This window comes from Camelus dromedarius, chromosome 28 (genome assembly GCF_036321535.1).
Source record: "Camelus dromedarius isolate mCamDro1 chromosome 28, mCamDro1.pat, whole genome shotgun sequence".
In the NCBI taxonomy this organism is placed as follows: Eukaryota; Metazoa; Chordata; class Mammalia; order Artiodactyla; family Camelidae; genus Camelus; species Camelus dromedarius.
Genome location: NC_087463.1, coordinates 17,992,321 through 18,197,256, shown reverse-complemented (window position 1 = coordinate 18,197,256; position 204,936 = coordinate 17,992,321). Strand labels below are relative to the sequence as shown.

General features: G+C 45.3%; 1 protein-coding gene, 1 non-coding gene and 1 pseudogene across 9 annotated transcripts; 2 read left to right on the top strand and 1 right to left on the bottom strand.

Annotated features, from left to right (window-relative positions):
- The first annotated feature begins 4,239 nt into the window (after positions 1 to 4,239).
- Positions 4,240 to 162,974, top strand: BCL2 (BCL2 apoptosis regulator). Of its 8 annotated transcripts, XM_064480394.1 has the most exons (5): positions 4,240 to 4,299; positions 5,167 to 5,306; positions 5,515 to 6,372; positions 123,756 to 123,943; positions 157,573 to 162,974. In XM_064480394.1, exons 3-5 carry the CDS (start codon positions 5,794 to 5,796, stop codon positions 157,637 to 157,639), a joined length of 834 nt encoding a protein of 277 aa, XP_064336464.1. In that variant the 5' UTR covers positions 4,240 to 4,299; positions 5,167 to 5,306; positions 5,515 to 5,793; the 3' UTR covers positions 157,640 to 162,974. The 8 variants fall into 8 exon arrangements, 7 of the variants coding, with proteins under 7 accessions (XP_064336464.1, XP_064336463.1, XP_064336466.1 ...); XM_064480393.1 differs by lacking the exon at positions 4,240 to 4,299 and having other exon boundaries at positions 4,618 to 5,306; XR_010378199.1 differs by lacking the exons at positions 4,240 to 4,299; positions 123,756 to 123,943 and adding an exon at positions 132,778 to 132,876 and having other exon boundaries at positions 4,619 to 5,306; positions 157,573 to 157,666.
- Positions 79,437 to 80,327, top strand: LOC116149768 (proteasome activator complex subunit 1-like; annotated as a pseudogene).
- On the bottom strand, positions 103,747 to 103,821 carry TRNAV-GAC (transfer RNA valine (anticodon GAC)). The gene has a single exon. It is a non-coding gene; the product is annotated as a tRNA-Val (tRNA).
- Positions 162,975 to 204,936: the final 41,962 nt, after the last annotated feature.

The window sequence follows — 204,936 nt, the reverse complement described above, 5'->3', positions numbered from 1 at the left end:
TCCCTTCAGGGAGACAAGCAGATGTGCAAAGGCAGAAGACGGAAGAGATCTCAGCATGTTCCAAGGCACACAGAGGTAATGTGGCTACAAGAAGTGAAAGTGGAAAGGTTGGTTGGGCGTCCAGGGCTAGGCTTGGGCCGCATCATACCATGCACAGGAGTTGAGATTTCAGCCTCTGAAGAACTTGGAGCAGAAATATGAAATGGCTAAATTTTAGAAAGATATGGATCCCCTTGAAGTTCAGGGGTTGCTAAGCCCTTGGGTCTTGGAATAAACAATCCTCATTAGTTTGAGGAAAAAAAAATCATATTGGATACACATTGTTACGCGTTGAGTTGTGTGTCCTTAAAAGACGTTGACGCCAGTACCTGTGGATGTGACCTCATTTGGAAATGGGGTTGTCATAGATATAACTAAGTTAAGATGAGGTTATTCCTAATCCAGTATAACTGGTGACCTCGTAAGAATAGGAGGAGATGGAGATACCCAGGGAGGATGCCATGGGACAACAGTGGCATAGATTGAAGTGGTACATTTGCAAGCTAAGGATTGTCAGCCACCACCAAAGGCTAGGAAGAGGAAAGGAAAGATTTATCCCTAGAGCCTTCCTAGGGGCCTGTTCACACCTGTTGACACCTTGATTTTGGACTTTGAGCCTCCAGAACTGTGGGAGAATAAATTTCTGTTCTAAGCCATCCAGTTTGTGGTACTTCGCTACCGCAGCCCTAGATAACAAACATATTAACCTCGATTTTTCTAAATGTGTTCATCAGCAATTAATGTCTGGGAAACACTGTGCTCTGTGCTAAAGAGTATAAGAAAATAAAAGTTAGCCATTGCACATAAGAATGTAAATTCTCTGCCTGTTTCCCCTCAGCACTTAGGTGTTTCACATCAATCCAACGAGAGCAGTAGGCATTTAAAAAGTATAAGACAAGTTCCTAATCTCAGTTTACTCACTTTAAATGCCAAGTCACTAATTTGAAAGGAATAAATTGCCATAGGTGGGTTTATTGTGCTTTCCTTTGTAAACCAAAAGTAAATATTATTTGCTGGTTATTAAACTTGCACAACAGAATGATTTATCTGCACTTTGTTGCCTAGTTTCAAAAGTTGTTAATCATTCTAAACATTTTTTGCAGTTTAGGACCCGCCTGAAATTAGCAAGTGGGTTTCTCAGTTAAACTGAGGCCTGTTGGTTTAGATTCGGCCAAAGAGTTTCCTGATGAAGACAAGGATGGTTCGAGAGCAAACAGTGGATGACACGGATACAATCACTCTTAAAGAAGAGCAGCTCTGGAACATAAATGAATCAGGAACAGTATTACTGTTAGTAATATTAATACTAATAGGGAATTGGTATTGTAGTAATAACATTATTATATAATGTTTGCTAACTAAGTATGCAAACCATCTTAAAGCATGTGGCCCTATTTAGCCTAAGAGTTTTACAGTGTACAAGATACTTAGGTCAATTATATCTTAATAAAATTGGAAACAATAGTGTAGAAGATACTTGAAATTGGAAATCAGTGTTTTGGATTGCTCATCTAGGCCTGTGAGATGTTATTTTTAAGCAGTTCCTTTTTTTATGCAGGCTGACAACTTGCTTTTACTCTCGCTAGTCAGTTCATCTTGTTTATGGTTTTATTTGCACTTCAGTTTGCCTAAATGGTTTGGGGTCATGTTTTATAATTTTAACTCTTTCATCTTGCCTATTAGTTGTCAGTTCCCTCTCAGTTAACAATGTCTTTGTATCCTCATTTTAAATAAAAATTTTAATAGTTGGGAAGATTCATACATACCTATATTAAATATTAGTATGTTCAGATTAGAACATAATTATATTAGAATAATGTCCTTTTTGAATTTCATAAACTTTGGAACATTTATATTGGTGATGGATGAAAAGAACTTTCTGAATGATACTGTTAAATATCAACCAGTAGGTGGCGAAAACTGGCAATAAAAAGCTTTTTGTTTGCCAGATTGGAGAATAAAGAAGGAAAACATAGGCCTTTCAGACTCTTGATACAATCTCCATTCACTGCATCTTGTTCTTTTCTCTTTCTGGTGTCACCCTACTGCTAGAACCCAGCCAGGCAAAACTGGGAAAAGGACCATCCATTGGCTCTTAAAAGTGGAAGGCATCTTGGGAAGTGAAAAGCCTACATGTAGAAGGTCATTGGAAGGTCTCTAGATTCACACCTGGAACTCCTGACTCAGACTAGTGGTCTCTCCACCATCTCACCAATGCCCAGAGGCAGACAGTTAATCCACACACTTCTGGGGAATACCCACTCTCAGCTTTAGGTGGAATCTAATAAACATGCAATCTGAATGGAGGAATGGTTCCACCCTTTTGATTGAAAGAGTATCCAGGACATTCCCAGGGAATATACAGCCTTAGTCAAGGACTAATGCAGACCTGTCCTGAGAATATTTGGTTAACAGTCAAGTGTAGAAGACTCTGTAAAGTGAGGCTCTATGAAGTAAAGGAGGAATAAAGGAAGCTTTTCTTTCCCTGGGAATGGGGTACCATTTCCTTTTGGTTGCCCCCTTTGCAGAAGTACTCTCCTTTCCAGCTCTGGCCTCTCATTTCCTCACTCACACGCTGGATCTCAGAACACTAAAGCTTTCAATTCCTCTTAAGTGATTTTGGAGGTTTAAGACAAGGTTCTGAGAAGATTCCTAAACCACGATGTGTGGCGTTAGCAGGGGTTTCTGCTAATTTCCTTGAGAACATATATCCCAGGTCAGTCTATACCCAGCATCTCTCTCCGGGCCAGCACACCTCCCCACCGCGACCATGGGTAAAAGGGCACTCTGGCACAGCCATGGGAAGGCTGGAAGGACCACCTTCCTTCATTCTCTCTTGTCTGGGTAAGACAGTTGGACAGGCAGTCATTCCTACCTGCCAGAGGTTGGCACATTGGCTGATTGGCTTTGATAAGTGAAGAAATTAAAATAATTTGCTGTGCTTATTTTGCTAAGGAAGAAATGCTTTGATTTTAGACTAGGAATGAGACAAACTAAAGACAGTGTGAGAACGTTTTTGTGCACCCGGGCAGTACTCACTTCTCACGTTTCTGCGACCACAATAATCCAGTGTCCCTGTCCGTTTGTACTTGAGCCCCGTTAGGTAAACTGCCATGCTATTAGTAAACATTTTTTTTCTTTGCACTTTATTTGTCAAAGACTCTTAGAGATAAAAATAAACACATGCAACTGGTTTGCCCTCATGCTTTCCTCCTGGGGGCTACTCATGCTGATGAATTAAAAAAAAAAAAAACAGCGTGTGCTGGTGTGTACTTACTAAGTGTGTAATACCTGGGTCTGTGTACGTATAGATAACTCGAGAAAGTGTGACCATCTGGGATTCGCTGCTAGGCGACCACGGAGGTCCTCAGAAACCCACCCACCCTGGTTTAGGGGCTGCCGGCCTGAAAGTTGCCCTATAGCCCCCCGCGGCGTCCAGCCCTAACCCAATGCCAAAATTGCTAGGAGCAGAGGAAAAATATTTACTTAACCACTTGAAAGCCCGTGGTATCCCCTACCAGCTTCTCCGCTGGGCCACTGGGAGCTACGTCTAGCCTTGATCAGGGATGGTGTCTCCGGAGTGTATGTTCTGCATGGACACCTAGGGAGCAACTGGAAAGGAAACACGACGCTTGGAGCTTCCCTCGCTGATGAATGGGCAGCGTCGCCTTTCTTCACGGGAAGGTCAGCCTCGGCCGAGCGCTGGTAACACGATGTGCGCGCGCGCGCACACACACACGCGCACACACACACACACACGGTAGAAGGGTCTAAGCGATTCCCGGCGCTTTTCCAGCGCTTGTTTTCTTGGCGGCGCCCCGTCCCCTCACTCCCCAGCAGCCACCCGGCCGGCCGCGTGCGGTTCCCCGCGCGCCCCTAAGGCCCCTCGCGGGCCCCGGAGACCCCGAGCGCGCGCCGGGCCCGCCGCAGGCCGGAGGAGGCCCCTCGCACACCCACCGCGCCGCGGCCGCGCGGGAGGCCTGCGCCGCCCGCGCCACCCACCGGCCGGGCCCGGAGCGCGGGCGGGCGGGCAGAGCGGGCGGGGGCCGTCCCGGGCGCGCCCTCCCCGGCCGCGGCCCTGCGCGCCATGTGTTCCCGGCGGGCGCGCCGCTCCCGGGCCGGCCGCGGCTCCTTTAACCGGGGAAGGGGAGCAGGGCGGAGGGGGTGGTGGGGCGGCTCCGAGGAGGGTTCTTTCTTTCTTCTTTTTTTGAATGAACAGTGTGACGTACTACAGGAAACCAGTCGGTTAGAGAGAATGAAGTAAGAGGCCAGGCCCCCCCCCCGCGCCGCGCCCGCCCCCTTCCTCCCGGCGCCCGCCCCCTCCCCCGCCCCCGCCCGCGCCCGTCGCGCTCCCGCCCGCCGCGCTCGGTTTCCCCGCCGAGACGCCGCCGCCGCCGCCACTGCCAGCGAAGGTGCCGGGCGCCGGGCCCTCCCCGCCGGCGCGGCCGTCATCGCCCGGAGCGGGTGCGCGGCGAGAGCGCGGGGGAGGCGGGCGCCGCCAGCGCCGCCGCGCAGAGGAGCAGGAGGAGGAGAAAGGGTGCGCAGCCCGGAGGCGGGGTGCGCCGGTGGGGTGCAGCGGAAGAGGGGGTCCGGGGGGGGGAGAACTTCGTAGCAGTTATCCTTTTTAGGAAAAGAGGAAAAAATAAAACCCTCCCCCACCACCTCCTTCTCCCCACCCCTGGCCGCACCACACACAGCGCGGGCTTCTCGCGCTCGGCACCGGCGGGCCGGGCGCGTCCAGCCTTCATTTATCAAGCAGCTTTTCGGAAAATGCATTTGCCGTTCGGAGTTTAATCAGAAGAGGATTCCTGCCCCCGTTCCCGGCTCGTCCACCGGCCCCCGATCCCTGTCTCTCTCCCGTGGAGGCGTGAAGCGGTCCCGCGGATAGAGATCCATGTCTGTGCCCGCGCGTGTGTGCGCGCGTGTAAATTGCCGAGAGAGGGAAAATCACAGGACTTCTGCAAATACCGGACTGAAAATTGTAATTCATCTGCCGCCGCCGCTGCCTTTCTTTTCTCGTGCTCTTGAGCTCTCCGTTTGGGATTTCTAAGGATTGACATTTCTGTAAAGGAGAAGTCTGGGAATCAAACTGGAAATTCTCCTAATTTGTATACTCCCCTCCCCCAGCTCCTGATTCATTTGGAAGTTTCAAAGCAGCTATAACTGGAGAGTTCTGAAGACTGATGGAATCTTTGCCTTATGCATTTGTTTTGTTTTCACAAAAAAGGAAACTTGACAGAGGATCATGCTGTCCTTAAAAAATACAAGTAAGTTCTTTGCACAGGAAATTGGTTTAATGTAACTTTCAATGGAAACATTTGAGATTTTAACTTTAAGTGCATTCGAGTAAGTTTATTTCCAAGCAGTTTAATACATTCTTTTTAGCTGTGTAACTTGCAGTGTGTATGACCTGCGTTCCCCAGTGTGTAAGGAAAATGCACCTGATTTTGACTTAGTTTTTTTTTAACCTTTCAGCATCACGGAGGAAATAGACTGATATTAACAAAATTAATAATGTGCCTCATGAAATAAAGATCCGAAAGGGATTTAAATAAAAATTTCCTGCATCTCATGCCAGGAGGGAAACACCAGAATCAAGTGTTCCGCGTGATTGAAGACACCCCCTCATCCAAGAATGCAAAGCACATCCAATAAAATAGCTGGATTATAACTATTCTCTCTTGTGGGGCCGTGGGGCGGGAAGCGGGGGCGAGAGGTGCTGTTGGTACCCGGCTGCTTTTCCTCGGGGGAAGGATGGCGCACCCTGGGAGAACAGGGTACGATAACCGGGAGATAGTGATGAAATACATCCACTATAAGCTGTCGCAGAGGGGCTACGAGTGGGATGCCGGAGACGCGGGTGCCGTGTTCCCGGGGGCCGCCCCCGCGCCGGGCATCTTCTCCTCCCAACCCGGGCGCACCCCCGCGCCCACCAGGACCTCGCCGCCGCCGCCCCCGACCGCCCCTGCCGCCGCCGCCGCCGCCGCCGCCGCAGGGCCTGCGCTCAGCCCTGTGCCACCTGTGGTCCACCTGACCCTGCGCCAGGCCGGCGATGACTTCTCCCGTCGCTACCGCCGCGACTTTGCCGAGATGTCCAGCCAGCTCCACCTGACGCCCTTCACCGCGAGGGGACGCTTTGCCACGGTGGTGGAGGAGCTCTTCAGGGATGGGGTGAACTGGGGGAGGATTGTGGCCTTCTTTGAGTTCGGTGGGGTCATGTGTGTGGAGAGCGTCAACCGGGAGATGTCGCCCCTGGTGGACAACATCGCCCTGTGGATGACTGAGTACCTGAATCGGCACCTGCACACCTGGATCCAGGATAACGGAGGCTGGGTAGGTGCATATCTGGTTGAATGTGAGTCTGGGCTGGATGTCTTGGGTCTGTGATGCGCTGGTTGGAGTGTGGGTGGGCTGCTGGGCCAAGGGCAGGCCCCTGAGCCAATGCAATAAAATCAGGTTTGTGGCTTCCCTCCCTTTTCCCCTATACAGAGCTCTCTCTGCCAATCCTGCTGTGATCTTGCTTACCGCCAAAATTGTTTCCTTTGCTTGTCTGCCGCTGAGGTTCAAAGATCTAGATTCAGTAGGCTCTTGGGATAAATGGCACCCCTTCAGGTTTCTCAAACTGGAGATCCAAGAATCCCCAGCATCACAATACCTGGCCTGAGTAGCTGGTTGAAATCAGAGATTGCAAGGACAACTCGTAAACTAGAAGTCAGGCTGGGTCCTGGCAGTCCACGTGAGAAATGAGCTCTCCTGGGGGTTTCTTTTTTGTACTAAAATTTGAGAACCACCCAATTAGAAGAACAGACTCCCCCAGAAGACCAAGAGCATGCCTTTTCACTTGGTAAAATCTACCCAAAAAGAAAAACCAATGTAGCCCTTTTCCCTGGAGAATTTGAATGTGTTTGTAAAAAGATAAGGTGTTAGTTGACTTTCCAAAAGTCCAGGGACTCTCGCCTACACTGTGTGCCACATTCCCAAGGGGGCATCGCCCAGGGTTTTGAAGAACATTCAGCTGTGGTATCTCATCAGTGACAGAATTTGCATTGGCTTCCATACCCTGTGTTCTGTTTCTATAACTTGTGTATGATTTTGAGGTTTACTGGAATTTGAGTATCTTTTACTTTTCACCACCTAGAATCCCTATCTTTTGGTGGTCTCCTCTGCTGGAAAAGCTTGCATCTGTGGTATTTGCATAAAGCATAGGAGAATTGATTCTTAGCTGTGGATTCTCATGCTCTGACTTTAGCCGAAGTGATTGATGCTTGTATTTTTGAGGAACATCTGTGAGCTGATTTTTTTTCTGGTACTGTTGTGCGAAATCGAGCTTCCAGCACGTTACCATAAAGTTCTTTTATTGTGTGTGATTCTCCGGGGGATGGGTACAGGTCCCAAGATTGATGAAGTGTGAGTGAAATCTATACTTTATATCCCAAGTTATTAATTTATGAAAAAAGTAAAAGAGGAATGATTCTTGTCCAAAGGTTTTTTTTTTTTTTTTGCACACTTTTTGTTTTCACCTGAAGAATCGTCTTTGAAAAAGGATGCAACTCAGTGCTTCCTTTTATAGTCTCTAGGGAGAATTACTTGTGTTATTATTTTATAGGACCTAACAGGATTAAAAAGCCTAGAAGTCATTACAAGTGGATTCAACTTCAAGAAGCACATTACATATTTTACTACAGTTTACAGAGTATGCTAATATTAAGGGGCCAAAAAGAGAAAAGGCCAAGAAAAGTAGATGACTAACATGAACATCTGATCCTACTTGACCAAAGTTGACAAAATATTGATGCCACTGTTGAGTGTTTAAAACATCCTTATTTAATCTCCAGAGTTTAAATGCTTTTTGTGAATTGTTTGTTTTTTTGAGATCCCATATTATCAGATCTTTAGTAATTCTGGAAGAATTCAGTAAAGGGTGAAAAAAATATTTTTGTTAAATGTTTGGTTAAGTAAGTGGTTTTATTTTTAACCACCATAACCAAAGAGATAGGGACTTCCAGACGCCAAAAGGATCATTTAAGACCAAAGTAAAACAAATTTAACAGTTTCACTATTTCATATTTTTGTGAAAAAAATTTAATTTTTTTTTCTTTCTAGTTGAAAGAAATCAAAGGTGGTAACTGTCATGTGTCAAGTAATTTAATAAAAAGAGGAAAAACGGAGACATATGTTTATGATAGAAATTAAGATATAATCTTGATCTTTGTTGTCAAGTTGTGGTATATTAACATCCCATACAATTGATTGAGTTTTCTTTCTAAGTGAAGGCTCCCTTTTTCCTCCTTTCAAAATAAAGTTTTCTCAGTAGAGCCTATCTTTGTGGTCAACAGGTATCTGAGGTTGATAAATGTAGAGGCTACGTTTTATGATGCCAAACCACAATGACGTACCATAGAACATGATAAACTTTTTTATTTGACAAAAGGTCTTATAGTAAAAATAAGTAATAGAGAAGCACAAATAGCTGATGGTAAAATGTGTAGCTTTCAGGACAACATATAGATGGATGACTAAATAGGAAAACAAAGGGCTGTGGCAAAAATAAAAGTTTGTATCGGGAAATGCAATCATAAATGTACACTTTGGAATAAAAGTGGTAGAATTTGAGAGTCTGATTGACTCATTCTTTCAAAGGTGCATTATTAATCTAAATTTTTATGTTAAGCATTTGTCATACAGATTTTCCTTCAAATTTGCACCAATCGGGGTTGCATCTCTAATAATATGTTGCACCTTATGGTGTAAAGGACTCAACAGAGATGGTCAAGTTTCAGAAGAAACTTGGCATTCTTTTCACAGTGGACAATGACTTGCACTGTGTACAGGACTCAGTTCATCTACTGAATCTATACTGATGGGGCTTTAGGCTTAAAGGTCCATTTTAAAATTTTTTTCTTTGCTGCTGCTACTTCTGAGGCCGATAAAAAAACAGTTTGCATTTCATATTCCATAACTTGTAGAAAGCAGGGCCTTGGAATGATAAGCGTTTGAGAGATGGTCCCAGAAGCCTACAAATTAAGTAAAGACTAAAGAAGAAATTGGACGTAGAGTGGGGTGGGGCTTTTTCCTAGGTCTGAATAAGGCATCCAGACAGAGACAGGACAGTGGAGCAGTGAGGCGGCAGCAGTCCTAGGAAATGTCTGAGATCCTGCTGTGCCAAGTGTGGTTCACAGACCAGCAGCCTGAGCATCACCTGGGAGCTTAGGGATGCAATCTCAGGTCTCACCCCAGAGCTTCTGAGTCAGAATCTGTGGTTCACACATCTACAGGTGTTTGTGTGCACGTGAAAGTTAGAGATGCTGGCCACCAGCATCGACCATTGATTCCTGCAGACGTCTTGTGGGAAGAATGACAATCTGAGATAGGTCTTACAGTGTCTCTTTTCCAGTGGCTTCACAGGTTCATACCTGGAACACTGACTGTTTCCCATGTGTCCTCTTGAGTGATCTGACCTTTGGAAGAAATAGACTAGAATGAGAGAAGGGATATGTTATTATAAGCTCCATCATCTCAGAAATGTTTTTCACAGCCGCTATACAACTTGTATTGGCATTACTGACCACATTAAAATAAGGTAGCTTTTCTACTCCAGTTAGCTCTTTTCATAGCTCCATTAGGTATTATTTTATCCCCTTGTAACAATTTAAATTCTGTAGATGAGTTTAGTGGCCCTGAGACTGCTTCATGACGAAGGGGCTCTTGGCAAGCAGAAGGCTGAGATTTGGGCAGGTTGATGGGGAGTGAACATTGAGAGCGCCCTCCAAACTGAGGAATGCTACAGCATTTTGCTTGGTGGCTTTAAGGCTGCCAAAATGAGCTGCCTTAAACAGGCAATTGACTTCATTCTGTTGATGAGATGGCAGTGTGACATTTTTGTGTGTGTTTGTCTTTTGGTCTTTGTGGTTTAGGAAGGCAGGAACTTATTTCTCCTCATCCAGCAGAGGTTAGCTTCCTTTTTATTAGTTGGTCAGCAAGCAGTTTCTCTTTTCTGCATGTAGTCCACATCCACCCAAACATTTGATTAACTGGAAAGCAATGGCATTCTCAGGCCAGTGTTGCAAAAGATATGAAAATGCATCATTTAAGTTACCTCCCCCCCCCCATAAAAAAAAAAAAGAAAAAGCATCATTTTTCTAGTGGCTGAATATCAGCTGCTTATGGCCAATTTTGGCAGCAAAATGAGAGGATTAAAAATAGCCCGAAGATGATCCAGTCTTAAATAATTTATTTATTTAATGATGAACTTTCCTTGGGAAAGTGCATCTTTTTGCCTGCTGAGAATCATATGACCCTTCCCAATAATCTATTTTGTAGAAAAAGGTACATGAGTGCTCCTAGAGTTTGCGGTCGTGTGCTGTTGAGTGATTACACGTGGGGACTTTTCTAAAATTTTATAGTTCACTCAGTTCTCTTTTCTGTTTTAGAGCCTTTGTTGCTGTTTAATGTCGGTCGAAAACATGGCTTTCTTTGGTGCATCCTGTTACTTTTCAGCTGTGCTTTCTAGTGAGAACTGATTGATCTTTTTAGCAATCCTTGATTGAACTGGTACATTTCAGATTGCTTAAATGTCATCAGGTCACACAGCACACCAGGTAACAGAAAGCCACAGATTTTTTTTTTTAAGCCAAATTCTTACAGTTTTTCTTTATGTCTACTCCCAGTCCTAGTCAGCTTTTTGGAGGAATGATAAACCCACTCATAAAGCAGATGAGTGGGTGCTGTGTGTACTAACAGTGGCCTCTCCCCGCCAGCGCAACCCTGCACCCATTTCTGAGGTCACCCATCATGTCTTCGCCATCGTTCAGCAAAGCAGCATTTGAGCAGAAGTGCATTTGTGCGAGGAGACAACACCGTCTTTGTAGTGTATGAGTGAAAAGGTTTTTTTTCTCCCCCCGGAGATATATTGTATTTGAGGTTCAAAGGTTCTGTTAAACCTTTTTAAGGTAATCTAATAGCACCTTATTCAGAGCGGTAACCTCGCGAGCTGGTCACCCTTTCCCCCGGCTCTGCACCGGAGACCACTCGGCGAGTGACTCCACTGCGAAGGTTCTCTTTCATTCCTCTTGGTTTGATTCAGACAAAATCGGGGATTGATGTCGAAATAGGATTAAAGACGAGAGTCAGTCAAGGACTGAGATCCACAAAAGGGATCGCAGGCCTGCCAGGTGCCCGGCGCTGGGTTAGCAGGGGGTGCAGGACGGAAGGCTTTCCGCTGCCCGGGGCGCCCTCACAGGCTGGTGCTGGAGGTGTCCTCGTGAACTCAGAGCTGCCACTCAGCCTGATAAGCATGATTCTAAACTCTCAAAGTTAGAGGGAAAAAGAGAGGAAAAAAAAAAAAAACCCACCTAAGTACGTGTTATTTTGCATACATACTTTTTCTGAAAAAGTTATTTCTAAACATATGTCAGTTCATGTGTGCATTAGGCCTGATTTAACTAGGAAGAGAAATATAGATCATTTTAAAAATACCGTGTTACACAGACATACGCTTAAGAGAACCGAAAGGCAGGGGAGTTCCCTTGTTAAATATTTACCCACTAGGTGCTTTATACATGTTATTAAGGCTTAATAAACATTAGTCTTCATTTTTAAAAGTATTTTGTTAATTATTTTTCAGTAAAAGACAATCAGGGCTCTGATTAAGATGATTAGACTAGCTTAATTGGAAGAACTGTCTTTGTTAAATCATTCTGGTATACAGAAAAATATGAGTCAATTTGAACCAGAACAGGGGAAAGATGTTTTTAAAAGCTTCTGTTTTGGTTTGGTTTTAGGTTCTAAGACTGTTCTGTTTATTAAGAGGCTTCTCTTCCAAAATGCTACTTACGTAAATTCCTGTCCACCGTCATGCTGGTGTCCCTGGAGAGCAGGTGTTTACCATCTAACCTCTTTTATTCGTGGTCCCCTTTCTTCAGACGGAGGTTGTAAAACTTTTGAAATTACGACAAAGCCATTTTCATTTCTAAAAGTATTTTTGTGGATGGCTGCCTGTTCGGATCTGCGCTCGGTTCTGTAGTGCCAACACTTTTTATCTGCTCTTTATTTGCCAGACAGAAGACAAACCCAGCTGTCCTTCGGTGAGAATGATGATGGAGTGATTGTTTCTATCTCTCCAAAGCCATTTGGGCTTTCTCACTGTGACCCTACCCCAACTTCCATCACTGTCCCCTATCTGCCCGTCATCCCACCACAGCAAAAGCGCCAGCGGGGTAGCTCCTTGTGACCTTTGAACATGTGAAGGGTGGGATTCGCCTGAAGGAAAGAGCCGTTATGTCTAGATACCAGCAAGAGGGAGCAGAGCAAGGGGTCTGTCAAAGCTGGAATATTACGACTCTTACCCCAGTCTTGCTACAGGCAGCTGGACAAGGAAAAATTCTGCCATCAGATATGATGCTTTCCCTCCAGAGATCATAGATTCCAACTCTGGTGCAGGGAAAATATGGACTCTGCTGAAAGAATTTGTACCGGCCCTGATCTCTGCAGTGTGAGAGGAGAGTGGGGGTTGCACCCCAGCCTTGAATAAAGTTTGATTAGCTAAACTTAACTAAAACAGCTTATACTAAAGACTAAGTCCCCAAACACCCTCTTAAACATGTTAGAAAGGGAATCTCCCTGACATGCTGGCGTGGCCGTTTGCAAGCACTAAGAGGTACTCGGGTGATTTTCCCAGCCGATTGACCAGCTCACTAGTATTTCCACTCTGCTCCATGGTTTGCCTTCAGAATTTCAGGGATGGATCCATATTCCATTTTTAGTTAATAATCAGCTCATCAGCTCCCTCGGACTTCAGTGTAATAAGTCAGAAGCTTATGATCGACTCTACTCTCCTCTTTACTAGGTCTCCTGAACACAACCCCAGGACCCACTGTGTCAAGTGAAGCTTATATTTTCCAAGGGAAATTTTACCATTGAGACCAGTACATCTTTCTTGTGACAGTTCCAATGACTATATTTTTCGATTTTCAACTGTCTTTTCTTAAGTGGCAGAAGAATATGGAGAGTTGATGAGTTTTAGTGCTTGGAGCACCAGGCAAGGCATCAGTGTTGCAAGTTGTCTTTTCTTGACTTTTTCCCGGTCTTCTTCACCAGTGCTAAGATTTCTTCTTCTTTCAACATGATGAATGGCTTATCTACATTATTACCTTTGAACTCGAATTGCAGCCAAATAGTCCACTCAGCTGCATTAGAATTTTCTAACAGACTATGGGACAGATACTTAGTTCTCTTAATTCGATAGCTTCTTCCATTTAGCATAGAAATAAAATTAATTACAAATTATATCATTATCTTTAGATACTGATTTTTTATCTCTTGGGGGAAAAAAGCAAGTCCATAAAGGATGCCAGTTGGCACCTCTAAGTCTAAATTTTCAGGACTATCTCCTAGCCATTTTCTCTGAATTCTTGCTGGGATATCAATCTATGTATCTACCTTTCTCCTGCTCTCTCTCTCTCTCTTTTTAACACTGAAAAGTTTTAGAGGTAGTTTTGAGCTATTTTATAACAAAGTTGTAAGTATAGTGAGGCAGAGCCACTTACTAAATATTAAAGAAGTAAACGATGTGAGGAAGTGTTAGTCAAGGAAAATGAGCAGTTGTTCTCAAATCTTAACCCCGAGATCCTAACAACCAGGACAGTGATGGAAATGGAAATGGTTACAGAGATCTTGTTATTTTGTAGAGCATGCCCATTATCTTTTTCCATTGGAAAAAAACATTTATTGAGAGCCTACTATGTGCAAAGTTCTATGCCGGGTGTTTCACTTGGGTGAAAAATGAAGATAACCTTTGCCTTTAAGAAACTTACCAACCAGTAGTGAGACTAAGATAAGTACTGTGTAAATTGCTGTAATCCTTGACGTACTTTAGTGGATGGAGCGATCTGGTCCAGCTAGAAGGGGATCTGCAAGAGTTTCATGGGGGAGATAATAGGGAGGAGATACAGGGAGAGGGCATTTCAGGTCGCTGGACTGGAGGAGTCAGAGCAGGCAGAAATGTATGAGACATCATCGGGGAATTGTAAAGAGTCTGACTTGACTGGGGCATAGAGATCTCTTGTGCGATAAGACTGGGTTCTGAAGTTGAGAGGTTCGTGTTTAACTTGGTAGACCTTAAAAGGATATTGAAAGAGTTCTGAAAAAAGCCGGGATGTGTGGGCTTGTGGAAGATTTACTATGACTGAGGCTGGACAGTGGAGACCAGGTTGGATGTCTGAACCACAGGGAGTGGGGGATGGAGAAGACAGGACAGGTGTGTGGGGGGTCCTGGAGTTGTGGACCCAAAGGACTGACAACAGATTGAACATGAGGAACGAGGGAGGGAAAGAAGCAGAGGATGCAAGTTCAAAATCCAGCTGGTTCGGAAATGATACTGTCCTTAAGGCAGAAAGGAAAGATAAGAACAGTGACTGTTTCGTGGGGTAAGTGTGATGAAATTGATTTTGGACATTTTCAACTTGAGCTTCCAGTAAGATATTCAAGTGGAAATGCCCAGTTTCAGTTGGCCTGAAGGATCCAGAACTCGAGAGAGAAGTTGGGGCTGAAATACACTGTGCCTTTTCCCCAAACCATGTACATTGTCTTCTTTCATTTCCACAAGTGGTCCTCGCTGCCCCTGCTGATTCTACCTTCTATTATTGCTGTTTCTATACCGCCTTTCCCCGACAGTCCTCTGAAGACTTCTGTGGATTCAATTAAGGTGATCACTTGAAGCTGTACTGTTCAAAGCTTGGCTCTCCATGACCAGTTTGCATCCTTAAAAGAAATTCAACTTGAGTCAGATTAGTGTTGTTGTAACATCCAAATAGTATCCTCCATTTGTAGGGGTCTGACCCAACGAAGGTGTTCACCTTCACTGGTACTTCCTCACTTAATGAAATAGTTCTCCTATTCAATTTAACCTGCACCTAGCATAGTAGACGGTAGGTGAACACTATGATTGTTGATCAAATAAATGGATTAATAAAGTGAGTGTGAGGGGCTTTGGATGTCAAACTCATCCTAACAGACTAATGTTGTCCCACTCCTCTTCTTCATAGAGTATGTGTGCCTCACTCTGTAATGTCCCATTATAGGGACATATGTGTTCCAAATGTCCCATCCCACAAATCTGTTCATATTTAATAGGAATGAACAAAGGAAAATTCCTATTTTGATTTCATCCTTCATCATTGAATTGAAAAAGTATGTCATTCATACCCGGAGAGAAATCTAGATTTTGCTTTATAGCAGAACGTTCAACTTGAATCAACATCCTTCATGCTAATGTTAGCCAGCAGCCCATCAGTCGACACACTGTATCTGTGTATGCAGAGAACACATGCACACAGTCTGCATAGATGTGCACGGTTGCTCTCAGTTCTTGTGTTTTATGTGTCAAACCCAGTCCAGATGAAGTCTTGACATCACAGATGATTCATGACCTTATCATTACAGAAATCAGAACTTGTCCATGGTTCTCACAGTGGGAAAAAAGTGATTTTTCCTCTCTGATTAGTGTTGTAGCCCAAATATAGAAGAACTATAGCATAAAAGTCACAAGGATAAAGGGGATGCTAGTTCTTTTCCCCTAAAAACAAGCAGCCAGTGGAGGATGGGAGTGAGTACAGCTCAGTGTTCCAGAGGTGAGAGACCCAGGATTTCAGTTCTTCAGACACTGACCGACAGGAAGAGCACCAAGGGTGGCATGGAGCAAACCACTGGCCAGGCAGCTTTGGGCTGAGTTCTCGGTTCTGGTTAAAGCAAGCATTGCAGCCTTTCTGTGGTTTTGAAGATCTGGTGGAATTTGCATTTTGAGAGCCCTCGTTCCTTGGCATGAAGCAAGCTCAAAAGCATTGAGACTCATCATTTGTCATCTGTTGGTGAAGGACTGTGTGATTTGTTTACTGGTAACGAAGCTGGGCCGTACTTCTCCGGGGGCTTTTTAAAAAGAGGGATGTGTCAGCTTCCAGATTTGTCCCCATGAATGAAACCACAAGCAAATTCTCTTTCTCCCCCGTCTTCCCTTCTTCCCTCTTGTTTCTTCAGTGGCCATCTGTGCGTTATGTTGCCACTGCCAGACCCTCTTCAAGTGGCTTATCTATGAGTGAATTCAGAAACTTCAAATTTAAAGGACACCCAGATAATTGGCCCGTTCTCCAAAGGATCTGTCCCCTGTGCTCCTGCCAGATTCCTTCCTAATGAATACATCCAGTGACAGTGGGATTCTTGAGCTGCTCCGGATCCGTGAGAAAATGAGCTTCCCTGCTTTGTAACAGCTTGCGGCTCTGGGGGAAAAAGAAATGACAGCCATCATGCAAGTTTCCTTTGAATGTAGTTTTCTTTCCCATAAATGATACTTTGAGAATACACTTAAGGGGTTATTAGTTTTCTATTTCATGCTTGGCCTGTGTGTGAGAATAACACAAGCTGTCACTGCAAATCAGTAGCTAAACCTGCTTTCTCTGGTTAATGTGAGCATTTAATATTTGGCTCAATTAAAAATTAACTGATGAAAGTACATGTCAAATGGAATTTGAAAATACCTTTTGTAGGGACTAGTGAAAGGGCATGGCCAATGAGTAAATTAGTGGTTTTCGAATGTGAAGACTTTGGGGAAATTTAATACAAGTTGAGACACTCGACTCTTCCTTCAAACCTCTCTACCTGTTTGTCTCGGCATGCTGTTGAAAAGGATGTCCCGGTCCGTGTTATGAAGGGCCCAATTGCATCTCTGTGTTTTCCGGAAAATAATTGTTGTTTTGTGTGTGTGTGCTGGATCATACAATTAAAGCAGACAGAACAGGAGATTGGTTATTCTTTTATCCCACAGATTTTCTTTTTTTAATTGGCTGCATGCTGTGGGCCAGCATGGGCAAGTGGGAGCTGGAGAGACAGGCTTACCGTCTGGGGAGTGGAGATCATTAAACAGCGAGTGCAGGGGAGCATGGGGGAAGCTGGGGGTGAAGAAATGCAACCCCAGTAGGGGCATAGATTAGACTCAGGGAAGTGTTCGCAGGACAGGGAGCTGAAGCCTGGCAGATGAGCTGGAAGTAACCTAGCGATGCGGGAAGGAGGCGCAGAGGGTGGCCAGCAGACAGGACATGGAGAACAAAGGCCAGAGACAGGGGAGCACGTGGTGAGCTGCAGGAACCCAGGAGTCTGGCCTGGCTGGAGTGAGGAGGGCCGGTGGGGCGGATCAAAAAGATGATACTGGAGCTGTCCCACAATGCAGGGGTGCCTTCTAGACAGGTCACTCTGGCTGCACTCAGTTCACGAGACTGGGGCGATGTTAGTGACAGTGTGGGGCTAGCTCAGAAAGGAAGCAGACATCGTGTGCCTGATGGAGAGGACAGGTGGTGAGGACCGTGAGAAGATAACAGTTTTATGCAATGATTAGGACTAGAGTGGAGAGATTTTTAGGAAGATATAGTGATTGACTGAAGGCTTCAAAACATTGCTCATTTCTTCTTCAATTATAGTGGGGTTTATTTTTTCAATAGTCACTTTGAAAAGAATATGGTCATTGTTCTGGTTATATATGAGTTTTTTTTTTTTTTAAATTTCCCATTCTCTTAAATGAACACTGCCTGGTTGAGAACTTTATTTTGTTAGAATTCACATTGCAATTACATTCATTAATGACCAGTTAATGAAGATGTATTTGAAGAAAGGATTCAGTTATGAAAGGCAGTTTTCATAGAATTTTTTTCCAGGTGAAAAAGGGACCTCAGTGATGTCTTGCCTTAGTGGAGGACTTCAGAGTTTCCAGAGGAATTCTGTATCTGTTGGCCCATTTGATCTTCACAAAACTCTAGGTGAGGCAGGTGCTAGGTTCCCACTTCTCTCTGCCTTCCTCTTCCTACACTCTTTGTATTATTTGCTTATTCCCATGTGAAGAGAAAACTTTGACTTACAAAACTACATGAGAGCCAGTAAGTCAAGAGGAGTTGGTGTTTGTTGCCAGACTCGGAGTCCAGTAGGTGTTTCTTTACACTCTGCTGTTTCTTGAGGTATGTTTTCATAAGGACACCAGATTCCTTCATGGAAACCTGATCAAGTATATCTAATTTTAAAAAATAGTATCCTTTACTACTGTGTATCTCAAACATTTTCAAGAAAATTAAAATATAGGCTTGCATTTCAGGTTATTTTCTCTCCTTGCATTCAGCTTTGGAAATGAATTTCATGTTAAGGGCAGAGGGACATCTCACTGTTTGCCACACGGTACCCATGGATGTGCTTGTGAGCTGGGGGCACTTGACCTTGAAACTCCTTCTAAGGGGTCGGTAGCCTGGTGGATGTGAGAGTTTGTTAAAATTCAGTGTGAGGGTTCTGGAAAACAGCCCCTTTCAGCAGTGGAATTGTATGAACAGAAGCGACTGTTTCTGATTATTGGTATCTAACTAGCAACCCATGTTTTTATTTACGTTGAAAATCAGGCTCCTGTCTTTGGGTGACCAACGTAAATCTGCTGAGTGAAATGTTTTTTGAATTAAAAAAAAATGGTGGCGCTGTCATCAGTAGGGTTTCCCCAGTGTCTGAAGGGCATGGTAGCTACACATGAGTTCAACTTCATTCATTCAACAGATATTTCTAAGAGTGCTGGAGCTGTAACAGAAAACATGGTGATCAGGGACTGCCTCTCATACCTCACGTGAAGCCAGTGTTGTGCGGAGGCCAGGGCAGTAAAAAGGCAAATAATTAAGTACTGTGTAGGGGCTACAACGTAACAGAAACAGGGGAATTTGATACATGAGTGCCGATGGGGCAGTATTAACTTCTAGCGTTCATTTTTGAGGTTCTTCTAGCAGTATTGCAATTTACTTAGAGGAGGCTGAATGGCTTTTTTAAAATTAACAACTGAAAACATAGTATTCTACCTTAAAATTTATATATGTATATAAATAAAATACAGCCCATACATCAGTTTTCCATGCGTTACTGTGTTCAGTGTAGGATTAAAGAAGACCTACTAGTTTGGCTGTAATGTTTGGAGCACTTTCCCCATTATTTGTACTGATCCTGCCACTTCCCCCATTTCCATGTCCCCACTACATAGGTCATTGGCCTCAGTCACTGAAACTCAGGAGGAAGGAAGGAAACTAGCATTAATTGAACCCCAATATGTTCCAGACTCTGGGTTTGACACTTTTATGGATAGAAGGTTGTTTAACCCCAGTAACCTCCCCCCACCGAGGGTAGGAAGTGGAATTATGGATGAGGAAACAGAGGTTCTGCAAAATCAAGGAACTTTGCCTAGTAAGAGGCAAAACCAGATCCTTTTTCTCAGCAAACCAAGTAGTAATTGATATCCCCTGAAACTTCAAGAAATGTTTTAAAACGTAAAAAAAAGAAGCCTACTAAAAATCACAATTTGATTCATGTGACTTTTGGGTTCCTTTTGTGACTCTTTAGGAAGCCGGCTTCATTTTAGCAAACAGGAGGTGAAATCTTTCACAACATGGACTTCTGAAGTTCTTTCAGAGTTAAAAAGAAAAGAGAGACACACATAGAAACAACAGGTTTCTGTCTCTCTCCTCTTTGGCTCCAATAGTCTGTATAAATAGCCTTGGAAAAATAAGTAATCATCAGTCACTGCTTCATTACCAAAACCAGACACCTGATTCAGAAACTCTCCCCGGGGTCAGTGCGTGTGTTGGAATAACAAATCCACCGTCCTTTCCTGGGTTGAGAGAAATGATCTCACTGTCAATTGTAACCTGCCTGCTGCCGTAATCAAAAGGTGGGAAAAGTCTGCGGTTGTACCCCTAGTGTGGTCCTCAGCCCTTTGCTGTTCTTATTTTAGGCATGACCTTCAGGTTTTTTTCCAGAGTCCAGAGGTGGAATGACATGTTACCCAAGTTTATAAGATGATGATGATGTATCTGCTTTTATATTTGGCTGTAAATTTTATTCTACTCATAAACAAACCCACCTTTAGCAACTGCGCTGCATCAGGGGACAGTTATTTCCATCCCCCTTGGTTTAATTTGGATACACTTGGCCTAGAACAGCACAGTGTTTCCATAATAACATTTGAACAGGATGCTCTGTTGATCTGCAGGGCTCAGGGAGTTTCAGTGTCGGCCAGGAAACTCCTTTCTTAAAAGAAACTTAAGCACCAAATTCTGACAAGATAGGAAACTCTTACTGGGCTCCTTATTAAACTATCTCTTTTTTTCCCCCTGTGATCTCATTAATTTTTATATCTCTTGGTGTGATTAAACACATACAGATGGAATATTTAACTCATTTTAGGTTCATGTACAGAATTAAGTAACTCAAATTCAGGAGGCAAGAACCTGTTTTAAGGGGTTTGTTTAATGAAGCATATATAAATTAAAAAATTAAACATTCTCCCAGGCACGTATTATAACTCTGAGAGTAGAACTTCATAAGGAAGCAAAAAAGGAAGGCGAATGATTATTCAGGCAAAGGGACAATAGTAACCTTTGACTAAGCGAGACAGAGTTCAACACTCAGCTCCCCAGACCCTGGGTTCTGTGTTCATCGAATTGAACAGGCCACCAGCTCTTCCCTCCCTCTTTTATGGGCCAGACTGCTTCAAAAATATTGGTCCAATATAACCCAAAGTGTTTAATTTATAAGCTATCACTCAACAGTATACTGTTTAAAAGGCTGCTTTATGCATTTTTTTACAAATCCTTAAAATCCCAATGACTTCAGATAATTAGGATCTTTGTTCTTTTAATGGCTTAGTGTGTGACCCCTGAGTTGTCTGGCTTGGTCTCGGGACAGGAGAAAGGCAGGTTTGGATCCTGTGCCCAGGATGGGCTCCCTGGTGTCCAGGGTGAAGGGAAATCCGGGCCCTTTCTCGGCCTCAGTTCTCCCTGGGATTGGTTACTCGCAGTGTCCACAGGGGAATGAAGGGTGCCCGTTCGTCACCAGTGTTGTCATTTGTTAATAAAAGGCCTTTAGGATGGCAAAGTCTGTTAATGCCTTCAGAGATCTCTGTTTAAACAATTATGATGATCCTCAACACAAGTCGGAATGAGGAAGTAACTTCACCTCCTGCTATGCAGAAGGATGTCACAAAGTTCACATGCTGGGTCACATCCATTACTTATAAGAGCTTGACCATCATTCTTTTCTTTTCTTTTTTTTTTTTTTTAATGGAGGTGCCAGGGATTGAACCCAGGACCTTGAGTGTGCTAAGCAAATGCTCTGCCACTGAGCTATACCCCCCACCCACCTTGGCCATCACTCTTAGCAGGATTGCTTGAAAAAAAAATATACGTGTAAACATATATAGGTGGGTATGTGTATATAGTGATAAAACATATATAACTAAAATTTACTATTTTAACCATTTTTAAGTGTATAGTTTGGTGGCATTAAGCACATTCACAATGTTGTGGAACCGTCACCACCATCCCTGCCCAGAACTTTTTCATCACCCCGAACTGAGACTCTGTACCCATCAAGCAGTAGCTTCCCCTTCCCCCCACCCCCCAGGCCCCGGTAACCTCCGGTTTACTTTCTGCCTCTGAATTTGACTATTCTTGGTACCTCGTATAAGTGGAACCCCAGTACTTGCCCTTTTGTTTCTGGCTTTTTTCACTTAATGTAATGTATTCAAGGTTTATCCGTGTTGTAGCCTGCGTGGGAATTTCATTTCTTTTCAAGGCTGAATAATTTTCCACCCAATTAAAAAAAAAATACACTTTCTCTCAAGATTGATTATCATCTTTTCCCCCTGCCATTAGAAACAGCAAATTGAGTTAAATTAGTACTGAGTGGGCAGAGGAAACCTGCAGATTATTAGAAAAATTATTTTAGGAGTCTGATTCTAAGGGAGACGATAAAAATGCTGTTGAGAGGAGCTCAGGAACTAAAGCACACAGCCGTCGGAGCAGCTCTGTGATGGAGCAGCTCTGTGATGGAGCAGCTCTGTGTGGGGCAGACAGTAAAGAAGATGCCGGCCGCCCTTGAGGTTGTCAGTGGGTTTGTAGCCCGGGAAGGTCTTTCTTGTTCCTCAGGGTGCTGCTGAGTCATCAAGACGGCTTATTTTCCATCGGCAGAGTTGAAGAGTTCAGAGAAAGTGGGTAATAAGTCTCAGAGATATCTCCCTTCCCAGTGGTTAAAGAATATTTAAAAAGTTTAGGCTTCAGTCATCTGAAAAATCCACTTAAGTGAAATGATTCATTCTGGAAGGTGAAAGAGAGGAAGCAAAGCAATGTTAGTGTAAAAAAATTAAATTAAAATTCAAATAGGCCAAGAGACCTGAAATGACATTTACTCACCTGCTACGTTCCTTGTCTTTTCCTACCTCACTTTTTTGAATGCAGAATCAATAGGAACTTGACCCAAGTGGACATGGGTATGTGATTTCTGGAGGAGTTTTCGCTGTATCGCTCTGTGCATACGTTACAGTGTTCGCATATTTAGAATAGTCCCATGACACACAGAGTGAGGAGCTGCCTTAACGCTGAGCGTCTGACTCATGACTTCAGTTTGGAACCATCATGTAATAAAATGTGGTCCTTTGTTCATCCCACATTCTCTGTGCCTGCTGGGCATCTGGACACCATCTCTGGCTTTGTTGTGGGCAGTCTCCTGGGGAGACAGACACACAAGTGAATAGGACAATCCAGCGGGTTTTTCCTAGGAAGTTTAAGGATGGCTTCAGAGAGGAGGGGCCATCTGGCCTGGGTCTTGAAGGGTAAGTAAGAGCTTGCCTCATGGAGAATGGGGAGGGCTGCCCTGTGCAGATGAGCGGAGTACTGGAAGGGTCTGACAAGCGTGGGAGAGTACAGAGGTCAGCATGGCCAGAATACAAGGGTAATGAGGGGGATGAAGGAGCTGAAGCTGAGGGGACAGTCCAGGCTGACTTACCAAGGCCCTGAGTGTCTGTCTCCCTAAGGAATTCAGATTTGACTTTCGTGCAATAGAGAGCCAATGAAGATTTCTAGCAGGATAGTGGGGTGTGTGTGTGTGTGTGTGTGTGTGTGTGTGTTTGTGTGTGTTGAGGGGCGGGTAGCAGGGAGGCGGACGGGATAATGGGGCAGGTGTCCCCCTTGGGATGGTGCTGGATGGCTGCACCTGGACACCTGCCCCATCTTCCCACTGAGATGGGACAGCCATGAAGACATTTCAAAGGAAGGCTCAGCGAGGCTCATAGGAGTTGAGGAGTATGGATGTGATTTGACCACCACTGAAGAGTCAGGCCTTAGTACAAGCCCAGATAAGTATCAGCTGACTGACTGAGAGCACGGACCTGGGTGGACCCACTATGCACTAGTGGCGTTAAAGGGGCGCCCAGCTGTGCTCGTGATAAAGCAGATGGTCACAGGGTGCCTCCTCCGTGCCAGACACTTCCTGAATGTTCTGTCTACATTAACGCATTTATTTCTCCTCCTGACAGTCGGGGGAGCTTGCTCTCGCAGGTGAGGCTTGGAGAGAGGGGAGTCATTACAGTTGCTTTTGGTGGCTGAGCTGGGATTTGAACCCGGGCGTCCACGGAGTGCTTGATGCTCTGTCACCTCTCTCCATTCTCCCGGAGTTTCCAGAAAGCCGCTTCTGTCAAGGCCCCAGAAGGGGTGACTTGGGGCGAACATCACCAGCGACAGGATGCAGAGAAGCCTGATTAGGAAACCATTTATCTCCTGTAGACATACCATCTGAGATGACCTTAGCAGAAATAACAATGCAGAAATAACAGCACCACAGCCTTTTCCCTGGCATACGAAACCACTTTTGTAATGAAAATGGAATTTCTCTGGGAAATCGTCCTAGAAAGAGATAGGCCGCTGAAAGAAAAGAACAGAAATGTTAAATAGTATCCAGTTGTTTTCTGCATCTTTTCCCTTCTACACTTGCCTGCCCGGTGGTGTCATTTAGGGCAGCCTGGGCCCCTCGGTCCCAAAGAAAGAGGAGTGTGGACACTCAGAGCCGCTCCTTACCTGGAGATCGCCCCCAGCACACCTGGCTGACAGGCGAAGGGTCCTTTCAGGGAAACGTTGCTTTCGAGGTGGAAGCCTGTGGTTTTCTGGAATGAAGGGCGGTGAGTTTGGTTTCCCGGGTGGCCCACGGGCCGGAATCCGAGCTCCACGGCGCTCAGGTGTGTGTACCGTCCTGAATCAGGACACCCCCCGCTGAAGCTGTGTTTTCAGGCCATAGGTCAGAGTCAGAGAAAATAAACTCTTGTCACAACAGAGGAGGCAGCAGCCAGATTCTGTCTCAGAGTCCATTCCCTTGGTTCACCCTAGAGGACGCAGATTTTCTTGTCTGTGTTGGGAAGGGCTCCGTTCTGATGCTGATTCTCAGGGGCGGTGTGTCTTGCTCGCCCACCCCCATAGAAAGGTGATCAGCAGTGGTGGCCGTGGAGGCAGAGGGCAGCCTGCAAAACCAGCTGAGCTCTCTTGGCTCCCATTGTATGCAAATTTGCTGAACAGAATGCAAATGATTTCGCAGTCCTGTGGGACCCAGAGAACAGCGCTCATCCGTTTTCAGCCCTCTCCCTGGGCTTTTAGTGGCGCCACTTCAGAGGCAAGGACCAGACTGCCACAAGGCTGGTTAAAGATGGTTTGGGAAGGAATGGCTCACAGCATCAGAGGAGACTGTGCCTGGGAATTCATCCTGAGCAGTCGAGAATTTCATCCTCTGGCAGCATGAGAGCCAAGACTTCTGTGTTGTGAGAACGGGAAAAGGTCATCACAGACTAATGCCTTTCAAAGCCTTTTATGCCTCCTCTCATCCCAAGATGTCCCGACACCACAGCCTACACCCCACCAAGTACGTGCCCCACCCGGTGGCTGGGCATTTACTGACTACAAGGCAGGGTGCTGGGCACTGACCAAAGGTTCGTGTGTGCCATCAAACTGTGGAACCAAAACGCCCTGTCTGAAACCAGCTCCTGCACCGTCCCGTGTGGTAGCACGAGCCTTGCGGGCTCCAGGGCACGCGGACTGCGCCGAGTCCAAAGTGAGATGGGATCCCCACACCAGGTTTCAAAGTATGAAAAGATGAAGGCAAAACTATGCATTAATCATTTTCCTGTTAATTGCATGTTGAAATAATATTTTGGATATATTGGTTGGAATAAAATACATTCAATGTGGCTACCAGAAAATTGGAAATGACATACGGGGCTCACGTTGTATTTTTACTGGACACACTGGTCTAGATTGCTAACTGTTTATCACATGGTGTAGACAGCTTTTTATTCTCGTATTTCGATATTATAGAGGAGGGTAGAAAAACCTTTTTCCATGGATGGGGTGCTGTGTAGACAGTTTCAGGGCAGATTGTATAACTCTTCACAAAGTGTGTTCACATCCAGGTTCTGGCTGATCGCATGGGTCAGTTCACTGAGTTAAGGGGGGCGGTGCCTGGCCACACTTTTATAGGTGAGTGTTTCTCAAGTATAATTTCAATCACAAGTATAATTTCAGACTTCCAGCTTATCGTCCAGTGCCTATAAGAAATAAACTCAAAATCACCTGTGGACATAATGCCTGTCTTTCTATACCAAAGATAATAGAACGAGGTGCTATTTAGGAGTAAATAATGTGTGTGTCTGTGTGTGTAAATGGTCACAAGCATGTCCTGCAGCTGGTTAATATGACGCATTAATCAATGGTTGTAGCCGATATTCCGTGGAAAGGTTTGACTCATGTTGAGTTTTTGGAGCCATCAGGTCAAGGGCAGGGAGGTTAGGGTGTGTCGTCATGGCAAGGGGATCTTTCCTCCTGCGGGAAATCAGCGATCTCATGTCCAGTTCCTGGGCAGCGTGAAGCAAGGTTGGTGGGTCTCACCTGTCAGGAAGGTCTGAGATGGAGTTTGGTCATGTCCGAAGTGGAAGGACAAAGAGGAAAGGGATCAGATCCAGGAAGTCACCTGTGAGTCACTTCACTGCCAACACATCTAACGGCAAACATGGGGGTTTTCCTCACACCAACAAGCGATTCTCCAGATCTCTGGACACCAGCTAGGTGTCCTACACTTTAATTCAATCTGGACACTAGCTACCTGGAGTTAGCGTCAGATCCCACACGGTAGGGGCTCAGTCCCACAAGACTGCCCCTGCTTTAGGCACCAGGCGAAATCCCGGGCCACCCATGGGTCCCCACAATGCCTTCCTCATGCTCGATAATTTGTTAGGACGGCTCACAGGACTCAGGAGTATACTTACTGTGACTGGTTTGTTATAAAGGATACAGCTCAGGGACACCCAAATGGAAGAGATGCTTAGGGCAAAGAATGGAGGGCAGGGCATGCCCTCCAGGGCCTCAGTACCCTCACGAACCCGAAAGCTCTCAGAACCCTACAGATTAGGGGTTTTAATGGAGGTTTCTTTACGGAGACATGATTGATTAAATCACCGGCGGTGGGTGGTTAACTCAATCTCCAGCTCCTCCCCTCTCTCTCAGAGATTGGGAGTTCCAACCCCTAATCGTGCCCTGGCCTTCCTGGTGGCCAGCCTCCATCCTGAAGTGATCCTCTCATTAGAAGACAGTCATCACTGGAGATTCCAAGGGCCTTAGGAGCTCTTGCGTCGGGGGCTGGGGACTGAGGCCAAATACTGTAACAGATGTTCCTCTCACGCCATCACTCGGGAAATGACAAGGATTTTAGGAGCTCTGTGCCAGGAACTGGAGACAGGACCAAAAAGCTATTTCTTATTATGTCACAATGTCACACACCCAATACAGACAAAGGATGGGGAGGTACACTTCTAGGGAAGGTGAGAGAAGCCGTCAAGGCCGAGACCAAGAGGTGGATACGGTCGGTGAGCTCAGCGCAGTACTGAGGGCGCTTAGAACCAAGGGCCTTGGGTTGCATCGGGCCCTCCCAGGGACCTGCTGTTTGGGCAAGTAACGCACTTTTCTGAGCTCTGATTTCTTCATCTGCAAACAGGGAGTTGGGTTAGAGGATCTTGCTAAAATTCTCTGAGGTTTGAAGGCCAGAGCATCAGCAGATACAGTATTAATGAGCCATCAGTGAAAGCAAAGGGGCCTCCTTCTTACTGCTGGGCTTCCTTTTGCTGATCTACTTGGGGGCACAGAGGTCCACGGTAGCTACGATCATCGGTCTGGATGGTTCATTGGCTTTGGGTTGCGTCGGGTCTAGGATTACCTTATTGCTGTAGCCATACACACGTATGTATTGTAACGTCACATTTAAAAACATTTGTACTTCTGTGTCTTTCTTGGCTCTCTCTGTTCTCTTCCTCCCTCACTTTCTGTGGTTTATAATTATTTCTCGTGTCCTATCTGGATAGTCTAGTTATTGCCCAGGTAGCCGTTCCCCCACGTTGATCGTGTGCTTTAGTGAATCACTGCTGTCCTGTGTCTCCAGCTGTTTTTTCTCTGCCCTGCACTTCCTATGAATTAAAAAGCTTCTGGGCCATAGATGAAAAGCGTAAGAATTTAGCGCCTTTTCCCTTTCAGGCTGTGTTTTAATTGCTTTTAGTAGGTGCAGGGAGACAGGAGCCCTTGGATCTTGAGATAGCTTTGGATTTTGCTGAGAATCACTCCAGGAGCACATGCCCCCACCAAGGGTCTCAGCCACCTCTTCTGCCTCATTCTCCGCTGCTTAGCACTGAGAGCCTGGCATCGTTTCTGTTGGAATGAAAAGATTGGCAGAGCTGCCCTAGACAACAGTCCCGCGAAACACTGTGGCAGAAGGTTTGGTCTACATACCAAGGCAGCCCGAGTATTAATTGCATTCTCTGTGATCACAAAAAAGGCGCTGAATTATTCTCTTCATCTTTTAAGAATGACAGGCTTTTTGCTCTGCCAGCCGTAAGTGTAGTGGTATCACATGGAAAGGAGATGCTAGATTTGACTTAAAAAAAAAAAAAAGAAGTGTAGATGTGACGGTCTCTGGCAGGCAGGCAGCTCGTTCTTAGAAAAGATCTAAAGTGGAGCTTGGCCCTGTTTCCTAACTGGTACCTGGAGAAGGTAAGGACCCTGGTGAGGAGGCTTTCCCATAAATGTGCACGACCTGTGAACGTGATTCCCATTTGGAAATCTTACTTCAGATTTTGAAATGGGACTTTTCAAGTTGCCTTGCTCCAGTTTGAATCCCATTTTCCTTTCTGTTTGTGTGTGGACTGGAGAGGAAGTGGTCCAGGTGGTTTCTGTGTGTACTCATCTTCTCCCAGGCCCTGTGCAAACACACTCGTGAATACTCCGAGTATCCGGGTCCCCCAGACACACCGTTCTCTCACCTGCTGCGGCTCCTTTGAGCCGCGTGTTCCCTGTGCGGGGAGCATCCCGCCTTCGCAGCCCACACCCGCACCACCCCACACACGCGCGTTTTCTTCCCGGTCACTCTCATCTCTGAACCTGCTGTGGCTGTTTCATCAAGAACTGTTTGTGATGATTTAACTTGGTTGGGGGGAGAGTTAGAGAAAGCAGGTGTCAGCCTGTCTAGTGGGGATTTTCCTATGCTGAAAATTGTTATTCTGAGCAGCACCCCACCCTCCCTTCGCAACCCCCAAAAAAGAGAAGTTTGAGAGTTTGAGTATGTTTTGGTTGAAGATGTTCAGTGGGTCAGAGAGCATTTCTTTCTGGGCAGTGCAGTCCGGAGAACTGTTTTGATTTACTGTGATTAAACCTCGTCTTCCCTTCCTTCGCATCCCTGCGGCTCATGTACTGTCTCATAGGGCAGAGGGCTGGCGGGAGGCGGGCAGCCACTGAGAGTCTGCTTGGCCCTGATGGGAAGAGGGCTAGCTCTGGCTAGGGGCTGGAGTCGTCTCCTGTGCACGTCACGTGTTCATGGGAGTCTTGGATCGCAGCATGACTCTTCCCAACTTCCCCATCACACTGTACCTCCAGCCAAAAGGAGGCTCCAGCAGCCACCAGGTGGTGGTTTGAGAGCCATCACCGATGTTACGTGTCACCTGCAACAGGAGGGAGATTTCCAGGGCATGGAGGTCTTCTGTCTGTGGGCCTGTTTGCCTACTGCATGTGGAAGAGCTTGCTTTTCTTTCCCAGGGTGAGTTGTGACAGGGCACTTCACTCAGTAGAACCTTCTGCAGCAGAAACCTTTTCTGACAGTCCCTTCCTCCACCTACACACAACTGTTTCACTCACAGAATCACTGAGAATTGTTAAGCCAATCTTGTGGCTGAAGAACCATTCATTCAAGACACTGGTGAAAATGGTTCTGTCTTTGCCTTCGCTCAAAGTCCATTCTATCTGCTGCCCATTTACAGACCACCTGCTGGGTGTGAGACGTCAACCCTTCTCCTGTGTGTGAGCCCCTCTCTTTATTCTCAGACTGCAGCTCCCAGCCTAGAATTGTATATATAGGTACAATATAGAAGGTCTGGATTATTTATTAAGTATGTTGCAGAATTCAGAAGGAAAGCCTTTCTAAAGCTGTGTATTTTGTTTCAGCGTTTACCTTAATCGATCAGATTGCCATTCTTTCATATCTAGGATGGCCATAAAATTTATTGTCCAAACTGAGATACTTGTGAGAGTGAAAAGAGGTGTTAGGAATTATTACTTTAGGACATATACTTGGGGTATATCCAACCTTTTAAGGATTGGACACTATATATATAGAGAGAGAGTTTTTGGTTTTGTGCTGACTCTTAGTAGCATTTTTTTGAAAACCAAATTTTATGGGTTTCTGTATAAATTACCCTCCAAACATATTCACTAGAACTCCCTTCATTATCTGTTACAGGATAACTAGGTCTTGTCCAGACGCTGCATTTCCACCCTCAGGATGCAGCCACGTCGTGTTTTCCCACTGCTTTGCACTCTTGTGAGCTCCGCGCTGCTTCAAAGTGGCTTCTAGCCTTTTTGGACTGTAACTGAACTTCCTTCCTATGGGATTCTTCTCTTCTACAAATTCATTTCTTTGTTTAGAAGTCTAAGAATAGGAGGAAGAGACATAAGCTAGATTCTGTGTCTAAACTGTTATGGTAAGGTTGTCTTCTACCTTTACTACATGAGGAAGGAATGCATCTAAAAAACCCTCTCAGCAGCTTTTTTTTTTTTTTTTCTTTCTGTTTTACTGAGAGAAAGAAAAGAGTACTCATGAGTACCCTGGGGCCTCGATGGTGTGACCAAAAGGGTTCCAAGTATGCTCAGTAGTTCTGAGGCTACTTGCGCATCTTTGTACTGTTGAACATGCTCCTGCTTGCACTTTTGCGGGCTGGGATAGGCACTCCTTGGTTTAAGTTGCAAACTGCAAGAGGGCGGGAGCTCTGTTTGTTTCACTTTCTGTGAACGATGCCCAGCGCGGGACCGTGAATCCACTGACACTTGATGAGTGTTGGTTGCCAGGGCTGCTGCTGCTGATCTGTTGAAGAGCTTCAGGCCGGATGTGACAGTAGCGGTCCAACTAGGTGATGCTCCCACCAACGTGGTCTTGTGAGTCTTTGATTAAAAAAATGATGACTTTTTGAAAAATGTAGATTTAAAAAAATACAACTTCCATCTGCTCAGTCAAAATAATAATACATTTAGGGAACAATTTAGAGCTTCTTTCAGCAAATAAAGAAGAATGGAAACCAAGCAAATGCACCCCGAAGAATTTGATGCTGGAAGAAAATTAGTTTCATCTTACTAAGTAACTCTTGTGAAAACCATATCCATTTTTTGCTTTTTTTGCACTTTTCAATCTGCAGCTCAGTTAGGCCACAGGAAAAGGATGGTGTACCTTCAAAGAGCCAGTCGGGTTGGCTGGGTTCTTTGTATTCGTGGAAAACAGCTGTGGGTGCCGGGGGTAGATGTCAGGCTTTTGTTCCATGCAAAGGTGGGAAGGTTCGGTATTGAGACGTGTCGCTGTTCTGTGGAGGAGTTGGCAGATGTCGAGCTGCTTTATCAACATCTTCGAAGCGTTTGAAATGTGTTGATAATGACCTGGGAAAGAGAGATGGGCGGGATGAGGGTGGGAGGAGGAAAGAAACACTCATCCTACACAGTACTGGCTTCTTCTCTTGTTTTTGTGTCTGTGCGGCTGCAGATGAAATGAAGTAGGTTGTTTGTTTCCATTGCCTTCTATCAAATAGAAGTCCTGCTGCCGAGGGAAGCGTGAGTTAAGTCTGGGGAGGAGAGCAGTCCTTCCCTCATGCCCTCTCTCAAGTGAAATTCCAGCCATGGAGCTCAGCCTGAGCATTGCCTTAAAGGGTGGCAGCCATTGCCCTCATTATAAACGAGGTGTTGAGGTGTTTTTATTTCAAATTAAAAATGAGTTTTAGAAATTCCCTTTTGCTTTGAAAACCATGTTCTGAGGGAAAATGTTGAGTAAATGATTTGGAAGTTCCTTTAATACTGCTTACCTTGACACAGCGTGTGCTCTCTCTTCCTCCCTCCCTCTCTCTCTCTCTCTCTCATCTCTGTCTCCCTCTCTGCCTCTGTCTGTCTGTCTGTGTCTCTATTCTTGACTGTCTTGCCAGTGACTTCCATCCCCACAGCTTGAATATCACCCCCAGGCAGCTGCTTCTCAGTGGTGTGTTTCCACAAACTCCAGTTCTGCTTATATACTATTTCCCCCTGGATTTCCTGTTGGCAGCTCACGTTTTACATATAATCAAAATATTTAATCCAGTACTAAACTCATCCTTCTCCCTCCAAAATCTTTCTTGGGCTCAGCGATTTCTCCTCACGTGACCTCCATCCTCCTGATCACCCAGGCTTAAAACAAACTCGTGTCCTCCTTGCTTATTCTGCTCACTCACTAGGAAGTTCCTGTGTTCCTCCCCCATCCTGCTGCCACCACTCTTAACTCTTGCCAAGGTGATGCTCTTAACCCCTGCACTTTCTCCTCACTCCAGCTTTATAACAGACTTGATTAAAATTCTGCCCTGAAATGTTCCTCCTTTCCTACAAGATAAAGGATTCTGCTGCTTAAGATCCTTCTAATTGTGAATTTTCAGCATTTAGCAGTTCCTGCTCCTCCTGAGCAAGATTTGCTACTCCTTAAGCCCATCCTGTCTTCTCTGCTCTGGGCATTTCTTTTCCTGCTGTTTTTACATCCCAAAGGGCTCTGGTTCCATCCAAGTTTTCCCAAATTCTCCATCCCTAAAGACTCAGACCTCCTGGAGATAGATGTCCCTGTTGAACGTGACCACACCGACTTCTGAATCTCTACCCTCTTCCAGCTTTTTTTTTTAAACTCTCTTCAAAGCTTTGTGACATGCTCTCTGGTATGAGCTTTGATATACAAATATTTCCTGTCATTTCTTTCTTCCTTGCCTAGGTTATAAACCTGTTGACATCTTATGTGTTTCTGTAGCCACAAGCTGTGCCTGAAAATGGTCTCTCCCTTATAAGTGCTCAGTGATGTTTGCTGAATGGATGAATGAAGTATAGTGGCTTTACCATCTCTTATTTGAGACCTGTTTACTTCTCTCCTTGCTTTATTCATTGTTTTGTTGAATCATAAATTTGAGTCAATCATAAATTGAGAGCCTGCTCCAGTGCTAAGTGTGTGGATACATCAGTGAGCAAAACAAATATACCTGTCCAGAAGTCACTTACATTCTAGCTTCTTCCGAAGACAAACCATCCTTGCATTCAGCCTCCTCAGCTCTTGAAGAAACAGGAAGGAGTTGTAAATGTGATTAACTTTATATTTCTCTGATTGTTCTGTGATTAAACTTGACTTCCACAAACATTATGCCTTCTTGATCATTTGCAGCTTTGAGGATGTGGTTCTTAAAATTGGTTCCGTATCTTAGTGGCTGTGAGGACATTGAAAACCCTACTTCTTTTCCCTTTCTGACAGTTAAATCAAGTCATTTTGCAAATTGCTCTGAAACAGGGACACAAGTCCCCTAGATTTCAGTCCTGTCTGCAGCACTGAAACTCTCACTAGGCTGCTGTTGGTTTACTAGTAGCAAGTCAGTGCTCATCTTCCTTTGGTTATTTGTTACATGTTACAAAAGAAAAGTAAAAGTAGAACAGCAGTGAATTATATCCTGGCATCAGTATAATGGAAAGCAACCGTTTTTCAAAGTTTGATATGTATATTATGGATAAGGAAGAAACAACTTTTGTTTTATAAATACATGAAAATATGGTAATGTTAATGGCGAATGAATTAATGGAGAATGTGCCTACTATCTTTATTGGATCAGGACAATTCTCTATTTGTGATTTTGAATGACTGTCGGTCACACACACACAAGCAGAACAATCTAATGTGCCGTTTTCGTGTAGGGCTTTATACTCATGAGTTCTTTTTCTGCAGTGAAATGGTATTTGTGGAGAGATATTGCTTTCGGTGCCAAAACCTAACAGTTTTGTTTTCAAATTCCTGAAAACTAAAAAAAGAAATCTTGGTGACCTCAATGTTCCAGATTCAAAATATCCAAAAGTGGACCCACTTCCTCCTTGAGCTCGCCGTTCCGTGTCTGTTCTGTCTGGTGAATGAGATCACCGTCCACCCAGACAAAGCCCAAAGCCTTAAATCATTTTCAGCTCTGTTTTCTCATCGGTCAGGTAGAACTTTCCTGGATTACTGCTTACGATCCTTTCCAGCTCCAAAAACCTGTGCATGTATAGTTCTGTGACTTCTTGACACATATGCCCCACACATCTGAACCTCACCTCTGAAATCTCTCTCACCTAGGTCACTCCTTCTCCTTTTTTTAAAATCCTGCTGCTGCTATAACTCAGCTTCTCATTACTTCTTGATTATTCTGTGATCTCTTAGCTGGCCTCCCTTTTAAGTTTAGTTTTAAATTGACATACAGTAAAATTCACTTTTATGGATAATTTGATGAGTTTTTGACAGGTGGATAGAGACATCGCCACCACCATGATCAGGATACAGACCAGTTCCCTCATCCCTAAAAAAATCCTCTCCGGTTTGCCCATTGCAGTCAAACCCTCCCCAACCCTTAGCCCCTGGCAACCACTAGTCCCTGTCCCTTTTACAAAATGTCCTGCAAATTGGTCTTCCTCTCTTTGAGCACCTGTTTCCAGCCCATCCCTCCTCTTCATCAATGTCATAGCTTCCTAAAACACATCTGTGTTCTAGACCTTTAGAAATCCTTAATTTCTCTGCACTTCTGTTTCCATGTTAGTATGTGACTGGGTGAGCATATAAAGTGATTAGCTTGAAGAATTCTAATACTTTCTGCGGAGGTTGGCTCCTGAGGAAGACCCTTTGTCTTCCTAATTTGAGTGACTGATGCAGAGACCAGAAAAGTGATAAGCTGCTCTGAGTAAGAAATGGTACCCTGGAGCTCTTGGGGAGAAGAAAGAGAGGGAGAGGTGGGAGCAGCTACCACAAGGAGCAGAAGAAGGCTGAGGGGAGAGGTGTCCGCAGAGGGAGTTCCAGATGAGTGTCGTGGGAGGTGCCAGGCCTGCCCAGTGCCCTGGGGAGCCCTGCCTTAGAGACCTGCGTTACATCAAGTCCCTCCGAGCTGCCAGAGGTGCCTTTTGAATGGGCCTTCACACTGAGAAGGGCGTGAGGAGGCCCAGATCCACAGTGGGAGCATCGTGCTCCATGGGGTTCTCACGAAGCTATCGTGAGGTAGCCAGCTGGGGCCCTGCCTGGTGGAGTTTGGATACTAAGGAGATGTGGACCCTCTTCCCGTGATTCTGTGCCATCTCCCACATCTCCTTTTACGTTCTGCCCCTCACCCCCAAATTGCCCCAAATCCTGACTCTTTAGCTTGGTATACAGGGACCCCCGGGGCTGACCTCCAGGGCTGGTACCAGGTTGCCTACCAGCTCCCCTCCCTCCTGCTTCCTGCCTTCCTCCCAACTCCCCACCCCGATCTCACGCTCCAGCTGCCTTCAGCTCCACGGTGTTGAATCCTGTCTCCCCTCAATCCTCACTAAGCTCTCCTTTATCTACAGTCTCCTTCTGTCTATATAAGGTGTTGTATCATAATTATGTATCTATGTCTCTCTCCCCCCATCTTGAGCTGTGTAAAGACTTCTCAATTCATAGTTGATGAAATGAAATTAATTCCTAAATAATCAAGGCAACTTTGAGAACAGTGAAAGGAAAGTGAGGTATTTTTTTTCCCCATCGTGCTCCCATTTTTATGTACAAGTACCAGGCCCGTGATGGGGCTGGCTGTGCATGAACACATTTCCTGACGTTGTGAATACATCAGGGGTCCGTTTTGAAATAGCTGTCGTATGGTCAGAGCCCCTCAGGTGAGCCTTCTGTGTGCACAAGATTAGGATATAGTCCAGGTAGACCCAGAGAAGTAAGGGCATCTTGCACTGACAGTCAGAAAGTCGGGGGAAAAGGCCCCCTTATGGCCTTGAGAAGCTGATGCCACTGCCCCTCCCCCGCCACCCCCATCAATTCACTTGTGTGCTGTCAAACTGAAGTTGCCAACAGAAGGCAGGCAACACAGAGACATGCTTGCTAAGTAAGTTGAGTGGGTGAACTTCCAGCGTCTTCCAAGCCCACGCTGAGATGCAGAATGCACCCCCCCGCCAACACAGACACTGGCCCTCCGTGTAAACTGGTACCACCTTCACATCACTGTTTCCCTGGACGCGATGCGCCTGTCTGTGAAACCCAAGCTGAGGATTCCGTTCCTGGGTAAGAGCCGTGGCACATGGCTGCCATATGTTCAGTCTGTGGCCCACACAAGCCTCTAGAACACTTCTCCCACCCAGTGCCTCACCAGCAATTACCCATCCTGTATTGCATATGTTCCCCTTTCCCAAGATCGCAAGAGGATGCGGTCTGCAGCTATCTCCCTACCAGCGAAGGCCGTGACATCTCCTAGGGGAGATGTCAGGGGAATCGCCAGGGCCTCTTCCCCAGCCCCGGGCTCGGTTCCAGAGGTCGGCCAGAGAGAGAAGGCAGCAAGGACAGAGCCCCCACTGACATTTCTTTTCCCACCCAGCCCATCTGCAGGGTCTCTGGCAGCAGACAACCTTGCCAGGGGAGCTGAGTACACACAGAATTTCCCCCAGTGATCTTTATTTTTCCATTTAAAAGGAATCCTTGTTCCCGCCTCCTTCCCTCCAGCAGCTGCATGTATGCCCCCCCACCCCAGTCCCTGGGGTGGTGTAGCTGCAGGTGAGCTGCAGTGGCGGGCCCTGAGAGAAGGAGCGAGGTGGGGAGCCGGAGGGAAGAGACCTCTGCTCCTTGGGGATCCTCTGCAGCCAGCAAAACTTTTTTCTTTTTTCCTGGCATCTCCACTCACTGGAGTGGAGCCTCATAGGAGCCAGCCCGGTATCCTTCTAGGATTCTCATAGTCTCAAGCCAGAGCGGCAGAAGCCTAACTTGGGCCAGTGGGGAAGGCAGGGATAGTTTTGAGTGAAAATGCATATTTCTCCCCTCCTCAACCTGGAATACACTGCAAGGAAAAATGTGATCAGGATGCCCCCAGGATGTTTAAAAATAAGATGCTCTGAAATTTTATGCTTTTGAATCATGGGTTTGCAGCTACCTCTTTAGGGTTTAAAATTTCAAAATAATGGACTCATTTAACGTTCCCGGTTCAGCGCCGGGAGCCCTACCATGGAAGTACCGCAGAGACTGAGTCTGGCCCGGCATGTGGGGCCCAGGGCCCATGCCAGCAAAGACCACCTTGTTGTGAATGGGCCTTGTGAAGAGTCCGAATGCCTTTGGTGCAGCTCAGATCCTAGAAATGTCTACACCTGGGGCCCCAAATAGGGGAGGCTGATGGGCGCAACATTTGGGTCTTTGCTCAAGAGCCCTGCAGGACTAGTTGTGACCCTCCCCTCCACCTCTGCCCCGGTTTAGGGGCTTCTTGGCCTTCTCATGGGGAGGACGCTGTGGCTGATGGTAGGGATCCTCCCCTTCCCGGCAGCACCAGCCCACCAGCTCAGCCCTGGCCTCATTCCTGTCTAGGGTTTCAGTGAGCCCCACGCCCAGAGGGTGCCCCTGCGGGCCCAGACTGCATCTTATGATTAAATGGCCTGGGGCATCCTGACCACATGTTTAGTTGCTATAGAGTGAATGTGTCCTTCCCCCAGCCCCTAAATTCATATTTTGAACCCTAACTCGCAGTGTGATAGTATTAGGAGGCGGGGCCTTCGGGACGTGATTAGGTCATGAAGGAGGGGCTCTCATGAATAGGATTAGTACCCTTATAAAAGCTCCCTCACCCCTTCCCCCACCCCTTCCCACGCGCGAGGACACAGAAGACGGCTCTCTGTCCATCAGGAAGTAGGCTCTTCCCAGACATCAGATTTGCTGGCTCCTTGATCTTGGACTTCTCAGCCTCCAGAACTGTAAGAAAAAAAATTTCTGTTGTTTGTAAGCCCCCGGGTCCATGGTATTACAAATAGTGGTCCGAATAGACTGAGACACAGGGGTTCTCAACTTTGGCTGCACCATAAAATCACCCAGGGGACGTTTAAAATTCCAACGCCCAGGTCACTTCTCAGACCACTTGAAATCAGAATGTCGGGGAGGGGGCGGGGAGTGGAGGGTGGGACCAGGAGTCCGAAGGCTTTCAAGCCCCACAGATGCTCCTCCAGGCAAGGCTGAAACAGCGCATTCATCGGACACTCAAATGGATGTCGGGACCCTTTGTATTGACCTGCTGCCGTTAGGGCAACAAGAACTGGGTTCTGGTTTCCCAGGAAAGTAAGGCTTCTTTAATGTCACTGCAGAGTCTGAAATCAGATTTTCCGCTGGAATAGGAGACAAATGCCAGGTTTATTTTAAAAGTACTCTTGATCTACCTAAAACTAGGAAGTATAAAGAATCCCGTGGGAGCAGTTTATTCTCGCATTTGAATGCGTCTCTGCTTCCTCTGAACCAAGCCGTGTGGTCTTATCTGTTACCAAAGGGGCCCTGTGACTTCCTAGCACTATAACTGAACTGAAAATTCTGGGGTCGTGCACTGCGTGACTGGGAACGTGAATGAAACAGTTTTCTCAGCAGACAGTGAACAGTAATTTGGAGAGACCGCTGGGTCCCTATAAATCGCACTCTTTTCTGGCGTCTTTCTGGTTGGGGGCTACGTGTCTCACAAGCAGAGGATTGTTCCTGGCTGATTACGTCCAGTGATTATTTGTTTAAAACTTTAAAAGAAGAAGAGCAGATACAGTACATTGGCACTCAGTTAACCACGCAAACATTTTTAGGCTAAGAAAATAAACAACTAAATTGGTGGTTTGTTTTATTACCAGACCGGTCAAGTTGCAGAGGCTGGAAAGAGACTCCCAGACTGGAAAAGGTTAAGTATCCTTGTTGAGGGAAACTGAAAACTCAAAAAGCTTTACTATTGGTTGCTTTTCCCTGAAATAAGAAAGCGATCCACTTGATAGCTAGCGACCAAAGACCTCTACCGGGGACACAGAATGTTTTTAATTCGGAGAGGTGGGCTTTTCAGAACTCTGCGAGTGACATTTGTTTTGGCATCTGGCGTTTTTGGTGCCATGTTTATTGCCTGTAGGTCCTAGTGGGAATAGTTTTCTGCTCCTAATTATCCAAAAGGCAAGAAAAAAAAATCACTAGAAAAGAAAAAAGGGGAGGGGAAATATGCCTTGAAAGTTTCATTAATTGCAAAATTAAGTTAAATGGAGCACTCAATAAAAGTACTTCTCAGAACCGATGGAGGGTTTCTCAGAAAGAGCCCATTAAAGCTGGATCCTCTAAAGCAGTGGAAATCCCAGGAACAGAAGCCAAATGCCTGGGAATTGAGTTTCAGAAGAATTTCTGAATTGGAGCAGCTCGGTAATTTACAAAATAGAATGGAATCACTGACTTCTAAAATCTGTTCAGCTAAAATGGGGTAATGCATTTAGCTCACATGGACCACATACACTCAACTCTTGCTGTTATTATATATATATATTTTTACTGCCATTTATTAAGCGTTTTCCTGTGAGCCAGGGCCTGTGTTTTGACATTCATGATCTTACTTCGGGTGATTACAAGGATTCAGTGCCTTCCACAGAAGTCATTAGTACATCGCGGAAGGGTTACAATGCCGACTCTCTGGTGTTTGGAGTAAGTAAAATCTGTAATATTATGCTGTAAAGTCTGACATCTGAAATATTATTTAAATGTATATTAAAGCTAAACTTGAAAATAAGATTTCCATTCCATTGAGATACTTTGCAACTTGGATCTCCATTCAGGAGAAGAAAAGAAAAATAAATGAAATCAACTTTCTTTCTACCTTAAACCACGTATTAAACTGGATGTTTGGGTAGATCATTTTAAAGGCCACCGTAGGCTCTTGTATGCATATCTGGGCTTTTGAAGATTGGAAGCAGTTCAATAAATTTTCATGGTAAATTCTGAACTTCTGGCATGTGAGAAAAATAACTGTTCGTTGCATCTCATGGACTGGAATTGCAGTTTAAAGATAATCAGAATTGCAGTTAAACATCATCAAAGGGTGACTTGTAGCTTAACTTTCTTAATTACATATGTCAAGAACTTGGGATAACAGTCCTAATTGGAAAGAGTGGTAAGTCAGGTAATATCAATGCTCTCTTACTCAACTGTGATCTTTAATTTACCTGATCAGCATTAAGCTTACCTTAGCTAATGAAGGCTACAATCAAAGTACAAATCGAATATTTAGTTAGTCTGTTAGTATTGGTTCCTGCTATGGACTAATTTTAGTTCACTCTTTACCATAAGAAATTCCTCTTGGTATTTATGTTGAGTATTGGATGGAATAAAAAACAAAAAACAAACAAAAAAGAAAATCAGCTACCAATAGCCAAACCAATAACCATGAATTCATATGGATGTGCTATCTTCTGTCTCTTCTGAACATATTGAAACTCAGCTCTCTGGTTTGTGGACGTACTTTACAATGGCAGTTGCTGCCATTTCTTTTTTTTCATTTTCCCCGACAGAAACTCTGCACCCATTTGACACTAATTCTCCATCCTCACCTCCCCCAAACTCCTGGCAACCACCATTCTACTTTCTGTCTCTTGTGAATTGACTATTCTAGGTACCTCATTTAAGTGGAGTCCTTTTTGTGATCGGCTTATTTCATGGTTTAGCATGTCTTCAAGGTTCATCTGTGTTGCAGCCTGTGCCAGAATTTCCTTCCTTATCAAGGCTGAATAATATCTCATTGTCTGTGTAGACCACATTTCTGTTGGGTACCAATCAAGTAGTGGAACTGTTTTGGATGTAATGCCAAAGAGTTTTCCAGAATGTTTGTACTGTTGACACTCCCACCCCTTCCGTATGAAAGTTCACGATATTTTGCATTCTTTCCAAACTTAGAGTTGTCAGTCTCTTTGTTTTAGCCAATCTGCTGTGTTCATAGTGGTATCACAATATGGTGTTGTTTTGGGGTTTTTTGTTGTTTGTTGTTGTTGTTGCATTTCTCTGATTACTAATTACTAATTACCAATTGCTTCTCATATGTTTCCTGACCATCCTCTTTTGTGACATGCCCATTCAGGTCTCTTGCTCATTTTTCAACTGTGTTGCCTTGTCTTTTTCTTGTGGATTTGTAAGTGTTCTTCACATCTTCTGGACTAAACCTTCCGCTAGCCGTATGGGTTGCAAATATCTTTCTCTCCTCTGTGACTTGCCTTTTTACTCTCCTAGCATCTTTTGATGGAAAGAAGTTCTTAACTTTAACGTAGCTCTATTTGTTACTCATTTCCTTTATGGTTAGTGCTTATTGTGTTCTGCTATCCCAAGGTCATGAAGATTTTTCTCTAATAGTAACTTCTAAAAGTTGTATCATTTTGCCACTCACATTTACGTTTCTATAATGCACCTGGGATTGAGTTATGTGAGTGTGTTGAGCTGGGAGGGCAAAGTTTTCTTTCTTCCCCATCTGGTTATCCCATTTACTGAGGAAAACATCTTTTCCCTAGTGCTCTGCAGTGATAGATTTTTCAACAATTAGGTGTCTGTGCGTGTGTGGGTCTCGGGACGGGCTCTCTCGCTATTCCTTTGGTCTGTTTGCCTGCACCTGTGGTAATGCCACTCTCTCATACTAGTTAGAGCTTTTTAAGTCATGATGTCCAGTAGACTAAGTCCCTGCCTCGTTTTCTTTTTCTTAAGTGCATCCTGGCTGTCTTTGGCCTTTTGGCTGCCATGTGACTTTCAGAGTCAGCTCATTGAGTTCCACAAAAATACCTACTGCGATTTTGACTTGAATAGCATTACTCCTGATAATTTCTGAACACGATTCATTTCAAGGAACAGGGGCTCAAAAACAAAGAAAAGAATAAAGGAGGACACAGTTGGGCCATCCCAGCCAGGATTTAGCCATCTTCAAAATACCCGTTTTGCTTTTTGAGTAGCATTTATGGAGTACGGAATTGTAGAAGTTGGTTTTTTTTTTTTTTTTGAGGGACTTTTGCCTTTTCAGGAATCAAACATTTGCCTCCACATCTGCCTCCGTACGTGGGCAAAGAGGATGGACAGGACATCCCGAAGATCAGGAGCAGTCCCCAGGGCAGAGTCCATTCCACACGGCTGTCCTGAAAAGACGGTTATTTGAAAGAATTTACCCTTTCCTTTTCTCTGGCTTCTTTCTCTTTTTCTGCTCTTTGACTTGGAATAGGGCACAGCTTGAAAACCTTGGTCAGTGGAAGAAAGAGCACACTTTGCAACAGCAGTCGTGGGGGGACTTGCTGTTGCAGGGTGGCTGAGCCCTTTTGTAGGACCAGACTGCAGTTTGTTGGCTTGTTTGTTCCTTTACTTGTCAGCAGATGTTAATAGATGCCTTTTGTGGGTCAGGCAGTGTTCCTGGTGCCGGGGAACAAGATAGACAAGTCCTTGGCCTCGTAGACTTAATTCTAGCAGCAGAGAAAGTCAATAAACAATGAAGGATGAAATGTAATGTCGGACAGTGATAAATTATATAGTAAGAAAAAGGGGAGTAAAGGGATGGTGGACAGGAGTGGAGGACGATGGCCTTGTGGATGTCTGAGAGACCCAGCTTCCAGAGAGGCCAAGGCGAAGTCCTGGGGCAGGAGCAGGGCCCCTTCAAAGCCTAGCAGAGGGGGCCCAGAGGGAGGGGTAATGGGGTGGGAGGAGCCCTGTCCAGGCCCAAACCCTGCTTTTCATGATACATACTTAGTAACATTCCTTTTACTCTCCTGTGATGAAATTTGTAGAAAATACAAGCTACCCACCACACAAATAACAAACCACCAGTATGATGCATTAACTGTACTACAAAGGAAATACAAAAGAAGAGTCAATTGCAGTAAATATCTGAACATGTCAGCGGAGGCATGACTACCCTGGAAGTCGTCGTGCTGTGGTCACATGTTCCATATGTCCTTGTAGGGTCACTAGGAATGTTGGGGCCGTAAAGGCAGGTGGCTGCAGATACGTTATATCACGACTCAGGGACAGTCAGTGTCACGGTGAGTGACGTGCTATTTCTGATACGGCAAAAGATTCTTAGTACAGTTCGAGACAAAACAAAGTACATCGTTCCCTGTTGCATTCCTCGAAGGTGGCTGTTCATGAGAATCGTGGAGAGAACACTTTGTGTTGATGTGTAAAACGGTCGTAGGAATGTCCAGTGGGCGCTGGAAAGTCATCAGGGACGTGGGGCGTTTCTGGGCTGTGCGGGACTGCCCGCTGCACTTCAGGTTGTTCGCCCGCAGAGCACCACCAGTGACCCCAGTTGCCGTGGGTCTCCCGGAACAGCCCCCGTGGGTTTCCCCAGTGTCCCAAGGGGGTTCTGCTCCCAATCCGGAAGCACTGTAGGGCCTCGTAGACTCTTGCAAGGATTTTGGATTTTGTTTTGTGTCTGATGGGAAGCCAGCAGACAGCTTTGAGCAGGGAAGTGAAGTGATCTGAATTTAGTATTAGAGGAAGCTCCTGACCAGAAGCAGAATGGAGACAGGTTTCAGTCTCTCGGCAAGAACTCACTCCCCTAAGAGAGCTGCAGAGGTTGAACTGACCCGTCTTTCCCGCCCTGAGTCTGTCTGTATGCCCCCGGCCTGATCTAAAACCACCCATCAGAGGGCCTCCGTCAGCATCCCTGCAGGACTCTGCTGTCCCCTGCAGGCTGGCAGCCCCACGGGGTCCTTTGAGCCCCAAACCCTTTATACGCACGGTGTCGGCTGTCACCTCAAGCAGCTTCCAACAGCATCACCATCCCTATCCTGTACACACCCTTAATCCATGTTTACTCCCCTCCCTACAATAAAGACCAGATCCACGCCAAGTGGTTGGAAGTAGCTTTGCAGTTGAACTTCACACTTGGGTTATTTTGCCAGACGGCCTCTCCCTCCCGGCCTGACCCCCTTGGGGCATTCGCACGCTCTCGGCTGTGCAGCCATCTGCTCCAAGGTTTGCTTTGGGCCTGCAGTCGCAGAAGCATTTCCTGTAGCTGGAATCCCCCACGCCCGGCCTGCCAGACCATAGGTAGATAATTGGATAAGTCCTAAACTGGAAACTGCAAACAATAGCAGAGAAGGCTACGTGTGATAGCGTGTGTGGGGCTGTTTGCTTGTGAAATGACTTAAAAACGAGTCCTTTGTTTCTCAGGAGCAGTGAAACTCGGGGTCCTCTCAAAGTGGGTTCTAGAAAGGTCCAAGCTGTACGGTATTTAGTGCCAGGATGGAAGGGCACATTCCAAATCCTCTTCCGTTCTGTGGCCCCTGTGGATTTGGGTTGTCGGGGGGAAGGGCAGTGAGGGTAGTGCCCTTGGAACTGGCCCTGCTGGGGTGCAGGTGGGGCAGGGGGGTGCATGTGTGTTTTAATGAAATCTAACATTACTGAACGTGGCCTCAGTAACGTCACGGTCTTCAGGTCACCCAAACTTTGACCATCAAAAAATTATTTCATGATTTTTTGATATGAAATGATATTGGAGCAAAAGAGTGAATGTGTATACCATGGTAGCTGCATAAATACTTCCTTGAGGACCACACACAGACTTATGAAGGCAGGATCTATTTCTGTTCTTTCATTTATTAATTTATTTATTTTTAGAGGCTGTGCCGGGGATTGAACCCAGGACCCTGCTGAGCATGCGCTCTACCACTAGCGCTATGCCCTCCCCGCTATTTCTGTTCTTAAGTGTGCCGGGGAACGAATATTTGGGTTCTAAAATGCAATAATAGTAGGACTACACTCTTGACAACTTGGGCAAAGCTGGACTTAGAGTTTTATGTTGAAAAACATCAGGCTTTTTTTGAGATGTAGCAGTTAGGTTGACAAATACCTGGATGCAGCCAAGTTCCTGGAAGTTTCTTCCTTTGGGGGAAGGCGGGGCTCCACAGTCAGAGCCTTGGCTCCTTGTGGCAGGTTGAAGAAAACTATCTTGCTTCAAAAATCAGGGTGGGAAAGGTTCAAATATTGGCCTTTGTGGATAGCCGGTGTGGCAAAAGTGTTATTTAAAATACCTGTGCCATGACCCAAGTTGGCTAAATCCAAAGATAGTGAGAAAAAAAAGATCTTTCCGTTTTTCCCGACGTTGTGGAAGATGGGAAGTGAGAAGAATGAAAATCTCCAAAACGGAGACAGGGGAGGAGAGTATGAAGATGACTTCCTACACCTTCTTAAAAAAAAAAAAAAAAAAAGACTCCAGAGTTTCCAGAAGTGGCTTTTTCCTTCTCACAAATGTGTGTTTCTTCCTTTGGGAGGCATGTCATCTTCAGCATCTGAGTTCATCCTTTGATCCTCTCCTCTCCTATCTGTTTGATCCAAGATGTTTGTAAAACCAAGAGACAAAGAGCATCTCGATCCAGAAGGTCGGAAAACGATCTCGTCTTGGTGTGCGGGGTCCAGAAAACAGTGTAGACGGAGCCTCCGAAGAGATGAGTCAGACAAAAGGCTAGGGGTGGGGGGTGAGGGTGAGGGGGGTGCCCCGGCCTTTGATCACACACCATGGACAGTGAGAGCTGGAAGAAGCCTCAGACACCTTGTTCAGCTCCCTCATTTCATAGATAAGAAAAATCAGGCCTCTAGGCATAAAGAGACTGCCGGGGCCGAGCCGGCTCGTCGGTGGCTGAGCCAGCCGTCTAAGGGCAGATTTCCGATGAGGACCTTTTCTGCAGTTCTTCAGGCAGGCTCACAGAACTGATGCTGAGATAGAAAGGACTTCAAGGATTCTTTTTAAGCATACACTGTTTTCATTGTTTCTCACTGTCAATCTATTTTGCTTTGCCTTTGCCCTTCACCACCCCAGCTGGGCGGCATAAATTGTGGTTGTTAATTTGCTCTCCCTGACACGTCTGTGAGGTACTCTCTTTTTAAGGAGTTAGTAGGGTTGAGAAGGGAGAGTGTTTGCTGCACACTGCATCCCTCTGCTCTCTGGTCCAATCCGGACTGGCCTTGGAGGCTCTCCGTAGGCTGGCACAGTGCACATCCCGGGCTCTGGTCTGCAGCCGTTTGCCTGATGCGTCTCCGCGTGCATCGGTTGATTGGTTTTGCAGGAAACTCTAACCAAGACAGAGCATCCTGACAGACTGTGAGCCTCGCTCTTCACCAGTCCAATTTATATGCTCTGCATTTTGTCTATAAAATTTGCCGCTTCGGAAGAACTCTCCTTTCAAAGAAAATGGACTTGATTTTTTTAAATACAGAGCATCATGGAAATGTGGCCGCGTTACCAAACCCTCCTAAAAGGTTGGGAAGCTTATTTTTATTTGATCCCTGTCCTTCCTGTGATTTGAGATTAGGTTGTAAACAAGCTGTAATGCAAAGGGACTACCAGGAGACATACAACAGAAGCCGGCTCAGAAATAGAAATTGAATTTATAGGCAGGGAGATAGGATAATTAGTTTTTATATTTAAAAATATCCTCAAACCAGAAGAGTCTGTTGTCTCAGATGGAGAAAGGAATTGAATTTGAATCCCAATACCTCAAATAATAGGTTAGTGGAAACGGTCTGCTTTGTATAAAATAGATACATAAATCTGTGTATGTAATACATATACGCTCCTCTCAAACACAAGAGGTAAAGTGTCAGTGTAAATCCAGAGATTCGGATTGCACAAATCATTTATACTTCCAGTTCCCAGCCTTAAATGTTGTTCATATAGTGGATGAGCCCACTATCTGCCTTTTTTTCCCCTTGGAGTAGTTGTTTGGAGTTCCAAAAATCAAACAAACAAAAACCTTTTCTGCTTTTTGCCTGGAGAGCAGGAACTGTATCTGGTGTTTACTCAAAGTTTTATGTTTTTTATCCAGCTGTTGTTCACTACAGAGTGTACATTTAAAACCCTCGATGGCCAGAGAGTGTGGAGTGTCTGCTGATGTTAAATATGTGTGAATTCAACATACCTTCTGGAGTGACAGTGTCTTAGCCACTGGTCTCTGTCCTTCTGAATTGGCAGAAACCAGATCCTGGCTTTGGATCTTGGACAGACTTTTTTTTCCAGGGTTGCATCACAACTTTGGGAGGGCATCCTGTCTGAAATGTGCTGTCTCCCCAGCCTGGGTCAGTGGGGACAGAGACAAACAGCATCTGTTGGCTGTGCCGACATCCCCTACATGTGGAGTCAGTCACTGGTTCTCCGCTGAGGGTTCAGCTAATGGAACTGCCACTGCCATGGCATCCTTGTTTCCACAGAGAAAAGTCTAAGAATGGGAGGAACTTGTAAACAAGAGGAAACCGTGCCTTCCTCCTTACTTGCTGTGCCTTTGAGCAAAGAGAACTTGCAAGCACGAACCCTTTGCTACCTGCTCTGTGCATCCTAAGAGGGTTTCATTGACCCTGCGATCTTTGTCTCTTTCCCTGTCTCCTGTCATAAATCTCTGTTTCAAAGGAAAGAAAAGAGATGGTCGGTTAGAGCATAAAGCTCTAGGTCAGCTCTTGTTACGTCAGACTCCAAGACGATGTCCAAAACCTTTTGTTGAACTGAACTGCTAGCTTGGTTTGAAATAAACTGAGCCAACCGTTGCCTGGGGATAGGAAATCTTTCAGTTGTAAAAAGGTGGCTGCATGGTTGGTGTGTGTGTGTGTTTGCCTATGTAGAGAGTAGGATGGGCTTTGGAATCGCATTTGCCTTGTGGGGACTGAACACAGGCAGCAGCAAAACCCGAGGCACCTCAAAACTAGAGAGAGTGGAATAGGGGAGCTCATCCATAGTTTTAGATCGATTTTCACTCAGGTACAGTTTCTTTCAGTTGCTGGAAGTTTTCAGCGTCGGATCAAGTTTTCTGTCCTGCACCCCAACACCTCATACGCTTGTTGGCCATCTGTTCGTTTCCACTGCAAACTGCTCTTTATGCCATGTTCCTCGGTGTTAATTAGAACATGTTTCTCTTTGTCATTCATCTGGGGAAGGGGTTAATGATGATTTATGTCCCTTTAATTGGTTTGCCTCCAAACTGTTATATGTCATTTATTATGTGATAAGCACTCCAAGGGAATACAGAGAGGAAGAGCCCCTCGTTTTTATTCTCCCTAGCCTTATTTAAAAAAACCCAATCTCCACCTAGGGGTTTTAGTGTTTATAAAATGTGGTCCTTCAAATTCTTCTTAAGTAGTAATACCTATGACTGTGTATTTACTACTGACCAGCGAATGATTTATTATTATTTACGTTTGTTGAAGTATTTTTGAATAGGTAACATGTTCACATGGTTCAAAGCTCTACAGGTCCCAAAAGGTGTGCAGGGGAGGGGCTTCTCCCTCCTCCCGCGCCCCGGCACCTGGTTGCCTTTCCCAGAATCTGTGTTTATCAGGGGCTTATGTGTGAGTATATGTATACTTATGTATACACACGTATCTATGTCTGTGGGTATGCATAGATGTACATGTATGTGTACACATGTGTGTATACTTATTTCCCCCTTTTTTTATACAGAAGGTGGCAGACACACATGCTGTTCTGCATATATGGGCTTTTCACTTAAATACATTTTGGAATTCAGTGCATATTAGTGAGTTAAGAGCGAGCTTCCATATTCTTTGTTACGGCTGCATGGCATTGATGTACTATGCCTTATTTGCTGGTCCTTCGCTGATGGACGTGTAGGCTGCTTCCAGTTTTTTCTGGGAAAGATAATGATGCAGTGAGTAGCTTTGTATTAAATTATTTCGTGTGTCTATAGAAAGAAATGCTAGAAACGGAATTGCTGCAACCAAAAGGGAGTGTGTTTGGCATTTTGATTGATTCTGTCAAGTTGCCCTCCATAGCAGCTTACAGCTCCACCAGCTGTCTGAACAGGCGTCAGCCTTTTCCACGTTTGTGAAGATAATAGGTGACACAGCCTTCTCACTTTATGGTTTAATTTGTCCTCGTCTTTTCTCTAATTTTGACTGATGTTGGGAATAGTGAACAATTTAAAGTAAAAGACAAACACTGTGTGTGTGTGTGTGTGTGTGTGTGTATAAATTTCAAAGATGGAAATTATCTGTGCATCCCCTCAAAACACCAATAAATTATATCTGGTTTCTAGTAAACTAGACAGCCAGTTTCTATGCCGTAAATGTGGGTAAATGCCTCATATTCTCCCTTATATGATTACTGAAGCACACCGCTGCTGCAATCAGGTTTCAGCTGAAATCGTTTTTAAGAATCATGCATTTCAAACTAATCTAATCAGGCTCTGATTTGTAAGGGTGCATTACCTGATATCTTTTAAGATCCAATATTTTAAGGCCATTAAACTCTGACATGTTGCTTTTTACTGAAAGTACACAGATTCTAGGGAAATTGCATTTTGACAGACATGATGAAAAAAATGCCCTTTTAGGTAGAAAATGGCCACCTTCCCCTTGATATTTCTCTTTGTGCTGAACTGTACCTGGAAATCTCTGGTGGCTGTTTGTACTGACTGTTGCCTTGTTGTAATAACTGAATTTATCAGGGTGATCCCTTGACCCCTCTAGGGGCGAGAAGCCAGTGAGTCTGTTATCAGGTGAGTCTCCTTGTGTGTATCCCTGGCTTGTTCTCACATAAATCTCTACAAGTGGGAAAATACATTGTCCGTTTCTTGGTAGACCGAAATTTCTATCTTACATTCATTTGAAAAAGGCAAGCCTGTAATTTACATAATTAAAGACTGATTAATAATCCATGCCTTGTATATCATTTTCTCTCCCCTGAGAGTCCCTAGCTGTGGTTTCTTCAGGCAAAGAGGTGGCTTCTTTGGCAAGTATGAAATCTGAAAAGTGAGCCACACTTGCTGCGCTGTAATAGTTGGGGTTTCCCTTTGGGATGAGCATATGTGCCATGGTAACCGAGTCGGTGAATGACACCATTGCAATAGTTCTATTCTGTCCAATCAGGAAATCAACTGGTCTCCAAAGATGAAGCGGCCTTGAATGTTTAATGGCACTTTTGAATTGTTGAAATATTCCACACAGTCATGAAACCAATTTCAATCCTCCCTCAAATCTAGATTCACAGAATTTTAGAGCCAGAAGGAGACATGGAGGTGGTCTAGCAGTTGATCCCAATTTTGTAGGTGAGGAAACAGAAGCTGAGAGAAGTTTGGGATTATTGAGTGAGTGAGTGACAGAGTTGGCAACTCTCAAATCCTGGCCCCAGAATCCTGACTCAGTTGTTCCAGAAATCTTGCTTAAACATGACTCGATTTTTAGTAGAAAACCGTATGCTCTTTCAGAAGTCCGTTCTAAGATCTCTTAGTAAGACTCCTCGGTAGGTGGTCTTTACGTGGGACTGGTTTTGCTGAAGCCCCTCAGCAGGAGAGGAAACCGCGGAATGCCCTTTCTAAGAAACACCTATTCCATGCAGCTGTTGAGACAGACGCGTGGAAAAATGAGGTCTTCAGGGATGCTCCTCGTCACGTGGAGATGCACCCACAGGACAGAGACAGCTTCCTAGTGGCTTCCGCTGTGTGTAGAGAGAAAAGCAGGGCAGGAGTGTTGGCAGCAACAAAGGCAGCAGCACAGATTGGCTGGGACTGGTCACAAATGGGTTGCTTTATGTGAAGCATTTAAGGAAACCTATTGTGAGGGCTTTTATTCTATTTTTAGGAAGGAAGGAGGAAAGGGAAGAGAGAAGAAGCGAGAGGAGGGAGGATAAGAAGGGGGGGGGAAGGAGAGGAAAAGAGAGGAGGAGCATAGGTCTTACCCGCATCACAGGTAATGTCTCTTCTCAAAAGTCTCTTACTTGGACCAGAGGGACCATTGCCACTTGGTGGCTGCTGCCTTAACCATCATCCAGAGCTTTTAAATATTACAGATTTGTCTGCTACCACCCGAAGCTGTGTTTCCAGCCCGAGCCCATCATTTGAGGTTTAGATACCTGTAGCTAACTATGGATTATGTAGGAGACATTTACCTCCATCCCCAACGAGCTCCTTTTCTGAAGTTTTTATCTCAGTGAGTTACATCTTGGTCTTTCACATAAGCCAAGTCAGAACTTTGGGAATGATGCCTGGTTCCATCTTCTCGTGACCAGGTCGCCAAGTCCAGTGATTCTGCCTCCTTGTGTCTCCCGAGCCCTTCCTCCCTTACTTCCCCACTGCCACCGTTTTGGCTCACAGCCTCATCATTTCTTCTTGGATTGCTGTAACAGTCTTTAAGTGGCTTTTCTGCCACCCAGTTTGTGCCTCTCTCCAACTTGTCCTCCAGAACGTTGCCAGAGAACTCTTTCTAGGAAAGCCTGTCCAATCGTGGAATTCCCCTGCCTGAAATGCTCCACTTGCTTTCTGTCCCCCTGCAGAGAAACTGTCCAGACTGGTCCATGCTCACTCCTTCAGCTCTGTCTCTTCTCTTCCCCCTCCTCCCAGGATGCCCTCGGCACAGCAGTGCACTTTCCTACCCCCTGACCTTTGCACGTGCTGTTGCTGCTGAGTGGCACATTTGGCTTGCCCCTGCTTCCCTCTTCTTGGTCTAATTCCTACTGATCTTTCTGATCTCAGCTTAGATGTCACTTATATAACAAACACTTGTGGACATTTGCTGTGTGCCAGGCACGGGTCTGAGGGCTTTATATTATATTCATTATTTACTTCTCAGAACCACAAGAGGAAGGAAGGATTATTATCCCCATTTTATGGATGAGACTTTCTTTGAGTGATGAAGGAGCTTTTCTCATTAGCCCAGTTTTTCTCAGAAGGCAGCTTTCACCACTGTTTGGCACTCGATTTTGATTTGTATGCAGTGTATACCTATACATGTCTATATAACTTGTTTTTTTGAATAGGCATCAGTACATAAATTCAAAAGACACAAAATATACCATGACAAGGAAGTCTCCCTCCTACCCTTGTATTTGCAGTCACTGACCTCCTGTCTCCTTGGAAGCACCTAGTGTTACCAGTCTTTTGTGTGTCTTTGCAGGGGGAGCACACAAATACATATGTCTATGCCATAGAATTTTGTTTTGACATTTGCAACAGTGTATTCTGCTTGCTGTTTTTACTTTGCTTTGTTTGCTTAGCAATATTCCTTGGGGCTTGTTCCATATCAACACATTAAGAGCTTCCTCTCCTCTTTTATGGCCAAATAATAGGCCATTATAGGGAGATGCCATAATTTATTTAATCCATCTCCTTTTGTTGGCTATTTCCATGGTTCTCAGACTGGCTGCTACAAACATTGCTGCAAAGATTGGCTTTCTACGGGCATCATTTTGCACGCAGGTGAATTTATCTGCAGGATATAATCCTGGCATTGGAATTTTGGGTCAGAGGGGAAGGACATTTATAATTTTGATAGGTAGTGCCGGACTGCCTTCCTAGCGGATGTATCCATTTAGTCTCTCATTATTAATTTATGACAGTGCCTCTTTCCTCACGCCCTCACCAATGCGTGTAGAATCAAACGTTTTGATGTTCACCAATCCAAACACATTGTTTCATCTGTATTTCTCCTACTATGATAAAGTTTAGTATCTCTCAATGTTTGTGAACTATTTTGATTTTCTTTTATGTCAGCTGACTGCCCATTTGGTTTTGTTGGATCTTTCCTTATGGATTTACAGGCATTGCTTATATATTAATGAAATTAGCCTTTGTCAATGATTTATGTTCCCAGTCGTTCTCTGGTTTGTCATTTGTCTTTTGTCTTGGTTTATGGTGTATTTTCCCCAGGCAGAAAATTTTTATTTTCATGTGATCAGATTTATCACTTTTTTTCTTTTACAGCCTGTGGCATTTGAGTCACAGGGAGGCTGGCCTGCCCCACGCCTCGATGTTACAGTTACCCTCCATGTGCGTGCATGTAGGCCTAAAGTTGCTTCAGAGAGGGAATCAGTAGAGTGTAAGAGCTTGGAAACAGATTATGGAGTCAGAGTGACCTCACTTTTAGCCCTGGTTTCATCTCTGACTAGTTCTGTATCCTTGAGTGACATCTTTAAATGGGTTATTAAGCTCTGCATCCTAGGGTTACTCTGACAATCAAATGCAGCAACACAGGGAAGTGTTTTGTGTTTGATTACCGATGGCTGCCTTTACGGTGTTATTATTTCTCTCCAGCTTCCATAACAGTTGCAGGAGCACAGAAGCCCTTTCTTCTCTTTCCTCTGCATTCCTCTTGCCATGCCCTGCCCCGCCCGGCCCCTCTCCCACCCTGCGTCCGGGGCTCTGCTGGAAGTGCATGAGTGCTCGTTTTGATTGCTTCACTGTTTGTTTTGATATGAGAGGGAGAGGCCTGGAGTTCTGGCTGGAGCCACCTGGAGTGCCACAGGTGCTTCTGCACGGCATCCCCACTTGCCACGCAGCTGTTCCCCCAGCCCTGGCGCCTTGCCGGCTCTTGAAGCTTTGTTTCTTTCCACGGATCATCAGTGAGAGTCCGAGGTCTTCCTCTGAGCCACCTTGCAGCCCCTGCCCTGTAGGTCCCTGGCCTCTGTGCCTTCCCCTCTGTGGACAGTCTTCCCTGGCCGTGTGCACAGTGGCCTCTCCCTCTGCTGTGTCTCTGCGGGCGATGCCTTGCCCTGTTGTCTGTCACACACAGACAGGACTCACTGTGGTGTACTCCTCATGCTACGTGCCCAGAAGAGACTGTGACCAGGTGGGTGGGGAGAAGTGAGAGGCCTGGGGTGCAGGTCTTGGTTGTAAGAGCCGTAAGTCAGCTGGCTTCTGTATGGTCCGTTCCCGTGGACCATACAGAAGGGCTAATCCCAGATGGTAAGTTTTTAGGGGACGATCACCCTAAAAAGTTCCATCATGTCAGCTTCTGTTAATATTTACTAAAATTGTAGTTAGTTGTCAGAGATGCTAACTCCTAGATGCTAAATCCTTAAAAAAGGTTTTGGATGAGGCAGGCTGTTCAAAGCCGCTGGTACCTTGGAGGCAGAGCTGAGAATGAAGCCTTAATTTCCTGGCTTTCATCTCTCTCTCTCTCTTTAACTCCCTCTTTGCCTCTTTAAGTATCTCCTTTGTATACTTAATTTTAACAGTGTCCCCTTGACGTTCCAGTGGTAGGAGATACAGCAAAACAGGAAGGTCCCCTCACATTTGATTTTGCCACTATCCTTGCCATTAGTAAAATAATGCTTGGAGCACAAGTGTCGAGTTTTATGGTGGGGCGTATCAAATGTTAATCATGACTAATCCGAATCGTGCTAGCACACGGCCAGGGAGAGGGTTCAAGGGCAAAGTGCTGTGGGGGTTGGATACCAAGGTGAATTAAGTCACAGCCCCTGAGCTCAAAGGCAGGACCGTCTACGTGTAGAGCATGTTGCTTGTAATTTTACATTTGAGACTTGCAACGATCCCCAAAGCGGAGCATCTTTATTCTGATTTAATGAGTAAAGAAATTGAATTGAAGAGAAGTTCTCATTGATCCCATAGTGATGGCGGAGCTGGATTAAGATGGTGAACCTGGTTCCAAATCCCCGGGTCTTTGGCCATACTGCATTTCCTTCCAGAAACGTACAGCCTGGTGAAGGCGAGAGGGAGATAAACAACGATGTGACTGTTTTCAGTGAAAACGCACAAATAATGACATAAAAAGAAGAGAAATGGGTTGACAGCCTTGAGTTTCTGGTTGGGGATTTGGGCTCGAAGTTCTGTGCTGCAGCTCAGATGCCAAACATTCAAGAGAGAAAGGTCACACACCCCCCCCCCCCCCGCCCTGTTCTGCTCCCTGGCTCCCACCCTGATAAAAGAAGGCTCCTTACCACCTGACTCCCCTGCAAGTAACAAAACAGGTTTTAAAAATATGTAGGAAAGAAGCTCTGCTTGTTCCTTCCTGGCTACGATCCCAGTGGAAGTATGATTACACTGGCACCACCTGAAACCCTGGGCTCAAAGGGTTAATTTTGAAAAAACACTCGGGGTCCCTTTGGTATGTTACTAGAAGGTTCTGTCGCTTTAAAAACCCTCAGCCCACATTTCCCCCAGCCCATACGCATTCCACATATTTGGGGATCAGTCTGCTCACCATCCGTACTGGCCGCCCCGAAATGCTGACACCCACTGTGCATTTTCTTGGAAGGCTTTAAGCCCCTCCGTGAAAGTTCTCAGTTATCTCCTCTCTTGGTTCCAGAAGTAGCTTCTTTATCCCAACTGGGAAACTTGCTGTAGTCCTCGATGTTTTGGAAACAAAATGTGCGGCGGGAGAATTCCTGCTTTGTGAAGACTGGATCACTTTGTTCCCTGGCGCAACAGTCTCTCCTTTGTATTAAACATCTGAGAACAGAAGCTCTAAATAACATTTTTATACTCCCTGTTGATGTGAGTTTCTTTATTTGGGGACAACAGTTCGGTGCTTGTTCTGCCATCAAGTTCTGATGTCCTTTCCCCTTTGTAAGTGACTGGGGTGCTCCGGACCCCACCGCCTGGAATTGCACTTGCGTGGTGGGGCTTGGGGGGCCTCCCCCGGGACGTCTTGTTGGGTCTCTTCTGTGTCATGAGTGGCCCGTGTCCTAGTGGGATGGACGGCTGCTCAGAGCAATGGCACCTAATCTGCTGGCCTGACCGTGAGCCAGCCAGATACAAAGGGACCAGATGGGCAGACAGACCAAAATAGCCACTTAGCCACCTCCTTCCTGGAAGTGCAGAAGGGCTACCCTGGAGGTCCAAGAAGGCCTAATTTGGTCAAAAACCATCATTTAAACAGGAGGTTGAGTTGTGACCCTGGCGTGAGTTCCCTGTCTCCAGTTTTTTATTGTCACCGACCTCATCTGCACATCCTCGGGTCCATCAGCCAGATCAGCAACAACCTAATTGGCAACAAATACCTGTAACACCAAAGCACTTCTGTTCATTTCCCTTTATTTGGTATTTGGACAGAGTCCTTGTATTTTTACTCCAAAGAAGGTAAGTGTATGCCCTCTCATCTGTAGGCAAACCCAATATTACAACAATTCAATTTTGTAAGACCAAGTAGGACACTTCCATTTATTTTTCAGAAAATGTATCACCCCATTCCAAATGGCATAGATAAAATAATAAAAATGTGATCCACTCCCCAAGAATGTGTACATTTCTGTGTAAGTTTCAAGACAATCGCTTCTTCTGACTTGTTTGGCAAATAAGACTTTGAGGTGAGACTGCACTGCATGGCTGTCCTGTAGCGCATACAAGGAGCTCCCTGGCTCTGGAGTTTTATCACTTTGGGTCAGAGAGGTGTTTCTCGCCCCTCATGCCTTCAGTGAGTTTTGATTTCATGCTTGTTGTGGGCCGAGCGCAGCGCTGGTTCCTGTCCGGAACCGTTGAAACCGTGGCGTTGCTTTCGCCCTTGGAGGAAGAGGCTGTGTCTTAGCCACATGCCAGCCGCTGGTCCTTGGTGCAGCCAGGAGGGCCCCGTGAAAGCCGACACACCATGGAGGCCCCAGGAGCCTTAAGCGCTGGCATACACTGTCATTTTATAAGGGAAGAACTACTCCTATTTAACCTTTCCTTGCAAACTTAAATGGGAACATCACTCTCTGGACAGACTAGCTCAAGTGATAATAAAAAATATCCTTTACTAGGCAGACTGACAGTACCTGCATTAGTGTTTGGATAAGAACGAGCTGCTGGAGGGGGGATGGAACCCTTCTCCAGACCTTAATTGATTTTTGTGTTCATTCTGCTTCTTTTAATTCTTTGTGGAAAAGTGATTTGTAGGGCAAAGTGGCTTTCCACGTTAGAGGCGCTGGGTTATGTAATACTGTTCTTATCAAAAGATCATTTCTGCTTGTTTTGCCTTTTTTTTTTTTTTTGCCCCTAATCCAGCTCATGTTTATTTTTCTTTTTCATTTTCTTTCTTCTTGTTTATACAGTTATATTGTTCCTCTAATTTCTCCCGGTTCATCAGTCCCCATCATCTGTCAGGGGAACGGGAGGAGATAGGCAGTACTTGGTCCATTTTTCTTTTAATTTTAAAAATCAGTTGGCTGGATATCTTTAAGAAATAGTCACCTTTTCCCTGGTGAGTTTGTTACATAATGTGGAGCCTTGTTGGTTATAAGTCTGATCCCTAAGAAGCTGGGTTGTGTTCATTCCTAGGGATTAAGGGACCAGCCCAGTTTGGTTGTGCCTTCAGGGTCAGTGCCATCACCCACTCCTGCTGACCGGGGTGAGCCTGGCTCCTGAACGAGGCAGCTCCTCGCAGGGGTACCCTATTGTGTAAGGAAGTTCTGTAGAACAATAGCCACGAAAATCTCTTTTCGTAACAAGATTGTGAAGCTGTCAATCATGTGCCTCTTAAACAGTTTGCCTAATGAATCCAGAGCTTGGCTCTCTGAAGGGTGTTGGCATTTTCTCAGTTACGTGGCAAGGAGACTGCCCGTGTCCTCACGCGATGCGTTGCTGTGTGCATGTGTGGGGGGGGGGGGTGAGGAAAGGGAGACAGTCCATGGTTAGGTGCTCTAGGGACAGACTTGTTAGGCTTACGCCATAACTGAAAAGACAGAATTGGTTTCTGGCTGTGCTGATGTGACCAAGAACAAAGCAGATGAGAAAGGGCCAGATATGATCAAAACACATCTAATATCTCAGGTTTCTGGAACATCTGAGTCTCAGGGTTTGGTCTTCATTACGATATGCTGAGAAAGTGATGTTTTAAAAGCAAGAAGGGGGAAAAGGCAGATGTGTGGGCTTGAATGGAGTCCCTTCTAAGGGACCCACCCTCTCTTCTGTACGCGGCGCTGGAAGGAGAGCTCCGTAAAAGGTCACATAATATAAATTGAGCCCTTCTGTTCCTTCTGCTCAGTATAGAGTCACACAGGCAGTGGCTTTGCAAACTGTGACTTGATTTCTCATGAGCACAATTCATCTGTGTCTTGGGAAGTCTGTTCGGGGTGACCCTGCCACCTGCAATGTGGAAGGGACCACACCCACTGGATCTGGATGTCTGAGAGCCAGGAAGGCCGGGAAGGTAACCTCCTGGGTGGCTGGCAGGTGTTACCGGAAACGGAACGCTGGGATGAAAAGAAAAGCCGTCCCCACCTCCCCGGGGGAGGTGCATTGACTGCAGTCAGGATCCTAGTCCTGCTGAGATGCCGCCCCTTTGTTCTGCTCCCTGCGAGCTCCCCTGCGTGATGGCGGGGAGACATTTCATTGGGTGTTCATCCACCTGGCACAGCCTCAGGGCCAGCACATGACAGGGTGGATGTGCGCGGGGGCCTCTGGTGCACACACACCGCATCTGTCTTCTGCCTTGTTTCCCTCCCAGGGCGAGCTGGGAACACTGCCCCGCTGTCCTGGCCTCACTCTAGGATCCATGGTCATCAATAGGCCTGTTCATGTGGGAGGTGACTACACATTTTGCCGCAACATCACAGGCTGCTGGGCTCAATGTGACCATTCTTCTTAGAGCGAGCGGAGGGTATGGGACCTCTCCCGTCCGTCCGTCTGGGAAAGTCACCGCCTGCATCACAGATCCAACTTGATCCAGGCCACCAGGGATCACTCAGCATTTCTTTTTGTGGGTTAAATAAAATCGGATGAGCAAACGATTATGATTAAGCTCTATTGTGAGGTTTTCTGATACCATGTAGCCTAATCACTGAAATCTTTGTCAGGCATTGTTTTGAGTGTTAATCCACAAAAAAGGCCAGTGACGAGCTCCCTGAGGTTCTCTGTTTTCACTGTAGTCAATGCTTAATCATCCAAGTCAATGGGCAGAATTACTGTCATCGATGATACAAACCCACAAAAAGTCCAAAAATACTTGAGTGGGGGCTGGCAGGCGTGTGAGTGCACATGCGCACAGACATTCAGCCGCTGTGAGTCCCTGAGGACAGACAGGGACAGTGTCCGGGGAGTGTCCGCTGCAGGGGTGGGGGCGAGGCAGGGGGCCGGGCGGAGGACATGGTCGTCAGTCTACAGAGAAACCTGACCAGGTTTCGCTCTGATGCCATCCCATGGATATTTTATTTATGCCTTTTCAAGATCAAAGTAACACATGCGTGTGGTTAAAAAGCCAAATAGTGCAAAAGGTGTTTAATACACAGTAACAGCCCAGATGCTGCCCCTCTGCTCCCTTAGACCCACTTCCCAGAGGCAATGCCTTTATCCCTCCCACGCTTTTAAAAAGTTCTTTTGGTGATTATCTTCATCTCTTCAAATAACATAAATATACCAGCTGGACAAAGGCCCTAGGGCAGCTGTAGCTAAGTACCACAGACAGGGTGGCTTCACGCCATAGGCGTTTATTCTCTCCTGGTTCTGGAGGCTGGAAGTCCAACATCGAGGAGCCGGCAGGGCCACGCTCCCTCTGAAGGCTCCAGGCGTGGAGACGGGAGGGAACTGTTCTCTGTCTTCCAGCCTCCGGTGGTGGCTGTCCATCCTTGGTGGACCTTGGTGGGCAGCTGCCTCGTTCCAGTCTCGGCCTCTGTGGTCGGGAGCGTTCTCCCTGTGTTTCTGCCTTCGTGTGGTGTTTCCCACTTACAAGGACAACAGTCATTGGATGAGAGGCCCCTCCGATGACCTCCTCTAAACTTGATTACATCTGTGAAGAACTTGTGTCCAAAAAAGGTCACATTCGCAGGTACCAGGGTTAGAACTGGAACGTATCTTTGGGGGCACAGTTCAACCCCTAACGTCACTCTTTCTCAGTTTATAAACATTTGGTTTTGTTGACTTCGTTCCTGGGTACATGGCACTTCTCTCCCTTATTCAGCCCCATTTCTCCCCCGAGCTCCTTCCCTCCGTGGAGAGGTCACCCTTCCTGGTCCTCTTAAAGGACGTTGCTCACATCTCAAACACATTCTTGAAAATTTCATTTCTTATTCCATTAACCATAAAGAACATCACTCAAGTACCCATTAAAAAACAGAATATTAGCCCTTCTGGCTCCCCTCCCCTCTCCCACATCCCCACCTCTGTCAGCTAGTGCCAAGGTTGGTGACACCTGGGTTCTCAGGTTAACTGGATGGTTAAATCCTTTGCCATCTGTCCGCAGACACAGAACGGATGTTTGTCTGTATCTTCTATACAGAGGCCTACAAGTGGAAAGCCAGTAAACAGGGGTCTTATCCTTCACCGTTACGCCTGCGTCTACTGGATTATATTGCCTTTGCCTGCCCTCTGGGTTTTAATTAAAATGCTTTCTACCTTGTGAGAATGGCAATACAAATGTGTGTTTTGTAGCATTTAAGAACCTACATTTCATTTGATTTTAGATGGCATCATGCTTTTCTAGCTGAGTTTGGAAACGCCGTTTATTACTATAGCTTGAAATCCTTTTGCGTTCCATGTGGAAATGAAGCGTTGTGTCTTATTAGAGAACGTTTGATGACATGTTCCCTATAGGTCTCTCCTCTTTATGAGTTTCTAACAGCAGGTAACTCATTCCCAGGCAGAGCTAGCCAAATTTTTGTATTTCAGCTCTTTTATTTTTGTTTGATTTTTTTTTTAAGTTCACGGACCAATACAGAGGTGCTAACTTCTTATTTTGCCAAGTTGGGATATTAAGAAATCAACTACTGTTTACTCTTACTGGTAAAATAAAAAGCATGTAACACCAAAAATAGGAAGGACATAATTTTAGAATAAATTACACTATTTTAAAATGGAGTGAATTTAACTTTAAAAAAAAAATCACTACCTTCCCTGTGTTTTTTCCCATTTTTGTGTAGACTGGTAAAAACAGACTGGATGCAGGGTGTCCTAGATCAAGCTGAAAATGGACTGGATGGAGGGTGTCCTAGATGAGCCTTGTTTTGTGGACACATGTTTGGTTTTAATGGATGTCGAACGTGACTGTTAATTTCTCCACTTACTCTCGGCTAGTTGGGTTGGCTCATCAGCGCCTGCTGTGGAGGACACTCAAGACAAGGGGGCAGACGCCATGTGGGGTAGGAAGGTTATTCACCCTGCTTTGTGACCCCAAGCTATAAATTGACCCCTGTGTCCCTAACCGTGAACCCCTAGTCCAGGCTACCAGTGCTGGCTCATAAATGTGGGTGTCGGGCATGAGAGCACACAGGTGAAAGGGATTGTCCATGTGTACAGGTCTCGCACGTGTATGTAGCCCCTGAGTAAGTCACCCCAACTCTGTATTCATTTCTTTTTCCTTAAAGTGGTCACAAAGCAGTATCAGCCCGTATGTATATATATATTCTCCCAGGGTTAGTTTGTAGCTGAGGTTCTATAAGTGGCAAACCTAAGCACTTAACCCTTGCACAATGACAGCTCTTTTATAGCGCTCTTAAACCAAACTAAATCTAAAACAGACTGAGACTACTGACTATTTGTCTCACTGAATATATGTGATTAGTTAATCATCCAGTTACGTTCTTTCTGTCCGGGAGGCACTTCTAGGTTGGGATACCACCATTGCGAGGTTTTAGTACCTTCCCTTGCCACACGCGACTGAATTTAGTTTTCAGAATGTTAATGTTTTTAATATATGACATTTTGTGAAATCCCCCCAAGTAAGAACAGAATTAATTCCTCACCGTTTTTTTTTTTTTCTATTTTGCTAAGAAATGTTCGTGTGTGTGGCTGTAACTTACCAGAGACAGTTGTAATAATGGTAACATATAACACATGGCACTGCCTAGGATGGTGTGGTTTAAAACATTAAGTGATCTTCACAACATCCCTGAGAAGTCGTTAGACCTTGTCTTCCCACGTTTTTTACGTGGGGGAAATCCAGGGCAGACCAAGGTTAAGAAGCAAGTAGCCCAAGTTTACTCAGCAAGTCAGTTGCAAAGTGAGAAAAGGAAGTCCAGTCTCTTAAAACCACACCACCTAGGCTGGCTAGCAAGTGGCATCTCTCTGAGTCCATATTCTCAACTTTCAGGATTCACACTAGACCATTTTGATTTTTGATGAACTGAACAAATGACAGTTGAATGAATCAAACGTGGCTTTTCAATTCGAAGCACAGAGTTGAGTCCATGGGCTATTGTGCTCCTGAGTACAGCCCAGTGTCCATCGAGGAGGAAGGGGCTCTAAACCCGCAGTATCACTGAGTTTGGTTCGTTTGTTAGAAGTAATGGTCTGGATCAAGCAGTTCACATTGTCATCCCGTTTCCTTTGTGAGCAGTACCACATACTACAGAAAAGATCCAGCCCTCGTTTATGGAGCTGGGAAAGGTGACAGGTGCTGCCCTTACACTGCTCTGGCTCCGTGTCGCCTGGCTCTTGTGGACCTCTGCTGTGCCATCAGTAAAATGGGAAATTGATGTTAAGTGCTTGAAAGCAGAGGATCAGATCAGACTTTCCCACTGTATGTGCTTGGACTTCCAAGAGAATCAGGAATCAGACTTGCAACCAAATGCTCTTTGGGTCCAAGCACTCAGCAGCCAGGGACCCCAGGTACAGGTACAGGCAGACCGAGCATCAGGAGCTTAGAATTCTGCTCCTGTACGTTTCATCTCTGCCCAAGTTCCCCATGACCTTTGGAAGGCCTCATCCCTGCTGTCTTTTTATTCCCATCCCACAGTTTTTGCTGAAGTCCAGGGAATGCTACAGGTGTGCTGTCAGGACGGTGCCTTGTGGTGATCCCCTTGAAAATACGATCTTCACTGGAGTTGGAGTCAGATTCTTTGTGCGAAGAATGAGACTGGTACAACTCAAAGAGACCATCTCATATTATCTCCTTTCCAGAACTCATATTTGGAATATATGTACTAATTTATAATACAAACATTTGGAAGTTTCAGATAACGTTGGACTACTGAAAAAACCTAGCATTGATTATGCTGATCCCATTTATGAGGCTTACTCATCAGAGAAAGACGGAATTCAGTACAAGCACATTTTAGTTTTTGCCCAGTCATGTTGGGAATTGTTATGAAGCAGAGAAACCGCCAGGCATCACTTTATCTCCCAAGCAAACATTCTAAATAGTCGAGAGTTTTCTGTGCTCAAAAGGAAGCCTTCTCTCCTGCTGACGCTGGCCAAACAAATTGGGGCTCCTGAAAATAAAACCTAAAGACAGAGTAACTTAAACAAGCTTTCAGTGGGTGGAAAGTAAACATTAACTTTATATATATTTCAAGAATGTAAAAGACACAGGTGGTAAATGAATCCTCCTTGATAAGAAACAAATGCTTAATAAGGTGGGAAAAAAAAAGAAAACATTCAGTGGTTTTTGGAACTGTGCAAGTCCAGACAGTTTCTTTCTTTCCTTTTTTTTTCTTTCCTGGTTAGCTGCTCATAGCCACAAATATGTATATTATTTCCTTCTTGCCCACAATTATACTAAGAATCATCTTTCTAATATTCTGGGGAATCCCAAATAAAAATCTCATTTTCCTAAAAAACAGATAAGTCTTTAACTCCAGCAATTAAATTATTCAGTTATTCACATCTAGAATGTGGAAGAAATAATCAAATTGTTACAATGATGGAAGTCTCTGGTGTCCACCTCAGAGAGTTTTCTCCCCAGGTTTATACAGTAAACAGCTGATGTTCTTAGGGAGGGATTTGCCCTGGTCACTGATATTTGGAAATAGCACTTTAGAAGCCTCCTTCTCTCCGGTGATTAGGCTGACCCAGTTACGCGATATAGCGGTAGAATCACAGAATATTTTAATCCTTTTTGTAGATATATTTTTATATGGAGACTAGTTATTAACTATTTTGAATATACTTCTTGTGCAAGCATGTCAGAGTAGGAAACCGAGCTAACGCTGTAGTGGGTCAGGGCAGTGTCAGGTCTTAGCACCGTGGATCCAGGACAGCCTGCCTGGATTCCAGCCTCCGCTCTGCCCTTTTCCACCCAGTTCTCAATGTTTCCTTTTTCCTCATCTGTGAAGTGCCAGTTATAATAATAGCAGCTTCCTCATAAGTGCTGTTGGGAGTTAATATGAGTCAAGAGCTGAGAACAGTGCCTGGCGTGCCCTGAACACTGTGGCAGGAGCGTCTCTGGTTATTTTTCACAATGAGGGAAACAAGGAACTGTGTTCCTCCCAAGGATAATCCGATTTGCCATTAAAATATGTTTTTGTTTATCAAGTTGGTAACTATTGTCTGTGCATTCACGTAAAAAAAAACAAAGCCAGCAGCCAGCGATCCCTGAAATAGCAGATGCTGGGAAGCTATTTATTTTGCCTACTCTGCTTCTTTCTTAATTCCTGCCTGCTGCGTCTTCTACTTCTACATCTGATAGATTTCTCTGTGCAGAATTTCTCTGTGCCAGACCTGTGAAGCACCAACCCCATCAGATTTACTTGGATATGGGAGGAAGTAAAACACTACTTTTTAAAGGCACTCTCCCACTAAGACATGAGGACATACGCAGAACATGAATGAGTAAAGGGCATTTGGAATGTGAATAAAGCAAGTGATAAAGTTGGTGGTGTCCATTTGCTTGAAAGTAAATTTTCCGTAGATAAACTATGATCAAGATTCATCAAGTTCTGTTTCCTTGTAAATTTTTACTTCTTGTATCTAATAATCTTAGTGAATGAAGATCTCATTGATGTCTTTTTTGAGATATAAGGAAAATTAGCATCACTCATAATTGAAGGTTAAAAGATTGATAGGCATAAATTCACCCTTGGAACTCATTTTTATCTTTGTTTTTGATTTCCAGAGGGCAGACCTAATGAGTTCACTACTTAACACTGATTAAACAATTTGCCTTGACATTCAAGTATAAAATACCCTCCTTAGTCATTCTTTTTCTTAAGGTCACACAGCCATGGTTGACTTTAAAGTACTCAAATTAAAAATTTCCCCTGCTGCCCGTATGGAAATGCCACGTCCTCCTTCAGCTGAGTTGCACATTATTATAAAGAGCAATATAAATCCTCCCAGGCCAGTATTTAACTTAATTTGATTATTCATGGATTTGTGACTATTATTATTCGTTGCCGGTTTATTTTTGTCGCCAATTTTAATACTCTTCTTTAACTTGTGGACCACATGTGGCTTCAGAAACCCTCTGACAGACAGTAATTCCACTAGTAAGTGGGAAATTCACTTACTGGTGTTCAAAATACCTCAAAATGCAAATAAAGAAGTCTGAATTTTAAAATTTGAATTATTGAGAGATGACTATGAGAAAGAACATGTAGTTTATCAATTGACTGTATCTAAGAGAAAGTCTCCCTTCCCCACTAGAACTGTAGGAGTTTTGAAGAGGGTATTTTTTTTTTTCAGTTTTATTTTATATTGAAGTGTAATTGATGGACAATGTCAGTTTCAGGTGTACAGCAAAGCAGCTCAGTTATACATGTACATAGATACGTTTTCTTTTCTTTTCAGATTCTTTTCCATTATGTATTATTAAAAGGGTATATGTTTTTGACATAAAATAAAAATATGCTACCATCACCATGGTTACCGTATTTACTGAACTTGTACCCACCACAGATTTCATGAAACATAACCAAAGTGATCAATACTTCATGAGAGAAGCCAATAACTTCTAATGATAAGTGATCATGCCAAACTCTGCAAGTGTATTACTTGCGATATTCAATAATAGCAGAATTTCATTCTCGTGGCTTGATTGACTTGGTTCAAATTTCACTAATTAAAAAATTTTCATTTCCTTAATAGCAATTTCAAAAATTCACTTATCTTCTTCGCCTTTGCACAGGGTAGAGGATTTTAATGGAAAACAAAGGCTCACTGTGTGTTCTTCCTTGCCCCAGTGGCCGTAGTCTGCCACTCATTTCAGATATGCAAATTCCTAGTTTAATATGTAATTGCACATGCTTTTCTTGAGGGCCTCTTTGTGGAGGGAGGATGACACACTAGCAGGAGTATGTGTTTTGGAGTCAAACTGTTCTTGGCTCAAATCCTGGCACAGTTTCTTGCTTACTGTGTGGCCTCAAGTAGCCTCGTTTTTCACGTACGTGACCCAGGGGTTGTTTAAACTGAGACAGGAGATGCTTAAGGGTTAAGCGGGAGGATGGAGGTGCTAGTGTACGGCGTTCAGTGGGTGCTCAGGTGCTTCCCTGCTTCTCTTTCCCTCTCTTCCTGAGTGGGGACCTACTCCTGGAAGCCCTGTCTGCAGTGTAGCTGCAGGGCAGCGCATAGATGCCTGAAACCACCCTTGGCTTTAGGAAGCCAAACAGTATCGTATCGTGACATTTTAAGGCCAGTCCCTTCATGGTGGGGGCCTTGGTTAACAACTCTGCTAAATTCAGGGGTTGACCTTTACTCCGTGATGATTTCTAAGAACACTTCCGTCTGACTTTCTATGACTTGATGATCCTACAAAGCAATAGGTTCAGGAATAGGAAACTAGCAATGGGTGTTCAGTGGGCCGAGTTCACCACAATGATGTATCGTGAAGGACGGTTCAGTTGGACTTAATGACAGACTGGATGTGATTAGCCATGAATCAGAAATTGCTCTAAAGTCGAGTTCTCCAGTATGTCCTCTACAAAACACTAGTTCCCCAAGATGGTAACAGGTATGAATTGAGAAAGGGTTTCTGAAAGTCACATGGGACTTTCCTGTAGGACTTCAAATCTTTCATTTGCTCAAATGCTTTCTGATTCCAAAATGGGGGAATGTAGTCATTTTCCGAAGCATTTCCAAAACGTGTTGCATCGTGGAATCAGAATTACTTTGCACCCATGTATCATCTTGCCAGACTAGTTTTTCATGGGAGGTATTTGGCAAAACACTGCTCTATGGTTTTAAACCAGGAATGTGGTAGAACACGGGTGCCATTGACTCAATATGCTGTTGCCCACTTGCAAGGCCCCGTGGAGGCCAAAGAAGAGTAAGACCCAGTCACTGCAGCAAGTCTGGGACAGGGTTCAGGTGTGGCCTTGGTGACTTGGTGGCACGGCTCAGGGCAGTAATGGCCCAGGAAGATGGTATCCCGGCAGGTTGCTGATGCAGAATCAGTTGGGGCAGTGTCCTGAGGGCGGAGAGTCCTGGTTTCTGCCTTGGATGTATTTCTCTCTTTCTCTCTCTAAAGCTCTTGTAATGGTATTTTTATCCAGTTCACCTCAGAGAAATTCTGAAGAGAAAATGAACATGAGTGCCCATCTCAGGCAAATAGAATTAAACCAGTTGGAACTTTCATTCAGGAGATTTTTTAAAAATTGACTCTGAGCTTTAGTTTTGAGAACAGTCATCCTTGGTATCTGAGAAGAATTGGTTCTAGGATCACCCATGGAACCAAACTCTGAGGATGCTCGAGTCTCTTCTATAAAGTGGTGTAGTATTTGCATATAGCCTACCATGTCAAAGTCACCCCTAGATTACTTATAACACCCAATACAGTGTGAATGCTGTGTAAACAGTTGCCAGCCTATGGCAAATTCACTTCTCGCTTTTTGGAACTTTCTGGAATTTTTTTTCCCTGAATATTTTCCACCTGTGGTTGGCGGAATCCGTGAATGTGGCACTCACGAACACAGAGACCGGCGAAGCTTGGCTGTTTCACCATGACATTGCCACTCGGCTCTAATGTCAAATATGTAATCCAAGGTGAGGAGCCTGGAAAAACAAACCACACACGCAGGCAACCGACTCCTTTACGTGAAATGTGGAATTTAACTGTTGGTTGAACTTGATGGCATGGTCTCCATTCTCCCTCCTTGTAGATGACATAGGAACTAGGGCCTCCTGGCAGGCTGTCGTGGGACGGACCTCTCCTCCCGCCCTCAGGTCTGTGGGCTGCTTCACCGCTGGGCTGTTCTGCCTGTTAGGCCTTAGGAAATTGTTTGGCAGAGATTGTGCTGTTATTTTGCTCATGTTGTGAATAGCGTTTCTCTTGACCTTTTGTTATTTACTGAAACCATCCAGCCTGTTTTCTTTTAAGAGAAGCATGAATAGAAGGGGAGTCGGCCCAGGCTGACTTTGGTATCGGAAGACTGACTTCAGGCAGCTTGGCTTCAAGGAGACTTTTTCAAGTTAAGAGGTCATTGGCCTCCTTGTTTCTTATTCCCATGATTTGAAGGGGTCTTTTGGTGGTGGAGTGGGCAGGGAGGGTTTCTCACTAAAGCAAACACATGTAAGGTTAGTCATTTACTTAAAACATTTCACCACATCTGAAAACACAGCCCTCTAAGCATTTTCTTCTGATACCTTGGCTTAGCGGGCTGTCCGAGGCCTCTCCTGGTTTGAACAGTGATGTGACGTGTTGCAGAGGAAGACAGCTCTGGACTGGTGACTGGGGGCCCGGGCAGCCCTCACTCCCGACTCTCGGGTCTCATGTGTTTCTCAGTGTCTCATTTCTCCCTTTTCTCTGCCTACCTGTGCCTGCCCCACCTGTCTGCACCTGGTAGAGGACTCCCCATTCACCGCAGGGAGAGGAAGTACCAAGATCCCATTCCGTGGCTGGAGATGAGAAAATGTGTACGTGTGTGTATTTAGAGAGACGTTTGCTCCCATCTCCCCGTCTATTTACCTACTTCTGGTCTCCTTCTGCCTAGACTGAAAATTCAACAGGAAAGCCTGCCTTTTCGTTGGGATCCCCGTAGCTCTGGAAGTCAGCTGCTAGTGTCAAAAGACATCACTCACATTTGTGTCACGTTTATTCTCTTAGCCAAGAAAAATGACCTTTGCGTACATAAATCAGCCTGAACGATTTCTGTGTCGTTTTGTAATGACCTGTGGGTTTGAGGATTGCCACAGTCTAATACCGGGCCATTGCTTTGGAGATGTTTCATTCATTTCTTCAGCCGTTCAGTCAACAAATACTGCACTGCCCTCTGCGCTGGGATACACCGGTGAACAGAAGCCATGGGCTTCTCATGGAGCCGGTAGATGAAGGCAGAGATGCAGATGACAGCGAAGTAAACCGGAAAGAGAGGGAGCTGGTGGACAGCTGAAGGATAATGCCGGGTAAGCCGGGATGCGCAGACCTGTTTAGATGGAAAGAAGGGCAAAATCGTGGCTTATTACAGTCCTCTCTCCTCCCCGCACCCCGTTCTTTATCTAATGACCTGATTACCCTTTAAACCTCTGTGTCACAGGGAACACCCAGGCAACATCAGAAAGATGCTGTCTTATTAGAACCCTGGTTGTAATGCAGAAGCTGCCAAGTTCAGTGTGAACCTTTCAGAAACGTAGTTTTCCTTCCCCATCCACTCTCCACACCTCTCCAATTCAGAGAGGCTTCGTGGTACACGATCAGAAGATACGTTGACTTCATTTCTTAAGGGAAAGTCATAGGAAATCCTTTAAAATCCTCTGACTAGTAAAAGAAGCAGCATAGAACTTCAAGTGCAGTTAGGCTGTGTTGGGCAAGCTACTGCCAGATGAACACTCACTTTCTCATGGCACTTTAAAAAACTTTCTATTTTTCAGAAACAATAGACGTAAGAAGTTGCAAAAGTAGCACCTGAGAGGCCCTGTGTATCCTCCCCTTTGCTTCCCCCAGTGATAATAACATCTTGCAGGACCATAGCATGTAGAGTAATGTATATAGTATACACATTAGTAACACAGGGAGACTGACATCTGTGTCATCTCCAGACCTTATTCAGATTTCACCAGTTTTCCTGGTATTGGTCTGTGTGTGTGCGTGGATGTGTATAGATTCCTGCAACTGCCACTGCCTTCAGGATACGGAACTATTCCATCACCTCGAAGAAGCTCCCGTGTCTCATGGCACTTTTGTGTATGAGAACTAGCAGCAGACGTTATCCTCGTCTGGATCATATTCTGGATGAATCTGTAGTGAGCGAGGTTAGAAGAACCTCTGAAATCTGTCACTTGGTTTGGCTGCCATGGAATCTGCATAATTCACTTACAAATGGAGACCCTTGGTCTGACTTGTAGGAAGAGCATCTGTAAGCCCAGAACTAAAACCCCACAGGTTTGGGTAAATAACCCTGACCTCATCAAGGGAGCCTGTCAACTGATACCAGTTGACTTTTTTTTTAAATTGAAGTATAGTCAGTTATGATGTGTCAATTTCTGGTGTTCAGCATAGTGTTTCAGTCATATATATATACACACACACATCCATATATTCATTTTCTTATTATTTTTCGTTAAAGGATACCAGTTGATTTAAGAGGTTAATACCGGTCATGTGAGCTCAATAGTTTACTTCTGTCCCCTTTCTGATGCCACATAACTTTGGGGACTTAATTTACAGCGGACTTCTAGTACAATATTTCCTGAAGATGGCCGAGGAACCAAACATAGTAGTAATGGGGAAACAGGTAATTTCGTCAGTGGATGCATTCCGTATAGAAAAGATAAGAAATTATAGAAAGATACCCCTTTTTTTGTGTGGAGGAAAGAAACCTTTGGGACGTGCAGTTAGTGAGAACATGAGGTGCAGGCTGAAAGGGAAACAGCTATAAACAGATTGAGGGAGAGACAACGGGTTTAAGGGAAAACATCTGCCTGCATCTGACATCCAAAAGCTGCATCTGTGGCCCAGGATCAATCTTGTCATGCTTAAAAAAGGAATGTGAGGGGGCCCAAAGCAGGCTCTGAAAGTCTCTTTTTTTTTTCCTCGAGATTTTCTATTTGCCTCGCCCAGAACGCTGCCAGCGCCTGATGAAATAAACTCATGTGGTCCTATTTCTTGGTGCTGGAGTAGCAGTCCTTGGAAGCTAACTTTAGAATGATTGATTTAAAAGACATTTTACCTGCATTGTTCTAGACACACTAATCAGAGGAGCCCATTTAGTTTGCTACACGAAACTTCTGGAACTTCCCCAGACAGACTCTTCAAAGATTTCGTATTTCAGGTCAAAGTTTTCAATATTAAGAAAGCTGGAAGCCAGAAGAAAGGGGCAGATAAGTTCTCGTGAAGCCTCAGAAGAGATTAAGAACATCTCTCTCGATACTGGATACAACCTAAAATGTGTCCAATAAGTCCTTGACTTATGTATTATTTTTCCTCTTGAGTCACTTGTCTGTGTCCTGTTGGCACAACCCAAGAAGCTGGCTGAAAGGAAATAGAGATCAAGGGTTGCCCACAGATGTGCTGGTTCTCCATTTCTCGGAGTGGAAGCAAAAGGATTGTGAGTAAAGAGTTCTTCTCAGCAACAGGGCGGGGGCAGGGGGCTGTTGCAGTGAGAGTGACTGATAACAAGGTCTGGTGGCACTAGAGTGTTGCAGAAAAGCAGCAAGTTGTGATCCCCTGCCTTTGTTCTTAGGAGTCTGTGGCATATTCATTTTTCACTCCCCAAGGCAAGCCTGTAATAGACTCTCAACATTTGTTGAAATTAATTGGGCCATATATACAGTGTATCATCTGCTTCCCAGATTTCTCCTCTGTAATGTGGATGTCCTAGCTCTGTGTTAAAAATTAGGACAAGTTATAGAAACATCAGATAATTTGCTTCAAGTCACATGGGTTGAACGTGGTGGGCTTGAACTCAGGTATTTCGACACCCTCCCCTTCCCCAATGATACCTTCCGTTTGTGAGTCAGGGGTTTGTCCTTTTCCTAAGGCACAGAATCCTTCTAATCTAGAACTGTTTCGTGACCCTGACGATGACCGATGGGGTTTGAAGTTCCCCACCTTAGAGCAACCATTGCAAAAACTGTCAGCTGGGCACTCATTTGTACGTTGTTTGCTGTATATTTCCTTAAGCCTCGAAAAGCACTAGTTGAGTTTTTCCAAACCAAGCAATTGACCTCAAGACTTGGCATCCTTTGGATTTACACCATAATTCAAAGCCAAATCCTTTTTTAAAAAAAAAAAAAACTGTATTACACACAAAAGGTGGCCTGATAGTGAGGCAGAGGGTAATGATGGGAGGGGCACTCTCCAACTGGGCCAGGAGGGCAAGCCTGGGACATCTTGTTTCCATCAAGGTCTCGAAGCTGCCCCTTACCTCTCTGGGGCGCTGCACTTTTGAGATCTGCTGTGCTCTTTGTTAGCTGGATGTTTTCCAGTGGGTCATCAAGAGGAAGGCGTGTCCTCTGCGTTAATAACCTTTGGAAGGATTTTAGCAGTAAAATCAGAGACCCAACGATCTAGGGGAGAATAGGAACGGTCGGTGGGACGGCATTTATTCCCCTTTCCAAAAAAGTGTCAAGTTCACCACGCCCCAGCACCAGACCCTTCACCCAATAATTCTGAGGTCTCATGTCAGGCTTACTCAATAATGATGATGTAAATGGCAAAACTAGTACCTTCATTTTGGGGCTAAGAATGGTTCCTTTTAAAGGCATATGATATACAATATAAGCCACTCCCAGCTCTTACTTAGAATAATAGCTAATTTCTGTATGTGCTTTCCTGTTTCTTTGTTGTTGGTTTTTTTGTTTGTTTGTATTGTTTTTTGGTGGGTTTTTTTTTTTTTGTGGATTCATTAATGTGGAGTTCCAAAACAACTCTTGAATGTTTACATTTGCTGCCCTTGATGGCATAAAAGCACAGGTACCATATGAAAATTTGAAGAATATGTGAGGTGTATGGCAAAGAAAAAAACTGTAGATGAGGAAGTCAGAAAACTATGACCTGTGGGCCGAATCTGGCTCGTCCCTGGGTTTTGTAAATAAAGTTTTATTGGAACACAGCCATACTTACTTGTTTACAGATCGTCCATGACTGTTTTTCTATCAAAACAGCAGAGTTGAGTAGTTAATAGAGACTGGACGCCTTAAAATATTTGCTCTCTGGTCCTTTACTGAAGGCTTTCTAAGCCCTGGCAGAGACATCTCTGTGATATTTCTTTACTTCACCCATTTGTTTATTCATTTGTTCAGTGAACACCAACCCTGTTAAAGACACACACTGTGGGAAATGTAGAAATGAAGAAAGCAGTCCCTGATGTCCAGGAACTTTCCACGTAACAGAGACAAGTCATGGACTCAAACCACCACCTCCTGCAACACACACGATAGACGAGAAAACCAAATTGCTGTGAGGTTCAGAGGTGGCAGAGGCCCTGGGCAAACGGAAGGACTTGGGAATAAGCAAAAGGATCATCTCTTTCCTAACTGTGGCTCCCAGTGGTTCCCCAGTGGGAATTTCATGAGAACTAAGAGTCATTTCCTTCATGGGATTTTACAAATTGTAGTATTCAAAGGGTGGAAATGATTGAGATTTCTTTATCTGGAGGTGCATTTCCCCTGCAACTGTGTGGATAATCATATGTAGAAAATTTTTTTAGGATTTGAAGGAAGGCTTCCTTCTTCGGGGTGGGAGGACAGAAGGAATTCCTTTTTTATTGACTGTTCCCTGAGCATATTAAATGGTATTGATCTTAAAGAAGGGATTTTGGCAGGAAACCCCTGAAATATCAGATGGATTAAAAACAAGTAAAATCATAGAACCCCAGCCATGAATAAGCATGACTCAGTGGCTCTCTGAATGCCACAGTGTGCAGGTGGGAACGGAGCTGTGGGTGAAGGTTCAGGTCAAATGCCATCTCTTCCTGGAAGATTCCACGCGGGAAGCCTTCCCAAATCCTCCAGTTGGGGTTCATGTTTGCGTCTTCATTTGTGAGTTGCTTGAGGGCTGGGCTCACAGCCTTTTTGATTTTTGTATTGCCAGTAACACCTACTCCAGTATTTGTGTTTTCCACGTATCTATTGAAGTAACGTGAATTGAATGCAGACTGACACTATGTATTCAAAATCTAGGTGGCCAGTTTTGGTAAAGGACCTGAGAATTACAGGTTTATCTAAAAAATGACACGAGTAAGAGGCTTTTCATTCTGCTGCCATCAGAGGCTCAAAAATGTCAGCTAAATCCTGGCCAACCATTTTCTTTGTTCATAACAGTAACACTACCAGAATGAGTGCAGCTCATTTGTGTTAGAACACAGCCCTGTGATATTTCACCCACCGATAAAGTGAGGGTATCTGGTGAGAAGGCTACTGAAAGAAAATGATATTAGACCCCAACAGTTAATTTTAATCTTAGGAAGCACCAAACTGAAATATTTCACATTTCCTCCCTCTGGCTGGGAGAGCCCCTGTAGTTAGCCACCCAACAGCATCTCCTGGGGCTCTGGCTTCTCGTTGCCAAGAAACCCAAACCAGCCTCCAGTGTCTCCAACCGTTTCCTCAGGGCTCTGCTCTCACAGTAGCCTGGGTACCAGTCAACAGTGGTATGCCCCAGGTAAACACTGCAAGTTCTGGAAGCGCATGTTGCTCGTTCCCCCTCCCCTCCCTCAGCCCAAAGAAGAAAACCCAGTCCTTGTGTATGAAGAACACACCTCAGGGCATTTCCTGACAAATACATAAAGTCATCGCATACACGTGCAAGGGGCGTAGCCTATCCAAACTGTCCAAACACAGGCTCCGCTGTCTCCTTCAAGCCCCACCGGATATTTATGAATGGGATTGCTTCCTGATTTTCTTTTAACGCCAGTAGCGGAGACGTCAGAAAGCAACACCCCTAAAATGGGAAAGAACACTGGGAATCCATGCACTGGCAGCCTGCTGCGGCAGGAACCAGCAAACAGATTCCTTCACCCGTCATGAGGGGCTCCTGTCCCCACGGGATTTTTCCTGAGTTTCTGATTTAGAACAATCATTTTGGAAGGCCTCGAAATGCTTAGGTGAGATGAAATTGCTGATTATCCTAAGGTTCTGTTTTCACTGGAGTCTTTCTGGATGGCCGCTGATTCCGTCCCATTGAAAGCATTCGGTGGCATGCATCCACTCGGTTTCTGCCCACATCACTGCATTCCTGGGATGCCTTTTACAGGCCTTCGCAAGATCATCTGACAGCCGCCTGTGAGGTCAATGAACTTTATACATAATTAAACCTGCGCTGTTAGGAGAATTAATTTTTTTTCTCCCTGAGAAATGGAGGAAGAGGACATGTTAATATCGCCCTCCATTACCAAGTAAAAGTTACATGGAGTCATCAGGCTGGTTTCACATGATTTAATGCTGAACCGAATAAGAAAGTGGTTGCATCCTCTACTGGGCCTCACAGAACAGTCACCACCCACACTGTTTATTCAGACTCGGATCTTGGCCATTTGGGGTTTAAGCCAGAAGAAAAGGGGAAAAAATCCAACCCTGGAATGAACGCTTTTGAAACTCTGTATTCTTGATGAAATGCGGCCAAGGATTCTTTTAAAAAATCTATTTAAAATCAATTACTGGGATCATATTTTCATTTACGATGGATTGTTAGCAACAGCTAATTTTTCTGTTTCCATCCAGCCTTGGAGTTGAGGCTGGAGTTGGAATCATCTCTGTTTTGCCTGGGTATCTGATGCCGCCACCAAACTATGTGTGGGTAATTGGGCAACTCTGACCTTTGACCAACTTTCCATAAAATAACAAGGAAAGGTGTTAGGAGGCAAGGAATCGAATGAAAACAAGCCTCATGGATTGCAAAGAGTGTGCTTCCCGGCGGCGGGAGTTGGGGGTGGGGGGACGGGACACACAGGCGGGTCTGTCGTATTGAGAGGAGAGAGAAAGCAGAGAGGTATGCCTGGGAAGACAGGGACCAGGTCCATCTGTCAGGATTGCAACAAAAATCATCTCATATATCAGATTGTCTCTGGTTTTTAAAGCTCTCCAGAAGAGACTGTGGAACCTCCCTTGGTTACCCACCCTACTCTTTGGCAATTCCTACGGCCAGGAAATTCTTTCTTATTTCCAGCCTACAATGTGCATGTGGTGCTGCTTCAAGGCTGGGTTACTCAAGGGGTTACCTCCTCCCCCCCCCCCCCAGCATGTGTTGCCCCCAGAGTGGGACGGACCCTATGAGTCGCTGCTTGTTGAAGCTACAACCACTTTGACCTCTGTACCCAAGGGTCCCCAGGGCCCACAAGTGGGATTGGTGCTGGGAGCAGGATGGAGGAGTGTTTACTGAGACTTCCGGATACCGCAGTACTGTTTCCCGGCGTTTTATGTATGTCCCCGGGAGGAAAGGACATCGCTGTGACAGGTCCAGGAATGAGCTCATAGCCATGTGCAAACGTTAAATACGAACCTACTCTTTCAGATTTTAAGAAATCCAACTTTTAAGGAAAAACTCCTGAAAACCAGAAGGGACATAGATTCTAGAACTTCGCTGGCCTCACGATGGTAGTTCACCTCCTCAGTTGTATAAATCAGAAGAGCAGGAAGCCAGAGAGCAAAAGGGACCAATCCTGGACCAGACCTCGGGTCTCATGGCCCCAGCACAGCATCCTGCCCTTCCCAGGATAGTGTGTTCTGAAGGCGAAGTGATGCCGGGACTGAGGTCACTTTTCTCACTTCCCCCGGCCCCTTCCGCCTCCTCGGCAGATGTGCAGGGAATGTTCCCCGCTTCCACGTGTGAGTTACAGATTTCATTGAAAAGCTGTCAGATGACCCGGGCAGCCTGGCTCCTTCCCTTTTTATGACGTTATGTCATTGCCCTACCTCAGGCTACGGTCTGTTCCAGATAGGAAGAGGCTGTCTTCCCATGCACCCACCCACGCCGTTTTGCACCAAGTTCCCTTTGTGTATAAATTACTGAACGAGGGAAATGAGGGCTCTGAGCCCACAGACGGTTAAGCCTTGTGCCCACCGCGCCCATCCCTCCCTCACCTTCCTGTCCGTCAAGCGATAATCGTAACACTTGCCCTACCTGCCTCAGGGGCCTCTAGGAACAAATGATAATATCTATCAAGATCTTTAACTATGCCAAGCACAGGGTTCTTAAATTGTGAAATATTTTAAGCAAACAGGAAATACAGAGACTAAGATAGCAAGTGCATAGGTATCTACCATCGCTGTCACATCTTTATGCCATATTTGTTTCAGATCTTCTCACTTACCTTTAAAAAAGAGAGAGAGACAGAGAGAAAACAGTTTAAACAGTTCCCCAGTGCCATTCCCCCCTCCCTTCTCTGAGCGTCACAGTTACCAGTTTAAATTTGATGCATATGATTACCACGCACGACTGCATCTTTTACACCTGTGTGTATCTGTAGACGATGTGTATATTTTTAAATGTTTTCAAGCTTTATCTAAATGATATCATTGTCTTTGGGTTCTACATTATATTTGTAAGATGTATCTGTTGTAAAACACATACCTTCACTTCCTCTGTCTCCCATGCTGTTTAGTATTCTATCAAAGAAAGGGCGATAAGGTTGTTTCTAACTTTTAAAATGTCCATTTGAGGAATATTATAGCTGTTTCCAACAAAAATTTGACATTACAGATGATGCTACAACATGTACATGTTATTTGCCGATGTGTGGGAGAGTTGACTTTCTCTTGGAGATACAGGTAGGTAGGTAGGTAGGTAGATAGACAGACGTATACTATACACACACCCAGTAGCAAAGTAGTAAAATTAGCACATCTTCAACCTCCCTAGATGTCATCAAATTGCTCTCTAAAGTGATGGTACCAGTTCACCACCAGCATGGGTCTGGAAATTCCTACTGCTTCATATTCTCTCCAATACATGTCACCACCATATTTAAAATTCCCGGTTGCCCATCCAGTGGCTGTGTAGGGTTTAGATGTGATTTCCTGATTGCTATTGAGGTCGAGTGTCTTTTCATTTGCTCACTGAAGTCAGGTTTTCTCTTGTATGGATTTTCCCTTTTTATCCTTTGCCAGTTTTTCTTTTGGTGTGTTTATTTCCTTTTTAATTTATTGGCGTATACACTATATTCTTGATACCAATCCTTTATTATATGCATGGTACATGCCTGCTGTCGGTTTTGTAATATTATTTGTTGGTGGCGGTGTGCTGAGAGGTTTCATTGTTCACTAATTGTCCCAGAACCATCTAATAAATAGTTTAGTCATTTCCCACCGTTTTATAATGCTACCTCTGTTGCATCCCAAGTTCCTGTACATGGACGGGCTCTCTCTCTATTGTGCTGGTCCGGTTCTCCATATTGGCACCAAGCCTATTGTATCTTAATTATAAGGCGTTAATAAATGTCTTTATATCTATTAGGACAAGTCTTTGTCTTACATTTTTTAAATATTGTTTTGGCTTTTTTTTTCTTTGATTCCTCTAAAAATGTTCATGAAAAACTTTCTGGGATTTTAATATGAGTTTTACTTAATTTATGTATTAACTTAGGAGGAATTGATGTCAAATCCTCTCATGTCTGAGCATGATCTATATCTCTGTTTATTTAGGTCTTATGACTTTCAGTGAAGTTTTATAATTTGCTTTCATTTAACTCTTGTACCTCTTTCTTTAGATTTATTCTTAGGTTTGTCATGGTTTATTGCTGTTGCCCATGAGATCTTTTAAAAATTACATTTTCTAATTGGTTGATAAGGATGTCATGGATGTTTGTATATTAGTTTTGTCTCCGGCGTTCTTGTCAAACTCTCTTATGACTTGTAACTGTAGTTTCTCATGGATCCTCTATGTAGACAATCTTATGTGCAAATAATTCTTCTTTTGGTTCTCCATTTCAAATCTTTATTTCTGTTACTCCTTTTTCTTGTTTTATTGTGTCAGCCACATATCTCATACAAGGATGAATGGAATAGTGATAGAAAAAGCATAATTGTCTAGTTCTTGACTTTAAAGGGAATATGTTCCTAAAGTTTATTGCAGCTTCTTAGTAGAAACTGCTTAGTAAAAACTTCCTTCTGTTCTTGCTTGGCTAGATATTTTATTATATTTTAAAATTCTGGATGGGCGTTAAATTTTATAAATTTTTTTCTGCATTTATTATGTTGATTATATATAGTTTTTCCTTCTTAATCTGTCAGTGTGGTGAATTACAGTAACACTTTCTAATTTTGAATCTTTTTGAGCTTCTGGAATAAACCTTACTGGATCATTACAAACACACACTCACAGGCACACCATATATTTATCATGTGATAAATATGATATATATGATGCAGGATATGTATATACTTGATGTATGTCATACCAAAAAACATATATTAAAAATAAATATATATTTCTATACACACTACACTGCTGGTATGTTTGCTGATATTTTATTTCAGATTGTCGCATTGATATTTTTAACTGAGATTGACCTATTGCTTCCTTTCTTGTACTATCTACTTCTAAAATATACCTTTAAACGGAACTTATAAAAATATGTTCAAGAGCTTTTGTTGTTTTTCTATTTTGGTAACATTTTTCTGGGAGATTTTTCCATTTTATCTGATTTTAGATTTATTGCTTTAAAGTAGAGAGTAGAATTCTCATACTAAAAAAAAAATCTTCACTGCATTTGTGGTTATGGCTCCTTTTCATAGCTAATAGTGTTTATCTGTGCTTTCTTTTGTTTCTTTTGCTCATTCTTGTTGAGTATCTATCTATTTCATTAGTCTTTAAAGAATCCACATTTGTTTTGTTCCTATGTGTATTGTTTCTTTGCGTTTTATTGATTTGTTACTGTCTTTATTCGTGCCTTCCTACTACTTTATCTTCATCCATTTGTGGAAGAAGGATTTTCTTCTGTTTTCTTTGGGTTTACTTTATTGCTCTTTTCTATCTTCTTAATTTAAAATATTTCTTGTTTTCTGGTATTACATTTAATGTTGAACATTCCTTCTACTGAAATCTAGGGTTTTAATTATTGTTCAGTTCCAAATATTTTGTTACTTTCATTTTGATTTTATCTTAGTAATTTGGCAGTGTGTTTTTGAAATTTCAGGATGTACTGGGGTTTGGGGGCTGTGGTTTTGTTATTGATTTCAACTTTTATTGTATTATGGTTGATGAGTGTGGTTTGAGTGTTAGCAGTTCTCTGAAAGTTGTTGAGACTTGCTCTGTGGCCTAGAACCTGGTCAATTTACAAACATTTTATGTGTATTCTTTATTTCCTGGATGGAGTTTTCTTCATATTCATTAGATGAAGTTTGTAATACGCATTATTTGAATTTTTCCCTTTTTTAGCTTGGTCTATTGATTTCATAGAGATATGTGCTTAAATCATTCACTATAATTTTGAATTTGTTGCCTTCATATAATTAAACCAATTTTTGCTATATGTATTTGACACTGTTTGGTTAGGTATATAGAAGGATTGCTGGTGAATATATCTTTATCATTAAGCAGTAATCTTTTTATCCCCCCAAATGCTTTTGGCTGCAAAGTCTTTTTTATCAGATTAACTAATTCATTCAATTATATAAATATTTATTGAACATTTATTATCTGTAGAAACACTCATTATTCGAATATATTTTTTCATGCTTATCCTTCTTACTAGATTATGTTTTCTGCTTCTCTTATAAACAGCTGGAATTTTACAGAATTCAGTCTGAGGATTTCTGCCTTCTAATGGATTAGCTTAAGCCATTTACATTTATTATGATAAGTCATATATTTGGAATTCACTAGGAATCCAAACGTTTTCTATCTGCCTTGCTTCTTATTTTTTTTCCTATCCTGTCTTCTGCTAGATGACTTGAGTTTTCCAGTTGATTTCGCTCTCTTCCCTGTGCCCGCTCTTTGCGCCTCCTGTGGTGCGAGGCCCCCCGGCCATGCTCAGGGCTCAAGCCCAGGTGGAGATGCTTCTTGAAGACCTGTGCAAAAGACAGAACCTGCTGCAGGAGATACTTCCCCAAGAAGATTTCTGAGCTGGGTGCATTTTTGAAGGAACCAGCTCTCAAGAAGCCAGTCCGAGCTATCTAAAGGCCCCATTGGACATCCTGGTTCCCATCTAGTCCAGAGGAAAGAGCAGGAGGAATGGAAGAAGCAGCAAGAAAGGAAGATAGAGATGAAAAGACAACAGGAGAAGATGAAGGCAAAGGTCCTCCCAGTGGCCCAGCGAGTGGCAAGGAGATTGAAATCCTCCTGCAGTGCCTGAAGTCTGGGACCACGGATGTCACTGGGTAGTCAACCTGGTCACCACCTGGTTGCAGCTGCAGATACCTCAGATGGAAGATGGAAAAATTTTGGAGTGGCTGTGCATTAGAAGGTGTTTGAGCTGATGAACACCCTTTATACCTAACTGGAAGGCTTCCCCAGCGCAGCAGAGTACCTGGACCCTGCTGGTTGTCATGGAAATCCTCAGAGCTTGTGCTGTATTATATGACATCATCCTGAAGAACTTCAAGAAGCTTGAGAACCCCAGGGGAGAACCAAAGGGGACGATATATTGGAAGCTCCTCTCATCCTGTGGTGAGTCCAGCAGAGCCCTCCCTGCCTCTTACTGGCGACTCCAGGCCTTCCCCGACCTTTCTCCTGTTGTGATTTCTCCCTCACCTTGCCTCCCAGGTGCAAAAATATAGTCATACTGTTTAAAAAAGGACTATTTTTTTCCTCTTGATTTGTAATGAATATGTTTTGTTCTGTATCTCAGCTGTTGCGCGTAAACCTTTTTAAAAATTATATCTGAGTTCACAAAGTCTAAAATTAAAGTGTTATCTGTATCTCTGTTTGCTTCCCAAACAATATAATATAGAATCCTCAGAAGACTTGAACCCAGCTTTTCTCTCTTTTGTGTTCTGATATGACACTCATGGCTGTTTTATCATCTATTATTTTGTTTCTATCTTTTTTTGTCCCCATACAACTTTTTTATTTTTATTTTTTTACAAATCTACTTTTTAAAATTTATCACGATGCCATTTCATTTACGTTGTGGTGGCGGCCCTCAACAAGTCTTCCTCTTGGCCCACTGGTCCAGTCAGTGATCTTCATCACATCACCCCTCTGCCTTTGTCCTGTATTGGATCACATAAAAGTTCCTCCTCTTCCACTCCTTCACTTTTGTGGCTCCTGATCTACAGTAGTAGCCTTTCAAAAATGGATCCAAGAGAGACGGATTCACACTTTGAATGTCTACCAACATCTTTACCTTCTCACCAGGTGGCTTATCTGTCTTCTAGGTCAAAACAAAATTTTCTTCAGAAGTGGAAGGTATTGCTGTGTTGCATGCCACCTCCCGGCATTGCTGTTCGAAGGCTAAAACCATTCTGATTCTTGATACTTTCTGCCTGACCTTTATTTTTTCTTTCTCTTGGGACCTTGTAGAATCTTTTCTTTTCCCCCGTATTCTAAATTTCACAATTTTCCTATGTGGGAGTCTATTTCCATCTACTGTGTTGAGCAATCAATGTGTTCTTTCAGTCTGTCGAATCTGCTTCTCTCTGTTAACTCCTCTTTCTTTCCAGAACTCCTGTTATGTGGGTGTTGTGCTTTCTACACCAGTCCTCTAATACTCTCCTATGTTCTCTCCTGTTTTCCATCTCTTTATTTTTTGCTCTCTTTTTTGGGCGATTTCTTCAATTTCGATTTCCAACCTGTCTATTGGGTTTTCATTTCTGTTATTGTTTTAAATTTCCTCTTTTCATCTATAAATAGTTGGGTTTTTTTTTTTTTAAGTATTCTGTTCTGTTTTCATGTGTGTGTGACATTCTCTTAGCTTTCTGAAAAAAAAAAGTTATTCTCTTCTGAAATTTTCTTCTCCCTTCATGGCCTCTGTTTCTTCCGTGTTGCCTTTTCTGTGTATTTTGGACTCTTATGTAGAGGCTTTCCCTGCATATCTGGTAATCCTTGCCTGTCTGGTCATATTTAAGAATGAAGAACTAAGAAGTTTATTGGATGCTCTGAAGCTGTGTGGGGCTTGTTGACTTGGAGCATCAGTGTAGAATAGTATGTTAATGCCATTTCTTAGGAAACTGCTAATGTCAAGCCCTAAAGTCTCCTATTAAAGAACTAAGGGGATGGTCAGATTCTCCTGGGAACACTCTGAAGCTCTGCCCATCCCAGTGCTGAGAGCTGAAGTGAGGAATAAGATTGGAGGGGTCAGCATTCAATGGGCATATTTTCTGTTTTGTTTGATGTATGGCATCTCCCAATCCAGGAACCCTGTCTCCAAAGACCAAAGCTCCGATTTTACCAGTTGGGATAGAGGCTGCTGCCCAGCAGGGTGGAGTTGAGGAGGGGATCTTGGGGGTCTGGGGATATAGCTGGTTCTCAAACAGCTTTCCTCCCATCTCCTGGTTTTAGTCACTCCTCCTTTTTCCTCCCTCCCCGGTTCCAAAGGTAACTAGTGCCATCTGTTCTGGATCTTTCGCACAGCTGGTGATTCCTAACTTTTCTTATCCCTAGTTTAGGATTCTGCCTCCTTTGTTCTGTTAGTTCTATTACCACTTGTCCATCTGTTTTCCATCTTCCAAAATCTGACTGCTATTAGCCCTTCACTGGTTCTCCATATCCTTACAGGTTCATATCTTTTAAATGGTCACTTTCTCTAGTCTTATCTAGTCTTAGTGTGGTTTCTGTGAGACCAATATTAGATATGGTGTGTTCAAGTCTCCATTTTTTCTTGAAAGTCCTGTGTTGCATTTTGGTTGATTCCCTCAAGTCTCTTTTTCCAGCTCACTAATTCTACATTTGTGTCACTCTACTGTCTAACTTTTCCACTGAGGTTATCTTTAGGAGCTCTATTTTGTTCTTTTTCAAGACTGCTATTTTTATTTACTCCTATTACTTCACTATGGTTTTTAGTCTTTCTTTTATCCTTTTAATAATTTTAAGAAATCTTATTTTGTAGTCCATTTCAGATTGTAGTATTTTTCCAGTTCTTAGATTTCAGTTTTAAAAAGGTTCCCTTTATGACTATCCCTCAGAGTAGTTAATTCCCTTGTGTGTGTGTGTGTGTGTGTGTGTGTGTGTGTGTGTGTGTGTGTGTTTTGGCAAGTTCCTCTTCACAGAGATTTCTTTTCTGTGGGAATCTTAGGAGTCCTCAGTTGTGAAATTGTCCCTATATGATTATTGCATATTTGTTTTTTCTAGTGATCAAAGAAGTTTCAGTGGCTCTGGAGTTTTGTTTATGTTCATTTCTTGTCCCACATTCAGACACACAGATAATGTAAATTCTGATCCTACAACATAAATGCTCATCCTACAACTGAATGTGGCTCATGTTTAGAGTTTTGATTTCTCAGAGGTGTCCTAAGCTCTGGATATAAGGCAATTGTCTGCTTTTCATCTTGAGGCCAGTAAGCACTGTTTTTTTGTCCTCTTTTCACGGATAGGGTGACTTTTTAAGGCTTTGAGATTTATGAAAAAGGCTCAATTCTGCCTCCCTCCCCCCCAGTTCTTGCAGGACCAAGGACATCAGACTCTAATCACTATCCGCAGATCCCCAAGAACATTTATGTAGGTCTGAAACTCCCTTGGACACCATCACATCAACTTTTTGTTCAAGCCCTGGCTTCAATTTTTCTTCATTCCTGGAGCCAGTGCTTCTCTCTCTTCCTTCTTTACTTCCAGGCACTGCATTGTGATTTTTCTTAAGAATTTCCTATCTTTGTAGTGGAAAGGAATCCATAGGATCAGCTTAATATTCTCCATTTTTCTGGAAATGAACACTCACATTCACTATTGAGCTAAATCTAAGGCATACTCAACAAAACCTGCAATTGACTGTAAAGGGCCAGAGATTGGAAGGGGGTTCTTAGAGATCACTTCGCCCAATGCTACCATTTTATTTAAGGAAACTGAGGCTCAGAACTGATTAAAACATTGCCCACAGACACAGGGCCCATTAGTGAAAAAGTTGAAGATAGAAACTCAAGGTGGCCACTTTCTTCTCACTGCATCACAGGGAAGAGCACCGTCATCTTGCAGCCAGCACCTGTCTGGTCACAGGACACCTCAGCCTGGTGATTGTTGTGCCTTAAATCACGGTGGAATTTTGGGAAGCACATGTAGACCATTTATGTTGATTTTCTTTTTCTTTTTTTAAATTTCCTAGAATATAAGGCAGTAATGCTTATAGAATCACTTAAGTGGTTTATCACTGTCACAATTCTGTTTTTTGAATTTTTTTCAAAGAAAAATACCCTTTCCCTCTCTCCTTTCTTCCTTTTTTTTCCCTTTAAGACCCCGTTCAGGTTCCATCATCTCCCAGAAACCTTCCCTGAGGTCCGCAGCCCATCAAGGGTTTTTTCCTTCTCTAACTCCTTCTGAAATTGTCATTTGAACCACGTAATTGGCCCCGCATTATGAATCTATTTGCCCTGTTTAATTATTGAACATATATGTGCTTTGTCTCCTCAACAAAACTGTAAGAGCTAGTTTGCAGAAACCATGCTTATGCATCTTTGCCATTTCCCAAAGTGCTTTTTGTGATTAATTGATGAGGAAACAACTTAGAGGAAATATGTTCCCTGAGATAGAGCCTGGGCTTGGTGTCAGGAAGCCTGGATTCTGCCCCTTTCTCGGCATCAGCTCCCCGGTGTATGTGAGCAAACCGTCTTACCACGAATGGCCAGGCCACTGCAATGTGACCGTACCCTCACAGCTAGAGTGGTCATATAACGTCTCATTGAGATAGAGACAGTTATGAGAGTGGAAGGGGGAGGCATTATAATAATTTTGCAGGGACAACAGGTATAAACCGGGACACTCCCTGACAAGCTGGGACATGTGATCGCTTTATGTCACAGCTCACCTTAAGCTCTTCAGAAAGCTTTGCACAGCTGCTATCAAAATACCAGTCTTCAAATTAAAAAAAAAATCATCCTTTACAAGAGCTTTCATCCCCCAGCATGACTTCACAGGTAATAAAATGTTCAGTTTACCCAGACATTCATGTTTTCTCAGCTACTTTCCTAGTTTTAAGTGTTTGTTGTACCTGAAGTTAAAGTAGATTGTGGGTTTGAGAATTAGTAATGCTAAGAGACAAATGCCTTTATGTTCCATATCAACCCACTCTTTGTCCTGGAAGAAAAGAACAGCTCTGATCGTCAGAGTTCTGAGCCTTGTTTTCTTGGGTGCTTTTGAAACCTAGGCTCTAACCCCTAGTACATCCAGTGATGGAGGACGGTCTGCGAATGGTTGCTGATCTACAGGCCTGGATATGTCTTCATATACTGGTGTCTTTGGTGGCTTAGCTTAGAAGGTGAGGTAAGTCCGTAAAAAGACACATTATAAGCACCACGGCTCACTGGCTGGCTCGCATCTGCAGCTCCTGCCAGGGTGTGCTGTACACAGTAGGCACTTCATAAATATTTGCTAGCTTGAAATGCTGAGGAACACTTGGAAGACAATGGTGGCTAGTAAATTTGCTTCCCAGTGCTGGTAACCTCATTCCTGCTTCTGCTCGGGGAGTACTGCGGTGGCTGGGCACGGTGCTGGGATGCGAAGACAGATATAATCTCTTCCCTCCAGGATTTTATGATCCAGAGGCAGCTTCAGAGATGTTAAAGTTTGGGAGGAAGATCAGTTGTGACCTGGGGGAGTTAGGCAGCATGTGAGCTAGGTTCAAAAAGTAGGATTTTTCTCTTGGACAGAGGTGGGCGAAGGCCATGTCAGTGGGAATGGCACAAACAAGCACCTGTAAGGGTGCAATTGCTTGACATGTTTGGGGAATCAGAAGACGTTCTGTGTGTCTGGAAGATAAGCTTTAGTAGGTGTGATGTCCTTTAATGTCAAACCAGGGAACTTGAATTACGTTACGGAGACAACAGGAATCACGTGAAGTTTTGGATTCATGCAATGATGTCAACCAACTCATGCATTAGAATGATAACCTGGTTGCAGGGAGACCAGTAATGAAGAGGCTTTGGTGTTTAGAAGAGATACGAAGGCAGGGGAATAAGAAGGCAAGAGCCAGATGTGATACAGAGCTGGCAGCTGGTTGGAGGTAGGGCTGAGGAGAGAAGAACCACACACAACACCAAGGGACGGAGGAGAGGGCGGTGCTGTGACGGGATGGGGCAAAGCTGGAGCAGAGCAGAAGGGGGCTGCTGGAGACCTCTGGATTTCTGAGGAGGTGGGTGAGGAGATTCTATGAAAGAGTATATGAGAAATCCTCGAAGGTGCTTTGCATAAAGTAGGTGTTCAATAAACACTACATGGAAAGATGGAGGGAAGGAGGGTAAGAAGGAAAGAAAGAGAGGGAGGAGCTCTTCCTCTCTCTGAACTGTGCCGCAGCAGGGAGAGATACTTAGGGTTTTAGGAGATCCAACGGGAACTGTGCACTAGGGCTATTCCTATCAAGAACTTGCCAATTATTTTACGTTAATTGGTGTGCAAACCAGGAGAGGATTCAGAAACAATGAAAGACCAGAATTGGTCAGTGTCGGACAGATGGGCTTTGAGCCAGACTTGGAGAAAGCGAGGGACGTGGGGTGATGAAGAGGCCACACTGAACAGAGGGAGTGGCAGCCGGGAGGTCAGGAAGGCGGAAGGGAAGGCACCACCCATGTGGAGAATGGGAAGGATGCTGATTAACATTGAGGTAGTTCCCGCACGTGGGGAAGTGTCATGGGTGAGCAATGGGTGGGGGGTCATCTGGGGCAGGATAGGCTGTTGCCAACTTTCTGACGAGCCTACCCTGAGACTCTATCAGGAGAATCCTGTTTCTCTGTGACAACCAGCCTAATTCCTTGCCAGTTTTTTTCTAACCATTTGGAATAATAGCAAGGCAATCCTTTGTATGACTAGAAACCAAGTCACACTGACTTTTCCCGATGAGCCATTTCAGGATAACTCTCAATAAATCCTCTAATTGGAAGTACTGGCCAGTACTTTGTCTTACAAAATGCCTTTTGGTTTCTTTGCCCCAGACTTTGATTATTAGGTAAACATTTTAGTTTCATGATTACATGGTGTTTAGATGGCAATGCATGAATTGGCGTTACTCAAGTTGTTTGCCTTCAGTTATTTTACATCTGCTTCAGGAATGCCAGCAAACATAAACATGGCTCATTTAGTAAACTGCCCTAGTTGGAGAATCTGAGAAAGAGAAGGCGTAAAATCTGGCAGTTGGCATAATGCCTCCTCTTGAATCGGAGAATCTTGAAGCCGGGAAGTTCTTTGGAAGCCTTCTGCAACCACCTCCTTCAACACGGTGCCACCCATCCTCTTCCTGAATACTTCTAATGAACGGGAGTTCTCAGAATGTGCCAGCTTTCAGAAAAAGGCAAACCACAACCGACTAAAAACTTTAAAATTAATTTCTCCTAACACTGGTCAGAAACTTAAGTTGGCTGCAGTATAAAATGAATGCAAGCCAGAAGTTACCTGGGAATATTTTTATTTGACTTACAAAATTCCAGTGGATGCAATGCTTGTCAATGATGTGTGTCTTTTTTGTATAGAGGAAAGTTTTTTTATATCATCTTATCACATAATTTCTTTTCATCTTCTATGGTTTCTACGACTCTGGTCTTTTCCCTTGGGTGTTGTATCTTTCCCTGATATGGGCTTCCAAGATGTGGCTGCATTTAGACACGTGTTACTAACAATGGATTGGTCTCTGGAACAATTAGAATTCTCTGTAATTTTGGATTAAATCAACCAACTGACATCTGGCTGCGTTTTTGCAGGCATCCATATCAACTGTACAAAGGGCCACTGAGGGTTAGCCATTCCTCTCCGTCAATGTTTCACTTATGCATCCCTTTACTAGAAAACATCAGAGCCCCACTATGTTCCTTTCCACTTCCACCATTTCCTCTTAATTTGGCCATTGTCAAAACTCGCTGATACTGCTACTTCATAAATGGGTTTTAATCTCAGTCTCTGGGGGCCACTGCATAATATCCTAAAACATCACTTTGATGATTCCCTCTCTCCCGCTTAAAAACCTTCATGGCATAATTTTTAAAATAATATATTTTTTGTTCTGATTACAAAAGCAAGGTATAGTTTTTGTAGAAAATCTGGAAAATAGAGAAAAGCAGAAAAGAAGAAAAAAAAATCACTCATAATCCACCACCAAGACAACCGCCTGTTGTGAATGTGTTGGAACACATCCTATTAGTTGTCCTGTCTTTCCTGCACTGAGAGCCTTCCCAGGCCGGTCCCAGCCTGACGTCACAACCTTCTCCTTCTAGTTGCTTCCTCTCTGGGGATCTGTATTGCCTTGCATGGGACTTTTCATGGTTCCCCCTCAATAAATTTGTTTTGATTATATAAACAATCCATGTGGTTGTATACATTTTTGAAAAAGTATATAAGGAGTAGAGTAAAAATTATATTTAAAAATAGCTCAACACCCTGAAATAAAAGCCACTGACATTCTGTAGACTATCTCATCGTCATCTGTGCATAGATGTGTGCCTAAGCACACACACACAATTTCCTATAAATGAGATCACGGCATCCATGTGGTTTTATGGTTGATAATTTCTTTCATTTTCACTTATTTCTTTCCTGCCACTCCCTTCCTTCCCTCCATCTTAATCCCTCTCCCCACGTTGCCAGTGCTGACAACCTTGTGTGTATCCTTCTGTGCTTCACTCATGTGATTATATCAAACATTTAGATATATACAGAATCACACACACACATGATTTCTGTTATTGCTTCATAAAAATCAGATCTTATCATATGCCCTCTCTACATCTTGCTTTTTTCCTCATGTCACAATGATACAGTGCTGAAATTCCTCCATTCTTTCTATTTCATGACTGCGTACTATCCTTTGGTATTGTAGCACAACCTATTGAAAGATTCTGCTACAAACAATGCTGTAGTTAACATCCCTGTGGTCATATGGGCATGAGATGGCTTGATCAATCATGGTGTTTTTAAATTTGGATGGATATTTCCAGATTGCTTCCTACATGGCACAGCAGTTTCCATTTCCAGCAACAGCATATGAAAGTATCTTTTTTTATGTCCTTCCATGTGGCTGTAACCTTGTACCACCAAGGGGCAATGCCTCTACATTTCAGGGGAGGATGGGGGTCCCTGTGGAATCCCAAACTTAAAGACAAATATGTGGGCATAAAAAGACCATCACAGTAATATATATAAGATAATTCATTAAATGGGGATCGTGATTTACTGGAGTTGAGTTCTGGGGAAGACATTCTGATAAAAATGAACATTATGGCCTGAAGTTTTATTTTGTTCTTAGGATGATTTTTTTTTTTTAACCTGGTATCATTTGGTTAGCATGGTGGCTAGAAATTTCCCTCTTGATTTTATGTTTCTTCTTTACAGTTTTGGATCCTACAGCCCACCTCCTGAGCTGGGATGTCCACCTCCCCTCCCGCTCCCCAAATGGCCACTCGGCTCGATTCTCTTTCTGCTTGCCGCCGGTCTTCCTCCAAGTCTGCACTGTCTGGTGCTTCCTTTCCTCATCCTGGCTGCCAAGAGCCGCCGCCGCTTCTGCTGTTCTTGTTTTCCTTCTCCTTTTCCCTTCCGTTTCTCCCGTATTTCTCAGCGTTCCCTCAAAGGGGCTTGGCATTTGCAGCAATGCCTGCCACTGAGACGGCACTTTGGGCCCAGCAAGCCCACCCTCCGCATCATTTTGGGCACAACCTCAAGGTCACGGGCCTGTCTTAGCTGCTTTCATCCCTGGTTTTCCTGTGGATAACCCCTCCACCTGACAGAAGGGCTTCTGAAAATCTGGAAAATAGAGAAAAGCAAAAAAAAAGGGGAAAAAAATCACTCATAATCCACCACCAAAACAATGGAAAGGCTTCTGTCCCGCTCCTTTCATTTTTTATCTGACATCATTTGGGTGCTTGGAGTCCCTGAGAGCCTGAGGCTTCCCTGTACTTAGAGGCAGAGATAGAGTCTGTCTCTGAGAGAGCTCTGAGCAGCCTGTTCTGCAAAAGAGTGTTGGCCCTTGGTGTCCCCCCCAAAAAAGAACCCCTGGGTTATTATGGGTTATTAGAGCCACAAGGAGAGCAAATGAGATAATCTAGAATCTAGTTTCGTCTTTCTTCTGCTGAATTCCCGATGTCAGGGAAGTCATGAGTAGGACTCTGGTCTTAGCTCCTTAATTCTGAATTTACTCATCTATGTGGGTTAGACAGAGCCTAAACATTATTCTGATCATGTGTATGTGTGTGAGAGTGTGTGTGTGTGGTTTAATATGTACACCCTGACTGAACCCAGTAGCTCTGTGGTTTATCTTTTACTGAGAACTGCTTTTTTTTCCCCTTTTCTAAGAAAATGCTAGTCTCCTAAACTATAGTCTTGTGAGTTTGTCAGCAGTGGGGGGGTGTCGTGTGAGGGCCTGTTGGTGATACTGAGATCAAACAATCACCCAATTCAGGTGACTTTAACACAGATCATATTGACTGAAATAGAACTCAGCATGTGATACTGGCGTGTGACATTTGAATATTTGCCAAGAAAAGCACCCAAGTCACCATGACCGGCTGCAAGAATAAGAGACTTGCCTGTCTTGCTGTTCTGACTTACATTTTTATTTGAGAATCTGAAACCAACCTTTACAGTTTGGGGAGGGAAAGTAACATATACAATCAGCATGAATCTGTTTACCTGCTTTTCAGGTCACTTAGTCCTAACCAAGAGCAACGTGTAGAGGGGCTGGGGTTTAGCTTGGTGGTGGAGCTCGTGCTTAGCGTGCACGAGGCCCTGGGTTCCGTCCCAGTACTTCCATCAAAATAAATGAATAAAAAAACCTAATTACCCCTTCCCCCTAAGAAGAGCAACAAATAAATGAGGGAACATGTATCTTAACAAATTTGAACTTTCTATGTGTTCTTTCTCTCTCACTTCCTCTTCCTGCAATTCCTTTCCTCACTTTTTCATCCTTCTTGTGAAGGTGGTGACCTCTGATAAAGCTTGGAGTTCAGACCTAAGGTACCTGGGTCCCAGCTGTGGCTTGTGGCTTCGTGTCACTGTGAGACTCACTCTCTAGTCTTGGTTTTCTCATCTCTCAAATGGGACACCCTACTTCATGTGGCCATTAAAAGCATTATGACTTCCTTCCTTTCCTCCTTGCCTTTAGAGAAACTCAGAATTTTCAAAACTATTAAATGCAGTATTTTTAAGGCCACTTAGAAGTTGCCCATGACAATCAAGAACCACTAGAAATGAGGTGTTTTACCATCAGAGTCATTTAAGTCCCCCTCGCCTGCCTCCCCCTACCCGGAGCAAACTGATTACATTTCTGATAAAACCTGACTGCATTCTGATAAAACCTGTGCAAGAACCAGGAAACTCATAGATGGTGTGGACCCTGATTTTCATGATCGAAGAGATTCCCGCTGGTGCTTCTGTAGAAGGGCCTTTGCAGAGGGGCCCTGCTGTGTGGGCAAGTGTGTTGTTAGCCAGGGAGAGACAGGGATTGTAGCCAAGTTAGAGTGATGCCGAATGCCATGATATTTCACATTCAGGAGGAAAAACCCATAGTTACCAGCAACATCTGTTGTTGTCAAGTGCCCATTTCACTGTATGTGTGTGAAGGACTACCGTGCGGCCACCCTCCCTGAAGCAAAATGTGGAAAGTAAGGGGTTGCCAAAACTACGGTGTCCTGCCAAAGGGAATTTTAGTAAAGGATTAAGGTGACCACTTACAAAATATAGATGCTCAAAGCTGGAAATAAACGATGCTACGTGGGCTCAGAAAACCAGGAGAAGAGGAAGGTTTGGATTGAGGGAAAACAGGACCAGCCACTGTCAAGAGGCAATTTTCTGAGGCTCGGGAAGGCTGAGAGGAGACAGAGGGTGGACGGGACGGGGACACAGGACAGGGCAGCGTTTGAGTGGAAGACTTGATATTTGAGGTGAGGGGGGAAGAAGCAGAGAGAAGGGCCAGGGAGTCGGAACTGGGTCAGAGAACAATCAGATCACAAGTGAGGACCGAGCGTGTGGGTTACAGGGAGTGAAGGGAGGGGCCCAGTCTTGTAAGTCGGGCTCAGCCCAAAGCAGCCGGATTTATTCAGCAGAGACCTGCAGAAGTGAATAGCAAGAAATAAAGACTCACCCCGCTGTATGAATGGCAGGGGGAAAAAAATGAACCGAGGAAAGCAGCAGCTTAAGGATAAGATAAGCTCGCTCTGAGACATATGACTGAGCTGAAACCCAGATAATGTATTATCTTTGCATCCAGTATCTTTCATTAGTTAGAAGTTCAGTTTCTTTGCATCTCATTCACAAAAGAGCATTTAAGTGAATATATTTGCTCGTGGAATTGTGGCTAGAAACTCCTTGCCGATGAGAATGTTATGAATTCAGGAAGTTTTAACCAAACAAAGTTGGAAGGTGTAACATGGGAATGAAGTTTGAAGCTGTTAAGATAATAAAGACTCGATGCTAACTTTTACATGTACTCTTCTTTTAATTTTACTTTACTTTTTCAATTGAAGCACAGTCAGTTACAATGTGTCAGTTTTCCCCAAAGGGACCTACAGCCTTTTACCGGGGTGACGATGCACTGGGGAAGAGAAAACAGGCCTTTGGAGGACTGCTGAGCATGGGCTGTGAACTGACCCTAATTCCGGGAGATGCGGAGCATCCCTGTGGGCCACCAGTCAGAGCAGGGGCTTGTGGGATCGGGTGATCCAGCGGCTGGGGCTCCACTGGGCATGCCTGCCACGCTCCGTGCAGGCTGGGGGGCGGGCCACGCTCGGCCACAGGGGGCTGCCTGCCTGCGGGCTTGCTCCCCTGCCTCTCCTGGGTGCTGCCACGGCCCCTCTGAGACCCTTACATTCCCTGGCTCCAAACTTCCTCTGGTGCCCAGTTCTCCGGAAGAGGCCGGCCTTCCTTAGCTGGATCGTGAAGGCTCTCCCCCAGCCTGGGTGCTGCAGGTCCTCAACCCGGTACTCCTCCCTGCACCCTCCCCATCCCGACGTGGCGTCCCTCAACCGTGGCGCATCTTCCCATCTCTTGCTTTGCTCTCACGCTGTTCCCTGCACCTGGTGTTTCTTTTCAGCCCCCGTCTCTGGATTTGTGTAATGCCTGTTTTCAGCACAAATATACCATGTCCCCTTGTAAACCCTTTTTTCTCCACTTCAGCTCGTAACGAGCAAAAAAGTGCAGATGGATTAATTCACCAGTGTTGGGGACAGGAAGGTCCTTCTGCAAATGGGTCATTAACAATCTCCATAAACAAAAGATTGCCTTGTTTATACCTGTTCTTCAGAGTCAGCATTTCTTAAACCTGCTTAAGGTGAAAGCGAGGGCTTTGTATTTTAAAAAAAAAAATCACATGGGAAGCACAGCCGTCAGAAAAGTTCACTTTGTTTAACGCGTATCTTCCGCAACGGGTGGCCTCTCAGCTTGCACAAAGAAAACGGAATTGGTTGGTTGAAACCTCTCAGCAGAGCAGAAGGGGCAGGCGCAGGAGCAGGTGGGGAATACTCGCCTAGGTCTTCAGTTCTTAAGGGTCCCTCTAATCGAGTACCTGGCCTCGGATGTGGAATCCGTGGCCAGTGTCTCGGAACAGTAGTCTTTTTTTTTTTTTTCCTTTAAAGGTAATTCCCATGCCAGTTTCTCCTTTATCCAGAGTTGAGGTTTGAGTAACCAGTGTCAGTGGGGTCCATGCAAGCCTGAACATCCCAAGTTTCCTTTCAGACTTTTATTCAAAGTTTCCAGGTCTCATAGTCAAAAGTAAAACAGCACAGAAATTAAGTTGAAAATATTATAAATCCCAGGGATTTTTTTTTTCACTGCTGAGTAAGGCAGTGCCACCTGGGGGTCTCCGCAAACTCTACCTTGGAGGCAGGACCTGCCGGTGACAGGCTCACCGCCCGGCGCTCTGGGGGACCAGGCAGTCTGCAACCTCTGGTGTAGCCTCGGAAGGCATTTGCCTTTGACCGCCTTTGAATTCTTCTTCTTCTTTGACTCGGCACAGGGCTCTGTGGCTGGTTTTCTACCCACTTCTCTGACTGCCGCATTTCTCTCTACAAACGATTATGAAGCCTTGAGGTAGCACCTACTGGGGGCCCGAGCCACCCATCTCTACAAAGATGGACGAGACCGGCTCCTGCCTCCGGGCTGCTCCCGCGCCTTCGTCCCTGCTTCCTCCATCTGAACGCTGAGCACCCGGAGTGGTCCCGCAGTCTGCCTCCTCTCCTCCTTCCATGTGCCCTCACTCCCTCATAAAGGCTTTTGTTCTCGTGGCTTCCATCGTAAAACTGTATCCCCAGTCCTACTTTCTCAGCTGAAGTTGAGTATTAAATCTCCTCTTGTTCTCTCCAAAATTCAGTGTGTCCTCAGGACAGCCAGCTCCCCAGGAGCACTCTCTGCCTCTGGCAGCAGTGGCACGAGGGTCCTTTTTCTCCAGACCTGAAATCTGGAGAGCATCCTATGCCATCCTCCCCCTTGTCCTCTGTGCCCCGAGTCAGCGTTCAGGCTTCCTCCGACCTGCTCGTGGGTCCTTCCCTGCTTTGCCGGACCCGCCGCCTCCGCTCCACCTCGTCCCAATGACCCGCCAGAGAGCTCCGCACATACCAGCCAACAGTCCCTCCTTTAAATGCCACCTTGTCAATGTCCCTCCTGTTGAGTGGCTGAGATGATGTCTTACACTGCATTTTAGCTTGTCAACCTCGGCTTTCCAACTTGCTTTACCTCACACAACCTCCAAGGGGTGATCCTAGCCGTGACAGAGTCCCCGCTGTCATAGCTGTGGGGGATGTGCAGCGTTGCAGAGAACAATGCAATGGGGCCACACGTTGGAAATGAAATCATTCCAACGGGGGAGGGGGAGGGGTACTCAGGAATTGGAATTATCTGATATGGAGAGACAGACGGTGAGAACCTGTAGGGGGAGGACTCGGCGCCCTGGCTCTCCTGAGACAGCTGCATACACGCCAGTTAGACACGTCCTTGAATTCTCAGCACTGGACTGTCTGCCTTGTATTGTCTGTGGCTCTTATCTTGTGTTGTGTTAGTGGAGCGCAGACAGAGCGCCAAGGCCACCGCGTGACGGTGTTGGATGGCTTGGTCCAGGACGCACAGGGGTTGGGACGGCCCTGCACACTGACCAAGCACATCTGGAGAGGGAGGTGTGGACACAGCCATGGAGGGGACCCAGACCTCCTCCTCCAAGAGGTTAAGCTTTCATAGGGTCAGACATGGAGACAGCAAAGCAGAACAGAGGGAAGGTATAGGAGGAAGATTCAGGTTCAAAGCTGGGGATGATTTCCAGTGAGAACTGTCAAACCCCAAAACGGGGTTACAGAGAAAGCTGTGGCCTCCTCTTTCCTGGAAATGCTAGAGTTGTCACACACAAACTCTTCACAGTGGCCTGAGCGCCGACTTCTCCGGAGGCCTGAGGATGGGAGAGAGAACCTTCTGGCTCCGCATTCCCACAGCCCGCTTATCTGGATCGCTGGGTTTGCTTTGCAGAGTTAGTTGGCTGCAGGCTGCTGCTTACTCAACCACAGAAGTGAAATTTGTTACTGATGAGAAATAATACAAGATCTTTCTTTTTCTAGACTTCCTCTATGGGTGTTGTTGTTTTCTTTCTAAATGGGGGAGCTTGTTTTGCTTTTTTCCCTTTCGTGGCATTCAAATTTAGCTTCTGTGGGTACCCTGCCCAGTAGTTCAGAGCACATTGATGAGAGAAGCCAGCCCCAGATCATCAGATACTCACCATCTCCCTGGTGAAGATGTTAGAGAGCTCCCTGCCGTGAGCAGGGGAGACCTTTAGTGATGTCTGAATGTGATTTATTTCTTTGACTCAAAAACCGTGTTTGGAGCACTCGCTCTGTGCCCTGCACAGAGCCAGCCAGATGCAGAAGAAACAAAAATGCATGAGACACGATCCCTGCTTTCAAGGCACTTACACTCTAGCAGGGAAGAGAAACTGCTTTTGCAAATCATTTTATGTAGTACAAAGAGAGGATTATTCTGGTTCAAAGGGAGGCTGTTGTGAAGGATGACATCATGGTATACCACTTTTTCAGTCTTTGTCATTTCTACCTTGGATTAGTCTTGTTGTTCACTTTAAAAAAAAAAAGATTATTTCTGAATCGGAAGTAGATTCACATGGTACGTGTACTGAAACAATTTAGAAACATTTTTATTGAGGAGTTTCACTCTCACCCCGTCCCCATCTCCTGAATTCACCAGCCCTTACTCCACTGACACAGGTAACTATGTATGTTAATTTCTTGAGTATATCCAGTGTCTCTTCAAACAAAAAATTGTATATATGTATATGTATAAATTTTCCCTTTTTCCTGCACAAAAAGCAGCCCTGTTCTCTTGGCCTGTTCATTTATTAGTGTGTCTTGGAGACCTTTGCATGTCAGTATGTCCTTTTTCTTTCTTCATGGGTAGACTACACCCTTCATTGTTTCGGTGATATCTTAGTGGATTCATTATCTATTGCTGCATGATGAACTATTTTATAACTTAGTGGCTTAAAGCAATGATTTTATTCATTTACAGTTCTGCAGGTGGGCTGTTTGGGCTGTGTTCAGCCGAGCAGTTTTTTTTCTTCTGTTTTTTTTTGTGGATTTACTCATGTGGGTGAGGTCATCTGGCCGCTTGGCTGGGGCTCCATGGTTGAAGATGGATTCGCTTGCATATTGGGGGTAAATTCCACCACCAGCTGGAGTAGGTGTCCCCAGGAGACTAGCCCAGGCTTCTTCGCAGGGTGACTAGATTCCAAAAGCAGAGAAGGATTAAGCCTCGGTGTAAAAGGGCTTATTAAGCCACATTGGCTAATGTTCCATCACTCAGGCAGGTCCCAGGGCCCAGCCCAGTGGCAATATGGGAAAGCTCCACTCGAGGGAGGGAACACTGGGAGAAGGGAGTTGTTGGAGGCGATTCTGTAACTGTCTACTCCACATACTTAATTAATCATCCCCCACTGATGGACACGTGGCTATTTCCAGTTGTTCGGTATTACAAATAATGCTCCAGGAGATAATCTTGTTCATCAGTCAGTTCATGTGTAAGCAGGACACATTACCGGAAAGTGTTGCTGGGACAAAGGGTAAATGCTTTTTAAAACGTCTATCTGTTCTGTTTTTGTGGCGCTACTTCTCTGGTTATTTTAAGCTTGTGTTCTTCTGTCAGTTGGGCAGGAGCTTTGAAAATGTGAAGAGTTTAGATGGAAAATGCACCTCAGCTGAATTAATTAGAAACTCATTCCTAAAGGGACAAAAAGGATGAAAGCTAGACTGGAAAGCAAATAATTTTGAGTAAAGTAACCTGTATTTGAAAAAAATACGTCTGTTATAACAGTGCTTTACATTTACAGTATAGAAACAGTTTGCTTATAATGTCTCACTGAATTCTCACAGTTCTATGAGTTAAAGGTATAATTGGCCCCATTATATACGTAAAATGTGTATGTATGCATAACATACATATATATTTTTCTTTCTTTTCTTTTTATTGAAGTACAGTCAATTACAACGTGTTGATCTCTGGTGTACAGCACAATGTCCCAGTCATGCAGATACATACATATATTCGTTTTCATATTTATATATTCTTTTTTAAGACTTAGAAGTTACATGACTTGCCCCAGTGGCAGGTTATAGCCAGGATATGTATCCAGCCCTGTGACAACAAACTTGACCTCTTCTCATTGACTGCATCCGTTTTGTAGAGACTTGGATCATGTCTTAGCCTCACAAGACATTAATTTGCTTCACTTACTAATTGCCACATTAATAAATCACAGTGACATGAGGTACCTTCTGAAAAGAAGGCTCTTTTTTAAAAAATTAGAAGGAGTTCATTTCTAAATTCTGACAACTCGGGAAACATCCCTGAAGTTTTCTCTTGTTTTGCATGTGACATCGTGGAGAGCTCTGCTTCCTGATCGGAGTCACTAGGAAATCTTGAAAGAATTCTTTTTAAGCCCATGTACTTGCTTTCAGCCTTCAGGAAAGAGGAGGGAGTTATTGTTAAATAAAACCTTGTCTTGGCCCTCCTGCAGCGGACCTGAAAAGTAGACTGCTGCGTCTTTTTGTTTTGTTTTTTCATTCACATTCAGACATTTTCACAGGGACTTGGTCACGGCAAAGTGGGCCCCACGTACAAACCACCCACTTCCCTGAAGCTTGATTGACGAGCAGAGCTGTTCTGCCCAAGGGCAGCCTGTTTGCCTGAGTCTGGATGATGACAGGTTCGACACGCACAGATTTTAAAACAAGTCTCTCGTCCCCGGGCTGCAGGCTGCAGGCCAGGATGCTTGTTCTTGAGGCAGGAGAAAGGAAGAAGGCTCCACATCGGGGAGCAGGGCGAGCTGTGTGGATCAGGAGTTCTGGAGTCTGCAAAAACAGGGCAGCTCAGGCCAAGGGCATCCTTGTTGAGAGAGCTCCTGCTGGTGCTGGGTACCACGAAAATCAGACTGCAGAAGCACTGTGAAGAGCAGGTGAGTGGAAGGGTGCTCGGGCCCAGCCTGAGTGGATAGGAGGGGCCCCACCTGACTGAGACTCTCTAAATATCAAAGAGAGCCATACGTTTCAAGAGAGAGAGGAATTTGATGCTGAGTCAATGGAACACACGATGGGAGTTTGGAAATGCAACCAAGCAATGACACGGTAAATAAGATGAGTCGGGACCATGTCTTTGCATGTCAGCCTCCTTGGTGCGTGCAGCAGAGCATCTTCTGTGGGCCACCTGAGTATGCAATCCCCAAATGCTAAGGATCAATATAACCTTGAAGACCATCTTGCCCAGGCCGCACCATGTTAGAGAGAAGTAAACTGAGGCACAGGAAGGTGAGGTAAATGGCCTGGGGTTGTCTGCTTGGTTAGTGGCAGAGCCAGATCTTCTAATTAGTGCAGTTAAGTTGTCTGTGGATTATTCTAACAGAAGTTAAGTGAGAGAGTAAATAAACTCATTTCTTTTTTTTAAGAAACCTATTTAAAAATTACTCATTCATAAAATGATCCCATCGAAGCACATAAAATGATCCACATAATTTTCTTAAACATCTATTAACCTTAGAGATGACTTTAGCAGGTCCATGCTGTTGGAGAAGGGGGGGGCGGTTATAAGGATGAATTGGTTAGTGTCTTTTGAAAGACTTTCAGAAATCTGGGTTTTAAGTCTTTCTGGCCATTTTATAGAAAGTCTTCAATGTCAGTGTTGGATGACAGGGACTGAACTTTTCTCCCAGTGATTTGTTCTAAGCTCAAGGTGCAGAGAGCCTGGTGGGGCAATCAGCCCGAGGCTATGAGTGGTCTTTGTGAACTCAGTCTGCGGGGTATCAGCGTGGCAGGAGGAGCAGGCGTCTTTGAGGGAGGGGCCCCGACCTTGCACCCGGTCCCTCTGCCGTGCGGCAGGTGCCTGATTCATTCTAAACCCCGCTGCTTGATGGGGCCCGGGGCACCACGGAGTCAGACGGGCAGGTGAGTGCCACCCCTCCCTTTAAAGCTTACCTGTTCTTCGGTCGCATGGTCCACTATCAATTTTCTATCATCTTTGGCTCTGGACGTGTCCGGCTGCCTCAGATGGCAGGGAGAAACTTCCACGGGGGCCTTCACGGATGCCTCGGACAGAATCTGTTGTCATGAATAAGTCTTGACACCTGACAAAAGGGTGTCTAGAAGCTTACTTTCCTCTCCAAGGTGGAGGGGGCAAGCCGTTACCTCCCTTTTTGGGGCTATAAATCAGGTACTGTTCCGTCAGCCACCGAGAAGATTTTAGAAGCCCGTTTATCAATATCTACAACACTGCCTCACATTTGGTTTCCTGTGTCATAAAGAAAAACCTGCAAATAACTAAAAGTAGGAATTTCAATGAAATATGGGTTCGACATCGCTATATTTGGTGTGGGAGGCTGTGTTACTCTAACTCTAAGAATACCGGTAGTGGTATCTATCTACGTTCTAAGAATTTAGGGAGGCGAGGTTTGTACTGAATTCAATCACCCTGTCATATCTGTGAGGCTTCCTGCAGAACGAAGGCAAAAATAAACCCAAACAAACAAAACAGGAACGTGTCTGAGAACAGTGAGAGATGTGCTTCTCGAACAGTGAAGATTTTGAAATAGTCCTTGAAAATTTCATCAGACACCTACTTGCTTGTAAAAATGCTTTTTTTTTTTTTTTTGGTGGTGGTGTTTTGTTGTTATTGTTTTGGTTTTGGTTCTTACTAACATATTTACTCCTTGTGTGGTTGCAAATGTCAGGATTTTCTTGATAAAAAGGGGAGGGGAAGTAAGATGCTGCCACCCAGAGCACAGGGCAGGTGGGACGAGCCTTGCTGGGACGCGTGCATGTGTGTCTGTGTGTATCTGTCTGGCTGTCTGTGTGTCTCTGTGTGTCTGTGGATGTGTCTGTCTGTGTGTCTAAGTGTATCTATGTATATGTCTCTCTGTGTGTCTGTGTATGTCTGTATGTCTGTCTGTGTGCTTCTGTGTCTCTGTGTGTGTATGTCTGTGTCTGTGTCTGTCTGTATGTCTGTGTGGGTCTCTATCTCTGTGGGTCTCTGTGTGTGTTTGTGTGTATATGTGTGTCTGTGTGCTTCTGTGTGTATGTCTGTGTGTGTGTGTGTCTGTGTCCGTGTGTCTGTCTGTTTGTATGTCTGTGTGTGTTGGCGCGGATGCAGGTACAGAGCATTTTCAGGCTAAACTTTCTTTCTTCAGCATCACCGTCCTCCTTTCCTCAACCTGAAACCACTTTGCTTTGTTGTGAAAGAAAACACAGTGACTTTCTTACAAAATAAAGACCAAATAACCTGAAAAGCTCAATAAAATCCACCTCCTGACCCAATATTAAAAACTGTAGAGATTTTCCAGGGAGAAATCCCACACCAGACTGAGGAAGATGGACCCTTAGCTTGAGTCTCTTGCTTCTGTGTTTCTTTTCTGCCTCTGGTCGCATCTGCCAGCAGAAGATGCGGTCTCACAGTCACCACCTCCCAACCCTCCGTGTCTGCCTGGTAATGAATGGCTTTCACTTGACTTAAAACATTTGGCGATGACTGGAGAAAGACGAGATGAGAGCTTGAACATGACATTATCTCGTGGAAGCTTTCTTCCCGCCTCCCTCCCCTCTCTCCACGGCTGTTCCAGGTGTGAGCTTGCAAAAAGGCAGCTCTCCAAGCGATTTCCACCTCCCAGGCACTATTCCCCTGAGGCCGTGGTGCCCCCAGGAACGTCACAGAAAGTGCAACCATAATTTTATTTGCTTTCTGGTTGCATCCTGCACGGCTCACGCAGGGCAGTTTGCAGCAGAAGATGGTGACAGCAAGAGCCACCAGGTCGTGAGTTTCACCACATGACAGACTGCGGTGCTAGGGGCCTGCCTTGCACTGTCTGAGTCCCCCAAACCACCAGCAGGTACGAGCATTTTCCTCATTTTCAGACGAGGAAACTGAAACTCAAAGTGAATGATCTGCAGGTGATGGATGGCCCAGCACTGAAGAGCCCGGGGTGGACTCCTAAGGCTGTGCTCTTGGGAACCATGGCATCTTCAAAAGAAGCCAAGCCCTTAGGAACACACTCAAATCAATATTGATCCATAGGAATCTGGCAGCTACGAGTCACCAAACCATAACTTTCTCACCTGATCAGGAAAACATTTTTTCTCACCTGTGTTGAGAAAAAATTTCTCATCCTAATTTCTGTTCCAAGAAGTCAAAACATGTGTAGAAGATAGACTTGAAGAACTGTTTTTTGCTGCTTCTTGTGAGTTGCAGTCTGGGAGATGGAGGTTAGATGCTAAAACTTTGGGATTTATATGAACGGTTTGACATTTATGTATATATATATTTTATTTTTTTAATTGAAGTATAGTCAGCTTACAATGTTGTGTTAGTTTTTGGTGTACAGCACAGTGATTCAGTTATACGTATATATATATTCCTTTTCATAGTCTTTTTCATTATAGGCTATTACAAGGTATTAAACGTAGTTCCCTGTGCTATATAGTTTATCTGTTTTATCTATTTTAAATATAGTACTCGGTATCCACAAATCCCAAGCTCCCAATTTATCCCTCACCCCCACCTTTCCCCTCTGGTGACCACAAGTTTGCTTTCTATGTCTGTGAGTCTGTTTCTGTTTTGGAAAATAAGTTTGTCTCTTTTTTTTAGATTCCACATATAAGTGATACTAAGAGGAAAAATTGGTGGCAATGTGGAATTAAGAAATCCGAGCAATTTGGGAACGCCAAGCGCAGGGGACACAGAGCTGTAGTGCTCCCAGGCGTAGGGACCTTCACGTCCACGTCTGCCTAGCCTTCTAGGAAGGCGCTGGTGTTCTATCACGTGTGATAAAGGCCCATGTGATGCTTTCCCGCTGCCTGAGTTAACTAAGCGTATTAGCGGCACGAAATGCTCAGTGCTCATTAATTTTCCATAGCCTCATTTGACTTTGATCTTTTCATTTCAAGCCCCAAAAAGACCATAGAGAGAAACGATCATGTTCTGTCTCCTCCTCCAATACTTGTATTTCGGCCTCTCATGATGCCTTGCAGTCGTGAAAAAGGGTTTAGGAACCAAGTGACTAAGTTACCCGACTAAACTTTCCCCTCCTAATTCATCAATCCTTAATCAGCACTGACTCTTTTCTTGGCTAAATCCCATTTCAAAACCTGCGCAGATGAACTTTTTCCATAACTGAGCCTTTCAAAGGGTATATTTGAAATCTCTTGAAGCCTAAGAGAATGGCTTCTAAACAAGTTCTGCACTGATTTCCTCCTACCCTGAATTACTTCTCGCCTGATTTTCCTGAGGTTGTTCCTGAAACATTCTTTGTGGTTCACTGAACACAAAAAACAAACCATGTACCCGGTTTGTCGGGGGGCAGGGGGAAGGGTTCTGGGAATATGGGAAACGTGGCTGTTGTTTTCATGGAGGAAATAAGACACTTCAACAAATTGCTATATGGTGAGATAGAAAATTGTCAAGTGCTGTAATTTTAAAGCTGATTTTTACATACCTAAAAGCTGGTGAAATTACAGTTTTATTGAAATGCTAACGAATTATTATTCCCCTCCTGCAAAGAATTTTTCAGACCCTTTGCTTTCCCTGGCTTCTAATTACGGTGACCACGTTTTCCAACCCAAAAATTAAGGCACGTGGTCTGACAAAGGATTGTTGTGTCACTTCTAGGTGTGAGACCACCCATAGTTACGATTTTATTTTTTAAAGCAGTCTTTTTTAGGCCAGCTCTATAAAAAAAAAAAAATAGAGGTTTGTTAAATAGGTGTGTCTTTAAACTTTTCATTAAAAATCTACCATACAAACAGTGTTTTATTTTGTACCTGAATCAACATGTCATATCCTAAAGCACAATTTTACAGCCTAGGGGTGTGTGTTAGCCTATTCATAAAAACATACTGCTGGATAGAGTCATAATACCTTCCATTATCCAGGTGTAATGAAAAGGTCCCAAGGGGTCTGCCCCGGGTCTTTAATTTTCCTTTTGAAGATAAAGCTCCTTATTTCACTTTCAAGGCTCAATGTTTTTGAACCTTGCAAATGATTACCATTGAGGCATGCCAGATGTGAGCAATTGGGAGCAGTGGTTCTTGAAAAGAGGGTAAGGAGTGACTTTTTCTTTCTTATTTTCTCCCCCTGTTATCACCTGTGGTTTCTATACTTGTAATTTTTCACAACAGCGAGGCCATGCGGATGGATGCTGGCCAGGCTGCCATAGTCCTGGCCTGGGACTTTTGAACTTTCAGAGGGAAAACAGGGCAGTGTTGATCATTCAAACATGATGAAACCAAGGTCTATTTGACCAAATATTAAATGACTTACCCAAAGCCACACAGCCTGTTGGTGGCAAAGCTAAGCCCTGGTGCCCAGCTCTCGCACCCAGGTAGGTTTTCAGTCACTGGCAAAATGTTCTCTTCTGTTTTGGACTCACTCTGGTCAATTCCCAACCACTCTGATGTTGGCGCAGCCCTAGCCCTGGAAAGGTGATGACAGGAGAGGTGGCCTTGCTGCTGGCACCGGGACCCCCCAGGCTGGCCCTCAGCTACTGGGAAATTGAGTTCAAGGCAAGTCATTTATGGTGGTTCCCTCTTTTCTGGGGATCACTGACTTGCTGATCCAGGAGCCCTTAGGACTAGACTTCCGAGTAATGCTTTATCTGAGGTTGAAGCAGTGGTTACTGCTTTCTTTTTCTTTTTAAAAAATTTTTTGGGTTTTTTTTTGGGGGGTTAGTAATTAGGTTTGTTTGTTTGTTTGTTTATTTAATGGAAGTGCTGGGGATTGAACCCAGGACCTCGTGCATGTCAAGCACATACTCTACCACTGAGCTATATACCTTCCGCCTACTGCTTTCTTTAATAGATGCTTTTGATCGCCTATTTTGTAAGATGGTTGCATTTACAAGTTGACTATCTGAATGCATGTTCAGCCTACATCTCTTCCATCAAAAGCGTATTAGACAATTTAGCCATTAAGATAATTGACCTTCAGATTCAGCCTCATGTCACTGTAACTTCCCATTCATTCATTCAGTAACTATTGGGCAGCTACTATAAGGCAGGCCTTTATCTGGGTGCTGAGAATACAGCTGTGAACAGAGAAAAATTCCAGCTTTTTTGCTTATATGCCATTGGATGGTGTTAAGAAATATGCATCCCCCAAATTAAACTCTTAGCTTGCTAAAAGTGTGGCTTACCATGAAGCAGAATGCTAAAGTAAAAGTGAACTGGTATTTATGTGTATCGGCAACTTTGCTGTGTGCTGTGTTGGGTACTTTATCACATATACACATCATAACAACCCTATGAAAGATGGATATGATTATCTTTATTTTTTACAGATGAGGAACCAAGGTTTAGGAATGTAATCTATCTTACTTAAGGTCAAGCTAGTGAGGAAATAAATCTACATTGGTCTTTTTGCTAACAGCTAGATGTGATCATATGATTTTAGAACTCTCTATTTGATGTATAGCCACCATACTCTTATGGAAAAGTAAGTTGAAAAACCTTAGAGCACATTTTTGCCAATTTCATTGGACTCATTTGAAATGTCATTTGAAATTTAGTTGTTCGGTCCATGTTTCCTTTACCATTTATGTCCATTGATTTAAATTTCTGAATAGCAATAACCACTCTAGTAGCTTCTACTTTCATAACAAGCATCTTGCCTGGAACACCTCACCCCAGATTAGCTGTTTGATGACCACAATAGCATGTGCTTCTCAGATAACACATGACCTGTCGCTTGCCTCAGAACTTTGTGGCTGACTCTACTAAAAATAAGTCTTTAATGGTCGATTAGGACATTCATCGTGGGGTGCTGGTATCTGGGAGTTTTCTTCATTGCATCATGAAACATGCCCATGTATGGCCACAGAATTGATTAACCTTGCTTCTTTGATGAAATGCACAAAGAATTTCAGAGGTAGTTCCCTGTATTTTTGTCCCCAGAAGTCGTTAACAGAAGGATGGGGTCTGATAGTGCTTAGGCCCTCCTCCTTCAGTATGTCTAAACACAAAGAGAAGACTGGGGCTGCCTTTCTGCAGAGGAACTAGAGGCTGGATTCAGTCTGGGAGCTGGGGCAGGGTCAAGGGGAAGGTCTTTTGCTGGCTTTGGGCTTGACCAGACAAGCGTTGCTGTCATGGCGTGTGCTGTGGCCGTGGTGTCACGGGCTGACGTCATCCCAGGGCCCAGTTGCCAGCAGGGCTTCCCAGCCTCACTGCTTGGGGAGGAGGGTGTCAGGACAGGTGCACGTCAGCGGCCCCTCCTCCCCACTGCCTTTGGTCATCTCTCTAGTTTGGGGTCTTTGCAGAAGAGTTGCTTTTCAGCCCACTTTATCACCCCCAAATACTTCCCGTCATGCTTCGGATAAGACCCAGACTCCTAGTTCTGATTTCCAAAGTGTTATCACCGCCCGACCCGTTCATAGCTCTCCAACCCACGGCCACGTGGGCTGATTCCTGATCCCCCAACAAAGCAAGCTTGCCCCTCAGGGCCTTTCGCTGCCTGTGACCTCTGCTTGGACTGTAGTCCTCCTGCTTGTCCTGGGAATGCTCCTTCTTGCCTTTCAAATCCCTATTTAAATGTCACCACCTTGAAAAGCGCCCCCTGGCCACCCAGTCCTTCCTGCTCCTCTCACCCTCCTTTAACCTTCTGGATATTTCCATAGGATACAGTCAGCACTCGGCGTGCGTATTCTTTCAGCTCCTCGCAGGCAGGGACCATGCCTGTCTTGTTCCCTGTGACACCCCAGCACGGGGGCACCAGCGCAGCGTGGGTGATTGAACAGCTGTCAAATGAAGGCAGGAGGCACTCTCACTGTGTAGATGATTCAAATACTGCAAGCTGTATTTTTAGGTGATTTTTTTAATAATGCAAAACAAATAAAAACCAGGTCTTTTTTTTTTCCCCCTAATTTCACACCTCAACATTTAGCTACTTCTGATTGGTCAGAGATTAATCAGTCACCTGCAACAGCCTCTCTTTAGGGGATCCAAAGGCACTGCGCTTTTAAGCTTTTCAAACAACCTACCCTAAAACCTTACTCCCTGGCACTAATCTCAGAATCTCCACTTAATGCATCAGGAACCTTTAGGGCTTATCCTGGACTTCAAGGCTGGCTTCCTTTCTTCAGTGAGCAGCTGCTCTGCACGGATACCCACAGTGAGTGATTTCTCCGAAACCCACCTCAGATGCGTAAAGAGAGTTTGATGGATTTCACACACACAAAAAGCACTTTTTCATTTGAGTAGGTTACTGACACTATTGAATACAAATGATCTGTTCCTGAATGTCCTGGAACCTCACGCAGATTTTTCTGGCTAGAAAGTGGGATTCAGTCGAAGACAGGCCTGTCAGAGACAGAGCAAGGGGATTTCTAGTTACTAAAAGACAGATTCTTAATGTGGTTTCATTTGCTGGGGCAGCCCCATGGTTTCTAGAGCTAGGAAACCATCTCCAGGGAGCTGGCCTTCAGAGGAGGGGCTGGGAGAGGACTTCTTGCCTTGCAGAGGAGTAGAGACTTAACTCCCACAGAACTGTTGGTGTCTGGCCTCTGATGCTTTATGGAACGTGTCTTCGTGCTGGGGTTGGAAGCTTCTTCATTTGGGAAGGAAATGTAGATTGAGTTTCCAAAACTCTGCCTTTAAGAAACTTCTAGAACATTTTAAAAAATAATAAATGAGAGGTGACCTTTATATTAGCAAATCACAGAGAATATACTGAGGCATAAAGTCATTTGGTCAAGCTTTGCATTCCAAATCAATTACTTATTTGCCCTCATCTCAATAGTGTAGATGTTAACTGTTATCGAGGGTGGATTTAACAGAGCTACGTCGGAATGATAGGAAATAGCTCAAAAATTTTCTATTGTGGAAGATGGGCATCTATTCTTTTGTTCAGTTTGACAGTAGGGGTAAAGAATGAGAACTTTGGGGAGGGGGGTGGGTATAGCTCAGTGGCAGAGCTCATGCTTAGCATGCAGGAGATCCCGGGTTCAATCCTTAGAACTTTTGTTTAAAAAAAATAACAATGAAAATAAATAAAATAAAGGACCCATCGCTATTAAAAAAAAAAAAAGAGTGAGAACTTTTAATGGTGAGATTAGGGGTGAGTAATATGGTAAATTCCAGTTTATCTTAAGTACAGTAAGTGCTCCAGTTAGCTAGAAGAGCGAGGTGTTCTGGTTAATTCAACCTTCTGTTTCAGCTAGACCATTTCTCTATGACTAATTTCTACAGAATTCAATACAACAAAATACGCCTAACACCCCAAACGATACCAGACACCTGTGTATCTCTTTTAATGATTCAAAAGATATTTGAGGGTTTCCCCAAGCCTCGGGTCATCGGGAAACACGTCAGTTATCTCAGAACTGGCTGTTGGCAGGGATTTGGGGCTGGAGAAGGCAGGCCTGTTACTGCTGGTGGGGAGTAGCCCTTGAGTTTTCCTTGGGGGAGAGATTGGGGCGGGGGGACGGGGAGTGGGGAGCCAGAGGTGAAGGACAGTTCTTATTTTCCCAGGTCTCTTCAGACAATCTGTGAGGCTTTTATTGGGCTTATAAATACTCACAAATACACAGACCCTAAAGTGAGATAATGTATGTAAAGTATTTAGTGCTGAGTCTAACTCAGAGAAACCAGTCAACGCAACATAGCTGGAACACGTTTGCCTGTGATTGGTTTGGTCTATTGTCGCCTTTCGGGGGGTGGGGGAGATCAGAGAGCTCTTCCTGCACCTCCTTCTTGGCTGGAGGAACTTTATTTACCTAAGCTATCACCTCTAACATTGTTGACTTTTTGTTTTAAACAAAGCATCTGCAGATGAGAACTGCAAGGGAATATCATGAATTTGAGGGTAAATAGTGAAATCAGTTAATGTTATGACTTCAGATTGCACCTTTGTCTCCAGAACAAGTCTAGAAAGACAGACTTTGGAGAAGCAAATGTAAAAATAAAGTCTAGGTTTTTTTTTGTTTTTTTTTTAAATACTGTTAAAGGAAGGGTATAGTCTTGTAAACTTTTTGGAGGATAATTTGACCTTAATTCTGAAAATTCTAAGTTTATATACCCTTGATTCAGCAATTTCACTTCTAAGGGTTTTTCCTACATATATGTAAGGAAATCCATTGTGGCATTATTTATTTTATTTTTGCAGCAAAAGCCAACAAACAAACAAACTGGAGACCTGGGGGAGAAAAGAACTATCTATGTAAGGGACTGGCTAAATGATAGTGAATTGTTATTATGAACTAAAGTGCAGATGTTAAAAAAAATGTTACATATATATGTGCTTACAAAGAAAGATGCCCAGTTACTATAGAGTGGAAAAGCTGAAGTCTGTATGCAGCATGTGACCTCATAGATGAGGAAAAAAATGAGATACATGTATACACATAACATTTTCTAGAAGGCTGTACAACATACTGTTCTGTTAATATAATTTAACAATTATGAGTAATCTAAGTTAAAATTAAGAATTATGACGAATTAATACAAGTTAAGATTTGTTGATATACACATATTCTTTACAGTAAAGTGGGTACTATTAAATTACTTGAAAGTTTGCTCTCATGTTTGTGAAGTATTTTCTAGTTTGCCTTCTAGTTTGCTTGTTCAGACCTTGATGCACATCACATGCACACTTAGACTTCAGTCCAGCTCAGGGTCATTCATAATTTCCAGATCGGTGCTTTCACTGTTTCCCCGACGTGTTGGAGGTAGCAGTGATCACGCTGGTCATTACTTACGGAACCTCCGCTATGTGCTGTAAACACTCGTCCTTCTATTTTCTCTAAACTTCACAAAATTCTAAAAGATGATGAGGAAACGGAGGCTCTACCAACTTAAGTAACTTGCCAGGAAGCTGGAGCCAGGAAGTGTGGGAGCTAGCTCTCAAACTGGGGCTAACTCCAAAGACCATGCCATTCCCATATGTCCTTCTGCCTGAGATGTGGTGCTGCTGAATTAATTTCTCAGAGAGTCTGTTTTGCTGTTGAAACAGATAATTTTGAAAAAAAAAAAAGTAACAGAAAACATGCTTTCATTGTTTGCTCTTATTCTTGCTTTCTAGCACATTCCACTCACCGTTGTGATTAACTGTTTATTCTGTGCTTCACATTTCTCTGAACTTTGAACATATGCTTACGAAGCTGATGGAAACTTCCCAAGCCCATTTGATTCTGCTGATATTTCCGCAGTGTGAACCAACCCGACGTTAGTGGGGCCAAGGAGGGCGAGCCATCTGAGAACCACTCCAGCCTTCAGGGTTGGACCCGATTCAGATGAGAATGCCGTACCATTGTTTATTTTTTTGAGATAAAGAACAAAGGCAAAATACAAGTGCAAAATCTGCTTTTGAAAACATTCAAGTAATGTAATTTTTATTAGTTGAGCTAATTTTAGGCTCAGCCTGGTTTTGCTTCCAGAGGTTTCCACAGTTCCATAGGGTACACCCAGGGTGGCCGTGCAGAAGTGACAATAACAATCACAGGGCAGCCCTTCCCAGTCCCCATCCCCCTTCTTGCTTTTCTGCTATCCTTCTTCCACGCTCCCCTTCAACTCTGTCCTGAGATCCGGTCTCCATCAGAAGGAGATCCTGGCGTTCTCAATCCAGTAGGATAAGTGGGGTGAGCCTGGGGGCTGTGTACACAAAATAGGCATCTGACCTAGTTTTAGGAAGGGCTTTTTAGAGGAAATGATAGCTATTCTGAGTCCCAAAAGAAATACTAGAGGTGCCCAGTTATCTGGGAAGAGAGAACAGAATGCACAGAAGCCCAAGGGTTCTCCCGGAGAACCTGGTGTGTCTGTCCAGCTGGATCTCCAAGTGTCTGACCTTCTCTTTCGAATGAGGATATTGATTACAGATTAGTCCCTTGACCTTGTTAAAGGCTCATCGTAGCAGGATGACTAGGGGACAAAAACATTCCTAGAATAAATGACATTTTTCTAAAAACTCCAATATCATTATTGATACTGTGGGTACTTATGACTCTTCTGTCTCCTGGACCTGGTCATACCTGTCCCTCCCTCCTGCATTCACACTGGCAGACGACACAGCTGGTCAAGGTGAAAATTTTAGGGACTCCTGTAGAATGAAATAACTGCCGATTCTTGAAAAGAGACTGTTGGTATAATGTCCTTGTTGCAAAAACAGAGAAATGCTTAAGGCTGGAGTTTCTGTTTTCGATTACAAAGATGGATATTCACAGGGGGGAGGACAAAAGAAAAGAGAATGCCCCAGCCTTAGGCTGTGCGTTTGGGCTTGCCTTATTTGTCACCGATGGGAACATCAAATGGCAATTCTTCCTTCATTCCTCTTCGTGCATCCAGCACTAGGGCACGCTTCTAAATCTTGAGCTGTAGTAACTCCTGGCAATGCGTAAACCTAGTTTCCCAGTTTATATATGCCAAGTTTGGGGTCTCATCTGTCTTCCAGCTAGTCAAGGAAACCTTTCTTTGGAGATCTTTTCTTTATTCTGTTTCAACCCCTAAATTTGTCTTTTTATGCCCATGGATATGAAAACTGAAAATGTCAAGACCAAATCTGAAAATGCACGTGTGCCAGTGCACCAATCAACCTGAAAAAATAAGACTGCATATTGGGCTTCAGAAAGTCAGCTAAAAAAAAAAAGGCAATTGTATCACAGTTTTAAAATAACAGATCTATTCTGGTTCAAGGTCAACCATAAGTGGAACTGTAAAGAAATGATAAAAAATAATAAACGATTAAGATTCAGAAACAAGAATGGTCACATCGTATACAAAATGAGTTTAGCTGAAAGAGAAACAGTAAAATGCTATTCTTTTAATTGACAGCCAAGTTCCACTTATTATAAAGACAGTCAGTAATTCCCTTAGATAAAGAAGCTAGTTGGAAACTGAGACTCCTCTAGTAAATACTGAGCATGGTAGGGAACATTAGTCACATGTGTATAATAAAGACAATAAATCGACATAAATATCGCTATGATGAAATGTGTATAAAGCACTTTGAACTCCACAGAAGTAAGCAGAGTATAAATAGATAGCATGCTCAGGCAGAGAGAAAATCAAGCACTATTTTAGCACTGGGGCTACTGATAATTTATTGTCCAGGCTCTCTGGCTGAGTCAATGTTTATGTGGTGCTGTATGTTAACTGAGACAAAAATAGTCTGTACACATCACTGTCTTGGATACATTACTGAGTGATCAGCAGAAACTGTTCCAACTGACCACTCCCCTACAAGCAAGGGATTTATAATATTTTAAATATTCATCCTAAAAATCCAAGCTGTTTTGACCATTTGCTGGGTAATATATACATGGTTCCAGGAGAGGCAGTGTGGCATATGTCATGGGAGAAGATGTAAAGTGGCTAGCATGCCAAACTCAGGGCCCTGATTGCCTGGATTCAAATCCCAGCTCTGTCACTTACTGGCTGTGTTGCCCTTGGGCAAGTTACTTAACCTCTCTGTGCCTTGTCTTGCTCATCAATAAATGGGGTTAAAAACAGTGCTGGCCTTATAAGACTGCTGTGAAAGTGAAATGAGTTAACCCAACAGAATTGTGCCTGGTGCAGAATGAGTGTAGACTATCCTCGTGTCTTCCCTCATCCTTTCCCCTTCTACGTGGGTATTTTTTAATGACCGTTCTTTGAGCATCTCCGTGTGTCGGGCACTTTGTTCCCGCCCTGCTTAGCCTTGCCTGTACCTTATGAAGTCACAAACAGTCAAACATTTGAACCTAAGTCTATTTGATTCAAGACCCTTCCTTTTTATCATGACACTAAACTGCTTTTCCTTAGAAATACCTCTTTTCATAAAGCTTTTTGAGTTCACCTCCACCCAGTTCTAGCTCACTCCTCTGTCTGTTTGAGCTATATTTTTATTTCTGACAGTGAATATGTTGGATCACTTCATGTCTATATCTCCCCAACTGAATCCTGTGTTCTTCAAGAGGAAGCATCTCTCATAATTCCTGGGCAAGGAATTATGAATTCCTTTTTAACTGCCTTTCAGTCTGATTGTATCAGAGTCAGTCATGGCTGAAGGAGTAAACAGATCAGAATTCATGTCAGCTATGACGTTACCTAAGGAGCAAGGCAGACGCTCACTGCTTCCATAGAAGTTTGCACAGCCTGTAGGCCCTGTAAAGCACAGATTATTTCTGCATCTACATACAGCCCTCACTCAAGAAAAAGTACAGTCATCCAAGAAGTAGCCATGGAAAACTTCCAGCTCTCTGTTGGGCGATCACCACGGGAAGACTTAGAGTGTGCCTTACAGAGACCTCTGAGGGCACCATGACTTCCTGAACTCGTAATAGCCCAAGGTCTGAACCTCATCCTGGCAGCTCAAAGACCTGTTCGTTCCTCAAGGACACATCGAGCCACCTCTTAGGGGCTGACTCTCCCTGACAGCCCGCTGGATGGGGGTTCAAATCAGAAGGCCTGTATATTCATTGGCAACGAGACGTGGCTTCCCCGCTCCAGCCCACGCGCTCTCTGTGGGCAGACTTTCTTAGGAAGCCAGATGTTCTTCAGAGGCAGCTTGGTGAGCGCAGAATCTGAGCAAAGGGAGTTAAGAGACTGGATTGGTCTCAAGGTAATGGCAGCAAGGTGATGTCACATGCTTGCTCCTAAGATTGCCTTGGTTAGTTGGCCAAGGTTGGCATGGCAGTGGCCCGTGGTGGCCTCTCCAGCTCACTGACCAGCAACCGACAAGTCTCTTGTTCTGATCAGCACAGTCATCCCCGAAGTACATCCGCTGGGATGTAGTCGGGCGTTTCAGGGTCGGATCCATTCGGTTTCTTTGACGTGCCTTTACTTTTCTGTTCCGGCTGCCACGTGCGTGCGCCTGTGTGGTCTGGAGACAAGCCCGGGTGAGGCGCGGGGCACCCCGCGGGCTGCCTGCACCGTGGAGCGGTGCGCTGGTGCTCCCCAGCAGGCCGGCTGCAGAAGCAGCAAGGGGAGAGGAAGACCCTTATTCCTGCAAAAATAAATCACACCACGCAGTGTGCACAAGAGAGGAGAGAGAGCGAAGGCATTCTCTCCAGGCAAGCGTTTACTCCTCCAGCTGCTTGATCACAGATGTGCAGAGAGAGCCCTCAGACACACTTTTCCAAGCCCCTCAGCACCCATTCGGGGGCGATGCCGTGCTCTCCCCTTCCTCTGAACTCCTGCCATGCATGTAGCTGTTCAAATGCCGCCCCTCGTCTGCAGTCACCCTTTTCAGAGTCGGTTTAGGGCTGGATGGCCTTGGATCCCTTCTCACTTAGAGCAGCTTCAGCTCTCCGGGGTGCCGCGGGCACAGCTGAGCGGGCGGCCAAGTGGGGGGCCCCCATCTGCAGCTGTCCGTCATGAGGAACAGCTGTCCTGAGCCCAGTGTCCTTAAGCAGCTCTGTCTCCCCCAACAATCCCCCCCAGCCCCCCTTGCAGCCATGGCCCAGCTGACATGGAGCCTCGAGGGGTCAAGGGCGTGTCCCCCAGCAGCAGCCCCTACAGGAGGCCCATTTCCTCACCTGGGGGAACCAGAGGAGCAGACACCCCACCTTCGCTCTTCTCTCCTCTTTGCTCTTGGTTCACAGCCAAGGGCAGGGGTGGATGGAGGGCTCTTGCCCTGCTCTCCCCGGTGCCTTGCTCTCAGGGTGGGCCCCTGCCCCTCTGCACTCTGATCTGCCAGCTTGTGGAAAGCTTCATGTTTGTTTTCCTTCCCCAGCATGTCCTTGTCCGTGGCCAGTAGTGGCTTTGAGCCCCACTTTCAACATGACGTGGATTCGCCCACTTGTCGGTGACCTGTGTGTCCCAGGCTTTGTGCCCAGTGCTGGAGATACAACGCGTGCTTTCCAGGGCAGTACCATGACTTCACCGGCTCGCGGATGCCTCCTCATGCTCCAGTGAGGCTGCATTTCCTAGTGGGCAGCATCCATATTACACAGGGAATCCTTTGCAATGAGTTGTTCTCCTGTCCTTAGACAAATGCCCAGTGTGGGGGCATGAAGTCATCTTAGTCTAAAAGACCACCTATGGAGACTGGTGCAAGCCAGAGCTCTATGTAAGATTTTCTGTCCTGCTCAGGTAAACATCGTTTCTGTGCATAGTAAACCTGGGGAGCTGGTTTGCAGAATGTGTGGTGAAGTTAGTTTCACGGTCTAGTCGATGGCATGGATCTCCCTGGGAGAGCCGAGTTTTCACAGCCACTCCTGGTTCGGGCTGCTTAATATGCAGAGAGGCCGTGGTGGCTGCCTTCTTCCCGTCACCCGCCCTGTGGCATCCCCTGGCCCCAAGGGTGCAACATCTGTTCTCCCAGGGTCCCTCCGTGGGGACCAGCCAAAGCCCACTCTGCCCATCCAGGGGCTGGATCATGTGCTCAGCTGGGGTCATCACGTGTTTTCTCAGCGGATGTGGCTAGAGTGTCGCCCGAGGCCACCGCGTGCTTCTACACGCTGCTCAAGTTAAAAGAGCGGCCAGTGGTTAGCATGAGCGTGTCTAGGTGAGTTTCCAGATTCTGCGGGCTGTGTCTGGCCGCTTTACATAAGGCAGGCGCTTCCACCTTAGCTGTCTACCAGAATCACCCGGGGGTACTTAAAAAGCCTGATGCCCAGGCTACATCCTGAACAGATTCGGCCTCACTCTTTCTGGATGGGAACCAGAGCTCCCTGAGCGGCTGTGCCAGCGCTTGTGTTAGCAAGACTACTGTAAGGAAAGGAGAAAGGATGGAGGCAAAGCAAGAGAAGAGGAGAGAATGGGATGGAGAAGAGAAGGAACGAAGGGCTGCCCCGTGTGGCGGAGAGGTGGTACTTAACTGCAGGTGCCTGGCGCTTCCCCAAAAGGTCCGCATGCTAGCCCAGCCCCCAGCCCCCAGGGCATGAAAGTCAGGAATCGGGGCAGCGCTGGCGTTCAGTGGTGGTCAGGTGTGTCTGGTCTTTCCATCAGATGAACTAGTTGCCAGCTGTGTGTCCCTGGACGTAGGGCTCACCTGCACCTCTCTGAGCTTCCAGGTCCTCCCATCCTACCTCCAGGGCTGTGGGATGGATTTGATGGAGTGACGGTGAAGTGGGCACGTGCTAGGCATTCTGCAAGTGGTAGCTCCTTAATAATAAGCATTATAAGAAATTTCTATCTGTATTTCAGTAAAAGTTTACCAGCTCTTCTCTTCAGTTATTTCCCTCTGCTTTCCTGAAAAGCAGTGGTTCGGAAGTATCAGTTTAGGAGAGCTAATACAAAGGACAGAGGCCCAGGCTCACGGACCCGCCCGGGCGTCTGTATCTTCACCAGCTCCCCGGGGTGATTCTGATACACCCAACGCTGGAGTGCCTTTCTGTGTGGAAAAGGGGGACCCTCACCCTCTCTGTAGTAAGGACGTGGAGTCAAGTGCGGGCGCTGGAGATGCTCTGTAGCCAAGCCTCACACACCTTCTACTTGTTTGCTTTACCTCCAAGTTCCCTGAACTTTCTAGTGATTTTGGTGAACTCTGCCCCACCCCGACATAGAAAAGAGGGCAGGCGGGCACACAGCGGGGTTATTTGGGTGAGGTTCCACCTTTCATTTACAAGTCAAATTGAGATGGGCTCTAAACCCAGCATCCTCCGAATTAGTAACCCCTCGCCAAACAAGGCAAAACTCTTTTCATTTCTGACTGCGGAGGCAAGAATGCATTGTCTGTCTCCCTTTTTGTACTGGACTGCCCTGGAAGCGTCTCACTGGGAGCCTTCGATCATCAGCTAAGCGAGCACAAAGTGAAACAAAGCACCCTCTCAGCGTTAATATTTATTTTTAAAGGCATGAGAAGCCCCTTGGACCACAGTGAATCAGAGGGTCTGTGCACTGACAAGTTTCCATGAGCCTTGCGAGAATGTTGGTCCGTGAGAGCCCACAAGGACCCTCAGTGGATTTATTGCTTATTGTTGTTGTTGTAACTATAATAGGAAAAAGGATGTGTCTGCCCCGTAGGAGCAGCTACTGTAGGGGCCCTGCTCCAAAGACCTGGGAGCTGGAGAGGCCTGAAGCATTGGGATGGAGCCCCGTAGCTGGAAGGGGGGTCTCCGGGGGATGGGGTGGATGGGAGACCTGCCTCCCTGGCAGCGTCGTCTCCACTGCTTCTCGGAGGCAGAGTTCTCACCAAGAGCAGCCTGGCCACTCAGCTGGCGGGGAGCAAATCATTCACGTGGCCCCGGTCGGCCTGGGAAAGTGGGAAACGCCATGGAGACTAAGCCCGATGAGGCAGACGGATAGGGGCGTAAATGCTGCCCCCGGAGCCCCTGTCTCACAAGGGAGCTGGCCAGTGGTTCATTTCCCATTTCACCCAGGGATTCCTGCTGCAGTTTTTGCTTAAGGACAAGAATTCCTAGCAACACCAAGGGCTTCTTCTTTATAGTGGGGTTCTGACCTCTCTTCCCTGCCCTTCGCGACTTGGTGACGCTCGCTGGTGTTTGATTCAGAAAAGCAACTTTATAAATGACCTTCATCTTCATACCACTAAAGCTCATTTTGGCAGGAGTTAATAAAATACCTACTAGGAATTGTTAGAAGATTTAGAAGGGAAAAGAAGGGAGAAAAGGGGAAAGAAGGAAAGAATGTTACAGAAATGTAAGGGTTTAAAAATCCTGTGAAAAGTTGTGCTTACTTGATAAGTAGCATTAATTGCCGTCCGCTTATTTAATGGGGGGCCCTGGAGTTCCGTTGCGGATGAAACGAGTATTAAATGTTCACCAAAATACCTCTTTGATATGTGTCAAAATTCAGAAATCTCACTGAGTGAGAAAACAGAAAGGTAAATGAAGGAGCAATCAGAAAAATGGCACTCACAACAGTAATGAGATTTAACATCTATTAAGCACCTACTGTATGCCAGGTTCCATTCAGAGCACCACACATCTTCATAACCACTCACTTCATCTTCATAAGAACCCTAACCTGTAAATTAGATACTGTTATTCCCCTCCTCCTACAGAGGATGAGCCCATTTGATAAAAATCTCTTGAGCAGTCAAGGAATTTTTCTTCAATGTCCATCCAAAGACCAATGGTAACATTCGGCCCTGGAAACAGTCAGGCCTCTTGCTGAGATGCTCTCTCTTCCTAAGGGTGCTGTTGGGGTCTCTTCCCCCCACGCCCCAACGTGTGGCTCCCTGGGGATCGGAGCTGTGGAATTTGAACTTCTCCATCACCCGTCTTTCCTCATCTTTACAAATGGCACCAGGAGGGAACGTGTGGAAGGGTTCCTGTGTAGAACTGGCGTCAGCTCTTCCAAAGATTTGGAACCAGATGAGAGATTCAGGGGCTCTGGAGGGATTTGGGGCTACCTTCTTGAAAGCTGGGGTGTCCTGTGTGTCTGAGAATCAGGTGAGGCTGCCAGACCAGGCGGCTTTCTTGTCGCTGGTTTCAAACTCTGTAGTCTGTTCTGCCCATGCCTTGAGAACGCATGTACTTTTTCTTTCTCCCAAGCCCTGCAACTTTGCTGAGCACCTCCCCGGCTCTCAGGAAGTGTTTGTTGGTGGGTGGACCATTCATTCTCACTCTCCATTGCGGAATCTGTGTGTCCAGTGCAGGAAAGTAGGTAACAACAGTTGCTCGCTCGGCACTCATGCTGTGCTTCAGGAAACCTGTTCCGAGATTCCCAAGCAAGCTCGAGAATAGCAGCAGAGAACAATCCAGAATATCCTTGCAGCTTTATTTTGCTGTTATTTTTAAATTACGGGCTTGTGCTTTTCCATTCATTTTAACTGAGTCAAGTCCCATGACTTTTGTGATTCCCAAATCCTCCATAAATTCACTCACAACTGTCTTTTTTCCCCCCTTGAAACCCTCTCCCTTCCCCGCCTGGGAACCTGCCCTTTAAATTGGACATGGCTAGGATTTTAATCTCTCCTCAAAGGCACAGTGACAATTTCACAACAAAGCTGCAAGTTGGGTGGGGGGGAGGGTTTTGTTTTCTGCTCCCATTAAGACAGCAACTGTTCTCTCTTTGTCCCATGGGGCTGGCTCTTGGCAGCAGCCTGGGGAGACCTCGAATTTGGTGTCGCAACATCCATCAGACCCAAGTGAGTCCGGGCTCCTCGAAGGTGAACTGCAGCTGTTTGGATAAGATTCTAGAATCTTGTTTGTGAGCTTCTCAGCCCTTGTTTTACAATCGCTCCTCCTGGCATAGAGACCAGGAAGTTTTACTTTCCCAGGATCCTGGGCAGGTAATTGTTTTCCCAAACTGCATTTCAACCTCAGATGAAAATGGATATTCTTCACCCTGAGAACCTTCGCCCACATCTCTAACCCGTCTGTATTCTCCCTTTGCCTTCGATTCAACCCTGAGACTGGATTACAGAACGTCCCCACCCCCCACCCCCACCCCCCAGACGCATTTCCATCTCTGGTTGTAATTTAAGGCCATTTACATTTCTAAACAACAGTTATGAGACTTTTAGTCTCATGGAATCTTGGAGCGCTTTCCTATTTAGCGGCTGGCCGTGGCCAGGTGGCCCATGATCTCTGGAGAGAAGAAGAATTGGCAAAATCCATTACTCGGTGTCATTAAGTAGCATAATCTGAGACTCACTGGTGGTTTAGGCCACAGCCGAGCGTTTTCACGGCCCGGTCTCCTGTTGACTTGCATGAGGCCCCTGGCTCAGGGGACGCAACCCAGGACTAGCACCTCACAGGCCGATTTTGCTCCCACCCCTGTGGCACTGGGTCTCTGAGCTCAGGGAGGCAGCTTAGGAGCCCACACTGTTCCACCCGGCCCTGCGGGCTGGCTGGGTGCTGCTGATGCTGGGAGGAGAGGTGGAGGGGTGAGTTCATGTTCCACGGTTGCCTCTTCCTGATGGGGAGAGGGTGCTATGGGGAGGGCCCACTCAGCCCTTCCCTGGGGAACTGTCCATCTGCAGACGGGGAAGCTCCACGCCTCGGACACGTCCCGCGGCCCCGCTCCTCCAGCCCTTCTGAGAGCCCATCACCGCTTCTCACCCCAGAGCTTGGGCTCTGTTTCCCGAGGATCACTGAAAATGGAAAAGCCAAAGCACTTGGAGGCAAAGTCTCACTTGCCATAATGCCTTTGTTATTCATCAGCAAACTTCCATCCATCTGGCTCGGTGCTGGGTTCTCTGACACTGGAGAAGTCAAGATCCAGTTTGGAACGTGAGCAAAGATTCCGGTGCAAGGCAGCTGGTCTCCCACAAACTCCAGGGGAGGCAGGGATGAGAAGTGCGGCGAGGAGGGCTGCTCAGGAGATGAGGGACTCGCCGTGGGGAGGTGGGCTGTTTAGGAAAGCAGGGAGGGAGAGGGACGGGCTTTCCAGGCTGAGTTTCCAGGCTGATGGTGGGAGGCTCAGGGTGGATATTCAGAGAAACTGCAGGGGGACCCTCTGGCCCATCGTCACAAAGAAGACCTGGGCCTGGAGTCAGAGGCCCTGCGTTAGGTTTTGGTTTTTCCAGTGTTCTATTGTGCTCTTCTTTATTTTGTGATAGAAGTGAGTGAAGTGAGATATGAAAGGTGTGGCAGAAGAATTAACCCTTCACCTGCCCTTAGGAAAGGCATGTTTGGTACAGTCTACCTGACTGGGGTCCCAGGAATCGACTAAAGTCTGAGTGTGATTGCCGCTGCCCCACACACCCACCACTCCTTCACTCACTTATTCACTCATTCATTCACTCATTATTTCGTTTACTCATTCATTGACTCACTCCCTTATTCAATCAACAAACATTTCCTGAGCAAGCACTGGACACTGCCAGGCAAACTTCCTATTATGAGTCAAGAGCAGGAAGGTTTTAAACGCCTGGTCCGTGGATGCCTGACCACTCACATTGGCCTCCTAGGCCCCCTCCACACACTCAGTGGGTCCCTAGTGTCAGAAAGGTGTGGAGAGAGGACAAGGGAGGCGGACCTGTTCCTCTGCCCGGTCTCATTGTTACGGAAAATCTTGATTAGTCTGCAGGTGATTTTATCACCAAGGCTCTCAGAACACGCGTTTCCATTCCCGCCACTGCTCCCCGTTTAATAAAGTAACGTACTGTCAGCGGACCGTGCAGAATGCTGACGGGAGCAAACTGCATGGCTTGTCCCTGCACACACACAACCAGGTAACAGTGACGTAGTTCGAACTGAGATTGTTTTTTAGATTTACTTTTGCTTGAAAAATGTCATTAACAATTTTCTCCCGCCTTCCCCATCGTCCCAGGTCAACTTTATTCTTATCACCCAAGTAAGTCAACTTCATTCCCTTTATCTCAAGTTTGATCTCTGGTGTGAGAGCCTCCCCTGTCTGAGGCTCCCAGGATTTCAGTAAAACAGGTGCTACTGAGCCGGCCCCTGGTCACTGTGTTCTGAGAGCAGAGGTCCTCTGTCCCACAGGCTCTAAGAATGTGTCTAAACAGATCATCTGGTGGGTGGTCCCAATAGCTTCGCTGTCCCATGTGGCGTGGGCTCCGGGCAACCTAGTCTCCCTGAGAACATTTTTGGTTACCTGTGTCATGAGAGGAGGAGAGTGGAGGGGTCAGAAAATCTAAACTTGAATCTCATTTCTACCATCAACTGGCTGACTGGGCCAGGCCGCCTCTTAACTGCTCTGAGCTTGGGTTTCCTCACCTTTGAATTTCTTCTTAAACCTTAGCACCAACAAGGGGCCTCAAATGGAACTAACCAGGACTGGCATTCACCTGGGATGCCCCAGCACAGCTGCACCAGCTGTTTACAGCCAGCTGACGCCTATCCTGATTGGCCTGGGTGTGCACCATGCGGGTTGTTAGTATCCTGAATAATTTACGTGAAAGAGCCTGGAGAACGCACAGCACGCGGCTGGCCAGTCTGACTGTGGTACTGGGGTAGTCCTCACTGCCAAGTCTAACTTAAACATGTATTTTCTATATACATTTTTTTCATCAGCTGACAAATTGGTAAACTTCAAATTGGCCTCTATCTTCTGAGGCTCAACAAAGGAGAAGTCAGGCAACACTGAGATTCAAACATTCTTATCCAATATTTTTTCATGAAGCCTGATGATTTTCCACGGGATGAACCATTTCTGAACCTCGGAGTGACTGAGAGACCACTCATGTTGGCCTTTTGAATGAAGATTATGTCTGAGGAAGGTGACCTTTGACAAAATACGGTAGCCGTCTCTAGAATGTCAAGACACCCCTTCACTTTGATTTGTGGTTCAGCATGACATCTTAGGTGAGATGGCAGATGAGCATTTTTTAAAAGCAGGGGGTGGGTATCCTCTGTGGTTCCTAATGGAATTGCACGAAATTCAAGGTTTTGCCGGAGGTGTCAGAGATGTGATTACACTTAGGGAGGGCCACAGAACCCCCCTTTAGGTGACCAATTATGGAAAATGATGTTCATCCTTTAGTTGGCTCGCAAAAGAAAAGTACAATTTGGTGCTTAACTTTAGACTAGAGTGTGATTGACAGGAGACCCATTGACATGCATCAGGAGAAGCAGAGTAGGGAGACGAGAACAAAAAGCAAACAGGGCCATCCACTCACCCCCCACCCCCCATCCTGCTGAGACACCTGCTAGAAATTCTGAATCCCAGTCTTGTTTCTCAGAGAGTAACGTTCTGGGTTCCTAGTCTTGTTCGGGCCACTTAGTATTCAGTGAAACATCTGCTACTCTAGAATGCAGGAAATCTGGGTGCTAGAATGGACTGTGCCACCGGCTGACATGTGACCCTGGACAGGGCATTTACCTCCGCTGGGCCTCAATTTACTACCTGTAAAATGAGGGTCAAAAAGCACTGACTCCCTGGAGGGGTTTTATAAAGAATTAAATGAATGTATGTGTGTATGTGTGTGTGTGTGTATGATAGTAAATATCATATATGTTTCTCCTTCGAGAGTTACACTAAAACTATGTACCTTCTCCCCAGAAAAATTCACAAACACAGAAAACTTACGCAACTATTTTAAGGGAATTTATGGACTTCCTGAAGTCACAGACATTCCTAATAAAAGATTCTATTATATAAGGGAAGAAACTCTAGGTCTAATGTCCCTTTCTATGCTAAAATTCTTATTATGTTTTTCTCACTTAAAAGGGAACTGTAAGTCAAAATTGATCATAGACAATATTCTATAATAAATATTTAATATGTAATTAAATATTAAAAACAGGAAGCATTTTTATATGGACATATATTAATTTATTTCTAAGCTTAACTCAATATGAGGAGTAGTTTTCCATTCCTCACGTGTACAGGGTGGGGATGGACTTTTTTTCTTTCAATTTGTATTTCCACATCTATTTAGAGCAACCAAAATAGGAAAACCACTGCATAGGTCCTAAAATTCACTTCCTGTACCCATTTTTTGTCCTCTGCTCCAGGTCTGATGAATATAACTTTTTAAACATGTCATTTATTTTTATTTTTATTTTAGTCTAAACGTCCCTTCAGAAACACTAGGGGAAGATATTTTTAGCTTAAGTAAGAAAACAAACATGTTTAAACAAATAACATCCAAAATGTTCAGGCAGAGTTGGTGTTTTTAACATTTGTGTATTTTAGCAGGGAGCCCATAAGATATATGCTAAAATGGAATTTTTTTCATCTTAGATGTGTTCATTTCTCCCAGGAATAAGACAAAGAGAACAACTGATCCCAACTTTTATATCGGAGCTAAACTTTTTGTGGTTTTGAAAGGTAATTTCAGGCTAGACAATACACTGCCCCCCATCCCCCCCAGTTTTTAATCACTATTTATAGACATCCTGTGCAGAGCCGGTGGAAATGCTGATAATGGTGAAAAAGATGAGCTAGAAGATGAGCTAGAGTGCTGAGTTGAGCACCATTCGTGCACCGTAAAGATAGACGTTTCTGCCTTCATGACCTCATAAAAGGCTTTTTACATTTTCAAGTAGAATTGATGGTTTAGAACTCATCACTTCCCATTTTCCCTACTCTAAGGCATGATCCTTGGCTCCCTGAAGATCTAAGGTGGGAAAATTATTATCTTTTGATTAAACAACAAGATCCATCTCACCAGCTCTTTGGGGCCAAGTAGTCTGGGCATGTTTAATGTCTGCATCATTCCTGCTCCACAGACAGATGAGTGAGGACTAATAATAATGACCGAGTAAGTAATACTGACTGAGTGAGTCGGTGAAGGGAAGGATGCATGAAGTAACTACGTGGGGAGGCACTCCATCTGTCTTTAGAAGCTGTTCGTGGAGATTGCGTTCATTTGCTAGGTTTTTAACTACGTAGACCGTGAATAAGCCCAGCACTCTGCATTGTGGGGGGTCAGTCGGAATCATCTGTGCCTTGGATGCGTTAGCCCAGCTACAGGTCAGAGTTGAAATCTCTGTTCCATCCATTATACGTATTATCTCCATCTCCTAGAACTGGAAGCATGTTTACCATATATACTTGAGTCTCTTTCTTCCAGAAGGTTCTCCAGTTTCATTTTACCCATTGCATTGTGTAGCTCTTTTGTGAGTGCACTTAACTAGACTCAGACAAGAATAAAGGACGTTATCAATCTGTTGGTTGTTGTCAGTAACATCCCTTCTCATCTCATGATTATAAGTGCTTTTCTCTCGCAAGCCTTCTGAACCCTGCTGGGCCCCCAGTTGCTAAGCATTTTCATTACACTTTATCTGAATTCATCAGAATCGCCTAACCTCCCTACCCGGGGCCGTGAATCAGGCTCATTGAAACCATGCTTGTTGAATTACAAGGTGGACACTACGAAACGTATCAGCAGGCTGTTTAAATCCTTTCACTTCCTGAAAGGTTAAAGGGTCAGATCTTTGAAGCTAGATCTTTGAAATTAAGGGTTTTTTTTTTTTTTTAACCCATTAGGCCAGCATGGAGACTAAAACTTGGGAAGTATGCATTGAACTCTCCCCATTGGCGGGTGATAGATCCACATCACAAGTGGCTATGAATCCGCAGGCAAAACATGGATTTCAGATTTATACAAAAAAGTTCACTTTGAATTCCAAAGGGAAGAAAACATTGATGATCACAACGAGACAATCCTACAGAAGGTCAGTTTATAATATTTTATTGACATCTCAAAGGGAAATTAACCCTTCTCCAACCATCTCAAACAGTCTATTTACCAAGAGTACCTGATGAAAGGGTGGTCTTCGGATTCTAAGTTTTTGGAAGAAGGAACCTGATTGGTATAATTCTCTTTGTACCGATGCCCAGCCAACTGCCAGCAGCAATGCACTGGCCTTCTGTGACAAGCCTGATAGATTTCATATCCGCTCATTCACGTTATCATCTGTACCTATGTTTCTTTATGTACAAAACAGAAGTACGAATAGTGAAGGTTTCAGAGGATACAGGTGGCCCCAGGATTTGAGGGCTCCAGTTTAGAGGACACGCTGTGGTTTAGGTTCAGCTGTTGAGGGTGGCCAGCCGCTTTGGTTGGGATTCCAGTAGAGCAGGTGCAATAACCATTGGTCAGCATGGTCCTAGATGCCACCTTCAGGTTTCCTTTTCTCTCCCGTGGGTATGCAGACCACCGAAAAAGCCCTGACGTTCCAGGAAGACTTTATACTGAACAGAAGATGAGGGAACCTGTGAAAATTTATGCTACAGAGGCCAAATTAATTTATCAGTGAAGGGAGCAGTCTCCATTTCCTTCCAGTTGGAAACAGATCAGGAGCTTTAAGGCATTAGAAAATGCAAGCTAGAGAACAAAACTCTGAGTCCAAGCAGCTCATGGGTTTTTGGCTCCAGATGTCAGCTATGAGTGACTGTCCCCCAGGCGTGAATCTCAGTGCAGAGCTGGCAGTGTTTATTAGGGCTGCAACAGTGACCTCTACGGATGTGGAAATGGACCCTCTAGGGCCACCATTCCTCACCTCAGCTTTTAGCCTGGGCAGCCACTGAAAGGGTGGCAGCTGCTCTGGGTCCAAGGACATTTAGGGGCTGTTGGCAGCGAAGGAAACAAGGATGTACAGGAGCTATTGAAAAGTCCTCCAGACAGCCCCGCTGCCTTTAGGCAGGACCACCTAATCATTTCAGACAGGTGAGAAGAATCCTGTTTTATTAAAGACCCCCAGAGAAGACACTCCAGCTCCCTGTGTCAGCTTTCACTTAAGCAAAATCATCTTTGGTAGCCAGGCTGTCCCTGCAGCAAGGACAGGGGCCTGTCTTAGGAAGCTACATAATTTAAAATGTTACAGTTAGATGAATGGAGAGAGAGAGAGAGATAAATAGATGTTGGAGGAAGGAAGGGAGAGAGGGAGAGAAGACAGAAAAGGAGAAAGAATGAGAATAAGTGATTGTGAAAGACTGCTAACCCCCCAGCAAGGAGACATGCAAGAAATACTTATTATAGAATTCTATGCCGGAGAGTCCACTAAAATCCACTCAGAACACGTGCCACCTTCCGCGTGCTCCTGTAGCATCTCCCACATTCCTCTGTTATAGCACCTTATCACGTGGCGACGTAAGGACCTGGGAGCTGCTAGTCTCCCTGGCTGGCATGTGAGCGCCGTAAGGCAGGGACCACATTCTTCTCTGGAGTCTCAGCTTCTAGCCCAGTGCCTAGCTCTGCAGAAGGGAGGAAGGAAAACGAAGAGAGGGAGGTAAAGGGGTCAACCAGTATGATAAATAAACCACGCTCTAAGGAGTGCGTCATTCCATAGGCTGTGGTCTTCAACGTTTTCCTACCCAAACTTAACCAGTCTGATGTCCTGTCTCCCCTTGGTTAGGTATCAAAGGTCAATACAATTAGATCATCTGCCCAGTGTTGGGTTTGTTATTACTTACCCCCATTTAACACCTTTCTGAGGAGTACCAATTCACTATGATACTGTTGGTCTCTGAAATGACTTCCCACCAAAATGTATTTCATTAGAGTTCATTGTTTGTATATATAATATATACATGCACTGTCCGTAGTTCTATTGTATGGTCTCAGCCGGGGAGAGCTGGAGTGACAAACGGTAAGGTAGCTTCTCGGCGTGTGACTATTAGCCTACCTTATACAAATGTCCTCAGCTGGTAGCTGTTGTCTGTTTTTCATCATTGAGTATTACTGTTTCCTCTGACACTCCGCCCTTGACATACAATGGCTGACAGAAGGAATGGGAGTGAAAGGACCAGCTCCGAATGCCACCGTGGGGAGTCAAGGGCAGTGGAGCCAAGATGAGCCAGAAACCCAGGTTTGCTGGGAAGTCCTGTGAGCTGGCGAAGGGCGTCACTAGGATCCTAGGAGCGTGGAAGGAGTAAACGTGAAGGGAGCTGGGAGGAATCGGGGCTGTAGGCAGGACATGACTTTGAGGGGTTTTAGGAGAACTGGAAGTGACAGTGTGATGGTGGGGACATCGCTGTGACCCTATATGCCCAAGAGCGTATCCCAGAGCCAGTCAGGTGTGCATGTTTGATCCCTGCACCACCCCTGGGGCTCCTGGCAGCTAATCAGTCTGGAGTGTTCCCCTTAATTCTCCCCAAATAGAAACCCTTTCATCTTTCAAGGCTCAATCCAAAGTTTGTTTGGCCGGGTTTCTCCTCCTCCGTAGAACATCCTCCTCTTTCCCTTGGAGCTGTCGCTCTCCTCCTCGGCTCCTCCTGATGTCCCTGTGTCCCAGTGCCTGTCTCTCGGGGGCATCGTATTGAACAGTCTCCCTGCGTCACTGCCACTCCCACGGTCCCTCCTGGGGCGGGGGGGGCGTGGTCAGCAGCGGGTCCTCACACAGGCTTTGTGTCCAGTGGGCCTGCAGCCCTGACCGTACCCGACACTGGATAAGGCCCGTAGTTTAACGAAAAGGCGACGAGCCTGCTCTACGGTAGACGGCACAGCTTGGAAGGCGTTCTGGCACAAGAATTCTGCGCTTTTGGGGATTGGTTTTCAGTGCTGACTGGTTCAGTTAGACCCTCCCTGGGAGTCAGCTCTGTTTTTTTAACCTTGCCATACGGTGTATTTGTTATTTACACTTCCCCTTGGGCTGAGGTCTTTTGGTTTCTTCTCTAGACCTGAAGGTCCTTGAGGGCGGTCTTACCTAACTGAGCCTTTTCTCGTCCTCTGTACCTGGGCTCTTGGCATATTTGGCAAATGTTTGTCAAGCGGGTGAATGTGACGCACCTGGGCCGATGCGCACCCGATGAGTAAATTACTCCTGTGGCTTCTTTCCAGGCTGTGCAGCCAACAAAGACAAGAGATACTCAGGCTCAGAAAGGTCTCCTGGCGTTACTGCCCAGCGTGACCTGGGCCGCTGAGCAGGGCAGTGGGGGCAGGAGGAGCCATTGGCCAAGGATGTGGCTGGAAGGATACACACAGACCATGCCAGCGGGCCACCAGGCCAGAGAGGTCTGAGGCTTGGGGCCTGGGAGATGGGGACACAACTGTCCCAAAACAATGAAGACCGAACCAGAGACATAAAAAGTGACAGCGGCAAGTCCAGGGAGAGGTGCAGACACAGAGACAGAGCTGTTACCAAATTTATTCATCCAGACGAGAACACTTCTCCCAGTGTGTCAGTCCTGAACTCCTGTTTCCTTCTCCTGGGCTGTAAATTCCTCACGCACAGGGGTTACATTTTGTTCTTCTGGGGATGCTCGGGGCCTGGCACATGGTAGGTTCCCAGGAGTGGTTTTCAACCTGAACTGAATTGATACAAGAGGATTTCGCAGCCTGCTTGGCCATTTTATTTGTCCGGGGGCTACCAAGGTTTCCGCCACCTCAGACACTGTGAATTGCTCCCCTTAAATCTAGCCATGCTTTCTCGACACAGCGTAAGTCCATTTCCTCCCAAATGGCTTAAAATGCATGGGATGATTTCTCAGCCATTTGGGAAGAAGGAATGCTGTGCATAAAGCCTGGATTCAATAAAACCAAATTTTTAAAAAATAGCTCTTAGCATCTTCTTCTACAGACACTGGTCCGGGCAGGGCTTTTTATTTTATTGAATCCAGCTGAGTAGCTTGACTACATTAATAATGGGGCTTCATTTCCAACCACTGGCTCACAATCTTTTCCCCTAAAAGCCTTATGGTACTTAAGCAACTGCTAATACATGAATAATTGCTGGTGGCATCATTTCCTGCCATGATGTGACCACCAAGATGAGGCTTTTCTCCTTGTACCTAATCTGGAGTTCTCAGGCCTGCCACGTGTGGGCCTGCGAGATGATATTTAAAATACAGTGAACAGATCTCACTGCAGCTATGATCTGGGTGGTACTGAGTTTCTTTATGTTGAGAAATTAAGGATTTGGGAAGGTTCTGTTGAGTGTTTAGTAACATTGGTCTGAAGGGGATTCTAGAGCAAAGTTGCCCAGAGGTCTGAGCCTGGTGTTCCTGCTGAGCATGCTCAGTGCCGCTCTGCCCGGGCCCCAGGACGGGCCTGCAGACTTTCCTCCCTCCACTTCAGAGATGCTGTTTATTTAGCTCCCATAAAGCCATGCTTCTTTTTGAAGTTTCTCTGCAAGATGACATCTAACTGTCAGTTCTCTTTACATTGGACCTGCGTGACGATGGTTTTTTTGGTGTACCTAACTGCGACGAGGTATCCGTGCAGAAGACGGGCTCCTAAAAACACACACCTGTTAAGAGGAATATAGCCTAGTACCTAAGAGCGCAGCCTGGAGCCCCGTGACCTGAGCTTGAATCTAGCACTTTCTGACTGTGTGGCTCTGGACAAGTGACCTGTTCTGCCTCCTCCCGTGTGAAGCAGGGATAATAGCCATGCCTACTTCATACAGTGAGTGTGAGGCTCAGGTGAATTGCCGTTGGTTAAATGCTTAGCCCAGTGCTTGAACACGGTGCTGTGTAAATGCCTGTCGTTGCCTGTTTCTGTCATTTTGTCAAATATTCAGTGCATTTAGTCCTCTCCACATGGCCTCCGACTAGGATGAAGAGTAAAGTTTATCTTTCAGCCGACGTGCAGTCACAGTAAACAGAGGGCTGGACAATCGGTAAGACCTTGTATGTTACACTTTGCCGTTACTTTTTGGCAAAAATAAAATACTACTTCTTTTCATTGGGAAGTTCAGTCGCCCACTGCTGCGATTCCCCTCCTCAGAGAACTTGCACTCAAACTGGAGACACGGGACTATGGTGTATCAAGTAGCAAAACGGAGCTGGAGGGGAGACAAAATGAAGTGTGGGAGACGTTCAGGCAACCTAGACGCTGAGACCACGTGAACGGCCGGGGGAGGCTCCCTGGAAGGCTTTCGGCGGGATGAGCTGAGTTTGAGGATGGGGTGAACAGTTGATGATGGAGGTCACAGGCGCCAGGTGGGTGGAGAGACGGAGGGTGGTGCTGAAGGCCGTCGGGGGGTTCGGAGGGAGTGGGCAAAGCTCTGGGGTGGGAACGATTCAGCTCAACCGAGGGCCGGTGAAGACACTACCCGGCCGCGGCCAAGGAGAAATCGCGCAGGTAACACAGACAGCACCGGAAAATAAAGTGAGAGAGGCCAGACTCTGGAGGTCTTTGCAAGCGCGTTTTTAGATTTGGTTTAATAGAAAAAGGAAGTGAGAGGAGGTGGGAAGCACTATCTGGCGTGCTCGTCAGCTGTGTCACCCGAGGTCCCTCCTGCAGCAGCAGGGCCCCGGGCTGGCCTCGCAGCCTCCTCCGGGGATGGAGGAGTGAAGCTGGAGACAGTAAAACATGTTCCTATACGTGAGCTACCAAATCAAACCACACCAGGCCCGAGGGGTGTTTTCCTGTTTTAGAAATGAAGTGGTGGGTGGTTTGAGGTGGTGGAGGGTGGGGGCTGACCTCTCCTTCTTTAGGCCTGAATCTCAGCCGGAGCAGAGACAGGCAGAACTTGGAGGAGCTTTTGTTGATATGAATCCTCACTGTATTCAATTTGTATGGGTCTTCCTCAGAGCTCCTTGATCACCTACTCACACGAAGTAAGTTTATTGGCTCATTCGCCTGTCTCTTCCCTCCTCCGGTCTTTTCTCCTGCTGGAGGCCGGGCTATGTTTCCTCCTAGTGGGCCCGTTCCAGGTCTGAGTGCGAAGCCGCCAGGCCCCGGGCAGCTCATCTGCCTCCCCGCTCCGGCCCTGTGAAGTGGAGGGAAATAAACAGCACGTGGGAGGGGGGAAATCTGTGTTCTAAGAACTGCTTTGGTTTACACATCTATAGATACACTCAACCAGCACCGCGGGTCACATGGACCGGCTGGTGAAGCTGAGAGCATGAGTCATTTTTAAATTACTCATAGAGAAAGAAATATGTTTCTAAAAGCCAGCACCGTTGGCTTCCACATGCAGCCGGGGGAGTGAGCAGGCAGCCTCAGAAAGCACTCGGGCCTCCCGTGACAGCTGGCGTGCACAGCACATCTGCTGGGAAGACGGGGTCCCAGGCCCGAGAGCTCTTTGCCCTGCGTTGTGTTTGGAGGTGAGACTCTCCTCCCCTGCACTGGAGCAGTGGGTGCTTGGGTTCAGATTTCCATTTAGCCAATCTTTCTCTTACAGTCTCAGTTTGCTGTTGGCCTGGGAACTCTTGGTTAAGACCCTCAATAACACAGTCTGGTGGTGGAGACCACACCATCTGAGCCTGAAATATGGAGAAGTATGTCAGTTCAACCAAAGGTCAGGAAGGGAGGGGCAGAGGAGAGGAGGTCCGAGAGCATGGTGGAGTGCATGCACTTCGGCCGAGCCTTGAAGGGCTTAGTTTGTTGTGAAGGAGAAGGAATTCCATCCCAAGCAAGATGGAAAAGCCATTCAAGCAAAAAGAAAACATAGATGACGAAGCCTGCACCTTCATCTTGTCCGTTGGGAGTCTAAACTTCTCTGACACACACACACACACACAACTACAGAGAGAAGACAAGCGAACACTCACCAAGGGAGGCGAAGGCACTGCTTGCTAAATTGGTCCAAAAGAGGGATTTCACCAAATGCAAATGTACAAAGAACAATACGTGTGACTCAAAATATCCGTTATGCTCTTAATGTGAGAGGGTGTGAGGCAGGGAGGTGACCTTTGAAAGGTTTTAAAGTTGTAAACTTTTGTAACCACATTGTTTTGATTGCTGGAGGATTTAAGAAAGGATTACCTCGGGTACCATCTTGGAAAAGTGATTAAAAAAAAAAAAACCTGCTTCCTACATAATATTTTGGGACGTGTTTCATTCTGTTTTTGCTTTGAAGACGCACAAGTCAAATGTTGACGAAGTAGCTCAACCTTTCTTAAGAAACCAGAAGTAGAGAGGGACCGGCTCCTGCTGCGTCTGGTCTTCTGCTCCTAGCCCCTCTGCCAGAATTTTGGTTCATTGGATCGGGGGTGTCCCCACCCCCATCCCAAAAGAAGCACAGTTGGCCTTGTTTTTTCTCCCACCCCGCCCCTCCTCCCTCACCGTAGGGCAACATCACGGCAGAGTAGAGTCACTGTTCCTCACCCTGAACGTGTGACTCTGGGCCAGACATTCCCTGAAGGTCTCCTCGGAAATTTGGAAAACAGGAAATGTGAAGACAATTTCTGATTTGCCTGGTCATGTGAACTCCTCTTTCGATGTTGCAACAGAATGTTGGAAAGGAGCACTCTGAGCTGTGGTTGGACCCTCCTCATCAGAGCATTTACTCCTCTGAGAATAGGGTGGATCTGACTGTCCTGCCTCAACTTTCCTCTTTCTAAACATGTCGACCCTGATGCCTAAAGAACAAAACCAGAAAAGAAACCCACTTGGTCCTCATTTCACGGTCAGGTTGCCAGCAGGGCTGCTGAGAGGGGCCCCTGTGCTTGTCCCTGAAAAGCCCCTTGGCACTTAATAAAAGCGCCTGTCCCTGCAGGCGTGTCTGTGCAAGCTCACGCACCATCTTCAGAACCTTCACAACCTGTGTTTGCAGTAGATGATTGATGGTGAGGCTTGCTTCCCACACATTTGGCTCTGATAATCTCCAAGCTAAAACATTCAGATGCAAATAATTTTAAAACGAAGTGGCTTCGAGGGATCTTTCTGGGAGGATGGAAATGCTGCTTATCTTGATAGGGGATTGGGTTCCAGGGGCGTTTGCTTTTGTCAAAATTCATCAGACTGTACCCAGAAAATGTGCTCACTTTGCTGTATGTAAATTATACCTCCACGAAAATTTTTAAGATAGTGAAGTGGCGAGAGTTTGGAAAAAATAAAAAGTGGATATGATGTAAATGACTCCACTTAAAGGGATGTAGAAACCTTAAGAGTTGGCCAGTAGAAACTGAGAAATACACGTGAGCAGTCCCCCACTGTACGGGAAATCTTTGCAAGGCGAGCAGTTTGAGCCCGGCTTATAGAAACTACAGCTGGTTATGTGCATGCGTCTGTGTTTTCATATGTGGTTTTTTTTTTTTATCTTGATGTCCATTTTTGTTTGGCTTATTTCCCTGCTCAACTGGATTTTGTCTTCTGTTTCCTGAACACGGCTCCCCTACGGTACCGAATATCCCAGTAGAAAAAGGGACTGTCCAATAAATGACCACTGACGCCCTGAGACGGAGGAGCGCTTCCCCTCGCTCTGGAATATTCTACTGAAATTAGCCCGTGCGTGTTGGCCTTAAGGGCATATGTAAAAATGGAAAGTGAAAGGAGAGAAATCCATGCTTGCACCAGTCTTGAGAAAATTCCCAGCTATCTATGCTTCTTTAAAAAAAAAAAGTCATTTCAGAACGTTTACTTTGGAAAAACTATTTTTGCCCCACAAGAAACATAAAACATGTGCTCAGTAAGTAGTGTTATTTATATTAAAGTAAGAAAACGGGGTTTGTGGCTATGTCTGAACGGGGGTGAATGGGGGCACCGGTTTCCTTTGCTTTCTCTCTCTCTTTCCTCCTCTTCTTGGCGACCCGGAAGAGCAGGTGTGGAAATTCCCGCAAGGGTAAACCGTGCCAGTTTCCACGTTTGTATACGGAGTTTCATGTTCTTTTCTGACAGGTCAGGCTTTTTGTCATCATCTCATCTTGAAACTCGAGAGGAAGGGAATGGAAGAGCGAATTGCTAATATCGGAGGCTTCTGGAAATTCCCCTTTTATGGTACATGAATCTTTCTTAAGAATAGTTCTCTTTCAGTTGTGTTTTTGTGATTTTGGTGAAGATCGCTTGCCCAGCCCTACCTCTGATTTGCTTAAGCGTGATCCCAGCTCTCTTTCGAGCAGGGACTGGAGAGGGTGAGAGGGAGGATAACTTGCTCGTCACTGTTTGGGAGACAAGAGCTCCATGGAGACACTTTTTTTTTTAGGTCGATAATCTGAGTATAAATCTATATTCACATGATTTTAAATAATCCAGTCCCTTTTATAAACTGATAAATCTCACATGAACTAATGACTCACCATGGCCTAAATGGTGACTGGCAGCTTTATAAAATACTGTTGGCGTTTTGTGCGTTAATGGACACGATCAGTTCCAGTTACAACCTGGCTTAATGGAAGCTGACCAACCTGTTTTCAAGTCAGTACAATACAGGGTGATTTTCAAGCGAAAAAGCTTTTTTCCCACACCACTTCAGAGGATGCCTTCTTGAAGATGGATGTAGGCTTTGGATCCTGGCCCTGGGACAGGCTTGGGTCCAATGTGCCTACAGGTGGACAGGGGGCCCCTGAAGGAAGGCAGATCTTGGGGCTCTTGGGACAGGCTGGCGGGCTGCTTGGGGGGCTCGGAGGGCCGGGCCCAGACTGAGGCCTGGAATGCAGGGGAGCGTGTGACAGCCAGTCCCCAGGCGGGGCTGTGAGGGACTATGCTAATTAGTGAAATGCCTGTGAGGGCCGGGTCACTGGGCGGCCAGGTAAACAGTATCAGGTTATTCTGCGTTGGCAGAGGGCAGCAGTGGCTAAGTGCCTTCGCTGCGGAGTTGCTCTCGGCAGTTACTTATTAATTGCACCTCAAGGCACCGCTAGGTTAAAGTAAAAACACTCCTCTGGGAACTCTGTGACTTTCTCACTCCCCCAGCGTCCAACCAGTCCACTCCTGCAGTGTGGGCACTGGGAGGGACCTCCTACCCGGGCACTTGTCTGAGGACAGCTAGCTTCCCAGGCCCCGGGGGTCCACGCCCAGGCCCCACCTCCATCACAGGAACCCTGGACTCTAGGCCAGGTGAGTTCAGACCCAGTCAGAGTTTTTCTTATGAAATATCTTGACTTCTGAGTTTCTTTTTCCTGCTACGTTGAACCCTGTCTATGTTTGTTTTCTTTCTAATTTTGGCTTTAAAAAAAAAAAGAAAAAGAATGTTTGGGTACAGTGTAAAAGTTTTCTCATATCCAGACTGGAAACTCCCTAGTCACCCTGAAACCAGGCAGGTGCCTGTTTGTCTCTCTGTCAATAAACAGTGTGTGCCTGGCCTGGAAGCCAGCCTCCGGTAGCCGTGGTGGGCCCGGCCCGTCCCCGTGTTCGAGGGGGGCCGGGCGCCCACGTCAGGGGCAGTGCCCGCCTCTTGCTCTCCTTTTTTTGATCTTCTGATAGAGACCACATAGTGTTCTCTTCACGGTACTTTGATGACATATGACGTAGAGACACAGGTGCGACCTTTACACTGTGCATGGCATTAGCATTACAATAAGTGGGAGAAGATAAAGCCAGCTGGAGTTCAAGGTTAAAGCCGAAAACAACTAATACAACGTCTCGCTGAAAACAGTGTCACAGAGCCAGGCACAGGTCCCCCTCGAGGGGGCTCTGTTCAGTTGCCTCTTGCGTTGTTTTATGAGCCAACCCCTGGCGAACGGTTTCTATGAGATAAGCCATCTCTTGAGGTACAGATGTAGCTGGTGGCTCACGCTCTGAGGAGCCCCCGGGCCACGCTCCGGGATGCTGCTGGATGGAGGGGAACGTTGGAAACTGTTTAGAACAAGGCGTCATGAGGTGTCTGGGCCTGGCCTCCATGCCGCTTGGCATTTCACTTCTCTGGGACTCAGTTTCCCCGCTTAAAAAATAAAGGGACTTGGACTCCATTCTTTTATCTTCTTGCCTTCTGGTTTATCCAGAGGACGCCTAACCCACTTAATTCCTCAGGAAAACAAAAACGAATTGTCAGACCCACCATTAACTTAACTGTTTATTCGTGCGAAGGCTTTCTTATTTAGCTCCGGGACTCACTGTCTAAGCGGGAAGCGGGGTGGCCCCAGGCTTGTGTGAGTGGCTGCGGAGTATTCTCCTCACTGAGCTCGGGGAGAGGAGACAGGAGAAGCTGGAGGGCGTCTCCACGGTTTACTCTCCACCCCCGGCCGCCTCTGGGCAAACGCTTCTACCTGCATCTCTGGTTGGCTCAGAAATCGGGAAATCAGGACTCTGGGCACAGAGCCCCTGGGTTATGAAGTCCACTGGTTTGAGTTACTGAGCAGAACAGGGGAGCCCCCACCCCACGCCAAATCAGGCCTTGGAAGGAAGCCTCTGTTTCTGTTCCTGTGGACGTCAGGTGGATGGGCAGGTGGACATGCGACATGCTTGCAGCACTCAGGTCAAGGTCAGGTGTGGGGGACGCACCCCTCCAGGTGATTGGGTGGAGCCAATGTGCTAAGGCAGGGCCTCTCACCAAGGCTGAGTTTGCCTCCCAGAGGACAATGGCATGGTCCAAAGACATTTTTGTTGTCCCAACTAGGCAGGGAATTTAGTGGATAGAGGCCAGAGGTTCTGCTGAACAGCCTACAATGGTCTCCCATCCCCAACAGAGAATTATCTGGCCCCACAAGTCAGTGGTCTGAGTCCAGAAGCCTCTTCGTATTCTGTAAGTTGAAAGTACTGGGCTGAGGTGAATGGCTAAAGTTATTTGCAGTTTTTTTCCCCTAGTCCCTTTCTGCTGCTGGAGGGGCTTTGTGTCAACTCTTTGTTCCTTCACCTCTTTGTCCATCCTTGTCTTCTGCCCCTCAGCCTTTCTTTTCTTTGGAACAAAGCTCATGAATATGCCCTGGGGCCTTCAGGATTACTTGAAGATGCCCTCAGACAAGACAAGCAGCGAGAACAGGAGTCCCAGGAATGCTGAATGCACTTTACCTGGGCCGCACAGCTGGTTCACACCCGGGTCCTGAGAGAGCCCCGGGGATGAGCCTCGGACCTGCAAAGAGAAAATGGGGGGTGGGTGAACAGAAGAAAGAGGGTGTGACAAGCAGTCCAGGGACAGAAAGGAGGAGAGGGCTCCAGATGGCCCTCACAGGCCCTCCTCTCTTCCCCACCTCCCCAGCCTGCATCTCCTTCACCCCCTCACCTGTTTGCCTCCCTCTGCATCTCAGCCACCATCCTCCTCTTCCCTCTCCAAGCCAACAGGGGGCAGCAGAGAGCAGCAGACAGCGCCGACAAGCAACAAACCCCATCTGTGAACCATCCCCTCACCCAGACTCCAGGGCGCCCTGTAGCTTCCAACCCAGACCCAACCCAGTTGGGTCTCTGACACCCTCCTCTTCCACCCAGTGTCTCTCCACACCCTCAGCCCCCCAGAGATCCCTCCCCTCTCGGCGCACGGCACACTGCACCGCGCTCTACTACACACCACTCTGCCTTGACTATGACAGGATATAAGCTCCTCAAATCAAAAACTACGAATCCTGCAAAAAGAACTTTACCAGCTTCAAAGTGTTCATACTGCTGTTTACACATTTGCATTCCCTATCACCTCCTTGAAAGGAAAGGGAAACTGAGATCCTGGACAGTTCCGTGGAAGCTAAGAGAGGCGTGGAAGGGAGTCACAGTTACTGAATGCCAGTCCCTGTGCTAAATGCTTCACGAAAGTAATTTATTCTGATGCCAACTCTAGAACTAGAGTCTTATTTTCCACGTTTTATGAATTGAGAGACACGGAGGCTCAGACACGTTGAAGACCTCATCTACCATGAGTTCATATTTAAGTATTTCCAAGGAAAGAAAAGAGAGCAACTAAGTCATGCAACGCACTGACACAGCTGGGAATTTGCAGAGTTGAGGTTCAAATCCAGTTCTGTCTTATTCTGATGTTTGTGCTCTGTCTTCTCCATCAGGCTGCCTTCTGGAAGGGTGGGAGATGCAGTTGCAGAATCAGAGGCTAAGTGAAATAATTTCTCAGGCGAGAGAGTGGGCAGGCAGCAGGGCTCCATGCAGGTGGAGCTGCATGAAGCTACACTGGTGTGCTAGCCTCCTGTATCCGCTGCTGCAGGAGCCAAATACGTAGGCAGAAGATACTTAAGTTGAAGATAAGGCATTACCCCCTGATGAATCCACCATCCTGATACAGTGGATATCCTACAGTTTCACCAAACCCATGTGATCACGTCTTAAAATAAGAAAAGAACCTCTACTCTCATATGTGCTGACAGTAGGCATGCGAGTTATTATCTTTTCGTCTCTTCGGAATACTTTGCACTTCACTGTTTAATAGTAAGAACGTTGAGGAGTAGCGCTCTGTAGAAAAGTTGGTTGGTTTGTTTACAAAACCCTATGCACAGATGCGAGAAGATGAAAGAGATTCAGTCACTGCCTCCCTTCTGCCCTCATTTGACTTGACAGTAAAATCAGTTAGCCTTCGGACTAAGAAAAATTTTGACCAATTAATGAAAAAAAAAAAGTTTAAATTTAGAATTTCTTGAAAGAGGTGTGTTTTTAAATTTTCAACTACCTAGAATTGGGCACACAAAGTGTTGCCAAGTGGCAGCTCTGCTGAGCGAAGAGTGACCACATCAAAACATGGGGCTCGGTCTGGTGTGCTCTGTTTCTGCGCTCATAGCAGTTACATCTCTTTGGTGTCAAATGCATGTTTTTAAAAATCTTGAACACTGTTTTCTCTTAGTTAGATAAATAAACTCCTTGATGGCTATTTATAACCGTTTGTTAGTGAGTCTCTCGTAAGCGCTACAAAGCAGTCCCGACATGAAGGGGATGTTTTGCAGGCTGGCTGTTGAATAAAGACCGTCTGTTTTGATCAGAGCCTCAGTATCTCCGACCCAAGCCCATGCTTGAAGTTCTGAATTCGTATTTCTCAGACTGTCATCCAAAGCTGTCCTGCCGGCTGCTGTCGATTATATACGTGGAGAGCAGCTACCGGGTTTCCTCCCTCCTGTGTAGGGGCCTGGCCTGGAGAATTCACCATTGGGCCCATTTCACTCTGTTTCTCAGCTCGTTTCTCCAAGGGCTCAAGGCACCACTGAAAACCTTCATAGCACAGAAAGCCAGTGTTTGAGGGGCATTTGGTTTCAACTTGCTCGTGTTTGAACATTTATATTTATAATCGTGCTAATCTCTAAGGCACTCAGATCACATTAAGAGCTTTAACTAAGGCTGCCAAGGAAATTAGCGTGTATCCACATGACTAGGAAGGATGAGAAATTGGGTTGGGCCCACAGAAGTGTAAGAAGCTCTGACTTTCATGTCTATGATCTTTTCCATGAGATTTTGTTTGGAAAGCCGTGCGGTCAGGCGTCCCCTGCCTCTCCAGCTTCTGCTGTCACTCTGTCCCCAGCCCCTGGCTCACCCTGGCCACCTGGCCTGGATGAACTGCCCACTCATTCCTGTGCTTCCTGGAACCCTTCTCGAGGCCGTGGGTCTGGGCCACACCCTCTGCCACTTAGGTCCTTCCTTCTTCCTGGCTTCCACATACTTGTCTCCAGCTCGAGGCAGAGGAATGGTTGTGATTTTCTCTTGCGTCCACCCCAGAGTTGAGGTCACGCTAGACACATAGCTGATGCCCAGTAGATAGTGCAGGATGGGCGGTTGGTCAGGCAGGGGGTGGGTTTGTGCTGGGGGTGGAGGGGAGATGAGCCATCGGGGAAAGTAGCTGAGGGTCATGACAGGCCCTGTCGGTGTGAGGAAGGGAATTTTGGGGGGAAGTCAGAACAGATTAACTTGACCCATCAATTAGGCTAATTTACAGAAAAAGCACAAGAAAGGAGAAAATTCCCTCTGAGCAGTTAGAGAGGTCAGAGAGACGCAGGGGATGTCCCTGGTTGCATTACAACCAAGATGACTTGCCAGGTTGTTTCTTGAAGCCGAAATGAGAGCTCAGTGAAGTCACAATGAGAAGAGGCCCCTCTGCCTTCTTGGTGGAGACAAGGCTTAGTACACTTTGAAGAGTGTCGCCTGTCAAATCAGAAGACTATGGCAGCAGCCGCCTGGTGGAGGTGGGAGAATTACCCCCCACTCTCGCAACCCAGATAACTCCTTCCTGAGCAGCGACTTTTGTGTCTCACTCATACATTCCCAGAACTGTCGCTGCCAGGGGGTCTCCAAAACGCGTTCGCTCAGCATCAGCGTGTTTAGGAATCCCCGGCCAAATCTACTCCTTTCTTCTTTCATGGACACTGCTGGTGTCTCAGACTGAAATAGCTCCCTGGAACCTGGGCAGAGTCTGGTTCTAGAATTTGTGCCAGGCTGTGGGGGTCCAGGAAAGGCTTGGTGGTGATAGTGTCACAGCATTAGGGGGCTGTGGCTTGAGAGAAGATTCATGGGAACAGAGATGAATGCTAAGAGAAAGTGGGGGGACGGCAAATTAAGAGAGAAAAGGGAAGGGAAAAAAGATACACATTACAATAAAAGCAATATCATTACAATGCGCAGTGGACCCAAAAGTGACTTTTCTGTTTTTCTTGGGGCCCTCCTGGACATTCACTATTGCTAGAAGGTGGCAGCAGAGTGTTTTCTGTGGAATCCACACTTGAAAAGCAGAGAATCCTTAGCAATCTTTCTGCCAGATCTCCATTTCTCTCATTTTCTGGCTGACTCAGGCAAAGTGGGGAAAAATCACATCTGGACAAAGGAACCATCTCCCCAAATCTAAAAGCCTTATGTCAAGAAAACCCTTCCTGTAGAGAGACGAAGAGGTAAACACTGTATTTGATTCCAACTGAAAACTAGAGAAAGGGTAAGAAATCAGAGTTATTAGTGACACCTCCTTCCTTCCTCACTGCTAACCCTTGGCCAGGCCACTATAACAGCAGTGTTATTTTTCATGCCTGAAAGGAAAATTGGAGATTCCATCAAGAAAAGGCTTTTAAAGGAAGGATGTGTTATTGCGATATGATTTGGACTCTCGCTCTAAATATATGAATGATTCCAATTTCTCTTAATACGAGTTGAGGGGGGTGGAATTAAATCTCACGGGGTTAGAATAGCAACTAGAAACAAGTTAGAGCATCCTAATGTCAGCCACCATTTATCACATAAATGAGCTTGATTTTTTTTCTCATAATTTAAACTTATTCGAAGAGACAGAGCTGCTATAAGTAAGCAAGTCGCAGCTGTATTCAGCTTACAACATCTTGGCCCTGCGCAAGCCCATTTAGCTGGGAGTCGGAACTTGGTTTAGGGAGGCCGTGTGAGAGAGTGGAAGGTCAGGCTGTTTTATGTCAGAATTCTGGGTTCAAGTTCTGGTTCCACCTTGGATTAACCATGCATCCTTGGAAGAGTTACCTATTCTTGGTCATTTGTAAAGTGGAGGTTTCAAAAGTCATGCCTTATCCACCGGTTACTGGGAGGACCACACCAGCTGATAAGACAGGGAAGAATTTTATCAGCCATAGGATGTCCTATGCATATTCATTTTCATTTTTAATAGGTACCTCTATACGAATGGGCAAGAGACAGTTATGGTTTCACCTTGATAGACTTTCAGTCTCTATTTAATAATGTTCGTTGTGTCCTGCCGTGTTCCAGCAGCAAACCAGAGACCAGGAGGTTTCATCGCCACTTCCTAGTACCACACTGCCTCAGTGTGAGGTTTACGTCTTACCCAGCGCCAAATGATAATTTTTGGCCTTTAAAAATAAGGAGAAAAGCCCCAGAGCCAGAAGGATTAAGGATTAAGTTAATTTTTAAACCAACAAATCTTTCTGTATATTCTCTTCTCCTTTATATGGTGCCGGTAATTTTCAAAATTAGATTTTCCTCTGGGCATTTCATACTAAAGATGATGAAGTTCCCGGTCCCCTGTAATTGCATTTCTTTTGATTTTCCTTTATTATGACTTGCATATCACTGACACTTTTCCCCTGGAATGTTAAAAGTATACATCATCCAGCTAAAAGGAAAAAATACTGTCTTAATGAAAATGGAAGAGAGAGAGAAACAGGAGAGTCCTCTCTTTTGGTTCCAAACAAGGCAAAGCTTTCATTTCTTATTCTTCATTCATGCCAAGGTTGATGTCATGGAACCAAACCAGTTTTGAGTTATCTGAAATGAAAAAAAGGAAAAAAAAAAGGCAGTTCAACAATCTTCTGAAGATTGGAAAACAAATGTTCCACAGCCTGATAACCCGAAAATGACTGAATGGCTTTTCTCTGTAATTTCTCCGGGTGGAGGGCGGTGGGGGACACATTCTGGGAAAGACTTAAGGAGGAGAGTTTAATTCAAGGGGTGCTCTCAGAGATCCAAGAAGTGCTGGAGGGGCTGGAAAGAAAGAACATGGTAACCTTGAGTACCATGGGGTTCTATTATCCGCAGAACAGAGATAGAAACCGTTAAGACTCCTTTGGTGGATGTATTGACGTATCACCGAGAGTTACTATTAGTGAGTGTTACTTATGAGTGATAACCAGAACATATCCAAGGGAAGTTCCTCTTGATTTTTTCACTAAACAATCTTCGTGTTACTGAAATACGGCTTTCATTCCATCTGAACCGTAGTCCTTGGCGCTGTTCCGTGGAGTCCCAAGCAGGAATGGATAGTTGGAACTTTAGAACCCAGCCTGGGAGTCTCATTCCTGGTGCCTTGAAGATTTGGGCTTTTGTTTCTGTTGATACCTAAGCTGTCGGGCACATTCCTTGCTTCTCTGTTAGGGCAATTACTTCCAGTTTCCTCCAGTAAAACCACTAGAAGCTCTAGGATTCAGGCCTTCATTTGCACCCAGAATAGACAGAATGGCAACTCGGGGACTTTTCATGAGAACCGAGAAGGCTCCAGGGGACTGTCTCTCCCAGTCTCCTGGTTGTGTAACGCTTTTCATCCTCCTTGCTTTGACACATAAACACAAAACAGAGTCCCAGAATCTACAAGTTATGAACCTTAGGGCCCGAAAGGGCCTTCAGAAGACAGATGGGACCTTTCTCTTCCTGTCACAGATGAGGCCCATGAAACCTGAAGAGGTGACTCCCTTGACGGGAGACCAGGAGAGGGCCTGAGCCCAGGGTCATCGACATCCAGACCCTACAGCTCATCCGCTGCGTGGGTTGTCATGAGGCCAACGATGGTGTGACGGGCTTCTGAGCACAGCTCTGCTCAGACTCTGGCCTTTGAAAGAATATGGTCCCTTGTCCAACGTTAAAACTTGGAATTTTTTATTTTCTTATCAAAGGTCTTGTAGACTTGATGACAGTGAAATTATATAGTTTTTGATTAATATGATTGACATATAACATTATATTACAAGTTCCAGGTGTACAACGATTCAGTATATGTATTGCAAAATGATCACCACAATGTATATTAACAATACATTCATCGCCACAGTTATAACTTTGTTTCTTTTTTTTCACATTTTTTATTGAGTTATAATCATTTTACAATGTTGTGTCAAATTCCAGTGTAGAGCACAATTTTTCAGTTATACATGAACATATATATATTGTCACATTTTTTCTCTGTGAGCTACCATAATATAATTTTGTTTCTTGTGATGAGAACTTTCACGATCTACTCTTAGCAACTTTCAAATATACAATACAGTATTACTAACTCTAGTCACCATGCTGTACATTACATCCCCATGACTTATTTCATATCTGAAAGTTTGTATAAAAGTTCTTATAGACATGGTGACAGTGAAATTGTAATTTTTAACATTTAAAATTACCCTAAATAAAATGACCTTTTCCAACTGATGTACCAAGTTAATAAAACTTACCTATTTGAAGTTGTAATTCATCAACCATGAGCTGATGCCCGGGGTCAGACAGCCCTCAAAAATCCTCCAGGTGTGGATGGAATAACCCTAATGTTTTTTCTCAGCTTTTTGGGTTATTTGAGTAGGTTAGGATTACCTTAAAAGACATTTAAATGATGTTTCAGGTTCAGACGGAAATGAAAAGCACATAAAATTGTAAGACTTAAGAATTTCAAGAATTTGGCAGAGGTGAAAACTCACCAAGAAAACATGCAATTAGACGTTTTCGTTCTGCCCACTTATCCAGCACAAATCCCTCTCCAGTTGGCCTATCACTACTGGGCCGGGTTTAACCTGCAAGGGTTAATGGAGGACTGTGGAGCCAGCAGCTGGCCCCGACTCCAGCCAGGATCACAGGCCTGGAGGCCTCTCCGGCTGACACGGTCAGACGGCCACAAAGACGCCTGGCCTGACCCTGCACCATCTCCTGCAAGTTTCATGTCCATCTGTGCCCAGGATCAGGGTCGTGTCACCAGGGGGAGAGCTAGAAGGTTCCCGCACAGACCTTCCTGTGGCTGCGGAGACCTCACTTGTTCCAAATAGCCCACGTGCAGGCCTCTGCACATCTGAGAGGATGGGGAGTCACCATCTCCCAGGAATCTCGGAACAGACCTGTCCCAGAGAAGGGCAGACAGAGCAAGGCCAGGATCAAAAAATCAGAGCTGAGGAATGAACTTCAGCTGATAGAACGCAAAACAGGGAAAGAACAGGAAAGCTGTGCAAAAGACCAAGGCAAAGGAGGGAAGCAGAAAGGGGATTTCAGGGGGAAAAGGCTCTGGGAGGTAAGAGCAGCGTCCCGTCTGTGTCACGGTGGGGCCAGGAAGCCAGGTGGCGAGGTCTCCGAGGACAGGACGGGCTCAGGCGCAGCCTCTCTGTCCCCCTCCCGCACCCGCTCAGGGTGGGCTGAGCCCAGGGCTGCCGAGGCACCGTGTGTTTAAGTAATTCTGCCTTCACTTGCTGGTCTTTGGCCTGGTGTGTTAGAGGCTTTGCCATGAACGTGTTCTCTCTCAGCTGCAACTCCTGAAACGTTCACAAAAGCACTTCTGATGAGTTTGGCCTGACTCTGGCAATCATGAACTCGCCCTGCAAACTTGCAGCCTTCCAGAAACAAAGTGAACATTAAAGGATTAAATACCCGGGGAGCAGATAGGTTTTGTAAAAAGCTCTGTGGGCAGGTTCCTAGGAATTTAAAGGTCTCTGGCTTTGTTAAGTGATGAAAAATGTCCAAGTTGAAGTCAGCAGAGAAAACTGTTACGAGTCATGAGACGGAGCGGGTGATGCCTGCATGGCCAGCTCTGGGCAGCAGGGTCTGGACGGTGTGGCTGGGCCCGCGCCTCCTCGCCCCTCACTCTGCCCCAAGATGGGGGCAGAGGGTTTCTGCCGGGGACACTGTCACTTGGAGTCAGCAGGCAACGTTGAGCAGAGCCCTAGGAAGGGTTGAAATTCACTTGGCACCATGGAAGTGCCTAAGTCTCCTATTTAATATTCTAAATAGGCCTCAAGCTGGATTTGGTTTTGTGACGCAAGGAAATGCTGTTCTCCACATTCCAGAAGTCCCGGTGAAGCAGCCCTGGAAGTGGGAGGGTTTCCCCGGATGCCGTGGAAGGAATTTCTCCTTCGGGATTCATGTCTCTATCTACACGTCATTGTTAAATACTCGAGGTGGCGCGTGCAGGAGCCGACACCAGGGCCAAACCACAGAGCGAGGGATTCCAGAAAGCCGCACGCGTTCCCGTGGGATGCGGACTGCAGAGCGGCCGGGCAGCTGGGGGCTCGTGCCTGTGCTCTGTCCCTGCTCCCGGGGCTTGTTTTTGTGACTGCATTTCTTGAGCCTTCCCTGTCACCCTTTGGAACTTTTTGTCTTTAACTACTGCTTATCTCTGCCTGGATCTCAGACTTCTCTGTCTCTGACAGGAGAAGCAGAGAGAGTTGAAAAAAAATCCTACTTTGGAATTACACAGTTCAGACTACAGTTGTTTCCCAATGAGCTGTGTGACCTTGGGCAAGTTGTGTAACCTCTCTGACCCCAGTCGCTTCTGTGTAATGTCATTTGTAAGTGCCACCTCATAGTGCTTGGCATAGCAGATCTCTCTCCTCATCCCAGAAGCAGACACTAAGTAAATACTTGGATAAGTAGCTTGACTGTGGTTGGACTGCTTGCTTCAGATGTGCTCGAAGGAGACAGCAAAGCGAGAGCAACCAGGGCCACGCTGGTGAAAACACCCCACGCAACGCTAGCAAGGGCGAGCCAAAGTTTGCACCGACTTTACCGTGAAAAGTATGTTGCACGTGGATCCAAGATTCGTGCACTTGGCCAGGGGGTTCCCTCAGTGGAAATAACAACTTGTTAGGCCCAGAGTCCCACCTGAAGGCTTCACCAGCCTAGACCTGAACTTCTCCTTATAATTTTGGCGATGAGCAGTATTTCCAGAGAGACATTGCTGTCTCTGAGTCGTCCCACTGGGAGAGCATTGACCAAGTCCTTGATTTGGGTTGGAGGAGCTCGTTGTCACACAGGCTGCATCTGTGCTGGGCACAGCTCAGGTGCCTGGTGCGTGTCTGCATCGTGGAGTTCAACTCAAGCTGTCCCCGCTGCGAGGCCTCGGCAGTGGAGGGAGCTGTGGGGCCAGGCACGGGGACACGGGCACTGGCTACTGTCCTGCCGGGTCCACCTGCAACATCCCGGGCTGCCCCTCGCCGAGGAAGAGTTGGCAGAGTAGGGCCCGGAGTGTGGTTCAGAGCCCTTCCTGGGTTCAGCCAGTGGATGCCTGAGCCTCTCTGTGGGCAGGCCCCGCAGGCCCCGCACTGCCAGCTGCCGATGTGTCTGAGCACGTGACATGAGTGACCGTGGCCTCAGAAGCCGGGCTCCAGGAGCTCGGCCTCGCCCTCCAAGGGCCCACTGCCAATGATGCTGACAGGCCTTGTTCAGAGGCCTTGCTGCGCTGTGAGAGGGTGTCCTTGGGAGAGGCCAGCCCGCCGTCAGCTGTGCCCCCGGGGGCTGTGCTGATGGAAGACCCTCAGCCCCTCCAGTCACTGGAAGCCCATCTGGGACTGCTGTCGGGACCTCCATCACTCTCTCCCCCGAGTCTCCCTGTGTCTCTGTCTCTCTCTGTAAGGCCCTGAGTTGTTCTGGCCACAGCGAGCACACTGTCAGAGTCCTTCACGGTAAACATCTATGGAGACGAGCGGCCACGCCAGCCTATCTGCATCCGTGCCTTAATGAGCCTGAGTCCAGGACCACAGCACTGACCTTGCCCCAGCTTGTGTGCCCCAGCCCTGACAGCTGTTGCCGTGGCCGGAGACTCTGCACTGTCCTGGTGATGGAGAGGTCTGCTGTCTCTCCTGGGTGCAGGAAGACTGTCTGATGCGGAAGGAAGAGGGCTGTCAAAGAGCCAGGCGGCGCGCCTTGAAATGCATCTGTTTTTATTCACGTTGAGTCTTTCCAGGTGAACTGAACTAAATCACAAACTACAAAATGAAAGCAGATTTTTCTTAGCACGCCCAGATGGAGCCCACTGAGCGAGCTCACCGCCGGGCCCCACCCCTCCGCCCCCGAGGGTGTTGAGGGGGTGCTTGCCCTTCTCTTCCTGAGGGGGGATGGATCTGTGGTGTGCTCCGAGAACCCCCTCGTCATTCTGACCATCAATCACACAATGACTCACGGGGCTGCAGAACTGGGGGGCTGAGAACAGGGTAAGGCTTATCACATTCCTGGGTGCTTTTCAGCAGGATGTTAGCATTCTGGGAGGTCTAGGCAGAGTTTGGGGCTCACTGGCTGCGGACTAAGAACACCAGGACCAGCACCATCAGGGGCAGCTCTGGTCCTGGGCAGATGTCTGAGCACGCCATCGAGGCAAGGGCCCAGGAGCCAGTGTGGTGTGGGGCTCCCAGAAGAGATGGCGCTGCTGATTTCTCCACCAGCCGTGAAAGCCAGGGTCAGGGTCAGGGCCGGCATGGCTGGTGGCTGGCGGGGCCCCACTGAGGATGGCACCCATGCAACTCCTTCTGTTTCGCTCTTTTCACTCTGACACACCCGCCTCAGGTCTGAGGCCACTTTCAGCAAGTTCCTATTAGTGTGCTCTCCACCATCGCCAGCCTCAGTCAACACCTGCTGATTTAAACAAGTGCGAATCAGACATTCAGCCCCCAACTCTGGTCCTCCTTGTTTGATAAATGAAGGACCCCCTTTCACCCCCGTCCCCCAGCAGTGGTGTCCTGATGACAGGACTTAGGCCAAGCTGCAGAACTCAACAAGCCTCTGCTTTCAGTTCCTGTTTTGGGGCAGATTTTCATGAATTAACTCTTGCAGCAGCAGGGAGGGGGTAGGTACCTCGGCCATGTCATGTGTGTGTCGACCCCCATGGCAGGTACGGCGGAGCGCTGCTGGCTTGGTCCAGACAGTGACTGTGGCCATCAGGGAGTGCCCAGGCTTATCTGCCACCAAGCACACAGCGATGAAGTTCATGCGCACATACAGGCGGGTCTGGACACCTGCGAGGGGGCCGCACCTGTGAGCAAGGGTTACAGAACAAGCAAGTCCTTCTGTCAATGACACCAGGCTCAAAATAGTTTAGTCCCCTTCTTCATGTAGTGTAAGAAAAATAAATTTTTTAAATAATTGGCATACCATAAAATTCAATTCAAAGTGCTTTATTAGTTTTTAGTATTTATATTTGCAAGGTTGTGCAACCATCACAGTTCTCTAATTCCAGAACTTTTTCATCAGCCCGAAAAGAAAAAAAGTCCTCTCCATTTTCCTCTCTCCCTATCCCGTGGCAGCCACGAATCTACTTCTGTCCCTGTGGATTTGTCTAATTTGGACATTTCATATAGATGCATCATGTAACATGTGACGATTTATGCCTGGCTTCTTTCACTCTGCATAAGGTTTTCGCGGTTCATCCACGTTGTAAGTTGTGTCAGTGCTCCATTCCTTTCTGTGGCTGAATAATATTCCAAGGTACGGATGGTACCCCCTTTTGTTTATCTGTTCATTGGCTGATAGATATTTGGGTCATTTCCACTGTGGGCTGTTATGAATAATGCTGATATGAATATTTGTGTAGAGGTTTTTGTGTGAACACACATCTTCAGTGTCCTCGGGTATATATCTAGGAGTGGAATTGCTGGATCATGGGGTCACTGTTCAACTCTTTGAGGAACCACCACTGTTTTCCACAGAGGCTGCACTGTTTTCTATTCCCCCAGCCACATGTGAGGTCTCCAATTTCTCTTCCTCCTTGTCAACACTTGTTATTGTTCACTTTTTACATTGTAGCCACGCTGGGGGAGGTGAGAAGTGATATCGCATTGTGGTTTTGATTTTAATTTCCCTGCTGACTGATGAGGTTGAGTGTCTTTTCTTGAGTTTATTGGCCATTTCTTTGGGGAAGTACCTGTTCAGATCTTTGCCCGTTCTTTAATTGGGCTATTTGTCTTTTTATTGTTGAGTTGTAATAATTGCTTTTTTTTTTTTTTTTTGCTCAGCATACTCTCATGACCAACAAAATATCATAAAGTGATATTTCCCCCCAAACAGTGAAAATAGTTTGAAAGCCTGAAGCAAGAAGAGGCCAAGCGCCAGAAAATACAGAGCGCTGTAGCCAAAAGGAGGTAGTGGAATGAGGAAAGTCAGGAAGAAAAATGAAGTAACTTTGTTTTAAAGCCAAAATACTGTGAGGCAGTTTACGGCAGCCTCGGTGCCCGTGAGGGCCTGGGGAAGGCGCCCTTCACACGGGGACCACAGGGCTGGTCTCTTCCCGCCTCCCCAAGCCCTGCAGGGTGAATGCACCGCCACACACATGAAGGGCTTTGAACATACTGAGAACACTCTCACGCTCATAAAAGCTGCTGTAAATGCACGAGGATACAAGCAGCGGTCCTTCCAGGGCAGGCCTGTATCTTATTTAGCTGTAAGGCTCCTCAGCACCCGATAAAAAATGTTTGGCTCCCGAATGAATCAGCAAGTCGAAGATGAGATGGCAAAGACTCGTCTAGCAATGGCCTTCAGTCTCTCTTGTTTTGGTTTGTTATACGAACCTGATGAACTAAATAGCACAATTATTAACATTTTTTAAAGCACATTTTGCTCTAGAGGCATTGCTTTGCCTGTTTCCACTGACATCTTTTGCAGCTCTGGACTGTTCTCACCTCCTGGCAGGAGGGACCGAGGCCCACAGGTGGCCAAGTCCCACTCCCTGCAGTATTTGCATAGCTAGTGCAGCGGGGAATTGGTTACTGTCCTTCCCTCCAGGTAGCAATGCCTGCCACGGCCCCCGAGAGCCAGCAGACTAGCAGAACCTCTGAGCTCCTGCCTGGGAATGGCGGCCTCTGGCTCAGGTCTCCTCCAGCAGGTGGACATGGCCAATGGCCTTTGACCTGGCTTTTTGGCTGCAGGGTCCTCAGAGCATCAGACTCCTTTGCAAATTAGCTTCAAACTGTGCCCTCCCTGCTCAAGAAAGGAAGGAACCGTTGGGGTTCTCATTTTTCTGCCCTCCCTCCCTCCCAAGGGCCCCTGCCTGATTTGCATCCTCAGCTCAATTTGCATCACAAAATACACCCAAACTTCCCTGGACCTGCTGCGGTAGGCTGGCAAGTTGTGTTTTTTTGTTTTGTTTGGGTTTTTCATCTGTTGCCTTTTCTCTCGCAGGTTTCTGGTTACATCCAGATGACACTTAGATTAGGTTTCACTTTATGTCCTTGGCCTGTGATTCAAATGACCCCTCTGCCGGGCCCAGAGTCCTTCCAGGATTGAGCCCCATTCACTGGAGGTGGTCTCAGGGGCAGCCCCGCAGGCCTCGGAGGAGGAGTCAGCCTGCTTCTCACGATTACTAGCTGCAGTGTCCTTCAGTTACATGCTCGAGGGTTGTTGGATTTTTTTTTTTTTTTTGTCTCTTTCCTTTTCCCCCCAAACCTGGAATCAATATTTCAGGAGTCAAGGGGAAGGGGAGGAAGGAGGACGAGTCCCAGGGGACAGAAGTTTGCAGCCGCCCAAAGCGATTCTGTTCTCCAGACGGAACCCTCCAGATTCATTCAGCACAAAGTGGCTGCAGAGGAAATCCTGCCAGGCCAACGATAAGAGGGGAAATGGAGTCACTTCCTTACCAGCTGCTTTATTCAGTCAGAAAAAAGCTCTTGCTTCCTTGCGTGTGCGGTGCTGGCCACCACTCCCTGCGGCCCGGCCTCCAGCTTCCCCTTTTGATCTCGACCACGGTTGGTGTCAGGAGAATCACTGCTTCCTCCGCCTCAGGGAGAGCCCCCCCTCTGCTGTACATGTCTCCCCCCCCACCCCACGTCCTTTTTTCTCTTTCCTGCAACATTCCCTCTCCCCAGAGGTTGTATGTCAGTTGGTTCTGTGAGGTGGAGAAACCACAGACAGTGTTTATTAGGGATGAGTCTCACACCCCTTTGCAGAATCCAAGACTAGTTACCACTGGCTGTCTTTATGTTCCTATGAACATCCAGGAACGGCTTCGGGCCTTTGATCACCTCCCCTGTCCTGCACAACGGGACACCAACGCTGCTTCTCTGGTCAGTGCCTGGGGTTATTATGTGTTTACCACTAGGCAGCATGTTCAGTCTTTATAACAAAGCAGGATTCTCCCTGATGGAATTTAAATGGTCCTGTAATTTTGGAAAATGCCCTACAGTTTATCTCTCCCAGACTCACGGGGTGTACAGATGGGGATGAAATTCAGAATAGTTAACAATCAATATGGCACAGACATTGACCAGTAGGATCCAGTGCTGACCATTATGAACTGGCTGAATGTCAGTTCCTTCTGGGAAGACACTAGAGGCTCCTGAGAAAAAGGGCATTGGGTTTTGTTTAAACCCATCATTTATTTGTTCTTTGAACAGGCTCCTTTTTAAAAATATCATCTATTAAGATTTGTTTGGAAAAACTATTCTCTAGCAAAAGAAATCAGTGTATTTCAGTTCTACAGACATTTGCTTAGTGCCTAATATGTGACAGACACGTGCTCCAGGATCCAAAGACAAATAGAACATGGGCCCTTCACCTTCAGGTGCTAGTAGTTGAATGGGGGAAGACAGACATATAAATGTAATCTTCAGATAATACAGTGAACATGGAATAGCTGAGGATTATTTAGCTCAACCTAGGGGCTTGGAGTAAGTTGCCTGCAGAGCATAATTGCACTGAATTCCTGAATGAACCAAAATGAACTTACAAGTGACAGAGCTGAGCAGGGCGCTAGGTTGGGGCAGGGCATTGGGAGCCTTGGATGTGATGTTAAAGAATTTGGACTTAAGCATGGAAATGATAGATTCTGAACAGATCACCCTGGCTGCAACAGGGAGAGGAGATGGAAGGGTAGGGCACTGGACTACAGGCAGAGAGATCAGATGGGAAATGATAGCAGTAACCCTGGGAAGAGAAGGTAATGGGGATGGAGAGCTGTTTCAGGGGTCACATCACTGGTGTGTATACTGCCCTGTCCAGTCCCTTTGCCCTTACCACTTCGGTGCTCTCTAGCTTGACCTCCAGCTACAAGACATACAGCATCTGGACGTCTTTCCCAAGGGCTTTCTCTGGCCTCTGGGGCCCACTTTACTTGTGCACATGACTGACCAGAAGTGCTGGGGGTATTGATGCCTCCATAGGAGCAACTCTCAGCCAATAAAGGGAGGGAGTTGGTATATATATACCCCAGCTCCCTAGCCACTTAGGGGCGTAACGAAAGGTGTGTGTTCTGCACTGGCCCCCAGGTCTCCCAGCAGGATTCAGTGCCAGGTGCCAGCAGCAGTAACTTGATTGATAAGGTAACTCATGGCCCCTTTCCCTTTTCTGTCTTACTTCCCCACTTCCCTGCTCATCTTTCCTGGGATCATCTCATAAACTGCTTACACTCCAGGCTTTCTCTTAGGGTCTGCTTCTGGGGTAACCCAACCTAAGACTGTATGATTTACTAGTGAATGACTGGATGGAGGGGAGGAAACATCCATCTAGGAGACTCTCGGGGTGTGGGTTTACTTGACAGCATGAACATGGTAAAGGCAGGAGAGAGTCAGGCTTGCTGAGGGGGCTATAATGACTCCAGTTTGGACAGGCTGCCTTAGAACTTCCAGTGGAACATCTAAGAAAGCAATTGGAATAGGAATCTGATAGTCAGAGGAGCAAGTCAGGCTGGATATAAAGATTTCAGAGACATCGTCATAGGGGATGGTGTTTAAGACCATGAGTGTGCAAGAGATCAGCCAAAGAGAGAGATAACCGTCCAGACAGAAGCCCTGGGAGCCTCAGGTATCCTTCAGGGCAGACAGAGGAGGAGGTTCCTATGAAGCAGCGGAGAAGAAATTCTGCAGGAGATAAAGACTTATAGTGATCTCCGTTCCAACATGCCAGAGTGCCCAGTCAGATATGACCTGAAAAGCATACAGTGGAATTAGCCACGTGGAGGATATTGGTGGTCTCAGGGCAGTGGTAGAGGGGGTTCAGAAGCTCAGTGGAGGAAGCAGCCAGGCTGAGTGGATTAAAATGTGGGTGGAAAGGCAGACAATGAGGGAGGGTTAGCAGTTTGTCCAGGAGGGCAAGAAGGGAGATGGTAATGTGTCAGGTGGAACCTAGCATCTGCATGGGTATTTTGAGGAATTCTGAACGTTGATATGCCAAGGAAATGGAGACAGAAGGAGGGTGTGGTTGACACTGTAGTTGAGAGCAGGGACAGCTGATGGAGGAAGGTTCCAGGAGCAATGGGAAACAGTGGAATAAGGGTGCAGGGAGGACAGACAGACAGGTGAGTTGGTGGGCGCATCCAGATAGGAAGCGGCAGTGATTCTTGCCCGATGGCCCAATTTTCTCAGAGAAGAAGGAGGTGACATCAGCTGCTAAACAGTGAGGAGGATGCATGAGAAAAGTGTGGCTATTTGGAATCCCATGGCAAAGAGCAGAGGGGAGATCCAGCCGAGGCTGAGTGGTTTCTAGAACCCACTGAGTTTGGAGACCGTTGATTTAGAGCAGCCCCCACCGGCATCGTTGGGCTTCCTTCCTCAGCAACACTTGGAAGGTCAGAGGAAGTTGCTGTGGGGGAGACTGCTGTAAGTCTTTATCTCCGAAGCATTTCTTCTCCATTGCTCCATGGATACCTCCTCCTCTGTCTGCCCTGATGGGGACTTGATGCTGCCAGGGCTTCCTCCTGGGCTGTCTTCTCTCCCTCTGGCTGATCTCTCCGTGGGGGCTGCCGTGGCACAGAGGAAGGCTGGGCTGGGAGGAAGCAGGTAGAGGGAGGCGGGGAGGAGGGGCCCAGGAAACAAAACGGCGGCGTGCCTCTGTTGAGCTTAGTTCAGCGTGTGCACAGAGGCATCCCTCTCTCTAGACTGTAGCTCTTTCAGAGCAGGATGGTTTTCCCCGCTTAGGATCTCCCATGATCATACAGTGCATCCACAGTCAGCTCAAAGACTGTGGAATGGAGCTGAATTCCTAATTTGTTCATTGCCAACCAAGTCCACGTTAAATTTCCCCGAGGCATAAGGAGGCTGAGAACCAACACGGAGCCAGGGACCGGGACTTGAAGACACTGTTTTCGCTGTTACTTGTTTCACTCGATGTTATGTTGAGACCATCTTTCCTTGCCAATATATATAAGGTACAATTTTTAGCGGCCAACCCATATTCTGTTGTTGTATTTCCAGATATTTTTATTGTGAGATTTTTATTAATTTTTTATTCAAGATAAAGAACTAGAAGTGGGATTATTAACCGAAAGGACAGTACTTTTAAAAGCTTTTGATATGCCCTGCCAAATATGAGAGGTCTCTCCATTTACCTTTACCTCGGGGGTCCCTCACTTGTGTGAGAGTATCTGGGGCTCCCACCCGCAACCCCACCCCATCCTTTCAGCAGAACTCGGTCTTCTTTTTCAGGTTTTGCCAATGTGATTCATTTGTTTTTAAAATCTCATTGTATTTGGAGTCAGATTGAAGTGAAACCTTTGAAGCGTTCCGAAGGCAGAAGGAAAATTTTGGAGGGTGGGCAGCCTTGAGGGAGGTGTGTGTGAGAGAGGGAGCAAGAGCAGGAGAGGAAGGGAGGAAAGCGGGAGGGTGGGAGTGGTCCCGACGCGGGAGGGTGGGAGTGGTCCCGACGCGGGAGGGATGACAGTTTGCTGCCCCGCCTCCTCCCCAGCTTACAAGTCTTGAGTCTAGTCTGTTCCCATCTGTCCCGTCCACACCTCCCTGGCTTACTTCCAGCCCTGCAGCCAGGGTCTGAGGTTGGGATGTTGGCCGTCCTGCCCCACTGGTGCTGGCCCTGGGTGGAACTCTGACTCAGACCATCCATGGCCTCTGAATTTGAAATCTGTGGAGAAGCTGTCTGCAAAGGGGCACCCAGTGCCAGGGCACCGTCTGCCTCCTCTCTGATGTGAGTGCCCAGGGAGGAGAAAGGACTCTCACCCGCAGACCTGCTGGGCACAGCCCGGAGGTCGGGCACAGCCCTCTCAGTCCTGACATAACAAGGGCCGCCGTGCCTCCTGGATAGAGAGACTGGGATTTTGTCCCAATCACGTGACGATGGCCCAGGTTTTCTTTTTCCCTCTTTGTTGCTTTTAATACATAAAATGAGCATGTGTTTATTTAAAACAGCTTTCAAACTTAAACAAATAATGACAGACTGTTCAAACAGACTTCGGAAATCACCCTAATCAGGATGTTTGAAAAAGCAAGACAACTCTCCACCAGAGTAGCTTTTAGGATCTTCCATCCTGAAACCACAGGGTCTGCTTTGCACTTTATAATCGTAGATGGCAAACCTCAGGGGCCTGAGTTGATCTTGGGGCGGGGCGCCGGGTTAAAGGACGCCCCTCAGCCCCACAACCTGACTTCATAATACACGAAGAAGGAGAGGTGGGCATGCGTTATCATTTCCAGTTTTTAACCAGAACTCATCACATGTATGTTTTAATTCACAATTTCTATAGAAATCACCAAGCATCTTCAGAACCAAAAGCTGACCCCTGAGAGGGAGCTAGTAAATTGCTTCTGTGAAACAGCGGGCTGGGGAGACCATCTGGAGGGAAGGGCAGTGTGAGGAGGGATGGAGCAGGTTTGCAAGAAGACAGACCAGAGGACGAGTGCTTCCACTAGTTCACACTCTGGGTCACATTTACAAACGGCCTTGAATCACCTACATTTATCTTTCAACCACCAAGTCTACGGGTGAAGTAAATGAGGCGCAGGGCTGGGTAATTTGTTCAAGGTCATGAGCAGTAAAATGTCAAAGCTGGGATTTCACCCGGACCTTTCCCCCAAGTCCAGAGCTAATTCCCAGACCCCTGAGGGCTGTTTCAGCATCTCTGTGCTCCTTCTTTGGGTCAAGGAATGCTACTTTAGCTCATCCCACTGTAGAAATGATGTGTTTCTTTACAATGCACATCAGAAAGTCGGCCATCAGGTCCTTTAGGAGCTGTTATTTTTGTGCGGGCTGGGGCTTGGGCGGGGGATTCCTCCAGCCCAGACAGGTGCGGGTGAGTGGTGTTTCTCCTGCCCTCTGGTTCTGGGCACCAGCCCAACCAGCCGGACTTTCTCCCTGCTTTCTCCACTGTCCCAGGATGGCTCCTGGTCCAGAAAGGTCAAATGGCCAAGGCCTCAGTCCGTTTCATATTCTGCCACAGAAAACTCCACTGGTAACTAAAGGAATGCAGGACCCAACCACTGACCCTCTCAATGTCAAGTTGAATTGCATGCCGTCCAGGCGTCCCTTGGCTGGGCTGTTGGGGGTTCCGGCCTGCCCATCCCTTGGAGAGAACAGTGTGGAGGGGAGGGCTGTGAGACGTCTGCTGCTGTGTCTGGGGAATCCTGGGATGCACTTTGCAAGAGGCAGACTTTCTCTAAATGGGTCCTGACCCTTTCCTGCCCCGTTCATCCCACATACATGTAGGGACAGTATGCTGTCCTGACAGTCAGAATAGTTAGCTCAGCTTCGTGCCAAGAGCACTAAGCACATAATTCATGTCTGTCTATGGCCCTGCTGTGCTAAGGCTCAAACTTAGAAAAGTTTAAGAATAGATTAAAAAAGAAAAAAACCCTTGCGCCCTCTCCTGGTAAGTTAATCCAGTACACCTGAAGGCATGGCTCACCCTCTTGTTGAGGAGTAGCTACTTGCCTAGGCTAACTAAGCTTGTGCTAATCTGACCAAAGTTCTTGACACACTAGATGGGCCATTTGGTATCCCGTGGGCTGTGATTGCAGAGTTTCTTTTAAACCTTTCTTCACAGCGTTTCTCACCTCAGCACTATTAGCACTTTGGGCTAGATAATTCTCTGTGGTGAGGGCTGCTGTGTGAGTTGTGGGGTACCGAACAGCATCCCTGGCCTCTACCCATCAGATGCCAGCAGCACCCCCACCCCAGACCATGACTATCAAAACATTTCCAGGCAGTGACAGATGTCCCCTGGGGAGCAAGACCACCTCTAGTGAGAACCACTGCCCCTTGTCTGCCTTTTGTAAAAGATGCCACTGGTCACAGGGAAACCAGTGAAAGACTGAGGATGGCTCAGCACAAACCCTTCGTGATTGTGGGAAGGAACTGTGATGACTGGTCAACTGAGGTCACCTCTGGGAATTTGTCTCAAAAAAATCCAAACATGTAGACAAGAATTCATGTATAAAGGTGTATCATAATGCTGTTTATGAAAGCAGAGGTTTAAACTAACCCAAATGAAGAATTGGTTACATAAAGTACAGAATAAGTATAGACATAGATATATAGATATCTACGGTGGAATATTATGCAATCATGAAAAATAACTGTGTAAATGTATGCTTTAATAACGTAGGACATTCCCCTAATGATGCCTTAAACTCTCACCTTCAAGACTACTGCAAGATTCCTAGAGGTTGTACGTAGAAGGAATAGAATACTTTCAAGTAGGCAGAGTAAACATTGGGGTGAAATATTAGGCCAAACACAGAATTCAACCAATGACTGGCTTCAGAAGACATTAATCATTGATTGAACATTTATTAATCACCTACGGGTACCAAGACCATGCATAGCACTGGGGGAGACAAAGATGATACCTGGTCCCTCTACTGCAATACTTGCCCCAAACAGACAAAAACACGGTGAACACTGTCAGACCCTCCTCTGCACAGCAACGCCAGATGTCTCCGTGTGCTTCTGTCTCCCACAGTGAAATCACGTGCTCTAATTTCAGGTTTTGGGGGAGTAACTGGAACTACATCTTGTTTTCCTCTTCATGCCTGGTTAATCGCACCAAGTGAAAAGCATTTCATTTACTGCTTTATATATTCAGATATATTTAGAGAGTTGTCCAAATACTCATTGGGTTCAAGCATGGAATCTAATGCTCCCCAGCAAATCTAAGAAATGAGCATTCAGTGGTCTCAGCTTTTCTCCTACAGAACAGGAACAAGTAAAATGACTCCATAAGATGACTATGAAGAATAAATAAAATAACGCCCATCAGGAATTCATTACAAGTGTCTGTATACAGAGTAAGCACTCAGTAAAGGAGGAGTTGGGTTTTTAAAAATGATTTTTATGACTGGCCATGCTAGCTACAATTGCAAAGCCTCCAGTATTTCTGACTGCCTTTGCTGTTTTATTTCTCGCCTTAGCACATACCCCTCTCTAATACACGATATTTGTTGATTGTCCATCCCGCTCCACTAGATAAAAGCTTTTGAGCTTTTAGTCTATTTTATTCACTGCTGTATCTCTCGGTGCCTGGCACATAAGAGGGGTTTCAAGAAACAGTTCTTGAATGAAAGTGAAAAGAGTGGGTCTGAAACCATTGCCCCCAAAGAGCGTTTGACCCTTCCCTTCATCCTTCTGAAGGTGTCCAGACACCTCAGATGCCTCTGTCCCTGCAGGCTGGCATTCTGCGCTCTAACAGTCTTGTCTTCCCTCCTCCTTCCCCTGCAGGACGCCTTTGTGGAGCTGTATGGCCCCAGCATGCGGCCTCTGTTTGATTTCTCCTGGCTGTCTCTGAAGGCGCTGCTCAGTCTGGCCCTAGTGGGAGCTTGCATCACCCTGGGTGCCTATCTGGGCCATAAGTGAAGTCCACAGGCCTGCCACAAAAAAATATGCAAAAGGTTCACTAAAGCAGTAGAAATAATATGCATTGTCAGTGATGTACCATGAAACGAAGCCGTGGTCTCTTAAAAGCAAAAAGCCAACCAACCAACAACAACAACAACAAAAAACAGCTTTCAGGCTCAACGTCGAATCAGCTATTTACTGCCAAAGGGAAATACAATTTATTTTTTACATTCTTAAGAAAAATAAGATTTATTTATTTAAGACAGTCCCATGGAACCTCTTCTCTTTGGAAACCCTCCCACTAATTGCCAAGCCCCACCTATGTGGCTCCACCTGGATCTCCTGTGCCTATAAACACGGATTTCTGTTCCATGTTGTTGGCTAGACTGACTCACCATCTGAAAAGCAAACAAACTGACAAAGGACTTGACTGTTCCAGAAGCCGAGTTTCTGGCTGCTGGAGGTGAGGAAGAAGATGTTCATTTTCTTTTTAGTCTTTTTGTTTTTGGGGGTTTTGTTTTGGGTTTGTTTGTTTGTTTGTTTGTTTTTGGTTTGGGTTTTTTGGGTTTTTTGCCCTGGAGGCTGTGATATTACTAGAGGGAAGGTGCTTGGAGGGGAGACCATTCTTCCCTGGCCTGAAGAACAGGCACTTTTCATGTGGTACACACCCGGTTGGAGGAAAAAAATCGGGAACTTCAGATGGACTTGCTATTTGCCAAGATTTCCACCCCGAAGTACAGTGATCGGAAAAATGCCCCTAAACCATAGGAAAGTATTTTTTTAAGCTACCAATTGTGCCGAGAAGCATTTTAGCAATTTATACAATATCAGCCAATACCTTAAGCCCTGATGTGTATATTCATATATTTTGGATACGCTCCCCCTCCAAATACTGGCTCTGTCTGTGTATGAAACAGAATCCTCTGGAATGCGAAGAAGTGAACAAAACTTTGGTGACTTCTTCGGCATCAGGAAGCATCAGGCCGCCACAAGTGCCTGTTTTTCTGCAAGAGGCCGTGGTCTGAAGTTCTGCCTTGCTCCGCCTCGGAGGCCTCGTCCTGGAACTGAGCCTGGGCACTCGCTGGTCTGCTCGAGGGGTTTGAAACAGAGCAGAGCGGTCTGCGGATGTCTGCAAGCTGATGGAGCTCAGAATTGTGCCGGCAGGACAGAAGGCAGGGGGCCTGGGCTTGTTACCCTGGGGCCCTCTGGTCAGGCCCCTTTCCACGTGGAGCGTGGAACCTGGGAGCCAAGGCCTTTCCTCGGAGAGGGAGGCGGTGAAGTCTGGGGAGGCTGCCCCGGAGAGGAAACATGTGTGGCCTGTGCGCACTGGGGCTGCAGCGCATGCGTGGCCTGCGCGGCCGCCAGCCTATCTGTGCAGCTTAAAGCAAGAGTTTTAAAAAGACTACAGGGAGGGTCATAAATCCTCAAGGAAGCGCTGAAATGAGGTGTCATGGATTAACTGACCTATGTCTGTGGAATTACGATGTAAAACATTATCTTGTCATTGTAGTTTGGTTTTATTTGAAAAACCTGACAGAGGATGGGAAAAAGAAGTTCCAGGTGTGGAATGTGGGGATTATCTGTACATCCTGGGGCGTTAAAAAAGAAAAAAGAGAAACAAAAGTCAATGGCGGAAAAGGCTGGAGAAGTAGCAAAAGAAGTGAAAGCTCCAGCTCATAAACTAGAAAATATTTTTTCAAGTTTAGAATCAGCCTTGAGACATACCTGGAGTAACTGTGGCATTGTTGCATTATATACCATTTATCTGTATTAACTTGGGAATGTACTATGTTCAATGTTTAATGCTGTGGTTGATATTTCAAAAGCTGCTTTAAAAAAAAAAGATACATCCATCTCAGCATCTTTTTAAAAAAAATGTATTTAGTTACGGCCTCTACACTAGTTTTTAGCAAAAATGATCGTTTTTCCATTTGAGATTTTTGTCTCTTCATTCTTTAAAAGCATTTCTGAGGAGCTGAGATAAGCTTTGGGTCTCAGCTACCTGAGGAACCCTGGGGCATGCCGGCCAGCGCGCCACTGCTTCAGCTGAGTTAAGTACCTTTCCATGTCAACAGAATTGTTTATTGTGAGGGATACAGCTGTTGTCCCTTTGACCTTGTTCCTTAGGTTTGCTTGTCCTTGGCCAAATCAGAATTTAACTCACAATATTTAGGATTGCATACATGTTTGGTTAAACCCATGAGGTTCATTCAGTTGAAAATCCAGATGGGAAACGACCAGGGGGTTACATACTGGCCACGGTGGTTTGACCCTTAGTGAGATGGTTTCCTCGCAGACCTCTCTAGGGCCCCCCACCCTCTTTCCATAGGGCCCTTCTCCGTGGCCGTCTTTCAGATTCTTCCTGAAATCCAGGGGCGCTTATCCCCCACACGGAGAAAGCAGGAAACCCATGGTGTGACGCCAGACCTCCCTGGCAGGCCTCAGGGAACAGGACGATCAGACCTTTGAATGATTCTAATTTTTAAGCAAAATATTATTTTATGAAAGGTTTACATTGTCAAAAGTGATGAATATGGAATATCCAATCCTGTGCTGCTATCCTGCCAATATCATTCTAATGGAGTCAGTTTGCAGTACACTCCAAGTGGTGAGATCCTCCAAGCTGCTTTAGAAATAACAATGAAGAACATGGACATTGTTAATATAAAGCCTGTTTGTCTTTTGTTGTTCTTGTTATTGTTCAAACCGGGATTTGTGGAGTATTCTAAAAATGTATATATAAGAAAGTTCACGGGGACTAATTTCTGGCAGATTTCCCTTTGCTGTGAGGTTATGTTATCTGGTTTTAACGATAAATGTTCCCGGCCACCTGACCCCGGAGCTGTACAGTATTGTGGCTGCACTCTCTCTAAGAGTAGTAAAAGTTGCATTTTTCTTGTTGTTAAAAACATGTTAGAAGCAATGAATGTATATAAAAGCTTTGACTAGTCATTTTTTCTCCTCCTTTTCTTTTTTCTTGTTGTCTCAATGATTTTGCCATCAGACAGCAGAGAACGGTTCCTCCCTATTTCATGTGGAGGAGGGGGTCACCATCAGCACGTTGCATGTGTTGACCCAGGTCAGAGTTCAACAGAACATGTGCACTTTCCAAATGGAGGTCAAGGGCTCTAAAAAGAGCCACAAGGAGAAAAGCACCCAAGAACCTCTTGGGTCCGCCCCAGTCCTCACTGCACAAGCAGTCTGAAAGAGAGATCAAGATGACAGCTCACGTGTTCTACAGCAAACAGCTCATCTCAGATTTTACACTGGCTGAAAAGTCTTGCAGGCTTAAGATCTGAATTAAAGTCACATTTGGAATTAAGGCAGTACCTTGCTATAGTTCAAGCCGAAAACCAGCATCCTCTGCCCCATCTCACTTATCTCTGCATGTTCAGATATGACCTTCCATTTAGACGTGACTTTTATTTCATTAGGAAATGTTTATGCTTATCATCTGAAGAGTTAGTCCTGGCCCAATGTGGGAAATTAGGAAGTGACTGTAAATCAAGAGGAGTTCTAGTAATCAGGATTAAACTTAAATAAGTAGGGCAGTCCCAACAGATGCCTGGCTTTTTCGCATTAAGGATCTATGGAATGAACAGCATTGCAAATGGTCTATACTGTAATTAAACTTGTGCTGAAATGACTAATTTATAAATGTGAACTTAAATTCTAATTTCGATTGTACTTTTAGGGCAGCGGCTGTTTTTATACTTCCTTATCACTGATGGTTAGTAATGTACACCTCCTCTATCAGAAAAAAACAGGAAGGGCTTGAAATATAAGCCATTCTAAGGAAATTAGGGAGTCGGTTGAAATTCTATTCTGATCTTATTCTGTGGTGTCTTTTGCAGCCTAGACAAATGTGGTTACACACTTTTTAAGAAATACGATTCTACATTGTCTGGCTTATGAAGGTTCCAATCAGATCTTTATTATTATTCAATTTGAATCTTCCCAGGGATTTTTTTTTTAATTATTATGGGACAAAGGACATTTGTTGCGGGGGTGGGAGGGAGGAAGAATTTTCAAATGAGCAAAACATTCCCAAGATTGCATCAGGGTGTGGAGGCTTTCAAAACAGCCAGGGCTGTAGGATGCGAAATGGAAACTGGGAACTTCACTAGGGTCAATGTGATGCCCCAGTGAAGGACCTGGTGCAACAAACAAGAAACGTTTTAAAATTCTGGTGTGTATTTAGCTTCTAGAGACAACAGAACAACTCAAAGTCCAGCTCTGTATGACAGTGCAGATGGACCAAAACTCTTTTAAACATCTGCCTTCAGTGGTATTATTCTCAAGCCTGGATGTGTCTAATGGCTATTTAAACAATACATTTGCAGTTGTAACCAACAGGATATTTAATGAAAACCTTCTGGTTGGTAGGGACCTCTGTTTCTAAATATTTATTATGCACCATATTGGAGGGGAAAAAAAGTGAGACTGAATTGGGTAAGTAATAATACAGGTTCCCTTATCCTTACCCAAAGAATCATTCTGGTACATGTCTGTTCTCATTGGACAGGCCCTTAGACAACCACGAAATATTCATCCCACAGGCACAAAGAAAACCAGCTGGAGTATGAATGGTATTGCCCTAATTCATCACGACTACCCCAGGAGAATAACTGAAAGCCAATATATATCCGGGTCCCAAGGTGAGCTCAGCAGACAGAAATACTTGTGGAAGATGGAAAGGCTCAATCAAAAGATCCTGGGACTGTTGCTAAATATGACTATAGTGTATTAGTAATGCCATCTACTGAAGGCTTTGGGGGAATCTGCAGTGGGCCTTCCAGCCAGCGCATTTCATTAAGTTTTGCCTCTGAGGTAGCGTTTGAAGCAGTGATAGCTGGTCAGATTTCGTTAGGTGGTTGTCTTCATTATTAAACTATCTTCTTAAGTTTTCAGCCAACTTTTGCTTCTGTTTTGAGTTACTGGGATTATTTTTGTTTTCAATAAAATAAGTGTATAAAAAGCGTTTTTGTAGTGAAAGCTTTTATTATCAAGATTTTCACACATCTGCCTTCCATGAGCTCTTTTGAAGATTGATACTTTTTCGGGGTGGCTGATAGCCTGCACCACCGCACACACACACAAATATATGATAAGCATACTTCAGATAGTTGAGATAAAGTAAGTCTCTGGTTGGCCAATATTAAATATAATGGCATTTTCTTTGTGTTGTTGGAAAAAGTCACATTGCCATTAACTTTCCTTGTCTGTCCATTTAATATTGTGAAGAAAAATAAAGTACAATGTGAGATACTGGTTGCGCTTTGGAATTGTTTGCAATGCGGTGATGTGAATTTGCCCTGTCATTCATCGTGATTAAACAAGACTTTAAAAGACCTTCTAGAGCCACCAGGAACTTGATCCTAATGAAGCCCCAGGGAACCAGGCTACGGGATTGCCTGACAGGTGAAACCACCTTAGAAGGAGGTTTTGTTTCTTGGTTACTAACCCTCCTGGTTTGGTCCAAGATGGACCAGCCTTGAGTTCTCCTCCCTGAGAGCCATTGTTACTGTTGTATGTCCTTCCCCACAGCAAGAGATGATCCCAGCCTCTGCATCTCGTAAGAAGAAAGCTCGTCTAAAAAGGAGAGAAACAAGCTAAAAGTTCTGTTTTGAAGTGAGCATTTTAAGATAACCAAAGTAGTCACCTGCTTTGGAGCATAAAAACACATAAAAATAAGTAGCAAGCCACCAATGTTTCCCTCTTACAGTGATACCCTAGGAGGCATCAACCTCCAAGCCTCTTCCCTTCAACTCAGTTAAAAGCACTCTGATTTTAAAAAAAAAAAAAAAAAAAGGACTCCGATAGCAGCATCCAGTCGAGCATCTGCTGGACGCCAGCCCAGTACACGTACCACCACCAGTACTGACTACCTTGGAAGCTGGGTATTGGCTTCTCCTATTTTATAGGTGAAAACTGGGACTCACAGAAGTTGAATGACACGCCCAAGTCCCCAAACATTGTAAATTGCCGAGGCAGGATCTGAGCTGCCCCCAGGCCCTTGCTTCGCTTCTCTTGGTCTTCAAACGGCTGCACATGGAGCCTTGGGGCACAGCCTTTGCTAGGGGTAGGCAGGGATGGCATGTTTAAAGGAATCAATGTTCTTTTTTCTTAAAAAAATTTTAAGGGGGACGTAATTATGTTTGTTTGTTTATTTGTTTATTTTATGGAGGTCCTGGGGATTGTACCCAGGGTCTCGTGCATGCTAGATGTGCACTCTTCCCCCTCCCCCTGCAGCTATACCCTCCCCCTCTGAGCTATACCCTACCCCAGGAATCAACATTCTTGACATCCACGGGTGCTCTGTCCTAAACTGATCTCCTTGAGCACACCCCTGAGGTCAGGCCAGTACCTGTCACAGCTCTCAAAACAGGTGCACACAGCCCTCCCTTCGGGATCTTGCTGTGGGGCACTGCTGGGCCGTGCTGCGCTGCCTCATGCTGGCCACTGAGCCTGTCTCTTCCCAACTCCAGGTCAGTGAAGTCACATGGGTAGCTGGAAATTGGCCAGTATTTATACCCAGGAAATGAGCACAAGCTACAAAGTAGAGCTTTTTTTCCATCTTTTTTTTTTTTTCCAGAGAGCCAATTTACCTGCACACCCCTGGGCACTGTCCTGGGTGTTTAATACCTGACAGTATTAAAACCCTTGAGTTACCAAAAGGTATGATTTGAAATCCCTGGGCTATATCACACTCTAATGCCTAGGGAGCTAATCCTTTTGCAAATCACTTTTCTAATTCGACGGTTTCAGCAGAGTCAAAAGAACACCTAGTCAAGACAACTGGCAGATTTTTTTTTTTTTAATGTGACTTCAGAATAGAACTCAGGGATCTAGAACTGAGTAACATGACTATAACAACACTCCTTCCACTCCCTTGTACTTGGTATGTGAACAGCACTCCTCAGAGCTTACATCCATAAAAACAAACAAGAACTAGACTTGACAATGAGCCCTGGCTCTCTCCAGTCATAGGTGGAGGGGGGATGATAAACCAGCCCTAGTCATCTCGTTAATGGTTGTATTTCCAATAAAAGTAAAACTTTACATTTAATAATGGTTTATCAAAATTGTAACGTGTACATTTTAATCAATTGGGTAATAATAATAATTAATTACTCAACCTGGGAGCAAAAAAACCTGAAGCTTAGGTCACAAGAATTCAGACTTACTTTTCTTGTAGAAAATTATGAGAGGTTAATCAATTTTAAACTTTCAGTTGTAAGAAACAGCACATTAGGATAAAATGGAGAGTAGAAATAAGAATTTGAGAGGAGAAAAGGAACAACATAAAATTTTCCTGATGTCAAAAAATAACTTATTCCTGTTTTTTTTTTTCACGTGGATGATGCTGAGTGTGAGATTACTCTGGTATTAAGAGCCCACCGTCTAGACTTAAAAAGTGATGTGACAAAGTGATTTTACAGTGTCATTTGCTAAAAGACCCTCTCAGACGGACTTGTTATTATGATGTGTCAAAATTCTATTTCAAACTGGCCTCAATTCAGGGATTCTCTTTTGGAAAAGACATCTATAGAAAAAAAGAAATGGTGCCACCACTGAAGAACGGCCAAAGTCTGACTGCCATGTTTGAAGACAGCTTAGCGGGGAACCTTAACACTTCAGGATTTCTTAATCCCATTACAGTCTATCTGGAAATTACTTAACATTTTATCAGGAATCATAATTACTTCACTGAAGGGGTTATAAATTACATCATACAAAAAAGTTCTGCCACTGATAGTTTTGGGACAATTTTCTTTCTCATGCTATTCACAATGCACTGGACATAAAATCCTTTGCAACTATTTATATTGAAATTTTAAAAGTTAAATGTCAACTTGCACATATGCAAGGATGGTACAGCCCTTTCCAGTGTCTTTTCATGGCATTTCAGCAACTGGTTGGAAGACCCCCGCCCTGTGGGCCCTGTAGGCACTCCCCTGGACTAGAAGCTCCAAGGCAGATGGGGGGAGGGGGCAGAGGATACACTCCCTCCCTCCCGGACCCGGCAGGCCTTTTGCATTATTGCAATGAATCCTTCTGTCAGGACCAAGGAAGCAGGTAAATTGAGTAATTAATGATTATTGTAATAGTTACTCATTCCAGGAATAACAACAAAAGAGTAAATAAAAATAAAGCCTTAGGGTCACAAAAAATTTATTTAAATGCATAGACTCCTTTCTGGGTGAGAGGCTAATCAATTTAAATGTATTATTTTTGTTGCAAATTTATGTTTTAAAATTCCTTTATTTTGTTTGCTTCACAATAAAAAAAACAAAAACCCACAAAACTGCGGCTCACTGCCCATCTTATCCTACTTGTCCTCTGTCTGTGTGTCCTTGGTCGTATGCTCCTGTGTCATCCTTAATCTATGCTGCTGGCACATCTGAGCCCACGTCCACAAGGAAAGGCAACCCCAAAGCAATCAGGGCTTGTTCTTTCCTTCTTTCTTTTCTCAGCCCCTAGAGAACTCTCTCTGACTTGGCTTTAACTGCAGACTCTTTGCAGGGTCTCCTACAGTTCCTCTATGGACCCAGAATAAGAATCTCGGAGAGTGACTGTCAAAATCTCCGAAGGACCTGAGATTTTCCCCTACTTGCAAGCTAACAAGTCCTCCTGCCACCATCTCACGGATGCTGGTTGAGCCCATGAATTTCCTGGGTCAGAGACAAAGGACAGATTATCACTCACAGCCACTGCAGTAGCCAGAGTATCAGGATTTTTGACCCAGATCCCCAGACCCCAATTCCCACAAAACAGCATGAAGAGGACCAGAAGACATCTGCCCACACAGTGGGCTGTGACACAGGAGGGGAACCCTGAGTCTCAGTTTAGGAAACTCGAATCTTTTATGCTGAGCAGTCAGCATGTCTGCCTTTTGCTCCAGAAGAAGACACTAAGCCTGTCTTCCAACGCTGTAAGCACATCTGTGCTTTGCTCTGGAGGGACACCCTATCTCTGCCTTCTAAACATCCTTGGACGGGTAGTCTGGAACCAAGAGCAGTCAGTGCCTTACTTGCAGCATGAGCAGAAACAGGAGAGCCCCGTGGTGAACTGTCTCCCAGCAGGGACACAGGACAAGCCCTCCCTGGCTGCAGGTCAACCTTGCACACAAAGACAGCAAAATTCATCACCGTAGGCTTTACTCCTTGCTTTGCTGCTTGAAGCTAAATGTTCTAGCCACAGTTCTCAGCCCTCCACTGGCCTAGTTCCTCTAAATGGACACATCCCATGTATCCTTTTAGGGTTATACCAGAAATTATCATGTTTCCTTAGCTAAGAGCTGACTCAATGCTGCTGATCATCAAAGGTAACCTTAAGTTCTCCTTTTCAACTACCTGCTGTCTATGGGCAACTGGATATCTACTATCATCTCAACACGTTGACAAAATCTAATTTATAATCCAGTCCCATTTTCTATCCATAGTGTTATCATTTCCCCAGTTTTCCAGGTGAAACACTATTGCCAAACCGAGCTTGGGTCTGCTTGCCTGCCACACAGCAAAACCAATTTACTGACACCAGGCTGTGGTGACGGAAAGGACAGTGTGTACGTGCGGGGCGCCAAGCAAGGAGAATGGGCAGCTTGTGCTCAAAAGACCCAAACTTCCCCATGGCTTCCCAGGGAAGGGTTTTTAGAAACAACATTTGGGGTGAACGTAGCAGGGGGCAGGACTTTCTTCTGATTGGTTGGTGTGAGGTACCAGGGCGGTGTTCTGGATAGAGAGATGAATCGTACACTGGGCAGGGGAAGTTGGTTTTAGAGGGACCGGGTGTCAACACCTTGGGCTCATCATTCCCACTCAGTGCTCTCTGGACGGGGTGATGAATGGACCCAGTCATCCGACAAACATTTGTTGAGCTCCACTCCCAGGACAAGTGTGGGACTGGGCTCTAGGACTGAGGAATTATTAAGACCAAATCCTCAGCCTCAGGAACTCTCATTCTGGTGTCTTGTCTGTTTGGTTTTCTCTTTTTAAAAATATTTATCAAGTCCTTTTGAATAGGCTCCTTGTTTTCTGGGATCATCTTAGCATCAATCAGGCTAACTTGCTATTTACATGACTAAACGTTGTCTTTCAAAATGGGTTGTTTACAGACGGGTTCCCACAGACAAAAACCATAAACACTCCACTCTCTCTAGCCAAGCTTTGGAACTTTCTGTCTGAAACAACCGGCTTAGATGCTACGTAGCTATGGACTTTTCTCTGCACCCCTCTCTCTGTTTTTCCAAAGTTTTGAGCCCTCTTCCTCTCAGCCCAGCAAGCAGGCGGGAGTGGAAGCTACAAAGACCGTGAGTAGAATTCAACAGCAAGTAGACCCAGGGCAGCTTTGATCTTCCCTCCCAAGGGGAACAGCCTCTCCTGTGTCCATGTGGAACTCCTCAGCTGGGGCACAGAAGAAAGAGAAGGAGGAATAAAATATTTATAGCAAAATTATTTCTCACAAGCAAACATTTGTTCTAAAAAGCTCTTAGAAATATAATTATTTTTCTCCTTCTTGGGTTTTTCTGTTTTTAATATGAAACACTTTCAAGTCCCCTGCTTGGGTTTCCAGGAAGCAATAATCCATTTTGCCTTGGGTGGAGTTTAGGAAAGAAACTTGGTTTCAGAAGCGAAAATGTTTCCATTGAAATTGCCACATGGAATTCTTGCTGCTTCTTTAAGGTTCTTGCATAATAAGGGCCCCGTCCCCAAGGGCAGGGTGCACGAGCTTTCCCTGGCCTCTGCTGCAAGAGGCTTTGTCCTCCTTGAGACACAGCTGGACTTCTGGCCTCACTCACCCTCACCTACTAAGTCTTATCCAAAGAGGAAACTGCTGGACCAGCGCCATCCACTGGGAATAAAATGGGAGCCACATCTGTGACTTTTCATTTTCTCATAGTCGCATCGAAAATTGAAAATAATACATGGAAGTAATTTCAATAGCATACTTTATTTAACCCAATATATCAACATATAATCAGTATAAAAACGACTGAGGCAGTTTCCATCCTTTCTATATGGAGTCTCTGGCATCGGTGTGGAACTGACAGCTGGGGCACTTCTTAATTAGAATGAGCCATGCTTCCAGCACTCAAGAGCCACCTGGGCTGGTGGCTACCATGTTGGATGGCACCACTCTAGACTCTGTGTACAGATTCTTTACAGCCCACACACTAACAATACGCCTGTAAAATGCCTTCCTCTACCTGCCCCCACCCCTGCCACTCCCTGTGCTAATCAAGTTGGGAAGGCTGGAAAGCATCTTTCCCTTCAACTCCCTCAACTCCTCTTTTCCAGATTTACCCAAAACAGTGCTTATTTTTGAAATATTTGCTGTTAGCTTCAAAGGGGAAGTGAGATTGCAGGTGTTCAATGGAAGTACTGTAAGCCCGAATGGCAGGCATCAAACTCTTGCTATCAGAAGACCTGGGTTCAAATTCCAGCTTGCTAAAAGTATGAGCTTGGGTAAAGCTTTCCACCTCTGTGAATCTTAGGTTTCTCATCAGTTCAAGGGCACAACCCCACTGGTCCTGCCACATCCTCCCAGCCTCCCGGGGAAGCAGTGTGAAGCTCAAAATGGTGAATCTGAAGGGGTTCTGGTGCCACACGAAATAGAAAAGAGAATTATCTATTATTCCAAACCATTAAAAGCTGTGCGGCCACAGAAAATAAAAACTCACAATACTTATAAAGACAGAGTAAAGATTTATATTAGGAAACTGAATCAAAGAAGCAAATTCCTATAATTACCCACGATGTCAACAATTTTCTTAATTATTTCCAAACCTTGACTTGACTTTTCATTATTATTTACTGAGAGAGAAAGAGAATGATAAATGACCCCCAGGATGGTAATCAGCTGCGGCGCTTGGAGCCAGGTACACACATCACGAGACTCCATCTTGATAATGCCCGGCTATAAACTTAGTAACGATCTTGACAACGACACTGCAGAGAACACTGCACCTGGACCTTATTTTCAAAGACCAATAATTTGAGATGTCTATGGAGAATTTCTGCAATCTCTATACCCCGTAACCACCTGGATACCTCCTTGCCCTGATAGTCTTAGATTAGTAACATTAGCTTCTAACATTCCCTGTGACACCACTTAAAACTTACCTTCCCATTGTTTTCTTTAAAATGAGATCCGTGAGCAGGGAACTAGGGAAATATGTTGTCTTCATTCCTAAATTGGTCTCTCCCAAGTGTTACTTAAAAACAAAATTCCAGTTTTGCACTTTTCCCATTTGCCTTCACTAATTGCTTCCTTTATGTCCCCCCTCCCCGCCTCCAGTGGTACCACAACTAATTCAAGTTCGAACAGAATTTAGTCATTATTTCATCACACTCATGTCCTACTCGTGGGGAAGCCATGTACGTGCCCTCCACAAAGACAGCGACCAGGAGGGGCCTTGGGCTTCACGAGGCCACAGTTGTTGTTACCCTGATCCGTTCATATGTGACCAAATCCATCCCCATCCAAGAGCACAGAGCATGTTCTCATGCTGAAATCTACCTGCCAGTTGCACGGTGTGTGGAAATAAAGACCAACCCAACGAGAACCAGCAAAGGCTATTTATTCAGAGCTTGCCATACACGCAAGGGCGTCGGCCACCGTCACCTGCGTTTGGCAGAGACTCAAAGGCAGGCAGAGGTGTGGGAAAGCTTTACAGTGGAGGAAAGGAAGGCTTTGGGTGTGCCCTGATTGGAGGCAGTTGTCATGGGGAAGCCACAGGAGGGCCAACGGGAAGGGAGGCATCCTATGCGTTTGGTCGGGGAGCACATTTGGTTTTCTCTGACTGGTCCTAAGGTAGAAGTGGGGACAAAAATCAGGCAAGCTGTCAGTTATTTATCAGATCCCGGCCACTTAGGGCTGATTGTTTCAGAGGTTATTGTTTGGCTTCTGGATTGTTGCTAGAGCTGGAGGTCTGACTTACAGACAGCAGGCCACCTTCCCAGGCTGCTGACTTTACGTATCGGGTTGGTTTCCTGAGGTGGTTGCTGTGGACTGTGGGTCAGAGTTCTATGTTCTATATAACACCTGGCCCCTGTCCATTTGCATATTCAGTCTCTCAGGTGCAAAACAAAGCCAGCAAGGATGGCAGAAACCTAGAAGGGACTAACACAAGAGATCAGGAAGTTATCCAGTGACGTCGCCAGCGTTATGCACCTTGGCAGCCACCCAGCTGTTTGCTAATGACATCCTGAGTCCTTCTCACCTACTTCACAGCCACAGGGCTTGGTGACATTTTTCAGTCTCCACTGTCACATTAGCTGAGTGAGTGTTTTAAGTGCTCCTGCAGACCTTCAAATGCCACTAAGATCGTGGCTGTGCAGAGCTGGAATGCAGGACTTCCGTCACACATCTGTGGGGCCCCAAAGCCTTCCGGGATAAAGGACTCAAAAGCATCAACTCGAGTTCCAGCAATCCTAAAACCCTGTACTGTAACCTCTGTAGAGGAGCTGCAGCCACTTCCAGCCAGCCCAGGTTGGCTTAGTGCCGCATAATGGCTGTGCTTTATGTCAGACTTGGGATCCGGCCCTGGTTCTGATAATATGGCTTTTTAAAACACATGATAAAACCGTCTACCGTTTCCTTGACATACACTTTGTTAAGTACTTTAGATACATTGCCTCATTGTCACGTGTCACGGCAGCCCTGTGAGGTGGGTAGCATTATCGTTGCATTTTATAGGTCCCAATGAGCTAAAGTCAAGGTGTCATTGGAGCCATGTATCTTTTGGAGGCTCTAGGGGAGACTCCACTTCCCTGCCTTTTCTGGCTTCTAGAGGACACACCCACATTCCCTGGCTGGTGGCCCCTTCTGTGCATCACTCCAACCTCCGCTTCCGTCATCACATCCCTCTCTCACTCACACACTGACCTCCCTGCATGCCTCTCGTAAGCACCCTATGATGATGTGGGACCCACCCAGACAACCCAGGAGTCTCTCTGTCTCTAGATCCTTAACTTAATCACACCTGCAAAGTCCATCTTACCACGTAAGGAGACGTAATCACAAGTTCCAGAGATTAGGACATGGACTTCTCGCAGCGGTGAAGGTGGTGGTGGTGGTGGGTCATTATTTAGCCTACCACAGTAGAAACTGAGGTTCAGAGAGGTTAATTTATTTTCACAAAGCCTCAGAGCTCATAGAAGTGGAGCTGAGGTTTGAGTTTGCCAACTACACCAGACTTCTCTGAGTTTACCAGTAATGCCCCGTGAACAAACTCAGCCCTGTGTCATGTGTGCAAAGTCTAACCTTCACCCCTGCACCTCCCCAGGCATGTTGGTCCCCATTACTACCAGCTCCCAGGCACCCACACATCTTGATCCAGAAGCCCCGGCGTTTAGGGAGACCATCACCTGCAGGGATGAGGTCTGGTGGCCAGAGATGCCCCTCTTCAAAGCTCAGCCTCTCCTTCCACAGCCTCAGCCCAGCAGTTCTCTCTGGTTTCCCTTCGTCTTGCTTCCTTTGCAGCTTCCATGCACCACATCCCACTTTAGAGTCTTTAAGATTCTTCCCTAGCTCTGTCCTCAGAACACACGGGGATAATGCCTTCCCTACAGCTCCTCCTCTCTCCATGTCCTCCTTATGACAGGTCAAGAGTTAGGAAGAATATCTGGTTTAACCGATAATCATTTCCAACAAACACGGATACACCAGCCAGAACAGTCAGGGTGCTGTGGACTAGAGGACCCATTCAGGAAACCAGTACCGCACAACACATCTCCAGGCTGAGTCCAGGCAGGAGAAGGGCTCACCTTGAGAGGACGAAGATACTCAGGGCATCGCCACAAAAACCTGGCCCTCTGCCCCACCTTAACCCTCCCTCTTGACTATAAGAAAACTCAGGGAGCCCTTGCTCAGTCATACAGGGCAGAATTACAAAAGATACCAGAATACTACTATAGGATTTGCTAATTCTCCAACCTTCTGGGCTCTGGCCCTTACTTGCCCCACCCAAGGGTATTTAACGATGGTCTTTCTTCCTTGGTCTCATTTTCTTAGTCCTCCCAAGTTGGTTTGCTGTTCTGGGATGCACCCTAGCACTGGCCAGAACTTCTGCCACTGTCCCAGTCCTCAGTGTCCGTTCAATAAAATCGCATCCATGTGGGCATTTCGTGGTGTCTTACCCAACAAGCCAAGGCCACAGAGTTAGAGAAACACAACTCACTGTGCCAAGAAAAGATGGTCTGCCACTTTCTTTGGTGTCTCCTTATTGCTCATAGGTGAGCCAGGGCTTGGGAGAACACAAGAAGAGGTATTCATTATGAAGAGGAAGTTAATAAAGGCCATGGTGAGCCCAGATTCTTTCCTTTATCTTCTCTCTGTGCTATGGGTTGGTTAGCTATTAGAATAATTGCAGATCAATTTTACTTAATTAATAACTTTAAACAATTGTCCAGAATTCCCTTTGATCTCCACTGGGACAAATTCCTTGTATCCAAGGAAGCCTAGTAGGAAAGGGGGCTCTCAGAGGGAGTTTCTGGGCCCCTCTTCCAGGGGGGATGACCTTTTTCAGGAGTCCCCAAGGCCTGAATTCCCCAGCTCTAATGCTCTGTAGCTCTTTGTATTTGATTTCTGCACCTGAGGAAGGTGTCAGCCCTCCCACCCACCATGAACTCTGGCCCCCAGTGAGATCTTGCAGGAGGCACTGCATAAATCCTAGACACGGTTGAGTGAGAGAGACGTTTATTGTCTGTCTTGGCTCTAAGTGATGCTAAGTGTCTACGAAGAACATTCTGGACACGTGTGTGGTAAGTCTGTATCACTATCTTCCCAGCCTCGGTCTGACCAATGATGTCGATTGACCGTGGATGTTATAATGATGGGCCCTGTGACTCCCGGGCACAGCTGACCTGTTGGCCTTCTCGTGTAACTGAGTCCAGTTTTTCAAGAGCCGTTAGTAGCACAACAATATTACTAGCACAACCCAGGAGAGGGAATAAACAAAGCACTGTTTCTCCAAAAAATAATCTAGACTTCCTTTCTCTTGTGAAATTCATAGGTTACTAAAAACAGGAAAATCATTTAGACATAATTAACAATACCAGGTTGAGCATCTCCCAAAAGGATCAGTGTGCTTATTCTGCAAGACCATCATTATATCATTACACTCCTTCACTTGCAAAAATCAAATATGCATTTGATACAGAAAATTTCTTTCAAAATATTAAGACCAAAATAAAGGATATCTTTGGGATTCCAAAACAGCCAAAAAATATATCTTCATAAATATCTGGATATACTTGGATATGTCATTTAAACTTTATAGGTCTCAGTTTCTTAAAATTCAGCAGAGATGAAGTCTTTGGCTGGCTAATCTCTGAGGCAGTGTGGTTCAACAGAACTTTCTGTGATGACAGAAGTGTTCAGTGTCTGCCCTGTTTACGGCAGCCACCTTGAGCACCTGGTGTGACTAAGAAGCTAAATTTTAAATTTGATTTAATTTGATTTCATTTTTTTAATTGAAATATAATCAGTTTACAATGGTGTGTCAATTTCTGGTGTACAGCATAATGTTTCAGTCATACATACACATACATATATTCCTATTTATATACTTTATTATTATAGGTTACTACAAGATACTGAATATAGTTCCCTGTACTATACAGTGGAAACTTGTTGTTTATCTACTTTATATATAGTAGTTAGTATTAAACTCCCATTTTATCCCTTCCCATCCCCTTCCCCCTCCCCATAACCATAAGTTTGTTTTCTATGTCTGTGAGTCTGTTTCTGTTTTGTAAATAAGTTCATTTGTGTCTCTCTTTTTTTCTTTTTTTGTTAGATTCCACATATGAGTGATATCATATAGTATTTTTCTTTCTCTTTCTGGTTTACCTCACTTAGATTGACAATCTCTAGATCTATCCATGTTGTTGCAAATGGCATTATCTTATTCTTTTTTGTGGCTAAGTAGTATTCCATTGTATGAATATATCACAACTTCTTTATCCAGTCACCTGTCAATGGACATTTAGGTTGTTTCCATGTAAACTATTGTAAATAGTGCTGCTATGAACACTGGGATGTGTGTATCTTTTCATAATTTGATTTCATTTAAATTTAAATAGCCCATGTGGCTAGTAGCTGTGTATTGGACAAGGCAACTCTAAGGGATCCATTTTGACATAAGGAAAATTAAAAGCGAGGTGGAGGCTGAAGTTCTAGGACTGAGAGGGCCCTGGGCCTACGATTAGCTACTACGACTACAGAGAGGTGCTCCTCTGCTGACAGCGTGCTCTCAGACACTTCCGGCTGAGCAAGGAATGGAAGGTTGTAGGGCCCAGTAAACCACACACTTGCTTTATGACTGGCCAGACCACCGAGCCTCCAGTGGAGAAAGCAGAGAGGACCTCGGTGAGCACTTTTCAGTTATAACTCAATAACTCACAACATTAGACGAGAAAGAACAGAGCAATCTCTTCCCTGATCCATTTGGCCTTCCTGGATGTTCTGGGTTTTCAGAGGGAAAGTGGGAGCTTAGTCCAGTTAGATAAGAGAGCTGGCTCCCTGCCGCCAATCAATCAGAAAGCTTTTAAGATTGGAGTCTATGAAATGTGTATTAAATGCAAAAAAGAAAAAAAATCAAATGCAGTAAAGTCTTCAACTTAGAAGCACTCCTGAGCACCCGAGTCCAGGTTCTCACAACATAAAACCTGCATTAAGGCTTCATTCCGTGCTGGACTCAAATCTACCTTTCCTAAGGGATCAGTGAGGTCTATCAAGGTATTTCCCTTTTTTGGGAGGTGGGGGGATCTGAAACATGGTACTTTTCTACCCTCCCCCAGAGCTCATTTCCTTTCTGAAAGAAACAAAAGCAGCAGAAACACTCATTTGTGCCATTGTGTTTTGCACAATCCCTCGCGTCTAAATCACCACGTTAAAAACTCTTTCCAGGCCCTGCGGAGTTAGGCGATTATGTTTAATATAACCTTCTGGGTTTTGGTTTCATGCAAACCAACAAAGAATATGGAAACATGTAACTCCATACCGCCCGAAGTACTTCTACAGTTTGAGTCTCAATTAAAATGTTTGTTTACTTATCTGCTAATCTCATTATTTTTTCTAAATAAGCGAGACTTCAGAATCTGAAGTTCAGCCATTTCTGAAATATGACCAAACTGGAAACCTGGAGAAAGAGTGCTATTCCACAAGGGAAAAGAAATACATAAACCCCAAATGAAAGGCCTGGTGTGTCCTTTAACTTTTTCTAACAGAAAACCATTTTCTACGGAGAAGGTATGTGCACAAAAGAGTAACTTTTTAGAAATTTACCAGCGATTTTATCATGGTAAGTGGAGCCCTGATCCCAAGGAGAATCCATGCTCTTAGTGCTAGAAATGCACAGAGCTTGTATTTATTTTCAGAGGGGCTTGGTATCATTTTTATTAGCTGCTCTTCACAAAAAAACAAAACAGAAACCACCCCAAATCTCTGAGAGGTAGATCAGATTTTATCTCTCTTTTTTTTTTTTTTTCTTTCCAAATGAAGAAACCACACAAAGTGATTTGCCCTGGGGTCAGCCAGCCCACCGATGGCTGGACTGGGCCTGGAAATTCTGCTCTCCAGATTCCCAATCTGCTGAATTGTTCCTGGAGCCGATCTTTCCATTCCCAGCGGGGACACGCCATGGGGCGCTGTGTGACCAGTAACTATGCCCAACAGACGCGTCCCCCTTCCTAAATACCCCCCCACCCCCGTTTCACCATCGCCAAGGAGACCTTCTCCTGCAGTTCTCCTGGTCCCCCTGTAACTAACACCACCTGGATGGAATCCAAGATCCTTATTCTGAATTCTCTTCTATAGCAAAAAGTCAGATTATCATTTTTACTACGATCTGGCCATAACCCCTAGGCTGTTCTAAAGTCCCTGTTGGCTACATTCCCCGAGGCAGAATGTTAGTCAGATAGAGCAGGGCTCTCCTACATCTACCTGCACACAGGTGTAGTGGGGGGCTGGGGAGAGCCCTTCCCAAGCTTGGGGCCAGATTGCCACCCAGGGTAAACTCACCTTCATCCTCTGGAAAGGCAGAGAAGGGTCGCTGCCCAGGTGAACCTCCCTCCTGCCTGCAGACCAGTCACAGGGAAAGCAAACACATTTATCCCAAGGGTCCCTGCAGCGGCAGACTCCAGGGAGGAGAAGGGGACAAAGCACAACCAGGAAAAGAATACAAATCAACTTACTTACAAAACAGAAAGAGACCCATACACATAGAAAACATACTTCTGGTTACCAAAGGGGAAAGGGAAAAGGGAGAGATAAATTAGGAGTATGGGATTAATAGATACACACCATTATATACAAAACAGATAAACAATAAGGCTTTACTATATGTATATACGTATGTACATGGAACTAGATTTAATATCTTGTAATAACCTATATTGGAAAAAGTCTGAAGCTGTACAACTGAAACTAACACAATATTGCAAATCAACGATAGTTTAATAAATAAAATAAAATAAGATTGAAAAAAAAAAAAAGAAAAGAAAACAGGTCCATGAAATAAGAGCCTCAGCTCTGCACCCAAACTTCCAGGCCAGTATATTACCTGCTTTCCCTGACCAGCCATCACAGCATTCCCAAAAGTGTTCTGTCGAACACCAGTCCACACTTTGCAGAAATGGGGTCGTCTTGTCAAATAAGTTTGAAAACTACCACGCATGACATTTCCTTCTCGTCGAGTCACACTGGCACATCAAAGGCTAGAAGTCCCACTATTTCTTTCTCTTATGGACCCTGCGGCCCAAGACTCTCTGAACCTCGGTTTCCTCACCTGCAAACCTTCTAGAATTCCTTCTATTCCCTCCCCATTACCAAGACCATCCTCATCCTTCTGGGCCCACCTCATTCTCATCTCCTGCGAGAATTCTTCCCTGCAGACGCCCACGCAGCAGTCCCCTACCCCAGGTTTCCCCTGCACCCTTGGTCTTCACTGTCCTCTAGTGTTTCCATACACATTCACCTGGTCCCCCATAAGGACTGCAAACTCTTGAGTGCTGGGGCCTCAGCCTACCAGCTATGTGGTCCCATAGACTCCTGCTCTACAGGGATGGGGAGCTGACAGGGTCAAATATTCACATTAGGATAAATCTAACATATTTTCCTCCTGGCTCTTCGAAAGCCCTATTAGTTCTCAATTTACTATAACTTTTGAAACCTGGCCTTGATGGCATATTCTAGGGGAAAAGAAAAAACTCAAAACCCTGCTCTTTTTTGATATCCCAAATACCAGAGGAAAATCAACTAACTGATTTTGGAGATCACCATCCACACACACTGAGTGAGCCCCATCTCTGTGCCGACTGCTCTCTGGGGCCCTTTAACACCTGTGCAAGAAGGAGCCTTAACTAAGGATCCAGGTTAGGGGACCTGAATTAGCCACCCAGACAGGTTCAGTTCTGGACTATTCCCACCCCTGTGCTCCCAGCATCCTGTGACACACAGGGAATGAAAAGGAACACCGTCCAGAAATGCCACCTTAAGGGGCACTAGGGGTGCTGCAAAGCAAGGTATGACCCCCTCACCCTGGGGACCCTCACCTCTCAAGTCCTGCTCTCTACACCCTGCTTCTCTCTAGGCTTCAGTACAGAGGCCCGTCTGGCTGGAGACGCGCGGGTCACCCCTGCAGGCCGTGGGTTCCTCACACAGCAGACTGAGGCCATGGCTTCACCAGTCTTGATGTCAGGCATCTCCTTGTCCACTTAGAAAATGCCTCCCAGCTGATGTAAAAGGGAGGTAACCCAGTGGAAGGTTTTCATCACGTCAGTGTTTCCCTGGGACCTCTCAACCACCAGCTCTGCCCCAAGGGAAGGGAGACCCGGTTCTTCCTGGCCAGGAGTCTCCCCAAGCTGCCACCGTGTTTCTGCGGATGTGGGCCTGGGTTGGACCCGCTCGGAGGAGTACCTGATTCGTCTGACCCTTTTCACGCAATAGAGGCTTTTCTCCAAATTCTGTTTCAACAAACAAAGTCTTTTCTAATGCAGTTGGGATCCCAAGGAATCCAAGGAGCATTCTGGAACCAGATTCTAGTCAAATCAAAGAGGTTTTCTAGTTTCCTGTTCTCAGCCCTCCACTCCTCCACAACAGAAACACTGTCTCCTGACTCCTCCTGATCACTGACCAGGGTCTTTTGAAATAATTTACTCCAGCCCTCTCCGGCCAGGTTGGACTGCTCCCTTCTCCTTCTCTCTCAGATATTCACATGCATGCAGACACACACATGCACACAGTCCCACCAAGTCCCCATTCCAATCTGTGACACTGTCCTCCCTCCAGCCTTCATTGTGGGTGTAGACGACTTCGCACAGCATCAGCTGGAATGGCCAAGAGAGAAGGTGGGGTTTCTGTATCTACCTGTCAGCGCCTCTTCATTACAGCTGAGTTCATCTGAAACGGAGATTCTTTGCCTCCCGTCCCCATACCCGAGGTGGATCTGTTTACACTGCAGATGTCCACCCACTTGCCACCACGCAGTGACAAGAAGCTGTGGCGTCCCAGGTGGGCCCAGGTGAGCTAGCGCTGGGGGTGCCTGCGAGCATCAGGAGCGCTGGTGAGTAGTCGGGGAGCAGAGCAAGTGAGACGCTCCCAAAGGCACCAGAAACGCAGAAAGATCAAGGGACCCAGAACAATGAAGACGTGCTCGTTCTCCACATCCAGGGCTGGGTGAAGAGTCAGCCTCCAGGGGTCCTTGGACAGGTTGTCCATGAACCCGTATCAGCACTCTCCCTCGACCTTTTGTTTTTACCTCTTTAATTCTTGGAATCATGCCCAGCCGATAACCTGCCAACACTTAGAGTCTCTGTTACCAAAGACAGTTTCAAATTATTGGTGAGCAACTGGTGGTCTCATAGGAGGGGGAGAGGTGGAAGCAACTGTGGGGGTTGAGGATTCGATATGCATAGCAGAGCCCGGGAGATCCGACTGGGGATCCACCCTCCTGGACCACATCTGTTTACATTCAGCAATGGTAAAACATTAGCATAGGGAAGGCTGTCCGTACAGCCCCCTTCCCCACCTCCCCTCCCCGGGGCTCCAGGCCCAATAAAGAACAGGAACCAGGCGACCATGCAGCAGGGCTGGAGCTGAGGTGGGAGACCAAAACCAGGCAGTCACGGATGCTGGTTCGCTCATCTGTGGCCCTGGGTGAGATGTGCGGGCAGCGTGAATGCAATGTTCAGTTGCCAGGTGTACGTACTCCATAGGGGTTTGTTTTCAAGCATCAACTGTCCCTCACAGCCTTCATCCTGGTTGGGGCTTCAACATCCTTGAATGTGCCACATAACTGACTGACCCTATTTTGTTAGGGACTTGAGCTTCAGTGAGACTGAATGTCTCACCTTTGATGTCAGAGAGTAGAGGTGCGGTGACCACGGGCTCAGGCTGTAGTGAGCCGGCTATCGGTCCCCCATAGCCGAGCACAGAGGAACAGAAAGCAAGGGACTGCGAGTTCTCCAAGCCAGTCATGGCCCTCCATGCAGTCCTGGGGTGATGCCAGCAGTGCCGGTGCCCAGACCTAGAGGAGGACCCCGAGGGCTTCGCCCTGGTGGCTGTCTGGTTCTCCTGGTCTCAGTGTCTGGCCGCTTTGCACCAGGGGCTGCAGTGTGAGGTCGAGCAAACCCACCAGGGCTGGAGGTGAGCAAACCCCTATGCAAACTTGGGTGGTTCCCTCCCGTGCTCCCCTCACTCTGGCCTCCCTCTTCTGCTTTCTCTCTCGTTCTCAGTCACTTGTGGGCTTGTTTGCCTCTCCTATTCTTTTTTCTTTTTTCCTGAGCTCTAGGACCTATCAGAGCAATCACAGCTTTGGCTTATCCTACATTGGAATTTAAAAAGAACCTGCCATGGGCGGTCCTTGGGCTGTACACTTCCTCCATGGATGAGACGGGAGCCCAAGATTGCAGGGCTGAACCAGCTAATAATCAGGTCAAAACACGTTTAATATCTTCACTGCTTCCATGAAGTCTTACACTTGCTGCCCAGACGATGGCTGTGATGGAGAGGAAATAAATGAACAGCAATTGCATGGGAGCGAGGGTGCAGGTGGAGTTCAGCTGAAGGGAAGGCTAATCACTCTTCCAAGGGGAGGGCTTTGGGGCCGGGTAAGGACCTGACTGGCGAGCTGTTGGCTGGGAGTTAGAGGACACAGCTGTCAGAGAGAATATTCCTTCTCGAGCGAGCAAAAGGCTTCTGAGTCCACTAAGCAGGCGGCAGCACTGAACTCACTGTGGCCGAGCTCATCCGTTCATCCCAGATGTGATCTGTGGCCTGAGCCTTCAGGGTGCCCAGCCCTGTTCCACAGTCAGCAACGGCCCCTTGAACCAGGAAAGGAAGCCAGAGGCCGAGGCCAGACCTCAGGCTGATGCTTGAATGAGTAAAAGGAAACTCAGCCACTGTCCTCCCCACACACAAAATACACACAAGCTCCAAATTCAGACCAACTTGGAAACTAAAAATAGGTGCTGGAGAGGAGATGGTGGAGAAGACGGCCCTAAAGGAAGTTCGTTTTTGACCAGAGGGGTTGGAAAGGCCTCGTCTCTTCCCTCAGTTGCCAAAGTGGTTGATTGTGTAACCTGTGAGGAGCCGGGCACCTCTTATCTGGGTTGTCGGTTAAACTGACGGAGGGGGTACTCTGCCCACAGTGGAGCTGCAGCCCCCTCCCCTCGGAGCTGGGACAGGCCCACGACGCCCGTCCAGGTGCTGGCTGCTGGCAGCAGGGCCCTCCCCATGGGGTGCTTGTCCCACCCGGGTGGGGGAGGCCCTTCGGCGTCAAGCTCCAGCCTTGCTCCGGTACACACAGCACAGACAGTGCAGAGTTTCCTTCAGTCCTTGGCTTCCCAGAGAGACTCAAAAGCCCAGTTAATAAGTTAACCATTTACAGGCCACCGTGTACCCTTGACAGATATGGAAGCCCTCAGCCTGGTGACAAACAGTGTCCAAGGTCAGAAGTCTCTGAGGCAGGTGTCTTTGGAAAATGCTGTTTCCTACGGCCAGGGCTGCTCTGGCCTTCCAGGCTTCCCGGAAGGAAGCACAAAGCAGGCCTTGCACACACACTGGACATCACGCGGCTGTGGGGACGCTCGCCCTTCGAGCTGGTCCTGAATCCTTCCCTTGGGCACTGGCCGCCCAGGTCTGCTTCCTCCTGCAGCCCTGCTTGAGGCCATGGCCCTCCCATCACTTGCCCCAGTTTCCCATGGAGAGACGGCAGTGTCTGCCAACATGCGCTGAAAAACAAAAATGATTCCACGCCCTCAGTTTAAGAATTCCAGAGTTCCGATTTTCTCTAATGATTACTTTAGTAATAATGCCGCTGCTTCTCCTCCTCCTCCTCCTTTTTCTCTCTTTTTTCAAGTGTCAGATTCTTCCAAAACATTTATTTCACTTGGTGTCTCTGCTTGGGACATGGCTAAACTGAGCATGGGCTTAATCTGCTATCTGATGTTGGCCCCATCTTTGCTCCCAGCAAACATCTTCCAGGACCAGGACCCAACCCACATACCAAGACAAATTCACCAATTACAGCGATGCCAACAGTCCCTACATTACAGATATGGGTACAACTGGTCCATGTAGACTAAACTTGAGCCAGGGGCCCAGAGACCCAGGGAACAGTCCAGGCTCTCCCTCTAACAGGCTCTGTCTCCTTGGTAAAGCACTGACCATCCCTGGACTCAGTTTCTTCACTGGTAAAATGGAGATGTTTCCTCATCTGTAGAGTGACTAGAAGACCATCACAGTCCTTTCCAACTATTGCAGACTACACCTTCGCCACTGATTGGATTCAGGGCTGAGCCTGGACAGTGTGCAGCCCTCTCTCAGGGTAATCTCTGCCATTGCTGCCTCGTGCTGAGTTTTTGTCTCAAAAGCTGTCAGAGTCAAGACAGTGAGGGAAGACTGAGCAGCCATTCACTCCCCAAATCAGGGGTTCGGATCAAGTTGAGGGATGAGGGGTGAACTCAGTGCCTAGACCTGACATGTTAACCACTGGATGAATGATTTCCACTTCTGTGAAAAAGGCCTCTGCTATCGCTTCACCAAGAAGCCTGCCGAATCTTAAAACCACTGGTGTCACAAGCTGTCTTATGGAAAGTGGAAATGTGCAGGATGTGGTTTGAACTGACAAAAAAATGAGGCAGCCCATTCATCAGGGAGTTTGAAGCGATGCCGAGGTGGGGAGAACAAGAGGCTGTGCCTTTTGGACTCGGAGTCAACGGGCAGCCAAGTCCGCATCAGCCAAACCGGCTGCTTAGTGCCAAGATGGTAAACAAACAAACAAACAAACAACAAAACACATACATGCACAATCACCACCAAAACCAAAAACAATCAACTAACAGTATTTCTTGTTTTCTGTAGTAAAACTTTGCATCTTTATAGCAAGTTATGCACGTCAAGGAACGTTCACATACATTTGACACTCGCGGTAACCAGCAGAGAAACGCAGAGCTGTGCTGAGATTCCTATTTTCCGGTAAGAACACTGAGACAGATTATGGACATGAAGACAGCAAGTTACGAAGTGGGCCTGGGAATCCAGGACGCCGATACCTGATCCAAATCTATTGTCTGGTGCTTCTGAATTCATGTCAACCGAGCCCCATTTCACAGAAAAAAGCAGGCCCCTGAGGCCAAGGACTCCTGTGTCACCAAAGCCTGTCCCATATTGCACTGCCTTGACCTGGGGCTACATCCCCACTTTACCGTGTTCGCACGGTGCCTGTCACCTCACTACCCCATTGGGTCACTCAGAAAAAGTCTGCAAACTCAACAATTCATTATAAATAACACAAACACGCAGCCAAGAGGCCACTAATCGCCAAAGATTTAGATACAGAATTCTCTGAGCTACCACCGGCTCTTGTGGTAAAAAAGTTCCTGCTGTGCCCTTGTAAAGCAGAAAGATAGATGAAAAGCCTTTTTCTTTGCTTTCCTGGAAAGGAAAAGCGTTGAGGTGAGAACAGGAGTTCAGTGAGTACCTAGAAATGGACGGTGGTCCACATTTCTCAGAACCAGAGAAGTCACCTGCACTCTCTAACCCAGGACCGTTTCCGCCAGATAGCATTGCTTCCCTGCACCCCTGAATCCCAGTGTCAGGGACCTCCCTGGTCAGGTGTTTGTGACACCTGATGTCTTTGCTGAGAGGAAGTGTTTTGAAGAAGATGACGATCCCAGCACCTTACAGACTGGCTGGTTTAGCCACATTTTAGGTCGCTGTCCTTCCAAATGATTTGGGAGTAAGTCATATGAGGTCTCTGGTCTCAGTTTCCTTATTGCTACCATCAGGGTGGTGATGACAGCACCCGCGTCGTGGGCGGTCCTGAGGATAAGTGATGCTGGCCTGGAGGTGCGCACAGCAGTGCCTGGCGCCCAGTACGTGGCAGCTATGGTCTCTCTCGCAGGGTTCTTGAAGCAGGTAATCGTTTTAAACCATAAAACTCCAGTCTGCTTCTTTTCTTCCGAGACATTATCCAGAGCAGCAGACCTTGTTTAATGTTTTCCTGGCTTCCTTCCCTCTGTTTGTAATCTCTGGGGAGGAAGGGGGGAGGGCAGAGGGAAAAGGAAGGACGGCCACGTGTTGCAAACACCCCTCTGCAAACACCTCAGATTCATCCACGGCACTCCACCAAATGGACTTGTTATTTTTGGCTCACGCAAACATTTAAAATATGATAAAGGTGACTACGCACCAGTGGTGAAAGAAAGGACCACACCATAAATGAAGCTGGGACAACCAGTTAATTACTTGGGACAATGTGAGTCTTTTAAAAATCTTTAATCACCACCCCCAAAGAAATTCTACAGATGGATCAGAAATTAATCCCCACCCCCAAATCCAAAGTCACATAGGTGTATTTCAGAATAAGGAATGCCTTTCTGAGCATAAGCATGATAGAAAGAAGTACAGATTTGACCGTATAAAATACAAGCCTGAGAAAGTCATAGAATAAAAGATTAAAGAGTAAACATCACGCCAGATTAAAATATTTGTAACATATGTGAAAGCTCATTATTCTGTTGGGTTACTTTTTATTCACTTTTAGGAGCTCTTTATATATTAAGGAAATAAGCACTCCATGCCTCAGCTGTGTCATATGCCATTGTCTACCTGTTTGTGTTATTCCTTGTCTTGCAGAAACGTTTAACTCCTAGGCAGTTTAATTTATAAATCTACAGAAATTAATAAGCTGACTTCATTGTATATATATATCTACATAGTCACCCTTGATGTCACCTGAGCTCTGAGCCTTGCCAAGAATAGCATAAACTGTGCCAAAGAGCTGCTTGTTGTTGTTAGAATTTTAGCAGAGAGGGATTACACAGAATCTTGGATCTAGACTCTCCTGCTGCCTTAGCAAAGGGGAGGGGGGCAGCTGATAACTATTTTTGTTGGAATTTTGACATAAAGCTGCCATTCTTAAAGCCTTCAAGCCCTGTCTGTTTTCAATCTATGCCCTCATTTCTTAGTCTGAAATACCAACCAAGTCACCAATTTTCACTGAATGTTTTCAGAGGCAGAAGCCAGAAGAGTAATCGCTTCCCTGAGTGACATGAGACAGGCTCCGTGCTGGGTGGTAGACACCAAACATTCTGTGACGTTATTCCTCACACCTTTCAAGTTCTCCCCGCTCTGGGCAGGCTAGATCTCAACATACTCGATCCCTTGACTGGTTTCCATTCTGTTTTTCGAAACTGGGCATGTGGCATTTCTCAGCGAGAACTAGAACAGGTAGGCATGGAATCCAACTCTCCTGATTTCGCTAGGTGTCTCTAAATCTCCATGAAGTTTTTATTAGTTCTGGTAACCAAGAAAGAAAGAGGGGAAAAAAAAAACAGTCGTTTGTTAAAGTCATAACACTAAACAAAATGGATAAGGTCCTCTAACTGACCTCGAGGAAGCTCAGGACACTGTAGATCAGCTGCTAAATGACTTGAGATGTTTCGATTTAGAGGAGATGTCTGCTCCTTAACAAATTTGTCTGCCCGTAAATTTCTTGATTAGGCTAAAGGTCCCTGCCAAGACAGCCCGATCTTCAGTTCAGTATGTCCTTCATTTGAGCTAACAGCGTGACTGAAAGCAGGTTCAATCTGGGTGACACAATATTTAAATTTAAAATTGTGCTCACAGTTCATTTCCAAGAGATCAATTTATTAGTCGAGGTAGGCATTGGAAATCACCAAGGTTGTAGCTAGGGTGCTCTTGGAGCTTTATTAATTAGAACTGTGGGCTGGAGGCAGAGGCTCCTTCTGACTTCATACTGCCTGCCAAGGATGACTTGTTTTAAGTACATCAGTGCCCCTTGTGGAAAATCCTGTTAGACATTTATTTCTGATGGTCCAGTTCAGGCTCCACAAGATATCACAGACATGCCCAAAGTAAACTCTTAGTATTCATCACCAGCATTGAAGAAAAGCCGAGAACTTCTCACTGTATCTCAGTTGTCTGCTCAAAACAGGACAATTGGTTAAGGAGCTGCGTGGAATCTGGGGCTTATTTACCAACTTTTCCACTCTTTAACTACTGGAAGTAGAGATATATGGACAACATACTTCTTTTAAAATTGCTATCTTCCCCCCCCCCCCCCTTTTTTTAACTCCTAATATTCTTTCCATCAAGAAAAACAAGCTGATAATAGTAGAACTGTGAAAATCCTGCTTAAGAATGCAGGATTAAAAAAAAAAAGCAAACAAACAAAAAAACTCAAATTTTTTTATTTTCTAGGACTTTCTTTTCCCAAGAAAATAATTGATTTTCTTCTGGATAGTTAGTTTCCTCCTAGTAAGTATAACCAAAGAGCTCTCTCCACCAGGAAGAGTCAGGACAAAAATAAATAGGCATTAACCACAGATCTTGCCAAAACAGAATGGCTTTGGGATAAAATTACTTCTGCCAGTGATTCCTTAACAATGGTGGTCGAAACCATTGATACTGGATCAAATATCCGCAGCATCTTAAATTAATTGAGCATTAAAGAAATGAAACTGGCTACTTGACTTCTACTTTTGTTTCTCAGCATGAAATAGAATATTCAGACTCTCTCTCTGATCTTTTTATGGGACACAGTTACATCCAGGGCGAGTGCCTGGAAGTGGTGTTCTCTGATAGCCTACAATTTCTCTTACATCGTTTAATGATTTCCCTTTCTTTCCCTTTCCCTCAGCCATACATTTGTAAAGTCATACAAGGGAGGTTTCTCCAGAATCCAGGCCGCCATATTGCCCACATGATTTCTTACCATAATTTCTCTTTATTTGTTCCTACTATTGGCTCTCCACACCACCCTGTTTTTTATTCCCTCAGTCCTTCCAGCACTTCTATAACCAAAACCTGTATTAAATCCTCTCAGTCTGAAATACTTACTATGATTTCTGTTTCCCTGACCAGACCCCCAATACAGTCACAATCCCTGAGCTCGAATCAGCTCCTCAGCCCCTCAGCCCTGACCTCCACCTTCCTTCTCATCTCCCCGCTGCTGGGGCCAGTAACTGGGGCTGCAAAGCAGGTTGTGGATAAGAAAATACAAAGCTGAAATAAGCCTGAGTAACTTACACACTTCAACTGCATAAATCAGTGCACAGGAAAGAAAAGGAGTTTGAGTCAGTACTAGGTTCAGGTTTTCTCTGCGTTGGCAGGCGGTGGCACCTTAGGCAAGATACTTTGCCTTCTGTGTTATGTGTTGAACAGTGTACTCCAAAAATATTTGAAGATCTCACCCCCAATATCTCAGACAGTGACCTTATTTGGAAATAGGGTCATTGAGATGGAATTAGTTGAGATAAGGTCTTACTGGAGTTGGGTGGGTCCTTAATCCAACATGACTGGTGTTCTTATAAAAGAGGAGAGAGACCAGACACCAAGACACACAGAGGGGGAACGCCATGGGATGGCAGAGGCAGAGATCCGAGTGAAGCAACTGCAAAGCAAAGGATCCAAGGATTGGCAGCCGCCATGAGGGGCTAGGAAGAGGCAAGGAAGGACTCTATCCAGAATCTCAGAGGGAGTGTGGCCCTGCTGTCACCTTGTATTCAGACTTCCAGCCTCCAGAACTGTGGGAGAATAAATCCTGTTGGCTTGTGGTACTTTGTGATGGCAGCTTGAGCAAACGAATACATTATCTAAGTTTTCCTCATCTCTAGAAATGGGAGAGCAACACCTTATAGAGTTGTTTTGAAGATTAAAATAAGATCATGTATGCAAAGCACCTGGATGGTAGAAGGCAAATAGTAACTTTTATCATTATTTTGCAATATTGAGCGAGCTGGCTCAGAACTCCTTTCCTATCAACAGTGCCTGCCTCCCTACACACACACACACACACACACACACACACACACACACACATTTCTGTGTATAGCCCTGTACTGTGTTGTAGCAAAGTCTGATGTGCCTTTGTCCCCTTCAGAACTTCCAGGATGTTCCTTTCAGCCAGGCTGGACCTGTATAAAAGGTTTGGCCAAGAGCGAAGGTGATTGGCCCGAGACAGAGGTAGGACAGTTGGAGAACATCATATTCTTAGCATGGCCCCTGCCCCACCTGGAAACACGACTCCCTGTGGCTTTAACATCTGTGGCCTTAACTTGTAACCACAAAGAGCTGCCAGTTATAAAAAGCTGAATGGAAAGTGTGCTTGTTTTACATTTGCTCAGGCGTTTGCCCATGATTGATAAAAATGGCCATAACTTTTGCTCCTTTGATGTGCCTTTTGTTTAAAAAAAGAAAAAAAGTTGATTGCTGGCAATACCCCAAACTCAGATGGAGGGGAGACAGCACAGATTTGGTTGGGTGGGGTCTGTTTGGGGATCCTGGGGAGAGGGCGGCCTGGAACACCTGATTCCTCCCCTGGTACTCAAGGCTGCTGCTTGCCATTCTGACTCTCACTCAGGAACACTCAAAAATAAGTTTTCAAAAGAAGTAGGTAGCTTTCCAAAATGGCCACAGGGTGAATGAGAAACAGAGAGGCTGCAGCCTCACACACACAGGCAAGGAGAGCCCAGCCACAGAGAGAAGGGGACTTGCTGCCTTGGGCGTCCCCTCGTTTCCGGCTACCAGCGGCTCGGAGCTTAACATGGAGTAGCCACAGACCAAAGATGCTGCCTGCAACTATGTGCTTGGAACCTCTTGCCTTCCTTCCCCTCCAAAAGCTGAACAAGTCAGGACTCTGGGGTTAAAACAAAACAAAACAAAACAAAACAGAACTCAGGACTGACCTGCTCTGTCTCTGAGTCATCTTACCTTTGAGCCATCTTTGGACAGAGCTGCAGAGCCATTAAGAGCGCCCCTCTCCAACAAACACAGGGCCGCCCCGAGAAAGGCAGTGCCTGGGAACTCTAAAGAGCAATTAGGCGAAATCCTAAATTACAGACTTCTCACTCTGCAGAGAAATGCAAATTATAACTTTGCCTCCTCCAAAAGCCCACAGCCTGATTTTGCTCTCCATCTGCAAACTGCTTCCATCTTCCAAAGGATCCCCCCCCAACAGGGTGGCCCTGGACAAGCCAGAAAGGGGACTCGACAGGGGTCGGCTCTGTCTGTATGCTTTTCCTGCCGAGACCTCGGAGGGAGAGGGGGAGGCAGGGAGTTTCTTTGGCGTTGTTTTTAACCAAGCGCAGATATATGTTGGGGACTTACTATGTCCTAAGCACTGTTGGGAATAAAATAAAGTATGAGATGTCACCCTTATGTTCAAGCAGTTTCCAATCTAGTCAGAAAAGAGGGAGGAAAAATGCCAAACACAGCAATTTCTTCAAGCAGCAGGGAACTTATGGCTGTAGAATTGAGATGAGGGGGACCCCTAAAAGCTGGAGGAGGAAATGATTCATGGAGGAGATGCAACCTGAGGTTGGCCCCCAAAGACAGGCAGTGTGTGAACAGGAGGGATGGGAGAGGAAGAGGTGGTCCAGGGAAGGGAAGACAGCAGAACCCGGGCCACATATGGCAAGAAGCTGCCCTCCTATCTCGGCTGCTGGCCATCTGCCCTCCACGCCTCCCCAGGACCCCAGACCCCCATACCAGATGGGTGAACATCACGCCTCCCTTAGGCCTCCGTCCAAATGATTAGCAGGTGGATTCGGCCATGGCTCCCTCTGTGCCTCCCTGCAATGGGCCGGATGTCCCCCAGAGTTCCAGAGTTCCTAGGCAGCAGGGGCTGGCTCTCCCCACTTCACTCCCAGGCCTGAGCTCAGTGCCGGGGTGACAAGATCAAGGAGCCCAATGGGTGACTGAATGGCGAGTAAAGGGGGACAGCAGGGATGGGAGAGTGGGCTCCTGGTAGGACATCTACCTGCCTGTCACCTTGTGTTCTTAAGGACAGTTCAGCGGGCTCTCAGTGTATATGGTCACAAAGTGAAGGAGTCAGAAAACTGTCAGCCATGGGCTGGGGGGCGGGAGCGGGGCAGTCCTGGCCCTGTTCTCCAGAGGCACTGTGGGGTTCCCGGCCTTCACTGGGTTTATCAGGCCTCTGACTCTTCCAGCCCCATCCCGGTGGTCCCCGAACATTTTGCTCCAGACCCCATGAGCTCTCTCCCCAGCAGGACATAGCAGGGTTTGCAGACAACCCCATGATGTGACCACAGAGCCCAAAGGGTAGCAGTGGGGGCCAGCTCCTTCTCCTGCGACACCCACTGACCCCAGGCCAAGGCCTCAGCCCAGCCTCCCCTTCTTCTCTTTTGGACCCTGTTTCTCAGCTTCTGATCACAGGAATTTCCCAGCTCTGAGCTGCTGTGGACCCAACACTCTCACAGCCTGGGCTCTGTCTGGAGAAAGCTTCCTGGGGCAGGCAGATGAGAACCGGGCCTGCCGAGTGGGAGCCTGGGGGTAGCAGGACTGGCCTGGACCACGCAACATGCGGGGCCTGCTGGGGGACTGTGGGATGGGGTCAGCTCTCAGAGGACCTTGAGCATGACATTGAGAATTTACCCTGTGGTAATGAAGAGCCATTAATGAGTTTTCAGTGGAGAAGACACATGGTTATATCTGTGTTTTGGAAAGATAACCCCCAGCTTTGATATTTTTAGCTATAAAGGGTTGCCTAGGTTAATGAATCACTTTTTACAGGTCTTGTCTCATGCGTCCTCATCCATCAATACCCATCTCTAATCCATTATTCAGACACCCAGGGCACTCAGATTTATGGGGATATGGGAGAGTGTCAAGTATACACTGGAAGTTGGGGGGGAGTTCCAAACGGGGAGCCTTTGAGGTCTCCCTGACCCGAGGTGTTCTATCATCCCCCGTCCCAGGGTGAAATCTGATTTCTCCGGAAGCCATTTGGAGTTTTTAAAGCTCTCTGTTTCATAACCCACCAGCACTGAGTTGCTGTATACTTGTTCCAACAGGAGAGGATGTGCATAAATCACCTGATTAAGTTATTACTGGGTAAATCACGAGCGTCTGTGGGGGTGAGAGAGCCTGACATCGGTGTTGGTGATTTGCAGGATTAATCATAGTTATCTTCCCTTGTGTGGCACTGCAGAGCCAAGAGACTCCCACCAAGGCTCCCACCACTACCACGGGAGCCCTGTGACCACCAAGCCATGGGCTCCAGGGTCAGATTGCCTGGATAGACCGCAGCCCTGCCGTTTACATGCTGTGCAACCTTGGGCAAGATACTTTACCTCTCTGAGCCCTCAGTCGTCTCTTTTAGAAAACAGAAATTATAACACCTGGGGGTGTTGTAAGGACTGAATGAATCAATACACGCAAAGTGCTGAGAAGAGTGTCTGGCACACGGGGAGCACATTCTAATAGACTATTATCTGTCCTTCTTATTATCATGCCTCCCAGCTACTGAGACATGGCCAGCATTGGACTTACGTTTGTTACTTTCTCATAGACTCAACATGGGTTCTTGGCTCATCCATGTCTAAGGAAAGAGCCCCTGGTTGTGTTCCAGCATCTGTGAAGTTCCCATTTGTACTTTTTTCCAGCCTGATTCCAGAATGCCTGTAGGCCTGCTTGTCTCCTTGGATTGTGTTGATCCCCATTTAATTAGCAATTAACATATTTGCAGGGATTTAGGATTGAGTGCCTGGCAGTGAATTACTCTAAGTAATTGATGTGAATTAAACCAGGGGCATTTGTATTCCAAGTTTCCAGAATATTCCAGGCACCCCATAATGTTTGGTGAATGAATAAGTGACATGAAGGGCAACAACAGAGGGTACCATCTGGGCTGGTGTAGGTTCATTATTCCATTATGCACGTCACACACTGAGTCAGCTCTGTACTGTGAGTAGTTATAAAATGATCTCATTTAATTTACTAAGTGTGAACCTTAAATCATACTGTAAAGCTGAACACAGTCATGAAATCACATCAATTAATTCTAGTCAACTGACCAGATACTTTGCTACTTGATAAACTTTAAAATGCAGGGTTCATAGGTATAGATTAACCGCAACTTAAGAAAACTAAATTTACAGACTTACCAAATTGGCAAATTAGAGGTTATCTGACTCACAAAAGCATTCTTCAACTTTATTACAAAAAAAAGATCCATTGGAAGTATCTATAAATTTAAAACTCCCTGTGAGTATTAGAAATATAATTCAACTCACTGAAATTCATTTCTTTTCAGATACAATTAAACCCAGCTATAGAATATTGCTGATTAACTTCATAGAAATGGTCCAAGAGCAAATGCAGGTGCTGATGAGTATATTATAGAACTTGTAAAAGAAAAAAAATGTAGAAATGTATTAAAGATGAAAGAAGGGGCAAGGAACCAAAGACGACTAGGAAAGAAAGGTGGGAAGAGGAAGAAAAGTGTCAATGCTTAAGGCCAAACAGAATCCAGTCTCGTGGGTATTTTAAGGACAACAAAAGGAGTTTATGTTTTCATCCCTAGGTTAGGACAATGAGGAAAGACTAGAGCCCTCTAGGGCAGGCAGCAGATTGTTAGCAGGTAGCAGAGAGAAAGAAGCTTCTTAACTCTCCGACTGTCAGGAACAGATTCAGTGTCTACTCAGGCAGGATCCGGACCCTCAAGGGTGGAGCTAGATGCCACACGACTTTGACTTAAAACCCAAAGGTCTTGACCGCCATGCTTGGACTCTCCTTCTGGACCTTAGCTGGGAAATGGGCTCAACTTTTGTCTCTCATTCTTCAACCTAATATTTTGGCTGTTTCAAGACCTGAGATCTCATGTTTCTGAAATCTTCCAGCCAGTGTGCCCCTTACTTACTCTTTCATTCTTTGGCTGTTTTTAACTCTCTCCTTGTTTGACAGAGCTAACAGACCGGAGAGCAGAGGCAGGCTGTAGGCAGAGTTTATCTTTATTATATCAGAGTACATGATCAGGACTCTCATTTAAATCCCAGTGGAATGGATTAAATCCCAGTGGAAACGTGTATGCTCACATTAATAGGATTATGTCAGTGTTTCCCAGGAGTGTTTTATGGGGTTCCACCAGATGATACCCTCACACACAGACACACATAAAAGGGTATTCCGTTCTTCATGGTTCACTGGGCACACACACAAAAAAAAGACTGAGAACTTTTTTTTTCTAAGTAAACCTTATCAATATTTAGAGGAACAGTTCCTCCATCAGTTACATTCTGAAAAATGCTGCATGTGGGCCAATGCACAGTTGGTTGAAAAACTGTCCTCAAAGACCACTCATTGCTCACTGTCAATTTGTGAAGACATCTCTAATCCAGATCAACAGGCTCTGTACTTGGCCCTGGTCAGTTCAAAATTGTTTTTCTTTCTTTAAATCAATGACTTGGAGTAAGGGATAAAATCCATGCTTATTAATTAGCGGTGGAAAGACAGTTAATATAACATAAGGCAGGGTCAAGAATCAAAATAATCTGAGCAATGACCACTCATTGTCCTTTTTGGACGGCATTTCTGTTTAAAGAATTCATTGCACAAGAGCATAACAGGGGAGAGCTGATTTAGCAACAGTTCATGCATGGACCACAAGCACAGTCTGAGTCAACACCACAGTGGTAATACAATCCAAAGCCACATTAATAGAAGTTTATTGTCCAGACCATGCCTAGAGTATATATGTCATCCCAGATACTACATTCTAAGAGGGCCACTTGAGATTAAATTATGTGTAGAAGAAGTTGGACAGGGTGAAAAATTCCATTGTATGAAAACTGTTTGAAGCCATTAAATATGCTTAGCTAGAATAAGAGAAAACCAAGAGGCCAGAGTATTGATCTGTCTTCAACATATAAACAATTATCCTGTGTACATTGTGTACGACTTGATCTGAGTGCTCAATGTCTAGATAGTGAACCAAAGGGTAGAAGTCAAATTTCATTCAGTGTAAGACTCATATATTTCATAATGGAACAGGCTATCCTTATTAGTAGTGCCCCAGCATGGGAAGTGTTTCAACAGATGCTGAATGCCCAGGTGTCAGGGCTAAAGAAGAAGGGGTGACATCAAAGATACTTTAAGCTCAGATTCTAAGATTTTTTTTTCTGGTCATTTAAATATTTAACTACCTCATTTTGGGGAAAACGACAGTTGGGATTACCTCGCCTGTCCTCACCACATTTCACAGAATCGCATCCCACGTTGAACCCTCTATGACATTTCTGCTTCTAATTCTCAGTTCAGTCCAAAAATGAGAAGCACTGGCAGCTGCAGCCCCTGAGCCCGGAGTGGCCCTGGTGCGGCTCTTGTCCTTCTTAAGCGTTGTGTCCAGATCATTCTTTATTGCTGCAAGACACCTCCATATCTTTCCAACAAATTCCTCTTTTTGTTCAATCTGGCATGACTTGGTTTCTATTCTTGACAAACTAAAGAACTTTAACTATGACCCCTAAAGTCTAAAGTCTGGTGCCTTTTACAATAGTATCTTACCAGAAGACAGTTCAAGTTTTTTAAGCAGGCATTTTGGTCATAATTTTGGTCATAAGCAAGCATTTGGTAATAATAGTATACTTATTTCCCATCCTCATACCTTTGGCATTGAAATTCACAAACATTAAAATAATAGGACAGGGAATCTGTTATTAACCTTATAGTAATTCACTTGCAAGTGTATGGTCTCTGGAAGCACCCAAAGAAGGCTGCTGTGAACACAATAATTTACATTTTCATTATTAAAAAATACGTGTCCTGCAATGCACATTTTATTTGGAAGGCAGCCCTTCATTATGCAAATATCAGTTTCTCTCTGAAATGTCTCACTGATGGTGTAAGTTTTATACCTATCATGTCTGGCCTGGAACCAAGAAAATGGCACAGCCACTAAAAGTTCACTTGTTACACAGCTGCTCTGACAGTTAATTAATGGGCTTTATTAGGCTGGAGGGCAGCAGGCCTCCCTGAGCCAAGTTTAGGACCCAGTTGGGTCTCAAAGGTCAGGTGCTTCGAAAGAAGCTCTAACGTCATGCTGTTAACTCCCGAACTCTTGGCAGAGCAGAGCTTTCTGTATTGAAAGTAATGGCCTCATGTCTCTCATGAGCAAGTCCTGTTAGAGATCAAAGCAATCTTTCATAACCTTATTTTGATGAGTTAAGGGAAAATGAACCAGAAACATGAGGATTAAATGTCCCTTAAGACTCCCCTTGGGATGTAAATACTGAGAGGAATGTGCTGGGCCAAACCATGTACAGGATTTTATCAGACCCCAACCATGTGGAGCAAACAGAGCAAGGCTTCTGACAAATTGAGACACGTCTGGGTCTGCCTTGACCTAACTGGTCTGCATTATGGTCCTCAAGGGGGTCTCATAATGGGAAGGGCACCTGTGCTCTCCTGGAGGGCTGCTCCCACCTACAAGGCTTATTCTCTTCAAAGGTACCAATTGTAACCGTCTAAAATCTAGGTTGTTACTTTTGCTTTAAATCACTCCTCGCATGAAGCAATTCCACCCGATTAAAGATGTCTCAGATGTCTCGTAGGCCTCCAAGCTTATATGAAAAAATGATTTTGTTTATGTGTTAATTTCTCACTAAAACCACAGCGCTCTCAAAGGGATTTCTATCACATATAACATCAAAGAGGAATGCTAATTCTGTCTCTTGTTTTGTTTTCAAATATCTTTGTATCTGATCTAAACATTCATCCTGAAATTATTAGCAACTCCTAGCCTACATTTAATCAAAAGAATATCCTTAGAAGATAGAAAGGGTGGGGGAGGAGGATAAAATTGAACACCCATGAGAGGAAATAAAAGTTGGGAATAATCTGTCACTTAAATGTGCAATGAATGTAAAACTATAGAGGGCTTTATTGGTTCGTTTGTATTGAGGTGAAATTCATAACATAAAATTAACCATTTTAAAGTGAACGATTCAGTAGCATTTAGCATATTGACAATGTTGTACAACCACCACCTCTGTCTACTTGCAAAACACTTCCATTACCTCAAAAAGAAACCTCGTCCCATTAAGCAGCTGCTCCACAATCCTCTCCTGAGCCCCTGGCAACCATTACTCTGCTGTCTGTTTCTGTAGATTTACCTGTTCTGGATATGCCATATCAATCACACAGTAAGTGGCCTTTTGTGTATGGCTTCTTTTACCTATCATATTTTTGAGGTTCAGCTACATTGTAACATGTATTGATACTTCATTCCTTTTTATGGCTGAATGATGTTCCATTATATGTACCCACCACATTTGTTTATCCGTTTATTGATAGGCATTTGGGCTGTTTCCACCTTTGGCTGCTCTGAATAATGCTGCTACAAACCTGTGTACACACATGTGTACGTGTATTTATTTGGACACCTGTTTTCAATTCTCTTGGATGTATACATAGGAGTGGAATTGTTAGAAAATCATTTGATGCTAAAAAGAACTGCATCCTGCATGTCTATTTTTTCCCAACACCATAACACACACAAGGTAACAGTTCCAGCAGCCGTAATCTCTTCCTCTTCCACTGTCACCAGTGGACCCAACACCAGTTCCCCTGAACTGGAACAACTGCCACCTGGCATTTTGATGTCCTGAGGCCATAAGGGGAATAAGGGAAAAAGGGAGGTCACAGTGACTGCTGGCGGGTTGGCGCTGACTATCCAAGGGAGCTAAGACAGCTACCACACAGAGGGAGCTGGCATCGTGTTCTCGGAAACTAGGGGTCACCCCTTAGGGTGTATTTGTACTGCCTGCCCTACAGGCAAGGTTAACAAAGGACTACAGCAACTTCATGTGGGCAGAACCAGTAAGGATTCACACTCCTCAAGACTATCATCTGATCAAGCAAAGGATCTCAACCAACCGAGTGCTGTTAAAAGGCAAGGGAAATGTGGGGTAGAATGGGTAGTTATTCAACCAACCTTATTCTTATGACCAGTTGCAGAAAAGCAGGTGACATCTTTACCAGTAGGTCCCCGCATGCTGCTAGTGTGTAATCATTTCCTCCTTGCTTGTGTTTAAATAGAAGTTACACTTCTCAGTTTATGACCTCCAAAATTGAAAACATATGTCTACAAAAACTTGTACACTTATGTGCATTGCAGCATTATTCATAATAGCCAAAAAAGGAAACAACCCAAATAGCTATCAACTGATAACTGAGTAAATAGATTGTGTATATCCACACAATAGAATATTATTCAGCACTGAAAATGAATGAAGTACATTAGGAATAGAAAAGTATGATGTTATCGCAGATGCAACAGAAATGAAAAAAATCATAAGGGAATCTGTTGCACAATTTTACATCAATAAATTTGAAAATATAAATGAAATTGCTAATTTTCTAGAAAAAATATAACTTTCTCACACTGACTAAAGAAATAGTATAACCTGAATAAAACAATATAAGCATTAAAAAATTGATTTGACAATAAAATGTTCCCACCTTCTAACCACTTCCTCCTCTAGAATCCTAGTCTTAGATCATTTTGTAGTGAATTTTACCAAATCTTCAAGGAAAAGATAATCTGTATCTTATATAAGCTCTTACAGACAATAGAGAAAGACAGCAGGTCACTTAATTTGTAAAGCTAGTGTTGGCTTGACACCAAAATGAAATAGAATAGTACAGGGGGAAAAAAGCTATCAGGTAATCTCACTTACAAACGTAGATTAAAAGACCTAAATAACTATTAGTGAATTAAATCCGGCCAGTGTATTCTTTAAAACTATCATTGCTAAGTTTGGTTTATCCCAGAAACATAAGAACATCAGATAACTCCATCAATGGAAGTTTAACCATGTGTGCAGATTAAAAAGAAATAAAATAATATATCTTATTCTATAAATTCAACACCCATTCTTATCTATAAGAAAAACTCTTAGGTAAAACTAGAAATAGAAGGGAACTTCCTTAATCTGATGAAGAGTTATTACCAAAGACCTAGAACAGCGATACTCCTTCTGGAGTATTCCCCTTAAAAGAAAGAACAAGACAGGGAAGGCAGCTACTGCTGCCACATTTCAACATTATACAGGAAATGAATGTATTAAGAATAAAGAAAGGGAAAAAAAAAAAGAAAGAAAATGTGTGAGGTTTAAAGAAAACAAAAAAATATTTTTAGGCATAGAAAATGCATGGTCATCACAAGTAATCTATTGAAAGTGATAAAAACAATTCGTCAAAGTTGCTGATTACAAAGTCAATGTATGAAATTCAAAATTCAATGTTTCTTCACCTACATCAGCAACAACAAATCCGAAAATAAGTTGAAAAAAATTATCAGCCAATTTGCAATAGCAGCAAAAACTGTAAAGAACTTAAGGAACACACACTGCATAAAATTTTTAACAGTTTCTAGAAAAATTATAAACCTTTAAAGGACATAAAAGAAGGTCTGAATAATGGGTAAGACTCAAAAGCATAAAAATGTCAATTCTGCCTAAATTATCTATAAACTTAACTAGATTTCAAACAAATCCCTGCAGAATTTTTTTGGTTTCTAAATTGATTCTAAAATTTATATGAAAATTCCAATTATGAGAAAACACTATCATTTTTAAAAAAGAGACCAACGAGGCAGGCAGACAGTTGCCCTTCAGACATGAAAACACTCAAGACAGCTGCAGAAGCTAAAATATGGTGGTCTGGGCGGAGAAATAGGCACTAGAACATAATGGCAAGCCCAACACAAATCCGTGTGCACACAGGACAGTGGAATTTGACAGTGGTGGCAGTACAAATGAGGGAGGAAAAGACAGAAACACTGGCTTTTCATATGAAAAAATATCATTAGATTCTTACGCCAATTATACAAAATAAACTCTGGAAGAATGAAAGACCTCAACATTAAAAACTGCAACACAAAAACCACTGAATGTGTGAGAGAACATCTTCACAACCTGGAGTGAATATGCCATTTGTGAATCTGCCACGATCTTCTGGTTACCCTGCCTACCTTGAGGGAGCTCCCCAAACTGAGTCTTGCTTTCTGGAAGGAGAATCCCTTTTTTTTTTTTTTTTTTTTCAATTGAGGTAATATTGGTTTACAACATTATGTAAGTTTCACGCTTGACATTATATTTCTACTTCTGTGTATGCTATAGCATTCTCACCACCAAAATGTTAGTTTCTATCTGTCACGAGACAGCTGATCCCCAAGGGAGACTCTAAAGTGGTACTTTCCCAGACTGCGCCCCAGCCAAGGTGCAGCACGTGACCCCGGCGGGCCAATCAGACGCGGCAGGAGGCCGCAGGAGGAAGTGAGGAAGCGGACTGGATGCGGCTGTCCCTGGACCACAACTGTTTCGCTGGAGTGTAGAGGGATGGAGGCCGTGTGGTTCTAGAATTGGTGGCAGATTCCTGGAAGAGCGTCCTGAGAGTGTTCCTTTCATTAGTGTCAGGCTTCTTTCCCCATCACTCCCAAGTGTTGTGTGAGCTTCCTACTATGGCTCTTAAATTTCTCTTCTGCTTGAACCATTTAGACTAGACTCTATTGCTTGCATCTAACAGCAATAATTGACATTCAATCCCCTCAAAACCAAAACACCTTTGTAACAAAATGTGCTGTAATCAAAGTTAGAGATTAAAGAGAAGAAGAAACAGGTTTAGAGAAGATATTTTCAGGATCTGTTAACAAAGGACTTGATAAATAAATATATTTATTTTATAAGATAATTTATATTTAGTGGAGAAAGAATCTAAATAAATAAATAAATAAGAAAATGTAAGCACTCCAGTAGGAAAGTGGGGAAAAAAATGAAAACAGGCAATTTTCAAAAGTGGAAATCCAAATGCCTTTATTTTATGTACATTTTTTTTCTATTTAAAAGATTACATAAATAAAATTATGGTATTGATATTCTGTAAAGTTTTCACTCAAGGTGAGCATTTATGAGAATTCAACTGCATCTTGAGTGCAAAAGTTTATAGAATATGAACACCATAATTCTATTTATAAAAAATTTAAATAAGATAAAGCAACACTATGTCAATTATGAAAATGTTTAAAAATATTTAAAAAAAAAAAAAAGGTGAAAAGCTGGAAGCTTGCAGGGTGAAGCTGTAACAGTGATGTCATTTGCAGGGAAAGGCTGAGGGTGTCAAAGAGCACCAAAGATTTAGTTGCATTTTATTTCTGGGTAAAAAAAAAAGAGAGACAGAGAGAAAAAAGGATTGGCAGTTCTTAATGGCTTGGTATGGATTCTTCGACTCCACTTCCTACATTTACACAGAAATTACAGTTTTTTAAATGCTCCTTTCTTTTCTTTTTCTTTTATAAAATGTGAGAAAGACAAACTCACCATTTGATCTATATATTACAAGATGTTGCGATAACATCAAGAGGAAAACAATGGCATATGCTCTGTCTAAAGATTACAGAGGGGACACCCATGCTGGATTCCCCAAAAAATAAGCTTTAAAAGAGAAGTAAATTTCTGCAGCTTCATTTTCAATTCAATTTTAAATTATACATGCATATCATTCTCATGAAATAAAGAGAAAGACCATGAAGTTTCACTTATAATGATTTTAGTTCTTAAAAAAATGAATTTATTTTTTTTTTCCTCCTGGTACTGCCATGTTCTTTGCAATGATTCTGTACCTACAGCCATGAATCCAAGCCCCCCAAGACCACAGCTGTGGCATACACTTGTCATTCACAGGCCAAGCCACAGGATGCCACTGTTGGATTTGTGCTACAATGGACTTTTATTTCAGCTAAGCTGAATGAAGAAAGAAAAAAACTTTTTCATAAACAGACAGGTGACAACTATTTAAGATTTAAGATTCAAATCGTATCTTACAAGTTCTAATTTAAAAAATTCCCTTTAAGTTGGATTTTGAACATCACATACTGAAATTGTGTAAGTTTTTATTAGTTGCATTCCAGAATAAAACCAAAACAAATTATTTTCGAACAGTTTAAAAATGTGAACACTCACAAATGTTTAGAACAAAGCCCTCTTGAGAGTTAAATTCTCAAAATCAGTTTCTATGCTGGCTATGTGAAGTTGATTGCTACATGTATAGATTCATGAGATCTCTGTGAAATATCATTTGCTAAAACTAACAAATAATATATTCATTAGTATTTAAACCTATCTAAAACTGTTTGTTTTTTAATGGGGTCTACGTATTTTTAAAATCAAATTGTTGGGTAAATCAAATTGTGGTTTTCCTTTGACTTATCCAAAGATTTTATTTGCATTTCTGAATTGAACCACAACTGGTAGTTACCCTTGGCACTTTAAAATTGCTGACCCCATCCCAGACTCTAGCAAGTAATTAAAGGTTTATAAATTAACAAGTACAGGTCCAGGAGAAACTGATATTTAAAGGGAATGATTCCTTTTGTCTTATGAGTAAATGTAAGAAAGACATTCCCAAAGTAGAATACATCCCGTTAAAAAGTGACAGTATTTGTGAATATCTGGTCTATGTATGTAGGAAATAAATTGCGGTGTCTCAAAGAGACTATAGCCAAATTAGGGACATGTAATACATCCATATAAAAACAATGCCATTAGGAGTATAAAGTGCCCAGTCCAGGAGAGAGTCCCCAAGGATGAGAGTGGCCAGGAAGGGCTTTGGAGGGGCCAGAACCCACTGCGAGACTGCAGGTTCAGTGCCATCTCCTTGTAGAGTTTTCACCTCCTGCACTTGGCCCAGCCAGACTAGCCCCTTTCCTCCGCCGACTCAGTCAGTCCCTGTCTTCTGAAGATTTTCATGGCTCTTTGAACATGTGTTTAGTTATAACGCTCAAAAATTGTCCATTTATTTATTCAGTAAATACTAGGCACAGAGAATACAGCCAACATGGTTCCTGTCCCTGAAGCTTACCGTCTAATCAATGCATTGCTATTTGCTCACTCATCTCTTCCATGGGACTAAGAGCTATGCAGTGTCCTCAGCATGGAGGGCAGAGCAGATTGTGAACGTGCCAGGATGGAGTGGAGGCTAGAAGATTAGAAGTTAGCACGGCTGTCCAGCCAAGAGGTGCTGGAAGCTGGGATCAGAGGGATGCAGTGGTGATGGGAGAGAAGGGACAGTTAAAGAAGAAGATGGAAGAGTGAAGGGACTTGTTCCCCACAAGCAGTAGGGAGAGGGCGAAGCCAACAGCAACTCCAAGGATGGCTTTCCCAAGTGGGTTTGTTTCTGTACTTGTTTTCTTCCCTAACCCTGGGCACTGCTAAGCCTTTTAATTTACAGAATTAACCATGTGCCAGCCTGGTTATTGTGCATAAGCTTGCCTCTTCTATAGTAAACTGTAATTCTGCAATACAGGGCAAGGCTCCTTGACAGGTCAACATGGAGGGTCCCTGGGCCGTTCTAGTTGGAGTACTCTAGTCGGGTCGCTCTGCGCATATGAATCATGGTGCATTTGTCCCAGCCCTTCATGTGCACCTGAGCCACAGATCTTAGTTAATGCAGAGTTAGAGGTGACTTCTAGGGGGTCAGCATGACTCAGAGGAGTGGGACATGAGCAAAGTGATGGGCTGAGTGGTTGTAAGGTAATAAATTTTTAAACTTAACTAAACCCTAAGTCTGAATTCAGGACACTGGTCGCCTGAGCAACAGAGAGGTTAAAGCAGCAATAAATTATGGCTGGTCTTATCAAGCAGAGCTGTTACCATTTAACAGCAGGGCACTAGCACCCGCCATCCATGTTGATTGCCAAACACAATTCAGCACGGAGAAATGATCTGCAAGTTCGTATCAAAGGAAAACAGAAGACCATCATCAAGGTCCGAGCTCTGAGCAGACCCTAATCTCAGAGAGCTTAGAGAACAGAAGACCTAAATCCTAATCTCTGCCCTTCCTAATCATGTGACCTATGAGGAGGCTCACTTTGCCCCTGGGAACCTCAGACTGCCCTCCTTAAGGGAGAGATGTTGTAAGGCAGCGGACGTTCATAAAAACATTCTAAAAATGGAAAATGTGCTATAAAGAAGGTACTGCTATCTCTCAAAGCTGAAAAACAAAATTAGTTGAGGAAAAGCAACAATAAAGCTATGATATTTTTAATAAGAAATACCTGTCAGCCAGAAGTTTAGATGAGTGAGATTATCTGAACAAAACCCCACATTTTAAACAACTGTAAACAATCATTTTATGTTAATACTCATTCTTGGCCTTCGGAGAACCAGTGTCCTGGGTAAATGGGACATTTCTGGCATGATCCTAGGTGGAGGGTCACAGCAGCATAGTCACATTCCTTGGTCTGATTCCCACACTTGATTAGTTTTGCTGGCACACAACCTGTCACACATGTGGTGCCTTGCCGACCCCACACTACTTTGTGTACAGTGTCCCTTCCTGCCTCTGGGCCCATGTATGGGTTCTCCTCTCAGGTCAGACTGATTTCTTCATTGTCCTTCTCTCCTTGAAGACCAGATTAGAGCATCAGCAACTCAGTGATGTCTACTCCATTTAAGCCACCTTCACTCAGTAGTTGCAGTGCTGTCTTGCTCTTTGTCCCTTGAAATAGGCAGCAAGCTCTTTGAGGAAGGCCCAGGAGGGACCCCGCTTACTGCTGTTTACACCATACTTCCCAGGAGTCTACCTTGCACAAGCTGGGACTCATTGTCTGAAGGGGGGAGGGGTGAAGGAGATGCAGAGGACTTTGAACTCATATATCTGGTAATCCCCGCAGGGCTCAGCATGGTGCTGATCCCCAACACTTCTTGAGGAGGAGACTGCTTTCTTTGGTCTGGAGGAACCTGGAAACACACATGTATCAGGTATTTACCAAATGTGTGGAGTGAGTGAGCTGGGCTGCTAGGGAGGACCCTGGGTCAGGTGAAGAGGTGAAGAGGTGAAGAGGTGAAGCTGGTGTCATAATAGGGAAGAACAAATCTGACTCTGTAATAGATCTGTTTCTTATACTTTAACCTTTGTATTCTATTGCCTGTTAATCACTAAAGGGATGTTACCTATAAGCTAAAATTATATATAATGGCCCATCTCTGGGAACCTTGCCTCCCAGGTGATGAGCATTAAGCTAAAATACCTTTGTTTAGTTCACAGGACACATCCTGACCAGGCCCACCTGAGAATGACTGCAGGAAGGAAGAAATTAACGCATCCCCTCCAGAGGCTGACCGGAATCAGGAAATGTTTGACTTTACTCCCTCCCCTTTTAATATAAAAGCAGCATGAATTCTAACTCAGGCAAGGTGGTTCTTTGGGACACTAGTCCACCATCTTCTTGGTTTGCTGGCTTTCCATATAAAGTCATTATTCCTTTCCCCAGTAACTTGTCCCTCAATTTATCGGCCTGTCGTGTGGTAAGTAGTATGACCTTGGACTCAGTAACTGTGTGGCTGCATACTCTCCCCTTCTGCATACCCTGACCAACTAGGGCACAGGGACAGGGACAGGTATGGGGAGCACCTACATCTAAAGATGTGCTGCCCATCTAAAGATAACCGTGGAACAGAAGAATATGTGCCAACCAAATGGCTAATTCCATTCTCTTTCCCATCCCAGATGTAATAAGGATTCAAAGACCAATAGCTTCTGACTAAAGTGTTTCACCAGCAAGTCCACATGCAGTGAGCCACATCTGGAAGGTTCTCCAACAGAAGGAAATTTGATTTCTTGTCCCTCCTGAATTTTGTCTTCCTGAATTATACATTCATCTCTGTCTCCCAGAACACCACTGGGAGAAGTCCAATCCATATCAATAGCTCTCAAGTCTGAATAACCTCATTTGCCAATATATTTTTTTTAAATTCAGGTATAATAAACACAGTAAAATGCATAGATCTTAAGTAGTCAGCCCATGAAGTTTTGACAATTGTATATGGCCATGTAACCACCACTTCAATCAAAATATAGAACATTTCTATCACTTAGGAAAATTTCCTTGTGTTCCTTTCTAGGCAGTTCCCACTC

What these genes read in the sequence shown, in the direction of transcription:
- BCL2 (XM_064480394.1), top strand. Translation starts at nt 5,794, where the DNA reads ATGGCGCACCCTGGGAGAACAGGGTACGATAACCGGGAGATAGTGATG. An exon ending in TCCAGGATAACGGAGGCTGG is followed by an intron (nt 6,373 to 123,755) that starts GTAGGTGCATAT and finishes TTAACCCATTAG; the next exon opens with GCCAGCATGGAGACTAAAAC. An exon ending in ACGAGACAATCCTACAGAAG is followed by an intron (nt 123,944 to 157,572) that starts GTCAGTTTATAA and finishes CTTCCCCTGCAG; the next exon opens with GACGCCTTTGTGGAGCTGTA.